A 288,358-nucleotide genomic window follows, 5' to 3' on the forward strand; every position below is an offset into this window, starting at 1 on the left:
TTTTCCTAATGTCCAACCTAAACCTCCCTTGCTGCAATTTAAGCCCATTGCTTCTTGTCTTATCCTCAGAGGTTAAGAAGAACAATTTCGCCCTCCTCCTTGTAATAACCTTTTATGTACTTGAAAACTGTTATCATGCCCCCCACTCAGTCTTCTCTTCTCAAGACTAAACAAATCCAATTTTTTCAATCTTCCCTCATAGGTCATGTTTTTGAGACCTTTAATCATTTTTGTTGCTTTTCTCTGGACTTTCTCCAATTTGTCCACATCTTTCCTGAAATGTGGTGCCCAGAAGTGGACATAAGACTCCAGTTGAGGCCTAATCAGCACAGAGTAGAGCGGAAGAATTACTTCTCATGTCTTGCTTACAACACTCCTGCTAATACATCCCAGAATGATGTTTGCTTTTTTTGCAACAGTGTTACACTGTTGACTCATATTTAGCTTGTGATCCACTATGACCCCCAAATCCCTTTCCACAGTACACCTTCCTAGGCAGTCACTTCCCACTTTGTATGTGTGCAACTGATTGTTCCTTCCTAAGTGGAGTACTTTGCATTTGTCCTTATTGAATTCCATCCTATTTACTTCAGACCATTTCTCCAGATCATTTTGAATTGTAATCCTATCCTCCAAAGCACTTGCAACCCCTCCCAGCTTGGTATCATCCGCAGATTTTATAAATGTACTCTCTATACCATTATCTAAATAATTGATGAAGATATTGAACAGAACCGGACCCAGAACCAATCCCTGTGGGACCCCACTCATTATGCCCTTCCAGCATGACTGTGAACCACTGATAACTACTCTCTGGGAACGATTTTCCAACCAGTTATGCACCCCCCTTATAGTAGCGCCCTCTAGGTTGTATTTTCCTAGTTTGTTTATGAGAATGTCATGCGAGACAGAATCAAAAGCCTTACTAATGTCAATATTACCACATCTACTGCTTCCCCCCATCCACAAGGCTTGTTACCCTATCAAAGAAAGCTATGAGTTTGGTTTGACATGATCTGTTCTTGACAAATCTTGGGAGGAGAGCGCTCTGTAAACAGCACAAAGCTACGTTATTATTCTCCTTCAGATCCTCCCTTAAAGCTTTCCTTTGCTTTAAAAAAAAAAAAACACGGTTAAGCTGCTGGTGTGCTGAAACCATTGTCGTGCTAACCAATATTGTCTGTTTCCTTGTGTTTCCCCATTTGTCTGTCTGTATCTATCTGTTGACTCTTGTCTTATACTTAGGTTGTAAGCTTCTTGGGGCACGGACTGTCTTTTTTTTTGGGGGGGGGCTGTTTACATGTACACACAGCACCTGACAGTGTGTGTGTGTGTGTACGTACAGCACCTGGCACAGTGGGCCTTGGTCCATGACTGGTGCTCCTATGTGGTATAACAATAATCTTGTTTTGTCACATCAGACATAGAATACACACAGAAAGGAGATATGTTGAAAAAGAAAGGGCCACTGACTTTTATATAGTCATAATTGTTAGACATGAGCAGTTAATACCTTATTTTCCAGGGCAAGAAAGGTAAAAAATTGAGGTGCTTCTTTTTACATTTTCTTTCCTCAGATAAGGGTCACAATTAAATTGCTGAACCAGGACTTTTTCAACAGAGGCCCCTTCCCTAGGGGGAACATCTCCAGGCCCTGGCAGAGCAGGGCAACTAGCAGCTGCAGAATTGGGCCTTTAAATAGGTGTGCTGGGAGGGCAGAATTAATGTATGTGGTGGGGAGATGGAGAGCAGTATTAAGTCACGTGCATAAGGAGGCAGAACTTTGTGTAAAATTATGTAAATATATGTAAATTTAAGCTGTGGGCAGGTATGCAAATATAGCTCAGCTGGGCCCCAGGGATCCATGCCTATCCTTTGCGTCCTTTTGTTTTAAATTTGTTCTGTTATTTATGCTCCTTCCTTTGAAATGAGATGCTAACTCTGGCCTTGTCTTCACTTACTGGAGGGTCCGGCGGCACGCAATCGATGTTCTGGGATCGATCCCGGAAGTGCTCGCAGTCGGCGCCGGTACTCCAATTCGCCGAGAGGAGTACGCGGCATCGACGGGGGGAGCCTTCCTGCCGTGTCTGGACCGCGGTAAGTTCGGACTAAGGTACTTCGAATTCAGCTACCTTATTAACGTAGCTGAATTTGCGTACCTTAGTCCGAAGTAGGGACTTAGTGGGGACCAGGCCTTAGTGTGGTGGTGTTTTTCCCCCAGTTGAGCTTCTCTATACTCAGTGATTGTGAATTGCCCCATTGATTCTTTTGATATGCATTTTTCACTGGTATGTCAGCATTTGTCTCCCCCGTTCATATTCCAGAAGGCTGCGATATCACAATGCTCTGGATAACACTCTTTTCTTCCTTTTACCGTCAACAATTTTTATGTAATTCTGAACTTTGAAGTGTTTTCCTTTTGAAGCAAATTCTAGTTTGTTCTATTATTGGTTTTTCTGTAGGGATAGTCACGCTGGTGAATAGCTTTGTATTTACAATCGTTAATACTGATACTATTCTACTGCATTACATAGTTGTCTTTCTATATTAATGCCTTTTTCATCTCTTTCAGAGCCCTTGGGCTTATAGTGCACAGTTCATTGGGGGAGGGGGGGAGAGAAGGAAGGGGAAGCACCTGCAAGGCCCTATTTGGTAAGCTATACAAAACATTCCCGTGAAAAGAACAGATTTAAAAATTTTATTATGATGTTAAAAAAAAAATAGTGAACAGAGTTTGAGCATAGAAGTTTCTAGTTATCAGGGAATAACATACAGATTATCGAGGGTGCAAAGTTTGGTTTAAGATAAGGTGGCATGAGGAATACATAATCTGCAATATCTCTGATTGGGAGTAAAAGGTTGATGGGTCAAAGTACAGACATTGAGATATGAGGGTATGAAGTTCATAAAGTGGCTATGTTTGGGTGTGGAGTATAATGAGTGGATATGATGATGAGGATGGATTGACCCTCATTTGGTGAGATTTAATGTTTAGGAAGTTTATGGTTTCAGTTCAGATAATCCAACGGAGAAGGTCACTTGGTCCCTTTCTCATAGTGGGAGAATGATGTCACTCTGGCTTACGCCTCCTGGTACTGTCTGTGGCCGGTGATGTGCTCGATGTAGATGTCCCTGGACCAACAGGGAGCCCTGCAGGCTCTGTCATTCATTGCACCAAAACAATGAAATCACCCATGTAAGCAATGCACGCTCTGCCTGCTGTGTTTTAGCATGTTTGTTTAAAAAGACAATGTTTATGGCACAGGACCCTAAGAGGCAATTAAAGCAAAAGTGAAACTGACACTGGATATCAGCAGTAGTACTTGGGTAGGGTAAGGAATTGTATTACCATTGTCTATCCCATAGCTATTTTGTATTATTGTAAGGCATCCCAATCATGGACCAGGACCCCATTGTGCTAGGCACTGTACAGACACAGAACAAGGGGAGAATACCACTTTATCATCATAAGTATCCCTCTTTCCATCAAGGTTTCTCTGGTGTAACTTACTTTTTCCCCTCTCGCCAATCCTAATCATATTTCTTTCGACCGCCAGCTCCCCTCTTTCTTGCCCTGCCATTCCCTCTGCTCCAGGAATCAATTGCCATTCTAACCATGCCAGCTCTAGACACACTAAATGTCATTGCCTCCAACCCTTTACCCCATCCAGTGCTCCTGACACAAACAATATGTACCTGCTCCCTCGTTTTTTCTGCTTGGCCTGTCAAGCTTGCTGTTTGGCTGGGGGAGTGTTGACTGAATTGCAATTCACCCCTTTGCTTGCCTTGAATGTACAAACACAGAGAAAACAATCCTAAAATATTTTTGATCATTTGGGGAAGTTAACTCCCAAAAAAATGTCTAAGTGTGCATCCGAAGAAGTGGGCTGTAGCCCACGAAAGCTTATGCTCTAATAAATTTGTTAGTCTCTAAGGTGCCACAAGTACTCCTGTTCTTTTTGCGGATACAGACTAACACGGCTGCTACTCTGAAACCTGTCATTAAGTGTGCTGGGTGCATTTCTCCCAGCCACACATATATCAATCAAATAAGATAACAATGGAAATTCACTGGGCCCATTTCTTGGAGAGATGTAAAGGGGGTGAAACTAGAAATGGCACCCCTTGGGAAATTTCTCCATTCTAAGGGACATCCTTGGCTAGCATAGAGCTTTTACAATGGCTTTAGGCGGACCCCCCTACCTGGCCCTGGAATAAGTGTGGTGGCTATGGAGCCATGAAAAGCCAGAATGTAAGCTAGAGCAAGCCTAAGGCTGCTCTGCGTTGTGTCAGGGGCCAGAATACTGGAAGGTGCTTAGTTGCTGTGCCAAGTATATCTTGGTTGGAGCACAGCATCAAGTCCACTGTGTGCAAATTAATCACTTCCCCATTTCTTTGCCTATGTAAGTGACCTTATTTTTCCACAGTTCAAGGGGTGAAAAGGATGTTTATATTTCTTTAACCACCCTGCTAGTGATGGAATTGACTGTAAATGGAGTTATGCTTACAATTGACATAATAATTTTAAGATGTTATTTTAAAGCTTAATAAGGAGATACTAATGAATACTGGTTGAAATTAAAATTGCATATTTTTGTTTTTATTTGGATTGTGGATCTATATATGTAGCATAGGGAATATGTTCAATAAGGAGCATATGTTGTTTGGAATTTATGCTTAGATGTTGGTGGCTAATGACTTAACTAATCATTTCCTTTTTTTTACATTTGTTTTAGTGAGAAAACTTATACAATAACCACTTTAAGGGTTTCAATATTAGGACTGAGTGAGAAACATTTTTCCTGTCTGTAACAGGGTGGCACTCACCTCTCTCTCTGGTTGCAGTAAGTCTTCAGTGATTAAGCCCTCCGGCAAACTCACCCACAGTCTGTAAGTGCAACACAAGCAAAACAAACCTCTTCTGGGATACGCAATCTGACAGGGGCCTATCTCAGTACCCCATGGTTGGAACATCTCTTGCTTCAGCCCTCCCTGGGCTCAGTCCCTTAAATAGGCCCACAGTCTTTAAACAGTCCTGGCCCTGGCATGGGGCCATACCCCCAGGGCTTTCTCCCTGGACCCAATGTCTTCATCCTCTCTGGGCCCTATTGGCCCTAGCTGGGCCACTAAACAGTTCAGGTCCCCTTCTGGGGGTGTATCAAAGTCCAATATCACTGACCCTCTTTGAGGTCTTCAATCCCCTCTCCTGGAGATAGTTTGACTCCCCTCTCTGGGGTTAGGCCAGTCCATCTGTGGCCAGTTGGGGGAAACCACTAATCTGGGTCCCAGTCCAGGAACCCTATAAGTAGCAGCCATGTGCTACTGCATCCACTTTAACTCGACTGCTCCTGCTACTGTTCCCTGGGCTATTTCCTCGCAGCCCTTCTTCACCTTCATGAACACTTCACCCTTACCTCAGGGCATTCAGCTGCCAAGTCTCAGCAGTCAGCCAGGAGCTCCTTCTTACTCCCCTGGTCCCTGCCAGCAACTGCTCTGTCCATGGTACTACAGTTCCTTCTGCCAGCCAGGAACACCATTCTTGATCCTCTACTTCCCCCCAGCAACTGACTCTGCTCAGGTACTGCAGCTCTTTTTATATGGCCCTGTTGGGCCCGGATTGGCTGCTTCCCTGCAGTCTCTTCCTGATTGGCTATTTGGAGAACTCACCTCCACTGCTTTTCTGGGACAGGGTGTGGTAGGGCCATGAGGCCTCCAGCAGGAGGCCTTTGGGTCTCATACACCCATCAGACCATCCCACACAAAAAAATAAAAATTAAATTTCCATTCCACATCAGAATTAAACAAAGACCTTTTCAAGTTTTTCATGAAAAACAAGAGAGACAGAAACCTACTCCAAAATACCCAATAGCCTGGGTAGTTAGGACATTCAGCTGGAATGCAGAAAATTCAGGTTCATGTCCCTGCTCTGAATCAGACCAGCTCTACTCAATAGGTGGGTTTTTTGTTAATGAATTATACTTTCATATACAGCATATTATCACAACTGACATAAAGCTGATCTATTTGTGGTACCTCAAGTCTTTTATTTTGAAATTAAATAAATAACCAATCTGAATGTTTCAAATATTCAATATGCACAATAACCACAGTGTGAACAAGAGGGGAAAACACCGTTGTTTGTTGGAAACATACCAGGAGGAAATAAGCCCATTCGTAGATAAATAACAATCAGCAGAAAACTGCCATGCCATCAGGTTTTACAAAGGACGGAGTGGAATGTGTTGGAAGATTAGAATGGAATGAAGGTTGTTCAGAGCACGAATACCTGACAGAAGAATGAGAAGAGAGCATGGTCTGGCAGTCTGCAGAAATGATTCAAATAAATCTCTGTGCTTTGGCAAAAGAAATTAAGAAACAGAAAGAAAATAACGCATATGATTCATGTATTTCTCTTTCTTATTTTTTCAGTTGATGTATGTAATGTCTAAGGTGATCTCTCATGTCATCTTCCCTCTAAAAGGGAACAGTTTGGTTTTAGTTATATTGGAAATATACAGTAGTGAAAGTAAGGCTTTTTTACTTGTTGGTCTGGTTTATATTAAAATGCACTTCATGAAGTAAAGTAATACATTTTATAATTGGAAAAAGGGTTATATAATACTAATGAGTAAAAGGTAGGGAAGATAGCTTTAAAAAGCAAAACAGTAGGGAACTCACTAAAAAACACAATAAGAATATGTCAATAAACTCTCATTTTCACAAGAATATAAAACTCCCAAGACACTAACTTGAAAACATCCTATCATTCCCCCACTACACCATATTTTCTGTAAAGTCTATAAGCAAGTTTCTATCTTTCAGTGCTAAGTCTCTATAAAGTTCTTCCAGCCAATCTTGCTGAAAGAAAATGAGTTGTAAAAACAAATCTAAACTGTCTTCAGGAAGTTTCTATTCAAGGGCAAACTGAACATTTGCAAGTTTAAGCACAGCACAGTATTTGGGGCTTTCTACATGGTACACACTGTATCAGTAACCTTGACTTAAAGCAAACAGTGTTTCTGTTTGGTAGAAATAACTAATTATGACCTAAAATGTGACATTTATTGTTATATAATAATGTGGGGCACTGGTTTTCAACCTTTTTTCATTTGCAGACCCCTAAAAAATTTCAAATGGAACTGCAGACCCCTTTGGAAATCTTAGACATAGTCTGCAGACCACAGGTTGAAATCCATTGTTTTAGAGCCTATTAGCTGAAATGACCAGATGTATTAATGTTAGGAAAGTGCTGTAGCAATTATTAACAATTAGGTTTCTTACCATAAATGTACGACCATAAATAAATAGCATTTTATCTGAACATTTCAATAATGCACTCAAACATTTAATTGACATAATGTGCTGTCACTCACTATGTTTTCTTCTCTCACTTCCTCTCTACATAGACCCGGGGCTAGTAACATTTATAATAAGCATAAATCAATTTCATTTCAACCTCTCAATATGTTGTTCAGCTCCATGTTACAGTAAGGGTAGAATAGAAGGGTGCCGAATCCTGCCAAGAGCTTTTTAGCCAAACATTCAGAATAAGGTGTTAGTATTCTTCCCAAAGAACCACCATTAAAGTGAATACAATTGTAGATAATTGGTATGGTAATGTAATGGGCATGACTATATTTCAAGTCCCCCTTCATTATAAATCCATTTGGCATCCATTCTAATTGCCAGGCTACCCTGGCAAAGAATGTATTTAATGTTTCTGTGGATGTCATATGTACTTTGTGCTTTTATGGCACTTCTATTGTAATCCAACATTAATTATATTTCCCATTAATGCACTGCAAAATGGTGCTATATGAAATGCTTGGATTTTGTAAATGAGAAAATTGAGCTCATTTCAGTCGGCTTTGATCGCATTTTACCTTTATTACACTTTGGTACTATAATTCTCTTCTTTTCCAGTCAGGGGTTATTGATATCCTGAACACACAGAGGGAACCATCTTTCTTATAGAAGATTTACACTATTATTTCCCTTTTCCAGGATTTCTGTCATTTCCACCAGCATTTTAAAATATTTTACTGCTTTATGATGGTTACTGAGCTCATAAAAGATAAGATGGAAGGAACAGGACTAATAGAGCACTATCTACTGCTCATTAGAGACGGAGACATAGTAAATAGTCACAACAGCAGACTACTGATGGATTGATACATGTAAGGCAGATAAACCTATATATAAAAACTCGGCCGCAAAACTGTGCTCAGAGGAGGAAAAGGCTTTTATTCTTCCTGAGTTGAAAAGTCTAACCTTTCCCACCAGATGATGTGTATCAAAAGTGCTTTTCAAAGTTGAGCTGCAGAGTGCCAAAATATAAAGGGGGAATTATAAGCAACTGTAGGTAGAAGACGAACTGTCCTGCCCCGTGCATGGCTAAGAGAATGTGAGATTGGTGTTTTCCTAGGATTTCAGTTTAAATTTTTTGCTAGTGTAACCCACCCACCTTCTGGGTGTGGTGTTCTGTCCATCTAGTGGCACTGAGACCACTTTGGGAGAGATAGAGAGATTAATGAGTTTGCTCTATAGCAGGGGTGGCCAACCTGTGGCTCCGGAGCCACATGCGGCTCTTCAGAAGTTAATATGCGGCTCCTTGTATAGGCACTGACTCTGGGGCTGGAGCTACAGGTGCCAACTTTCCAATGTGTCAGGGGGCGCTCACTGCTCAACCCTTGGCTCTGCCACAGGCCCTGCCACCACTCCAGCCCTTCCCACCCGAGCCTGCCCTGCCCTTGCTCCTGCCCCTCCCCCTCCTGCATGCCACAAAATAGCTGATCAGGAGGTGCTGGGAGGGAGGGGAGGTGCTGATCGTTAGGGCTGCTAGTGGGCGGGAGGCACTGGGAGTGGGTGGGGGGGGAGCTGATGAGGGGCTGCTGACATATTACTGTGGCTCTTTGGCAATGTACATTGGTAAATTCTGGCTCCTTCTCAGGCTCAGGTTGGCCTCTCCTGTTCTATAGTTGGCATTTAGCTCATGCAGTAGAGGCTCCAGAGGCCTCAGCTTTGACCCCACCTGCCAATGACCGGGATCTGTCGGTGTTACACTAGCTTTGCATATTTTAATTAATTTTGAGTCAGGTCTTTTATACAATGGTTGACATGCCTGTGGACTGACACGTGACCTCAAATGCCTGTGGAACAGCTGACTGAATGACTGGATATAATTTTGGATTTGTGGACTTTCTGAGCCCAACGTTAGTGAAATAGGAAGGTTCTTTGTTTACATAAAGGTAATCTAGTCAGACCCCATTAGGTGATGCCAATGGCCTCAGAAGGAGAGTGCCCCATTCTGGTTTGCCAGTGGAGTCCTGAGGAGGAATTCCAAGAGGGAGGAACCAGACACAGACCACCATCTTCAAAAACTAAGGGAAAGAAGTCTTTGCTTGCTTGCCTGAAATGGCTGCTGTCATGGCGGTTGCTGCCACTGTTGGCTGCTGGCCATGCAATACCAGCAGGTCTGATCAAGAGACTTGTGCTTCCTCCTCCCTCCTGGAGGGCCACTGAGCAGTAGGAGCCATCTCAGATTTGACATCTACAAGCAAATAACTTCTAGTCAGCCAGCAAGTCTATTGACATTAAAACATGTGAGTCAGGGAGACCACAGGCTAATGTTTTCAACTGTATACCTGGTTCCTGAAGCTGAATGAAACCACCAGAGTCACCACAATCACTCGTTTTGGTTTTCTTTTATTTTCTATTAGTAGAGGGCTGCCTCTATATCAGCATCTTGAACTTGGTTTGTTTGTTTTTTTTGTTTTATTTTTCTGTTTTGTTTTTTTTAATTCCAGCAGATGGCTGGTTAGTATGTGTGGGGTGTGAGCATATATAGAGTATAGCACCTATAGAGTAGTTTCTAGGTTAAACAACCTGCTGTCTAAAAGATCACATGAATATATTCTATGGATTAGGAGATGTACGTTTACTCCTGAGAAATCATGTTGTTTTCACCTACATTTGACATTTGAATATTAAAGGTAACAAGCTGGGTCATCTTGAATTGTGTTGGAATGTTTCACTTTAACCCCACTCCCACAACAAAATCGGCTATGTTCACAGCCCTCACCTGCCTCCCGGGTAGTGCAGCATTTATTTGGAATGTCTAATGTTTATTTTCTCCTACAAGCATTTAGAGCAGGCTCATGGGATAAGTGGAAGAGATGTTAAAAACCCAACTGCTTAGGATTTTTTATCTTTTAGTGAACTGTAGACAGCTTTCCCTACTGAAGTGAACATGGCTGCTACAGGGTAAGAAAATAAGATGGGGCACAGGCCAGAAAAAAAAGAATCCATGTTTTTGGGGCAACTTGATAAGGAAATAGCAGGACACCTTCTAACTACCTACTGAGGCTAAAGTGTCTTAACTATTCAGCTGTCACTAAAATATCTTAGAGAGGGGAGCCTCACTAACGCTGGACCTTTATGACCCTGTTGTGCTGATTGACAGTATTTGGCTGCCAGTGTGCATTCATGTTGTCTGAATACAGCATTTGTAGTAAAGTCTCAGTTCTTTTACATGGTGAGGGAGGTTGAAAGTGCAAGCACATTCCTTTTCTCAATTTAGTTGGAGCAAAAACTCCTTCTGCCAGACCATTTATCCCACTCACAACAATTATTTCTGGGACAGATGCTGGCAAACACCATCAAAAAGGAAAGTGAGAAAGGAAACAAAAGATAAAAACAAGAAAGCAAGAAAATGAGGTGAGCTCCAGCTGCCAGTCATTCTCCAGGTATCTATCTAGGGGCTGGGGGACAGACCAGCAAGTCTAGTTAACTCCTCGGGTCTGCAACATCCATTCTTTCTCCAGAAACAATGGCAGGCAGTTAGAAAGTATTCATTTATATAGAATGCTTTAAACAAATCTCTTGGAAAAATCAATTTAACATGTTGAATAGATTTCCAATGACTTCATCAGCTTTGAATAATGCTAGTACTTACTTTATTGCAGTCTACACAGAATTCTACCAAACAACATATTGCAGCTAAAATGAGTTTAAAAAGCAGGGACAGACCCTACAATCCTTACTCATCCAAGTACTCCCATTGAACTCAATGGCACTAATCACATGGAATTGATAGTTCACAAACCAACTGTGCATATATTACCTTTAATATACATTGAAGTTTATAGGCCTGTAGCGTACTATGGAATTACTCAACATTAATGCATATACAAAGGGTTAGATTGTGCCCTTGTCTTACGCACTTGAGCAAGTAAGACCCCCCAGCCTAGCTAGATCTTGGGTCTGGGTTTGTTGTGGAGCTCAGCCCCTGCCCTCAGATACTTAGAATCATAGAATATCAGGGTTGGAAGGGACCTCAGGAGGTCATCTAGTCCAACCCCCTGCTTAAAGCAGGACCAATTCCCAACTAAATCATCCCAGCCAGGGCTTTGTCAAGTTGGGCCTTAAAAATCTCCAAGGAAGGAGATTCCACCACCTCCCTAGGTAACGCATTCCAGTGCTTCACCACCCTCCTAGTGAACTAGTGTTTCCTAATATCCTACCTAGACTTCCCCCACTGCAACTTGAGACCATTGCTCCTTGTTCTGTCATCTGCCACCACTGAGAACAGCCGAGCTCCATCCTCTTTGGAACCCCCCTTCAGGTAGTTGAAAGCAGCTATCAAATCCCCCCTCATTCTTCTCTTCTGGAGACTAAACAATCACAGTTCCCTCAGCCTCTCCTCATAAGTCATGTGCTCCAGACCCCTAATCATTTTTGTTGCCCTCCGCTGGACTCTTTCCAATTTTTCCACATCCTTCTTGTAGTGTGGGGCCCAAAACTGGACACAGTACTCCAGAGGAGGCCTCACCAATGTCGAATAAAGGGGAACAATCATGTTCCCCGATCTGCTGGCAATGCCCCTACTTATACAGCCCAAAATGCCATTAGCCTTCTTGGCAACAAGAGCACACTGTTGACTTATATCCAGCTTCTCGTCCACTGTGACCCCTAGGTCCTTTTCTGCAGAATTGCTACCTAGCCATTCGGTCCCTAGTCTGTAGCAGTGCATAGGATTATTCAGTCCTAAGTGCAGGACTCTGCACTTGTCCTTGTTGAACCTCATTAGGTTTTATTTGGGCCAATCCTCTAATTTGTCTAGGTTCCTCTGTATCCGATCCCTACCCTCTAGTGTATCTACCACGCCTCCCAGTTTAGTGTCATTTGCAAACTTGCTGAGAGTGCAGTCCGCACCATCCTCCAGATCATTAATAAAGATATTAAACAAAACCTGCCCCAGGACCGACGCTTGGGGCACTCCGCTTGAAACCGGCTGCCAACTAGACATGGAGCCATTGATCACTACCCGTTGAGCCCGACGATCTAGCCAGCTTTCTATCCACCTTACAGTCCATTCATCCAGCCCGTACTTCTTTAACTTGGTGGCAAGAATACTGTGGGAGAACGTATCAAAAGCTTTGCTAAAGTCAAGGATACCCACTGCTTTCCCCACATCCACAGAGCCAGTTATCTCATCATAGAAGGCAATTAGGTTAGTCAGGCACGACTTCCCCTTGGTGAATACATGCTGACTGTTCCTGATCACTTTCCTCTCCTCTAAGTGTTTCATAATTGATTCCTTGAGGACCTGCTCCATGATTTTTCCAGGGACTGAGGTGAGGCTGACTGGCCTGTAGTTCCCCGGATCCTCCGCCTTCCCTTTTTTAAAGATGGGCACTACATTAGCCTTTTTCCAGTCATGCGGGACCTCCCCCGATCGCCATGAGTTTTCAAAGATGATGGCCAATGGCTCCGCAATCACATCCGCCAACTCCTTTAGCACCCTCGGATGCAGCGCATCCGGCCCCATGGATTTGTGCTCATCCAGTTTTTCTAAATAGTCCTGAACCACTTCTTTCTCCACGGAGGGCTGGTCACCTCCTCCCCATACTGTGCTGCCCAGTCCAGCAGTCTGGGAGCTGACCTTGTTTTTGTGAAGACAGAGGCAAAAAAAGCATTGAGTACATTAGCTTTTTCCACATCCTCCGTCACTAGGTTGCCTCCCTCATTCAGTAAGGGGCCCACACTTTCCTTGACTTTCTTCTTGTTGCTAACATACCTGAAGAAACCCTTTTTGTTACTCTTAACAAAGTTGCTAGCTGCAACTCCAAGTGCGATTTGGCCTTCCTGATTTCACTCTTGCATGCCTGAGCAATATCTTTATACTCCTCCCTGGTCATTTGTCCAATCTTCCACTTCTTGTAAGCTTCTTTTTTGTGTTTAAGGTCAGCAAGGATTTCACTGTTAAGCCAAGCTGGTCGCCTGCCATATTTACTATTCTTTCTACACATAGGGATGGTTTGTTCCTGCAACCACAATAAGGATTCTTTAAAATACAGCCAGCTCTCCTGGACCCCTTTGCCCTTCATGTTATTCTCCCAGGGGATCCTGCCCATCTGTTCCCTGAGAGAGTCAAAGTCTGCTTTTCTGAAGTCCAGGGTCCGTATTCTGCTGCTCTCCTTTCTTCCTTGTGTCAGGATCCTGAATTCGACCATCTCATGGTCACTGCCTCCCAGGTTCCCATCCAGTTTTGCTTCCCCTACTAATTCTTCCCTGTTTGTGAGCTTCCTGCTTCAAGAAAGTGGACAGCAAGGGGATGGAGTCTTAGCTCTACCCCTTACCATCCCTCACAGGCTGGAATAGCTGGCTTGGTGCAAGAGGGAGAAGTAAACTACACCCTTTCAAGGGCTGATGTAACTTATTCCTTACCTGGAGCAAAAGCGGAGCAGGGAGGAATTGTGCTTTGGCGGGATGACTCTTGAGCAGGGCCGGCTTTAGCAGGTGCGGGGCCCCACAACTCCGCCCCGCCCCCAGCCCCGCCCCCTCACTGCCCCATTGGATCCCTCCCCAAATCTCCGCCCTGGCCCCGCATCTTCCCCAAGCACGCTGCCTTCCTCCTCCTAACCCCTCCCTCCCAGGCTTGCGCTGATCAGCTGTATGGCGGCACAAGCACTGGAGGGAGGGGGGAGAAGCAGGACACCGCTTTTTTTTTTTTTTCCTTTCCTCCTGCTCTGCCGGCAGCCCCGGACGTTGCGGCGCCCTCTTAGGCGCGGGGGCCCATTCTGGGGAATAGGCCGAATCGGCTTAAAGCCGGCCCTGCTCTTGAGGGGAATGTGTCTAAATGCACAATCTAGCCCAAAGTACATTTTAATAATATTAGAAACATAGCTCATTTTCATCAGTGAGCATAGACTGATAACTCCTTGAGCTATAGAAATCAGAGATGGAAAAAGCCTAGCAGGTCTAGTCCCTCCCATTGCCTCTGTAGAATTGTTCTTTATAGCTCAAGTGCTTTCTCCAATCTAGTTTTAAAATCACGCACGCGATGAGAAGCTGTAGAAACCTGTTGGGACACTTCCACAGTTAGGGTTCTGGAAATGTTTTCTGATAATGCACTCTAAACATTTCTTTCCTCACTTTCATCCCATTATTCCTAACTATTTCAGCACTCTAATCAATTCCACTCTTTCTGTTCTAGTATAATAATGGAGATACAACGATCCATAGTGCATAGTTACACTATTTTATTCCTTATAAATCCCTGATCACTTATGTCGCTTTTCCATGAATTTTCCCCACTTTGGCTAAGTTTTTCTGGTATCTAGGTGTCCTAAATTACAGGAGTAATCCTGGTGCAATCTCCCCATGGTCACACACCGAAGGCATGTCACGTCCCTGGTCCATGATACAAAACCTTTGGATTTGCAGCCCCAAACTGAATTGGCTTTTTTGTTGCCGATGTCATATTACAAACTCATGTCTCACTAGCAGCCCACAATCACCCTTTGGTCTCTTTTCCATCACTGCTTTCCAAGTACCTTGCTCCCACTAAATGACTTTGTTAGAATTTACACCTATTATATTAATTTGCGCTCACCACTCTAGTTCCCTTTTCATTATTTCTTGGCCTTCAATAGTCTTTGCATAACACTTCCCAATTTAGGAGGAACAGTGAACTGAATTTTGGGGCAGCACCACTTATGTCTCTCTTAACTTGCTTACATCAAAATTTCAACCTACACATGGATAGATAACACTTCTTCATTCAAGCTTCAATTCTGCAAACCATGTAAGCATAATTTAATTTAAAGCAAGTAATCTTATCTCTGGTCCACAAAACACTTAAGCTCTTGCTTAATTTATGAATAATCCCACTGACTACACTAGGATTTAAGCAGGTGCTTAAAATTAAGCATGTGCTTAAGTGTTTTACCTAACTGAAGCCTGTATGCTGACGATATGACAGAACCAAACTTAGCAGAAATGTAATCTTACACTAACAAGCTACAAATTACAACTGAGATATTCATCCTGATTTAAAGTATTCCTTTTAGAGTATATAAAAAAAAATTAAAAGCACATATCAAAGTGAGACTTTTCTGTAACCATTCTCAGGCCTTGCAGTGCACATCATACTTCAGATGTGCTTCCAGCTTGGTTCCCCCTAAACACTCTTTAAATTTAGCATCCATTTCCTGGCTTTGAGCTTCAGTAAAAAGGTTCTTCCAATCTCCAACAGCACCTGGAATAAACAAAAGTAAGAAAAGAATACTCTTGACTACGATGAATGTAGGGACTGCTTTAAAAGAAGAATCAAGATTCCTTTATTATGATATTTGGGAACAATGCATGTTTATGTACCAGAAATAAACATCTGGTCAGAAGAGGAAAAGTGCATACAGGGCCTGAACCACCATTGCCTGCACCTTGTATAGTCATTTACACCACTACAAGAGGAGTATAAAGAGTGGATATAATGCTTTTCTTCCGTTTTGGTTGTTTTTGCACAGGTGTAAAACACTATACAAGGTGCAGTGCAAAGGCCCAAAGAGTTCATAAGTATGACTCACAACTGCAAGAACAGATTGTCCGCACCTGCAAAATTTGGATCCAGATTTTGAATACCCCTAAATCTGAGGATGTATGGATCTGGGACTTTAGTCTGGCCCATTCCAAAGATAGTTGTCAACCTATAGATTGCTTAGATCCAAGATTTTGATTCAGGACTATAATTAATCCCAGCAGTTGCCTAAGAAACTCAAGAAGAAAATTCCATAGAGATTTATGGCCTAAATCAAGTTTTAGAACCCGTTCCATCTCCCACAGAAGTCAGTGGGAATCTTCCCATTATTTTAATGGGAGCTGGGGAAGGCTGAACAGAGTACCAGCTGTGCTATGCTTTAAGGAAACAGGGTAATCAAAGTGGTCTATTTATTGATTTTGACCCATGTGGAAAAATCAAGTGACTCTCTAAAAGTACCATCTGCGTTTCTCAAACCATTTCTAACCTAGATAACTAGAAAGGAAGAAAGGTTGATTGCCTCCTGTTCCAGATTCCTGTCAAAATTAAATGAAATGTAACCACTGACAATCCTTGGATTTTTTTTAAAGACAAATTTACCTTTACGGAAGAGAATCGGACCAACTGAGCCATAGATCTCCTGGGATTTTTCTCTCATTGCTTGGAAGCTTCCCCTGTCTGCAATAAACTGAATCTGCTCTGCCGTTGGAGAGAATCCAAAGAATTCAGCTATTTGCTTCACTCCAGAAGCCAGGTTCTGAAAGCAAAGTAGTGAAAGTGGTAACATAATATGCTTGCTCTGAAAAATGGTGTTCCCTGTTTGACAGGTGTGTGATCTTGATGCATTAATAGTACTTTCACACACAGTGCATTTTACATCACCTTGATGCAAAGTGCTACAGATTTGTATCCATGCTCAACTTATTGCTATAAGATGTTTTGGGCTCCATTATCTCTCATTGAAGTCACTAGGAGCTTTGCCATTGACTTGAATAGGAGCAGGCTCAGATAAGCCTTGCCTGCAAGTAGCAACAGCTTTACCTCTTTCAGGTCTTCATATGTTATAATCATAATATTTTCATCCTCAATGTGTTTGTTCCAGGCAACTGCGTGGTCAAAATAGGAACCCCAGCTGACTGAAAAGGAGATAGAAAACAAGCTTCAGCCTGTATGTTCAATAATTATGCTTTTATTTCTCTCTAACTAAGAATCACTTTCTGCTGCCTTCAGATTATACCAATGCAGAAAACCATAACAGAACATCTGTTCAGTTGTGCAGTGTTGTACAATGGAGAAGGCGAGATTTCTCTCTGACTCCTGTAGGCAAGAGGTTTATGTCCTGAAGCATAAACTCCTCTATCTATACTATTGTTTTAGCTTCCATAAGTATATATGCTGTTATTAGGGATCATTCTGAGCAGCCAAGTCCAGATCTCTATATAGATCTAGGACATGCTTAGAACTGGGATTTTGATTTGGTCCCAGATGCAGAAACTGAACTGTCTTCACTAGCACTTTTAATTCTCATCACATCTTTCTTGAAGCTGGCCCTAGTTGGCAGAGATTTTGCACAACACATTAAACTACTATGCAAGTTCATGATTCAAGGGACAACATAATGCCCAGAAGCAGCACTATCTTAGAACTTTCCTCACATTCTGGAGTTCAATTGCATCTTATCATGAACAATAACTACCAATTAATTTTAGCATTACACAGCTGTTTTCATATTGGCCCCATTTAATTTATTTAAAACATTTTTTTCTGCTGCTTAATCTTTCAGATTCTACATTCAAAAATAGTAATTGTACCTTTTCCACTCATGAACTCTGAGAAGAACTCATCCCAGGAGTTATAACTGGGGACGTCTAAAGCCTTGTTATAGAAATGAAAAAACGATGCAGCTGTATCTTTAGGATTTCGAAACAACACTAGTATCTGGAGTGGGAGGAAGAGGTTAGCAATTTTTAGATCTTTTATTTCCCGGGATAACTACAGTGATAGTACAACCAAACATTCTGTAACCAGTAATGTACTGTAGCTATTAAATATTTTCATTTATATGTAAGACATGAAAAGCAAGCTCAAAATGATGGCCATAATAAAGACTCTGGCCACTTTTAAAGCTTGATCTTGTGATCAAAGAATCATAAAAATGAAACGAAAAAGCCTATATTACTATCATTAATATCCATTAATGGACTTAACCACCATGAATTTATCCAGTTCTCTTTTAAATGCCGTTATAGTCCTAGCCTTCACAACCTCCTCAGGTAAGGAGTTCCACAAGTTGACTGTGCGCTGCGTGAAGAAGAACTTCCTTGTATTTGTTTTAAACCTGCTGCCTATTAATTTCATTTGGTGACCCCTAGTTCTTGTATAATGGGAATAAATAAATAACTTTTCCTTATTCACTTTCTCCACATCACTCATGATTTTATATACCTCTATCATATTCCCCCTTAGTCTCCTCTTTTCCAAGCTGAAGAGTCCTAGCCTCTTTAATCTCTCCTCATATGGGACCCGTTCCAAACCCCTAATCATTTTAGTTGCCCTTTTCTAAACCTTTTCTAGTGCCAGTATATCTTTTTTTAGATGAGGAGACCACATCTGTACGCAGTATTCGAGATGTGGGCGTACCATCGATTTATATAAGGGCAATAATATATTCTCAGTCTTATTCTCTATCCCCTTTTTAATGATCCCTAACATCCTGTTTGCTTTTTTGACTGCCTCTGCACACTGCGCGGACATCTTCAGAGAACTATCCACGATGACTCCAAGATCTTTTTCCTGACTTCTTGTAGCTAAATTAGCCCCCATTGTATTGTATGTATAGTTGGGGTTATTTTTTTCAATGTGCATTACTTTACATTTATCCATATTAAATTTCATTTGCCATTTTGTTGCCCAATCACTTAGTTTTGTGAGATCCTTTTGAAGTTCATCACAGTCTGCTTTGGTCTTAACTATCTTGAGCAGTTTAGTATCATCTGCAAACTTTGCCACCTCACTGTTTACCCCTTTCTCCAGATCATTTATAATAAGTTGAATAAGACTGGTCCGAGGACTGACCCATGGGGAACACCGCTAGTTACCCCTCTCCATTCTGAGAATTTACCATTAATTCCTACCCTTTGTTCCGGTCTTTTAACCAGTTCTCAATCCATGAAAGGACCTTCCCTTTTATCCCATGACAACTTAATTTACGTAAGAGCCTTTGGTGAGGGACCTTGTCAAAAGCTTTCTGGAAATCTAAGTATGCTATGTCCACTGGATCCCCCTTGTCCACGTTTGTTGACCCCTTCAAAGAACGCTAATAGATTAGTAAGACACGATTTCCCTTTACAGAAACCATGTTGACTATTGCTCAACAGTTTATGTTTTTCTATGTGTCTGATAATTTTATTCTTAACTATTGTTTCGACTAATTTGCCCGGTACCGACGTTAGACTTACCCGGTCTGTAATTGCCAGGACCACCTCTAGAGCCCTTTTTAAATATTAGCGTTACATTAGCTAACTTTCAAGTCATTGGGTACAGAAGCCCATTTAAAGGACAGGTTACAAACCTTAGATAATAGTTCCGCAACTTCACATTTGAAGCATACCCATCTCTACACTATCCCCTCCCATCCTTCTAGCACAAAGGACAGAGGGTAGGTGTAAAGCACTGCACTACAGTGATTCGTGGCTACTGGAACAGCCTCTAGAGGGCTGTTCCTGCTGATGTCAATTAGAACAACCCTAATGCTGCTCTATGTTACACCAGGTATTAACCTGGCTCCAGGACAGGAGTGTAAAAGTGGTTTAGAGTCACCTTCACTTCACTACCACCACCTTGGATCCTGACCCTAGTGAGGGATCTGGGCTCTAAGATGCTATGCAAATATTATACAAGTGGATATTGACAGACAGACAGAAAGCTCACCTTGGCTTTATTCTTGAAGATAGACTTGGGGAGATTATCATAATGGAGGTGTGTTGCCAAAATCCTTGGAGATGGAAACTGTTTCATCCTCTTTAAATATAAATAAAACAATAAGGGAGAATAGTTTTGTTAAGTGGGTGCAACCACAATGTGAAATGTTGGCACATGTGGAATAGCACATTCTCATGCTAATCAAAGTTCAGTAGTTATCTAGGGTTTTTCTTCAGGAGAAAAAGTAATCTAGCATGCATGGGTTTATTTCAATAACTTGTATGTGTAGGCATGGGAGAGAAAAATACCAGACTTTAAATTGTTTCAGTATTTATTTCATACTAACCTGATATTTTTCTGGATCTCCACATTCAATAAACGGCAGCTCCGTGTTTATATGTTTAGTCTGGGAAGTTGTAAATATCAAATCATTTAAGAGCTGGATAAGCCAATTTGCACCTGGACAAACAAACAAAAATACAATGGATCAGAAGCTTATCAAAGATCTCAGAACCTTCTCATTACACTGCTTAACACAGTATGATATCAATTTGTCAATGTGAAAATAATTCTACTGAAATTCTCAAGGGACTAAATACAATAAAATCTTAAAAAATAAAAACAAAATCCTAAACTGCTACTTGACAGCCTGCACTTTGGGCTTTATTCTGCTCAGATCCCATACGGGTCAAACTTACTGAGACCTAGTGATGTGTGGAATAGGAATAGAATTTAGCCATTGATGTATTTGTATATTTTTAAAAAATATTTCTAAAATAGAGAAAAAACAAGGGGAACATAGCGCCTTCCCTGCAATAACTTGCAGGAAGGGATTGGGGTGTTGGAAGCTCACAGAGAGCCTCAGATCATTCTGTCAGAGAGAGGGTGTCTATCACCCCCGATTAACAAATAAACATGGGGTACTTCACTCATGGATTGTCCAAATCCTTCTCTACACTGGGCCTGGAGCCCTTTGTCTGTCCCATCACTTCTCTGGCTACCTGATAGGGTTGCTCCAATGGAACTGTATTGTTAGATAACTTCCCACCTGTTTCTGCTCCTTGGAGTAACCTCTTCAGAGGTTTCCATGAGTACTCTTCTCTAAAGGTAACCAGCATGATTCGCTGCTGGTTGCCATAGAGAGGTGGCAAGGATGGATGACAACAATGTGTGTCCTTGGTCCATAGCATCATCCCCCTGGTCCTTGTGGAGATCCCCTTGGAAGGTTTTCCTAAGGGTCCATGGAGACGGTGCTGCAGAGTTGGCTGAGCCATAACTTTCTGTGCACTGAGAAATCCCCCTGTGCATGCCAGAAACAACAAGAAATGCATGATGCAAATAGCTTTAACCTCATGCTTTCTGTGGAAAGCTGTGGCCTGAAAGGATGTTATCCTTCTTTCTCCATTCTTCTCCCCAACTTCCTCACTCTTCAGTCTCTTGTCCTCTTGTGTTTTCATATTAGCTTTACATTGTTAGCTCATGGGGTTGAGATCTTGTCTTTGTATTCACCTGTAAAGCACCACGCATGCCTGTGCAGCTTTATAAATAATAATCTCTGCCTCAGTGTGATTCTCTGTAAAAGAGGGTTAACTGTACTTCCCTACTTAACAGGTGTTGTGAGACTAAATTCCTGAATGGGTGAAATTCACCCTTGTACAAGGCCTATGCACCACTTAAATCCTACTTAAGCACTAGGAACCAAATGAGGACCAGGCACTAGGTCTCAAGTGATCCACTCAAGTGGTCTGGCACTGGCACTCTGTCCAGAGGTGAATTCACCCTATCTTTGTAAAGTGCCTTGAGATCCCCAGATAGCAGATGCTGTAGAAGTGCCAATTATTATTATTGTTTCTTCATAAAGCTATATTCATCTCCTTATTTAAATGCAGACTAGAGCCAGCAACAGCACTCTCTACAATTCTATGCCCTCACTTGCTCATTACATACCATCAATTCACAAATAAAAGTTACATTCTTAAGGATGTTACTTGATAGGCCTGAAATACCAAGTCTCTAGTTTCCCTACCACCTCTCAAACGTCTGGGTTAACAGCAGAGAGTATTACCTTCTGAATCTACATTTTCCTTCACCCTACACAGCATAAAGATTTTCCACATCAGTTAACATTTTCTCTTCTATTGTGGATACCCAAGATGTGGGAAGCATTTCACATAGTGAGATTTTCTGTAGTTTAACTTTCACGATCCTGAATAAATAACAAGAAATAGGACAACTGTAAGGCTTTGGAAGATGAAGGGAAGTTTGGATTCAAATCTGAGAATTTTCATCAGGCCTAATCCTCTGAGGTGCTGACTATACAAAATTCCCAGTAAAGTCAATGGGAGTTGTGAGTGCTCAGCACTGGGAATGGGACAGTCAGCTCCTTCCAAAATTGGGCTCAATATCAGACATATTTGAGAAACTGGCTAGGGAAAAATCAGACACCTGTTTTTATAGGGCTACCAAATAGCTAGATTCTATTTGTTCACATGGTAAAGACACCTGTAAATAGATGTTTAGCCCTACAGAGCTAACCTGTGGTTCTTTATGCTCAATCCTGCAAGAGGCTAAGCACCCGTTCTGGTTATTATACCAATGGGAATCAATGGAGCTCAGCACCTCAAAGACAGAGTTTTAAACTGCACCACCCAATTTCCTGTTTTCCTTTTAGTTCTTTACACACACCCCATCCTCTCCATTTTTTCCTTTATAAAACTTGGGAAATTAAATGCAAAAGTTCCATTTAATGCTAGTTAAGGTTGTGAGATTAAGCACTCAAATGTCAGGAAATTTAAAAATAAATAAGGTTTTGCTGGCAATGGGTTACTACACCACATTAGACATATGTAATATTTTCTGTTCCCTTCTCTTGTGTTCAGTGTAACCCTTAACAAATGCCTTTTCATTGATGTAAGCCTATTGCAGGGTTTCAAAATTCTCCAGCTGCCCCACTCTGTTAGAGGGAGCTGCAGATTCATTCCTCTGAACTTATTAGCAATGCCTTGTCCCTTGTTCAAATTTCCCATCATTGATTTATCACAAGATGCATTAGTATTAGCAATAGTGGGGAATTTTATAAAAAATCCCCCCAGCGCAGACAAAGGTATAGAGCCAGGTGTGACTAATTAAACTAACTGAATTTCTGAATATCTCCAAACTATACTGGTGTTTGAAATCTAAACCAAACCAAATTATGTAAATAGCCCTTATCCTCATATTGGGCCAGACAAAAAACCTACGATCCCCAAAATCCCTAAATTATGGGATATTCAAAATCAGATCCACATTTTCAGCTCATCTTTTATTTTGTATTTGTCCCATTTCCACTGCTTTGGCTTCCTATCTCTCCATGGTTGAGATATTTACCTTAACCACTGCAAGCCAATTTCCTTACTAAGGCAAAACTCCCATGGGTGATCAGCATATCTCACAATTAGGCCCGCAATAAGGTCTTTATGATTGGGCCCCAACTGGATTACATCATTTATTCATTCTATTGTAACAGGTTTCTCAACAAAAGATTAAATAAAATTGCACAGGTTCTCCTCTGCAGACCACTTTGTAAGGTAGAGATCCTCTCTTATATCCATATTATCTCCTAAAACCATAAATCCCCATCGCTTCAGTCTCAAAATGTCTCTCTCCACAGTCCACAAGAAAAAGGAACATGGACTATTGGTGTACTATATTCTGGTCTGGACTGTTTTCTAGTCACTAGGAAAATCATATCAGATCTGGCAAAAACAACTTGAAATTTAAAAATATTAAAGAAAAGCTTAAACTGCAAAAATAGCCAATACGTCCTGTCACTTTTCCATCATAATTAGTAACGATTATTTTTTTTGTTACATGTAACTTTATTGCACAGTAGGCTACACCCATCTTTTCAAATGAAGGGTATCAAATGAGCAGAATTTGCTTTCATGTACAGCATCTTCTCTAGTATGCAGCCACCTGCAGTACGGAATAATTAAAGAAAGATATCCTGGCAGAAAGGCAAACTATACTGAAAAGAAACAATCCAATACAATGCACAATTAAAATGACACAGGATAAAACATTATAGTCTCTGTTTGTATCAGCAATGCCAATTTAAAATCCCTACAAAACTTATGCAGAACTAAAACCTAAAATAGATGTTATTTTCCCTCTTATTACACCATGTGGTTATTTATGACATTTTATATTTTACATTGTAATAACATTGACTGTATTCACCGCATTTGGGGTAAGACACCAACACCATATCATCTCTTCTGGCTTCTAAGTTTTCCAGGGCCTGGAATGTCTCTGCACTGCATACAGAGACAGGGTATGGGGTTCCCTGATAGAAGAACAGCAGATCCTTAAGGGAAAACCCTTTAGACTTTTCCAGCACTTTCTCTATTTCATCAACTAATTTGTTCTGTTGTTTTGCCATGTTTGTTGCCTTTGATGAAACTGCAGTGTTGGAACAACAAGTGCCTTTAAATGGACAGATCTGAAGGGTGGAGTAAAAAACCTGGCACTCCTCCCATTTTTTTTTCTTGAGAACAAAATATCTCACGTTGTTCTCCATATGCAAACCCCACCCAATCGGGTATATTTCTTTCCTCCTTTTCCATCCTCCTGGGACTGGAGAAAGGGTCCAATTCAGCAAGACTTAGTCCTAAAAGTAAGGCTTACTCTTATAAATAGTACCACTGAAGACCAGTTGGAGTGACAGGATTGGGCCCACTGAGACAAACAGATATAGGAGACAAATCAGTAAGAATGAGAGGCAAAATATTAAATTTAACCTTATATAACATTAACAGGAAGCAAACCTCTCACACCAATATAAAGTTGTTTTTCTTTTGGCAGCAAGTTATTTCTGTAATTAAAGAAAGCTTTTCAGTCCTGTATCACTGATTTAGAAGAAACAGATGTAAAGTCTATGGGTAACAAGTAATAGGAGACAGTACAATAAAAAGCATAAGGCATGAAGAATAACAATCAAATTAATTCCAGGAAAGCAATACTAACATCACAGCTTTAAAATAGTGTTTAAAATATCATCATCAGCTTAAAATTCCAATGCCTACACTGGAAGGTATTGTATATTAATGTCCCCCTTTTATGCTAAAGAGACAATAAAATGCTGAAAGCTTACATTTAGCAGGGCTTCCCCCAATGTGCCCCTAATAAGATTTAGATCCTTTTGTAATGTACTGGATTTATGCATATAATCAAGTTTCACTTTAGCAGTTGACTCAGACAGAGAATATGGGACTTGCTAGTAGTAGCTAAGGGACTTTTCCATTAGTTCAAACAGTAGAGATCTGTATCTAAGCATTATAAGCATATTCTTAATTTTATGCCTCAATCACTCTAGTAGAACTACTCATATGCTTAAAGTTAGGCACTTGCTTGAGAACCTTGTTGAAGGACAAGGTTTCTAGCAGCAGTGTGTGATTTGTATAGTAACTGTCTATGTTCAGCACCTGGAGCTGCAATCACAGTTGGACTGAGCTATTGACACATTTTGTGGGAAACAGGGGTCCTGTGAGCAAAGATGAGAGGCAAGAAAGGTCAGGTGGGTATTACAAATAGCAGGCTCAGTAGAGACACAGCCAAGCCCATCAGAGAACAACACCCAATGGTAACTTTCTCCTTCCCCTTCTGATGGGAGAAGAGACCATGGCTATCGCCTTGTACCCTGCTGGCAGACTGGGAGCAATGAAGGGAGTCTAACAGTATGTGTAGGTGTGGAAGGAACACAGCAGGGAATGACAAACATTATTGAGCAAGAGGGAAATAATCATCACTTGTTATATGTTATAAAAATGTTAAAACAAAATACAGTTTCTTTTGGTTGCTTCTCTGCCCTGTATTTATGATACTAGTCTGGTCTATGAGCCCTCAGCTATGCCCAGATCATTATTACAATCACATCAGCAAAGTCCGAAAAGATTGAAATATACAGTCACTGAGTAATATTAGCATATGGAAGACACTAATCCATACTTAATTACAAACTCTCCTGGTGGCTCCTAAGAAAGAGCCCTCTGAGCCAATGAACAATTCCCCAATGCTACTCTCTGGGCCCTCTTACAAAGAAAGGAATGGAGCTACTCAAGAGCAACTCCATCTACTCCTGCCCAAGTTCTCGAGCACGTCAGCAGCTTATCATAATATTGAAGGCTATGTTGAGGAAGGGTTGGAAGTTGAACTCAAGCAGAAGTTTGTAGGCTATTGAGCTACATTTTACTGAGACGGGAGTATCTGTGATCTTTGTGACTGCATTATGAACTGGTGCACTCCTTTGGGTGTTACTATGGGACATATCATTTGTGAAATATTAAGATCTCCTGTACAGTAGGTTCCAAACTTCTGGGCCACCATTTCTGTTATTCTACTGATGGAAGTAGCTGCCTGTAAGAAAGGAAGATCACAGCTGCCATCACCAGGCCTGGCAGAGCATGAGCTTTGCCTCTTCCTGGCCCAAACAAACCCACAACTGCTCTCTCTGCTCCCTTATAGTTTCAAGGCCTAACTATAGACCTCTACAGGTTACTTGAGGCATCAGTCACCATTGTTTGGGCCAAAGCAACTGCAAGTCAAAGCAGCAGTAGCTGTGGGTTGTCAGTCCTGTGCTTCCTTTGTTGGGAATGCCCAAACACAGTTCCCATTTCCTGCTATATTTAAAAAACAGAAGGTGCAGTTCATGGACAACGACCTCCAAAAGAAAAGAATCCTTCACTGCTTGGAAAACAGAAAAAAAGCTCTAAAAACCTCAGTGGATCTAATCTTGAGAGGCACAGGCTTAGGGGCAGGATCCCAGTGCTGGGGCAGGGTGCTTGGTGCATGCTGGGCCGGCTTGGTGGGGGTGGCGTCCTGGAGCAAGGGCGGGGTCCCGAGACAGGAGCGTGGGGCGGGGCCGGGTTTGGTGGCTGGCTCCCGGGATGTATGATGCAGGTTGGGGTGGGGTCCCGGGAGCGTTGGGGGCTCAGAGCCTCGTCGCGGCCTCTCCTGAAGCTTGGGCAGCAGTAGACAGCGCTGTGCTGGGAGGGGGCTGTTTATAACCTCCCCACACACACACACACACACACACCCTGTGGGGATTGATCATTGGCGGAAGACGGTTGTACGCATGCGCTCACGGACAGCGCCTCCTAACCGTGCCTATGCGCTACTGTGTCTGCACGCACGTTACTGGGCGCAAAACCAGACTGCGCCTGCGCTGGGGAGCGAGTCCCTCCCCTCCCCTCTGAAGGACGTAAGGTGAGTGGCGATGCCCGCCAGCCGCCGGGGAAGGGCGCGTGCTGTTCGCTAACGCGGAGGCTGCTGTTTCGCGGCGTTGTGATCAGTGACGCTGGGTGCTGGGCCGCGCGCCCCGGGGAAGGGGCGGGGGTCTGCGGCCGCAGCGGGTGAACGGTGGGGTGACCGTAATGGGCCCTCAGGTTATGATGCGGAAGTAGAATCTGTTTTCTGCTTCCGGGTCGCTCTGCTTGCTGCTGCAGTTGGAACGAGCGAGCTAGTCGGGGCCGCGAGTACAAGGGGCGAGGCCTGGAAACCGCCGGAGGCGGAGGTTCAACATTGCAGGTTTCTCCCGCGCTTAGCTCTTCCCCGTCGCGCGCACAGGCCGGTCACGTGCCCTCGCCGGACTATGGTGGGGAGGAGGGTCACGTGTTTCTCACGCGGCGCTGGCGAGCTGCCGCGGGCGCGTTCCGGGCCCCGCCTTCCCAGCTGCGCTCGTGCCAGTTGACTTTCCCAGTTGCTCGCTAACGGCCCTGTTCTCCGCTGAGCGGTTTCCCGCCTGATTCCCCTTCCTCCCTCATCCCGCGCCAGCTGCTTTTTCCGGCCTTTTCCCACCTCAACTGCTGGGCTCCCCCATGCGCGGTTCTTGCCAGCGTGTGGCCCGCAGGGCGCCCGCCCGTCGCTGTTCGTACGCGCCGTGTCCAACCTTAGCGCCTTTGGTTGCAGATGAATCCGGGCCTCGCCCGGTGCCTGCAGCGCGCGGGGCATTGGGCCGGCCTCAGCCCGTGGCCGGACTTGGCCGTAGTGCAGCGTGTGTTGGCTGAAGGCTTGCCCTGGCCTGCTGTGGGGCCCGCTGCATTGATTTTAATGGGAGCTAAGACCCCATGCGCTAGCCAACTCTTAAAGCAAAAGTTATTTTCAGAGCTGTAAATTCCAGATGTTAAAAGGTGACTGGCAAGCCACCGCTTCAGGTGCCATCAACTGCAGCAGTATATGCTGGAGGTCCCAGTAGTCAAGCTGAAGGGGGTGCAGGTTGGAGCTAACTAAACCTTGGGGACCAGTGAGGACTAGCACCCATCTAACTACTGATGTCACATCATGCATGGACTCCTGCCTAGGAATATGGCTCAGATAAACGTTGAGCTTTATATTTAACCACCCAGAGCATTACTTTTGTAAAATTTTGTTTTAAATGTATAAAAGGGACCTAGAAAAAAAATAAAAACCTATCGGTTTCTAGGTAACATGCTAAATGCTCCTTGTCAGGCCTGATCCAGCACCCACTGAAGTCAATAGGAACTCCCAGGAACTTTGTTGCATCTGAAGAAGTGAAGTTTTTACCCACGAAAGCTTATGCCCAAATAAATCTATTAGTCTTTAAGGTGCCACCAGAGTCCTTGTTGTTTTTGTAGATATAGATTAACCCGGCTACCCCCTGATACTTGGTGGATATTAGATTCATCTCTAGTCAGTATATTTAAGGCATTCCACACTTGCAGTACTCTGATGGATTCCTGATGATAGCTCAGTGGTTTGAGCATTGGCCTGCTAAACACAGGGTTGTGAGTTCAATCCTTGAGGGGGCCACTTAGGGATCTGGGGCAAAATCAGTACTTGGTCCTGCTAGTATTCAATGACCTTTTGGGGCCCCTTCCAGTTCTATGAGATAGGTATATCTCCATATATAATTTAAGAATAAGCAGAAATTCTTAAGATATCTTTATTACTTTAGTTCAAGAATGAAAATGTTAGCATCTCTAGAGTAAAATGCTTATCCAACTCTATTTTTAAAAGTTAGGCATGGAACCTGTTGCAAGAAAGATCTTCAAAGGAGTTTTACTTTTGGAAATGGCTGCGGTTGCTGGAGCATATTCACTATTTTACAGAATGGACACAAATCAAGGTAATAAAGTGGTTTTAGAAATTACTCCTGATGGTGGGTACCAACATTTCTTATAAGAAAAGTGGAAAAATTAGTAGAGAGTGGATAAGGGAGCAAAATGTTGATTCCCAAAATTAAAAAGTTGAAACTTCTCTTCACACCAGTCCATACTGTTTTTCTACTCTGTTTTCTGTAAACAGAGTAGTTTGTGAAGAAACCAACTGTGAATGTAATATTGGGGTGGGGGAGACTGTACTTAAGAGGACAGATAATTTACTGGGCTATGTCCCAAGAACTTAGCCTAATAGTAAATGACTGAGACTTATTAGGAGGTTATATGTATACTAAGGTAGTGAGGTGTAGGGGGGAATAGAACCATCATGAAATAACTTCTGTTTCAGCAGTCTGTATGTTAACTGTGTAACAGGTGAGATCTGATTAGTAATCTGTTGTGGAATTATTACCTCCCCAGAACACCTTATCCTAAGGACAGGGACAAGGTTTCAAGTAGGAAAAAACTCATCTAAGCATTTGTTGCTGAAAGATTGTATTGGTGAAAAAGAAATTGTTCATCTATTAGATTACTCCTGAGGGAATTCTGTGCCATAAGAATAAAAATTATGCGCACAATATTTTAAAGTTCTGCAAATGTTCCCAATAAACGGGGAAGCTCCAGCATGGCAATGGGGCGTACAGGCCACTGGGTGCATGGAGGTGGGATATCACCCTGAAATGTATGCTCTCCCCGTCCGATATAGACTTGGTGGTGAGGATCTTGACACAGCACAAGGCCAGGCCTGCCCCTCTGTGACAGGCATACCAGGTGTGGGCAGGCAGGCTCAGCCCAGCAGGATCCAAATGTGGAGGGATCCAGGTGTGGATTGAGAGGGTTTGGTGTGAGCATCTCAATTGGGGTCTGTAACCATGTAACCACTCTTGCAGCTTCCCTGGCAGAAAGTTGTACTTCTGCAGGGGACATGAATTCTGGGTGCATGCAGTGGTGCAGAATTCCCCCAGCAGTAATCTATAGCACGTATTATATAAGAGAGAGACTAAATTAGGGCCTGGAGAAACCTCACTCTGCTCAGGACAAAGCCTAGCTCACATCAAGTGAACCCTCAGACCTAGAGAGTTTAGCAGATTCACTGTCAGTTAAGGCTCTCCCAGGAGAGTTTTATACTGCCACTCATTACTCTAGTACAGGGGTCGGCAACCTTTGAGAACTGGTGTGTCAAGTCTTCATTTATTTACTGTAATTTAAGGTTTCACGTGCCACTAATACATTTTACATTTACAGGGGCCAGCAGACAGAATCCCAAACCGGCAGTGGGGGTGGCAGATGGAACCCCAGACCAGCAGCGGGCTGAGCCGCTCAGCCCGCTGACGGTCTAGGGTTCTGGCCGCCAGCCCCTGCCAACTGGGGTCCCGGCCACTCAGCCCACTGCCGGCTCAGGGTTCTGTCCATCCACACTGGCAGTGGGGCTGGCGGCCGAGAAATCAGAATGAGAATTTTTCTGTTATCTTCAGATATTTGTGACTTATGGCACAGCTTCAGGGCAGGTCAAACTGCAAAGATACACTTGTTCTCTTCAAACAATGTTAGGGATCTATTGCCATCTGAGTGGCGGTTCTACTGTAGGTCAGATTTAGATCAGATGATCAGAAATGGAGTTATGTAGAACTAAAGAGCTTTGAAAAGGAGGGACTATCCAGAGAAGCACCTTATCCTAGTGTGTTTAAAAAAAAAAAAGGTTGTGGGGGAAGTCTGTGGCTGATGTAGTAGCAATTAGGTACAAAGCTTTAGGTGTGTTAAGGAATAACATGAGCTCAAATTTAGGTTTGCACAGAGGATGGAGATACTCTTTTCAGCTTCCAGGATGGCACTGATAAAGTTAATCTGCAGCCAAATAAGGGAAGTTGTCTGGAGGAGCCTGGTTATTAAGAGAGAAAGATCTAGCTGAATCCTCTAAGGTAGGGGTTCTCAACCTTTTAATTTGAGCCCCTCCTCCCCCACAAAATGCTATAAAAACTCCACAGCCCACCTGTGTCACAATAACTGGTTTTCTACATATAAAAGCCAGGGCTGATATTACCAGAGGGGCTCCCATGAAGCTAAGTTGTTCAGGCTTCCGCTTCAGCCCCAGGTGACGGGGCTCAGTGCCCTAGGGTTCAGCCTCATGCAGTGGGGCTTCAGCTTTCTAACCTGGGCCCCAGCGAGTGTAACACTGGCTCTGCTTGGCTGACCCCCTGAAACCTACTCACGGCCCCCTCTAAGGCATTGTTTCTTAACCAGTTTGTGGGCTAGTGCAAGTCCCCAAGATTTAGGAAGGCAGCAAGCCAGTATCAAAAAGGTTGAGAAACACTGCTCTGAGGGATGCTCAATGCTTGAACTTGTAATAAACTTGGGGCAAGCTCTTTGGCTCAACCCTTCCTTTAAAAAACTCTAGATTCTACAACCTCTGAGTTTTAGGAGGGAGAATTTTTTGTATCTCTTTTGCAAAAGGAAAGACTTTTCACTGGTAAAACCTTAAGAGCCAGATGTTCAGAGGGACCCATCAGGCTTTTCTTGCCCATTTCACTAGTTGGGGACAGGCTCAAAGTGTCTTACTTTTATTTACAAGTTAACTCAGATGTATTGTTCGAACACTGAAAAATCTTGAATGAAATTAAATTACATATTACTTAATAGTATCTAAAGACTAAGAAAGCTGCCTTTTGAATACAGAAACATCCATTCCATTGGTGCAATTGTTCATTTATTTTTTGGAGAATAGTTGTAATTTTTTCTTATTCCCTTATCAGATTTTAGGCATACAATGAACAGGAGATTTCCATCCATTCTGGAAGGTAAGTTACTTCTTGCCAACTAAAAGAAAACACTTGATAAAGCTCGTATGTCTTTTTGATGGTGAATTATCTTCTAGTTTTGCATTGTTTAAATGTTTTTCAGAAGTGCAGAGATTGTAAAATGTACATTTCGCTAGAGACAATTCTAGTGATTTTTTTTCTACTCATTTTATTACATTTGTAATTCATCTTAGACCTAAAAATTCAGATGCACGTAAGAAGAATAGATGACTCTGATGCCTTCTCTTATATATTTTCACAGTTTATTACAAAAGCAATGAACGGTCTGGAGTTTATGGAAAAAGGGAGGAGGACCGACTGAAATGGCTAAGCAGCAAAAGTTAGAAGTAAGTAAAAACAGAAGCAGTTTCAAACAAAATGTCTCATTCATTTTCTTGACTTTTTGCCTTTGTGTTTATTTTTCAGGCCTTTGTGTTTGAACTGTTTTTTCTTCTTGATAATATTTTTCACATCTCTGTTATGAAGCCAATTGTCACGCTCTGCTTCCCACCTGAGCTGTTTGACACCTACAAGGGAAGAAGAGGGGATAACTTATGTATCCTTTGAACATAGTTTGGTATTTGAATAAATGATAAATTCATAAAACACCAATCAAGTGTGAATTATTGGATTTTACACCTCAGAAGAAATTTTTCCATTATGCAAAAACTATTCTACCTGGAACCTTTTGGGCCTGTTGCAAAGGCACAAATTTTAGAATTGCTTTCATGTATCCTGTGTTATAGTTTGCATTAATACTATTGTTTAAGTAGAAATACTCAGTGTCTAGGATAAGAAATTTTTTTTAGGCTAGAGAAATGATGTAAAGAATTAATACAAAGCCTTAATTATACTCAACACAACAGGTTTTATCTATTTGATATCTACTTTTCAAAGTGGGATTATACAGATTTAGATTTGTGGGGAAAAAACTGTTTTTGCTCCATATACACCAAAGCTGGGGAGTGGTGTATTTGGCTAAACCTTGGTTACATCAGTTTTTATACTGGGGAGAAAGTTAAATGCTTCTAGAAATTTAAAACCAGTTAAGCTATGTAATTTAGAATTAGGTATTTAATGATGCAAGTCAAAAGCTGCACATTATTTTGCAAAATGCTTGCAAGTACTATGACTAAGAATACAATTAAATGTAGACTAGGATGAGAGTCCTTAACAACAAGTACTGTTGTATTATACATCATGTACCTACATAAAATAAATTAAGGTTATACTGGAGCAACAGCTCAATTATTTTTTTTGTGGAGTAAGTTAAACTTTGTGTATTCCATTTAAAATGGAAATTTTTAAATATCAACTAAGCAATGAAATTTTTTCTTATTGTCATAATGATCATGCATAGATACCTATTCAAATAGGGTAAGGGTATAGTTTGTTTTTAGAAGATGTAACTGCACTTACTTGCATTATCTTTGTTAGCCATTGCATTCATACCAATGTTGTCAAACTTGGACCTAACATTTTCATCCAGAAGAGTGCCAAACTTTAAAGAAAGAAATAATAGTATTTTGTTTATGGAAAGATATACCCAGGCAAAATGTGAGATCAAACGTTTTTTCTTAATTATATATACTAATCAGACTTACCTCTTCTGCAGCAGAAAGCATGCTGATGTCTTTGAGTTTTCTTTTCTTTTGCTGCTTTGATCCTTCAAATAGAAAAAAGTTATTGAATTGTAATCAACAGCTAAAATTCTACATTCTGCCAGGCGGCATCACCAGACAAAAAAAATCATCCTTTAATAACATTGTCCAAAGTATCTGATTTCTATTAGAAAGCTCCTACAAAAGCATCTATTTAATACAGCGAAGTAGCTAGAATGTAACTAGAAGATAGAGAAATCCTCCATCATTTCATTGCAGAGAGAGATGTGTGAACAGATTACTATTACAATATATGTATATTATTAAGCAATCTAAAGATGCAATCAGGATCAAGGCCCAATAGTGCTTACAGTTGAAGACAAGTGAAAGATGAAGGGTCAAGGGAGAGAGCTACAATCCAAAATATACAATTTTCACATACATGTTAGCATTTATAATAAAATGAGTGTTAATTATCTGATAACTCCATCTGTCCCTCAAGCAGTCATTAATTGGCTGACTTCTAATCAGTGCTGCAGCAGAAATGGGTCTTGAGAGTACTAACTTCTGGAGTCATTCACGGAGAAGATTTCAATAGCACTGACTAGCACACAGAAGGAACTGATCTCACAAAAGTGGTCTGCTAGTGTTTGTTACAAAAATACACTAGAAAGTTTAAAATCTACATAGTTTAGTATAAAAAAATTGGAGATTAGTTCCCTCAGACAGAAGGGATAGCTGATAAGAGCGGGGATTGTGTGCCAGTATTTTTTTCCTCCCAAAAAGGATTGCCTCAGTAAAAGCATACAGAATCAAAGCCTAATGGCTAGGGCCCTACCAAATTCACAGCCGTGAAAAACATGTCACAAATTGTTAAATCTGGTCTTTTGTGTGTTTTTACTCTATTCCCCCCCTGTAAAATCTGTATAAACCAATGTTTCTCAAATTGGGAGTTCAGACCCAAAAGGGAGTTGCAGGAGGTCACAAGGTTAGTCTAGGGGGTTGTGATATTGCCACCCTTACTTCAGGACAGCTGGAGAGTGGCTGCTGCTGGCCAGGAGCCCACCTCTGAAGGCAGTGCCCTGCAAGCAGCAGTCAAGGTGGCAATACCATACCATGCCACTCTTACTTCTGTGCTGCTACTATCAAAGCTGGGCAGCTGGAGAGTGGCGGCTGCTGACTGAGGGCCCAGCCATTTTGTTGGGAGTCACGAACAACCTCCATTCCTGAGGTGTTCAATTATTCTGAGCTTCTACTGTATGTTTTTAGCTCTCAAGCTTTAAGGGGTTTGGATACGTTGACTCTTTAACACACACATCCTTTAACCAAAATATTAGTCACCCTTCCCTTCAGATGCTCAACTTTCACTTAGTTCTTGTGATGTCCTTATTTCTCCAGCTTTCCAGTCATCAAAACCTGAATTTCTAATGTACATAACAAGCAAATTTAAAAAAACAAAACAACTTTAGGTAAACTTTATACGTCAAGAAAGTAGCAAAAAAGGGTTCAACCGTTTTTGCAGGTTGTTTAAGACCTAAAGCAGTGATACTGAGACTTCAATGGTTCAAGACCATAATTAGTGATCAATACTACCCAAAAGAGCCACAGTAGTGTGAGTTCATTGTTTCATTTACAACAGTACTGAATATTCATCTTTAAACTGTATGACAAAATATTTAGTTTTATATATTCTCACAGCAAAATGACTAGCCACATATTTTATCAACTACAATGGGTTAACATAATAAAAGCACCCTGATTAATAATAAATCAGTGTTTTAATATGTTCTGCACAGAGCCACAAGCGACACCTTAAAGAGCCACTTGTAGCTCCCAAGCCTCAGTCTGAATATCACTGATGTAAAGCAACAGCGCAAAGCTGTCTGATGCTGGAGGATTTTTTTTTTTTGAGTGGGAGTGGAAAAAAGATACCCCACCTGTTGAATTCATCCATTCACTCACTTTCCATGCCTAAAACTGAATTTATATCAAATTTGCATTAGTTTGCATTTTAGTTTTGTTTTCATTACCAACAGCAGGCCACAGCTCTAGAAGAATCTGAGGAAGCCATAGATTTCCCTTTTTAAATAAATCTAGACTACAATATAGGGAGGTCAGTAGCACAAACTTGTGCTGCATGTAGTGTATTCAGGTACAATGCAATCTGCTCTACATATCTGCTAATTCAACTCAACCTTAACAGCTTCTTAAGAGCTGTTACTAATACTCAACTGTACCAGACTGACTGGATTTGCAGTATGTACAGGAGTGAGAAATTCATTTTCACTAAAATGGAATTTGAACTCATGTTTCCAGAGGCAAAAGATTAGTGCACTAACCCCCTACAACACAAAGCCCTCTGCCATTCTACATACTTCCCACAGCGTACATTCAAATTAACCTTTCTCAAACTTTAAATGCAAATATATTCTTACCTTCAAATGATCCAGCAAAATCAGTATCTTTTTTTCTCTTGCCTTTTTTACTGACAGACTTAACCTGATCTTTACCATCTATTATCAAAGAAAACCAAATAGGTCACTATAATTTGAACAGTATACACTATATTTAAAACATTAACTACAAAGATTAACATGTTCATTAAGGCACATTTGCCCCATTATTCTGTTGAGCTTGCTCTTAGAAAACATTAAAACCACGATGGAAATACTCAAATTTTCAATTTAAACCCACAGATCCTGGGAAATGTTAAGTTATTCATGCCAACTTTAAATGCCTCTCTTGCCTACTATCACAGCGTGGAAGATATATTAAATAAAGCACTGATCACAGCACAAAAGTTACAAAGAAACATTGAATTATGTAAAATGTATACATTTGATGAACAGTGTGGTATGTTATTAGGCTTGGCAGGATTAGATTTTTATCCGTAAATGTCAATAAATGTTGATTTTACTGTACACACCCATCAATGAAAAAATATTTCTATTGATAACACCTATTATCATTAGTTACTGTTTTCCACTATGAAAATTTAAATTGATAAAAATGGGAAAAAATGCTTTAAATTGAATATCGATATTACCTGTTGAAATTATAAAAAAAATTCCAGCAAGCTAAGACAGGAACTCCTCGCTTAATGTTGTAGTTATGTTCCTGAAAAATGCTACCCTAAGCAAAACAATGTTAAGTGAATCTAATTTCCCCATAAGAATTAATGTAAATGGGCGGGTCAGGTTCCAGGGATTTTTTTTTTTTTGCGCCAGACAAAAGACTATATCTATATATATATATATATATAGATAATCTCCACACATATATACAGTATAAGTTTTAAACAAATTATTGCTGTGTACATTATTAAATTGTAATTGTGAAGCTTGGTTGAGGGTGGAAGAGGGTGGGCTATTTCCCAGGGAATAAATTGCTGCTAAATGATGAACTGAGCTGAGCCCTCAAGAGTTAACACAGCTTCACACTCTACAAGGCAGCACGGCAGAGACATACACTGTGTGTGCATTGCCCCTTTAAGTACACTGCCTTTTTAAGTAGATTAGCAAGTTTAGACAGCAGCTGCTGCCAACAAGCTCCCTGTCCTGAGCCATCATCCGTCCCCCTTCCTCCCCCCCCCCGTGGAAATGGGGTAAAGGAGGAGTGGGAGGACACCCTGACATTAGCACCGCTCTTCTCTCCCCCGCACAGCAAGCAGTAGGCTCCCGGCAGCAGCTACAAGGCAGAGGGTAGGAGGGGACAGCTGAATTGCCCAGCAGTTGATAGCCTGTTGGGCGGCTGCTGCACAGGGAACTTAGGGGAGCGGGGAGCTGATAGGGGCGCTGCCGGTCCACCCTGGTTCCAACCACACACCAGCTAGCTCCAAGGGCTGCTCTTTCTGCAAGCAGTGGACAAAGCAGGCAGCTGCCAAACGACATTAGGGAGCATTGCACAACTTTAAATGAGCGTGTTCTCTAGTAGATCAGCAATGAGACAACTTTAGGAGAGGAGTTAGTGTATATTATGTAGTAGTGCCCATATGAAAGACAGACATTAAAATCTATCTGAATAGGTTACTTTAGTCCCTGATTATACTCCCTGACCTCAACAAGCCAATATTATAAACCCTCCCTTAATCTCATGCATTTCTTGAAATTGTAAAGTGGTTTCCATGTAAACAATCTCTCTAATAACCTGATCCCGGGTTATTACGTTAAAGTCACAGCTTCAAATTCTTATTATAGAAAAATAAAATTATTAGGCACAGGAATTTTTTTTGTTGTGCTAAATACAATTACAGGAGTCACAAATAGTTACTTATTAACCACTAATTTAAAAACATTAATTGGTCTCAAATTAGCCAGTGGAAAAATTTAATAAATGTTGATTCAAATCATGCATACCTAAAACTAGAATTTGCCAAACATTGATTGATTTATTATTTTTTCCTTAGTGCTGCATAATGGTCACTGTGTAAGTTATTTGTGTAAAGACCTGTTCGTTCATTTGGTTTTTGGAGGTTTTTTGTTTTATTTTTGAGTGTGCAGAGAATAGTGTATCTAGGTTTGTGAAGTATTTAAGACCAAGTTTTCAAAGATGTGTGCTTAAAATTAGGCACCTAATTCTATATTTAGACTCCTAAATAAAAGTGGCCTCATTTTCAGAGGTAATGAGTACCTGCAACTCACTGCCTTCAATTGGAGCTTCTTGGACAAAGAGTGACTTCAGTGGAAGCTGCTGGTAGCTCAGCATCTCTGAAAGCCAGGACTCTGATTTAGGTCCCTATACATGGATTTAAACACCTAATCTATGCATCCAAATTTTAAAAAGTATTTTATGCTTCAATGCTGGTAATGAATGTTGCCTTACCTGGACTGTTGTCATCATCTGATACATCCATAAATGCACCTCCCTCTTCATCAATGTCATCTCCAAACTCTTCATCCATACTTCCCAGGGAGACTACTTCATCATCCATCTCATTGAATTCATCTTCATCATCAGAATCTTCCAAGTCATCACTGTATTCCTCACCTCCTTTGCTTTTCTTACCACCCTTGGGCTTGTTTTTTATATTACTAAAATACACAATAATACTCAGCACTTCCAGCCTCGTTAGATGTCTACAGATAACACCCATCTATTTCAAAGTGCTGTACTAGGAAGTTAAGAATCATTACAAATAATTTTAAAAGTAACCCACGGCGTAATCAATTGGCACTTACAGAATATTAAAAATACATCAAACTGAATTTAACACAAGGAATGCTGCTAAAAAGTCTGAAGAGAGTCCTGTGATTAAGGTACTCTTTTGACAACAGCTAGCTATATGTGTTGTTACATGTTCTAATGGTCCCAGTTCATTTTCAGAAATCCTTTTACACAGGAGATAGTTGAGCTGCTTTCAAAGACACCCCCAGAAGCCTTAGCAGCCTATTAAATGGAAAACTGAGAATATGACCTAGTATAGCACATTAATGGAATAAAGGAGGGGAACTGACCCATCCTGAAACACTACAGGGGGCGGGAGGTTGGTGAGGGGAATGGTGGGGTAGAGGTGGTAACGAAGAAGAAGAGTTTGAAAGGGAACAAGATCTGGATCAAAATGTTTTAAGGTTTACTATAAATTTAAGCTATAATTTCCCCCCCTCCTCCCAAAAGAAATTTCAATTTCTTTAGTGAATTTTAAAAGTACATTTCAAATAAAATTGCACATTCAATCATTAATGGAGCCAATGAGTTACTGGGAATTAAGTTATGTAACTCTGGACTTCTACCACAGGATCAGAATCCCAGTTTTTAAATTTCATGCATCATGTATCATTCCAATTTATGATTACACTCACTAGCATTATCTGACCGTGAAAACCAAGAAGATACAGACTTGCTTGCTGGATCATTCTATGATATAAATAAAGTGCCCAGCCTCATGCTTTCTGGGCCAAGTTGCAAGTGCCATAGCATCAGCATGCTCAACCCGGGGGGGAGGGGGTGGAAGAGAGACACGCAGCATTCAACAATGATGCCTTGTGCAAAATGATACTGAGCAGGGTTGACTTTCTTCAAAAAGTCCCGTCCAGCCCTGTCGAGTAAAACTCTGTAGGGGTAGCACTGAATTAGTACAGAAGGAGCAGAATCAAAAATCTTACCCAGCAAAATCAAGGTCATCCTTGCTAACAGTATCAAAGTAACTGTCACCTTCAAATGAGTCTGAAAGAAAAAAAATGGGGAATTTTCTTTGTTATTGCAACACAAAGCCAAGGGAAATATTTTGAAGTTATTTAATAAATAGACTGAATGCTCTTGGCACAATTTATTATCATTATTCTTAAGTCATCCATTTTCTCAAGCATACTTTGTTTACATTGACTGACTCATCAAGGAAGAATCCCAGTAGATTTTACTTCTACAGAAAACTGGTCAATTAGCTTACATACCATTTAACTGATCCCTCCCCCGCCCCCCCCAGTCACAAGGCATTTCATAATGTAAAAACAATAGCATAGTAAAAGTTTTGAAAGATAATTCCTTTGCACTGGAGAAACAGCTTTTGTTTAGAGAGTTATCTTAAAATTCATTTTGTCTATTTTCTGGCTAAAGTGCAGAGAAATATACATAAATCCTTCCCCCACCTCAGCATCACATGAGAAAATAGTCCCCTATGATTCCAAGTCTTATCTTGTGACACTCATAACCAAGGTATGCAGAATACAGGGAATACTGCAGGGGTTGCACATTCGACTCTGGATTAAGAGTATCCACCACAATCCATCACAGAAGCAAAACAACCTTGGACTTTAAAGGCCACAGTCACTGATGGAATTTAGGAATATAGATCTAAACAAGGGAAGACACCAACTAAGAACAATGATGTGTCAAAAAAAACTATGACACTTCTCTCTTAAGGAATCAAAGTCCTCTTCCTATAAATCCTTGACTGAAAATAGGCTGGCAAAGAAAAGTTAACACAAGGGTGCCTTGGAGCCATGCCTCAAAATTTGTGAAGCAAATGGCCTAACATTAGAAGCAGACTGTACATTAAAAAGACCAATGGTAAAACACAAAAGGGGTCAACGAAAAGTTACAGATATTTTGTTATAATTAGGACTAAATTCTCAAAATGTTGGTCTAAGTTGCACAAGCAAAATATGAAGCTGCAAATTAAACAATGAAAGTTGCAGCATGCACAGACAATCTTAAATTGTAGAGCAGAAACTTACACCAAGTTCACAAGGAAGAGCAGTCACGTAGCCATATGCAGCCATTGGCAGAGATGCATAATCACATTACACAGAGCACTCTATAATAGACAACTGAATAAGTAAAAAAACAGTAGTCTGCATAAGCTGTTCCTTGATGGACTGAGAGTGCTTTACTGCTATGAAAAATACAGCCTTACCCAGTATTCTTTCAAATTCATCATCATCTACATCTTCCACGCTTTCTTCCTCCACTGGACGTTTTCGTTTCTCTTTCTCTTTATCAAGCTTTTTATAAAATCTGAAATATTTAAAAAGTTCTCTGCAATCACACACTACATTACTGATTTGTTCTTATGACACAATGCTTTTAATAAAGCCACAACATGGATTACATGCATTGTATATAAAGTCTGCCAGCTATCACTTAAGTATCAGTTAATGGTTTCAAAAATGGATCGCAATTCAAAGATTTATAGTTCATTTATTTTTCAATTTTAAAAAAAGTGTAAAATGGTGAAATGATGTGAGATTTAAAGCAGTGAAAATGCCTGGATTGTGGTTTCAGAAGTTTCTTTGATCACTGTGAATTTAAAAAAATGACAGGAACAATACACATATGATGTGTGTGATTAAATGAACATTGTCAACTTGAAGTCCAGTTGATCGGGAAAAAAAAAAGTTTAAAAGTAGTTTCAGGTACTATGCTTTCCCCCTGGTTTCGTCTGCCTGTTTTTGTGGGTTTAGTCTCAGTTACCTATTTTTAAAAACATTTTCCTCTCCTTTATTGCAGCAAGATCCACACAAATAAGAGGGAAAAGTGACTAGATATGGGGAGAAAACATGAATTTTACTACACAAAGCATTGTCAAAAGTGCATAAAGCAAACTGAAGAAATAAACATTCTCTCATATTAAAGTTATAATAATCTTAGGTGTTACTTGTAACAATAATTAATAATTTTTCAGGCAGAAGTGTGATTTTTAAGTTGGTGTCTCTAATATCAGGGTCCCATCTATGAAAAGCTTCTGATGTCACTGAAACTTGCGCACACTTTTGCACTGACATGAAAATGGTTTGGAATAGTGATTTATCAAAAGAGAACGCAACGGACTTCCCATAGTTGTGTTAACAGGAGCATTCCATTTCCATCTGCTACTATTTAAAATTAAAATTAAACCACAAAAGCCAAAAATTCAGAGTGAATATCAATAGCGATACTGCCAAGTTCAGCCCAAATTTCAGGTTTAGGAAAAACAAATGTTTGCAAAACCTGAGACCACTAGAAAAGATTCTATGAATTAAGAAAAAAAATCCAATGAAAAGGGTTTTTTTTGTTTGTTTGTTTTTAAAAGACATTCTTCATGCAATGTTTGTAATTCAAACACTAGCATTGTGAGCATATGATAACCTGAAAACAAAAACAGACCATAAATAGAGGAAAAATGGTGAAAAACACAAAAACTATATGAATACCATAAACAGCTACCAGTTAGATATTCGTTTATTGTTCCATTTTAATCAAGTTATTATCAGTAACATATATTTTAAAATAGGCGCAATCAACTTCTTGTGCCTAGGTATTACAGCACACAGGTTATTCATCACGAATCAGTGCTTGCGACTCCATGCTATTGAGTCAACTAAGTGATGTTAGTAGCAGACTGTAATTTTGAATGGCTTTCCTTATAATTTTAAGATTATGTTATCACGCCCTTCTAAAATATTTTTCACAACTTTCAATATTCCACACTGAGCAAGGGAAGTTCCATCATTTCATTACATAAATCCCTCAAGCTAATCCAAATCCTCAGAAACTTCTCAGAGTAAAAATGTCAGGACAAATTTACAAATTCTAATTCTTTTTCTAAAGAGTTACATTTCAGAAACAAAGCTTGTTAAGAGTATTCATAAATATTTAATTACCTGTGGAAAAACACTTCATCCACTGGGATTTTACTTTCATCTTGGGCAAGGAATTCCTTACTGTTGACTGAAAAAACAACAGACCTGGCTTTATGCTTTGCTTCACTAAAGAGGCAAGATTTTATAGCAAGTTGAATATCATTATATAACATGTTTTGTTATGAAAACACTACAGTAAAATTGGTCCCAAACTAAATTTCTGAAATATGGCGTAACTCCTCAATTTCTTAAAATAAGAACTTCACTATATTTACTATTTTAAATGGTAAAATGTGGGCTAACATTCCACTCTACCACAATTCACAGGCATTAGCCCTAACTATCCCCTGGATCCTCATCATTTATATATGTTAGTTAGGGTTAGTAACAACCCAGAATGGGTGTATGTAAAAAAAAACTTTGGAGGTGGGATAGATTTTGGGAACCTGTAGCCTCCGCACTTCTCCCACCACACAAATGAGTCCTTCTCACCCACCTCCTATGACCAAGAGCTTTTCAGCAGCTGGCCCAAAAGAAGTGATCGGAGCAGGATCAAGCATCCCACCACTTCCAAAGTCCAGCACTAATGACGGTGGGGAAAGAAGGAGAAGTATCTGCAGGTACTCAACAGGCACTAAAGCCCCCTCCACCAGAGATGGCAAAAAGATCTTGTGACTGGATTTGGAAGGAGACCAATGGTGACAACAAGCACCTCACTTCCTCCTGCCACACAACCCCCACCACAAAAAAACATTCAAAAGGAGACAAGAAGATCCATGTCCCATTTCACTGCATGCAGAAAACAGCCTGCTCCCTCTGGTAGAGAGAAATGTCACAGCATCTTAAGCCATATCATGGCCTCAATAGTGAAGTCAGGGGAGATGACTGTTTCAGATAAAAGTGCATGATGGAAATGGATTTCCGATAATCAAGGTTACAGGGGAAAACAATGTACAGTGGAACACTAGTAAATTAACTGCTCACAAACACATAGTTTTCGATTTGCTAGGGTGGCCTGATTGCAATTTTTATTAGCTGTATTCCTGCATGGGAGCACTGGTTTCCAGAGGGCCAAATCACAACTGCTTTTCACTCTAAATCCTCTACACTGCAATTTAGGTTGGTAAAATAGCTATTGCAAATGTGACACCCTGATATATTTAGTAAAAATGTGCTATACAAAATAAGGATTTCTAAAGTGCATAAATTGACTAATTCCATTTTTTAAAAATGCTCAGTCTACTCCTTGATTAATGCAATAAATGAATCATCCATTTGAATGAATTCTAGGTAAAAATTTGTGTGTTCATACTGCCACAGAAACCTTGTGCCATTAAAGACACATGGACTACTCTATATACCAGTAGTTCTCAACTGATATACAGCCCACAATGTGTTACCTGGGCTGCAGGGGCCGGGTGGCAGGGCAGCAGCAGCCCCGACCCTTGCTGCATCGGGCAGCCAGATGGCTGCCCCGACCCCGAAAAATCCACTGCGTAGCTGCCCTGGACCCCGTAAGACGGGGCCGTTTTTCAATCCCCACCATGCGGTGTGTGCCGGCAGGCCCGGGCCTCAACCCCGCAGGGTCAGCTGGGAGCCCTGACCACGCAGGGCCCGCCGGGATCCCGGCCAGACCTCTCCGCACCGTGTCGCTGGGAACCTAGGCACACTGCTGGCCTTGTGTGCCAATTCGCGGGTTGAGAACCACTGCTATATACTAACACTACATAGTATTGGCTACAGCACCTCAAAGAGAACAGAACTAGAGGCATAAGAAAGCGCCAAAAAGAGTTACAAAAATCCTTCAGCAGAAGACATGGCAACTATCTTCAGCAGCAAAGGTGTAGACTATTTGTTTATTTGGGGCGGGGGGGGGGGGGAAGGGGAGAGTTTTAGCTGTAGCCCAAGGATTTCATTCTTTGTTGTTGCACATTAAATTAATACTATAATCCCTTTCCCTCCTCATTCCATTACTATCCATTCCTGCTGCCAAACCCTGCCGTTAAGCATTGGAAGGAGCAGGGCCAGACAAAAGCTGGCCTGTTTCTGAAAGAATCTTACCAACATAATGTTGACAAAGATGCCTACTAATCCTAACAATAGTTGCAGATTAGGAATTTTACATAGTAATCAATACTCTTACGGACAGATCTTAATGCGATTAAAATCATTATATAATGGTTCTAGGAGGTTTAAATCACCTTTCCTATTTAAGTCATTTAGACAGAATAAATGTGGTTATATGATAACTTGGGAACAGGAATATGAATTGAAACGAGAGATCCAGCACAAACTTATATAATATTTTACACACACAGTTAAGTGTTTAAAACCTCATTTCATTTTAAACAGTTAATTATTAGAATGTTGTAACTAAAACAAATATTTGTAAAGTAAGACATTTAGTTAAGCTTCTGCAAACAACCTTAACTCTGACTGTATCCCAACCCCATCTTCCTGTTGGGAATATGAGTATGCTGTTGCACCATTAGCAGTTGTGAATTATTTAAATAATTTCAGATCACTAACAAGTGAATTTGTAACAATATTCTAAACACATCTCAGTAATTGTGGCCCGACCCTACCCATCTTACATAAACTGGATCTAAAGCAGCACACATCAGAGCAGTTTCTGAAGGGCAGGGTATTAGAGCCAAGTGAGGAGCATGGATGAGGTAGATACAAATAGAATAGAATAGAATAGAATAGAATAGAATAGAATAGAAAGGGTGAATGAAGCAGGTAGGGTTCTCTAGAATGGTGGATGACAGCAAGTGCTTTTGTACCATACATAGATAAGCGGCAAGACACTTGTGTATCTTGCTCTGAATGGTCAAGTGAACTGGAGGACATATCTTGGAACAGTACATAGAGGAGAGTTATCAGCAGTGGAAAAATAGATAAGATTACTCGTGAGGAATTCTGTCCCAAAAAATAAATAAATAAAAAATTCTGCACACAATATTTTAAAATTCTGCAAATTTGTCAATAAATAAACGTGGCTCCAGCATGGCAGTGGGAAGCACAGGCCACTGGCTGCACAGAGGTGGGAGATCACCCTGCAACCTCCCCCGCCCAGGATACAGATTTGGCTGTGAGGCTGCACCTGACCCTGACACAGTGCAAGGGCTGGCCTGCCCCAGAAACACCCCAGAGCCTTGCCCCTCTGCGCCATGCACGCTAGGTGTGGGCTCAGCCCGGCAGGATCCAAGTGTGGAAGGGCTTAATGTGGGGAGATCCAGGTGTGGGGTGAGAGGGTTCTGTGTGGGGCAATTTGGGTGCAGGCGGCTCAGTGGGGGGATTTGGGTGCAGGGGGGGATCTGGGTGCAGAGGGCTTGTTGCAGGGGGGTTCTGAGTGCGGGTGCAATGGAACTCTGCAAGGGAGGTCCAGGTGAAGGTCATTAGGGCTCGGCAGGGTCTGGGTGTGTGGGCATGGGGCTAAACAAGGTGGGGTCAGGTAGTGGCCGATTCAGCAGGGGGAAGGGAGTCTAGATGCGTGGGGGTCAGGTGGATGGGTGAGCAGCTCCCCATACAGTGACTGATCCCCCCACAACTGAGGAGTGATGGTGGCAGGATGTGAGAGGGGGGTGCAGAGCCAGGGGAGGTTTCTGGGGGTGAGTCTGACCCAGCCCCAGACGCTCCATGCAGGGGAAGTATGCTCCTCCCCCAGCCCAACTGGGACTAGCAGCTGAGCCTGGCGCAAGTTAGGAGCCACTGGCCAGGGCGTCCCCAGCTCTGGATGGGGCTGGGGAGAGCCAGGTGCGTGGAGGTGGGGGGTCCGGCTACAGGGGACTCCATTGGGGGAGGGGGTGTGCGTGGGTGGGGAGGATCCAGATGCACAGAGGTCCAGGGGATGGGTCTGACCTGGCATCGTCCCCAGCCCCACTTCCACACAGTGATTTACCTCTCCGCCAGCTGCACCAGATGCCCGAAACAATGCACCCACACTGCTGGGGAGGGGCATGTGACCGCTCTTGCGGCTTCCCTTTGCTTCCCTGTCAGAAAGTCATTTTTCTGCAAGGAAGCAAAGAAATCTGCAGCAGACATTAATTCTGCGCACATCCAGTGGCGCATAATTCCCTCAGGGGTAAAAGGTGAGGAGTAAAGGAGTTTCTGGTAGGTAGGTACCGGTGTTGATATAAAGGTCACCCATATGGCTGTTAATTGTAGAACTGAGTTTCCTGACTTTCAAATTTTATTTCTTTATTTTAATATAAATACAATAGTCAAATAATGATTTAAATATACATATATTTTACAATGGCGCAATTTTACCTTAAGCTTTTTTTATCTAGGAAGTTCTTTTTTTAAAAATATCCAACACACCGATATGTGAACATAGCTTTATTTTCATGAGCCCCTTAAACCCTCATGAATTCAGCTGGAAATAAGAAGAGGAGAGGAAGGAAATACATTCTAGCAGTAGAAGAGGAGAGTGTGGAAAAAGATGCATGGGATCTGTCAATAACTGCGTTACACTTGCTGGAAAATGAATGGGAAAGAAAAGGAGGGTGAAGCAGGATCTCTGCTATTCCCTACTGCCCTGCAAGGCCATGACTAGCTACAGAGAGGCTCACCTCTTTTCCAATCTTTCTCCCCCCTTTTTAATTCCTCTACCCCCATTTTCCTTCCACATTCATGTGCCTTTCAAGGCCTCTGGTGCAACTGGCTTCTCTCTTAGGGAAACTGGAAATCACAGAAATCCAGAATATGCCTTTAATGTGCCACTGTTGGCAGTTACTGCACCCATCATTCAATAAGCATGGCTGGACATCCCAAGTTACCTTAGCGACACATGGCTGGCAGGGATGTTTGTCACAAGAGCCAATTATTCTGCTATTTTCCATCCTTTTCATGAGCTATGTGACTATTTTTCTCCCCAGATCCTCTTATTGAAGCAGCATCTCATAAAACAAATGAGAAAGCTTCGTCCTGCACATGAAAACTACAAAAATAATTCCATTTGCTATATTCCCATAGGGTCTCTCAGGGTTTCATGGACAGCAACGTCTGCTGTTTCAGTAGTTCTACCCCTTCCTTTTCTAATGTGCATTTCTCTTTACGATGGCTAACCAGAGAGCAACAGCTCACTGATTGCCTAAGGAAAAGAAACTACTTCACTATAAAGAAATTGGCAGTGAATGAACTACAAGCATAAAGAAAAATTAAAAAAAAAACAGTAAAAAAGTGCATCAGGAAATGTGTTGAACCAAGCCATGTGCAGAAGCAAAGGCTACAGGATTTTCTTATTCATTGATACAGAATATGATAGCTGAGACAGTTATGACCATTATGCCTCTATCAGATAGGCGTGCACCCCCTGCTGATAAGGTGGTTAACAGCCCTGAATTTTGAGCTGTGAACATTCCATACATATTCATGTGTAAGAAGCTTGGACTGAAGAGCAAGGATCACATATCACTTGCTTGCCTCTGGAGAACAATTTTCTTTTTGTTATTATTTTCTTGATGAAACAGAAATAATGTTCATGGCATGGGGTACAGATATGTATATTGAAGGCAACAACTACACACAAAAGACATTTACCACCTTATGTGCACCACCACGAACATTATTATTCCTTTGCCATTGCAATATTTCAATTGGAAATGTTTCCACTTACCAGCAAGACTACGCACATCATTCATTAACTGTTTCTTCTTTGGCTGCATTACCACACTGCTGGTGTTCTCTGTGGTAGAACACAAATCAATCAAATGTAATAAAAATGTGTTGTTTCACATTACCATTACATATATCAACAATAAAGATCATGTCCTATAATGTATAGAAAGGTTCCCACCTTTGCCTTTATGAAGTTTGGGATTTCGGTACACAAAGCGATCCAAAAATCTCATTAGTGTGAAATCCTGTAGAGGGTCACCTGCATATTGAATGTAATCACCCTGGAAGAAACAAAGCCAAAAACCGTCAAGGTATTAATTTCCAACTACACAAGAAATGAACTCAAATTACATAAAGATCTAGCATCAAACGAACACTAAACAAAAAGAATACAATATTAAACTAAATTAGAGGATATCTAATTATGTGAACCTGTAAGTTAATACATTTCTTTTCAGAGTCTCAATTTCTGTGCTTTATTTTTCTTCTTAGCTCTAGGACACCTTCACCAGCTCTTGACCAGTGCAACAGTTCAATGATACCTTCCAATAGCCTTGTTATGGGTTTATTACAGACTTTGAAGCTCTTGATCAATTACAAACTTTAAAGTCCTCTAGATAAGAAGGTGCATATATCATAGTAAAAAAAAAAAAAAAAATCTATGCCCAGCACTAGTTAGCTATCACACAATCAAAACAAAATCTCGGAGTTAAAAAGTGTATTTTTAAAAAACACTGTATGTGTTCACTTCAGCACAGTATCAAACACCATAATGCCATAAAAAGCATTTGTTCTGTCTACACTGTCATTTTGTGAAAAGCACTCAAAATAAAAAACATTAATATTATCCAATTATTGATTTATATGAACACTTCTCATCTCTTCTACCATTAGAATTTATGACATGCATTTACTTGGCAGCCACCACCATACTGTACATGTCTTAAATTAATACAAAACCAGTTCACAAGTATTGGGAGCTAATCCTTTATAACCACAACTTTAAAAGAAGAGAGACTCAGAGGACATTGTCAGGAGACTAAGTGATAGAGAAAACTGGAAAAGCCTGGAGAAGGGATCTTCGCTCTTATGCAGAATATGCAGGGGTGGCAAGTAGACAAATATGCCTAAAAAGGCCCGTAGACAAAAATGCATCTAAAAAAATAAGTCAAGATGTGAGAGCAGTTACAGTACTATGTATATAGCTCTGTACTTTCAATTAACACAACTTTCCTTCGAGTACACAAACCTTTCAGCCTGGTTTAGTTAACTGAAAGGATTCATAATAAGAATTACAGCATTTCAATTAGGGAGCTGAAGTTTAGAGAAGTGGGATTCTTATATTATGAGCACATGGAAACATCTTTTTAAAAGGAAGTGCACATTGACTTTCCAAGAAATTAAAGTAAGATTCCTCAATTTACCAATACAAACAGATCATTTTGCAATCAAAATGCTATGCAAGGACTGGTAGGAAGAGGCCCCTAATCCTTGAAGTCTATATACCAGAACCAAGCAGGTTAAACATTTTGCAAATTTACACAGCTCTCTTATTCTTTGAGGAAATAAATTCCATTAAGAGATTTATATACATTTAGGCAACAAAAGAAGAGCAATGAATCCCATATGGCAGAAAAAGGCACCATGACATTTTGAAAAAAGTAAATTCATCCTCCATCTGCACCCAAATCCAAAAAAACCCAATAGAAAAGTCAGTGAGATGAGACACCTACTAATCTGCAAAAAGTTCATCAAACCATAGCAACAAATGTCAGTGCAAAAAGTAAGGGATATGTTGCCAGGTCTGTGAAACCTCAGCTGGCCATGCCCACTGTGTGTGGAAATGTGACCTTATGAAGAAAAAGCCATCCATATTGGCGCCTCCTAAGCATTTTCTCATTCAGGTTAAATATTTAAATCCATAAAAACACTCTTTTTGAACTTTTATTTTAACCATGTAATTCATGATGTCGCAGAATTTCTAGCTATATTTGCAGAGTTCAAGTGCTGTTACTTCCCAGAAATCAGGTAGCCCTGCTACAAAGTTTAGATCTAGTAAACCACAGACAGTTGGGGCCCTAGTTATTCCATTAAGTTTTATACTTGTGATTCACCAGTCTTTGTAATGCCAATACAAAATGGAAATTTCACGCTATAGAATGGTAAATTACTTACCTCTAAGATAGTTTTTGCAAAAAGAGCCACAGATGGATGAAAGTGTTCAGAAAGCTAAAAAATAAAAACATTTGTATATTTCTGCTTAAAAGATGTGTGCAAATCAGAAAACAAAAGCCTCTCCCATTTGACTACTGCTACAGCAACGTTATACATGATGTCTTAGCAGAATCTTGGAATGTCCCCATTGTAAGAATCTAGAATTTTGTTCAGCTACTTGCTACACAAATCATAGCCACTTTGAATTAAAGAAAGTCTGATTTGTGTTGCCTGAGAATAGCTGAAGAATTTATTACAAAATAAAGATTAAAGCTTATAATAACTATTTGTACTACGACCTTATTCAGTACAAAAAACTATGCAAATGTAAGAGCATGGAAAAGATCTGTTGCTATCGTTCTGATCTCTATCTAAATGTTGCAATTCCACACACCCGGTATAATTATTGACATGACATGTAATCTATGCAAGTTAAATATGAATAAGTGATATCCTTTTCATCCAATATTACTCCCACCTGATTAACTGTTATTGAATTTTGTGAAATTTTAAGGGTGAGTTTGAGCAAAGAAAAGTCTCTAGTCATGACATTAAAGCCAAATTGTTTGCTCGCTTAACTGGGCCTTAGCATAAAAAACAATTAAACAAAGTCATAAGAACACTTTACCTTTTTTAATTCCCAAAGACTTGTGCTTTCAGCACCACAGAATAATGGATTTCGGTGCAATGGATCATAGCAACTTGAATTCTTTCCACCTGAAGCAAGCACAAAAGCTTTAAGTTTCTTCAAACATACATGTACATAAACATAAGTGAACATAACTTATATTCAAAACAAATTATAGAAACGATCTTCTATTTGAAGGTTGACTCCTTTGGATCAGACTAATTTAGAGATTAAAAGTAATGTTTTAATTTATTATTTCATATTTCCACTATGAGTTCTGATCAATGTACCAGAAGATAACAATATTGCTGAATATGACTTAGATTTTCTAGTTAATTTACCGCCCATGTTCTGATGATGCACCCAGGAGGCTGCTGAATTTGTATCATCTGCTTTGACAGAACTTTCCATCATGCTCTTTCTTTCTGCCTCCATTTCTTTGTCTGCATCTGTGAACTTTTCCTCATCCTCTTCAGCTTCTTCCAGGTCATCAAAGTGTTCTTCTTCTTCAGACTCCTAGGTAAAACATTCTTTCATGACTTGTTTCATTTCTATATAGTAGTAATAATAGGTTATGAATTCAGTTTGACAAGATTACATAATTCTGTTAAAGGTAACCTACAAAAATATAAACAACGTGATCTTGGTGTTGTAGATATTTAAGTTATTGGGCGTTATGGAGGAATTACAGGGTGAAATTCTATAACCTGTGTTATGCATCAGGTCAGTTTAGACAATCGTAATGGTCTTTTCTGGCCTTCAAAATCTATTAATATTTCAAACAATGGTAAGAGGGGCACCTGGCATGTCAGAGTATGTATAACTTACTTTATTCTTACCACATTACTTGAAACATAATATCACTGACTCTTAACACCATGGGCCTAGGAAAACATCCCACTGTTAAATGTCTTCTCCCTGACCTGCTCTTTACTGGTCTTGAAAACAGTTTGGCTGTTGGAGACAAAACTTTTTCCAACACCTTTATACTAAGCACTCTACATTCCACTAGTAACGAGGGCACTTTCTGTAATGGTATTGAAAATGGATTGGCCCCTTTCGACACTAGCAGCCAGAGGAGTGAATCAGGGAAATCTGTTGGTGGAAATTATGACCATCAGCAGGTCACTTTCCTAGTATAAGCAGACCCAAGGGAAATCTCTAAATATACACTACTAAGCTGGTCATGTCATAACCATCAGAGAATCCCACAGGAGCATGGGGCCAGCTTAATGCTGGGGGCACAAACAGGAGAAAAGGCAAAATAACATCACACACTAAAAACCAACAGGACTTAGTGGCACCATTCCTCCAATTTCTAGTGCAGAAGAGAACAGGTTCCATGATCCAATAGGCTTTCGTGGTGGTTGCAAATCACCAGTCTTGCAATGTTCAGGGATTATATTCAAAGTATATCCTTGTTTTACATCATTCTGTCAAAATATGTGCAGATCACTTTTGAAGTAATTCCATAGCAACCCATAATCCATTGAGAACTTTAAATTATTACTCAAGTAGTATGAAATATGCTTGCCTAACCTATTCTTAGATGTGGATAAAGAATTGTGAAAGCTAAATGGTTGACACGCTGATCAAACCATGTCAGTTATTCCTTGTCAAAACATTGATGCTGGAACATTACTAAATATAATTTACAGTGCTTTACAAAATAATGACAAAATACCTGCCTTCAACAGCTTACAAGTAAAAGGCATGATCTTTTACCTACTATAGTCAGTAGCAAAATTCCTACTGACTTCAAAGGAAGCAGAATTGGGTCCTAAATTAGACAAGACAAACACATGTCAAGGAAAAATTGTTCAGGAAATGTAAAGATGCAGAGAGATTATTGGGAAGGAAAACAAAGTAGGAAATATTCCTGGAAAAAGTAAATTTCAAGGAGGAGAGAAGGCACATGGAAGGCAATTCCAGGCACAATTGAAGGGGAAAAGCTGAGTCAAGCAGCAAAGGTGAAGCCAAGAGGACTGAGAGGAAGAAATATGTGAAACACAAATAAATGTTTATTTAGATAGCCCTCTTGGGGGCAGGATTATTACATAACACCTAGCATAGTGAGGCCCCCTGATCCTGACTAGAGCCTCTGGACCTGCCTAGAATACAAATCTGTTCTGTTTTTTGCCACATATAAAATTATTTGAGTATATTAAGGAAAAGACCAGATGAGAAATCAACTATTACTAGTTACTCCTAGTGAGAAGTTCATGAATACATTTAATAAAGCCAAAGGGACCAGAATCACTTGTCAAGAAAAACAGATCTGGAAAAAAACCCAAAGGTTTTAGTGTTATCAAAGCTAGTAAGTGGAGACCCAACACAATATTACAGACGCTGTTAAAAGTCACACTATACCACATGATCCTGTAGTTGAACTCGTAATCCTGGTTTTATTTTCAGAATCTCGGACACAAGATACAGGGCTCCACAAATGAATGGTGGCATTTGTCCACAGGTGACTTGAAGTAATCTTTTCACAAAGGCCTTCACCCGCCGCAACACAACATCTGCCTTCACAGACTTGTAAACAAGATTAAGAAACATTGCCTGCTTGGAACATGCTGCTAACCCTGGATCCAGCAGCTTCCTGTGGAAAACATAGGATTATCAGCAACATTTGCTTCTATTTATCTATTATAGCGTTATTACCATCAGTATTAACATTTACCTTTTAATATTACACAGTGGTATCTAAAAGAGTAGTTAGTTCTTATTCTACTGTATAGAAAAATAGTACAGTGAATACTGAATTGTTAATGATGACAACTGTTGGGACATCTATATACAAATATTTAACATGAAAAACACATTTCTGAACTGTCAGGTGACAGAGAAACAACCTGTGTGTAAGAAAAGGTTGGGCATGTCTCAATAGAAAGCAAAACTTCATGATCAGGTTTTAAAATGTCAAAAAGAATAGGTTAAATTGATCTATGTAATCTCCTCACACTTTCAAAGAACAGAAACAACTATGTTAAAAAGTGGAAAGAAAAGGTTCAGCCCACTGGAGCACTCCACAATCAGGCCAAACCCCTGGTGCCAAATCAGAATTCCACTGTCTTATTCTTCAGGTCAGCTAGGGCTGGAAGGAACAAAGGGGAATATGAGTGCCTTGGATTAATCAGTGGCTTTCCTTGGCCAGTTAAGAAGTGACATATAAAGGTTTTGAAGGGAATTCCTAACAGTCAGCTGCAAAAAGGATGGTTTTAAAATGCAGAGCCTCTAGTATAGTCTAACTTAGTGGCTCTCAACCTTTCCAGACTGCTGTAGCCCTTTCAGGAGTCTGATTTGTGTTGCGTACCCCAAGTTTCACCTCACTTAAAAACTACTTGCTTACAAAATCAGACATAAAAATACAAAAGTGTCACAACACACTATTACTGAAAAATTGCTGACTTTCTCATTTTTACCATGTAATTATAAAATAAATCAATTGTAAGATAGTATTTACTTACATTTCAGTGTATAGTATATAGACCAGTATAAACAAGTCATTGTCTGCATGAAATTTTAGTTTGTACTGACTTTGCCAGTGCTTTTTATGTAGCCTATTGTAAAACTAGGCAAACATCTAGATAAGTTAATGCACCCTGTGGAAGGCCTCTGTGTGCCCCTGGTTGAGAATCCATGGATTCTCAACATCTTGCCCCCCACAAAAGTATGGGCACAAGAGCTTAGGCAAACTGTTATTAAAAGAAAAATTAGACAGCTAAAATACAGGTTACAGAAGAAGGTGACTATCAGTAAGTTTCAAACTTTAAGTATGGAGTTAAAACATGCAACTGGAAAACAATGCATGACCAATGGGTTAAGTTTAAATGTTCTGTTTTGATGACCTGTGTGACTGTCATGTCAATTGCCATTTCTTTACTCTGTACAATGTGCATTATAGGAGGGATGGACACATAGGTAAGCATTTAATAACAAACATCAGAAATTTTAGCACATCAAGATTGGAAATTGACCAAAGAGGCCATTAATGACAAAATCAAGTGCTTCAACAACAGTATTTTTAGTTAACAGTTACCATTTCGTAAAATGAAATTTAGATCACCGAGTCAGAGAATTTATCAATCACTTACTTGTACAATGCTGCATAATATCTATCTGATACAGTCTGATGAGAGTCCATTACTTGGAAAAGCAACATCAGGGCCTGCACACTGGTGCTGAAGTTCACAAGATGTAGCACCTTAAACAAGGTGTTCATCTGCTCTTTCACTTTCTCATCACCAATCTGAGCATAAGGGTAAGCTCTGTTCACCCCAGTCAGTAGAGCACTAAGCATTTTGGATTCAACTTCTTTTTTCTTGATGCAACTCCGAAAAAAGCAAAAATATAGAGTTATCAGTTTGTTAGCCAGATCATTTTCCTCATGGCTGAGGACTATTTGATTTAAAAAACAAACTGCATAATATTGAGCTTTCGGGCTAATGTTTGATCGGTAGAGAAGCCTCTCCACTTCATTACACACCACTCCTTTCATGTTTGGATGTTTATGAAGTAAGGTCTCCAGAAGATAAGAGGCTTTGGTGGCTATTTTGTTTTGAGGATCTCCCAGTTTATTTACCAGCTGCACAAGAAGAGCCTTCTCCTCCTCTGGCTTGTTACAGAGAAGCTCATAAGCAACTGCAAGGGCTCGAGCCTTAGTTGCCACCAGAGAATCATGAGTCAGTGTTTCTAATACCTGCACAAATTCTGCCACCAAGTGCTTCAGCTGATGCTCAAAGTACCATAATATCAATCGCCTGTCCCTTGAATCTCTGTTGCCACTCGAAAGCTTCTCCAGTTTGTTGAAAGGGTGTTGAGAGAAAGTGTGGAGTTTACGATTGTCTGGTAAAAGATCTGAGAGGAGAAGCTCCTTGAAAGTATCCAAAGCCATTAGGCTCTGACGCCTGCTGCCCTTCTTTTTGATAAGGTTCACCAAGGTCTCAACAAACTGGAGAGTGTGGACGGAACCATCTTGGATAAGAAGGGTCATGGCTGCCATTCTGTCAGCTAGCGTACCTGATGACACAACATTGTTCATCCAAGCTGAGGAGGCCCCCTTCTGAAGATTTGTCTTACTCTTATACAGGTCTGCCTCCTGCTGATACAGTCTTTGGGCCAAGGTTTTATACTTTGATATGAACACCTGATTTTGTTGCTCAGAAGAGAATTCATTGGTGTACTCCAGATCATACCATTTGCCCCCTGGTTTGATCAGCAGTACTTGCCTAGCATGAAATTCAAACACCTCTTCTTGTTTCTCTTTCTTTACCACTGGCACTGTAGGAATGTGCTCTTCATTACACTGAGCTGGCTTCTTCTTCCCGTCTTTGCCATTATTTATCTGTGCTTTTCCTTTGTTTTCTTTGACTTGATTTTCTTTCTTTCCTTCTAGTGAAGAGGCACTGGTTTCCTTTTTGCTGATTTTCTCTTTCTTTGCTGGCTTGTCCTTTTTTTCATTCTCCTCTACCACCATGATATTTTTTGAATATTTGCAAACACCTAGTGACTTAATAAATTCTTCTAGTTCACCTTGTCCCAGGTCATCAATTGCTCCTTGTTTACCACCATCCACCAGGTCCTCTGTCTCATCCAGAGCAGCCAGCATGATATAATCTTGCTGTATGAAGCAAAAGCACACACACACAAAAAATCAAATATTTATAAAGGCAAACAGCTACGTTAACAAGTGCCGTACAAATGATATACAAGAGCAAGGGACAGCTCAGTGGTTTGAGCATTGGCCTGCTAAACCCAGGGTTGTGAGTTCAATTCTTGAGGGGGCCACTTAGGGATCTGGGGCAAACTCAGTACTTGGTCCTGCTAGTAAAGGCGGGGAGCTGGACTCAATGATCTTTCCCGGTCCATTCCAATTCTATGAGATAGGTATATCTCCATATATATATTTTTATTTTTTTCTATAGAGGGAAAAACACTCATCGTGAGTGCCAAGGAGGCTGTGGTTTTCCTTCATGGGCCAGTTTGGGGATTCAGAGAGTGGAACAGTGATCACACAGGACAGGCGCGTACAAGGGAACCACGGGCAGGACTGTTACACGTGCAAGAAGAGAGACTCTGGATGGGAACTGCTACAGGCCCCATAGCGGCTGCCCGCCAGACATTTATAAACAAAACGCTTCTCCCCGCGATCGGTGCGCGGGGGAGGGTCACCGGCCTGCCGGCTGCACCCCGCTCCCCTCCGCCTCCCTCTACCGCCTCCAGCCCCCGTCAGCCCTCGCGCCGGCCGGGCGGCCCCACTCCACGCGCGGGGAGGGGTGGGACACAGGACCGCGCGTCCCCCCTCACCTCCCAGCCACGGGGGAGGAGGGGGGACTGCGCCCTCTCAAGGCCCCACGTGCTCATGCGCCTGCCAGCAGCGCGCTGCCGTCCGTCCCCGACGCCTTCTCACCTTGGTGCCCCCGAGGCGCAGCACCTCCTGCAGCGTGAAACCGGATTCGGCTCCATCCTCCTCCTCGTCAGGCTCGTCCAGCTCCCTCAACCCGACCACCGCCGGCGCCGCCATCACTGCGCTGCAGGCTGCTGCCACACCGCGCATGCGCTCCACCTACTTCCGGACAGAGCCCTTGGGAAGTGGCAGGTCCGGCAAGATAGCTGGAGAGTGAAAGAGGTTCCAGTGTCTGAGAAGGGAGAAAGGGGCGCCCACGCCCCAGTCAGGGAAACCCTCACACCCGCAAGCATCGCCTGTGCCCTGGCCCGGCCTAGGACTCAGTCCCCTGCCTGTATTCGGGGTGGAGGGAGCGTACACAGCACCCAGGAACTGGCAGCGTCAGGACAAAGGTGGAAGGTCAAAGGGCACGGGTGCTGCAAACATGACCCGCCTGGCTGCACGGCGCTCTCTGCTCGCGGCTGTCCTCGGTGTCTCCTGGCAGCAGCGACTTCTCGGTCACCATGGTAACAGCCGGGCCCAGCGCCGCGGCCGTGTCACGACAGCGCTCTGACCCCCCCCCCCCGCGCCCGAGTCCCTCGGGAGCGTTGGGGGAAAGGAGCCCGCGTGCCGAGCTCAGCCGGGAGCGGACAGCGCGGGGGCGGGGTTGGGGTTATCCCCAGCCCCGGCGCGCGGGGGTCGTGTCTGCAGCACTTCCTCACTGGGAGTCTGGCATTAACGTGCCCGGCCGCCGGGCCAAGGCTTTAACCCCCCGCGCCGCCTTGCAGCCGGCCGGGGTCCCCCTTTCCCGCAAGCTGCAAGTGTCTCGGCTAGTCACGTACTGAAAATCCTTCCTGTAGTCAGGGTGTCTGTGTGTTTTCTTCCCCTAACGCTCCTCCAGTTGTCCCGGCTGCATGGAGACGCCAGTGTTTCAGTGCCGGAAGCAAAGCAGAAGACAGCGCTCAGGTTACTCCACTCCTAAAGCATCTCATGTTCAAAATAAAGTCAACTGGCCCTATTACAGTCGCTGAATATATGCGGGAAGTGCTAACTAATCCTGTGAAGGTACGTGCACAGCCTGGTGTTTCTGAATGCAGTTAGCGTGAAACAGATAACATCGCAACACATTGCTGGGATGGTCCTTAGGTCTGGTAAACTCCCCTCTTTCAAAGCATGTTTTTGTTTCTTTTACTAGACAAGCTAGACCAGCTCATAATGCAGTTTGTAACCGGGCTGGTAACTTGCTAATGGTTGGTTTTGCACACATATCACATTGTTCATTAGTAACCAACACAGCTAACAGTGGCACACAGTTGCCTTCCTAGAACTGGTTTGGGGAAGCTTTATTTAGGGTGGAGATGGGAAGCAGAGGGATAGTTTGCAATGTAGACCCCTAAATGTACCTACGTAATCGGGTTGTCAGGTCCTCCTCCCAACTCTTGGGGAGTAGGACAGTACAGACATCCCAGAAGGTGCAGCCAGTGTCACTTTGTGTGTATGCTTTCCTTCAGAGGACTAATAGGATAATATATGCTGGAATTCCATCACTGCCCTTGGGGAAACTGCACCACAAAACTTAAAGTTCTTCTTAGAGTGATTGCTCCTGTGTATTCCACTTTAGGTGTGCGTGCTCGTCATGTGCACTGGTGCCAGAAGTTTTTCCCTTAGCAGTACCCGTAGGAGGGGAGCACTGCTGCAACCCCTGGTGTGGAGCCTCTATATCATAGCTATAAGGGGAGCTGCGCACTCCCCCAACCCTCAGTTCCTTCTTGCCGCCAGTGAAGGTAGTCAGAACTTTGTGCTCCAGCCTTGCTGTAGCTCTTCTGGTAGCCTTAGTAGTACTCATCTTCTCCATAGTTGGATAACTTCTTTAGTTAGTTGTGGGGCATGCCCCGTGCCCCAGGCTTCAAGTCGTGTGACTCCTGTCACAGTTCTATGCCAGGAAGTGACCCTGCACACTCAGTGTCTTCACTGCTTGGGTGAGACTCACGTAACTGATCGAACGAAACGTGAGAGAGATATCCGGCTCCGGGCCCTGCTAATGGAATCTGCATTGGCCCCAGCACTGGCGTGCCAATCGGACTCAGCACTGGGTACCACATCCTCGATGCGGAGCGAGGCACCCTCCTCCAGTCGGCACCGTTCACCCTCTAAGAAGCAAGGGAAGACTCAGCGGCACCAACAAAAGGACAGGGGTGAGGCTGGACCCGAGTTGGGCAGCCCACGATCCCCCTCAGGACCCGACTCATGCAGAGCGGAGTAGCCAGTCCCGTCCGTGCGTGCCTCTCCCGCGGTGAGAATGCCATCGACGCTGGAGGCTGCACAGGCCGCGTGTGACATCCTCTCCCTCCTGGTGCCGGGTGCGCTGCCCGAGACGGGCCCCCAGTCCCAAGGGAAGCCGCTGTTGGGAGCACACCAGCCCTCCCCGACAAGACACAGCCCGCGCTCCGAGGACCGTGTGCCCCATTCGACGAGGTCCTCACATAGCTCACATCAGCCCTCCACTCCGATCAGACTGACTGACTCGTCTGCGCGGGAGTCTCGAAGATCCTCCACTCCCCATCGGAAGCACAGGCACCGAGACAACAGCGTTGACGCTCCTCTTCGGATAGGAGATACAGGAGCAGATCCCGACCCCATCGTTATGGACGCTCGGGCTCAAGTGCCCGCTCCGCCAGACACTATAGACGGAGCTCTGCTCGGGTGTTACCAGCACCGAAGTGTCGTAGCTACGATCACCGGCTATGAGAGCAGCACTTCGGTCAAGTACAGCTCCTCATCGTAATCGAGGTCCAGATCTCGAGGTTGGCACCGTCACGACCGTAGACGCTCCCGTCACTCCTATGGCACCATGCAGTCAACAGCGACCTCTGCCTTGGCACCCAGCCGCCTGTCCCGGAGCCACACCAAGTCCCAAAAGCAGCCTGCCCCACTCAGCACCCAAGCCGGTCAGTGGCAAGGGGCACCGTGGCAGGGCCAATGGTGTCAATGGGCACCGTGGCCACAATTGCCTGCCCAGGCGAGACCCCGCTCGGTAGCCAGGGCGTCCTAGACCCATTCGGTGTGTCCCCCTCGACAGAGTCAGAAGTCGACAGGCACCGAACCGGCGGCACCGGGCCCGGACTCAGTCTTGGGAGTCGAACCAGCGGCACCTCCCGACACCCTGGTAGCCAGACCGGCACCCTCGCCGGCACCAGAGGAGACCATAGTGGCACCTCTGTCCGTTATATAAGAGGACTTTAAAGCTCACCAGAAGCTCCTCGAAAGGGTAGCCTCGAATCTCCAACTCCAGGCTGAGGAGATGGAGGAGCCATCGGACACCCTTTTCAATGTACTGTCCTCCTCGGCACCGGGCCTTGTGGCCCTACCCCTTCACCAAGGTATCGACTGCCCTATGGCAGACCCCAGCTTCCTTGGTGCCCATTTCCAAGAAAGCAGAGAGAAAGTACTTTGTTCCAGCTAAGGAACATGAGTACCTGTACTCCCACCCAGCACCTAACTCCTGGTGGTGGAGTCAGTCAACCATCGGGAACGCTACGGCCAGCCTGCACCCACCCCCAAGGACAAAGACTCCAAGAGACTTGATTCTTTTGCCAGGAAAGTTTATTCTTCTGCGAGCTTTCAACTTCGATCGGCCAATCACCAAGGCCTGTTGAATCGCTATGATTTTAACTTGTAGGGGTCTCTACCGAAGTTCGAGCCTCTTCTCCTGGAGGGGGACAAGAAAGAGTTCAAGGCTCTGGTTGAGGAAGGGGCAGCAACGGCGAAAGCAGCACTCCAGGCCATCTCAGACGTGGCGGACACGGCAGCCCGTTCTATAGCGTCGGTCATGTCCATGCGAAGGGCGTCATGGCTTCTCCTGTCTGGTCTTTCTGCAGAGTCTCAATCTCTGATGCAGGACCTTCCCTTCAACGGGAAAGTGCTGTTTGTGGACCAAACCAATGTTTGCCTGCTTGGGATGAAAGACTCCCGTACCACCCTGCAAGCTGTGGGCCTATATGTCCCGCCAGTGAAGGACAAACCTAGGCCGCAGACCTCCACTCCCCCCGCTAGGGGCAGATATGAACCCCCTCCTAAGCGACCGAGGAAGCAGAGGCGCAGGTCTCAGCGTCAGTCCTGCTCAGCCCCGCGACCAGGCCCATCGAAGGGCAAGAGGCAGGGGAAGAGGCGGTTTTGACTCTTTTGGGGGGGCCACCGTGGCAAGAGGCCCGGACGCCCCCCAGTTAATAAAGTTTGTGTTCCGCAACTGTTTATCTGCGTTTCGAGTGAAGTGGTCCTGTATAACGTCAGACCAGTGGGTCCTCAGCACGATTTCCAGGGGCTACATGTTGCAGTTCACCTCACCGCCCCTCCACTACCCCCCGCCCTGGGAGGACCTCGGGGACTGGGAACATGCTGTCCTCCTAAACCAAGAGGTGGCACGGCTTCTCAACCTAGGTGCGGTGGAGAGGGTACCGGCGGAATTTCAGGGCAAGGGATTTTACTCCCGGTACTTCCTGATCCCAAAGGTAAAAGGCGGGCTCCGGCCCATCCTCGACCTGCGGAACCTCAACAGGGTTATGGTCTGCTACAAGTTCCGCATGGTATCCCTGACCTCCATCATCCCCTCCTTAGAGCCGGGGGATTGGTTTCCGTCCCTGGACCTCCAGGATGCGAATTTCCACATCCATATTTTCAAGGGTCACAGGCGCTTCCTCCATCTCCTGGTAGGGTGGGATCATTACCAGTTTGCGGTCCTCTCCTTTGGCCTTTCCACTGCCCCCAGGGGTTTTTACCAAATGCATGGCAGTGGTGGCAGCCCACCTCCAGAGGAACGGGCTGCAAATTTTCCCTTACCTGGACGACTGGCTCCTCAAGGGTAGCCCCCGGTCCCAGGTTCAGGCCCAGATGCAATTTCTCCTGTCCACATGCGCGGGTCTGGGCCTAGTGGTGAATGAGGTCAAGTCCACGTTGGTTCAGCGCATACACTTCATAGGGGCTCTGCTAGATTCCTGAGAGGCCACAGCCTCTCTTCCCCGAGACCGATTCGAGACACTCAAAGGTCTCGTAGCCTCGGTCACAGCCTTCCCCGTGACGATGGCAAGGGTATGCCTTCAAATCCTAGGTCACATGGCAGCCTGCACGTCCATGGTGCGACATGCCAGACTCAGAATGAGGCCCCTCCAACTTTGGTTGGCTTCCCAGTATTCCCAGTCCCGAGACAGCCTGGACGAGATGGTCCGATGCCTCCCAACATGGTGGCCGCTCTGCAATGTTGGTCCCTCCTGAGCAATATGCTGAACGGGGTCCCCTTCTGAGAACTCCCTCCCTCTCTAGACCTGGTGTTAGATGCCTCGGACCTGGGCTGGGGAGCCCATATAGGGGACATTCAAACCCAAGGCAGATGGTCGACCTTGGAATTCTCTCTGCACATAAACGTCAGGGGGCTCAGGGCAGTACGCCTGGCGTGCATAGCGTTCAGTTTGCACCTTCGCAGGAAGGCAGTTAGAGTCCTCACGGACAACACGACCATGATGTATTACATCAACAGGCAGGGAGGCACGCGTTTCTTGGCGCGGTGCTGGGAAGCCCTGGACCTATGGGAGTTTTGCATAGCCCACGGTATCTCCCTACGGGCCTTCCACCTACCTGGCGCGTGCAATGTGCAAGCCGATTGCCTCAGCAGGGTGTTTTCCCACCAATACGAGTGGTCACTCCACTGGGAAGTCGCCCAACAGCTCTTCCAAGAGTGGGGAGCTCCCCGGGTTGACCTTTTTGCTACCGCCCAGAACAGACGCTGCCCCCAGTTCTGTTCCAGGGCAGGAGCAGAAAGGGGGGTGATCTCAGACGCATTCCTCCTCCAGTGGTCAGACCAACTGTTCTATGCCTTTCCCACTGATAGGCAAGGATCTGCAAAAAGTAAAGGCAGACAGGTCGAGGGTTATCCTCATAGCCCCGCATTGGGCCCATCAACATTGGTACAGGACCCTTCTGCAACTTTTAGCGGCCCCCCCGCAGAGGCTGCTGCTTCGCCCAGACCTCATCTCCCAGGAGAAGGGATGCCTTCTCCACCCCAACCTGGCCGCACTCCACCTGACAGTGTGGTTGCTCCATGGTTAAACGAGGAGGAGGGAAGGTGCTTGGAGAATGTAAGACGAATTCTGTTAGAGAGCAGAAAGCCATCCACATGGCGCACGTACCTTGCCAAATGGTCTAGGTTCTCCAGGTGGGCGGGGGAGAGGAGCGCCTCCCCGTCATCTGCATCCCTCCAGCTTATTCTAGATTACCTCCTGTCCCTTGGGACCCAAGGACTAGCCCCTGCCTCCGTCAGGGTTCATTTAGCGGCCATTTCAGCCTTCCACCCTCCGGTGCAAGGTCAATCGGTGTTCTCCCATCAAATGACCTCCCGCTTTCTAAAGGGCCTTGATTGTGCATTTCTGTACGCCAGGGCCCCGGTCCCGCAATGGGATCTGAACCTAGTGTTATCCCACCTCACGGGTCCTCCCTTTGAACCCTTGGCCACGTGTTCCTTGTCCCACCTCTCATGGAAAGTGTCATTTTTGGTGGCTATCACCTCAGCCCATCGGGTCTCAGAACTTAGGGCCTTGACCTCGGAACCCCCGTATACGGTTTTCCACAGGGATAAGGTCCAGCTTCGTCCACATCCTGTGTTTCTCCCGAAGGTGGTCTCCGCCTTCCATATGGATCAGGACATTTTCCTGCCAGTACTCTGTCCTAAGCCCCATTCCTCCAACGAGGAACACCACCTACACACGCTAGACATACGTAGAGCGCTGGCCTTCTACCTGCACCGAACCAGGCCGTTCAGGAAGTCCTTGCAACTATTTGTTGCATCGGCCGAGCAGATGAGGGGGCAACCAGTTTCCACCCAGCGCATTTCCGGCTGGATCACCTTGTGCATACGCACGTGTTACGACTTGGCAGGGGTTCCCCCACCGCCTATAGCGAAGGCGCATTCTACGAGAGCACAAGCCTCGTCAGCCGCCTATGTGGCCCACGTCCCTATCCAGGACATATGTAGGGCTGCCACGTGGTCTTCTGTCCACACTTTTTCCTCACACTATGCCATCGTCTCTCAAGCACGGGATGATGCCGGGTTTGGTAGGGCGGTACTCCGTCCCGATAACCTTTAAACTCCTACCCACCAAATATAGCTTGGAGTCACCTACTGTGGAATACACAGGAGCAATCACTCGAAGAAGAAAGGACATTTACCTGTTCCATAACTGGCGTTCTTCGAGATGTGTTGCTCCTGTCTATTCCACATCCCGCCCTCCTTCCCCTCTGTCGGAGTTGTCTGGCAAGAAGGAACCAAGGGTGGGGGGAGTGCGCAGCTCCCCTTATAGCGCAATATAGAGGCGGCATTCCTGGGGTCACAGCAGTGCTCTCCTCCTACTGGTACTGCTAAGGGAAAAACTTCCAGCACCAGTGCACGTGGCGAGCACACACACCTACTGTGAAATAGACAGGAGCAACACATCTCAAAGAACGCCAGTTACAGAACAGGTAACTGTCCTTTTCACTCATTTGGGTCTCCTACAGAAATAGTCATGAGTGTCAGATGATAGGAAAACTGCACAAAAATTCCCTCCTTGGAAAATGCTGTGATCATTCAGTTGGGGGAGGCAGGTGAGAGAGGGGAGGAGGGTTCATTAGTGAGATTTTCCTCAGTCCTGGCAAAATTTGCCTTTATAATTTGAGATGCACACCCCCTCACTTGCATTGCACTGCCAGCAGCAGCAGCATTATCTCTGTAAGAAGCACCTGCAATCGGGTTTCTCCTACTAGCCGCTTAGCTATTTAATATCTTATTAGATGTGTCTCTGTTCTAGTTAGCTTGGCACCATCTCCCCTCCACCTTGTTAATTTCAGTTATTATGGCAATGCTCAATTCTGTTATGATGTGAAGAATGGCTTCTTTAGTTGGTTGTAAAGTCTGCAAAAGAATTAATTCTGAGTGCTGTACAAATCAGACTGTCCTCTCTCAAATGGAATTGACAACTTGGTAATTTTAACCCACGCTGATCAAATGATCATAGAAAGTTAAGCTGTCATACAGAACACTGTCAGGTTCAGATTTCTAGGGACTCATAAAAAGGGGAAGTAATAAGCTCCGTAATAAAAGTCAATGTTTGAATTGTTTTAACATTTATCCTTTTTCTTCTACAAATCCAAGTTCATTTCTTATTTTTTCCTTGATGTAAAATTTGTTGTTGCATCAATCAAACTCTCACCATTTTCCATAGGAGGAGTTTTGTGGGGTATTTTGGATTTGTTTCATTTTTTTCAGCATTAAAATGACTACATTTGTTCAGTAGACTGGAAAGTGATTTAATTTTTAAAGTTCAGGAGAATGTGAAGGCTTACATATTAGTGATCGGAAAATAAATGTGATATTATTTTTTTTTTTTTTTACTTTACTTTAGGGTTACTATATGCACCATGACATGCTGGGAGAAAGAGGAGATTTTGTTACTTCACCTGAAATAAGTCAAATCTTTGGGGAGGTAATATAAAATTATTTTTTTAAACATTCCTTTCTTCCTTAAAACATACTGTTACAAATACAGTTTATGAACATGTGGTCATATATGTTACCAGTGCTGATAACATTTGTTGAGAAGCAAAAATAAACAGACATCTGAAAAGTGACTTTGTTGAAAGAAAAAAGCATTTGGGGCCTTCACGTGTATTGTGTATGAATTATTTTCATACCAAATTTGTTTGGTCCGTAAGCAAAAAACCGTTGTAACTTCCAGGCTTGAACTCAGAACACATCTTGACTTTTAGATCCCATGCTTTCTGACTGATGCTATTACCAGTAATAAAGACCGTACAGGCCAAATTCTGCTTTCAGTTGCACTTATGAAGAGGTATTGTATCAGTGCTAGTTGCCTGTGAGGAACTAAATTGGTATCCACAAGTGACTTGCATTTGATAGTTAACAATTCTTTTGATGCACAAGCCAGAAAAGAATCCAGCTCAATCTCCCAGAACGGTTTTAGTTCTTCAGGGCTGATAGTAATCAGATCTGCTCCCTCTAGAGCAGGGTGGGCAAACACGGCCCGGGGGCCACATCTGGCCCTCCAGATGTTTTAATCTGGCCCTCGAGCTCCCGCCGTGGAGCAGGGTCCGGGGCTTGCCCCGCTCCGCGCGGCTCCCGGAAACAGTGGCATGTCCCCCATCCGGTTTCTACATGTAGGGGCAGCCAAGGGGCTCCTCATGCTGCCCCTACCCCAAGCGCTACCCCTGCAGCTCCACTGGCCGGGAACCGCAGTCAATGGGAGCTGCAGGGGCAGCGCCTGTGGACAGGGCAGTGGACAGAGCCGGAGGGGGAACATGCCACTGCTTCTGGGAGCTGTTTGAGTAAGCGCTGCCTGGAGCCTGCACCCCTGACCCCCTCCCACGCCCCAACCCCCTGCCCCAGCCCTGATCCCCCTCCCATCCTCCAAATCCCTCTGTCCCAGCCCCTCATCCCTAGCCCTACCCCTAGAGCCCGCATCCCCAGCCGGTGTCCTTTTCCCCTCCTCCTCCCTCCCCTCCAATCCCCTGCCTCAGCATGGAGCCCCCTCACACACCCCGAACTCCTCATTTCTGGCCCCACTCCATAGCCCGCATCGCCAGCCAGAGCCATCACCCTCTCCTGCACCCCACCCCCAATTTCGTTAGCATTTATGGCCCTCCACACAATTTGCATACCAAGATGTGGCCCTTGGGCCAAAAAGTTTGCCCACCCATGCTCTAGAGGTTCAGGAGTCATGTTGGCTGCTTAGTAAAAGAATGAGAATTTTACGTAGCCACTTTTCAGTGCAGATCCATGCTGTAAGACTGGTAAAATAATTTAAATGTTTTGGTTTCTGTAGGTGAAATGCAGGTGTATGTATCACTAATGCTATAAATTCTAGTAAGTTTTGTGTGTTTTCTTCACAACAGTTAATAGGAATATGGTACGTTAGTGAATGGATGGCCACTGGCAAACCTAAAACTCTCCAACTGGTGGAACTAGGCCCAGGTAGAGGCACTCTTACAGATGATATTTTGCGGGTACGTAAAAAGAATATAATATTCTCTGTATGTCTGAGTTTACTAGTTTGGGGTTCTCTTTGGCTCACACAGCTAACATATTGAAACCTGAAATACAAAATGAAATTCCATAATGTGTTGAAACTTCCTTATCAACTGAATGCATTTTGATTACTAGACTGTAGCATTGGATTTTACCTAAGCATATCTATCCATATTCTTGTTATTTTAGTGAGGAAACTGGGGGGTGGGTGGGAGGGGGCTCAGAAGCAGGGCCGGCTCCAGGCACCAGGCAACCAAGCACATGCTTGGGGCGGCACCTGGTAAGGGGCGGCCAATCTTGGGGTGACGGGGGGCAGCGTGGCGCAGCATTCTGGGGGGGGGGGGGCGCCCGGGGGGCGCGGCGGGGGGGCAGCGCGGGGCGCGGCGCTCAGGGAGGGGTTCCGGCGGCTCGGCGGAGGGTGGGGCAGGCTCCGGCAGCATGGCGTCAGGCGGGGGGCAGCGCGGGGGGTGGGCTCGGCGGGGCGGCGCTTTTTTTTTGCTGCTTGGGGCAGCAAAAAAGTTAGAGCTGGCCTTGCTCAGAAGTGAGATGAGAACACTGGATATTAGAAGCACAATTGTGCTGATCCATCACTAATCCACTGTAATATACAGTTACATTGAGGAAGAGGGTAAGAATATCCCATTAGAATACACTTATAGAAAAGTTACCCAGGGTCGTAAGCAGTTTATATGAACGTTGCTGATTGTAATTAGGAGGCCCTAATGTGAGCTACAGAAACAAGACAGTATTACAGGCTTGAATCTCAGAGGTGCTCAGCTTCCTGAACTCCTATTTACTCCAGTGGGAATGGCAGAGGCTTATCACTTCTTGGGATATCAGACCCTTGCTGATGTAATGCCCATTTCTCAATTACCAACCAAAAGGAACGTTGTTATTGGAATTCAGTGCTCCAGGGAAAATATTGGGAGCTCCCACTCCTTCATTCACAAACAAAAGTCAAATGTAATAATGACTGTGGAGTGCATAATATACATTGTTCTCATGTATCCTACTTTGGAAAAATCAGAGATTGCTGGTGAACCAGTGCACTCCAAAAACAAAATTTGCTCTAGGTGTCAGAGATGTTGCTTCTCTATGCCAGACTCCTGTTACTCTCAATAAGCTTTCATTCATTCCCGCTTCTTCTTGAGGATGTGGGTCTGCATTTTCCATCCTCAAGTTCAGCAATTCTCAAACTGTGGGTTGGGACCCCATTTTAATGGGATCGCCAGGGCTTGCTTAGACTTCCTGGGCCCAAAGCCAAAACCCAAGCCTGAGGCTTTCAACCCTGGGCAGCAGGGCTCAGGTTACAGACCCCCTTCCTGGGGCTGAAGCCCTTGGGGCTTTGCCCTCCCTGCATCGACCCAGGGTTTGACTTTGGCCCTGTCACCTAGGGCAGTGGGGCTCAGGCGGGCTCAGACTTTGGCCCCCCTCCTGGGGTTGTGTAGTAACTTTTGTCGTCAGAAAGGGGTCGCGGTGCAGTGAAGTTTGAGAACCCCTGCTCTAGTTGGGTTGTTTTGTAGAACCACAGGACTTGGTTCTGCTTCTGTTGAAGTCAATGGTAAAGTTCCCCTGACTTCGATGGGAGCAAAATTGGAAACCCCTTTTATTTTAAAAGAACCCTGCAGTTATGGGGCGGGAGGGAGAAAGGGGTTTTTTTAAATGATCTCTCGGCCTGAATTGTCTTTTTTGGGGGGCTGAGGGGGGAGGGAGAGAGTTATCTTTTCACTTTGGACTGTGCTTTTTGATTTTTCCCATGTGGCCACATTGATACCATTATTTAATATGAACTACGGGATAAAGATATGCAGTTTTCTGTTGTTGCTGCTGACTAGTGACCTGAACCAAGGGTAATACTCACATAAGTAAAGGTGACAGGATCAGGCCTTAGATGAGCTAGTTGAGTACCCTCCTCTCTAGAGACCAAGGATGAAATTCTGGTCCCACTGAAGTCAGTGAGTCCAAGATTTAACCCCAGATATGCTCCCTTCACATTTTTCAGTCTCCAACAGTACAAGCAGTTAAAATCAACTCCTAACCCAAGTTTACAGTACTGCAGCACACAACTGCCTCTATCAGAATTCCTCTTTCTCTATTTACAGGTCTTTAACCAGCTTGGCTCTTTACTCAATAAATGTGACATTTCTGTTCATCTGGTAGAGGTGAGCCCCAAACTAAGTGAGATCCAAGCGTTGACGCTCACAGGAGGGAAGATAGAATCAGAGCTTGATGTTACTTCCCCTGTCTACATGAAAGGCATTAGCAAGGCTGGAATTCCAATCTTCTGGTACCGAGAGCTGCAAGATGTACCACAAGGTAGTTATATATATATATATTTTTTTAGTTGTAATGATGGCTTTCTTCACTCATTTGTAACCTTTTTATAACTGATAACTTCTCTGCAGTGTGGTTATGGATAGAAAAGTAATTCTGTATGAAATAACCCCTCCTTCTTTTGTGAGCCTGAACAAAATTTGGGCCCAGATTTTCTTAAGTGGCCATGGATTCTGACATCCTCCATTTGTGGATGCCCATCTTGACACCCTTTGTGCCTGTTCTTCAGATGTGGTGAATGCCTGCAGGTCCCATTGACTTCATCTGCACTCCCTGCATACCAACAGGACTTCTGAAAATCAGGCTCAAGCTGGCAACCCCAAACAGAGGCATTCAAAGATAGTGGCCACTTTTAAAAATTTGGTCCTTAATGTATCTGTGCCTCAGTTAGATAAAATGGGAATAATAATAATTGCATCTCTCATAATGATGTTGACTAGCTGAATTCATTACTGTTTATAAAGTACATTTTGATTCCCAAGTGGAAGGTGTTAGAAGTACAAAGTACAGTTGTTAATGTATTTTTATGTTGAAACACTGATGTCCTTTTTACACTTTTTTTTTTTTAAACAGGTACCAGCTTTTATTTAGCACATGAATTTTTTGATGCCTTGCCAATACATAAATTTCAGGTACATCTAGAAGCCCGTTGCCTGTGACTTTCTGTTTAAGGGATGTGTGGTATATGGAAAAATAAAACTCATTACCAAGCCAGACTAGGGCTTATTTACTAACCCCACCAGTTACAGAAATATATATTCAATTGTAACTGAAGAAAAATTAGGATTGAAAAGATACTATGTTGTATGTATGTTTTATTGAAAAAATAGAGACTTCTAAGGTTTTAGGAGAAACTTAAATCTTTCTAGATTCTTATGGGAATAGTTTGCTTAGATAACTTGAATGAGATGGGAGTTTATATGAATTTGGCAATAAAGTGACAACTCTTAAACTTACTCCTCCATGGATGTACTTAAGCCTGCATTTATTGACCTTAAGAGCATTCTACCAGACCAATTTCCCAGGCTTTCCCTAAAAGGCAGTTGGCTGGTGGTTCTGATCCAATGTATATTTGATATTGTTATAAAAATGTACAAGCATCTCTGTGTTTTGATAAATCTTTAGTTCAAGCTAATAGATACATAGGCTAATGAGTTCTGATAGGCTACAGGTTGGAACATCAAATAAATATTTTTGGTTTATTAAATAGAGAACAGAACAAGGATGGCGTGAAGTGTTGATTGATATAGATCCAAAAGCTCCTGACCAACTGCGGTTTGTTCTGGCACCATCTGCCACGCCTGCTACAGAATACTTCATCCAGGTAAGATTATGTCTACCTGAATTACATCAGATTAGCACTGCCCTATTCTTTCAAGCATCCGGTTATTATGGCTCTTCAGTTATTTCTGTGATTCCCAGAACATCTTCATCTGAGAATCTACTATTTCATACTATATCAGCGGGTGAGTTTGTTAGCCTCATATAAATCACTGCACATACAAGTTTTATTGTTGCAGGAAAAATGTTGAGCTTTGTTCCTCATGAGTAGTAAGTTGGAGCATTTAATAAGTTACAAAACCTTACCGTCAACCTACCTTTCCTTTTCCAAATGTAATGCTGGCTGTGACGGTGCTGGCAAAAGACTGTTTGCTCATGTGAACGTTTAAGCTACTACGTCTTTGTGAAATTAGTGCATTATGGGTTTGGTTTGCATTACAGTAGCTCTTGGCCCTCTTCTGTATGTACACCTACTAAAAGACAGTTCCTGCCCTAGAGAGCTTACACTGTAAGGTCCTGATCCTGGAAAGTCTTGCAGGTGCTTAACTTTATGCACTCTGAGTGGGGTTCAATGGGACTTCACCTAGGGCATAAAGTTAAACACATGCACCAGCCTTTGTGGAGCTGGGGCCTAAATAGACAAAGTATCAGTTTAAAGATGGGGATCTGAGGCAGAGGAACACAAAATGCTAAACAGGAAATCTTTGGCAGAGCTGGCACTTGAAACCAGACTTCCTGAGGCCCAGGCTAGCATGTTACCTCCAAAACCATCCCTCCCTGTCACTTGCTCTGATTCAGCAAAGTCTTAAGCATATTATTGGTACCTGTCGGTACATATTAATCCTGTAAGTGCTTCTTTGAATATTAATTTCATTTACATGTTAACTCTCTCTCAAAATCTTTACGGTACTGAGTGTGTATTTGGATATTAAGTCTAGAGTGTTTGGTCCATAACCTGTGGGTGACCTATATTCTGCAATTTCTAATGATTGAGCATTAGACTATAATCCATCCTGGCACCTCCAAGTCTATGGGAAAATAGATGTCCAGGAAGGAGAGCCCCTCAAATTACCCAAAATGGCTACAGAATATAAGCAGGATTGCTTGATGGATCAGGAGCAACTGTTATCGCAGATGCTTTCTGCGATGATGAAATGGGGGTCAATTAAAAAATGTTTTTGGCAGTGGCTGGTTGTTCTAGCTGCTAGAAATAATGACGAGATAAGAATTCGTTTTTTGCTTATCAATCCTGTAACAAAGATACAATAAAGGAAATTCCATAAGTAATGACAAATGAAAACCTTAAAACATATGGCAAAATCAATCATGGGAAAGTATTTTTCCATATACAAAAGGGGTTTCTTTGTCTCACACCCTATGAAAAATAGAGGGCTTGAAAAATAGGTTGGAGAATGCAAAACTACTGGTATCTCACCAGTTTCAGAAGGGAGAGAGAGGCAGAGGCCAGCTTTTTACTTTACGTCAAGGGTGATAATGTATCTATTCTTTCTGTATTATGTACTACATAGTGCTGTAGTAATCTGATTAATTATCTTTGATTAAATTCTATTTGATCCTGTTATTTGACAGTCTTGAATCATTAAATTCAGATGTGCAACAGTATGCTTCAGTGTTCTGCTGAAATGGAGATAGATATGCCCATTACAATATTTAAGTGATTATAACTGCATTTTTCTAAACCACGGTCAGCTTTTAAAAACAAAGCTACATTTTCTGAGTGAAGCAAAATTTCCAACTTAAAACTACTTACAAAAATATTTTTGGCTTAAGACCATAAGGTGAGACATTTCATCTGAGGAGGTTCTTTTGTGAGAGAGGTAGCTGAAGTAGTATAGTATTTTCAGTCTCCAATTAGAATGGCATAGTAATGACAACCTGATGCTAGTATTCATTTTCATTAGAGAATTTTCCTCATAACACTCTGGAGCAGGTAGATGGGGAAGTTGAGTAGTACAGTGGGTTTTTTCCACTACTTCTCTATCACCACAATACACTTCCCATATAAATTATTAACTGAAGAAAGCATTGGCCAAAACCAGCTCAAGAAACTGCTAGGGTTACCTAGAGCAGCTGAATATGGGGGTATGACCCATGTACGACAAAACACTCTGACAACAGAGTCAGAGAAACTAAAAGAAAATTTTTTTGCTCTAAATCAGCTTGTTACTTTGTGTGCTGATTTCTGCATTTCATCCTTACATCCTGCATTAGGGTAAAGAAGTAAGAGATCACGTGGAAGTATGTCCTGATGCTGGCATCCTCATTCAGAGACTTGCCTGTCGTATTCAAGAGGATGGGGGAGCTGCACTGATTGCTGATTATGGTCACACTGGAAATAAGACTGACACTTTCAGGGTAAGTTTGATAGTTAAAATGCTCAGTTAGCTTTCACTCCTTACTGCATAAGTAGCTCAGTGACTATAGAAAGTATCCAAAGTTCTGAAAGAGATTTGCTCAAGAAAGACCTATGATTAAAAGCTATTAACCTCCTTACTATGCAGCAGTCAGCGAAACTACTTTTGGGTGATGGACGGCTTACACAAGTAGAAGTTGCAGAATTGGGCTCTAAATAAATATGGGGGGAAGGGATGAGTGAGGTGGGCCCTTGAGTCTATCGTCAGTGAGTTTTTGTTTATGCAATTGGAGAAAGTAAACTTTAAAAACACAATGTGCCTGTCATGTATTATTCCTTCTGGTATTTTTGGCCTAAAGAGAGACTGCCACCTACATGTGCACTGGCTTAAGTTATCTTGTAACTTCATTTTTCAGAGTTTCCGCAGTCATCAACTTCATGATGCATTAATAGCTCCAGGTACAGCAGACCTGACAGCAGATGTTGACTTCAGCTATCTCCGAACCATGACACAGGGAAGAGTAGCCACATTGGGACCTCTAAAGCAACAGGAATTCTTAAAGAATATGGGTATTGATGTCCGGCTGCAGGTAGGGTTTAGTGATTGCATGTAGACACTATTACTAATGCACAATCACCTCATAATGGCATAGCGAGTACACTTATAAAGTTTGTGGACGATACCAAGCTGGGAGGAGTTGCAAGTGCTTTGGAGGATAGGATTAAAATTCAAAATGCTCTGGACAAACGATCTGAAGTAAATAGGATGAAATTCAATAAGGACAAATGCAAAGTACTTCACTTAGGAAGGAACAGTTGCACACATACAAAATGGGAAATGACTGTCTAGGAAGGAGTACGGTGGAAAGGGATCTGGGGGTCATAGTGGGTCACAAGCTAAATATGAGTCAACAGTGTAATACTGTTGCAAAAACAGCAAACATCATTCTGATATGTATTAGCAGTATTGTAAGCAAGAGAAGTAATTCTTCTACTCTACTCTGTGCTGATTAGGCCTCAACTAGAGTCTTGTGTCCAGTTCTGGGCACCACATTTCAGGAAAGATGTCAACACATTGGAGAAAGTCCAGAGAAGAGCAACAAAAATGATTAAAGGTCTAGAAAACATGACTTATGAGGGAAGATTGAAAAGATTGGATTTGTTTAGTCTGGAGTAGAGAAGACTGAGGGGACATACTTTTAAGTACATAAAAGGTTGTTACAAGGAGGAAGGAGAAAAATTATTGTTCTTAACCTCTGAGGATAGGACAAGAAAAACTTAACGGTCAAAGTGGTTAAGCACTGGAATAAATTGTTTAGGGAGGTTGTAGGATCTCCATCATTGGGGATTTTTAAGAGCAGTTTGGACAAACACCTGTCAGGGATGGTCTAGATAATACTTAGTCCTGCCTTGAGTGCAGGGGACTGGACTAGATGACCTCTTGAGGTCTCGAGCATATGATTCTATGCTTCTGCTACAGTAAGCATTCATTAAAAGTAGGTTTTATGTAAAAACCTTGTTTCTATATATTGTCACTTGGTTGCAAGTTTTATTAAAAATTTTTAATTATGATCTGCAATCAATGGTGTTTTATATTTTAAAAGTAATTTGTGGTAACACTTAGTTATATTCCGTTCAGTATAAGGCCCCATTTGGATCTCACTAGTTATACACAGATTCTGGTCTCCTGATCTTCCTAGTGTAGAAGGGTTATTTGTGGGAGAGAAGGAACAGAAGTAAAGGCATAATGAACATTGTTTCTTTCAGGTGCTATTGCAAAATTCAAGTGACACAGCAATGCACAAACACTTGCTTCAAGGCTATGATATGTTAATGAATCCTAAGAAAATGGGAGACCGCTTTCATTTTTTTGCCCTGCTGCCTCATCAGAGACTTGCACGTTCTGATCAGAAAGTGAATCTACAACACTCAAAATCTCTTTCCGCACCTGTTGCTGGATTTGGTGAACTTATCTGGAAATAAAGCCAAAGATTAGACACTGTATAATTGATGGGAGCCTGCCAGTAACTATTAAAGTCACAACAAAGAAAATGAAGTCTATGCATTTTATAGTTTTACATATTCAAGAAAACAAACTTTTCTTGTAATGGATCACTTGTCTGTATGCAACCAGGATTTATTTAACCGGGTTATGCACTGCCTTTGTGCTGATGTACAAGCACAGGAAATGTACCATCATTCTGGCCTGCTGCTTCCCCAGACAGCTTCTTTGTGCCTCCATCTTAGGTACGTACCTGTGGTTTCCTTGGAACCTGAGGCAGCATTAAAGGCCCAAAGATTTCTCCCCAGATTCTCAGCGATTTCCCTGGTTACACCCCTCTTAACTGTAGCCCTCCATTACACCTCAAACAGGCTGCAGTGATAAATCTATATGATGCTTATCTGTTGTGGGTAACTGGGTTACTGTAATTAACTAGAATGACCTGTGTTGTGTATAAGCTAACATCAAACTGAACAAATTTGAGCAGTTCCTATACAAGAAAGGTATACACAGTAAATGAGAGCAAACTGTTTGTTCCAGTGGATTTTCACTTTTAACACTTTGATTGTGAATGACATACCTGTGAAATCAGGTTTTACTGAACTTATTAGTTGACTTACAGCCATTATCACTGACTGCAGGGGTGCCCAACAGCCCACCAGAGCATTTCTTAAGGCCTGGGGTCTGCTTCAACACAATACTAACAGCCAATGCAGTGTAAACTAAAATGATGTAAACATAACACTAATGATTTCTTGTTTTTAAATAGGTTGTTTCTATGTACAGTATTGTCTAAATACATATGTAACAAGCATAACTTAAATATAAATCAATAGAGGTGACTGTAAATCTTATTAAAATATGTAGAATCTTTTGACCTACCCAAGGTTGTGTGTAGGTTTACATGGCTCTCCTATGTAATAAAGTTGACCACCACTGACCTAATGGAGAAAAAAGTTAATTACTACAGTCCCAGGAGTCTCACTTCTCCTTTCCTGGGAGAAAGCTGACACACTTCTATGGTTGAAATTTTCTCAGTGCAACTGGTTCAAAGTGGAATGAAAATGTTGCCTTCTAAGGCACACATGTATATGTAGGTGGTGTCAACTGCCACAAAAGGTTAGGTGAATAAATCACTTTACCATAAAAGGTTTCCATTGTACAGCCAGTAAATAGTATTCATTTGGCCACATTTTCCTACTGCTTGCTACATTCTGGGTGTACTTTTAACAGTAAAGTTACATTCATGCTGCAATAGAATATACCTTGATATGTTTATTTTACTTTTCCCACTATTCTAGTGCTTACACTGTTACTGCCTATTCTGTAAGAATTTAAACACAAACGAAGGAATGACTAAGTGAAAGAGATAGCTGAACTATGACAGTTCTAGAAGGTGAAAGAAAAATTGCGTAACAACTTTGGCTATTCGGAGGTACTGTCAAAAAGATATCATACTTGACCTACGTTAACATTGTTTGATGTAATAAGACATTTGGGGAATGTCCTGTGGATTCTAACTAGGTATATTTGTTTAAAACTCAGCACTCCTTGTCAGTAATTCTCTTAATCCATTTTGAAAAAGTCAAATGTTTTGAAAGATCTGAAGGGGGGGAGGAGGGGAGTAGTACACCCTTGGCAGCAGCTGTGCTCACATCAGTGATCCTAGCACACAAACAAGTAAGTACACAGACAAGTTGTTTTCAAGGACATTAACACAGGTGAAGGAAGGGAATCCATGTAAATGGAGGACAACAAATCTGATAGGGAAATAAATTTTATTTTCAAGCTTAGAGGATATTTACAAACAATGGGATGTATAAAAATATAAAAAGTACTTGACAGTGTCCTTTTGAGGCTACAAATTTTACTTGAGCTTTTTCTAGCATCAACAAAACACTATTTTTTGCATGAATGCAACTTCTTAATTCAAAACAGATTAATCATTAATGTAGCACTGGGTACAAATTCATCTGGAGCAACTGATTATTATAACTCCAGGTTCTTAGTGACTTAAAGCTTAAAATTTAATAAAAAAGGTTTTAGGCTTTCATTAAAAAAGTTAGAGTGCAAGCTGTGCAATTCATTTCATGGCTTGTAAAATGTGTGTGATAACTATCAGAGTAATACAAATGTTCCAGTTATTTTTCATCTTAAGCATCAAGCCACAACAGGGTGTGTATTGCTACAGTACTGGCCCGTGCCATAGGTGTTCTGAGGCTTGAAGTATTTGACTCAACTTAATAATGTAGCAGTGATCCTGAAATGCACATGCTTAATTTATTGCTATTAGAATATTGCTACTTAATTTTAAAATTCATTAGTTTTAAAATCATGGGTGAGGATTTTAAACAACATATCCTACTGCTATGGAATTCACTATAGAAGGATTAGACAAAAGGGCAACAAATGTGGAGCACACTTTTACTACTAATTTGAATACGTTTATTTCCAGTGTATTGGGGGGGAGGGGAAATCCTCAACTTCCACTATCTGCTTCTAACCCCAGGAGTCCAAATGGCTTTAACAGTTTGTGCTCCAAAAGCAAATTTCAATTCTCATTTTGTTTTTAAACCTAAATTGGGAATACTGAATAGGTCTTATTTTGTGTTTTAAAATAAAAACAGACTTCACAGGGGTGGAGGGAGGGTAGTTAGGCCTCTTCATTTCATGGATACAACCCTCTCCTCCAACCCTAAGAACATAAGAAGGGCCACACTAGGTCAGACCAAGGGTCCATCTTGCCCAATATCCTGTCTTCCGCCAGTGGCCAACGCCAGGTGCCCCAGAGGGAATGAACAGAACAGGTAATCATCAAGTGATCCATCCCGTCGCCCATTCCCAGCTTCTGGCAAACAGAGGCTAGGGACACCATCCCTGCCCATGCTGGCTATAAGAACGGCCAAAAGCTATTGTGCTTTTCAAGCAACTGACCTGCTTTAAAGATGTTTATTTAAATGTAATTGGAAGCCCTGAAATGCCTCAACTCAGAAGTGTTTGAAAGGCCAACCATATCTGAAGCACTACAACCATAAGAGGCCCGGTGCCCAAATTTCAGAGGTGCTAGAGAAATGATGGCAGCTAGAAGAGAAAGTGTCTCTTCCTTCTCCAAGCCTGGATGTGACAAACTTTGCAGGAAATTAGGCCAACACTAAGCCAATGATTTCACAGGTGATCAGGCCACTTCAAAAATTAAAACTACAATTGACTCATAGACTCAGACTCATAGACTTTAAGGTCAGAAGGGACCATTATGATCATCTGGTCTGACCCCCTGCATGCTGCAGGCCGCAATACCCTTCCCTGGACTCTTCCTTTGAAGTCCCCAATCCTGTGTTTTAGTGACTTCAATCGGCTGAGACCCTCCTGCTAGTGATCCCTGCCCCATGCATACAAGCTGTTTCAATGCTCTCTGTGGAGGGACCAGTCCTGAAATCTCCCCTCAATGAGGCTGCAAGGTTAAGGGGGCAGATTCTGTCTCCTACTACAATTCCTTTACACTCTTCCAGCACCACAAAAGGGAAAGGACAATCCCCTGGAGAATTCCCCAAATGCAGGAGTGGTATGGGCAGCTCTACTCACCCACCCTGATTTTGATAATTACAATTAAAAATATTTTAGTCAGCCTACAAAAACGTTACCTCACCTAGAAGAGTAAGGAGACCCCGAAAGGCTTCAATTACTTTTGCAACCGAAACCTACAGAATTTACATTTTAAAAAAATATAAGGACACTACCCCAAAGCCAAGTTATTAGCTAGTTGGACTTATCTGGGAGATGCACAGCCTTGCATCAACTGCCAATAATACATGGCTGAAATTTCATCAGAAACTCACAACTTTAAGTAAATGGAGGCCTCCATTTAATATAGCGGGCATAAGGCTTTCTTCTTGAAACATGGCCGACTTTAACTGCCCAACTATCTTCCTGCACCATCATTTCAGAAGGAAACTTCTGCTTCCCTCTCCATTTGGCCACAGTTCTCAAGATATGGCTGGATATGTTTAAACGGAAGTTTCTGTTAAGAAGCTGAATTAGGAGTTGGTTTAGAACTCCTAATTCAGTTTCATAATCTGTAAAGTTTAGGAAGTGGGGAAGGGGTGGAATTGCAGGTTAAAGACTGGAAGGCTGAAATAGGAGGCAATGCCTCTTCCTCCTGTTAGTTCATGAATCCAGTTGCCCCGTTGGCAACAGTTTGTAGCGCAACAGCCCCTTTAACCCATGCTCAATTTTGATTTTTTCAGCAGGACTCCTAATTTAGTTTGTTCAACAGAAAATGAGAATTGAGAGTTGCCATCAGGCCACAACTACTGCAGACAGGCTGAGTCCGGGGAACCTAAAATGAACATAAAATACGTTTTTCAAAGTTATTCAAAACAGTAGAGGAAAAGTGTTTATACTTTTCTTTACTATTTTGCATATCCTGCTAGAAACTATTTTTCCACCGTGGAAGGATATGCTACATAAAAGTGTGTATGCTATTTGTGCACTACTTTGGTGATTTTAAAACAAAACGCCTTTGATACACACCAAAGACACATCCCAATCTTGCATATTAATGCACACCCTGTTGTGGTTTATTGCTCTATTGTAAGAGACAACGTTGAGGGCTACCACAGCTTTGTGATTGTCAGTTGGCATTCAACAGAAGTATGAAATCCGGTGTTACTATCTTATCTTCAGACATCTGGAGAAAGATCCTTCAATTCTACCGGGGCAAAGAAAGTCAAGCATTCAACTGCTTAAAACAGCGGCAAACGAGCATGTTCCTTTACCTTTATTGTTTTTGCATACCAGTCAAACATTCAGTCTTTTAAATTAGTCCTACTCCAGCATTTTCTGTTGTGATTTGGTCAAGGTATACGGTTTTGATTTCTTTTTACAGCCTCTTTCCACAATGTACAAACTAGGAAAGTGGAGATGTATCTAAATACCAGAAAACAGTACTCTATGGCTTAGTAAATAAGGGACTAGGAAACCATAAAAAAATTGTTTCATTATTGCATAGGCTACAAAAAACACAGAAAACTCACACCATGCATTCAGTCTGTATGCATTACACCTCAGTAACATCGTCCGTAACCATACAGCTAGTGAAATGTTACCCAAGTTGCTTATCCCATTGCCAGATCACATTTCATAGTTCAAGAAATTAGAGATGAAGAAAAACTTGTTAGGTCATTTTGCTCATCCACCTGCCAGTGCAGGATCCTTCATGGTTTTGTAGATTGAATCATCTGAACAACATTCAAAGAGCAATATCTGTCCAAAAAAGTATCAACATCAGTTTCTATCTGAAGCTCCCTTCTGTAATGAAGTTAGCATGGTGAATATTAAGGGTCTTCTTCCATATCATCTGGATTCGGGGCCATAATGAAATGTTTGGGGTACACAAGGTTGTGTTCATAAGCATGTTCTTCCCAGCGAGCATCATCACTCTCATGGGTAATGTAACGCTCTCCAATGCGAGTTTCAAACTCTCTAAGGTCAAGCCAAGTCTGATAATCCTTTAAAAAAATTAAGGTGAATGGTTTATGAAACCCATGGCAGCACAACAGTCATAAATATCCAGTTAGCAATTCAATACTTTTACTTTAATGTGACTAGGTGACTACAGACAAAAAGATATAGTGCAAACCCAAACAGGATTAGGTTCACCTGAAGGGGCTTGAGTTGAAATAAATTAAATCCCTCTGGTTTCAGTAAAAGTACTACACCTCTACCTCGATAGAACGCTGTCCTCGGGAGCCAAAAAATCTTACCACGTTATAGGTAAAACTGCGTTATATTGAACTTGCTTTGATCCACCGGAGTGCACAGCCCCGCCCCCCGAGCACTGCTTTACCGCATTATATCCGAATTCGTGTTATATCGGGTAGCGTTATATCGAGGTAGATGTGTATTACGTACAATTTACGAAAATGTAATGATTCCAAGACAAATATCTGAAAAATGTCTGTAAAAATGCTGTCCTTTCAGTTGAAATACTAATTCCATCAAATCATTGAGTGGGTTTTCCAGAGTTCTCTTGTCTGTCTGTGTGCAAAATTGTGAGATTATGTAGTTGTCAGAGATCAGAAAGTAGAAGGTACCCGAGTGAAAACTGAACCAACACTTTCCTTCTACAAACACACTTCACCTCATCTTGCCTCTTCTAAAATGAGTCATGGTATACATTCTGCTTTCATTCTCTACTTGAGAACAAATAGCATCCCACTCTGCCATGTATTTGAGGTGGAGTTGAGTGTTGATAATTGGCAATACTAAAGGAATGAACTCTCCACACCACTGCCAGATAGACAGTAAAGAGTAAAAACACAGAAAAATTAACAGTATCATAGAGAACAGGAAGGCAAGGTAAGATTCTGAAGGGCAGGGGGAAAGAACACATAAGGAGATGGGGAGATAGGAAGGACGCAGCAGGTAAGCATAGTCAATGAGGCTTGGTTCTCTCGCATATTAGATTAATTCTAGTTGCCATCTTCGTGGATGTGCATTGTAAGAGATTTTCATAATGTTGCGGTAAAAACAATTTACAGTTACAAAGTTTACAAAGCCTTTGAGCTACTTAATTTAAAATGTGATTCACTTAAAGGACATAGTTACATACCGCTTTTATAGAAAATAAGGTGGGCATTAGCTCTTACCTGTAGCCACGGGTGACTAAGAGATTTGTCAACACTGTAACGCTTTCTCATCTTCACTTGAAGCAAATTGTTTATTAAATCAATGGCTGGGGCGGGGGAAAAGCCACAGAACAAACAAATTATCAAAAATTCTACAGTATAAATACAAATCTGTCATCTCTAATGTAGTTTACATGTAACTCAAATTTAAGTGTTACCTAAAATATATACACAATGTATACTGTGTGAATCTTAGCCAAGCCAATGGCCTTTACAATAAGTTTTAACTCATGTTAGGAGAAAGCCAGAAAGGTAGTGTTTTGTTTGTTTAAAAAAAAAAAAAAAAACACACTAAAAACCGAGTTTACTGATTTACTCCAAATTGAGTTTATTGATTTCAAATTTACTGTTAAAAATAATGTACTTATGTGAGGGTGAAATCCTAGTCCGACTGAAGTCAATGGAAGCTTTGCCAAAACTGGTCCTAAATTAAAAGGGGTAAAGTTTTCAAAATGACTGGGGTACTTAAGAACCTAGGTCTCATCAGAAGTCAATGAGATTTAGGCTCCTCAGCCAGTTAGACTCTTTTGAAAATTTGATCTTACATCTTTTTAAAGTGCTCTCTCTTAACAGTAAGTTCCCACCATTACACACTACTATCACACATCCCTCCAGGTCTTAAGTATATACACCACTTATTTTATTATCATCGTGAATTTCTCAGCTAGAACTAGGCCCATGCTAAAACTCCAGGTCTGAACAACCTTGAAGTCTGCTAACATTTGGATCCAGATCTGAATATCTTCACTCACCCCTATTTCATTATTGCACTGGACCAGAATGTTCGGATCCAGAATTCTAGTTATACACCTCTATCTCAATAGAACACTGTCCTCGGGAGCCAAAAAAAAAAATCTTACTACGTTATAAGTGAAACCGCGTTATATCGAACTTGGTTTGATCTGCCGGAGCGCGCAGCCCCTTCCCCCCTCCCCCCCCGGAGCGCTGCTTTACCGCGTTCTCTCCAAATTCGTGTTATATCGGGTCACATTAGATCGGGGTAGAGGTGTATGCATGCCTATTTTTCAAGCTATCAGTCCCAACATACAGCCATGCCAGATTTAACTTGTCATTAGTTTTCATGAAGAGTACACATCTTTACTTCCAGCCCACCACTTTCTACACCCAGCACAAAAGTTACCTAAACCCACATTTGGTGTGTTCATACAATAAGCCATTATGTCAAGTTCTATCAACAGCTTTCTGAAATCTAGTTATATCTATTGGTTCTCCCTTTTCTCTAGACCAATTGTTAAATGTAATCCCATTTGACATTGTTTATCTTTCACAAATTCATGCTGGCTCACACCTATTATGTTAGCCTTTAACCAAAGAGTCATTCAGCTGTCAATTTTCACATTTCTGTCTGAATCAAACTCATAATGCAATTCAAAAATACCTGAATTCCAAAGAATTAATGTATATAAAATGCTATAAAAAAATCAGATCCCAAAAAGCAAAAGCTCTCTTGAATTTCTTTACCTTCACTAGAAATTTCCTTCCAGGGGTTTGGTGGATACATAAATGCTGCATTTTGGATTTGGTCATTTATATCTTCATCCTCATTAAATGGGAATGTACCACTAAGGCTCACATAGACAATTACTCCCACTGACCACATATCCAGAGAGCGATTGTAACCTTTACTCCGGAGCACCTCAGGAGCAAGATAAGCAGGGGTTCCAACCACAGAGCGCCTGAAAGACTTTTCGCCTATGATGCGCGCAAAACCAAAGTCACACAGCTTCACCTGTAAATAAATACAGTACTGTTAACTGAAAAATCTCTGGAAGATCTCACAGAGGAGCAACTGTCCAAACAAAAGTATGGTATCAGGCATTACATTTGCCATCATTTAATTATTGCTTGCACTGGACAAATTGAAGCAAAAAGCAATTAGTCCTATTCCTTCAGTGAGGTCTCCCTTTACATACTTGACTTTGGAAACTTACTAGCAAACTTGAGAAAAAACAAACAGTAACCTCTTCTGTAACTGTTGTTCTTTGAGATGTGTTACACGTGTCCATTCCGCTTCACTGCACATGTCTAACCCACTTCGGGTATGTGCACACCCACTGCACCAGAGACAGAGATTTGTCTCAGAGTGGTACCTGTCGGGGCAACACATGCACCCTATGCTGCCTTGTGATGGCATAAAGCGTGGAGCCGCCCCACAGCCCTTCGGTTCCTCCTTACTGGAGAGACTCTTGTTATAGAGGGGAAGGGGAAGGGTCATAGAATAGACACGTACAACACATCTCGACAAACAACAGTTACCGAAGAGTTTTGTAACCATTCTGTCTTGCACGTGCCCATTTCACTTCAGGTGATTCACAAGCAGCTCAATCTGGAGGTGCATTTCAGAGTCTACCTGAAAAACAACTGAAGGACTACTTGTCCAAACTAGGCGTTCTCTGGAATGCTGAGATACAGAATAATGAGTTGTAAAGGTGTGTGCCGATAACCAAGCTGCAGTCCTACAAATGTGTGTTACAGGCACTTGAACTAAAAAACCTGCAGAACTGCCTGAGATCTTGCCGAATGTGCTACTACCCTGCTTGTCAGGGTTATATTGGCAATGTCACAACACATATGCAAGAGAAAATCCATGATGAGATTCTCTGTGCTGAGACTAGAAGGGCCTTCATCCTGTCTGCAACTGCTAAGAATAGTTGGGATGACAACCTAAACAATTTGGTTCTGTCCAAATAAATACCTAACGCCCTTCTGACATCCAAAGTATGGAGCGTCTCTTCATCCTTATTGGGGCTTAGGAAAGAAAGTCAGTAAATTATATCACTTGATTGAGATGGAATTCTGATATTACTTAAGGCACAGTTTTCGGATGTGGACGTAACTTTGTCCTTATAAAAGGCTGTGTAAGGAGGGTCAGCTACCAAGGCTTGTAATTCCCCCACTCTTCTCTTTCATGGACAGATTAAGTAAAGAGCAGGTTGCCATCGGTTCAAAGCGTTGACCCATCTACTTTGTTAACACCAGATTTGAACCCTAGGGATATAACCACCTAGGGATATAACCTGTCCAGACCCTTTAAGAACACTGGCCAGTGATTGGAAAGTGGAAACTGGAGATAGCTCCCAGGTAAACCAGGATGGTACTAATGGATAGGCCTTGTTGTTTCAGGCAGAACAAGTAATCCAAGACATGGTGGGAAGAGGCCCAGACTGGAAAACATCTTTCTGCTATAACCGTAAGGAAAATCATTTTCACTTCAACAGAAAAGTACATTGACTAGAAGGTTTTCTGCTATTCAGGAAGATGTTTTGTACATTCTCTGAACACTCTGCCTCTTAAGGCATTAATTATGGAGCATCCAAGCCATAAGATGGACAGCAGACAGGTTGTGATGCAGGAGTCAACCGTGGTCCTGCAAGATCAGGTTGGGTTCTGATGGTAGTGTCAAAAGAGCCCTGACACAGAGGCTCTGCAGACTGGAGAAAAAATGGTTACCTACCTTCCGTGACCATTGCTCTTTGAGATGTGCTGCTCATGTCCATTCCATTCTAGGTGTGCGCTTGCCCATGTGCCTCGTCGTCAGAGATTTGTGCCTTAGCGGTATCCATAGGGTCGACAGTGGCACCCCCAGGAGTGCCATGCTCATGTGCTGGTATATCAGGCACTGCTGACCTTATACCCGCCCAGTTCCTTCTTGCTGGAAACTCCAGCAGGGGGGCAGGACAATGGGTAATGGAATGGACACGAGCAACACATCTTGAAGAACAGCCGTGAAAGATAGGTAACCGTTTTTTCTTCTTCGAGTGCTTGCTCATGTTGATTCCATTCTAGGTGACTCACAAGCAATGCCAATGGAGGTGGGCTCAGAATTCACGGTCTTGCAGCACTACCCTGTCAAAGCCAGCATCGTCCCAGACCTGCTGGGTAAGCACATAATGGGACGCAATCATGTGGACAGACAACCAGGTAGCAGCTCTACAGATCTCTTGGATCGTCACCTGAGCCAAGAAGACTGCTGATGACTAAGGTTGCAAGTTTGTCATGGAGGTCATGGATTCTGTGACCTCTGGAGCGGCTACCGCCCCACTCCCCAGCAGCAGCAGGAGTTTGGGTGTGGAAGGGGGCTCAGGGCTGTGGGTTGGGGCACAGGAGGGGATGAGGGCTCTGTGCAGTGCTTACCTCAGGGCAGGAGGGCACTCCCTGGAAGCAGTGACATCCCTCAGCTCCTAGGGAGAGGCACGGCCAGGAGGCTCTGCATATTGTCTCTGCCTGCAGGCACCGCCCCCATAGCTCCCATTGGCTGCAGTTCCCGGCCAATAGGAGCTGTGGAGCCAGCGCTCAGGGAGGCAGTGTGCAGAGCTGCATGGCCATGCCTCCACCTAGGAACCGAGGGATGTCGCCACTTCCGGAGAGGTGTGGAGTCAGATAGGGAGCCTGTCAGCTCCGCCAACCCCTCCTTCTCCCAGCACCAGTGTCCCCTCCACCCCCCGTGGCGAGCTGCGCCCCACCCCCCAAGATTTAGTCAGGGGTACATAGTACAAGTCATGGACAGGTCACGGGCCATGAATTTTTGTTTACTCACCATGACCTGTTCATGACTTTTACTAAAAATACCTGTGACTAAAACATAGCCTTACTGATGATGCTCGCACTCTAGTCAAGTGAGCCTTGACTATTGTGGGTGGAGGCATATTCGCCTGCTCATAGCAGTATCAGACACAGGCTGTGATCCAGGATGAAATCCTTTGAGCAGACACTGGGCAACGTTTCATCCTGTCTGCCATCGCAACGAACAGCTGTGTTGACTTGCGAAACAGCCTTGTCCTGTCAATATAGAAGGTCAGTGCCCTCCTGACGTCCAGGACGTGTAACTTGTGCTCCTCCTCGGATTTATGGGGCTTCAGAAAGAAGACCGGTAAGAAAATGTCATGGCCGGTATGAAACTGGGAAACCACCTTGGGCAGGAACATTGGATGCAGCTGCAACTGGATCTTATAGGGAGGTTCTGACGTGAACACCCTGATCTCAGACACCCTGCGAGTGGACTTAATCACCACCAGGAACGAAACTTTCCAGGAGAGAAGGAGAAAAGGGCAGGAATCCAGAGGTTCAAAGAGAGGTCCCATGAGCCTCGACAGCACGAGATTCAAATCCATGGGGACAGGGTCCCAGACGTGAGGGTAAAGACACTCCAGACCTTTCACGAACCAAGCCATCATGTCATGAGTGAAGACTGACCTGTCTTGGAATGGTGGGTGGAAAGCCAAAATAGCAGCCAGATGAACCCTAATCGATGACAGGGACAAGCCCTGAAGTTTGAGGTGCAGAAGATAATTCATGATAACCTGCAGTGAGGCCTGTTCAGCTAGGACATGTCATTCCAAAGCCCAGCACATGAACCCTTTCCACTTTGCCAGGTAAGTTGCCCTAGTGGAGGGCTTTCTGCTACCCAGCAAGACCTGTTGCATCCGGTTCGAGCACTCCCGCTCTTCTGCATTCAGTCATGTAGTAGCCATGCCGACAAGTACAACTCCTTCAGGTTTGGGTGCAAGAGACTGCCGTGGTCCTGGAACTGCAGGTCTGGCCAGAGAGGGAGCCGCAGCGGCACAGCTACTGAAAGGTCCAGCAGCATGCCGAACCAGTGCTAGTGAGGCTACTCGGGGGCTATCAGGATAACCTTTGTTCTGTCCTGTTTGATCTTCACGAGGACTCTGTGGATTAGCGGCACTAGCGAGGTGTAGTACATTAGGGCTACGGACCATAGGACCAGGAAAGCATCTGACAGGGAATCCCTGTCCATCCCCCGGAGTGAACAGAACACGTGGCATTTCCTGTTCTGACGGGACGCGAACAAGTCCACCTGGGAGGTCCCCAAATGGAAGATCATACTGGCTGCCTTCGGATGGAGCGACCACTCGTGGCGAGACAAGAAGGTCCTGCTGAGGTGATGTGCCAGCACTTTCCTGGTTAAGGGCAGGTGCGCGGCTACCAGATGCGGCACACAAAATTCCCAAAGGCTCAGAGCATCTTGGCAAAGGGCTGACGACCTGACTCCGCCCTGCCTGTTGATGTAATACATCACAGCGGTATTGTCCATGAAGACCTGTACTACCTTGTCCCTCAGGTGGGCAAGAATGCCTAGCAGGCCAGATAAACTGCCTTTAGCTCCCTCCCTGACATGGATGTGAAGGGCCAGATTGTCCCACAGCCAGTGACCTTGAGTGCTGAGCTCGCCCAGATGCACTCCCCAACCCAGGACCAAAGCATCTGAGACTAGGGTCAGCGACAGGGACAGGGCCGCAAAGGGAACATCCAACTCTACAACCACCACTCTAGGGACGACAGGATGTGATCCAGCATCTTGACTACCCAGTCTAGATCGTGTCTGCTGGGGGTGTAAACTGATGCCAGCCGCGCTTACAAAGGCTGGAGGTGGAGCTGGGCATGACTGACCATGTATGTACAGGCGACCACGTGGCCCAACAACTGCAGGCAGGTGTGAGCCGTGGTGAGCAGGTGGTTCTTCACGTGGAAGACCAGGTCCGACATGGCCTGAAAGTGAGCCTCCGGAAGAAAGGAGGTTCACATGGAGTCGAGAACTGCCCCGATGAACTCTATTCATTGAGCTGGCCTTAAGATGGATTTTTTTCTCATTTATCAACAGGCCCAGGTCGTGGCAGGTAAAACGCACCAGATCAAGGCTCCTTTGTAGTTGTTCCCGGGACCTGCCCTTGATGAGCCAGTCATCGAGATGTGGGAAGACCTGGACTCCTTGACATCTCAGGTAAGCAGCCACTGGCGCCATACATTTTGAGAAGACCCTTGGAGCCGATGAGAGGCCAAAGGGTAGCACTGTAAACTGGAAATGGTGTTTTCCCACTATGAAATGGAGGAACCGTCTGTGACCTTGGAATATGGAAATAGGCATCCTTCAAGTTGAGGGCAGCGTACCAGTCAAAGAGAGGTTACAATTTGTTGTTTTCTGTTTCTATTTTCTTTACCCGAAATAAGCAAACAGCAAAGCATAAAAATAAGCGCCAGTAAACAACTGCAAAATGAGAGCTGGCCAGATTGGAGGCAGAAGAAAAAGAGAAAGGATAGATGCTAATACCAGAAGTGGCAGTTAGAAAATGTTAAAAACCCTAAGCTGAAGCCACCCAGAGAAGAGCCGTGGAGCTAAGGCAGCAAGAAGTTGAGAGTCATGGAGCTGAAAGACGGAGGCGGAGGAGGAGAAGAAGGAGAAGAAATACAATCTGGAACTGTTAGAAAAACATAGAAAGATCTCAGAGTCCCCAACACCTCCCTCCACTCAATGAAGCCTCAGCTGGGACCAGTTATGTCCTGCATACAAAGAGACAGGTTGCATTCATGAGTACTTCACCACTTTTGAAAAGCTATGTGAAGTTCAACAGAACCAGGATAACCCAGCATCTGCTGGAAAAAACAGGGATAGGAGAAATCAGACCAAGACACAATGGGTATTCTGTTGTTGACAAGGCAGTCAAATAGACTCCTTGGAATTTCCAGGCTGTCTAGAAGAACCCAGCAAAGAAGAAAAGCAAGGAGGTGGAGGTTTCCTCCTACCATTTTTCTGGAATTACTCTGTGGGAATTCTATACCACTGAGTACGCACAGAATTCATGTCCCCTGCAGATTTCTTTGCTTCCCCGCAGAAAAATTACTTGTGACGGGGGAAACAAAGGGAAGCCACAAAGGCAGTTACACATCCATCCCCAGTGAGGGCCTGTCTTTGCAGGAACCCGGAGCAGCAGACAGAAAGGTAAATCACAGGGGCACCCCAGCCGGTGGCTCCTACCCTGCGCTGGGCTCAGCGGCTAGTCCCAACTGGGCTGGGGGAGGACAGGATTTCCTCTTCCCCTGCAAGAAGCGGCCAGGAGTCAGACCCATCCCCAGAAACCTCCCCAACTGCATGCACCCCTTACCCCCACATACAGTTCTCAGCCGTAGCAGGGAAGGGTCACTACGCAGGGAGCTGCTCCCCCGGCTGCCCAACCCCCAAGCATCTGGATCCCCATACCCGGACCTCACCACCCCCCGCACTCAACACCCCCCCGCAGAGCCTTACCCCCCTGCATTTGGAACCCTCCCACACAAACCCCCCTGTGTCCAGACATCCGCCAAGCCCCTCTCCCCTACATCCAGACCCCACCCCTGTACCAGACTACCCACTGCTGAGCCCCCTGTACCAGACTACCCACACTCAAACCCCCACCCTCCTGCATCTGTGCCACCTCAAGCCTTGCACACCCAGACCCCCCCGCTGAGCCCCACCCCCCGCTGAGCCCCAACCACCTTCACCTGGACCCCCCCATGCCACACAGTCCCATTCCCCCCACATTCCCTACTGAGCTGTCCACACCCAGACTGCCACACACAGAACCCTCTCACCCCACACCTGGACCCCCCCCCCAACCGTGGATCCTGATGGGTTGAGCCTGTTTGCTCCACACCTTGATTGGGGGCCAGTACTAGGCGTGAGAGATTCTGTCCCGCTCACTATCTTGGTGCATCTGATGTGGAGGGGCAGGCTGCGGGGTGTTTCTGAGGCAGGGTCAGATGTCCTGTGTCAGGGTCAGATGCAGTCTCACTGCCAAGTCCACGTCCCCAGGGGTGGGGGAGCTGCAGGGTGGTTTCCCACCTCCATGCAGACAGTGACCTGTGCTCCCCACTGCCAGGCTGGAGCCTCCACATTTATTTATTGACCAATTAAAATACCCAGAGTTTTAATATTGTGCACAGAATTATTTTTTTGGTGCAGAATTCCCTCAGGAGTACTGAAACGATTGGTTTGTCTAGCCATGAAAAGTGGGCATCATTGGCATGACTAAGGGCAAAACTGTTTCTTTTTAGGGAATGAAGTGTAAATTCCTAATGATTTCAACGTTGCCCTGGAATCTCTGAGACTGCGAAGCTTTTCATCAATCTACTGAGAGAAGAGGATTCTCACAAGTGAGATTCTTTATAATCTGTTGGATTTCCTACGACAGACCCAAGGACTGAAACCATGAAAACCTGCACATCGTTATTACAGTTGCCATGGCTCTGGCTCAGAATCCACTCCATCTAATCCAGCTTGGAGGGAGGTCCTGGCCAGGAGTTTGCTCTTTTCCAAGATGGACTGGAATTTCTGCCTGGCATCCTCTGGTAACTTGTCCGTGAACTTCAGAACATTGTCCCACAGGGAGAATCAGCAAGGCCTAACGGTTACAGATACAAAACTGCAGGCCAGCCGTGGAATAAATCTTTCTACCAAAAAGGTCTTCTGTTTTCACTTTTTTATTTTTTTGGGGTAGAAGATTAGCCATCCCTGATGCACTCTTTCATTTATGGCTGAGACAACCAAGGAACCCAGTGAGGGATGGATGTAGAAATATTCATAGCACTGGAAAGGGTCATGGTACCCTCACTCAAGTCACTTGGCTGTCGATGGCAGAGAAGCATTTACCACTACAATCTTGTGGGCTCTAGTATGGTTTCATGTACAGACAGAGCCACTCAGGAAGGTCCTGCTGTCCTCATTATGTCCAGTCTATGGGAGCCCTCCTGAACCACTTTGACCTGGATGTCCAGAAAGAAACCAACCCTCTTTAGCAACTGGTAGGCCCTTTAGTCATCCTAAAGAAGCGATGACACCCCAGACATCACCGCCTCATCAAGTGATGAGGAGGAATGCAAAGAAGTCTGAGCTGGAGCTTCCTGTACCTCCCCAGGTGGAGGTTCTGGTATATGAGGATGCTCTTGGTCAGTATGAGCCTTGGTACTATGGGTAACATCCTGAGTCTCCTTATGGGAGCTATCCCATCATCTGCTTGGGGATCTAGAGAGAGGAGAACCAGAGAGAATCTGATGGTGAGTTGAAAGCCCCATGAGTTTCATAAATCCATTGGTAGGGTATAGGAGCCCACCCTCTACCAGCCCAAAGATCCAGATCCCTGGACTACCATGGGACCTCTGCCAGGTTCCAGGAGCTGAATCCTCTAGAGAAAGGTGAGAAATGCCTTCTAGCCCTGGAGCGAAAGGCACGAGCCTACCTTAGACTCCAAGGAGGAACCCAAGTTGCCTGCCCAGAAAGACGCTGTGCCACACGGTGCCAATGTGCAGTGTTGTGTCTCCAGAGACATCAGTACTGGTGACAGCATGCTGGGCTTGCCTCTGGATGGCACCAGGCAAGCAAGCACTGGAAGTCTGAAGCCAGCCACAGCACCAATCTTACTTGCAGGTACATCTGGTGAAGCCTGAGGCTCAATTGGTACCAGACGACTTGTCTCCTGCACTGCTGAAGAATGCAGTACTAAGAGGCGTAGCAGGTCTCACACCGTGGCATCTGCCTCCAGCATCACTGGTACCAAGAGATTCTCCTGATGATTGTATTGCAGAGGTCAGCCTCAACGGTGCATGCACCGGAGTCAATGACCCTGGGTTAGACAAAGTCAGTATCCAGGAGCACCTCTTCCCCAAAGACACTCTACACTGCCCTCCAGCTTGCTTGCTGATCGAGATCACTGGTGCTGTCTATCTTTTGGAGGAGGCTGGCTCTTTCAAGACACATTGTCCATGCTTCTTCCTTGTTACCAGGGAAGGGGAATAGCACAGAGTCTCCGCAATGTCTGGAGGGGCACTTCTGACAGAGGCAGAGGTACTTGATGTCCACCCCTTTGGTCCAAGGCTTGAAGTTTCTACAGATATGGGAACAGTCTCAGATGTGACCCTCACCGAAGCACTTTAGACTGCTGCAATGAGGGTCACTTACCAGACTTCTCACAGCCAATGCAAGTCTTAAAGCCCAGGTACCAGGAGTTGGCAATCAGAACAAGCAAGAACTGACAATCTAAGCAAAACTAAGTTAACTAACAATAAAACTTTACTCTAAAGGCCTAACTATTGATAACTACACTAACTATATACAAGAAAAAAATCCCTGAAAAAGAGATTAGCAACCCTGACAATCATGGGTGGTTAGAAGGGACTGAAGAGGGTCAGGGGCAGCTCTGCCCTTTATATCATTGTGCAGCAGCATGAGAACACATGCACCACCCTGATAGGTACCAGTAAGGGAAAAATCTCTGACTCTGGCGCACTCGTCTGGCACACGCCTGAAGTAAAATGAACATGTGCAATCACTCAAAGAAGAACATCTATACTTATTCAATAAATCAGTACACAAAATACATAGATAATTCATAAGGTAACAATACAGGCACCTCACATAATTCTAGTTATATTTTGGGTGAAAACATCAGTAATACTGTCCTATGACAGATCATTTTTAAGCTCTAAATTCTATATTTCTTCTTTAGTGGAACAGTGATTTAGGATGAAACATTTGTTAAATTTTCACTCACCTGAGGGAATGGTTCTGCTGATGCTAGTAGTACATTTTCTGGTTTTAAATCACAGTGCACAATATTCTTGAAGTGTAAATTTCTCAAAGCAACAAGTATCTACAAAAGGAGGACAGGTATTTTCAAAATGATTAGGACCGTAAGTGTCTAAGCACCAAAGATCAGACACACAAAGTTGTACAATAATTTAGAACTGTACAGACTTCTCCAATTTGCTGTGCTTTCACATTGTGCAAGTGCTTTTTTTTCCTGATCAAAATCACAATTGTTAATTTTGTTTGGGGGAAGGCAGTTTTTGAATATTTTTATACCACACATGGACCGTTATGAAAACTTAATTTGAGGTGTCTCCTTTAAAACATAACCAATTACACCTTTGCTGCAAGATGGCTACCTTTAATCTGCTATTGTGTGTCCAGGGAGGTTGAAGTGTTCTCCTACAGGTTTCTATATATGGTAACCTCCCTGGACACACAATAGCAGATGTAAAGGTAGCCATCCTGCAGCAAAAAAACTTCAGGACCAGACTCCAAAGAGAAACTGCTGAGCTTCAGTTCATTTGCAAATTTGACACCATCAGCTCAGGATTAAAAGAAGACTGTGAATGGCTAGCCCAGGGGTCGGCAACGTTTGGCACACAGCTCGCCAGGGTAAGCACCCTGGCTGGCCGGGCCAATTTATTTACCTGCTGACGCAGCAGGTTCGGCCGATCGCAGCCCCCACTGGCCATGGTTCGCCGTCCCGGGCCAATGGGGGCGGCGGGAAGCCGCAGCCAGCACATCCCTCGCTCGCGCCGCTTCCCGCCACCCCCATTGGCCCAGTGGGGGCCACGATCAGCCGAACCTGCCACGTCAGCAGGTAAATAAACTGGCCCGGCCCACCACAGTGCTTACCCTGGTGAGCCGCGTGCCAAACATTGCCAACCCCTGGGCTAGCCAGTTACAAAAGCAGTTTCTCCTCCCTTGGTGTTCACACCTCAACTGCTAGAAGAGGGCCTCATCCTCCCTGATTGAACTAACCTCGTTATCTCTAGACTGATTCTTGCCTGTATATTTATACCTGCCTCTGGAAATTTCCACTACATTCATCTGACGAAGTGGGTATTCACCCACGAAAGCTTATGCTCCAATACATCTATAAGGTGCCACGGGATTCTTTGTCGCTTGTTAAAGCTTTGTCTTCTTTAAATAATGATTGAATCTAAGCAATACCTGGGGCTAAATTCTACTCACACCAGTTTAAGAAACCAAAATCTGGCCCCTCTTCTTCACAAAAACAAACAGAAATGGAATACCAACCTGGGTGACCATGAACTTAGTGATTCGTTCTGGCAGCCGACTTTTCTCACTAGAAAGAATCATCTCCAGCATATCTCCATGCAACTTTTCCATCACAACAAACACCCGTTCTGGGGTTTCAAACATACATTCCAGGTTTACAATCCCAGGGTGGTGCAAATTCTAGGGAGTTACAACATTCACATGAAGAACAAAAGAGATACAGCATTGATTGAACAGTAGGAAAATTACACTTATACTAAGCTATAAAATCAGAAAGCATATATAAATGGAGAGTTAGGGATTAGAAACAAAGGGTATGAGGCAGAAGGCATTTCAAGGTGGCAAGATTTAACAAATGAAATGTGCCAATTGCCAATATTAAGATTACTTTTGTCTGGAAAAGGAAACATCTGAAGTGGACAATTTTGTATACGATACAATCAGACAGGAATATAAAGGAAAAGAGCAAAATGTTTGTATGGATTGATGGGCAAGTCATGCAATCAACAGAACAGAAGTCACATGAATTTCAGCTGCTGCTTCAGGGAGGCCCCAGAAAGCCTAAGTATATCTTCTCCCTGGGTCTGTGCTGGCAGTAAGTAGACAGCTGTCAACAATAAGCTGACAACTCTGCTTCCAGCTGCTCACAGACTCCCTGTCTTTCAGCGCCCCCTCTAACAGCCGGGCTCAGATTTCAAGGATTGGGTCTTATGCCCAGCTTAGTAAAGCACTTAAGCACATGCCACAGAATCACAGAAAATCTTTTCCTTTGACAGGACGCAGAGCTCAAATGTGGATTTTATTTAAAATGTATTTTGTACCTGCAGAATGGCAACTTCATTGCGAAGCTGACTTTCCTGTTTTGTGGGGAATCTCATCTTATCAATGACTTTAATAGCCACATCCCTTCCAGTCTTCCTATGTTTTCCTAAAAGAAAAGCAGCACCACCCATCAAACAGCAGAAAATCATTCTTTAACAAAGTTACAGCCCTCTTTGTGGAAATGGGTACATTTTTCACAATCATAAATGTTAATACACATCTGAGTTGAAAATTGTAACTGTGATATGAACGTAATTATGACAGTAAGTAGTCTCAATCCTGAAATGCAGGATTTTTCTGCAGCATAAATTTAAAGTGACTGTTGCTTTGCTGTCCAATCTGTGCATTGATATTATATATATTAGGTGAAACTCACCCCATGCAGATGACCTGCAAAAGACCTATGCGCCATTAAGTCTCACATAAACCCATAAAATCCTGGCCTCTTCTATGCTGATGCTCAGGGTGGGATGGAAAAAGTAAGGATTCCTCTCTCCTGTTGTCCCAGCAGCAAAAGGATACTTCCACTGTCTGCCGGAATGTGCTAGAAGGCACATCCAGCTAATTCACTGGCTGGCACGCCATATGCCCAACAGGGTATAGTCTACATGAAGAGGGATATGGTAGCCCCAAGCAGATGTGCTGCCATCTGAAAGCTCTAAATGACCGGTTAAGGAAAACAGGCTGATCCTGGAGGGGGTGGGGGGAGGAGGTGTGTGTGTGTCTTGCTGTGCTATGTTTCACCTCAATGGAAAACATTATACCCTACACGGACAGGATGTCTCAAATGCTGATCGGGCAGCTGCCCACCCAGCACCCCAACCCATACTCAGTTGTTTTCTGTAATGTTAGAATTAAGCCCTCAATGAAGAGGGCAGGTTAATGAGGTCAGACACAGAAGGACCTTAGGAATCTAACACACACATCAATATTAAATCTAGAATGAGATTGTAACAAAAACAAAAGGTAATGTCTGCTCAGTGAAAGTGCTGAAAACTCTTTTAGAAAAATGTATAAAATACACAAAAGTCCACAGCTATAGTGTAAGGGGCACAGAGAATACTACGGTGCACTGCTAGATAAATACTACAAGGAGGTCAAACTACTGCTATATAAACAACCTAGCTAGACCTCACCTGGAGTTCTGTATTCAGTACTGATGGTCATGGCTTAGTAATTGCTCCTGAAGGTTGTTGGATGGAGCAGTCAACATAATGTACCTGCCTTAAAGATTTATATGATGAATAAAAGGTTAAAAAAAGGCTTATTTCCACTGGACAAAACGAGTTAGACTTAATGGAGGCCTGACTGAAGTTCCAAATGGCAACAAAGTAGCCAGACTTCAATAATTGAAAAGTAAAAATAATTAAATCAGATTAAAAAAAACTAGTACAATGAAAAGCTTGCAATATATCCTGGGCTGATAGAAGAAATGGCATGAAGGTTGAAATCCTTCCAAGGAGTTTAGGAGATCTGTTTTGAGGCATTCAGTATCAATACCAAATAAAACCCTTGGTTGACATATGGCTATTCTGAAAATGACATAAATTGTAGCCACCTGTACGGGTTAAAAATATATATATAAAATTAAAGGAAGAGGTTCTAGCTCCACTAAACATCAAATTATATCACAATGCCACAGAAATAAAGTCAACAGTGGACTAGACATATTCCTTCTGGATACTGGACTTCATTAAAGAACATCAAACCAGGAGACAATATTTGGTTAAGTAAGGAGAACAGACTAGAGCTGTGCTCACACACAGGTGAAGGATTAACATTAAATACTGTAAGTGGGTTCAAAATGGCTTTAAACATAGCCCTTTAATATGGTATTGCTGTCAAATCTTACACCAGTAAGAGATCAACCAAATTTTCTCCCTAGCCCCACAACATTTTTTACACCTTTCAAAAATGAAAGGTAATGTGAATAGAGGGGCAAATAGAAATAAAAGTTAGATATCAATACACCTCTATCCCGATATAACGTGACCCGATATAACACGAATTCAGATATAACGCAGGAAAGCAACACTCCGGGGCAGCGGGGCTTCGTGCTCCAGAGGATCAAAGCAAGTTCGATATAACGCAGTTTCACCTATAATGCAGTAAGATTTCTTGGCTCCCGAGGACAGTGTTAGATCGGGGTAGAGGTGTACTTCAAAATGTATTCAATTTTCAGTATCTACAAGTTCAAAATTTTGTCCTACATTCTGAAAAAAAAGCAAAAATTTCTCTCATACCTAGAAATAATTAAACCAATAGGATGTTCTACATGAAATTTTCTAAAATACGGGAACACAAAAATGAACCAAAAGTATTTTATTCACTATATGTTAATTAGAAGGATGTAGATTCAAATTTTAAAATGAATAAGAATATTCAAATTTATGGTATAATGATTACCAGAACCAATCTGTGAACTGTTGGAAATAAATAGTGTAGCAGTGTCGGTTCCAGGATATTAGTGAGAGAAGGTAGATGAGGTAATACCTTTTATTGGACCAACTTCTGTTTGTGAGAGAGACAAGCTTTCAAGCTTACATAGAACTCTTCTGGAGACAAAGAGCTCTGTGTAAGCTCAAAAGCTCGTCTCTCTTCATCAGAAGATGGTCCAATAAAAGATATTACCTCACCCAACTTTGTCTCAGCAATAAATAGATCAATGCAGTCAGAACGTAACATAAAAATAAGACTATGGTTATATTCTCTTTTCTTGCTCTCCCATTTTCTTTGCGATTGTAGTATCTTAAATGTGTTACATCATACATGCATTTTTAAACGGTGGAGTGAACTAAAAAAAATTTTGGACAACTGCTTCATACAAGCATTAAACATATTGGCTTAAATAAGTATTGAATCAAGGAGTAATTGTACTAAACATCAAGAGGAGTTTCTATACGAAGAACAGTGTAAATTATGGGAGTAGATCAAAAAATGATAAACGGGGAAATTGTCTAATTCTGTCACAATCTCTCTTTCCCACCCCACACTCCCACCTTAAAAGAGAATCCTTACACAAAATGTCATGTTACCACTTTCCATGGAGTCCAGAAGCAAAAGAAATTTCTGTCAAGACTGGTGTACAGCTACCAGCCCATCAACTTATATCTCCATCACAAAATTTTCAGAGTAAGAAGAGTATTAATAGCACAACTAATATACAGAAGAATTAAAGTTTCAATGCTTTGTAGACAATGAAGGCAAAATGGAAAGGATGTTTTCTTTCTTTACATTGACCTTTAATTACTGTTCTTTTGCCTCCTTCCTTGCTTTCTGATGGTGGAGTCTTAACAGGTAACAATGAGGGGGGATTTGATAGCTGTTTTCAACTACCTGAAAGGGGGTTCCAAAGAAGATGGATCTAGACTGTTCTCAGTGGTGGCAGATGACAGAACAAGGAGTAATGATTTCAAGTTGCAGTGGGGGAGGCTTAGGTTGGATATTAGGAAAAACTTTTTCACTAGGAGGGTGGTGAAACACTGGAATGGGTTACCTAGGGAGGTGGTGGAATCTCCTTCCTTAGAGGTTTTTAAGGCCAGGTTTGACAAAGCCCTGGCTGGGATGATTTAGTTGGGGATTGGTCCTGCTTTGAGCAGGGGTTGGACTAGATGACTTCCTGAGGTCCCTTCCAACCCTGATATTCTATGATTCTGCTCTGGGAAGAGGAGACATGAAACGGAAGGAAACTAGCAAGACTGTTCCGATGATTTTGTCTCGTTTCCAGATTTCATTTGCTCATGATTTCACATTACAAATAATATGTTGTAACTTAAGCATTTTAACACAAAAGATTACAACAGCAGAGCTGTATGTCATTGGGACAACTCAGATATGAGTAGATATATGAAATGTGACTGTAGCTAATATACGTACACTATATTACACCAATTACACCTCCAGCATGAGCACAAATGAAGCAAAAGTTCACAGTAACTTACCTCCATATACAATGCCAAACTGACCGGAACCTAGGACCTCATCAGCAAAGATCTGATACACAGAGCTGATATCCTATTGCATGAAAGAGATAAGCCACAAACATTAGGAGCAATCAGAGAACAAATGTCCATTTGGAGATTCAATGATACTGGCTAAATTGTTAATCATGCTTTTAACAAATAGTTTGAAATTAAAGTTGCTTTGGTAATTTTAAAACTATGGGGCAGATTCAAAGCTGCTGTAAGTTGTCGTATCTGCCTCGTTGTATTTAACACTATCGTGACAGTACAAAAGTATTCATTTTCTTTACTAACTGATATATATATACATATACATAACATACACTTATTTTTCTGAATGTTGGTGAATATCTGCTATCTCATTCTTAAAAATTCCAGAACACACTGTTAGTTCAATCTGTTCTGGGTTCTAAAAAAGACAGTCAAACAAAAGGTTAAAAACCTGTCTACTAACATTAATTATTTTTCACTCAGATCTCCTGCCCGTAAGTAAAGGAAAATATAAAAAATTAAGCCAAAGTATTTGGAGTATTATTGCATCACCTACAAATGTATTTTTCCCTTTGTGTGTGTCTCTCATTAGTTTGGAAAAGAAATAAAAGGGAAGAAACTTTCTCTCAGGAAATTCTAGTCATTGTATTACATATGATGACACACACTTACCAAAATATCAATGATGTCAATAAGGGAGACTGCTTTTATGTACCTAATGAGAATAGAGAGTTCCATGGCTGTAAAACCTTTAGGTGTTTTACCTTGACCGTTTTATGAGACATTCTTTCTTACTATCAATTGCTTTAAAAGAGTTTGGGTACATAATACCATTTTTGCACATGACTCACCACATTCTCCTGGATCTGGCAATTTGAAACAGAGATGCTGAGAGATAACTCCTCTGCAATAAGAAGGAAAATATAAGACTATAAGAGAATAAAAAGTCAAGTTTTGTTACTGGTTAAAAATCATTTAACAGACTTCTAGCAATGTAGCTAGGGTGAAAAGCTGTGCACTGGTGTTCTGCAGGAAAAATATATATTCAGACTCAAAAGTCACATGTTGATTTAGACAAACTGGTCTGGATTTTGTTTTGTGAAGCAATAGTTGGGATTAGTAAAATGCCAAAACTGATGGGAAAAGAGGTAAAAAGATTAGCACAATTTGTACAAGGCCAGAAGCTGGAAACTGAAGATGAAAGTAATTTGCCTACTACATCGTAAATTGCAGCAATTCTCTGGTAGCGGTACAGAAAAGTAATCAAGTGACAAAGTAAAACAGATCATTTATCTTAACCAAAAGGAATTGTTAGCTATCTGCAGAGTTAAGGAACTTATATGTAATTGAGTAGGTAAATATAAGCAACTAAGAAGGAAAATATAAAGTCAAGCAAGATACAGACGAGCATGATAATTTAGAAAATATTGTCTGTGCGAGTTCTATTCTAAATGTTAGTTTTGTAGATCTGCTGTGGGGGACATAATTCTGCTAAATTTGAGAGCAAATCTGGAAGGTTGATCAGAGACCTCTTCAAGTAAAAGAAGCAGACATGGAAGTTGAGAGCACACAACATTTCTACTGTAAGTCTTCAGCAGAGACCCAACTTTGACATGAAGTTTAGGAGTATAACCTCAATGTACAAGGGAAGAAAATAGACAAAACATAGCAACAATTGCCTTTTCCTTTGACTTCAGGTTGGAGTCAAGCTTCTCAACAAAAGGACAAAGACTAATTTGCCAAGTGAATTTTCAGACTATGCTGAACAAATCCCTGGACAATATGAATGTCAGGCATATGTCAAACCAGAAAGAGCCTTGAACTCTAGGAACACAATTCCAGAGCACAAAGAGAAAGCCTGTTGCTTCCTCTCTTGCCATCAATGCTCCATCCTCAAATCAAGGCTCTACAGAACTGGCATGGTAACAAATAATTCACTCGGATTAGGTTTCTCTGAATATTGCACCAGAACCTCTACAGGTTCACGCATGTCTAATGATTGTACTCTTCTACTTGAGACTGGTTAGGCCTCAGTTGGGACAAAATATTCAATTCTGGCCAAGAAACAGTTGAGTTCAAGAAAAACAAAAATTGTAAGAAATTTAGAAAATAACATCAAGATATACATAGCCTAAACTGCAGTAAGGATAAGGTAGTTAAATGGAAGAGGAACTTTGTAAAATCACCATTACTGGAGTTATTTAAGACTACATGTGACACCCATCTATAGAGATGCTTAGAGAGCCTGAAATCAGTCCAGTTACCATGCAGGTGTATGGTGGGCAACTACCGGCCCCTTCCAGATAAGCTGATGCATGTATAAAAATAACACGTAGATTGACAGTTCTCCACTGATCACATATCTGAGGAGACTTAAGAGCATAACTTATTCTACCCAATAACATCATTAATTTACATTCAAAATACTCCCTCAGAAGCTGCCTATATAAGTTAATTAGCGAGACAAGGTGGGTGAGGCAAGATATTTTATTGGACCAAGTTCTGTTGGTGAAAGAGAAGCTTTTGAGCCACAGAGCTCATCCAATAGAAGATATTACCTAACCCACACCCACCTTGACTTTCTAACATCTAGGGCCCAACACAGCTATAACTATACTGTGTACAACTATATGATATAAAAGTATACTGAATCTACCTTCAGTTCTCCTTCCCTCTCACTTTAAGTCAAGCTACACTCACTGGGGAACTCTGCCATTCTAATTTATTAAGACAAAGACCTAGAGAGCCATCCTTTTTGAGGGACAGTAGTATGTCAGTGATTCATCAATTAAGAGAAGCTGCCTGGGAGCTGCAAGCTCCTTACATACATAAACCAAAATACTAAATCGACAGTACAGATATGAAAAACAGTGCTTAGAAAACAAATTTCTAAGTTTTTTTCATGTGATCTGATACATGTATGTAGCTGCTAACCTATCTATATCCCTTACAATTTTAATATCTATAGTCAGACTGATGTTCACTGTAGCTAACAAATGCACTAAAATCACTGGTTTCCAGGATTTATCATGTTATCAGAAGGGTTACAAATAATTACTTTTGGCTTTTTAAATACCAAAAAAAGGCTTCAGCCTATATTAGTATCTTAGAGCTAAAGCTGAGAAGGAGTATATATATTTATTTAAAGAATGGTAAAAAAGCTATAGTAACAAATCACATTTCACAGAAATAATACCTCACCATAATTAAATACCAATATGGTGTTTACTAGATATGCATCACACGAATTTGAGAGCATATTTTGTTTTCAGAATCTACCTTCACTCACTGATTGAGGGCAGCATCTGAGTGTCACTCTGCTGCTGCTATCACTACCCACATAGAAAGGTAGAGATTTGATACTGTCAGAGGTAAATTAATTTATCCCAGGATTCCCTGCAAATTTAGTGACACAATAGGCGGATGAAGGAGCATGTGGGCACCAGCAGTGGACAGCATTGAGGGAGAACTCAAGTGTGGAGGCATAAGCCTGAGCAGGGTGACAGTATGAATGCTGTTGCCAAGAGGTTTTAAGGAGGCACTTAGAGATTGACCTGGAATATCTGGTGTTCAGTGCACCAGGGATAGTGAATCTGATGCTTTGTGTGAAGAAGGGTGAGGAAGAAAGGGTGGTGCCTTTCTTCTCCCTTTTAACAACTTCAGTGCAGTAGGAGTTCATCCCACCACTGGCAGTATTTACAGCTCATTATCGGCTCCCTTCCTTGTCCTTATAGCTAGTGTGTAACTACAAAGGGGCATTACAGATGTGAAAGGGATGTGGGGGAGAGTATTTGATTTCTCACAAACTTAAAGAAGTTGCACTTAAAGTAACAACCCATTTTTTTTGAAAGTTTATATTAAAAGGGGGAGGGATAGCTCAGTGGTTTGAGCATTGGCTTGCTAAACCCAGGGTTGTGAGTTCAATCCTCAAGGGGGCTGTTTAGGGAACTGGGTAAATATCTGTCTGGGGATTTGTCCTGCTTTGAGCAGGGGGTTGGACTAGATGATCTCCTGAGGTCCCTTCCAACCCTGATATTCTAGGATTATAAATTCTATGATTATAAAAGAAGTACTTTAGTCATGATCTGTATTAAATGCACCAAGCCGTGTGTGAATTTTACAGTCCTACAATAAAGATTTTAGAATATGCATTCATGATAGAAATGACAACAGATTCTTAACTACGGTTTGGTGCTACAAGAGGTGAAAAGGTTTCTTTTCATAGTTAAAATAAAATTCCATGTGTGTCTAAAAAGTAAGTAAGGCCCCAATTCAACAAAGCATTTACATGAATACTTCACTTTAAATACATGCTTAAATGCTTTACCGAACTGGAGCCTAAATCAGTAACAGCTTCAGTATATGAACAACAGTGCCTTGTCTGCCTGCTTACTGTGATCTTTTCCTTGTCCTGCTGCAGTGCACACGCTAGCTTGAGGAGTGACTGGCATCAAAGCCTGACGGATGGCTTTCTCCCAGCTTTGAGCTACGTCAGATCCAACTCCAGTGGCAGCAAGAACAGGATTGTGATGGCTGTTGCCATTATTTTCGCCAACAAAGTACACCATGGTGTCAGTGATGATCTCAAAACAGTGTGGGTTGCTGCCCTGCACCATGTTTGAGAAATCTCGAGGCTGATTCACCTGGAGAATTTCTGAAAGTGGAATCTCCTGAAGAAAAATATTAAGCGTTAAAAAAATTGAAAATGTACATGTAGCTATAACATATTGGAACTCTTTCTTGAAGTTAGGAGTCATTACAATTACTGAACTGGATGTTTTCATAATGTCAAACTTCATATTGCTATGAACTCCCCAATTTTCCCAAATTGCTCTATACAAGCCCAGAAAGATTTCCAACCTTGCTGCTTATCTCATATTTAGGGCCCAATCCAGTACTCTCAAGTCAAACAGAAACATCATTAACTTAAATGGGAGCACAGTGTAAGTAAACATCATGGGATCAGGCTCTTAGTAATAGGACTGTGTTTTATTTTTTTAAATAGAGGTATTATTTGTATTTGGCCCAGGACCTCATTGCATTAGGTGCCGAATATACACATACAATCCTTTTTATGAAGAGTTTACAGCTATGAGAAGATACAACAAGTGAGTGTGACCAAAAACAAGAAGGAATAGAAGACAAAGGACAAGAGCAACAGTGCTAAGAATATGTGGTTACCTAGGCAATTTACATGCACAATTACAAAAAACTAAAGAATTCCCTTCTATATAAATATTAAGCAATCCCACTGGTACTCTACCTTGCCATTAGCAGCTGGCAAATTACCAAAGGATGATGGCAGAAGGGGGACTTGGAGAGAGATTTGAAGAAAGAGGGTTGTAAGTTTATGGACCAGTTAGGGGAGAGCATTCCATGCGCGTGGGAAAGCATATGCAAAGATGCTTGTAAAAAAGTGGACAAGCAGGTGAACTAGGCTGGTATTGTAGTGAGAAGACAGGGTCACTCAATAAGGACAAGAGCAGATAAGTAGGAAGGACAAAATTGTGAAGGATTTTAAAGCCGAGGACAAAAAGCCTTCAAGTAGTAGAAAAGTAAGAGTAAGTGGAGGGATTTAAAGAAGTAGTAACGTGATGTGAGCAACGAGTGAAGAAAATCTTAACAGTTGTGTTTTGAATGGACTGGAGTGGAGCAATATGAGCATCAGGAGAGGAGAAGATTGCATTGGTCCAGATAGGAAGGAGGAGGACTTGGACAAGAATTTTAGCTGCGTGCACAGAGAAGAAGCTGGATCTTAGAGATGTTATGGAGGAAGAAACTGCAAGATTTGGACACAGCCTGAACATGCGCAGCAAGAGAGGAAAAATCTGCTTAAATTATAAGCACATTCTGAGCATTTCACTACAAAATGTATTACTATATTAATAACCTGCTGGAATTATTGGAAAGCCTTGACTATTTCCTGATTGGCTGCACAGCAGGATGAGAATACAGAAATGCATTTAACTGATCTTGGTTAAATTACTCCTCAGAGAACAATTTCAAGTTTTATCTTATGAACTTAAAAGTAAATACAGGAGCCCATGTGAACATTTACAGTCAACATGTATAGTAAGAGAAGACCCTGGCTTTTAACAAAGCCATCTGTCAGAAGTGATTCAGCAGACAAGTTACAGAAATAAGAGAGCAGATGACCGAAGTAATATGAAGTGAAAAATCCCTTAGTAAAGTTGAGCATCATCCATGTTAAACTCCTTGTCAAGGCTCTGAGACTTCCATAGTTATTTATTTACCAATACCTTTTGTAAAAGGAATTTTATTTTCCAATGCATTCTCTTCCTAAAATCTGACAAGTCTTATCAGCTTAATCTGCAGCATGGGAGATTTATATATCTTAGGAAGAACTTTTTAACTATAAAGATAGTTAAGCACTGGAATAATCTTCCCAGGGAGGTTGTGGAATATCTGGAGGTTTTAAAGAACAGGTTACATTAACACCTGTCAGGGATGGTCTAGGTATATTTGATCTTGCCTCAACACAGGGACCTGGACTAGATGACCTCTCAAGGTCCCTTCCAGCCCTACATTGCTGTGATTCTAAACTATAGCCCCAACTGCACAACACACGATCTACTTGTAGAATGGTGTATCCAGTTAGCGAAACTATCCAATAACTGCTAAGAAACTTCATATACTAAGCTAACACGTCTTTAAATAACAACAGTTTAAATATTTTTAAAGTGAGAGACATTTAGTCCAGGTGATTCCCAGAGGAATGGGAAGCATGAGCTTCTAAGGTTATAGTCCTAGCTCTTCCTATCTGGTGCCTTTGGCAAATCACAACCTTTCTGCCTCAGCTTTGATGTATAAAATAGGGATAACATTTATCATTTTACCTCAAAGGTTTGTTGAGGATAAACTGGATGTTTGTAAAGTAACAAGTAAAGTGCTATATAACTGCTGAGTATTATTACTTACCTTGTAATATTTTGTTCCAGATTCATTTTGAAATAGCGTAAGACATTTACTATCCAGTCTCCAGTAATGTCTCTTTCTCTACAAGACATATCACAGAGTATCATTAGGCACAAACAAACAAAACTGCTAAAACTTCAGTTTCTAGACATTTAAAGTACAGAGTTGTTTTATGGTACACAAGATATACTGCACACGTCAGGCTACCACTGCTAGAGTTTTCAGTTTACATTGGGAGCACGAAGCTGTATGTACTTTGGGATACATACGCCAATTTTTAAAACTCAAGAACAGACACATTCCACAAACTGGAAAGAATGGTTACTTACCCTACGGTAACTGTGGTTCTTGAGAAGTGTTGTCCACATGGATTCAACTCATGGTGCGTGTGCCCCATTCAGGCAAGATCAAATTACTTTGGCTAGCAATGTCTGCAGGGGCCACACCTGCATCTTAGATGTTCTTACACGCCTCAGACCCAAGGGTATTAAGGGCTGAGACGGCCCAACCATCCCTCAGTTCCTTTGCCAATACAGAATCCCAGAGGAGGACACTGCAGTAGTGGGGAAGGAGGATGGGTCATGGAATCCATATGGACAACACATCTTAAAGAACTACAGTTAGTGCATGCTGAGTAACTGTTCTCTCTGTTGAGTGACTGTCCACTTGCATTCCACTCTTGGTGACTAACAAAAAGCAGTCTATTTGCTTGGAGGTGGGTACCAGGAGTCCTACTTTAAAAAAAAAAAATGACTGCAGGATAACCAATCTGGAAGCCTCTGGCAAAGAGTAGCGTCTTGTAAAGGTGTGGGCTGGAGCTCCCTGTAGCTACCCTAAAATGTACTGAGACATTCCTCAAACAGGCAGCAAAGGCTGCCTGGTCTCTAGTGGAATGAGTGCTAATGTGGAATCTAACTTGGCTAGCTCATAACTGTTTTTATAAAATTAAAGACCCACTTAGACAACTTTGGTGAGAATACAAGTCGTCCCATAACTCTTATCAGCAAAGGCCATGGATAGTCTGGGTATGTTACTGAATGATTTTTTCTTGTTGATGCAAAAGGACAGTGTCTGTACTACAGCACCTGAGCTAAGGTTAGCTTCCCCAAGAGCTGAGTGAGGATTGAGGGGGAAAAAACTGGGAGGTAAATGGATTGGTTGGAACTCTGAGACAACTCTGGGGAGAAACTTGGAGACTGACCCAACCATCTTGAAACAAGGAGAACATGTCATGAGAGCCAGACTCTCCTCTACCCTTTGAGCTGATGTAAGGACTACTACAAAAGCAAACTTCATCAATAGGTGGCATAGGGAACAGGTTGCTAAGGACTCAAAAGGAAGGACCCATCAATTCTGCTAACAGTATACTGAGGTTCAAAAGGGGGAAACTGGGGGAGGGGGGAGAACATGAATGAAGCCCTTAAAGAATCTTTTTCAGAGTAGCAGCTGTGTTAGTCTGTATCCGCAAAAAGAAGAACAGGAGTACTTGTGGCACCTTAGAGACTAACAAATTTATTAGAGCATAAGCTTTCGTGGGCTACAGCCCACTTCTTCAGATGCATCCAAAGAAGTGGGCTGTAGTCCACGAAAGCTTATGCTCTAATAAATTTGTTAGTCTCTAAGGTGCCACAAGTACTCCTGTTCTTCTTTTTAAAGAATCTTGCCACTGTAGGATGAGAAAATACAATCTGGCCCCAGATAAGAGGAAGATACGTAGCTGTTGTTGCTAAATACACCCTTATGGAGTTATAGACACTCTAGATAATTTCAGGGCTAGCAAACAGGGAATTGAATCTTGCTAGATTTGCTTAGCCATATTGTTACTGTATACATCTAAATATATTCAAATGAAATTCTAAACAAGGACGTCAATACATTATTAAACCAGTTTTTTTTTAAAAAGGGAAATTAATTTATTGATTTAAACAAGTAACCCTTAAAATAAAATAGATATATGAAGAAACTTCAAGTTACTAACCAGGTTGTCTCTGCTGGTATAGTGAACCATCCATCCTTCCTTCACCATTGTACTGCTCTTCCTCTTCGTGTGCTTGATTGACTGTACAACCCTCATTAGTGGAATATTATTGCTTGTTGATGGACTAAGTTTTAAAAAAGGTTATAACTTAATCAGAAACCGTTAAGATTTAACGACAATTATACCAGTACTATACTGTGTGTTTTCAGGAACAGACATCTTTTCTTACCTATAAATGCTATTTCTTTGATTGACAAGGTCAGCTTCTAAATAAGTTGAATGTCATTAGCTTAATGAGCATCCAGTTGAATAGCAGAATTTTTCAGCAGCAACACGTTGTCACAAGGCTCCTACTAGCTTCCCCAGTACAAATGCCAAAGCACTTACAACAGAATGATATGTTTACAAAATTGAAAATAAGATATGCCTGGTTGGAATGAAAATGACTAGAGAAATTAGACTGTCTCACTAAAGATTAACTAAAGTGGTCATTTTTTTCCTCCAACAACCAGAAAATAGTATCACTAATGCCTACATACTGTTATTCTAGTCCACTGATTACGCTATTCCATAATACTGCTATTCCACTGGTCATCTGTGCCTGCACATGTGACATAAGCTGTCCATCTAGCTAGAGATGGACTTTCTTCATTTGAGCCATACCTGCACTATACAATTTTACCCACCCCAAAAAATAAAAAAAATCCCACTACTGTTAGCTCAAGTGCAGACAAGGCTCTGGCTGCTTCTAACATTTTTATACATGAATTAATTAAATCTGCAGGTTTATCCAACTTTGTGGGTAAAAACCACCAATGCCCTGTCCAGAAAGTGGAGGTAGCACTGGTGGGAACAGTTTGCAAACATGGCTTCAGAGAATCCAGCTGACACTTTTCAAAGTAATACAGAAATTTAAAAAAAATAGATAATAAAATAAAGTAAACTAACCCAAACTGGATAATGATTGTCCTATTCAAGCCCAAGAAGGTATTTAATTTCAATCAACTCAGATACCAAATCCTTCTTCTCCAACTGTCAATACCCCCCACTTTATGTAAGTAAAGACAATTGGTATACAAGCTGTACACAGAGAAATCAACACTCACATCAAAATCTAAACTACAAAAACTAACATATCACCCTCTTTAGCCCAGCTCACAAGAAATTAAAACACAAGAGCTAAAACCATTTAGACCTATTTACAGTAGGAATTAATTTGGTACGAGGTCAGTAGCATAAAATAGGCATGAAGATCTTGGTCAGCAAGGCATTTTCCATTGACTAATCTGTAGTTCTAGCCATTTTTCAATAAGCTGATTTATTTCCAGGTTGACAGTCACAGTTCAGCAGCCTTTGCAAGAAAAAAATCCCAGCATATATCTAGGCTTTTAATTTACTTGGTTTTCATCTTTATCTGGGACTGAATGTTTTGTAAAACTGAAAATGAAGACCTGACTAGCAACAACAAATTTGGAACTGTGCAAAACACTGTGTTTCAGTATAAAGTATTGGGGAATGGAATGCCTGTAGCACAACAATCTGTGTTGCTGCTTACCTGATAGTTTTGACAGCTTCTTCATCTTTGTCCACATCAAGATCAGAAGGGTCCATAAAGAACATTTTGTCCTCTGGAGGAGAAGGTTCTTCTACATCATCCAAACCCCGACTACCATCACTGTTTATTTCATTGCTGTCAACTTCCATTGGCATGTCCAAATCTTGGCCTGGACTAGAAGGTTCTAACAACAGATAGAATTATCTTAAGTTAATGACAAGTCACAGAACTCTCCTCTCTGATCTAGTCTTACACACACACAAAAAAATCAAGTCACAGACAAACAAAAAGACTGTCGCCCACACCTGTGAAACCATTTAAGAACCCTAATTTTTTTCCATTACTGATGCAGAAGAGTATAAAGAACAAACATATTGCAGGCCTCATTTCATATCACGCCTGGTCAAGGAGGTCCGGCCAAAACAGTCCTCATAAGAAAATTACAGGCAAAGTTCTATGGTCTGGATTCACTGGTTTGCTAAAGTGATTTTGTACCACATATGCTGTGAGTAATGCAAAATAGCCTTAAAGTGGCCAGAGATGGTCAATTCCTTGTTTAAGAGAACACTCCACCAATGGAAAGCTTCCCCCTGTGCCAGCTAACCTCCCACTCCAGCATACAGAGGAGGGGGGTGTTGGGAACAATCCAAAGGCAGGTGTTGCAGAACGGAGTTCGTACACACTCAATTCTTCACTGGCATAAGTTAAAACTGCTCCCCCAAAGCTTTCACTTATATTGCTAGGTGACCCAGGACCAGGGAGATGCAATCAGTCATCTGTGACTCTCTCTCCATCCTATCTTCACAAAGCTCAGACAGAATGGAGAATCAAGCCTATGTCCTCCCTTTTGAATGGGTCAGGACAGCCAAGGGAGAAATGATATTGGAAAGGGCAAAACCTCAAGAATTTAGGAAGAGATGACATTTCCCCCCCCCCCCCCCCCAAGCCTTTTGGGAACAGAGTACTATTAAACAAACCAAAGCTCCAACGAGTTAAGAAGTTAGTGGAAATTCTCTTTCTTCAGATACATACAGAAATGTTACTAGCACATTTCAAAGTATTGTTTGGCTGACTGGCCATTAAAATGTGTCATTAAGAGAGAATGTTTCCCCATACAATTTTCCATTTTACTCCATTAAAAATGGCTCTTTTTTCAACAAAGAAAGCGGTCCTTCATGAAAAACACTGAGTAGTTTGATCACAATTTAAACTCATTTTTGGACATGAAAAAATGTTCCTAATTCTTGATTCAAGAGAAATATCAAATGAAGTATACTGAGTTTGCCAAGATTTTTTTAAGTAAGTTTTAAACCACCAGAGACAAACAGGTCTTAAATTTTCAATTATCTCATAGGGACTAATTCTTCTCCAGGAAGAAAAAAGGAGGAGTGGAAAAGGGCACTTAATAAACTTTAGCCTTAAAATACTCAGAGTTGACAGGATCAGAAAGTAATAAAAGTAAGGTTTGTGTATTTTGTTATGTCTCCAGAGATATTCCACTATTTGAAAACATGTTTTTCCTACCTCCATTGAAAACCACCTCTCCAAGACAGTCTCTAGGTACTTTAGATGCACAACGTTTGTGACAGTTAAATCTGCAATCTAAAATAGAAAAAAATCCACATATGTCATTACATATAGTTTAGTTTTACTCATACTCAGAAAGAGCCTCTGAAATAACAATCACATTATTTTCAACAAGATATTCAACCAACTTCAGGCCAGAAAGCACATCAACAATCTTGTCACGAAGTCACTTGCTGAGATGCCTCCACTGCAATTCATTAAATCATACTGGCATCTATGACTATCCTTTCATCTCTTCTCTCTCCAAGAAATATACTGTTCTTTTCTGTCTGTCTCTCTCATTTGTTTTGTTTTTTTAATCCTGATTTTACTACTCTGCTCTGGTTCTCTTCTTTCATACTCTCCCTTCATCCCCAGTTCCCTTTTTTCCCCATTGTTTTGGGATCAAAGATTGGCTCCTCCCCCCCTTTTGTTCTGCCTGCTGTTATTGGACTAAAGTTTTGCTCCGACCTTCATTGCAACCACCATGGCCACTATGACACCAGGTCTTTCACCACCCCCGTCAAGGTTATAAGACTTCCCCTGCTGCCAGGGCCATGATATTTCTCCCTTCGGTACAGTACAGTCATCACAGCTTAAATATTTCCTTTGTTTCCAGGACTGCTTTTGAACCAACAATCTGGCCCTCTCTGCTGCTGCCCACATGAAGCAGGAGTCACCAGGGGTTTCTCACTTCCTCAGGATTAACAGAAACAGCTCAGCCTCCTACCTTTTAACCTAAGTAGCTAAATGCTGGGGCCAACCACTTCCTTATTTAGTCTTCTGAGCGTCTAGAGTGATGAAATGTCAACAAAGTAATTGTCCCTTTTCTCCAGGGTTGTTTCTAGTAAGATTTACAGAACAAGGTCAGTTTCTTGGTTTACTTTCGAGTAGCTGGAGAGATGACGATGCTCAGAATCCCAATAAGGAACTGAGAAGAAAGTGTCACACTGCATGAAATGCTAGTCATCTTTATTTTTCATCTCTCTTCTTTCATGCCCATTTCTCACTTCTCTATGCTTTTTTGCTATCTATATCTACTGAAATTCACTTCCCTGAAACTGGGTATAGAGGAATTCCATGTGTCTGGATGGATTCAAGACCAGTTCTCTTTGAAGTGGCTGCTGTCAACCATTTCCACTCTCTAAAAGTTAAAATAAAGTTTCAAGTGTCTTTTTAAGCTTCGTTGTTTGATTACAACAGTGCATGTCCTACAAGACAGCGATTCAAAATCCTAAATAATCCTGGATGCAACCTAGAATTTCCAAGCTGTAATACCAGCAGAGATGAAAGATGTGAGGTTATAACTCTTCCCATTGCAAAGGAACCTACTGATGTCTGGTGTTCAATTTTACAGTTACTTTTACATAATAGACTAAAAAAAACAAAACCGAAAGAAAGTTTTAAACAAAAGCTATTTACACACAGGATTACTGTAGATTTATTGGGCAACATGTCTCAAATATACTAAAACATGACCAAATAGTTTAGCCTCCAAATCTGACCTTCTGGTATACTCCAAGCAGAAATGTCCATCAGACTGTAAAATATTCTTTTTCTATGTTAATTTTTAAGATTCACCACTCTGGGATTTTTAGCTCTCTCTGTGACAAACTGTGATGGTGTACCAGGCCCTTTGAGGCCCTCTGGAAGGCTCTGCAGTCTTACCATACCCCACCCCAGAAAAAGGCAATACAGTGGGGTTTGGCCAAGTGGCCTAGAGAGACTGCAGGGGAGGCAGCCAATCAGAGCCTAGAAGGCACATATAAAAGGAGTTGCAGGGCCTGGACAGCTCAGTTGCTGGCTGGCGCCAGAGGAGGAAGGATGCTGTTCCTGGCTGGCTGAGAACGCTGCAGCAACTGGACAGAGCAGTCGCAGGCTGGGAAATTCCACAGATACAGAGACTGGGGAGAAACCCTGCCTAAGCAGGGTAGGACTGTGAAGCTCTCCAGGCACTGAGGCCTCGGAAAAATAGCCCTGACAAGAAGGGCCAGAGACTTGTTAGAAGCTCACCAGGTGAATGCACCTGAGAGAACAGGGGAGAGATTATTACGGACTCTCTGGGCAAAGAGGCCTGGGAGAGACCCTGCTTAAACAGGGAACAGGCTGGGGACCCAACAAGCTGATAGGACATAGTGGAAAGCAGCCCAAGGAATGCTGCAATAGATAGTAGTGAAGGAAGCAGCAGTGGCTGCTAGCCATAGTGTCCCTGGCTTAGGACTCAGAGTAGTGGGCGGGCCCAGATCCCCCCCACTGGCCAAAGGCAGAGTGACCAGAAGGGCTGAGGATGCACTCATGAGCAGTGAATGACAACCCCTTTACACAAACAAAGCAATGAAACACTGAGTAGGTAAAGTCTGTAGTGTTTGGTATTCTGCTAATGCAGAGTCAATAGAGAAAGAACGTGATAATATGCCATGTTCTGAGAGCTGTGAGAAAGATGTGAGAATATAAACAATGAGTTAGAGATATGCTAAGATGTTCTCCCTATAAACACAGGTGCACCTAATGGAAAGAAACTAAACTGGTACAGGAAAAATGTGATCTAGGTCTTTTTAAGTACTATACTTGACAGTGTCTCTAAGAGTTTTTCTATTTGTTTTTTAAAAGCTTCTAGTTGAAATGCAAGTGATTTTTAAAGGAGGGAATGTCTTCCACAATATTTTTGAGCTACTCAGAATGATCCTTGGAGGATTACCTTTGCTGATCTACATGTTAACTAATTTATTATTCAAGTACATTATTCACAAAATTATACATCCAATTAATACACCACCTTTTTGAATGGAGCAAAGCATAAAAACTGCAATTATCTTAAATATATAATTCTGTTTTAAATAAAGCTATTTTATATAATGAGATTCATTTTTAAAATGTTTAAATATTGTAACATTCATTGAAATTAATCTGATTGCTGTAGAGCACTGATCTCCTACCTTTACACTGCATTCCTTGGCGAAAAAGGCCCTTGAGCAAACGTTTGCAATACTGGCATATGGTGGGACGAGTATAGGAATGGACAGCAAAGGTATGAGGAACCTTCACCCTGCAAAGCACCATCTTTTCCATCCAGATTGGACGCCCACTCCAGGAGGGAATTCTCTTGCTGGGCTCTGGGTGGCAGCGCTGGAATAGAGGAGGCACATGAGATTCTAATAAGAACATGTCAGGCTTAGAAACTATTTTTTTCAAGGGGCGCTTGGCCCGGACACTGAGCAAACATCATTTTGCAGAGCATGTTGGCCAGGCAGTTTTAAGAAGTAATTTTGGAAGTCTGAAAGAAGCACAATACTATAAAGATTTGCAGAGAGCAGGAAAAAGTTTATGAATCTGTATTTCCACAAGGACTAAAATGATAAACAAAACCAAAAATACCCACTTTTGATTTCTTCAGGTAGTATGGTAAAAGCTCAGAAACAGCACAGGCCTATGATAAACATCAGTCTCACATGCAGACTCCTCCAAAATGGGAGGCGTTACAGCAATAAACTCAAAAATAGACACCTGCCACATCACACTGTTTCAGAAAGCTTTGCATGCCAGGACAATTTACTAAATTTGGTAAAAAAATCAAAATCCAAAATAATGTGCAATTTAACATTTTAAATGAAATATTCAAAGCCTTACTGCTGATCTAGGTGCATTGTTTATTAAAGGAGAATAATAGTACTTAGTTTCAGGGACAACCATATGGAAAACACTGAACATCAGAGAAGGTGGAGGAATGTGGCACTGCAAAACTCAAACTATAATAACATAGGACCAACTGACAAGACTGCAAATCCAGTATCCTATATTGTAAATTTAATCCCCTTAACACTGAAAACAAAAACAAAGATGAAATTTAAGATGCACTGGGCAAATATGCAGAATTTGTATGCAAAAAAAATTGGATATACCACATTAGGTGGAGAAATAGTGATTGTTCGATCGTCATTCAAATGAACTTCTGCAAATATTTTCAGTGATAACTTAGTTGTATTTATCTTCAGTTCTCTGAGATTGGACCCTCCAGTCTCTGACCAAAAGGTGTATTGTGTTCCTGAATGGTACTGTCTGTAAAATTTATACTGTAAGGTCTCTGAAGTTAGGAAATGCATCTCCCTCCATGTACTGTACAACACCAAACACGCCAACGGAACATAGTAAATGACAGTAATAGTGTCTGACATTAATGACCAGGACATTAAAGACCTTGGACTACATCCTCAGCTGATACAAAGTGAAGTTGCTTCACTGAAGTCTGGTATTCCCTTCCCACAATGGAGTTCAGTCACTCAAGGAATAAAAAGTTTTACCAGACAGCTCTGAAAGGGGCAGATGCTTCACTGTTTCTCTAGCCAAATTTAAAACTGTTTATGCCTAGGATTACTATATCTTCTGGCATCATATTGTTGGGAGCAGAGACATATTTAGGCCTGGCAGAAGCCTGCTATTCATTTTAAGAGTCTGTTTTGATAACGTTTAACAGCATAAGCAGATGTAGAAGTGTGTATGTGTAAAAAAACTGCAGAGTAATCATGTTTAATGTTGCACATGTGTAAGAACTGCAAATTAATCATATTTGTGAGAACAAGAAAAAATAAAGTAACTACAAACCTAGAAAAGACCAATTTGAACTAACACTAAACTTGTACTGACAAGGGAGGAGAGTTAATATGGAAATGAGAGACTAATATATATGTATAAGAAAAGATAACAAAATGATATAAATAAGTTTGTTACACAAAGGGACATTGAAGCTGTACTGTCTAGTGCTGGAAGCAACTGAGATAAGATTGTCCTAATGAGCTTCACACTTGTAAGTAATGGATCACTACTGGCTGAATATTTTGCTATAATAAATATTTGTTAGGCACATCTGTTGAGTAAATTAACCTCAATCCAACACATATGACAGCAAAGAAACTTGACAAAAATTAGGATGCAGAATCCTGGACAAAGACAACAATGCAGAAATTTTGTAACCGCAACATATCACCTGCCATAACTCTGGCCACACAATGCTATTTCTATCAATTGCAATTAACTCTTAAATTTTATTTTTTAAACAGACAGTTACAAGGTAAGAACAGGCTTAATATCAGTTATCTTACTCCCACCCACTGGTCACAGTTAGTAACAAATATAACTGATCTAATGACCCCATTGTCCCTTGGATGTTTTGTTGCCGTGTCTGGGATATAAAAGCTCGTGTTAATTCCTCATCTCTCTTAATAGTGGGGGACTACTGTGGATAATATCTATGTGAAGAATACTTCCTGTAAGATCTTTACTCCCTACATAAATGTCTTTGTTGAATTCTGTGGAACATTCTCTCTTCTCACACTATAAATGTACAATTTATACTGAGTTTTACCCAATTAACTATTATAGACTGATAAGTAATTGCACACTAAACCTATATTCCAAAAGGAATCAATGTATTTTATCTTCTCCTATCCCAAGATTTTTAAAGAATACACATTACTGTGAATGACAAGTTAATGGCAAAATTATACATAAATTATAATCCACCTCAAATTTCACTTTTCACAATCCCTGTAATAACACAGAATCATCAAATGTCATAGTGTAAAAGATTCTCCAGCAATCTAAAAATAAACAAGCATGGTCTGAAATGGTTAATCTAAACTAGTTTTTACTCAATTTAAATCAATTATGATATAGCTGGTTCTAGTTCCCAGAAACATGATGGATTTAACTCAGCATTATTGTGTATAAAGTATATTTTGTTTTTACATTTTTGTTACATACCTCTTCAGTGGCAGTGGCTGTGTATTCAGTTTGCACTGGTCTGGGAATTGAAAGCCCAGCACTTGGTAAAGACACATTAGACAAACGTCTCTTTCTCACTCCACTACAGTTATTTGGGATCTTGAAGGCACATCGCTTATGGTAGTTTAATCCACAGCCTAAAAACGTCAGTTTGAAAAAATTATGTAAACAGAACTCCTCCTGTGGCACAAATAATTAAAATATTTTAAAATGGCAAGTATAGTAGTAATATTTTTATAAAGCAGAGAGGAAAAATATAAATCCAGAAACATAGCAGACAAAAGTAGCAATTTGTTTAGATTCAGTTAATGTAATAGAATAGGAAACTCAGTATTTATTGTTAGTGTAATTTACAATAATGGCTTGCTTTGAACTAAAAATTTTGGAGTTTGACATTTACCTAAATAATTATTTCCAATTACCCTTGCCTGATACTTGATAAAACCTGGAATCAGGGTCTCTCAGATCGTGTGTGGCTATTGATCTTCCTCACTTCTTTTCCCACAGGCAGGCTCTCATGGCTAAGCTGAAGCCACAGGAGTGAAGAGGAAGCCAATGGGCAGGAAGTGGTGTGTTTCAAGTACCTGGACACCAGCCTGCTGACAACAGGCTGCAACACTTTCCACAATCCAGCTGGACAAAGGCCATATGGAAAAGAGTTCCCCTTTGGGACTCACTCCATTAAACTATTAAAAAAGCTATTGCAAGGAACTCAAACTCTACACTAATTGAGCCTCTCAAAACCCCTGGGAGTTAAGTATTATTCCCTTTTTTTACAGGTGGGAAACAGGAACAGGGAAATTAAGTGTCTTGCCCAAGGTCATACAAATTTTGTGTCAGAGCCAGGAACAGAACTCAGGTTTCCTGATATACAGTCAAAGCTCCAACTGAACTATGCTCCTTCCCAAAAGCTGAATTCATCGCTGACCAACAAATTAATTATACAACGTAATTAAGATACAGTTCCTGCCATTATACTTTCCCTGTAACTTTCTGTAAAGATAAAAGCTAAAACATCATGATTCATCTATCAGCTATTAACACTTGACTTACCTTCACATTTTAATCCTTGTCGTACCAAACCCCAAAGCATCTCCCCACAATAGTCACAAAATGTAGGGGCCTTGTAAGAATGCACATAAAGTGCATGAGGACGAATCTGGAAATCTTCAACTGTAGCCAAAGCTTTAAAAAAATTGCAGTAAATTATATATTTGTGACTGTAAGAATAATATTTATTGAAACAGTTCATTGTTTTAAAACACTAGTTGCAAAGAACACCATCAAGCTGTTTAATACAAAAAATACATCCCAAAATCCCATACATTTGGAGGATTTCTCATACACACTCAGGCACAGTTTTTAGCCAAACTTTTTAATCTATGAGATAACAGAATCATGAGTACCAAACAGTACTTGCTACTGAAGAATATTTAGTGCTCACAAACATGGTTGATTGCACGCATATGGAGCTACAAAATTAATGAATGAAGAAAACCCAGCAGATTAAGTATAATTTAATGTTATTAAAACATTTGATAGGGTGCCTCACAAAACATTACTTAAAAGATCATTCAAAATAACTTGGAACAATATAGGTGAATACAGAACTGGCAAGACTGTAATTAAAAGGGTAATGCTAAACCAGGCTACACAGGTGACAACTCAAATTTTACTGTCTTCTGAAGTACTCTGCCAACAAGAGACAAGGGAAGAAAATTGGGTTACCATATTGCACTTTCAGGCATTAGAGAATGCTTCACTGTGCTACGACACATGGTTCAAGAAAACTGCCTTCCCAGTTTTGCTTGAGACAAATCAAGGAGAACAGTGACCAATGCAATTCCCATTTCCCTGGCTGGATCTAACTCCTGTCTCAGAAACTAGGCAAGAAATTCCTCTCAGTATCCAAGGTGGCATTCTGGGCCTCAGTTATCATACCCCTGCTTTCTGTTCCCCCTGGGTTACTAATATATGCCAAAGTGCTAGCTCTAAAGCCCAGGGAGGGGAACAGGTTTCAGAGCCTGAGCCACAATGTCTACAATGCTGTTTTTAGTGCTATAGTGAGAGTCCTGCAGGCCATAATCTGTAGACCCGGGCTCCAAGACTCACTGCACAGATTTTAAAATGCAGGTTAGACATACTCTGTTAGGTTTCCATTTCCAACGTTACCAACAGTCCATGGATGTCCATTTATTTCAGTAGGCTTTGAATCAGATCCATAGAGCCCAACACCGCAAAGATTTTGAAAAATGCAATGGGTTCTTTAATAACCGCCAACTTTGTTTTCTGCATCATCTACAAGCTCAGGGGTTCTCAAACTGGGGGTCGCGAGGTTATTACATGGGGGGTCATAAGCTGTCAGCCTCCACCCCAACCGCACTTTGCCTCCTGCATTTATAATGGTGTTAAATATATTAAAAAGTGTTTTTAATTTATAAGGGGGGGGGGTCACACTCAGAGGCTTGCTCTGTGAAAAGGGTCACCAGTACAAAAGTTTGAGAACCACTGTACAAGATGGTTCACTCAAGCAACACAATGTCTCATAACACCACATCCTGACAGGTAATGATTCAGAAGACTCATCTACATTAGCACTCTTTTTTCTCAAAAAGAATAGGAGTACTTGTGGCACCTTAGAGACTAACAAATTTATTAGAGCATAAGTTTTCGTGGACTACAGCCCACTCCAAAAGTATGCTCTAATAAATTTGTTAATCTCTAAGGTGCCACAAGTACTCCTCTTCTTTTTGCGGATACAGACTAACACGGCTGCTACTCTTTCTTCTGTAATCCACCACTGATGGAAACTGTAAAATAGAAAGGGTGCAGACCTAGGTATAAACAACACGGTTGCTGGGGGAAAAGGGAAGGTGGAAGGAAACCACACCTGAGTTCTATCTATACTTTAGCTTCCACAGTTAATACCAGAGTTGGAGGATTAAGACCACAAAGTTTGTTAGTGCAGATGTAGCCACAGGGAAGACAAATTCACTGAATCACAAATACCATTTCAGGGAGCACTCTGGATTTCTTTGGAAATCTGCCTCAAAGCCTTCTCAGCCAAATAGCTTCAAGACCCACAGCCCACGGTTATATTGTTGCAGACAGTGTACTGTAATACTGTGACTGTTTTACTCAATAATAAGAATGGCTTCATTGAACTACAAAGGACCTACCAGAGAGCACAACCTCAACAAGATCTCCTTCATGTATCTCTTCTGCTGATGTAATCCTCTGCAAAATATTTTCCGAGTTCAGGTCATGGCGAAAGAGGAGAATTTTGTCATACATGCCAAAGAAACCACACTCTGGGAACTGTAACAAAAAAGACTCAAAATTAGCACATGCCATAGTTTGCTAAATCCCATCAACTGAATATTTTCTATATGACTACAGAACTTTTGTGTGCTGCAAGCATTCCACTAGAGCACCATGATGCGGTTAATACCTCAGCTTCTGAAAAACAAATTATCGGATTTGAAATACAGCACAGGCTAAAAAAAGGCAGAAATTAAATATGTATATTGAAATGGAAACTTCCTAAAACTACACTAAAAAGAAAGAGGCTTTTAGCCATGTTTTCTTGCTATCACTGATGCTGATGCACCGGTGGAGAATTACAGGTCTGAATTTTGCCAGATGCAGCCAACGATTCTAAAACAAATTTGATCCATTTAAAGGAAAATAAGACCTGCAAATTCAACATGCAATCTGAAAGCCAGGCTTTGCTCTAACTCAGCATCACCACCAGCAATCCTAATCCAGCAGAGGTGCTATTCAAGTATGTACCTCTGTAAACATTCAGCTCCAGATAAAAGATTATACAACTAGAACTTAGTTAACACTTCCGTTGATATGTGAGCCAGAGAAGAATCCAACTCAGTGTCCTACAACTCTTTAGATTCACAGGCATAAAAAGAGTAAAATTTTATTTTTGTCAAAGATGGCAGATAGGACTCCGAATACACACATGGAGCAAATATGCTTACAACACTATCATTTTTCTGACCATACCTTACTTGACTCCATGTTTGCCCTTTTTCCAAGAGTACTGTTATCAATTGTTGGCAGTAGAAAAGAAGAGTTGTGTTTTCTTTGGACCATGTAAATCAATATAGTAGTTCACACAGGAAAAGGAGGTTTCACCAAATAGGTTTTCACTGCTCTCCAGGACCCATCATCCCAGCCTCCCCCATCCTTGTGTCCAAACAGTTTGTACTCAGAGATTGGGTGAGAACGACTATACAAAAGCAGTTTGTAGAAGGGAGGAGGGAGAACATAGAGTCATATCACAGTATACAACAAGGGACAAAACTTTTAATTAAAAAGTGAAGTTTGGATTACAATTTCTTTACATACCCAGTAAACACAAAACATACACATTAAACATTCATGGTACCACATTACTTAAGTATCATACAGCATACAATTTTCTTTAGCCAAGGGAGCGGATGGTGAATTTCTGCCAGGGAATTTGTACAGATTCAATTATTGTGTCCATGGTTTCTGTATTTTCTTCTTGTGTATGTCATTTGAAAAGCAATGGGCTTGGATTGTAACTAAATTTTGAGATTTGAAAACCATTCTAATGCTTCTCGGGTAGCCACCGCGTTCCCCCTTGTGCCACCACTGCAAATACGAATGGGTCAGTTGTCTGATGCATCGCACTGTTTGTACCTAACCACAGTCACAATATGGTGATTCTTTGATTTTCCATTCGAGTTGGAGATATCCATACCCTCTGAACACTTTCCAAACGCGGTTGATTGCAGTCCACTGCCTATGGGGAAGGCAGAATCTTAGGACTTCTTTCGCTGGATCTTCAGTCAGGTCTTCAGAATATCACACAAGCGGCCCAAGATTCAAGCCAGAAAATTCTTGCATTCTTTCCATTGGCCTGTAGCATTGACACACAGATCCAGAAAGGCTTCCTGGATTTGAATGGGGAAAGTAGCAACAAAATGAGGTCTTAGTGTATCAGCAGATCCAGAGCGGCCAGGATCTTCTTGTACTCTTGGACCCCACCAATGTCTCACCTGATGTTGGCTGGCACAGTGCTCGCCAAAACTGGTAACCACAGTATTGGCATTGATTTGAGAGAGCTGCTAACAATTGTGAGGATAGCATTGATTTCAGTGTCAATGAGATTGGTGTGGAAGCTATTTTACCAAACTGGCATACAACACTCCACCATTGGCAAGACCAGGGCTTGTACTGACGTTCGAAGCGTGCTTGCATCACATCTCCAGTATATGCTTGTGAGCTTCTTGATGATATTAACCTTTGTCTTTATCTTCTTTTTGGTGTTGTCAACATGTTGGTGACAGCTTGGCATCTGATCAAGGGTAACTCCAAAGTACTCAGGATTGTGGTCATGGAGTAGAGGCAGACCACAGAAGTCCACTTTCCTTGGCACTTCAGCCTCATGGTTATTCAAGTGGAAGGCAGACACAGGTGTTTTCAAAGTGTTGGGTTTCAGTTGCCAAGCTCTGAAATAAGTCTCAAATGTCCAGAGGTGGTAGTTCATGACCTTTTCTGTGGCCTTCAAAGACTATGCTTGCATTGCTAGCACAGTGTCATCTTCATAGATGAATTTATGGTATGATGTGACCAGAATGTTGCTGGTACAGAGACAGAACAGTGCAGGCCCTAAAACGGATCCATGTGGGAGGCTATTGTTCAATCTCCACAATGTGTTGGCAGATTCACCAGGTGTACAGTGATTTTTCTGTTACTCAGCATCTCAGTGATAAGTCTGATGGTTGATTAGCACCGAAAAGCTAATTCATTCAGCAGGAGACTTCTGCGCCATACAGTATCTTATGCAGAATGTCAATGAATGCTGCTGCGGTTTTTAATTTTCACTGGATTTTATGTAGCTGGTTAAGGCCAGCATCTGGTCACAGCAGTTGCAACTAGTTCTTAATCTGGCCGGCTCTTTGGGGACCAGATGCTCCAGTATCCGCTACAACCTTTGAAGTAGGAGCCGCTCCAACAATTTATAGCACCTGCTAAGGAGGGAGATGGGCCAGTATCTTTTGGGGGTCAGTGGCCTCTTTTCCAGGCTTCAAAATGGCTATAATCTGTATTTCCTTCCTTATGCCAGCATTTCTTCAACAACACTGATGTGACCATCTTTATTTTACTGAGCATGCCATCCATGTTTACTTTGGATGACCATTGTGTACAATACTCAGGAGTCACCAGGCTTCCAGCAGTTAACAGTGCATAGCACTCAGAATGTACTTGAGCGGTCATGAAGATAGGCAGCTCTTGTTCAATATCAGTGGGTATCTCACACACATCAGGAAGAAAAGAAAAGAGCTTGGTGGATACTGTGGCACATTTAATCTACGAACACTGGTTGAGATTATCCATCCCATGTTCCCAGTCATTGTGAAGCTGATTCATTGTGCTTCTGAAGAAGCAGCAGGCTGTTTATTCTTCCTGCCTGATCCATTCTCATATGTTCCACACACATATGTTACTCTTTTCTTCGGTTGTATTCTGGAAAGAGGTTATGGCAGCATAACCATGTTCTCAAAAGCAGATCATTGTAAACCATCAAACATGAGCTGATAGAGAACAAAATTCCATCACTGTCATGCGATATTACCTACACCTCCCCACTTATTTGCTAAGTAAGCAATCTTCAGCACTTATTGCCAACTTCACTCTATCCAAGCAGAGCCATCCACAGATGAATCTTGGTAACTGGCATTTGTCCATGAATTATCAGAAAGTAGTATTTTTCCATCAAACTCCCAAAGGTCTGTGTCGGGGGAGGAGATAAAGAGGGTGGGAATGTCTGTGCCTGAATCATAAGAAGAGATTTTGTAATACACACACTGATGCTATGTAATAGTAATATTTCCCATGTTTGGCTAACCAAACTCCCACCTCTTCCTCACCATTTCAGACTAGATACTAGGGATCAGTAATAGCATGCTAGGCTGTTGTAAGTCACTTTTATTCAAAATATTAGAATTTTATAAATTGGCCTTCTAGACTTGGTTCTTAATGTCTTGGTTACTGTTCATTTTCGGGTGGTTTTTGTTGGCAAAGCCAGCTTCTCCAGGGTGACCTCATCTGCACTTTCTTGGCCTCAGAATGTAAGCGTATTTTGGCTTCCAATGTACTTTGGTACTGCTCCAGCTCACTACAGCTGCCTGTGAGGGAAAATAGGCTATGGAGTAATGAATTAAGGAGAAAACAGAGTATGAAGAATTAAGAGAACTGCATTAAGCAGAGCATACATAATGTGGCCTTAAATGCTGTAAATAAGAGCAATACACAGTACCTCTAATTTTAAGATCTGTACTCAAAACTTTGACTTCTCCAGTGTCTGTCTGTCTCTCTCAGGTCTGCCTCTGTGTCATCCTTCCAGGAAGTTTCCAGGAAGATGTGGTATCAACCACATCAGTGATAAATTCTTCCTTCTCGATGAAGCAATGCTACACCATGGCAGGTGGACATCTGAAGGTTCAATTACCAATAGTGATGTCTCATAGTTTAAGGGTGTTAAAACACCACTCCTTGTAAACCATAACCAGCAGAGAATCTGATGATTCAGAGGGATGCCTATTTGTGCTTACTGTGTTCAGCAGAACATTAGAGGATATCCTCTAAGACAGTGGTTCCCAAACTTTAACAACCCCTGAACCCCTTTCACAAAAATATCAAATCTCACATATCCCCTCCTAAGAATGAATATTTCCAGGGATTTTCTCCCTTCTCTGAGCATAAATTATAGAAGCAGTGATCTTGGAAATAATTTGGGTTTTTTATGACACGATTACACACTATTTATTATTACATTATTATCATTACATTATTAATTTGATTACATTATGAAAACTGCAACACTCTTCCAAGATTTCACTTTTGTAGCTCATATCACTTCGATTAAACCTCCTACATGTTTCATCAAGGAGTATCAGATGTGAAACAGCATGAAGGTATTTAAGAAGCCAACTCAAAGAATTCCTCCCACAAGCATTCGGGTCTTGAGCAGTCCAGGCAAACAACGCACCACGACAACAAAGCTTAAACTTGTTCTTCATAACTTTAAAAACAACACTAGCAGCTTATTTAATTTTAGAAACAGCAAAAAATATCCACCTCCCTTTCCATTTCTCATAAGGAGTCTTGAAGTTTAAATCTCCTGAGTGTGATGGATGCACTTGCTTTGATCTGCATAGTTCTTGGAAGTCCGGAACCATCGGAGAAAGATAAAGTCTCAGGTCTGGTTCAGCGTTGAGTCTGCTTCTATTTGGTTTTCAGATGTGCATATGAGGAAAATACTTTCTCGCATAAGTATGTTGTTGAAAACGGTAACAAAACTATCCTAGCTTTTTCTGCCATCTTAAACTCAGCCAAAAGTTGATCAATGACAAATTTCTGAAACTCCTTTCAATTCATAATCACAGGAGATCTCAATTTCTCTTTTTCCTCAGTGCTCAAATCTGCGTTGAGAAAGTGGTATCATCAAAGGGGTTGCAAATCCAGTTATCACCTGACATAGCTAAAAAGTATTGCCTGAAATTTGCGCAAAGTCCTTTTAGGTGTGCAGTTATATTGGTTTTAGTGTACTGATCCAACCGAAGTTTATGTTCTGCCAGGAAGTCATGGTCATGGGGCTCAGGCTGCCGGCTGCCAGCCCCCCCGCGCCCGGGGTCCCTAGGGATGGCTCTGTCTGCCATTACAGAATTTTTTTCTGAGAACCCCCCGATACATTTCGCGAACCCCCAAGGGTTCACAAACCCCAGTTTGGGAACCACTGCTCTAAGAGAAAACCACATATAGTATATATTGTATATATGTGCGCGGGGGGGGGGGGGGTTGTATATACATACACACACCCCCACACACCAATACCTATATATACACATACCTAAACACAAAAAAGGGTGATCTATTACATGTACTGCCTTCTTAACCTGTACTCATCCTCTGAGCATCAAGCAATATCCACTGAAAACCAAGGCCGGCTCTAGGTTTTTTGCCGCCCCAAGCCAAAAAAAAAAAAAAAAACCTCCAAGAGCGCAACTGCCGAAGCAAAAAATAAAATAAAAAAAGGGGGGAGGGTGGCCAGAATGCCACCCCTGAAATTGTGCCACCCCAAGCACATGCTTGGTTTGCTGGTGCCTAGAGCCAGCGGCTGAAAACAAAATGCAACTACATGCAAAAAGTGTTTCCATCTTTTTTCTCTTAAAAAAAAAAAAATTCTACTGGCTTGATGCCCAGGATGTACAATACTCAGTCATAGGCCAGTAACTAATTTGAAGCTTGAAATCTTACAGAATATCAGGTCAGAAATGGAAGCTTTTTATGCCATTAGAAAGAATGAAATGATCTGCCCATCCAAAGGTATTAGATTTCCGCATTTAGCCATAGCAGAATTCTAGATATCAGACCTTATTATCATGGCATTATGTACAGAAGAGTAATTGTATGTTATTTAAAGGTTTGTGAAATGTATTTATAATTAATTTCTCTCTCCGAAGCCTGGCCTATTGAAATCATTATACTAACAAAATCTACCTTTAGAGGCAGAGGGGTTACAAAATATAGCTTCCATAAAAACATCTGAAGACTCAAACATAATAAAATAGCTTTTATTTACAAGGTATGGCATGTAAAGGATCCATGCTGGTTTAATATGGTATGAAGGTTATAACATTTGGGATGTCTGGAAAATTCACAACCTCATCACTCAAGAGCAATGCAGCTATTAGAAACTCAGAATAAAACCTTCTTTACCATACCATGTTTTATATAATATTTTATTGCAATATATTTTAGCATTTTGTTCAAGTCCCCATCACCATAATTATTAGATTGCATAGCAAAGTCCCAGGTTGCTTTTATAGAGTGTTCAGCTCTTGGGTTATAAGAAGCTTTGCTAAGAGTAGGAATCTTTAATTTGGGCGGGGGGGGGGGAGAGATGTGCCTGTAAATGTTATTTTGATTATGGAGGAAAACTTTACCAAAGAGGAAAATATTGCAGCTTGACCTCAAGGTGGTCGAACTCTAGATTAATCATCTCTACTAAAAATTCATTCCACCACCAGACCCCAACTGAGAATGCCTCATCTCTGGCTCTCATGTATTTACTATAACTATCATCAATGTTTCAATTGAAGGAAACAGGTTCTCTTTCATCTTTGGTGGAACTCATCCTCTTCTCTGACTATTACTAAACCATCTCGAGCAGAAGACTTATCCCTGACACAAAAGTAAATACTTTTGTCTTTAGAAAGCAGCACATTGCACTATATGCCAAATATATTAAAAGTTACATATCTTTGTGAAGGGGGTCATCTCAGAACCTCTGATAAAGACTATTAACTCATTCAAAATTACTCAGTTTGTGACCTGCTTTAAAAAAATTGCCTATGTCACTTGTATAATCAGCCTGGCCCAGATATTTTAGTTAATATAAAGAAAGCTTCAAGTTTTCATGACTGAGAAAAGCCAGTCTAGAAATATCATTTATGGAGGGGGCAAGAGTTTTCCTATGATCAGAGGAGAGATTTTAAAGCACTTTAAAATTCAGATCTGATCCATGGGGGGAGGTGGAGAGGAAGGGATTTTCTTTAATGTTGGCTTTTTGTGTAAAAATCTACTTTGTACTACACCACATCAAGGTCAAACTCTGCCAGCAAAGCCAATATAGTCTACTCAAATTGAAGTAACCAGCTGCTAGTGGTTTCAGCATTTTATTCTGTTCCAATGCCCCAAGTGCAAGTGTGAGTTTAAAATGTAACAAATATAAAAGAGGAAAGACAGACTCTCTCTACACTAGTGTTCTGAACCTGTGGCCCAATCAGCACACAGCTGTGGCCCATGTGACATCCTCAGGGCCATAACTAGGGTACGACAGGAGGGGCACCTGCCCTGGGAGCAGAGCCAGTTGGGGGGGGGTGTGTGCAAACAATGGCACAACACAGGATCGGCCCCAGCATCAGCCCCCCTCCCCTGAGCAGGATCAGGCCGAGCGGTATCGCCTCACCAACCCTCCCACAGGATCGGGCCCTGCAGCAGCAGGAGGCCAGGTGCTCAGCACCCCCACACCATGCAGCATCACCAGTCCAATGACCCCAGCTGGAGCAGGCTACCTGACACTAGGATCACAGCAGCAGGTGGGCAGGGCTGTCATAACAAATACTAAACACTTTATTATTAATTATAATTTATTATTATTATATGTACCGAATTTTACTTTTCCCCAGGCGGGTTCCACCCCTGCTCTGCCCTGAGGCCCCCTGCCTACACTCTGCCTCTTCCCACCCCCACTGTGCTCCCTTCCCAAGGCCCCTGCCCACCACTCACTGCTGGTCTCTGCCCTCTCCCAAGCCGCCAAACAGCTGTTTGATTAGCAGATCAGCAGTGCTGCTTAACAGCTATGGCTGGTAGGAGCTGAGCATCCACTTTTTTTCCCACGGTGTCGGCACCTATGCAGGTAGTATATATATTATGTGGATGTGGCCCACATAATATACAGAGAGCTGCATATGGGGCCCACAATGGTAAATAGGTTGAAAACTACTACTACTCTACACAAACACAAAGAGGACATATTTACAACAGAGAAGGTGATGTATCTCATGATATTCATATTTTGCTTTCAAAATGATTTATATGCACAGGGAGAGTTTGTTAAGAGTTTAGAGAACAATCTGAAGTTGTAGCTCAATTCTATTAAAGTTCCATATTTAATTACAATTTTAAAATGACTCAGACAAAAAGAGTATTAGTTAACTAAACCTTGAAAAATTACAAATGATTCAAAGTTATCAAACTAAATTTTCAACTAGACAGTAATTCTCACCTCCATCTACCAGAAACAAAAAAATCAAGGGAGATACCACCTCCAAAATGAAAAGCTACACTGACAACTATGCTAAGTAAATGCTCACAGAAAATATCAACAGCTTAACAGAAAGGTAAGCCTTCCAATAATTTAATTTTACCACTTAGGCTCTTATTTTTCATTCAGGCAGAACATTTCATCCAATGCTGAACATGTTTGGAATAGTCTCTTAAATTAGAGGTTGTCTAACTGAGACGGTGTCTTGGCCAGTTTTCACTTTGCTAGATAACAGTAACAAGGAAATGATCCTTGTAAAATGTTCTGACATTTTTGAGTTAGAGGGTTTATTTAAGTTCAACGTATTAGTTTTCTAAAATGAAAGTTGTGGATAAACTGTTCCGAGTGCAACTGCCATATTTATATAATAAAAGACCAATCTTTAGTCTTTGTTAAAAAAATACTTGTATTTTGGTCCATATTAAATCCCTTTACTTCCTTGTTATAGAAAGAAGAGCTTCCTCCCAAACAAAGTTGCTTATCAATTGCAGCAATGAAGACAAGTGAGATTCGGGGGCTGTAGCACTCAAGAAGATACGAGACTGGAAGGCGAGGGCCAGGGAGAGAAAATAGAGATATGTGCACCCCAAGCCCTACAAAACATGTTTCTGCCTCACCCTGCCAAAGACATCAAACTAGGTCATAGGGGCACTGCTGGGGGAGATCAGATGGCCACTAAGTGCTGATTTCTCCACCTCCCCATAAGAGACGGGAACTGTTGGCCAGTCAGCTACTACACCTCTACCCCAATATAACACGAATTTGGATATAATGCAGTAAAGCAGTGCTCCTGGGGGTAGGAGGGCGGGGCTACGCACTCCAGCAGATCAAAGCAAGTTCAATATAACGCGGTTTCACTTATAACGCGGTAAGATTTTTTGGCTCCCAAGGACAGCATTATATCAGGGTAGAGGTGTACTACTACTCTCCCAGTGGCCCCCCCTGACATCCAGGGCATTCAAATGATCTTCTGTAAATCATCATATAACCTCTGTGCCTCAATTTGTAAAAATGAGAATTACATTTTCCTGCATCATAGGGATATCAAATTTCATTCACAAATGTTTATAAAGTGCTGTGAGAGCTTTAGACTCCAGGTACTTTAGTAGTATTAATAATAAAAGTTAGTATTTTAATGCCTAAATCAATTGTATGCATATGATGACGACTCCCTGTTAGAGCATATCAACTACACGTTGTGGAATAATTTACTTCAGCAACAGGGAGAATGCCAGCATGCAGGCACTTGCTATCAGGGTCACCTATTGTCTGCCTGCAATGAGAAGTGAGAATTTTTATTGATGCAATGACGGTTCTACTCATTAAGGGAGACAACCATTGACAGAGAGCAAGGATTGACAGTCCTCTCTCAGGACAGATCACACAGAATCAACTATGCACCACGGATTTCCAGGGATCCACCAACAAGCAGTTTCCATGACTAGGGGGCTAGACTGCAGGAGTCATTTTCTATTTCTTTTTGTGAAGATTGTTCATTAATTTTTTCCTTGTTCTGTGCTTTTAGGGCATATGCGCCAGAAATTTTCCCCCAGTTAACTAGAAATCACGTAGGAAGGTGAAAAATATGTTTGTTTATAAAGTTTAAGCTGTAACTAAATCTATTTAACCATTCTCATGTACAAGTCCTAGATTAAAACTCATTGTAGTAATTGTAAATCATTAAACAAATTATAAACACTCAAAGCAACTAACTCACAGGAAAACTATAGTTAAGAGATTGTGCATGCCATGTGGAAATCCCCTTTGTAGCTGCAAATCGTAAAACATACCAGACTCTCTTTCCACATTCAGGAAAGTACTTTTTCCTTACTAGAAAACAGCTTCAAAGTCTCTCACCATTAGGATCTAATTCCAAAGTGTCTGAAGCAAGGTGTAAGAATTACAGTATTGCTAAGAACTTTGAGACTTGACTCTCAAACAAATGACATGCTCTACATGATAGGATAAATTAGTTTCTGAAAAGGAAAGCATTGATGGAAGATGTCTGTGTCAGATTGATGTAAGCAAGTAAAATCAATTTAATGTAGGAGGCTACCTTGTGTGTTAGAAATGAAGACTACGTACTACAGGTAAGGCTGCGAGTCTTTCATGAAGGTCACAGTAGCCACAGATTCCATGACTTTCCGGGACCTTCGGGACTTCCTCAGCTGCAGCAGCTGACCCCAGGGCCTCCCCAGCAGCTGGCGCAGCCCCCGGGGCCAACCACACTGGCCACTGTTCGGGCAGCCCCAGGCTGCTGGTCCTGGGCGCTGACCCGAAGCAGTGGTTTGGGAAGAGCAGTCCGAGGCCCCCGGGGCCGCCCCCCTCCCAGAAGCAGCAACAGGACCCCCGAGCCGCCCCCTCCCAGGAGCAGCGACAGGACCCCAGGCCACCCCATATAGCATATACAGTTGCAAATATTGTTTCCCCTCTCTTTAAAAACCTCACTTTTGATTTTAAGAACAGGCAATCATTTATTTTAGGGGAATATATTTTTCAACCTTTTGGTAATCTGTCTCTTGAGATACAAACCTCAGATAAGATACGTAAGAATCCTAACACAAACTCCGTAATATATCTATGTACATGCATAGGTCATAGCATCCTCACCTGAAGGCAATTTATTACAGACCTAACCTTCATTTTCTATAACCGGTTTTGAACCAGTCATTCAAGAAACCAAGGCCTTGTCTGCATTCTAGTGCTCAATCATTTGTGTTTCTGTTGATGCAAAAAAAGATTGAGTGCATCTACATTTGCCAACTTCAACTAGTGTAAGGTTTGCTGTTGTGTCTACACTAGGGTTTCCTCACAGTGATTAAAATAACAAAGCTGTCACCTTTTACAGCTATCAAAAGGTAACTACCTCAGCTGGCTAAGCTCTTTAAATCACCAGCTGGGAGTCCCCTTTGTGCCCCTCATCATACCTTCAGCATATTTAATATCTCCCCAATACCAGAGATGGCCCCCCCCAGCCTCACCCCTCCATATTAACTGCTCCCTCTTTGCCCCATCACACAGTCCAGCTCGCAGGTCCACATCTGGCAATCCTGCAGTAGAAATTCAGCTGAGGCTGCATACTCAGCCCCATCCCCATGATCCATCACTGCATCCTCCTCCCACCTCCAGCTCTGGAATTCCTCAGCTAGAGAACTACTGGTTGTTTGCCAGCTACAAGCCCTGCTCTGATGAGCCACGGGTGTTTCGTCAGCATATCTGTAGCTGGCTGGGCTTCAGCAGGAGTGGAGCTGGCAGCTTTATTTCTCACAGCCCTTCAGCTACCCTCCCCCAGCTCATCCATTCCCTGTTATATTTGTAAGGGCGGTGAGGAGCTCAAATACCAACTCCTAACTTCTGCTGCCATCTGAGCTAACAAGCAGTATGTGGATCTCTGGCCAATAGTCTCACTGGCAAACAAGCAGGGGTTTTATATTCCAAAGAGTGTCTTTTAGAAAAGCAATTTAAAGCTAAACTTTGCATAAATTCTTATTTTCAAGCAATATTATAAAAACCACCAGGAATTCTCCCTTTCGTAGTGCAGTAAGAAGTAAAGCTTTTCTAGTTTATCTTCCTGACAATTACATGAATAAATATCTGAGGGGGAACCATCAGACCCTTTTTCAATTTTTTAAGAGATATTCACAAGATACATTTAAACTTAAAACAAAATACAAACCAGAGTGGGGTTTTTTTGTTTGTTTGAAGAACAGTTTATTTTTATTTTTAAGAACAGTGACCCAGCCACTCCCAGTCTTTATTCAGGCCTAATTTGATGGTGTCAAGTTTGCAAATTAATTCCAGTTCTGCAGTTTCTTGTTGAAGTCTGTTTTTGAAGTATTTGTTGTTGTTGTTGTTGTTGAAGAATGGCGACTTTTAAGTCTGTTATTCTTCAACAACAAATACTTCAAAAACAGACTTCAACAAGAAACTGCAGAACTGGAATTAATTTGCAAACTTGACACCATCAAATTAGGCCTGAATAAAGACTGGGAGTGGCTGGGTCACTACAAAAAATAATTTTCCCTCTGTTGATACTCTCACCTTCTTGTCAACTGTTGGGAATGGGCCACATTCACCATGACTGAACTGGCCTCGTTAGCACTAACCCCTCACTTGGTAAGGCAACTTCCATCTTTTCATGTGATGTATATTTATACCTGCTTACTGTATTTTTCACTCCATGCATCTGATGAAGTGAGTTATAGCCCACGAAAGCTTATGCCCAAATAAATTTTAGTCTCTAAGGTGCCACAAGGACCCCTCGTTGTTTTTACTGATACAGACTAACATGACTACCCCTCTGAAACCTGTCACCAAACAATCTGCAGTGATTCAATGTATAAAATTTAATCCTAGTATTATTAAACTTCCTAAAAGCAAAATGGAGCCTCTTCTTAAGTGTAACAGTTCCAGAAGAGCATCTAACAGAATATCACATGGGGGAAGTCTGCTTATACAACAGATTGTGCCTTGGTGGACTTACATTGACATCAGTGCAGTTACATCAGGAGTTAACTTTGCCCTTTGTTCTGGTGGTACTTAATAACATTTCAGGAAGCAATACTTCATTTTCCACTTTATATAACAACATTACTGGAATTAAATTGAGGACCTTAAAGCAGTGTACAGCAACCAGTATTGCTGGAGTGAAAAAAACAACTGGGGTTTTTCCTCTATCTTGGCAATAATTGAAAATTATTCCGGTTCAAGTTCCAGATCTTACATTACACAATTCTGGACCAATCGTCAAAAACTCTCACACAAGGGACAAGTAAAGGCGGATACTGTTTTACGGTCCAATATCTCATGACCCACCATAACTCAAAACAAATGCTTACACCATTTGAAAGTTAATCCCAGCTTCTTTCTAATGGCACAAAACATCTGTAATCTTGTCAATTTTTATAATTAACTGAAGTCACATCGTTCTGATTACCACCTTGTGTCCTCAGCCAGCTACCCATCCCAATACTTAAAATCATGTCAGAATTCATGCCATCATCTGGAGAACTAGACTTCAAAATCCAGTACTATAGATATTTTCTCCACCTTCTGCCTTGCCATATAGGCATTACTTCACTGGTGCTGCCACCTGGTACACCAGAAAGCCAAGCATGTGTCAATGCCTTGGCGCAAACACACACACACCCCCCCCCCCCCCCCACCTGCATACATCCCTGTTTTGCTAACCTCTCTTCCCTCATCTCCCCACCACTCTGGTCACTTCCTTGTACCCCAAATCTGACTCACTCCCCTAGCCTCCACACATCTAGACTCATGCCTCCTATTGCCACCAAAACCTTCTCTCACTCCCCACTAAAGCCTGCCTCCCTGGCATACCAGGGGCATGTGGAAAGAATAAACAGGTCAGTCAATGCTGCAAGCTGACAGCTGGGTAGATATAAATTGATGGGTTATTTTTTTTTAAAATGTATCAATTATAATTTAATTAACAAAATAAAATCTGATCAGGTTTTCTCTTTAAAAATACATCATCCCTGATGATGCCACAGCACAACTGGTTGCTGAGCTCTGTGACTTTATCCTCATGCACAATTATTTCAAATTTGGTGACAATATATACCTCCAGACCAGTGGCACCGCTATGGGCACCCGCATGGCCCCACAATATGCCAACATTTATATGGCTGACCAGAAACAACGCTTCCTGAGCTCTCGTGCACTCACGCCCCTTCTCTACCTACGCTACATTGATGACATCATCATCTGGACCCATGGGAAGGAGACTCTGGAAGAATTCCACCACGATTTCAACAGCTTCCACCCCACCATCAACCTCAGCCTGTACCAATCTACACGGGAGGTCCACTTCCTAGACACCACGGTACAAATAAGTGACAGTCACGTTAACACCACCCTATACTGAAAACCCACCGACCGCTATGCCTACCTACATGCCTCCAGCTTCCATCCCAGACACACCACTCGATCCATCGTCTACAGCCAAGCACTGAGGTACAACCGCAGAGACCAACACCTACAAGATCTTCACCAAGCATTCTCAACACTACGATACCCACACAAGGAAATAAGGAAACAAATCAACAAAGCCAGATGTGTACCAGAAGCCTCCTGCTGCAAGACAAGCCCAAGAAAGAAACCAACAGAACTCCACTGGCCATCATCTACAGTCCTCAGCTAAAACCTCTCCAACACATCATTAGTGATCTACAACCCATCCTGGACAACGATCCCTTGCTTTCGCAGGCCTTGGGAGGCAGGCCAGTCCTCGCCCACAAACAACCCACCAACCTTAAGCATATTCTCACCAGCAACCACACACCACACCATAGTAACTCTAACTCAGGAACCAATCCTTGCAACAAACTTCGATGCCAACTCTGCCCACATATCTACACCAGCAACACCATCACAGGACCTAACCACATTAGCCACACCATCAGGGGCTCATTCACTTGCACATCTACCAATGTGATATACGCCATCATGTGCCAGCAATGCCCCTCTGCTATGTACATTGGCCAAACTGGACAGTCACTACGTAAAAGGATAAATGGACACAAGTCAGATATCAGGAATGGCAATATACAAAAACCTGTAGAACACTTCAACCTCCCTGGACACACAATAGCAGGTTTAAAGGTAGCTATCCTGCAGCAAAAAAACTTCAGGACCAGACTCCTAAGAAAAACTGCTGAGCTTCAGTTCATTTGCAAATTTGACACCATCAGCTCAGGATTAAACAAAGACTGTGAATGGCTAGCCAACTACAAAAGCAGTTTCTCCTCCCTTGATGTTCACACCTCAACTGCTAGAAGAGGGCCTCATCCTCCCTGACTGAACTAACCTCGTTATCTCTAGACTGATTCTTGCCTGCATATTTATACCTGCCTCTGGAAATTTCCACTACATGCATCCGACGAAGTGGGTATTCACCCACGAAAGCTTATGCTCCAATATGCCTGTTAGTCTATAAGGTGCCACAGGACTCTTTGTCGCTTTTTACAGATCCGGACTAACACTGCTACCCCTTTGATGTTTAAAATGAAATCTGAATTGAATACAAAATATGTTAAGGCCTAAACTTATTATAATGTCTCAAAACATTTAAATAAAAAAATGAATATGCTAACTCCATGACTGAGTCACTATCAAAAACTTTGAGTTAAAGGCTGCTTTTCTATATAAAGAAAAAATCAGGCGGAAAACATTAAATTTTGAGGTCAGACTTTATAAATATGGCACAATAGGTCATGTACTCTATTCAGGGCTTGATCCTCTGGGAATACCAAGGGGCTGTACTACTAGGTGCAAGAGACTGGCAAAAGTCAACATAGGCACTGAGACCCAGTCTCCGACTCCAGGAGACAACATCATGTATTTCATCAGGAGTATCCACTGAGTTCACCTGGGTGGTCTCATACTCCTATTTTATAGCTTCTCCCTACCTGAGCTCTGACTAGCTCAGTCCTCAATTTATGAATATTTATGACTGTACCCATCATGGAAACTTAGCCCTGGTCTACACTACGAGTTTAGGTCGAATTTAGCAGCGTTAGATCGATTTAACCCTGCACTCGTCCACACAATGAAGCCATTTTTGTCGACTTAAAGGGCTCTTAAAATCGATTGGTGTACTCCTCCCCAACAAGGGGATTAGTGCTGAAATCGATCCTGCTGGGTCGAATTTGGGGTAGTGTGGAAGCAATTCGACTGTATTGGCCTCTGGGAGCTATCCCAGAGTGCTCCATTGTGAGCACTCTAGACAGCACTCTCAACTCAGATGCACTGGCCAGGTTGACAGGAAAAGCCCCACGAACTTTTGAATTTCATTTCCTGTTTGGCCAATGTGGCAAGCTGATCAGCACAGGTGACCATGCAGAGCTCATCAGCACAGGTGACCAGGGAGTCCCAGAATCACAAAAGAGCTCCAGCATGGACCAAACGGGAAGTACTGGATCTGATCGCAGTACGGGAAGACGACTCTGTGCTATCAGAACTCCATTCCAAAAGACGAAATGCTGGAATATTTGAAAAAAATCTCCAAGGGCATGAAGGACAGAGGCTATAACAGGGACCCACAGCAGTGCCGCGTGAAACTTAAAGAGCACAGGCAAGCCTACCAAAAAACCAGAGAGGCAAACGGCTGCTCCTAGTCAGAGCCCCAGACATGCCACTCCTATGATGAGCTGCATGCCATTCTAGGGGGTGCCCCTACAACTACCCCAACCCTGTGCGTGGATTCCGTCAATGGATTCTCACGCAACAGGGATGCGGATTTTGGGGACGAGGAAGATGAGGAGGAGGAGGAGGTTGAAGATAGAGCACATCAAGCAAGCGGAGAAACCATTTTCTCCTGACAGCCAGGACCCCTCCCTCCCCCCCCACCCCCCACCCCCAAGGTGGGCTTCCAGACCTTGAAGGTGGAGAAGGGACCTCTGGTGAGTGTACCTTTGTAAATATAATACATGGTTTAAAAGCAAGCGTGTTTAATGATTAATTTGCCCTGAAGACTTGGGATGCATTGGCGGCCAGTACAGCTACCGGAAAAGTCTGTTAACGTGTATGGGGATGGAGCAAAATCCTCCAGGGACATCTCAGTGAAGCTCTCCCGGATGTACTCCCAGAATCACCTGGTTGAAATAGGGGAATTTTATTAAGGGGACATTCAGAAGTGGCCGTTCCTGCTGGGCTCTTTGCCTGTGGCTTAACAGAAATCATCCCTGCTGTTAGCCACGCAGTGGGGGGAGGGGTGAAGCGAACATCCCAGAGAATTGGGGGGCGGGGTTAGTTGGGTTTGTGCTGCACGTTAACCCGAAAAGCCCAGTCCCTCCTGTTAAATGGCGAACCCAACAGGTGCTTGGTATGGTAAATGAGGGCACTGCTGTCTGAAACCATCCCCACATGTTATGAAGGTTAAAGAAGCCAAAAGACTGTGGCCTACCATGTCTGCCTGCAAGCCGAATTCTGTTGCCCGTCGGCCCTGTGTGTGTTCTCTCTCACACCAAACTGGCAGGCCCTCAATATAAGAGGCAAAATGCCACCTTGTAAAGAAAGCACACATGCTATGTAATGTTAACAGCTTGGCTCACCATGAAAGAGTCTACCCATTGTTCTCTAAAATGTCTTTTTAAATACTACTCTCCCTTTTTTCCTTCCCACAGCTGCAAATGTTTCAACGCTCCCCGTATCATCTCCGTCCCAGAGGCTAGTGAAGATTAGAAGGCGAAAAAAAAACACACTTGCGACTAAAAGTTCTGAGCTCATGCAGTCCTCCCACACTGAAAGAGCCCAGCGGAATGCCCGGAGGCAGACACTGTCAGAGTGCAGAAAAGCACAAAATGAGCGTGAGAACAGGTGGCGGGAGCAAGAGGAGAGGTGGCGGGATCAAGATGATCGATGGCGTCAGCGTGATGAGAGGAGGCAGGAAGCAATGCTTAGGCTCCTGGAGGATCAAACTGATATTCTCTGGCGTATTGTTGAGGTGCAGGAAAGGCAGCAGGAGCACAGACCGCCGCTGCAGCCTGTGTGTAACCAACCGCCCTCCTCCCCAAGCTCCATAGCCTCCTCTCCCAGACGCCCAAGAACACGGTGTGGGGGGCCTCCAGCCACCCAACCACTCCACCCCAGAGGACTGCCCAAGCAACAGAAAGCTGGCATTCAATAACTTTTGAAGTGCAGCGTGGCCTTATCCTTCCCTCCTCCGCCATCCCACCCGGTGCTTCCCTCTTCTCCCATCCTCCCAGACTACCTTGGCAGTTATCCCCACATTTGTGTGATGAGTTAATAAAGAATCCATGAATTTGAAACAATAACTTTATTGCCTCTGCAAATGGAGATCAAAGGGGGGAGGGGAGGGCGGTTGGCTTACAGGGAAGTAGAGTGAACTGGGGGGGTGGGGGTTCATCAAGGAGAAACAAACAGAATTTTCACACCGTAGCCTGGCCAGTCATGAAACTGGTTTTCAAAGCTTCTCTGCTGCGCTCTTCTAACCACCCTGGTGTCTGGCTGCGCATAATCAGCGGTCAGGCGATTTCCCTCAATCTCCCACCCCGTCATAAACGTCTCCCCCTTACTCTCACAGATATTGTGGAGCGCACAGCAAGCAGTAATAACAATGGGAATATTGGTTTCGCTGAGGTCTAACCGAGTCAGTAAACTGCGCCAGCAAGCTTTTAAACGTCCAAATGCACATTCTACCACCATTCTGCACTTGCTCAGCCTATAGTTGAACAGCTCCTGACTACTGTCCAGGCTGCCTGTGTATGGCTTCATGAGCCATGGCATTAAGGGGTAGGCTGTGTCCCCAAGGATAACTTTAGGTCATTGCATCCAACGAAGTGGGCATTCACCCACGAAAGCTTATGCTCCAATACATTTGTTAGTCTTAAAGGCGCCACAGGACTCTGTTGCTTTTTATAGGCATTTCAACATCCCCAACGGTTATTTTCTGGTCTGGAAAAAGTCCCTTGCTGCAGCCGTTCACACAGACCAGAGTTCCTAAAGATGCGAGCGTCATGCACCTATCCCAGCCATCCCAAGTTGATGTTGGTGAAACGCCCCTTGTGATCCACCAGTGCTTGCAGCACCATTAAAAAGTACCCCTTTCAGTTTATGTACTGGCTACCTTGGTGGTCCGGTCCCAAGATAGACGGAACGCATATCCCTATCACCCCACCAGAGTTAGGGAATCCCATTGCAGCAAAGCCATCCACTATGACCTGCACATTTCCCAGAGTCACTACCCTTGATAGCAGCAGCTCAGTGACCACGTTGGCTACTTGGATAACAGCAGCCCCCACAGTAGATTTGCCCACTCCAAATTGATTCCTGACTGACCGGTAGCTTTCTGACGTTACAAGCTTCCACAGGGCTATCGCCACTTGCTTGTGAACGTGAGGGCTGCTCTCATCTTGGTATTCTTGCGCTTCAGGGCGGGGGAAAGCAAGTCACAAAGTTCCATGAAAGTGCCCTTACGCATGCAAAAGTTTCGCAGACACTGGGAATCATCCCAGACCTGCAACACTATGCGGCCCCACCAGTTTGTGCTTGTTTCCCGGGCCCAGAAATCGGCGTTCCACAGCATGAACCTGCCCCATTAGCACCATGATGTCCAAATTGCCAGCACCCGTGCTTTGAGAGAACTCTGTGTCCACGTCCTCATCACCGCGCTGTTGTCGCCTCCTCGCCTGCTTTTGAAGTTTCTGGTGCTGCATCTACTGCAGGATAACGCACATGGTGTTTACAGTGCTCATAACTGCCACAGTGATCAGAGCGGGTTCCATGCTTGCCGTGGTATGCTGTCTGCGGAAAAAAGCGTGACATGATTGTCTGCTGTTGCTCACGGAGGGAGGGGCAACTCACGACATGGCTTACATGGTTGACTTACAGGGAATTAAAATCAACAAAGGGGCGGGTTTGCATCAAGGAGAAACACACACAACTGTCACACCAAAGCCTAGCCAGTCATGAAACTGGTTTTCAAAGCCTCTGTGATGCACAGCGCACCTTACTGTGCTCTTCTAATCTAATCGCAAACAGCCTAGTCAGCAAACAGTGCCAGCGAGCTTTTAAATGTCCAAAGGCACATTCTACCACCATTCTGCACTTGTTCAGCCTATAGTTGAACTGCTCCTTACTATTGTCCAGGCTTCATGAGCCATAGGAGCAAGGGGTAGGCTGGGGTAGGTGCGACCACGCAGTGCTACCGGCTGGGAGAGCAGCCTGAGGCAGAAGCCTCCAGCTGGGATGATATTCCAGGCAGGACTGAATCTCCATTAGACAAAACTTAAAGAAGAGAATGACCTGGAGTCATTCCCATTTTTGTCTAGATGCCCCCGACCGACCTCACCAAGGTAAGCCAGGAGCACCCATGTCTGCCCAGGCGCCCCCAACCAACCTCACCAAGGTCGGCCAGGAACACCCATGAGATGACAACAGTTAACAGTCGTATTGCACCGTCTGCCGCTGGCAAGGCAAGGAGATGCTGCTATGTAGCACTGCAGTACCGCGTCTGCCAGCAGCACCCAGGAGACGTACAGTGACAGTGAGCTGAGTGGGCTCCATGCTTGCCGCGGTATGTCGTCTGCACGGGTAACCCAGGAAAAAAGGCAAGAAACAATTGTTTGCCGTTGCTTTCACGGAGGGAGGGAGCGAGGGAAGGGGGCCTGACGACATGTACCCAGAACCACCCGCAACAATGTTTTTGCCCCATCAGGCATTGGGAGCTCAACCCAGAATTCCAATGGGTGGCGGAGACTGCGAGAACTGTGGTATAGCTACCCACAGTGCAACGCTCCTAAAGTTGACGCTAGCCTCAGTACTGTGGACGCATCCACCAACTTAACGTGCTTAGTGGGGACACACAATCGACTGTATAAAATAGATTTCTAAAAAATCAACTTCTATAAAATCGACCTAATTTCGTAGTGTAGACATACTCTTACTCTCCAAGTCATGCAAAAATACTGATTCGCCCAGTAACTACCAGCCCTTGCTTCTGGATGGTTTGGGGCACTTCAGGTAAATGGCCTTGAACCACCTCCTTGCATGTGTGCACAGACAGATACAAACAGAAATCTATTAATTTCTCAGCTGTCTCCCCCTCTCTGACTCTAAACAAATAAAACACTGCAGTGCAAAAGGCATGAGAGTTACATGAACATAAGGCTTTGATTGTTGTTACTTCTTTTGTTTTTCTGGGGATAGGGACTGGGAGTTACGTAACAAGGGAGAAGGATCAGCATGGGCAGCCGGTGATCCCCCTGCCCCTCCCCTTCGCCCCCCCCCCTTCTCCACTGCCCTTTTTGACCCCCCGCAGGAACCCAGAGCACCTCCACCACGGCCTCTGGCCTCAATGCTGGGAGGCAAGACCCTAGCCGTGTGGCTGCAGCGCCCCCAGGCCTGGAGCACCGAGCAGCCAGCCCCAAAGCACCAGGCAGCAGCGCTCCCAGCCCTGATGCGCCGGGCGGTTGGGTGGCATGGCTACAGTGCTCCCAGCCCTGGGCAGCCAGCACGGCTGCAGAGCCGCCAGCCCTAGTGCTCCGGGCAGTACAGCTGCGGCGCCCCCAGCCCCGGGAAGTGTGGCCCGGGCGGCAGCTTCCCTGAATCCCTGCGGGAGGCAGGCTAGCCAGCCTGGGCCAGGACAGAGCGCTGGGAACTGCAGGAGGGGCTTAGCCTGGGGGGGGCGGAGCGTGGGCGGGCCATGCTCAGCCGTTTGGGGAGGCACAGCCTGCTCCAGCCTACAATACCCGCCGCCCTGAGCAGCAGAATGTGCAACCAGAAAGGAAGAATGCTGGTGTCACAAGCAGGACACTGTAGGAAGAAGGGACAACAGTCATCAGAGTGAAACCTGTAAGTGTTCATTTCAACATCTGGGAACCAGAGACCATGGCTGCAGGTCTTAAAAAGACCCTTTTGGGAATATTTTCTATAAATTCCTGTACCTCTGGGTAAAAAAGGAACACGAGCCAAATGTAAACTGTGCAACAAAGAAATGCAAGGCTGGTTGTCAGGATGAAACAACATTATGAAAAAATGCTCCTCAAAAGGTAATGACTTTGAAGATGGATGTGGACATGTCTGAACAATCTGTATCAATTGGCTAGTACACTCATTCTTATGGACTGCCTACCAAGTCTTACTATGCTAGTAAATGATCATCTATACTACGGTCATAAATTTGTGTTTTGAGTGTATTCCTTATTTATGAATTTCAAAATGTCTGTTGAAAATATAATTGGTATATTAGTTTATTGAGAGAATATTTATCAATTACATGTTTATTGTTACTGCTGGACTTCTGAAATGATTTTGTTTATTGCTTGATGTAATCAAATATCGTAGGTGAAGATTTCCTGTTTAAAAGCAACATTTTATTAGGCATTTATGAATTTTAATATATATATATATATATATTTTAATTCCAACCTGTTTGGTATGTTGCTTGAGATAAAGGTTTAAATAGATTTAGATGATAATCCTTATGATGTATTAATTTTTTTCCTCTATAAAACAGGATTTAGAATTAAATCAAATCATTTACATAGTAGTACAAACAGCTGCTGTAGGAAATATATTTAATTAATCTCAGTTTTAAAGCAGTGTACTGAGTAATATTCAGAGTGATTTATTTTTTTACCATTTTGTTTCAGAGTCTATCTTCAACATAAGGGATTATGAATGTTCATCATCTTCAATAACTCTGAAGTTAAGTTTTAGGTGTCTGCTGGTACTACCAACAATGTTGCAACTAAATATTTATCAGACAGTAAATTACCTGTATCAAAAAAGACTTCCTTCATCATCCAGTAAAACCCCAAGGATGAGTTCATAATCAGGACCAGCAAATTCCAGCAAGACACCATAGCTGAAAAGATTGCTTGGTTTGTTTATGCAACAAATTCTCCCTTTCATCTTGTTCAGAACAAATATTTTGTTAACATTGTTCAATCATTAGGACCATGCTACACTCTCCAGAGCAGAGCAGACTTTCCTTGAAAGTTGCTAGATACAGTGCATGAGAAGGAAACTAAACAGTGTGCAAAAAACATTGACGAGAAATTCATTAATCTGAGTCTTGCTGGGTGGAGCAATGTACACAATGATCCAGAAATACATGCTTTTACAACAACAAAAGATGGGGTTGTTTATCTCACAGAAACAGCTGATACTTCAGGAAATGCTCATGCAGCAGAATACTTATAAGAATTAGCAATAACAGCTATGAAAAACTGAACAAAAATTCAAATGTCAAGTGCGTAGCTTTGTCACAAACAATGCTGCAAATGTAGCAAAGATATGAAAAATCTAGAAGATAATGAAGGAAACCTGAAACTTATAACATACAGGTGGAGTGCTCATTTGATGCTTCTTTTAGCCAAAGATTTAACTTTAGCTTTAGGAATGAAAGAAAACATTGCTGAAATTGCAAAAGACTTCCAGAAGCTGAAGCTGAAGCAAGGAGGAGGATCTACACTAATTATCCCCCAAAATGTATGATGGAATTCAGTGATTGACTGTTTTAAGCTATTTATTAAGAACTGGCCAATTCTGATGACAATTTGTGAAGAAAATCGTCACAAAATAGATGGAACTATTGCAGCCAAAGTAGTCAACATCAGACTAAAGAGAAATGTAGAAGATATGCTGAATATACTGAAACCTATTTCCATAGCTTTGGACAAACTGCAGAAAGTTAGCTAGTGTATTGCTGATGCTGCTGAAAGAACTTCAAGAAACACTGAAGAAAGAAATACTGAACAACAAAGTTAAATTGCAGGTAGTAAAGAAGCAGATGGATCAAGTACTTAACTCCATCTCATTTTCATGCCAATATTCTCAACCCAAAGTACCAGGGTAGACACCTGATGGTAGACATCTTGCTGAAGAAGATGCTGCTGCTATGAGGTGGGAATCTAATAATCACAAAGCAATCATGCCAACCATAATAAATGTCAGGGATAAAGGTGAATCTTTAAGCAGCACACGTTTGCTGATGATGTTTTAAAGAAAATCACACTACTGAGCTGGTGCAAGTCACTAGCTAAGCACCTTGAACCAGAGTTGGTTCAAGAACTAAACCAACTTTGGATAACAGTAACCTCCTCTGCAGGCACAAAGAATATTTTCTCGGACTAATTCATTCAAAGCTGAGAAATCGACTGAGTTGAGAAAGCAGGAAAACATGCCTTTCTCTTCCAATCTATGAATAAAAACAACGAGGAAGGGAATGAGATCTACCAGTTTTAAACATCTAAAGGACAGCCTAAGTAACTTAGGAGACTTGTATAATTTTCAAGAGACTTAGGCAAGGAGGAACTTAAATTCCAATCACTTTCACTTAGGCATATTTGAAAAATTTCCCAGTCTGACCTGAAATAATCAGTTTAATTCACCAACTACAGTTAATACCTCCGTTCCTTTAATAAATCATTTAGTAGTAAATGTGAAACATGTTTTGATATGGTTATGTATCCAAAATATTTAAAGTTGTTTTGATTAATTAATATATATTTTATATGCTGTTTTGTGCATTGAATTCAATTCCAGTTAACATCCTGATAAGGTCTGACACAAATCACAAGCAAAAAGTTAATTATAAGGAAATAAGCAATATATTTATTCACCATTTTCTAGCATACTAAAAATGTTCAGTTAATAAGAATCTGAAAATATTAAGCTATATAACTGCTTAAACAAATGTATACAGTTAAAACATACCCTGCTAGGTAGAAAAAAGATATACCACATCTACTATAAAGTAGGGCTGTCAAACGATTAAAAAAATTCATTGCAATTAATCGTGAGATTAAAAAAACAGTCGTGGTTTGTGGCAGTTTTAATCGCACTGTTAACCACAGAATACCATTTATTTAAATATTTTTGGATGTTTTCTACATTTTCAAATATATTGATTTCAATTACAACACACCCTTATTTCTGCGCTGCTGCTATGGCTCGTGGTGCCTGGCACTTGTCCTGCAGCTCATGGCAGGCTCTGTGCTCTTGCTCTCTGCATCTTGCTGGCCATCCCACAGCTCTCTGGCCACGCCTGGCTCACCAGGGTTGCTATTTCAGATTTTGGTTTGGTGTGAGAGTGTGTGTGTGTTGGGGGAAGACGGTTGTCTCTTTAAGAAGACCACTCAGGAGCCTGAATGCTTTTTCAGCCAGCAGCACCTGCTGTCGACAGCATTCGCTCGCAAGCCAGGAGCAGCAGAAGACAGGCTTACCCTGTTCCCGGACTCCAGCTCAGCAGCAAGCGGGTACATGAGCAGAGGGAGAACACCCTGACATCAGCCCCCGACCCTGACCCCCGCTCTGTGCAGCAGACAGGAGGCAGGCTCCTGGTCCAGAGCAGCTTAGCTGGGGCAGCTCCATTGGGGAGGGGGAGGAGGGAGCAACAGTGGAGCATGACAGAGGGAGAAGGGGCACCTCTGCCCTAGAGGCATGCACTGGAGTCCCCCTGGTGATAACCGGAAAATAACTGAAGTTCAAATGGAAAAGCTGATTAAAATTGATTATTTAAATTCAAGCCTTTCCATTTAATGATTTAAATTGCTGATTTCAATTGCCTTGATTTAAAATCAATCCACCCTGGCTAGCCGCAAGAGAAAGCAGATGTACAGTTGATGGTGCTGAGCAGATCAATTTGTTAATCCTTGTGTAATTCAAAAACGTTATCCTGAATTAGAATAACTATGTGTTCCACTTTTAAATTGTCAAAAATAGTGTACATCAGAGTTGTTAGGAAAAAAGCACGTGTACGTGAAATTTGCAGAGATTTGGAGAAATGGATTGGTGTTTCCTTGAAGGATATGGAAGAAACCCTGGTTGTTTAGCTAGAGGAATGCAAAGAACTAAGAGAGAAACAGGACAAATTTCTAGAAAGGAGCATTTAAAAGTGTTTCTTATGCCAACTGTAGGATTAGTCAGAAAATCCCCTGAAGAGTTGATATAAATCTGAGGCCTTTATAAATCTTGCTTCACTGTATCAGAACCACCAGCTGATTTTTCTAAGGCATTTTTAATCAACATATGCCCTAGATTTTAATATTTAAATTAGGGTCAAAATTTTACAATAAAGATGCTAATTAGCTACAGGAAGCCAAAACAGAGTAATTTATAAGCAAGTATATTTTGAAAATAGCTTGATCAACTGCTTTCTAACTTAAAAAAATAGCCTATCCTGAAGCAATCACAAGAATATATTCCCTGTGCAAAGTTACGAAAGAAACACACATAGGGATTATACGGGAAGTCTAAAAAAGAACTTAATATGGAGCTACAGCTAATTGGCTCCCTTACCCAGAGTAATTTTTAATGACAAGATCAATTTTTTCATAGCTTGTAAAAGATAGAGTTGAATGCCATTCTGAAAGGAAACCACTGATACAAATAACTGCTAGATAAACCAAAGAGAGTTGAGATAAAAACCCAAACTCTTTACCTCTCAAAATACAGGCCTTAACCAACTGAGCTAAGGAAAACCCTCTCATAGACTCAAACTTTAAGGCCAGAAGGGACTATCATCATCGTCTAGTCTGACCTCCTGTACGTTGCAGGCCACAGAACTTCGCCCACCCACTCCTGTAATAGACCCATAACCTCTGGCTAAGTTACTGAAGTACTCAAATCGTGATTTGAAGACTTCAAGTTACAGAAAATCCACCATTTGCACTAGTTTAAACCTGCAAATGACCCAAGCCCCATGCTGCAGATGAAAGCAAAAATAAAAAACAAGCTCTGCCAATCTGATCTGGGGGAAAATTCCTTCCCAACCCCAAATACAACAGTCAGTTGGACCCTGAGCATTTCACCAAGACCCAAAAGCCAGACACCTGGGAAAGAATTCTCTGTAGTAACTCAGAGCTTTCCACATCTAGTGTCCCATCACTGGCCATTAGGGATATTTGCCACTAGCAGTCGCAGATTGGCTATATACTATTGTAAGCAGTATGATCATACCATTCCCTCCATAAATTTATCGACCCCAATCTTGAAGCCAGTTAGGTTTTTTGCCGCCACTACTCCCCTTGGAAGGCTGTTCCAGAACTTCACCTAGTTTCGAGCCTAAACTTTTTGATGGCCAGTTTATATCCATTTGTTCTTGTGTCAACATTAGCACTTAACTTAAATAACTCCTCTTCCTCCTTAGTATTTATCCCTCTGATATATTTAGAGATAGCAATCTTATCTCCCCATAGCCTTTATTTGGTTAGTCTCTGCTCACAAGGTAGGTTTTCCATTCCTCTGATCATCCCAGTAGCTGTTCTCTGCACCTGTTCCAATTCATTTTTTAAAAAACATGGGATACCATAATTGCGCACAGTATTCCAGATGAGGTTTCACCAGAGCCTTGTATAATGGCAAAAACACTTTCTTATCTGTACTGCAAATACCTCGCCTGAAGCATTCTTGGTTTGCATTAACCTTTTTCATGGTCACATAACACTGGTCATTTATAGTCATCCTATGATCAACCAATACACCCAGGTCTTTCGCCTTCACAGTAGCTTCTAAGTAAGTCCCTAGCTTATAGCAAAACATTTTGTTATTAGTCCCTAAATGCATGACTTTACACTATTAAATTTCATCCCATTTCTACTACTCCAGTTTTCAACACCATCCAGATCTTTTTGTATGATATTCCGTTTCTCCTCCATATTGGCAATATCTCCAACTTTGTGTCCTCTGCAAATTTTATTAGCACACTCCCACTTTCTGTGCCAAAGTTATTAATAAAAACATTAAGTAAGATTGGTCCCAAGACCAATCCCTGAGGAACTCCACTAGTAACCTCCCTCCTGCCTGCAGTTCACCTTTCAGTATGACCCATTGTAGTCTCCCCTTTAACCAGATCCTTATCCACTCTTCAATTCTCATATTAATCCCCATTTTCTCCAATTTAGCTAATAGCCTCCCATGTGGAACTGTATCAAATGCCTTACTGAAATCCAGATAGATTATATCTTCTGCATTTCCTTTGTCTAAAAAATCAGTTATCTTCTCAAAGAAGATCAGGTTGGTCTGACACGATCTACCTTTTGTAAAACCAAGTTGTATTTTATCCCAATTATCATTCACCTTTATGTCTTTAACTACTTTTTCTTCCAAAACTTTTTCTAAGACCTTGCATACAATTGAGGTTAAACTAACAGGCCTGTAGTTTCCCAGATAACCTTTTTCCCTTTCTTAAAAATAGATACTATATTAGCAATCCTCCAGTCATAGGGTACAACCCCTAAGTTTACAGCCCATAAAAAACCCTTGCTATTGGGCTTGCAATTTCATGTATCTATTCCTTTAATATTATTTGATAGAGATTATCCAAGCCCTCCCCCAATTTAGTCGCATTAAGATGTTTGATTTTCACCGTAGATGTGGTCATTTCTACTTTCATTTCTTCATTTCCATTGCCACTCCCCAAAGCGCCTCATTACCCTTATTAAAAACGGAGGCAAAGTATTTATGTAGGTATTAGGCCACGCCTAGATTATCTTTAATCTCCACCCTATCCTCAGTGTTTAGCAGTCCCACTTCTTTCCTTGTTATTTATATGGCTATAGAACCTTTTACTGTTAGTTTTAATTTCCCTTGCAAGATCCAGCTCTGCTTGACTTTTGGCAGTTTTCACTTTTTCCCTATACTTCCTGACCTCCAAGAGGTAGCTTTTCTTGCTGAGCCATCCCATCTTCCCTTCCTTGTAGGCTTTCTGCTTTCTCTTAATCATCTGTTTGAGATGCTTGCTCCTCCAGCTTGGTCTACAACCCTTACTTACAAAATTTTCCCCCTTGCTTGGGATGCAGGCTTCAGATAGTTTCTGCAACGTTGACAAAGTAATTCCAAGTCTCCTCCACATTCAGAACCTTGAGTTCTGCAGTTCAGTCCACATCCCTAACTAATAGCCTTTAAAAAAAAAGTTTGCCCTTTTGAAATCAAGGGCCATAGTTGCAGATCTATTTTTGTTTCTCTTTCCATTTAGTTTAAACTGAATTAGCTCATGATCACTCAAACCAAGGCTGTCCCCTACAACCAGTTCTTCTATGAGGTCCTCATTACCTATCAATACCAAATCTAAAATGCCATCACATCTTATAGATTCAGCAACTATTTGGTGAAGAAATCTGTCAGCTATCATATCCAGGAAAATCTGGACCCTACTATTATTAGTAGCACTTGTCCTCCAATCTATACCTGGGAAGTTAAAGTCTCCCATAATCACACAATTCCCAGTAGTTTTTATTTCATTAAAAATATTAAAGAGGTCTCTATTCATATCCAAATTGGATCCCGGGGGGGGATATGCAGCATATCCCAAGCACTATCCCAGGGGAACCTCTGGTAGTTTTCTTCCCCAAAGTGAGTTTGACCCAACCAGACTGTTTTATCATTTCCATCACTTCTAATTTCTTTACAGTCTACCTCATCATTAACATACAATGCTACTCATAGAATCATAGAAAATCAGGGTTGGAAGGGACCTCAGGAGGTCATCTAGTCCAACCCCCTGCTCAAAGCAGGACCAATCCCCAGACAGATTTTTACTGCAATTCCCTAAATGGCCCCCTCAAGGATTGAACTTACAACCCTGGGTTTAGCAGGCCAAACCACTGAGCTATCCGTCCCTGTCCCCCCCCCCAATCTGTATTTCTGTCTTTCGTAAACAGCACATACTTTTCAATCTCTCCACTCATGACTACTAGTCCACCATGTTTCTGTTATCCCTTTAATATCTGGTTTCACTTCATGCACCAGTAGGTCTAGTTCCTCCGTTTTGTTACCCAGGCTCCTTGTATTGGAGTACAGACATCTTAGTTGTTTCTGCTTGGCTTCACCCAGATTTCTCACCAAATTAGATACAGCCATTCTACTGCCAGTATCGCCTACCTGCCTGTTAGCTTTGCTGGTATTGGCACTATCTTTCCTTATAAAGTCCATTCTCCTACCCACTGCTGTTCCTTTTTCCTTTACTGAATTCCCTCTTTCTTGATTTTCCTCCTGTTCAAAGTTAGAATCAGGAATAGAGATTACATGAGCATCTCCCAATCATCTCCTCTGGGTTCCTAGTTTAAGGCTCTTTTAATGAGTTATGCCAACCTCCATCTCAGAAGTCTATTTTCCTCCCTACTCAGATGGAGTCCATCCCATGAAAACAGTCCTCTGTCAACGAATGCCTCCCAGTGGTCAAACATCCCAAAGCACTGTCTGAGCCATCTGTTGATCATCATAATCTTGTCTCACCTTCCTCTTCCTCCTCCTCCTCCTTTAGGGAGGGGTAGAATCCCACTGAAGAGCACTTGAGCCTCCATTTCTTTAAGCGTATTCCCCAGCCTGGCATAGTCTCCCTTAATGTGTTCCAGCAATAAACTAGCAGTATCATTTGTACCAATGTGAAAGACAATCAGTGGATTCTTTCCTGATCCTATAAGGGTCCTCTTCAACATCAGGTCCACATCCTATATCTTAACTCTGGGCATCAGCTCGGGTGTCAGGCCTCTCTATTCTTAGTAGGGAGTCCCCCAGTCATGTAGACCTGCCTTCTTCTGGCAATGGTGTGATTCTCTGGCCTTCCTCCTGTTCCTTCTGGCTGCAAGTCCTCTTGTCTTTTGTTCCCTCTAGCAATCTTTTTGCAACTCTCCCTCTATCCTCCTGGGGCTCCACTGACTCTGTCTCCGTTGACTTGTCCCCTCTTCTTGTAGGACTAGCTACTCTTTTCTTCCTTGTCTTCCCACCTTGTACTGCCTGCTATGCCCCTTCTTCATTTTTCAACTCAGCAAACCTGTTCCTGAGCTATATTTCTCCTTCACTAGCCAGCCCTTTCCTCTGCATGATTCTTGTACTCTCATGCTTCCATGCTGGCTGCTTTCCTTACCCAGCAGTCTACTCTCACAGTTCTCCAGTCCAGCTTGCATTTGCAAGTTTTGACTTTTCCCTTCAGCCTCCTCTTGCCCTCCCTCCATCATCTGCTCGAACCACCTTCAAAACTCAACCATAGTCTCCACCTGCATCTCCAACCCTCTTCCATCAGGTCTATCAGGGACACTTAATACAAACAAAACTCTTAACCGTACCCACTCCAGAATAATATACATACTGCATCTTCTACAGCCAGTCATCTTCATTGTCTCTTCCATTCCTTAGGTCACTACCACTGTTGCCTCTGAATCTTAGCATAGCCTTCCTGTCTAAGCTCCTGTTAAGGAAAACAAAAAACAAAACAAAAAAACTCCAAAACAAAACCAGACCACCACACAGCCCCTCCCCCAAACTTCCCTGTTTTCCAGCTCTGTTTGCTAGCTCCTGTACGTGTCTAATCCTGCATAGTGGTGTATTGACTTTCTGCCATTGACATCAATGGGAGCAGAAGCAGTCCCTTACATAAGTGTAGTTTAGGACTCATGCTAAGTTACAATCAACTACTAGAGAGCACACTACCTATAAAAAAAACAATTACAACTAGATCCAACAATAGTTAATACATTGCTTAATTACAACCTCATTTCTCCAAATATATCCTATGCATGAGTTTTTAAGATTTAACCAGGGGAAGAACCTAAGGCAGACAATAGTGGTACTCTCCCATGAGCAGCTCATTCCTGACACCAAAATGAGTCACCACTCAGAGTAGATCATGAGCATACTGTCATAATGTGATCTATTTCTCATCTACTTTGATCAACAGTAAAATAGTTAATGCTCATATTTAAACTATCATAAGTAGGTTTCAATGTCAACTCGTGTATCCATATAAATAGGAGCAACAAATGCCTCTTATTAGGATAGTTTCAGGCTGTCTGCAGACTCAGGAAGACACCACTTACCATTTTGAAAGTTATCTTCAGATGTATGAACTAGTGGGGTTTTTTTTGTTTTTTTTTTTATAAATGAAAGCTTAGATTGTGGAACAATGACAGCCACCACAAAAAAGTACTAGCTAGTTAGCAACTGTGAGTCATCGCTATCCAACCCTGGATTTTGCTATATAGAAAATCTGAAGGGGCTATTAAGCCATTTGTGTACTAGAGACACGCTAAATATTATCCCATGAGAAATTTCAAATTGGGATTTTTTTTTTTAAATGACCACTAACTCAAAAAAAATTGATCAAGTCTCTTCAAACTTTGCAGAAAATGTCACTTTTGCCTTGAAAGTGAACTGGGCAATTTTCAAGCAAAAAATATTGGTAGAATTATACAAAGATCAAAGAAAGATTTACACTGGAACATAGCTGCACTATCAGGAGGGACACAGTGACCAATCAAAAAATAAAATCACACACGTCTGATTTTTATCTGCTATTGTTTCAAGCAGCAGCCAAGATTATCATAACAAAGGATATTTACATTTATTTACTGAAACTGACCATACCAAAGTGCTGTCACGTGCACAGTTTTCCCTCAATTAGTCTATTTCTTCCAATGCTTGTGTTGGTCTTTCACACAGGAACAAGAAACAAAACACTTTCATAAAATAGGAAAAATGTCAAAATCAGAAAAATTGGCAGGGAAACTTAGCAACAGGTATAGTTGGCACAGTTTCAAGGAAGCTGTACCTGTATGCCACCTCCGAGGTCCACCAAGGACATCCACTTTAGGCTTCCAGCAGTCACCTCTCTTGTTTGGAGACCTACATCTCACTAACTTTAGACCAGGGATTTTAAGACTAAACAGTACCTTGCCTTACACTGTGTTATCCCTGGCAAGCTAAACTGCCTCATCAGGCCACTGCCTGTGCTTTGCTTTCTCTTCAAAGACTATGAACGGTGTACCGCACACGATTGTAAGTTACCAGACAGCTCCTTCTAAGCAAGCACATTTATTCTTAAGGTAAAAATATTACAGAGAAAACATTAAAACAATAAATGAACCTACAACCATGCTAAAAAGCTTCCCAGGTCACCGCCAACTATAACCTAGGTTTCTGGTAAGTTTTAATCTTTCGAAACCCACAACCGGATTTTCTCTCTGATTACAAGTTTATCCATCTTACATCCAGAACCAGAATGAAGGCTGGGCACATCAACCATTTATTTATACAACTTTGGTCTCGGCCTTCTGTAACAGATGATCAGCAGACAGTGCCTCTCTCTTAAGGGCATAACTTCAAAAGGCTGCATAACCAGAACAGGGGAATTTGCATTAATCTCCTCTCCCTAAGAAATCCCAAGAAAATCCACATAACACTTATTGTCCCAGAAGTCCATATTTATCTACAACATTTTCAATATAGTGTTTTGAACTCCAAAGTCTCACATCTATCGCATCTTCCCCTTAAACAGGTTACATATAATCCTGGCCTGCAATAATACACAAACTTAATACAATGAGGTCTTCATCTTCCAAGGATATTGCAGGAAATTGCCATTTCTGTCACAGTCATATCTGAAACTACTTTTCCTTCTTGAAAATGACTAGCTTTCAAGTTGATTGTGCTCCTTCAACTACACTGCCCACCCACAAATCCTGCAAATACTTCAAGACCCTGATCCTGCAAACTCAATAAGATTATCATATGTGTAAGTTTTTAACAGATTGAGGCCCCAATTCTGATAAGACAAAACAGTAAGCAATAGTTCAGGGAAGGATGGAGAAGATTGTTATGAGAAGATATGAAGGACTGCTGGCAGAGGAGGTGGGCTATAAAGAGATGTGAAGTAAGCAAACAGAATCTTGCCAGACAATAACAGGAAGATTACTCAGAGTATGGAAGGAAAAATTATCAAAGGCAAAAGCCAAACCTGAAAAGAGGAGATCAAGGTAACAATCAGGTAAAAGGATGGAGAAGTACACAAAGATCCAGAGACACAGGTGGAGGAGACAAGATAATGTAGGATCTTGAATTTGATGCTGAAAGAGATGGGAAGCTAATGGTGAGATTCAAAAAGGGGACTAACACAGTTGGAGTGGAGAGAGAAGAGGACGACTTTAGTGTATCCAAAACATTATTGCTAGAGGGGTGAAGAAATGAGAACCAGAGATGCCAAACAGGGGAAGGTTACAGTAGTCAAGGTGTCCAGGTGCCACACATGGGTTTCAGCTGTGCAGATGACGTGGTAGGCTGGATTTTGAAGATGCTAGAGGTATAAGTGACAAAACATAACAAGAGATTGCATATGGGAGGAGAGAAGAGCAAAAAAAGATATTAGGATTGAGAGCCTGGCAGACAGAATGGAAAGGAATTGTTAATAGAGTTAAAGGAGGCAGATTAGGAAGAAAGAAGAAAATTGGGGAATGATATCAGAATCCAAGAGATAGATTGAACAAGAAATATGAGAATGAATGTAAAGAGCTAGATTTGGGAATAAGTGTGGAGGTGGTAGATGAAGCAGAGGAAATAGATGCGGTCAGAGAAAGAAAAGGAGGGGACTGAGAATAGAACCCTCAGGGAAGCCAACATATATGGCGATAGAAGGAGAAAAGGGAGAGCACAGAATGATGAAATCAAAGAGGAGAGAAATCTGAGGAGTGATGAATATAAATAAGGAGTGTCCCTTTGACTTTGCCAGGTGGTGATCATTAGTCAGGACAGTTTCAGGAAATGGAGGAGAGGAAGCCAACTTGGAAGGACCATAAAGAAATTGAGAGGGGAAGAAATCTAAGAAGTGTGAAAAAAACATCACACACTATGACTTTTAAGACAAAGGGAGAATAGTAGTTAGAAAGGAAAATGAGAACCACACACACACACACAAAAATATAATTCAAGGCAAAAAGAAAATCAGCCACAGAAGAGATTGCAGGTAAAGATAAGAGAAAGCCAAAATAACAGAGGGAATCAAGGATGACGAGAGTTGAGAAAGAATGGGAACAGGTTGCAAGGGTAGAGAGAGATAACAGAAGAGACTCTTTAGAATGGGAAAGAGGGGAGATCTTGCCAGAGATTGCTGTTCTAAAGAAAACAGGACAAAAAAAACTAAACTGGTAAAACATCTTTTTCTTATTTATAATAAATTTATGAGAAAACTGCCTCTACTTTATCTAGAATAAAGAAAATACTAGTTACAATTTAGAGCACACTGTCAGCTGAACACTTCACAAAATGCATTAAAACACTAGTTTTCTAGTGAGAGCTGCTAAACAGTTCTACTTTTCACTTCATTCCTGACATCAGAGGGTGTGCAGGGAAGAGAGCAGTTGCAGTTAGCAGCAGATTTAAATATTAAATCGGGTACTATGGAGGCAGCTCCCACATCTTACCAGATAGCAAGACTCGCTCTGCTCTAACACACTGGTTACATATGAATGTCTATTTTTAACAACATGCATTTTAAGTTTATATTTTTATTTGGTTACGTCTAAGGTTCTTCTCCAAACTCCACCCTGACAAAAATGTAGCTGGTACACAGGTAATCTAAATAAGGAAAGACAGAAGCAGTGCCAATTATGGTTCAGGCATGGTTGTAAAAATAAGGATAATTTGGGAACATCCCTGTCAGATTTAAAGAACAGTGACAACTTGACTTGTTTAAACTGCCTAATTTAAAAAAAAAATGTTCGGATACAGAATCCCCTATACACAGAATGCTCTGAATTTCAATTTGGAAAGGTTTATTTCTGCTCTCTTGATGATGTTTAAAAGGAGTTTTGAAGGCAAGTTCAAGAGCAAACCAGACATTTTTGGCCCTCCAATCTTCTCTCTCTTCCCCTTCCTCTCAGTGAAAAGGTATGCCCACTCCCACTTCAATTTCAATTCTGCTGCTGCTACTCTTGCAGGACCTGGATGAACTGAGATCCCCCAAGGGCAGTGCATGAAACAGGAAGTCCAACTGACCATTGTCAAAACAGCAAAACTGACTACACACAAAGTAAACTGGAAAAATGAAAACAGCTCTCTAATTTCAGTTATAGAACTTTTAGCTGTTACCTGTAGTAGCTACTATACTTTCTGATGGAAGTGTAGTTTTCAAGTATACTGAACTCCTCTAAGAGAAATTAAAACATGCTTGAAGATAACTGTTTTTAAGAGGGGCAAATATGAGGTATTTGGAAAGACTTGCAAAGAAATCCTGCCCCTGCTGCTCCAGGTTATGACGGGGAAAGGGCTACTAATCCGCACTCTGTGAGGACAGCTGGAGCCCCCAAACCAACATTCTTTAAAATTCTACTACAGCTTGTCCTGAGGTAGGGAGCTATTGAAGGTAGCCAGGCAATTCAACCTCAGATGCAGAGGTGTCTGAGGCTACAGAGACTGATCAAGAGTGGTTTCCCTCATCCCAGCTATACAAAGAAATAACATGCAATTGAAATATGACTTAGAAGCAATAATAAGAAACATAGGGAAGAAATACCGAGAGTAAAAGGAAACTATCAGTAGAGTTGAGAAATTTTTAAATAAGAACAAAAGTTAGAAACAGTTCAAAAAAAAATCACAATTCCTAAACTTCTACAAATTTACTATTAGCAGTTTTTTAAAAGTGTGCATCTCCTGAACCTGCATGAGAACAAGCTGTGTACTGTCCTGAGGCCGGGAGAAGTTAACTGGTCAAGAGAAGAGACACTGAGCCTGCTATGAAATGCCACAGGTAGGTGAGGCCTGAATATTACCAAATTACAAGGCATTCCTGATGGGACAATAAGTATCTGTGTGCAGAATAATTCTCAAAGTGTAAGCTTGAGAACTTTATGTTAATAGAACATATTTATGGATATAATTGTGGCTCTGCCACCTGACCTCAGGATCAGTTCCTGGCAGGATACAGTATTGCCACTTGTGCACTAGCTGCAAAAGTACTTATGAAAGGTAAGTCCAACACACACAAGCAGCCCTCCCCCAATTTCCTGGGCAGTTGTTTGCTGCCTGCACAGGACATGCTCTCCCTAAGCAGCTCTCTATTGGCATCATCAGTCACAACAGTTAGTATACAGATGCATTAAAGTCAGTTGGGGAGAGGAAGAGCAGGATCTTGAAACCCTAGCCAATTTTACAATATAACTGGCTCCACATATAATGTGCTTCTGAACTTGAGCTATGAAACAACTGTAGCTGAGGCCACGAAGAATAGACAGGAAGTGCCAAAATGAGAGAGAATGAACACAGTGAAAGGTGTCACAAGTGTGAAGACAGGAAGAAACAAGCATACATACAGATGCAAAAAGAGGGAGATGAAAGAAAAAGAAACAAGGACCATAAAAGGTTGGAAACAGTAGTGATGCTAACTTTTATGTCCTACCTATATTTTTTCCCCACCAAAAATTACATGGGTCATTGCCTGAACTATTTTTGGTAGCTCACAAAACTTCTGTGAAATCAATATGTTTACTATCTATCTTAAAAAAAAAAAAAAAAAAAAAAAGTGGAACACAGAACGAGAATACAAAAAAAAAAATCTTATGGAGAAGGGGAAATGCAATTGGATTATCTAGATACTGGTGCTCATATCGAGCTTACCTTCACCCTCTCAAAATCCTAAATAAGGGAAAAGAACACTGTATTCCAAGTCTAATAAGCCTATCTATTCATAACATAGTTCAGAGAAATAAAAACAATTACAGGCAAAGAAAAGCAACTTAGTCCACACTCCCATTGTGTTTATTTTCTCCCATGATTTTTCCTACTCCCCTTCTATAAAACTGTTTAATATAACAACTCATTTGAGGGAATAGATAAAATTAGGTTGGTTTTATTATTTGCTTGAAACTTAACGTGAACTTTAAATTTGGTTAATAGCATGTAATCTATACATAAATGCAACACATGAACATAAATAACGAAATGCACATTTCCTTTCTACCAACTCAGAACATTTTAGCACTACACTAGGGTTTCTCAATTTTTCCACACTGCAGACCCCCATCTTAATAGAAAAATTGTCTCATTGATACCCTCTCCTCCCACTGAAGAGCGTATTGCATCCTTGTGCCAACTATAGCAATTGCTCACATGGAAAAGAAATATTAGAAAAAGTATTAGCTGCCTTTTAATGAAATTTTGTAGTTGTAAACAAGAAGACCCAATACCATGTGACCCACCTGACCCCTGCAGACCACCAGCAATCATTCTGTGAGCCACCACTGGTCCAAGGACTACAGTTTGAGAATTGCTGTGTTATACCAAGAATACTGCTGAACAATGTTTTCTTCAACACAAATACATAGTGGAAACGACCACAGAAGAACACTACTAGAGAGCAGCAACACTGACTACAACCACAAGGGGAAAAAAATAACATGCTTTCTATATTATCAAAATTTATTACTGTATGAAGAGTCCAACTTTATTACTGCATTTCTATTGTTGTAGGATTTCAGAAGCCAGACATAAGGAGAGCCCACTTCCTTTTAACTGATACTCCCATCTTGGGAGATACATCTTTTAGCACTACATGGGATCAACCTTAACACAATTCCAACACTGGTCTTGTCTCTGCACATAACTACTTGATGTATCCAAATTACCAGAGTGATAGCGATGACAGTAAAATTAAAACAATTATTACAATCAACAGCATTTTATGTTGTTATACTGTACCTTCTGGTAAACTATAGAACAGACTAGGTCTTTGACAGATGAGAGGGACAAGTCCTGAGCTTCAATGGTGACAGTCTCCCGAGTGAGACCAATCTGCAGCAGGAATGAGACCCCATGCACAGAGCCCCTCGAGTTGGTGAGACTCTGTGTACTGAGGCTGCCATTGGACAGCCGGTTGGAGAGTCCCGACTGGGGACTTGAAGACAGAGAAGGGGTTGGTGGTGCAGCAGCATGAGATGCAGGAGGAGAAAATTTCTGTAAGGATGGAGGAGAGGAATTGTTTGCTGACATCTGACTTTCTTTAAATCTGTAGAGATCTGCCTTGTAGTCAACTTTTTTAAAAAAAATATTTGAACAGGGTGTTTGTTATAATTTTACAGTTTAAAAGACAGTCTAAAGTTTCCCTTTTTCAGTTCAGTAAAAGTCCCCTGACTGATACGTCATGTTCATTTTCCCTTTAATTCTGTTCAAGCTGATGAGCAAGAGAATTTCAGCCGGAAGTTACTTTAAATTAAAGGTCCTCTTTCCACAGTTTCTATCAGCTGATCAAAGACACAGACTTGCCTTTAGCACCACATCCAGATGTTGGGAGAGGCTTAAATCATCATGAAATTGTCTCCTTCAGAGGAATAAATCAATGCCACTTTTTCACACAGGTCCTTCATTTTATTTCTTTTGAGAAAATCTTGGTCTCGGATAGAGAATACTGTTGGTAGATCTTTGAAAATATTTCCTCTCTCACTTAACTCCAGACACTATATATCAAACAAAGGCTCATCTTCACTTAGATGTCTTTTTCTATTTAAACAAAAAAACATGTGGATAGCATCCTGAGCCAATAATACTGCGTATATCAGTGTTTATGACGAATCTATTCTTTCTTCAAAAGTTCTTCTCAGAGTTCATTAACATGTACGGACATGGTAAAAAAGTTACCTTCATTGATCTCCAATTTTTCATTTTTGTGAAGTGTTTTATCTCATGAAATGCAGGAACAGCATTTCTAAAAACACAAGTACATTAAATCTAATCTCTAGGTTCACCCAGATAATCTGCAGCATTTTGAAATGTCGTATTCTGCCTGGTAGATGGAAAAAATTGATGTTATTATTTCAAATTAGTTTATAATTTTGCATAATAGCAGTATAATCACATTAGTTTCAAAGTAGTATTAATTCCTTGCAAATACATCTAGTGTAATTAATCAATGTTTACATTCATTTTGTTGGTTAATAACAGATGCTTAACTGCTTCCTTGTTATATGCCATACTGTGTACAGGGTGCCTAAAGCTACCCAGCATACCTGCTACATTTGACATTTCATGATTGTTTTTCCCAGTAATGTCAGAGGAAAGAGTGGTTCATACTGTAATTATTGATGTAGAAGGGCTGAGCACAGCTCTGTTTTATGGGTATATTGGTTTGTAGGTTGTGGGTGGGATAAGAAATACATTAAATGCAATCATTTACAAAACCACAATATTATCATTAGAAAATTCTCTGGCACTTAACTTGGAATTTCTAATATTATTCATTCAATATCAAAATGTAAAATACAGCACCTAGAAAAGTTTAGCAGTAGAAAGATATTTACACGTTTTCAAAAGAGCTACTGTACACCATATTAATGTTCTTATACCTGACAAACAGTGAACCTGCCACTTTTTTATATGTATTTATTATTGTTTTGTGATTATTTTAATTCTTTTTTGCTCTGCATCTGGTAATTATGGACTCTGATTATTTGTTGTAAAATGACATTGCCTGAACCAGCATTTCAAGCATTCAGGAGCTATGCTGAATAACCATTCATTGAATACATTTTGTCTACACCAACAGCTCTGGCTGAATTTTTAATAGCGCTGAGCTTTATTATTTGGCTGTATTAAAGAACAAAGTGAGGCATATTTGCATTTCAACAGTGAGCAATATAACAGTTTAACACACAATGAAATGTCATGTCAGACATATACTAATCTGAAACAGGACTGAGGGCACAATTCTATGACTCCTATTGACAACCTCAGAAATTAAGGATGCTCAACATTTTGCAGAGAGTGCACAGCATTTCAGAGAAATGTCGCCGGTTCATCAATGTATCTTTCACAGTTTCAATAAATATCGTTGAAATAACAGAAAACAAACATTTCTGCATTTCCCCATGTAACTCTGCTCCCATCAAATGAAACTATCTAAACGCTCCACCAGGTGACCCAAGTATAAGGATACTATATATAAAATGTACTTTTTTCAAAAACAAATCAATATAAGACATAAAAGCTCACATGCTTTTCATCACATTTTCTGTAGATGAGGGATGCTCACAGAGAACATTACTATCTCTAACAATTAAATTAATCCTAAAAAAGTTAAATAACTCCATGCTTTCTTCAGGACAGGAAATAAAAACTACCCTGAGTAGGAATAAGGCTGATTAACATTACAAGACTAATTTAACAGAATAAAACTACTGGTGAATATTTATCCACAATTTAACCAAAGAGCCACATGAGTGTGTGTACGTAAAAAGTTATAAAAGTGATGTAAAGATGGGAGGAAAATTAGTCCCAGATCCAGCAATCAAAACTGCTGGTATGGAGCTCTGCTACTAGGACATAAAGGTGGCTTATTGCAAGGTTAATATCGTAGCTTGTCACAATTACCCCATCCAAAAAAGGAAAGTAAATTTTTATCTATTTAGTCTTTCAGTGTAACTAGTTACAACAAAATTATTACTTTTTGTGTGCTCAAAAGTGTGTTAGCCACCTAGGAAAAATAAAGACAGTCCCTGCCTCAAAGAGCACATTTGTCACAATACAAATTAGGGCCATAAACAAACAAAGCAGAGAAGAAGGCAAAAGTGATAGTAAGATCATGCATTTACTCAGTAAAGCAGTAACTCTCAACCTTTAAAGACTACTGTACCCCCTTCAAGAGTCTGATTTGTCTTGTGTACCCCCAAGTTTCACCTCATTTAAAAACTTACAAAATCAGACAAAAATACAAGTGTCACACCACACACTTACTGAAAAATTGCTTACTTTCTCATTTTTACCATATAAATATAAAATAAATCAATTGGAATATAAATATTGTACTTACATTTCAGTGTATAATATACAGAGCAGTATAACCAAATCACTGTCTATGAAATTTTAGTTTGTACTGACTTCACTAGAGCTTGTTATGTAGCCTGTTGTAAAACTAAGCAAGTATCTAGATGAGTTGATGTACGCCCGGAAGACCTCCGAGTACCTCCAGGGGTACACGTACCCCTGGTTGAGAACCACTGCAATAAAGCATGTGAACATCTTAACTGTTCCTTTAACTCTGAGAGCTGGTTGTTGTGTGTGTTTTTCCGTGTACTCCTTTCCTATCCCTCACTTCTCATAGATGAGATAGCAGCAATTAGATTTTAGGTGGCATATTAAAGGAAGCAAGATAAGTGGTTTAGTGAACAAATTTGGGGAAGTGGTTCCAAGAATATGGAATAGTATCGGAGGAAGTACAGAGATGTGGGCAAGAGAAGGAGATGAAAGAATTAACTGATGTGAGGTCATTGGTGGCTAGAAATTAAGAGAAACCAGGTCAAATGTAGATACTGGATGCATGCTGTAGGCCAGGGTGTCACTTATATTTCCCGATTCTTATACTAACAACATTTTAAAATGTTAAATATTTGTATTTAAGTTTTTTAATGCCAATTTTTTATTATCTGCACGTAAATGTTTAAAGTAGTTTATTGAAAATGGGGGCTGATTGTTGTACTACCAGAAAGGTTCATTTAACAAGACTATTCCATGTAAATATAACTTATGTCTATACAGTTTCCCCATGCAAGGATTACAAAGGGATTAAAAAAATTAGTTACTTTATATACATTTTAAAAATTAAATTTTGAAATCAATACTCATTCCTGGAATGCTTTAAAATTGTAAAAATAAAATAGTTCACAGAACCCCAGAAATCAAAGATTAAAATGACCTATTAGATGACCTAGAGTCCACTCCCCTGCCAGTACAACAGTGCTCGGTACACTACTTTTTTCAGTGTGTGTTCATGTCCAGTTTCAAAAGTCCCAAGTGATCTTCCACCATGGTCGTTTGATGATTGTTTCACAAAATATTAGATCTTTCAGAGAATTTTTCCTAATGTTCAACCTACATTTTTCGCTCTCATAAATTCATCCCCATTATTCTTACTTAGACCTTTCAGAACCGTGGGCACGGGCTCCTAGTCTGTGATTGAGACTCGGAGGTGCCACAATAATACAGATAAAACACGACTCCTCTCCCTCGTCGGCAAGTGGTTGGCTGGGCTGTTACTAGTTTTCTCACTCTCCTGGAAGTTATGTTTTTGGCAGGACTGACCGAGAAGGCCCACGTCATACACCATTTGGGTCCAGCCCTGCAAACCCCCTACTCATGCCATGGGGCCCCTGAGCTCGAAGGAGCTACTCACACGTGTGGCGAGGCTTTGCAGCGGGCTCTGCGTGATCCCGTTACCCCCCGTGGCCCTGGAGAAGGGCGCGGGCGATGGCCCCGCACGGTGTAGGGACAAGTCGGTCTGTCCCGGGCAGCGCGCGGGAATGGGAGTGGCCGGCTCGCTCGTTCACACCGTTTCTGATTCGGAGTCGGGGGGAACTGAAAGTTTCCAGACCTCCCTCCGGGAGCCACTTTTGAAGTCACCCGCGGTAAAGCGACCCCCCTCCGCAGGCGAGCGGTTGCACCTCTCTCCGGAGATGATGTGGCCTCAGCCCGTTCCCGCAAGTCAAGGTCCCCCCCACCCCAGCGGGAGCCCGGGGCCGCCCGGGTCGGCGCTGAGGAATCCGCGGCCCCGTAGCAGCAGCAGCGCAGCGCCCGGAGCCCGGGCTGCCCCGCGGACTCCCGGAGCCTGCGCTGGCTGCACCCCGGACCCAGCCTCCCAGGAAGGGCGGTGCTGCCACCGGGGTTGCCCCGCGCACGGCTCCTGCCTCGACCCCTCCGCCCGCGCGCAGCCCGCTACTCACCTGCGGGACAGAGCGACTCCGGCGCCCCGCGGGACAGAGCCGCTTCACACGCATCTCATTATCCCCGCTGCTCCCCGCATCCACAGAGACGCCCGGGACAGGGTGGGACGCAGGGGCTGCCGGGAGCTGTGGTTCGACCTCCCGCTCCCTGCCTCCGCCGAGCACCGCGAAGAAACGACAACCCCCGCCATGCCCTGCGGGAGCTGGGCGAGGGGGTGGGGCGGCGCATGCGCAGGGCTCCAGCCAAAGTTTCCGTTAGTTTGCTGCCTGTGGCGGTTGATGCTCTGAATGGCTCACGAGGCCGCGGGCGGGGGGCACTAGGATGAGGAGGCAGCGCAGCAGTTATTGGGGGCGCCGTGCAATTACCTTCCCGCCGCTGTGGGGAGCCCATGAGAGGCCTCACCCCTGCCTGGGGTGTGCCCAGCCCCGGGGAGCCCCTCCCAGCGCACACAGATCTCCCCGAAACGCTACAGGAAACCGCCAAACCCGCCATCGCAGGCGGAGCGGCACAGCTGAACCCTGGCCGCAAACCCACCCGCTCCTGCCCACTCGGGGTGGGGGAAGGCGGGCAGGTCTGAGGTGACAGCCGTCTGGTCATTGTGTTGTACGTTTGCACCACGGCTACCAATCGCTCCAAGTTGTGGCACATTTGCACTAGAGCTGCCATATATGTCTGCTCATTGTGTTGCACAATTGCACCAGGGCTTGCGTTGCACGTTTGCCATGCACCTTGTTGAGCTGCACCTTCATGCCACAGCTGCCCCATGCCTGCTCATTGTGTTGCATGTTTGCACCCTGCCTAGTGCCTAGCTGCTTAGTATGTTGCACATTTGCACTATGGCTCCTGTGCACTTGCTTCCATTGCACACTTGCTGCAATTTCCACACACCTCATTGTGTTGCATCCAGTGCTGCTGGTTCCCACCAGAAATATTAAGTTACATTTCCAAAAGGTTTTTACAACTTTACTCACTGTAATTTTGTTAATACAAGAAACCTGATTCTCAGTTCCCCTGCTTTATGTATTAATTTCCCATTGTGGGAAAACTGGCAGAACATCTGCAATAATCAACAGGCATTTTCCAAACCCAAGTCCTTCATCGAGTTCTCATTGTTCAAACCTGTAAGTCTAGGCAGCTTTCTGCTCTCTATCTCCTGTGCTTCTCCTTCATTAGATCATGCCAGTAGATTTCAACCCGTGATCCACCGACCCCTAGGAGTCCACAGACTATGTCTAATTTCCAAAGGAGTATGCACCTCTATGCAAAAAATTTTAGGTGTCTGCAAATGATTAAAGCTATAGACCAGGATAGTCAATAAGACTGCAGGCCAAATCAGGGCCGCCAGACACTTTTGAATGGACCTTGAAATCTTATTTACTTATTATTGTTATTATTTTTGTATTATTTTTCTCTGGAGTCTGGACCTTTGCAAAAAAGTAATTGATTACCCTTGCCATAGACCTCTGTATCCTTACTCACCCCTCCATGTCCATCTTTCCTTTATAAATTGTAGAACAGATACTCCTGATACAATTTGGTGATACTGTACCTGCCTGGACCTACCCTTTTAAGTGCTAGGACAAATGGACTAATTGTGTAACAAAATACCATAGTGCAGAGGTTCTAGGGTGACCAGATATCCCGATTTTATAGGGACAGTCCCGATTTTTGGGTCTTTTTCTTATACAGGCTCCTATTACCCCCCACCTCCCATCCTGATTTTTCATATTTGCTGTTTGGTCACCCTAAGAGGTTCCCAAAATTGTCCGCTGTGCACTTGCTCAACAACTTCTCTAAGGAGAGTTGACTGGTCACATGGTGCCAGTTTTCCTTGTCTTCAGCTGTTAAATCACATTAAAGACAGCTAAGTATATGTTAAATATCTCCCTAGCATACAGGCAATTGCTGTAGTTACTGGGTTGTTAAGTGATTAGGAATGGAAATAATCCACAGAATTGCAAAAAGGGAGGAGATCCATGCGACAAGCTTTCCCTTCAAATGTGGTTCATGCTATGAGAATGTTTTAGAGCTGGGCTATATTAGCATGCTTATTTGGAAGGTTGTGTTGGGAGTGGAGTTCACTGTAAGTGTTAGTAATGGACTCTTTGTGGCCAATAAATAGGCTTGATACAACACTTGACCAGAGCTCGGAGAGCTAACACAAATATCTGGCCAAGTGATGCATTTATGTATGACTAGACTAAGATGAATGCAGCTTTAGTGGGTTGTATTCAGGATAGGCCTTTGGTTTGTTGGAGTCCATATGCTTAACTTTTCACCATGTATAAAGTTAAGCATATCATAGAATCTCAGGGTTAGAAGGGACCTCAGGAGGTCATCTAGTCCAATCCCCTGCTCAAAGCAGGAGCAATCCCCAGACAGATTTTTGCCCTAGATCCCTAAATGGCCCCCTCAAGGATTGAATTCACAACCCTGGGTTTAGCAGGCCAATGCTCAAACCACTGAGCTAGACCTGAGTCTTTGTAGGATCAGGGCATTAGGCCCAAATTTTCAGAAGTGGTGACCAGTTTTGGATGCCTCTATTTTTTGGGGACCAAAATGGGTGTCTAAAGATCAGTGGCCACTTTTGAAAGATTTTACTTTAACATCTCTATGCAGTGGGTGTAATAATACCTACTCATGTACAGAGGTACTATTAAGTTTAATATTTTTAAATCATGTTGAGATCACTTGGAGGAAGAAAGCTATAAACAGAAGTACAATAATTATCATCTCTTTAGTGTTGCCAGATTGAGATCGCTGCCCATCAAGACATGGAAGGCTGGTCAATGTACTTTTTCATGTCCTTCATCTTATGCACTTAAGAACAGATCCAAAGGCCACTGAAGTCAATAGGAGTCTTTCCTCTGACTTCAGATTAGACCTTTAAACACTGCAGCTGACAGAGAATGCTACAGGCCCATGTTCTGACTGGAGCCAGGTTATGGGATCATATTTAGCCTGGAGCTTCATGCTGAAATAGGGAATTGTTTTAAACAAAAGTTAATGTGGCTGATGCTGCTTTTAACTGAATGCTAAAACACCCTGGAACTTTTTAGTGAAGCATGTTCCATGAATAGATGATGTTGTTGCCAAAGTACAGTACAAGATAACTCTGAGCAATCTCTGTGTCTTTTCTCCCCTAAAGTGAGACTCCCACACACAAACATTATAAACAGAAAAATCACCTCTGTAAACATTATTCCTGATCCTTAGCAGAGCTAGGATTCACTCTCTAAATTTTTAAGTGCAGCAAACATTTCACATGCTGAATGGCAACTCCCAAAAATAGTGGTTAATGCACAATAACAGATGGATATTAGAAACCACCACAATCATTTGGTCAGCAATTAAGCTTCTTTGTAAAGAAGCTCAACTCTGAATCATCCAGTAGGGTTGATGCTGTTTAATTTGTTGCCCTAAGCCACAATAGGGTTTTCTTCAGAAATTAAAATTGAAGATGGATTAGTTACAGTCATTTTTAGAGTCCATTAAATAGCATCACAAGAAACAACAAATCAGGGAACTGTAAGCACGATATGGCTACACTGTGACTTGCTGAAGCACCCAAAATGTTTTGTTCATACTTTAAGAGCTATTAAGTAAAACAAATCTAAATGCAGCTCTGCATTTCAATATCTATATATAGTAGCACATATGGCTGTATAAACACCGGGTCCAGTTCATGTGATTATACTGCACAGTATTACCGTAATATGAAGCATTAGGGCATTGATCATCTAGACTAATTGACAGCATAAGGAGCCCAATTTACCATTTCCATGACTATCACAATCTGTATTTAACTGACATTTCCTGTGGAGTTCATACATTTATATTTGGCTTCTTAATCATCTCTTTTTCAGGCACTCTCTATATATTTAGGCTTCCTCCTCTGGCTTCACAAGGCAGATCTTTCATTATTAGAATCAGCTGGATTTCCCAACTTGCCCCCCTCTTAGATATCTTTAGGGCCAGCTGGCTAGGCCATTGCTATTTCTAGCATAATACCTGAAACTAGGGTTAACTGGCAAGTTGCTAATTTTTTTTTTTTGTAAAATGCTGTTTTATATTCCATATGGCGTACCATTTTTGTAGCCACAGTGCAGTTTATAGTAATTGTTTAACAACTGTAAAAAACAGAGTTTTTCCAGTTCTAAGTTTGACATAAGGATACATTTTAGCAGTAGAAGGAAAGTGAATCTATTCCTTTTCATTCTACCTCTCTGTGGTTTACAGTGTTCTTCTAGCATCTAAATGGTGTGCAAAAGGGGAAAGTTCCTAGGGAATTTGACTTCTGCATTTGTTTGAGAATCTCTGAAACAATGCACTGTTTTGGTTGCTGCTTGTTGTGGACCCAGTCCTGCATAGTTTGCACAACCAAAGCTCCCTTAGAGTCAGTGGGAATTTGGGGTTTGCAAGGAATGCTGGTTCAGACCCTGAGATAGAAACTGCTATTTAGGTAAAATATGGGATTATTTTTTCTCCTTCTTTGCCGGTCACAACCCATGATATATATTTCTATACCAATTACTAGGGAACCTCAATAGATCTGGAGTACAGATTTGGTTTGGATAAAATCCTGAAATTTGGATGCCTGCCTGAATTTGCTGAACCACTTGGCTTGATAGGGGGGTCAACTTTCTTCCTCACAAAGTTAAACTTTGTCATTAAGAAACCATCTCCAACAGGAGAATGGGAAGTAAGCCTTGTGGTTTTAAAATCATTGGGGGCAAACTTATTCTAGATGTAAATCCATTGAAAACAATCAAATCTTTTGAATTTCCCCTACACGCACCACTAATAAAGATAGTAATGGCATGATCCTGCAATCCTTACTGACATGAGTTGTCCTTGCTCAGGTGAGTGGTCACATTTAAACCATTCAAATCCTATTGTTCCCATAATGAAGTCAATGTAAGACTAAGCTATACTCACCTAAGCAAGGGTTTCAGGATTGAACCCTGCCGTATTATTCAGTTCCCAGCAATTGTATCTGGAGACAATATCAGTCTAAGGAAATAAATGCCCTTAAATCTCAGTCACTGTGATGCTTCCCAGGGTACCCTGGGTTGTAATGAACCTTGCTATCACCTGTCCTTAGCACGAGGAAGCCTTGTCTGTGTCTGCCATGGGTCAGCTTCCCACCTCTACCAGCCAGGGGAACATAAGCATTCTCCTCTGGCCTTGCAGGCCCCACTGCTAGTCTAAAGATTAGCAATAGGCACACTCCAACCCCCGACCTTGCCGAGTGTGTCCCTGGTCCACTGGACACTCACTGTATTCCCAGATTCACTCCTTCCAAAAAAACAGTTCTAATTTAGATCTACCAGTATTACCTTAGATCACCACTCCACTTAACTCACAGCACTTTGATATGTTTATAGTGAAATCAAATATAAATTCAAGTAGAAGTACTGGAAACAAATGGTTACCTATAAAACAAAATCATACTACTCATTCTAGAGCCTAGACTTAGTTAACAAGATACTCTCATGGCTAATAAAGTATTGCTTGGCCAAATCCATGCAGCTCTTTAGAGTCAGGCTGACTGTGACCCTTCTTTCATGAAACATTCACACTGTCTTTTTACCTTCTAAGTGAGGGATTCAATGTGTCTCTTTGCACTCCAAGACATATCATGCCATGCCTTTGGCTTTATTCATAAACAGGATACCTACTGCTGTTTGTTTCTTCCTGTAAATTTCCTCTCTTGTAGATTTTGCAATCTCAGTTTGCAATTGGCTCAGTAATCAGTATGCAAACAGGCATACACTTTGAGGCATACAATACTCAATACACAAATGGTCATAAAGGGAGATAGATGTCAGATACCTCAGAGAAGTTCCTTTCAGGCAGGGGGTATGTCACCTCCTGGTGACCTGCCTTAGCCCCAAGGCATTAAGAGAATAATTATCAGTAAAGATACGTAACTTAAGTATTATCTGTACATACATTTCATAATTATTATGCTGACCAGGGAGCTATTGGCTCTCTGTAAAGACATCACGTGCCCCCCTTTGGTGAACTATTAAGCAGGTCTCCGTAAAACTCTAAGTAATCCCTGTGTCCTCTGCCAGTTGGGAACACGGGGTCCCTGGGTCACAGGCACTATATACAGTGATTATACATTATCATAAAGGGCCTGGTCCAATGCCAACTGATATCGATAGAAATCTCCCATCAACTTTAGTGGGCAATGGATCAGGCCAAATTGTGGTAATCTATCACAATGCAATCTGGACAAAAAATCTATTCCTATATGACTCCTATAGTACAATGGGTCTGCCACAAATTTACCTTGAGTAAGTTAGGGGATATTTAAAAAAAAATTAAATCCCCATCCTCCCCTTTCTTTGGGGCTTATATTCAGAAGATCTGAGCATTCAAAATGACAGCTGAAATCAATAGAGAGTCAAGTTGGGTGAGGTAATATGTTTTATTAGATCAACTTCTGTTGGTGAGAGATACAAGCTTTCAAGCTACACGGAGCTCTTCCTCAGATCTGGGAAAGGTTTTCAGTGTCACAGCTAAATACACGGTCAAACAGATAGTTTTAGCATAACTAGTTAGCACATATTCTAAGGGACCATTCAAATCAATGGGATCTGCAGGTGTTTGGGCCTTCTGAGAATCAAACGTTGCATTATGTCAGCAGCAGTGGATGTGTGTTCCTCAGTTAAGAACCAGTGTAATCAAGAAATTATTAGAGAAAGTTCTGCAGAGAGAGTCTGATTTTGGCTAAGATACGTGTATAATGTAGATAGTCTAATAAAGAATGCAAGTCATTCACAAAAAACCTTTACAAATATTTTCTCTGTATGATGTTCCCTCCAGTGTACACCAGATGGCACTGTGACATTACCTGGTTTAAGGAAAGAAACTATATAGAGCTGGCAGAATTATTTATTGCAAATAATTTATCTGACAGCCCCATGCAGAGAATGGAGATACTGAAACAGTGACATATATCATGTTTCTAAAAGTTGCTTTGAAGTTTTGTGTTTGATAAAAAGTGAAACCTGCACTAAGGCCAAGTCTTCACTTACCGGCTGGTCCGGAGGCACACCATCGATGTTCTGGGATCGATCCCGGAAGTGCTCACAATCGATGCCGGTACTCCAGCTCGCCGAGAGGAGTACGCGGCGTCGACGGGGGGAGACTTCCGGCCGCGTCTGGACCGCGGTAAGTCCGGAGTAAGGTACTTCGAATTCAGCTACGTTATTAACGTAGCTGAATTTGCGTACCTTAGTCCGAAGTCCGGACTAAGTGTAGACCAGCCCTCAGACTCAGATCCCATTCTTCCAATTAATTCCAGGCTGAATTCTGCCCTATTTTTTGGAGGGGTGGGGATGGGCAAGACAAAAGACCTTTAATTTTCCCTAAGCATGATGAAAAAGTATCAGCTTTCTTTCTAGCTTTCCATCCATAGCTTTTAGTGTCGCAAAAAAAATTCAGAGGGTTATCTTCCAAAGCTTTCCCAAGCAAGGCCCCATAACTCCTGAACATGGACTGCATGACTTCCCACTTCTATTCCCGCACCTAACCATGTTCCCAGCTTTCCCAGCTTCATGGACTAGTGTGCAGAGGACTTTTTTATTTTGAGAAATTCCCTTTGTGACTGGACTGCTTATCTGTGTTAGAGATAGGAGCTTTGAGTCTACTGCTGGCGAATGGAACAGATCTCCAATGGATAAATTGGGAACTGAAACTGCTGTTTAGTGTTTGACACACTTTCTCAGAGCATCCAGAACTGTAATTCACCTTGTTACTCCTCTGCCTTAGCAAAAGAGGGATTTGTTGGTGTTAAACTGTGTGACAGCTCCCCACCAGCCCAAACAAATTTCTTAGGACTCCCCCTGTCCTAACTTTGCCTTGCAGGTTAACCCTTAGTGTACTTCCATTCCCAAACGATCCAGAAGCATCTCCCTGCAGCATCCAGCCCCTTTCACTGGACACTCACAGAAATTACCAAGTCTGCTGTCTCCAAAAAGACAGAGTTCACAGGAGCCTGTTCGCTCAGCTGAGGGTGCACACCTCAATTTAATATAACAGCACTGAGCTGAATTTATCATACAAGAACAAGTTTATTAATAAAGATCAGAGATTTAAGTGATACTAAGCAAGATAATAGGAACAGAGCGGGGGAGGAATAGCTCAGTGGTTTGAGCACTGGCCTACTAAACCCAGGGTTGTGAATTCAATCCTTGAGGGGGCCATTTAGGGATCTAGGGCAAAAATCTGTCTGGGGATTGCTCCTGCTTTGAGCAGGGGGTTGGACTAGATGACCTCCCGAGGTCCCTTCCAACCCTGACATTCTAAAAAGAAAATGGTTACAAATAAAAATAAAAGTATAATAATGTTTCTAGTGACTAACACTGAACTAAACAAGCAACAATCCTGGACTAAGATAAGTTTCTTACCTTAGCCAACCTTTCAGCATCACCCACCCCACCTGCTTGGGGATCCATCATTCAGGGAATGCAAAAAAAGTGCTGGACCCTTTGTTCCCTCTGTGATGGATAACAAAGCAGTTCTTTCCCCTTCTTATAGTCCAGTAATCCCTTGTGATATGTTATTTTGAAGTGTATCCCCAGATACAGCTCTTCTCTCCTGCGTGCTGATGCCATGCTATTTTTCTTATCCTCCTGATAACGTGCTTTTTCTGTTGACTTAAAATGCAAATGAAGGGTGCTTTCCCAGTACTTGTTTCAAACAGATACCTTGTCACCAGGTAAATCAACATTCCTTTGTTTGGGGAAGACTTACCAACCCCTTTTGATTACATGGCTTTAGGGTGACTAGACAGCAAGTGTGAAAAATCAGGATGGGGGTGGGGGGGTAATAGGAGCCTATATAAGAAAGAGACCCAAAAATTGGGCCAGTCCCTATAAAATCGGGACATCTGGTCACCCTAAATGGCTTTAAAGATATCTTCAGTATACACATACAGCTTTTTAACTAACACCCAGACATACAGCATGCAATGCTTATGATGACCAGTATGACATAAGTTTTCATCTGATACTTTACACGACATTCTTTATAAACACCCAGACAACAACGTATTAGGCGTAGCGAGTTAGTCAGGCTTGATAGGAGTTGTTGTTACATGGCAGTGAACCCTTTGCTGGTGGGCATTGAGGGCCTCATAGGGTTACACTACTCCACTTTCTTCTTCGCTCTACTGCCATGTGTAAATATTCAAAACTGGTTTAACTCGTCTAGTTCCACTAATATTTTAGCCAAAAACAATTTCCTTTACAGGTATCATTTGCATTTATAATGGTAGAGTCAGCTATTTCTGGTGTGGCTACTAGCTTTGTGCTGGTATTACCTTAGTTCAGTGGTTCCAAAACTTTAACAAGCTGTGAACCCCTTTAACTAAAATGTCAAGTCTCGCAAACTCCCTCCTAAAAATTAATATTTCCAGGGATTTTCTCCTTTACCTGAGTATAAATTAAAAGTAGTGATCCTGGAAATATAAAATTTGTTTTTATGACGTGCCTATTACACACTATTTATTATTATTATTTATCATTACAGTATTTTTATTACATTATGAAAACGGCAACACTCTTCCAAGATCTCACTGTCGTAGCTTGTATCACTTTGAGTAAGCCATTATAAGACAAGGCTCCTATGTTTCATCAAGGAGTATCAGATGTAAAACAGCATGAAGGTATTTAAGAAGCCAACTCAACGAGTTCCTCCGACACAAGCATTCAGGTCTTGAGCAGTCCAGGCAAACAAACAAAGCTTAAACTTGTTCTTCATAATAATTTAAAAAAAAAAAAAAGACTAGCTGCTTATTAATTTTAAAAACAGCAAAAAATATTCACCTCCCTTTTCATTTCTTACAAGGAGTGCTGAAGTTTAAATCTCCTCAATGTGATAGATGTGCTTGTTTTGATCTGCTTAGCTCTTGAAAGTCCAGGGGCTCTGGGCTGCTGGCCCCATGCTGTCCAGGGTCCTGAGAGACAGCACGGTCTGCCATTAGGGAATTTTTTTCCAGAGAACCCCCTGTAACATTTCGTTAACCCCAGTTTGGGAACCACTGCCCTAGTTCCAGTCTTTCTCCCTAGGCATGCCCACGAATTGTGTACACATTTTATTAAATGTTCTGAGCTTATACTAGTTTCCTGCTTATAAGATTAAGCCATTTTCATGCTTTAACGTGACTATATAGTTGCGGCACCAGCATTGGGAAAGAGCTCTCCAAGAACTGTAAAAAACCCCACCCCCACAAGGGGAGTAGCTACCAGCGCTAGGAGCACGGCTCCCAGCACTGGTGCACTGTCTACACTGCCACTTTACAGCGCTGAAACTTGCAGCGCTCAGGAGTGTGTTTTTTCACATCCCTGAGTGAGAAAGTTGCAGTGCTGTGAAGTGATAGTGTAGACAAGGCCTATGAGTTTTCTACAATACCCATCACCATAGCACCTATGCAGGGCTGGTGCTACCATTTAGGTGGACTAGGCAGTTGCCTAGGGCACCAAGATTTGGGGGCACCAAAAAGCAGCGCCCCCAATTTTTTTTAAGTGTTCCAGCGGCCGCTGCGCTGGGAGGTAGAGGGAGTCTGAGCTGCCAGTAGGCAGCCCAGGGGTTTCCCTAGGTCAGCGCACCGCCGGCAGCCTAGGGGTTCCCTTGTGTCCACCCGTCGCCAGCAGACTCAGGGGAACCCCTGGGCAGAGGGCAGTTTGCTCCTCGCAGAAAGCCCTGATTAAATGCTGCAGCAAGATTCTGCAAGCCACATGCTGCCTTTGCAGGCTTGCAAGCTGTGGCGACACTAGGGCTAGCTGGACCCGGGATACTTCTGCACTTGCATCTCCTGTGCTTGAACCGCGCTGGACTCTCTCACACTTGGACAGCAGAATGTGAGCACTGGGGAATTAGGCTGCAATTGTAATTGGCAAAGCTGCAGACATGAGAAAAGGCAGATGGGACCCTCCCCAGCGTTTCTGAGGACTTGTGCATTCTCGCCTAGTCCTCCCTCCACCCCTGTTTTGGATACAGTTGAACCTTTACCAAGAGGAGGATTTTGATCTGTGGAAACACTTATTTAAAAAGCACTGGTCCCTGCTGCTGCACCAACACTGGTCCAAGCTGCAATGTTGCAACCATGGCTATAGAGCACTGAAGCGTGTGTTGGTTTGGTTTGGTTTTATGGACAGGAAAACAGCTGTGTTCTCCAAGGATGAAATTCTCTGCTCACATCCCGGCTCTGATCTGGTCTCAGAACATGCACCTATCATAGCTAGAGAGCAGGCTAGCAGAGGTGAGCTGCAGCGTGTAGATCCAAAAAGAGGATTTTGCTTTCGGTGCAAACACTTGTTCTGAAATAATATATTAATGATGTCCCTAAATGCTGCAATAATACTATTGCAAGCAAAAGTGGTTGGGACCATGACTGTGGAAGACTGGTTGCAGTATATAAAGGGAGAGAAAGGTGCAATCTCACTCTCAGCATTATAAACTCTTCTCGTGGGGTCCCATGCTGCAGCACAGCTGAGATACTCTGCTTCCGTAACATCAGCAAACTACAGTGGCAGACCTCTCTAACCCAAATGGGGCATTTCCTTCTGAGAAAGGATTTTCAAACGGTCCCAAAGTTGAGACCAGTGGGGCAAGCTCCATTGCAGGGATCTGGCAGGAAGATTTTGCATTCTGTAGACTGCTAAGGCAGCATACTCTAGTACTGCATCAGAGGGGAAGCCGCAGGGCCGGTGCTACCATTTAGGCCAACTAGGCGGTTGCCTAGGGTGCCATGATTTGGGGGCACCAAAAAGTGGTGCCCCCATTTTTTTTTTAAGCATTCCTACGCCCCCTCCCCGTGCGCACGGTCGCCGCTCCACTTCTCCCGTCTCCCAGGCTTGCAGCGCCAATCAGCTGTTTGGTGCCGCAAGCCTGGGAGGGGAGGAGAATTAGAGCAGGGACAGCGTGCTCGGGGAGGAGGCGGAGCAGAGGTGAGCTGGGGTGGGGAGCTGCCGCACGGCTCCCCGGGGTAGGGGAGTTGCTGCAGGGGGCGCAAAACTTCCTTGCACCGGCCCTGTGTGTTAGTCTGTATCCGCAAAAAGAACAGGAGTACTTGTGGCACCTTAGAGACTAACAAATTTATTTGAGCATAAGCTTTCGTGGGCTACAGCCCACTTCTTCAGATGCATAGAATGGAATATATACACATATATATATACATACACATACACACACACACACACACACACACCATGAAAAGGTGGAAGTAGCCATATCAACTCTAAGAGGCTAATTAATTAAGATGAGCAATTATCAGCGGGGGAAAAAAACGTTTGTAGTGATAATCAAGATAGCTCATTTCAGACAGTTGACAAGAGGTGTGAGAATACTTAACATCTCCACTCAAAAATAACTTCACGAACCCGTCCACAACTCTCCTCACTTTTCCCAGTGAGAAACACAAGCCCTCAGAGCCTCATTGTAACCCTGGAGGAAAACGTCTCAGAGGGAACACATGGGAGAGAAGGGACAGACCATCCTGCTGTAATCGCTGCCTGAGGGTTTGGGGATTAGTCACACGCAGCACTCCTGATGCTGCTGACGTGGTGCTAGAGACAGGGCTCATTTCACAAGAAAATGTAACTGGGTAAGGCTGGGTAAAGGGGTAGATGCTGCTGAATGAATCATACATAGAGTCAGGCGTCTGCTCCTGCAGCAGACCATTGGGAAGGCTCCCCGCAACCCCTCCTCCAGCACTGCCCCTCTTCCCCCCTCCTACCTCCAGATCCGTAGTCAGGCAGAGGGAGAAGGGGAGGGGTGGACTGCAAAAGAAACTGCTCCAGCTACTGACTCATGCACAGGAAGACGGGCAGTAGCAGCTGCAGAAGAGGGATGGCAGGGGGAAGCAGGCGTACCAAGGCAGCAGCATCCTTCTGCCTGGCCTGGGCACTTTACCTGCCAACAGTCACCTTCTCTCAGCTGGCAGATGGGAGGGAAGCCAGAGTAGACTGGACACAGGAGAAGGTGGGTCACAGTTGTATTTCACAAACTGGTTCTTGTCTTCTCACCCCCACTTAAATGCAGAGTGGGGCTTTGGCATATGTGGGTGTGGGGAGGGGAGATCAGCAGCTGAGCTGTTGAATCCAGGCCTGCCTCTCAGTCTGGAGGCTTCTAGAAGAGGAGTTCAGATTCAGACAGACACTCTCATTTGATCCCTACTCCTTCCTTATAAGAGACACAATGGCATGAATTGCATCTTTGTTGTGCAGCCTGTGGCTGGGATCAGGGCTCTATCTTCAGTGTAAGAGCTCCGGATGGGATAATAACACAGTGTGGGTGGATGGGCTAAGTTCTCTGAGCCACCCACAACGTAGAGATCAGAGTAAATCTTAGCTTGTTATTATTTAGAGAGCACTGTGAGCATACATAACGCAGACTCAGACAGGTAAAGAGAACATGGCCTTCATCATAATTTAATGGCTGCAGATAATTCTTTTCCTCAATGTATTATGGTGATATGAAATTCACACTAACCTAGCACTGGCAACTCAACAAGAGAAACATTTTGCAGAGAATTGTTGAACTTGAAAAAAAGAGACAAAATCTAAGACTGTTAAGACTGCAGAAAATAAAAGAGAGAGAGAGAGAGAGAGAGAGACACTATAATTAAAATGATTCAGAGAGCATTATATGTTGGTCTGAGGAAATGAAGGTCTCTGTTAAAATAGTAAATTCTGTCTAGCATGGAAAGTACAGGTAGGGACTATAATAGATAATGACAACAGAACTGCTGCATAATTATTTGGGGAAATAAGATAATATTAGCATGTTTTGTTTCATCCAGAGTTATTTGTGTTTCTTAAAAAAACATTGTGTAAACCAATTACAACAATAAGATCTCAGGATTAATACTTAGTGAGATAGAATAATACAGCAGTAAAAATACAGGCAGACACTCAAACCATAACAGTTATTTGGCCTGATTACACTAGTCTACAATTTTTGAGAAGTCATCTGCTTCAGAGATAAAATGTGCTATTTATTATGTATTTTGATGTGCTGAATTAAAATATGACAATTAAAACAACTGATTGGCTACTGCTTCTAAGATATTTAAGTTTTTACATTTTATGTCTATGTATATTGTGTAGATAGTAGCGTTTTAATCATAAATTGTAAACCTAGGTCTTTTCATGTGTTTATGGTTGCTTTACATGATGATATTTCACCTGTCCTGTTTATGTAACACTTTAAAAATCAACAAAAGGGTTATATAAATAAAATTTATTATGAAACAAAAGGCAAAAAACTATTATGTACATAGTTTAGTTCTATTCAGTGTCTACTTGGGGCTTCTTGGCTTGTCTCTTGTATTCATTAAATGGAGCATCTCTTGTCACTGTCCAGCAATAGTCTACAAGCATTGATGGGCTCCATTTGCCCTGATAGCGTTTCTCCATTGTTGCAATGTCCTGGTGAAATCGCTCGCCGTGCTCATCGCTCACTGCTCCGCAGTTCGGTGGAAAAAAATCTAGACGAGAGTGCAAAAAATGTATCTTTAGTGACATGTTGCAACCAAGGCTTTTGTATGCCTTGAGGAGGTTTTCCACCAACAATCCGTAGTTGTCTGCCTTGTTGTTTCCGAGAAAATTTATTGCCACTAACTGGAAGGCTTTCCATGCCGTCTTTTCCTTGCCACGCAGTGCATGGTCAAATGCATCATCTTGAAGTTCACGAATCTGAGGACCAACAAAGACACCTTCCTTTATCTTAGCTTCACTTAACCTTGGAAATTTTCCACGGAGGTACTTGAAAGCTGCTTGTGTTTTGTCAATGGCCTTGACAAAGTTCTTCATCAGACCCAGCTTGATGTGTAAGGGTGGTAACAAAATCTTCTTTGATTCAACAAGTGGTGGATGCTGAACACATTTCCTCCCAGGCTCCGATGACTGTCGGAGTGGCCAATCTTTCTTGATGTAGTGGGAATCTCTTGCACGATTATCCCATTCGCAGAGAAAACAGCAGTACTTTGTGTATCCAGTCTGCAGACCAAGCAAGAGAGCAACAACCTTCAAATCGCCACAAAGCTGCCACTGATGTTGGTCATAGTTTATGCACCTCAAAAGTTGTTTCATGTTGTCATAGGTTTCCTTCATATGGACTGCATGACCAACTGGAATTGATGGCAAAACATTGCCATTATGCAGTAAAACAGCTTTAAGACTCGTCTTCGATGAATCAATGAACAGTCTCCACTCATATGGATCATGAATAATGTTGAGGGCTGCCATCACACCATCGATGTTGTTGCAGGCTACAAGATCACCTTCCATGAAGAAGAATGGGACAAGATCCTTTTGACGGTCATGGAACATGGAAACCCTAACATCACCTGCCAGGAGATTCCACTGCTGTAGTCTGGAGCCCAACAGCTCTTGCTTTACTCTTGGGTAGTTCCAAATCCCTGACAAGGGCATTCAGTTCACCTTGTGTTATGAGCTGTGGTTCAGAGGAGGAGGATGGGAGAAAATGTGGGTCCTGTGGCATTGATGGTTCAGGACCAGAAGTTTCATCCTCTTCCTCGTCTGACTCAAGTGAGAATGATTCTGGTGCATCAGAAACCGGCAGTCCTTCTCCGTGGGGTACTGGGCGTGTCAAGGCTGGATTCCCACTTTGAACTTTAGGGTACAAATGTAGGGGCCTGCATGAAAACTTTTAAGCTTAACTACCAGCTTAGCTCTGGTCCGCTGCCACCATTTCCCAATTGGATTCCCTCCCTGGGAAGCCTTGAGAAACCTTTCACCAATTCCCTGGTGAAAACAGATCCAAACCCCTTGGATCTTAAAACAAGGAGAAATTAACCATTCCCCTCCTTCCTCCCACCAACTCCTGGTGAATACAGATCCAACCCCCTTGGATCTAAAACAAGGAAAAATCAATCAGGTTCTTAAAAAGAAGGCTTTTAATTAAAGAAAAAGGTAAAAATCATCTCTGTAAAATCAGTATGGAAATTAACCTTACAGGGTAATTAAACTTAAAGAGCTCAGAGGACTCCCCTCTAGTTTTAGGTTCAAAGTACAGCATACAAAGATAAACACTCTAGTAAAAGGTACATTTACAAGTTGAGAAAACAAAGGAAAACTAACACGCCTTGCCTGGCTATTTGCTTACAAGTTTGAAATAGGAGAGACTTGTTTAGAAAGATGTGGAGAACCTGGATTGATGTCTGGTCCCTCTCAGTCCGGAGAGCGAACACACTCCCAAACAAAGAACACAAACAAAAGCCTCTCCCCTCCCCCACCCAAGATTTGAAAGTATCTTGTCCCCTTATTGGTCCTTTAGGTCAGATGCCAGCCAGGTTACCTGAGCTTCTTAACCCTTTACAGGGAAAAGGATTTTGGAGTCTCTGGCCAGGAGGGATTTTATAGTACTGTACACAGGACAGCTGTTACTTTTCCATTTATAGTTATGACACGCCCCCCAAATCACAGATAGTGTTGGACGTTTGGTTCCACACTGGCTGTGATTTCTTCCTGGAGTTCTAGGAGAAAACAGAGTTAATAAGACACATGTACCTTTAGACATATAAAGGTTATATAATATTATTATAAAAATAATATTATATAATGATTATATAAAAACTAACAATATGTTTTATTCCAAGAACAATTGTTAACCAGTTAACTCTGGGAAACTTTCCCGGGAGAGTGCATCAGCCACTTTGTTAGAAGCTCCTGAAATGTGTTGTATTTCAAAATTAAAATTTTGGAGAGCTAAACTCCACCGAAGAAGTTTTTTGTTATTTCCCTTGTGTGACGTTATTGATATGATCTGAGACCATATAGATCATTGTTGCAACCGAGGTCCTGTAGTGGCACGCAAATCTTGTATAAAGGGGGTCAAATGGGGTGTCTAAGACAAGGTTATGGTTTACTGGTTATGATTATGCTGTCTATACGTGTGTATCAATTTTGTAGTTGAAGTTATAAATATTGGCTCTATACTGTCTGTATTTCAAACTTATGCTATGCTGCTGGGTGACATCCCAGACAAACTGGTGTTAGCTCTGCCTAGCCTGTTTGATGGCTCATTAAGGACCATCAGCTATACAATGGACCCATTGAGAGAAGGCAAATATGCCTTGAGACTCAGCAAAGTATGCAGGAACTTGCCCATGTGACTCCAGACTCCATTTTGCTGTAATTTTCCACAGTAAGAACAAAGAGGTGTTCTTACACCTGGAAAAGACTATATAAGGCTGATGCCTCATCTCCATCTTGTCTTCAATCCTGCTTCATACCTCTGGAGGAACTTTGCTACAAGCTGAAGCTTTGAACAAAGGACTGAGGACCCATCCCAGTGGGGGATGTATTCCAGAGACTTGATTTGAACCTGCAGTTTATTCCATTGCTGCTGCAAGCCTGAACCAAGAACTTTGCCATTACTGTATGTAATTGATTCCATTTAACCAAGTCCTCTTAGTCTGGCTGGTTTGGTTTGCCTTAGAGGTGGAAAAAACCCCAGCCTTGGGCTGTAACTGACCTATTTGAGCAATTTGTCCTGAGTTGGCACTCTCAGTTGGGTTCCACCAGAACTGCATTGTCACACCTTGGCGGTATGAAGCCACTGTAGCACAGCATGGTCTGTTTGTAGTTGGAAACGCCGTCCCCAAACATATGGGTGTAGCTTTTCCAGTGCGTACACAATGGCGTAGCATTCCTTTTTGCTGATTGACCAGTGGCTTTTCCTCTCAGACATCAGAGGGATAGCCGTGTTAGTCTGAATCTGTAAAAAGCAACAGAGGGTCCTGTGGCACCTTTGAGACTAACAGAAGTACTGGGAGCATAAGCTTTCATGGGTCAGAACCTCACTTCTTCAGATGCAAGAAGTGAGGTTCTGACCCACGAAAGCTTATGCTCCCAGTACTTCTGTTAGTCTCAAAGGTGCCACAGGACCCTCTGTTGCTCCTCTCAGACAGTTTCTTACTGAGAAACACGACAGGATGGAATTCTTGATCCGGTTCTTCCTGCATTAAAACTGCTCCCACGCCTCGCTCAGATGCATTTGTGGTTACTTGGAACAGTTTGTCAAAGTCTGGGGCCCTTAGCACAGGGTCAGACATGAGTGTTGCCTTAAGCTGGTTAAAGGTCTTTTGACACTCATCAGTCCACTGAACTGCATTTGGCTGGTTCTTTCCGGTTAGGTCTGTCAGCGGGGCGGCGATTTGGCTGTAGTGGGGTACAAATCGCCTATAATATCCAGCCAAGCCTAAGAAGGACTGGACCTGTTTTTTAGACTTTGGAACCGGCCACTTTTGGATAGCATCCACTTTGGCCTGTAGGGGATTTATAGTTCCTCGACCCACCTGGTGCCCCAGGTAAGTTACTTTGTTTTGGCCTATTTGACACTTTTTAGCCTTAACAGTTAGTCCTGCCTGCTGGATGCACTCGAAAACTTTCCAGGTGCTCTGCCCATGAATCAGAAAAAATGGCCACATCATCCAGGTAGGCAACTGCAGATTCTCCCAATCCCGCTAGGAGACCATCTACAAGTTTTTGGAAGGTGGCGGGTGCATTTCGCAACCCGAAAGGGAGTACATTGAATTCATACACCCCTGCCTGGGTGACGAAGGCTGACCTTTCCTTAGCGGGTTCATCTAGTGGTACTTGCCAGTACCCCTTGGTTAAGTCTAAAGTAGAGATGAATTGGGTGTGTCCCAATTTCTCCAATAGCTCATCTGTGCGTGGCATTGGATAGTTGTCAGGACGAGTTACAGCATTTAGCTTACGGTAGTCCACGCAAAAGCGTATTTCCCCATCTGGTTTGGGAACTAGAACCACTGGAGATGCCCATGCATTATTAGAGGGGCGGATTATACCCATCTGTAGCATGTCCTGGATCTCCCTTTGAATAGCAGTTTTGGCATGAGGTGATTTCCGGTAGGGTGGGGTTCTAATTGGGTGAGCATTACCTGTGTCAATGGAGTGGTATGCCCGTTCGGTCTGTCCTGGAGTGGCTGAGAAAATGGGTGCAAAGCTTGTGCACAGCTCCTTGATCTGCTGTCGCTGCAGACGTCCAAGGGTCGTGGAGAGGTTCACCTCTTCCACGCCACCATCCTTTTTTCCTTCGTAGTAGACACCTTGAGGCCACTCTGCATCATCTGTTTCCTGGGCTGTAAACTGGCAAACGTTTAATTCTCTAGAATAAAAGGGCTTAAGAGATTTAACATGGTATACCTTAGGCTTTATGTTGGAGGTGGGGGAGGCTATGAGATATTAACAGCTCCTAGGCGCTCCTGGACCGTGAATGGTTCTTCCCAGGACGCTTCCATTTTATGGGCCTGGAGCGCCTTTAAGACCATGACTTGGTCTCCTACTTTGAAGGACCGTTCTCTGGAATGTTTATCATACCAGGCCTTTTGCTCTTCCTGAGCATCCTTTAGGTTTTCTTTAGCAAGGGCTAAAGAGTGTCGGAGGGTGCTTTGTAGGTTGCTTACAAAGTCTAGAATGTTAGTTCCTGGAGAAGGCGTAAACCCCTCCCATTGCTGCTTCACCAACTGTAATGGCCCCTTAACCTCGTGGCCATACACAAGTTCAAATGGTGAAAACCCTAAACTGGGATGTGGTACAGCCCTGTAGGTGAAAAGCAACTGCTGCAACACTAGGTCCCAATTATTGGAGTGTTCATTTACGAATTTACGTATCATGGCCCCCAAAGTTCCATTAAACCTCTCCACCAGGCCATTGGTTTCATGGTGGTAAGGGGTGGCAACCAAGTGATTCACCCCATGAGCTTCCCACAGGTTTTCCATGGTCCCTGCCAGGAAATTAGTTCCCGAATCTGTAAGGATGTCGGAGGGCCAACCTACCCTGGCAAAAATGTCTGTTAATGCCTGGCACACACTTTTAGCCCTGGTGTTGCTTAAGGGTACTGCTTCCAGCCATCGGGTAGCAAATCCATGAAAGTCAGTACGTACTGCTTTCCTCTGGGTGTCTTCTTTGGGAAAGGACCCAGAATATCCACAGCTACTCGCTGAAATGGGACCTCAATTATGGATAGTGGCTGGAGAGGGGCTTTAACCTGGTGTTGGGGCTTTCCCACTCGTTGGCACACCTCACAAGACCGGACATAATTAGCAACGTCCTTGCCCATTCCCTCCCAGTGGAAGGACTTCCCCAACCGGTCCTTGGTTCTGTTCACCCCAGAATGGCCCCTGGGATGATCATGGGCTAAGCTCAAGAGCTTTACCCGATACTTAGTGGGAACTACCAACTGTCTTTGAGGATGCCATCTATTTACCTTCAGCTCTGCTTTTCAAGCAGCTAGATGGAAAAAAAAATCTCACTGGCTTTTGGGTTTAAAATGATCTCACCGCTCTGCCACCATGTCAAGGCTGTATTCCCACTTTGAACTTTAGGGTACAAATGTAGGGGCCTGCATGAAAACTTTTAAGCTTAACTACCAGCTTAGCTCTGGTCCGCTGCCACCATTTCCCAAATGGATTCCCTCCCTGGGAAGCCTTGAGAAACCTTTCACCAATTCCCTGGTGAAAACAGATCCAAACCCCTTGGATCTTAAAACAAGGAGAAATTAACCATCCCCCCTCCTTCCTCCCACCAACTCCTGGTGAATACAGATCCAACCCCCTTGGATCTAAAACAAGGAGAAATCAATCAGGTTCTTAAAAAGAAGGCTTTTAAATTAAAGAAAAAAGGTAAAAATCATCTCTGTAAAATCAATATGGAAATTAACCTTACAGGGTAATTAAACTTAAAGAGCTCAGAGGACTCCCCTCTAGTTTTAGGTTCAAAGTACAGCAAACAAAGAAACACTCTAGTAAAAGGTACATTTACAAGTTAAGAAAACAAAGGAAAACTAACACGCCTTGCCTGGCTATTTACTTACAAGTTTGAAATAGGAGAGACTTGTTTAGAAAAATGTGGAAAACCTGGATTAATGTCTGGTCCCTCTCAGTCCCGAGAGCGAACACACTCCCAAACAAAGAACACAAACAAAAGCCTCTCCCCTCCCCCCCCCAAGATTTGAAAGCATCTTGTCCCCTTTTTGGTCCTTTAGGTCAGATGCCAGCCAGGTTACCTGAGCTTCTTAACCCTTTACAGGGAAAAGGATTTTGGAATCTCTGGCCAGGAGGGATTTTATAGTACTGTACACAGGACAGCGGTTACCCTTCCCCTTATAGTTATGACCGGGCGTATAGCTGATGGAATGTTTGGATAATACACAGTCCACTTTTTCTTCTTTGACACACCTTTCCCAACTGGAGGCACCATGCAGAAGTAACAATTGCTGGTATGATCTGTTGGCTCTCTCCAAATCATTGGCACTGCAAAAGGCATAGATTTCCTTTCCCTGTTCAACCACTGGCGAAGATTTGTTGCATAAGTGTTGCAGCATATATGTGGGGCCCACCTCTTGTCCTGATCTCCAATTTTGCAGTCAAAATAAAGGTGATAGGCTTTCTTAACCATAGGGGTTATACTGCGCTTTTGTGATGCAAAAGTCACTTCACCACAAACATAGCAGAAGTTATCTGCACTGTTCACACAAGTACGAGGCATCTCTGCTCACTTTGGCTAAACAGAAATGTGTCCCTTTGCAAAATCAAACACTGACAAATAAGAGAGCACGACACTGTATGATTTCTAGAGCTGATATAGGGCAATTTGTTCAGCAGAGTGATGTAAGCTTCGTTATGATTGCATCATCCATGACTTCTAGGAATAACATGATGCAATTCATATCATGTATGACGCAATACCAGCTTCAGATTGCATCATTCATTGTTTTGCCTAAAAAGCAAGTACTGTCCAAACCCAGTCATAGATTTATTTATAGATCCAGTCAAAGATGAATTTTAGTCATTTCTGGTTTAAATTTAAATCCCTTCCCTTTATAACTCACTTATCCTCCGCCATTCCCAAGTCAAGGGTCGTATATACTGACCCAATAGCATATCTTGAAAACTAGAGGCAATCAACAATTTTAAGCATCATTTTCGTTCTCAGTGACCTAGAATTAGTAAAGTTCGACTCCATTTATTTCAGAAGCATTTTGGCTGTAGAGCAGTGTTATGAAACACTAGCATGGTTTCTTCATGCAGAAGTTATTTGAGCCACATGAAATATAATAGATCATGGAGTTTCAAGGTTAATTTAATCAAGTGTTCCAAGACTTTCAAATGGAAAAAATGTTCAAGACCCATTTTGAGTTGATCATAAAGAATCTGAGCCTGAAGTTCATCTAGAATTGACTGACTTCTAGTAATCTGATGTAACATCCAGTGATGTATAGGGCTGCAGTCAAAATTTACCAGGCCCAAGACAAGATGACAAGTGAGGCTCCCTTCTGTTCTATTTTTCATTAACTTTCTCTTTGTCATCTTCTCACATCCTCATTTTACCACTTGTTTAGTTAGATTTGTTTTAATTATTTTACTTTTTTAAAAGAGGTCTGTGCCCAGTAGAATTCTGATTGGCTCATCGTCATGTATTCATATTTATCTTTCCAGATATAACCCATGGGGCAACACTGTAGGCCACTGAGCAAGTATCTAACTGAGGCCAAGTCCACTGGTCATTACAGAAAATGCTGAGCAGCATCAGTGCCTCTCTCCAGCTCTTTTTCTCACCATACATTTTAAGTCAACAGAAAAACAAGTTATCAGGAAGTTAAGAAAACAGCCTGGCATCAACACATGGGAGCACAAGGAGCAGGAGCTTTTTCTGGGGATACTGTACACTTCAAAAGAACACATTGCAAAGGATTACTGGACTATAAGAAGTGGAAGGAACTGCTTTGTTATCCATCACAGAGGGAATAAAGGGTCCAGCACTCTTTGCATTCCCTGAATGATGGATCCCCAACCAGGTGGGGTGGGTGACGCTGAAAGGTTGGTTTAGGTGAGAAACTTATCTTAGGCCCTGTGTACACTAGCACTTATGTCGGCAAAACTTTTGTTGCTCAGGCATGTGAAAAAATGTGAAAACTGAGCACATTCAGTCTAGCAACCAGTGAGTTACAGAACTGCACAATGCCATTTTTAGAGTCACTTTTGAGAGAAGAACCACACTCGTAAGGGGTTGTTGTCCATATTACTGGAGGATGCCACAGTAAATAGGATTAGCACTCAATATGTTGTTAATATAGTACAGTATGTTATTTGCATTCTATAGCATTACATTTGTCATACTGAAGAAAACAACACAAACTAACAGATAATAGTTGCCTCTTTTTCCTTCTGCAGTACTCCCACCAACCAAGTATTTTAAATTTTTCTGGTATCCAGCAAGTTGCAGCACACACAGATGTTTCTCAAATGTGGCAAAATGATCTGCATCCTATACTGATCGAGAGATACCCAGGATCACCAGGAAATTATGCTGTGCGTCAGGTGAGACTACGTCCTCTGGACACACTAAGGATACCATCTGTTTGTATTCTGCTAGTGCCCTCAAATGTATAAGGCTCTGGCCACCCATGTGTGGAGACACATTTGCTGCATTCAGTAAGACCACTACCATCAGAAGACTGAGAAAGGTCATCCATAAAGACACAACGTCAAGGCTGACAGGTCCAAAACTTAATCTACTTTAAATTCTATTCCCTAATTTTACGCAGCTCCAACAAGTATTACGTATAAAAGAAAATCAGATGTTAAACATATATTTAAATGAAAGAGTACTCCATGTAACCTAAAATCAACCCAGCAGGATGTCTTTGCGCTCACACAAACATGCCATGTTTGCACAGTTGCCCTTGGAACTTCACATGGAGGGCAAGCCAAATGTCTTCCCTGAAGAGGTCTTGCTGGTTTTGAGGAGGGAGGGCTTACCGAGTTGCCCCAAAGATCTAGCTGTAGTGGTGGGTTGGACCATGATGCAATTTGACATCTTGCCTGCTCTGGATTACTATAGCTTCTCAAGAAGCCACAGTGTTTTTAAAAGGTACATGGGACCAGGACTCAGGGCTTCCTTTGCTGGTCCTTCCACCTATTCACTGTGCCACTTGGGGCAAGTCACTTTACCTTTCTGGTTTCAATGACTACATCTGTAAAGTGGGGATGTCAATTATTCTCTTTCTCAGAGGAGTAACATGATGCTTAATTCATTAATGCTTGTAAAGCACTTTGGGAGCCCCAGAATAAAAGTGCTGTAGAACTTTGAAATATACCAGGCCTGCATTTTGCCCACAGTTCTAACTCCAATAACTTCAGGGGAGTTGCATGTAGTAGAACCAGGCCTAGTCTTGGTCACTCTTCTAGAAAAGTCCTGGGGAACTTTAGGAAAGGGATGAAACTATAATAAAAAGTTATATAGAAATCACTCTAAAAACCTATGGAATGTAAAGGGACACTGCTATCAGCAATCTAATCAGTTTCCAAAAAATGAGTTACATGCTGTTGGTGAGAACTGCTTTCTGCATCAGTTGGGCCATGATCTGAAGATACTGTTGAAGATGGCAGGAAGGTTAAAGAGAAGGACTCAGCCTTCACACACACAGTGCCATGACTGGCCAGATATTGTAATACATTAACTAGAGAGATTCAATCTTAGCTAGGTGACATTTTCATTATAATGGCCTTACTGATGGCCTTATTGAGTGAAACTACTTTTATATAGTCCATCTTCTTAAAATCAGCAATAAGAAGTTAAACAGCACCAGGCCTAGCATGGATCCTTGACTCCCGCATCTCCTGTTAACATTTTGCCATGTTGAAAACTGACTACTTACTCCCACTCTATTTTTTGTTGCTATGTTTATGTAAACAGACTAATCTAAGGGCTAGTTTGTAGCTAGTTCTGCAAGGGGAAAGGGCACAAGGGCTCTTTCCCCAGCCCACCTTATGCCCCTTTCAAGGACCAGCAAAACCCTAGTCCTTGCGCTACACCACCGCAAGGATCAGGAGTTTCCTGCTACTAAAGACTCTACAGGGGGTAAAGAGTGTTTAAAGGTGGGGTGTGACCCTATTACCCTTCCACACCGACAAGCTGAGTTGAATCTACACAGCAGGGGTATACAAACAGTGCCTGTTAAATGGTCTCTGCTCTAGGGTGACTGAGTCAGCTGGAACACCTCTTGGGATTCTCACCAGTGTGGAACCACTCTGTGCCCCCAACCAGCCATGCAGGCTGTGGCTTAACAGCACCACCATAGCCCATTGTGTCTAATAAATGAACTTTCCAATCTGTAGCTGGTGGAGTAGAAAAATGAAGCTTGTTTCAATGTCTGTGAGAGTCCATAGTACCCAGTTCTGAGGTTCCTGGGTGATTTACTGGCGGTCAGCCAAACTAAAGGAAAAAATAACAGAGCAGAGTCTGAGGCATGGTAACCACATGGCATGCTCAAGTAGGGGATTTTTGCTGCTATGGGTAACAACAATGTATGAAAATAAAGATCCTTATGACAACATAGAAACACTCTATCGTCAGCACAGAGAAGAGAGTTCTGTTAAAACATAATAGAGCAGCTGGGGTATCAAACCCATTCTGTGGAAAGGTCCAAATTCCACTTTTATTTCAGTCCGTGGGCCGAGACGTACAGCTAGGACTACATACTCCCCTCAATCCACTGCAGAACACCCACTGATGACAATGGTAGGTTTACAAACAGGACAAAATACTCGTTGCTGCATGAACTTTCAGAACACTACCCAGAACAAAATGGAAACCATTCAAGGGGACACTCTTGCTCCCACTGAAGTCAATGGCAAAACTCCCATAGACCTTAATAGGAGCTGGCTCAGGCTCTTAATGATCTGATAGTTTTTCCCCTTTAGAGGCTTTTTTCCACTATTTATCTAAATATAGAGAAACATGTCCTTGAGAGAGTACTTAAGAGACCAATAATAAAGATGACGCAGAACCCTCTGTACTGGATACATTTGGGGATATTTTAGAGGCAATCTTTCAAGGCAGGAAGTTGCCTAATATGAGTAGTCTGTTGTACAGGTTCCATTGTTTTCAATTTTGTCCTCACATTGAATTATATTTTGTGAGATTCCATTTTTGAAGTTAGTTGTTCTCCAGTGTTCTGTTCTTTGTGCAGTTTATAGAGAAGAGACTATTTAGTTGTTTCCTGTTGAACTCTTAAGCCTCATTCAAGTCACTTGCTATTTGTAAGGCACATTTCTTGTAGAAAGCAAACAACAGTATTATTTATTGGTACTGCAGTAGCGCCGAGAGGCTGCCATCAGTGATTATTATGCTAGGCACTTTACAAACATATACTAAAACAGGGGTTGGCAACCTTTCAGAAGTGGTGTGCCGAGTCTTCATTTATTCGCTGTAATGTAAGGTTTCGTGTGCCAGTAATACATTTTAACGTTTTTAAGATCTCTTTCTATAAGTCTATAATATATAACTAAACTATTGTTGTATGTAAAGTAAACAAGGTTTTTTAAAATGGTGAAGAAGCTTCATTTAAAATTAAATTAAAATGCAGAGCCCCCCGGACCGGTGGCCAGGACCCGGGTAGTGTGAGTGCCACTGAAAATCAGCTCGTGTACCACCTTTGGCATGCGTGCCAGAGGTTGCCTACCCCTGTACTAAAAGATAATCCCTGCCCCAAAGAGTTTACAATCTTAGCATATAACAAGAGACAACAGGGGAGAGGCCAAGCAAATGGGGTGAAAGTGGAGGAAGAGAAGTTAGCAGTGAAACAATGATGGTGATTATCACAAGGAGAACTCAGTCCATTAGCTGCTTAGCCACAGAAAATGCTTATTATAAATACAGTAGCCCTCGCAGAAAAATTAAAGAGCTGATATTGTAAACTAGCTACTGATATAGTTTGTTTGCAAACATCTGTTTGATGCTGAACAATATTAATGTGATTTTTGTGTGCGCGCAATTCCAGCATATCAAGCGCCGTATTCAAAGATTGCAGGCTGGCTGGGTAGTCGAAGAAGATACATTTCAGGGATACACGCCCTATGGATACCGAACGTTCTCAAATATCATCAGCACCCTTAATCCCTCTGCCAAGCGCCATCTGGTACTTGCTTGCCATCATGACTCAAAATACTTCGGTCCACAGTGGGATGGCAGAGTGTTTGTGGGAGCCACTGACTCAGCTGTGCCCTGCGCTATGTTACTGGAGCTAGCACGTGCCCTGGACAGCCAGCTTCAGTCAATTACGGTACTTGTTTCTTTTTCTCTTTTGCATGCTTCCGTGATAGCTGAGCCTTATGTGGCTTCTGTATTGTCATTCTCAATGATCATCGGCCTGATCTGTCTCCTATTGATGTTAATGGCACAACTCCCGTTGATTTTAATGGGAACAGAACTGGGACCCAGGTCTATTACTGTATAAGAGTTTAACTTCACATCATACAAAAAAAAAATGAGGAAGCATTGATAGATGCACAATGGTATCAGAGAGGTTTGAGCAATTCGATACATGCTATGGAAATGATACATTTTTACTTAGTTGAAGACAGGAGACTTTTTAAAAGATTTCTAACCACAGGATATACAGAACCATGCTTTTTAAAAGTAACCTAATAATGTCAGCTTTCAGGATATAGGATACATTAATAATCTGTTTCTAAGCCTGATGCCATTAAATGAATGATTAAACATCACAAAGAAACACAGTAACACTTCATAATTACATGTAAAGGGTGGATAATTTAATGGATCATAGCCATCGTCATAAACGCATGGATTTTAAGGCCCAAAGAGACCATTATGAACATCTGGTCTGACCTCTTGCGTAATACAGGCCATAGAATGCCATGTAGTAATTCCTGCATCAAGCCCAGTCACTCAAGAAGACATTGAGAAAGGTGTGGTGTATTTCTCTCTGTAACTGCTACGTCTTTGCTTTGTGTGTACCGCACTTTTAAATCTCTAGGAAGTCTACTGTTTTCTGAGAGAGGCAGCCATTTGGAGAGAGAAAGAGTTGCAGCAGCTTGTTACAGAGGAGATACATACACCATGTTCTAATGGCAACTTCACTTCTGTTGTTTTTTTTTCTTGTTGTTTTTCTTAATATGTCAATTATTCAGAATTATGTATGTGGTGGTCTTAGATTCTGGGAAGACATAATACAGGAAATGCAATATATATTAAGTTGTCTTCTCCATGTTGTTAAGAGCTGATTGAAATTGTGCATTGCAGGTGGCCCTAGCACCAAGAAGTTTCAGTGGCCCTAAAAAATCCAGGAGCTATGCTACATATTTTGGAGTGCCTTATCTACTATTTCACACATGCAGATATAAAACACTCCTGTAATAGATGTGCCTGGGTTTCATATGTAAAGCTGATCTTCTCTGCAATCTTGAAGTACAGATGATAGATTTTGATTTTGTGGTGTTCTGATGTGAAGTATCTAAGTAATCTAAATATTGTTTTTAGGGCTGCAATTGTTTCCAAAAAGTTGATATAGCACCTTGTAGTGCTAGTAGTGTATTTAGTGATTTGAACATTATGAAGTGTTCCAATATTTTTATCATAAAACTAAGTATGTTATATTACATATATATCCACTGGCCCTTTAAAGTGCTGCTGCCAGAGTTCCAGCGGTGATTTAGAGGGCCCGGGGCTCCCCGCAGCGGCTGGAGCACCGGGCCCTTTAAATCACCGCCGGGGAAGCCGGTCCAGTCTGGCCCGGCGTACCGGCTTACTTTCACCTCTGGATATAACGCGGTTTCACCTATAACGTGGTAAGATTTTTTGGCTCCCAAGGACTGCATTATATCAGGGTAGAGGTGTATTTCCCCATGGCATATATTAATGAATTGTCATTTAAAAACCTTAATTTTGCATGAACTAGCACAGTTGTTTATATAAACAAATCCTGGCACCAATTTAGAGGTTTGAATCTTTAGCAAGTACTAAGTCAGTATTTAATTTCAACTTTTAATTTAATGAAGAGACAGTATTTTAAATGTGGGTGAAATAATTACTTTGTACAAATGATGGCCTGTGAAATCTGTTAAAGTATTTTGGGATTCATCTGATGAATACATTATCTATGACCTTTTGACTCTACTTGTAATAGCATAATAGTCTATTATGTTCTCGGCCAAATCTATTAATATACAGTGACTTTGAGTTGTGATTTCTATCTCAATGCTCTTCCAATTTATTTATATTTACGTAAAGCTTAAAATACTCTAGTTCATAGATATCTTTTTACATTATTCAGACATGGAATATTTTAAGCAGAAAAAAACAGGCATAGATACTTCTTTTGTTAAAGTTACTTTAATTCACATTCTCCTGGTATATGTATGGGGGTGATTGAGCTCTGTCTTGCAGTGGAAAGAACAAAGGGGAGTAACTGAAATCTCTACAAAATAGCCGGTGTTTCACAGCGGAGCGGATATCAATATTGCCCTATCTAAACAAGGGAAATTTTCTAAGTTTCCCACCATTGTTTACCCTGGTTCAGTTCCATCAGTGGTAGCAAGGTTGGGAGCCTTAGTGCATACAGGGCACTGGATGCCGCCACCACCACCTCCACTTTTTTAACTCTGTTTGGCATAGGATTAGTGGATACAATGGTAAAACCACCAATGGCAACTCTCTAGACTGGGGTCCCAAAGTTACTAATATGGGTGGAACAGACCTGGTATTAGCAATGGTGGAAAATTTTAGGAAGTGGCCGCAGTGTAGACAGTGCCTGTGCTGGGAACATGTGGTGGAAGAGGAGAAGACATTCCACATGGATAGCTCCTTTGCAGCCCTAAATACAAATATCATCTTCTCTGCAGATGGCAGTCCCTTGATTTTTTTTTTTTTTTTTTTTTTTGGTGGCTGAAGAGGAAGGGTCTTTGTGACACTTTTCAGGATACCTGAGGTGTCCGGGGTGAATCACTACCACCTGCTTAAAGCAGGAGGGAGCCCTGTCTGTGCCCATCAGGGCGACGCTTCACAGCCACTGGCTGCTGGCAACACCACACCGCTCCACTCTGGGGTCTGTGAGCCCCTATCTTCCCCTTTGCAAGCTAACAATTTACATACCTCACTTTGTTACACTCGTGTGCCCAGTCTCTTATCTCTAGATGCCCGCAAGGCACACCAGTGGAAGCAGTGCACCCCAGTTTATCACTCTCCTTCGCACAAGTTGCTTATGTCTATAGTAAAACCAAAGTGAAGTTTATTTAACAGAGCTTAAGACTCAAATAAAAGCAAGTATAAGGGTTTGGAAACATAAGGTAACAGGTAAAAGAAAAAAACACAAAATACAAGCTATAGCCTATACTTATTAATAATTTACTTTCCTGGCTACTAAGGTATTTCTCATCCAATGAATTCGCTCTTACAGCATTTGTCCAGTCCAGAAAACTAGGATCCACCTTTCATGAGATATCCATTACAGAGGAGAGACTCTGCCAGCAGGGATAACAACTTGTGATTTTTCTTCATTTCTTATACAATGACAGACTACTGTTTCTTACCCCTGGTGGTTTCCTATTCAGAGACTTTTGGGGGGGTTCTTGTGTCTCTTCATAAATCCTCAAGGCTGCACCTAGTCTAGACAGTAAATACTGGGCTGGCTCCACGGATGTCCATGGTTCTCAGTGTTGACTGAGTTAGCCTCACATGGCAAGTTTCACTTCAACAGTTTTGAAACTCAATTTTAGTTATGTAGGATATTATTTCCTGTGCAAACATCACAAAATAACCATGAAAATCAGCTAGTTCTTAAGTCTCAGCAGAGCCCACACACAGCCCCCTTCAGAGAAATATTGAGAATTTGGTTAGACACAGGTCAATATACCTGCTTGGGTATGTCTGGGTCACAGTGTTCCCTTTCCATAATGTGGCAACCAGGGTCCAGATACCCCAAAGGGAGAACAGGGGGTCAAAATCACAAAGAGTAAGTAACTGACTCAATTGGTTGTGTACAGTGTTATTGTGTGTAAAAATATGCCAAGATATTTTATGAAAGCTTGTAATATTTTGAACTTGATGGTCTTTATGTATACAGATCTTGGCTATGAGTAAATGTATTTGTGTACGTGTAGAGCTGTGCTCATGATTTGTGCTGCAACATTTAGCTCCATCTCACAGTAGAGTGATGAAGCAATCAGGCAGGAAAGGGTTGCGTTCCCACCCAACCCTAAAGCACCTAGCATTATACAATCCAGGAAAAGACAAACGCTGAGTCATTAGGATTAGTGGGACAACATTAAGACATCCTGTCTGAAATTTCCCCACCCTAAATAATTAAGTCACCATGCCAGGATAGCGACATAGTTTTAAGGCACCCAAAGTTACAAGACAGGCGGTGACAGAACCCTTTACTGGTCTGGGTGAGCCCCAAAATGACACACATCTGTGCTTTGGTTTTAGGGTCAGATTAAGGCTGCACGTCACCCTGCAGAAAGAGAAATGTCACTATTTTAATGACTAATAGTGCCTTGTTCCTCACTGTTTTCACGAGACTCAGTACACACAAACATGACAAAAACCACAGCTCATTTATGAGTCTGCTTGCTGAGGCAGAACTCATATCAAGGATTACCACAAATGCTAATCTCAGATGACACTAAATGTTTCATCCACCTGGTTCTGTAGACCTCTCTCAAGTTATTGAATTCATCCTCATACAAGTCAGAGATGTGAAACTTCTAACCACCGACAGAGTCCTCATAAAGGAATTGTATCAACACAGGCTGCTTTTATGGCACATGACAGTCTTTATCATGATACCACCGTATAGGTATGGGAGGCTGAAGAGTGGCAGTCCTTTCATGTGAGTCGTTAAAAACAGACTACTCATGAGAAAGTTGCAGGATCAGACCCTGTATCAATATGTATTTCCACAGAAATTGAATGTGACATTGGCTTTTGACATTCCTCAACAGACCAGCTCAGCCTCCAGGCCAGATCTTTCACTTAAATTGATTTTCTTTGATGGTGAAGAAGCCTTTGTGCGGTGGTCACCTACCGATTCCCTCTATGGATCTCGACACTTAGCTCAGAAAATGGAATCTACTCCCCATCCACCTGGTGCAACAAATACAAACCAACTACAGAGCATTGTAAGTGAAAACTCCTTTAATTTCCAAATGAATTCCTAGTTAAATATCATACAACTAATACAAAGAACTACTGTGAAATCAGCCAAATTCCACCAAGAGAGAACTCCACCAGATAATGGGAGTGAGCATATGGGTTTTTTTTTTTTTTTTGAGAGAGAGAGACCTTACTTGCTTTCTGCTTCTCCTTCCTGTGCCACTTCAGCGTGAAAAGCAGGGACAACTGGAGGCAACTTGCTTTTATTTTTTCTGCAGGAAAAAGTGAGAGTTGCAACTGCTCACACCAGGTCTGAATCTGGCCTATTGCATTTTGCAAATCACGCTGCTCCTTTTTTCCCTGGTTAAAGGTGCTGTTGTATATTAAACCTCGCTCCTGCCTCTCATTAGCTCTCTTCACACATAGTGAGTTGATTACTGGTTCTTTGCTCAGAATTATTGAATTAGTGAAGTCAGAAGTAGCGAAGTCCTACTCTGTCACTTGTACTCATATTTATATGGCATATTATTTCCTTCAAAGACTTTTTAATGAAGCTAAAAGTTTTCATTTTTGTTTTACTCCTATAGGATCTGTTTGTGTTACTGGATTTAATTGGTGCTTCAAACCCAACCTTTCCCAATTATTTTTCAAACACTGCCCGATGGTTTAACAGACTTCAAGCAATTGGTAAGGAGGGTTATCCATCAAATAAGGGCTCAATCCTGAAAGCCCTCTTCAGTAGAGTCATTCCTCCCCTGGAATTCAACAGGAGTTCTTCATGCAAAGAGTTGTAGGTTCAGACTCTAAACTTGTGGTAACCACTTCCAATCAAAGCAAGTTATTAAAATTTTTAAGGTGCTTGTTTTTGGTAAAGTTGTCCTTGCTAAACTCCGTTTGTTTTACTAACACTTATGGGGGTTTTCAAAGATTTCACAATTTATTACCTGGTTCACATAATTCCATAGTTTTATGAACTGGAAATTAATTTTTCTAAAGAAATAAAAATAAAAATCTAACATTTAGCAGGATCTTGAAAACTGCTATGAAAACTCTAGTATACGTGTGATCTCTAATGAAATGGCCCAATGGGTAGCCTAGAAACCTGGGAGCCAGGAAACATGAGTTCTAAGATTGTCACTGTGGGACCTTGGGCAGGTCACATTACCCCCTCTGTGCTTCAGTTATCCTCATTTTACAGGTGGGGAAATAACAGCCATCTTCCTCCACTGACTGATGCCAGGTGAACACAAATAATTGTTTCCAATTGTTTTTCCCTCTTTGATGTGAAAAATATCCTATACTACACGAGAAAAGTTGTTCAGTTGACTATATTATTTGAAGAATATTTTACTGTCAAGTATAATTTAAACTTTGTTTCAATTGTGAATTTTAGAACGAAAGCTACATGGCTTGGGTTTGCTGAAGAATCACCCTTCTGAAAGGCAGTATTTCCGGGGTAACACCGCTCCAGGGTTGATTGAGGATGACCACATTCCTTTTTTAAGAAGAGGTACTGGAATCCATTTTAAATATTTCCTAATTAGTGTACGAGTTTATTGTAATTTCAGGGGCAGATGCTTATTTTAAGCAAGTGAGCATTGTGTATAGGCCAGCATTTGCTAACCTAGCTCCTTAAATCTGAGGCTCCTAAATACATTTTCAGAGGGGCTAAGCACCACTGATCCCAAAGACATTTCATAGCAGTAGAACACAGATCTTCCTTTTCCAAAAGCACAGCTCCCCACCATCTGAGCTCAAAGGAAGCTCAGTACACACACTAGCCAGTTTGTTACAGCACAATTGAGACTAGTGAAATAATCTCTTCTTCTTCACCTTGGCATTTCACAAGCATAAAAGGGGAACTTGGCTTAGAGATTTGATTGAGCTGATGTCGAGAGCCTTAGACAATCCCAGAAACTTTTTCACTGGGTTCTCTAGTGTTTATTCCTCCCTACTTTAATTATGAGGCTTGTACTAATCCCCAGCCTGCTTCTGTTGCCACTCTTGTGTGTTCACTCTAGCCAGCTGCAGGGCTTTGGCAAATGCAAAACTGGGGTTCAGTCCAACCCAAGCTCCTCTGAAGGTCAGATCATGTACAACTGAGTAGGGTGAGGAGCACAGTATGGTACAGCTCATAGTTGAAGAAAGCAGGGCAGGTGCCACTGAGGCATAGCCAGTTAAACACCTTCCATGTGTGAGCTATGGCAAGGATACCAAGAAGTCCCAGTGAAAAGGTGGAGAAGAGCCACTATAGTCACCAGACACTGCAGGTGACAAGCTCCTCTAACATCATGGGTAGGAGGCAGAGAGAGGTGCATCTTACCTGTTTGCTTTTGGGGAGCTGGTAGCAGTGTGAACCAGGGGGTGGTAGGGAACAGGATGGGGGGAGGGGAAGAGTGGTAGGTGGAGAATAAATTTCATTGTCCCTCCCACAACCACTCCCACTCCTCCAATGGCTTGGTGCCTGAGGCTTTCACCTAACCAGCATTACAGAGCCATCATGCTGGGAATTCTGGTTGCTTAGTGTAACAAAGCGTGCTCCATTTTACCAGGCAGTAATGGGGTAGGTAAGGCATCCCAACCAATCCCAATCAGGGAACTGAATAATTGCTATGTAGAACAGAGCAAGGCTAACATTGCGCTACAATAGGCCCATTCAGGGTTGCCCTGGGGGAAAGCTACAGTGGCTACAATATGTCCTCCGCAGCTCTCAGGTAAGCACAGTAGGAGCATGACTGCAAGGCTGAGAGCTGCTGTGACAGTCCAACCATACCTATTCTCACAAGTATTTTTAAAAAGAGTGCTGGGAAGGAAAGGAGACTAATTTTAGGAATCCTTTAGGGGTAGCTGTGTTAGTCTGTATCCACAAAAACAACGAGGAGTCGGTAGCATCTTACAGACTAACAGAAGATTCCCTTCTCTTCGTGTGTCAGTATATTTATGCCTGCATCTGTAATTTTCACTCCGTGCATCTGAAGAAGTGGGTTTTTTTACTCATGAAAGCTTATGCCCAAATAAATCTGTTAGTCTTTAAGGTGCCAGACTCCTCGTTAATTTTAGGAATTATACAGTTTAAGTGGTGAGCTTCTGTAGTCACAAGCTGGGTAAGAGGAACAATAGAAGGAAGCTCTAGAGATACCAGCTTGTTATGGAGTCACTATATTGAGTAATAGTCTGACTATAGCCCTGGATTCCAAATGACTTGGGTGCTCCACTTGTACTGTAATGCTTGCTAATTTACTCACCCAAAAGGCCTTTGTGCTACCTTCAAATTCCTTCCTCTCTTTCAGGGGTTCAAATTCTTCACTTGATCCCATCCCCTTTCCCTAAGGTGTGGCACACTATGGAGGACAATGAACAAAACCTCAACAAACCCACCGTTGACAACCTCAACAAAATCCTACAAGTGTTTGTGCTGGAATATCTCAATCTGTGATAGCACAGTGGCTCTGAAGCACTGCTCTGTTTTAAATACTGCTACCAGCCCCAAGCATCAAGTTCTTAATCATCTCTCACCACGAGAGAACTGTTATGGAGAGCACTAAAGTAAAGCATGATGTGATGACAACTCTTGTTAGTCAGAGGTCAGCTGTCTTTGGCTTCATAGTCCAGTTAAATCAGATTAAAAATGCCTTTAAACAATAATTGTTTAAAAATGCCTTTAAAACGGCCTGGAAAGAACCTGGTCCTCTACATCTGACCTGAGGAGAGAGAAGGGAAACCTGAATTTTTCCATGTCACTATCAATGTTTTTAGTCTAGACATTAAAACTAAACAAAATCCAGATCCTGAATGCAAATACTTCCTAGTTTAGGGTTTAGCTGCATTTTTTATAGAGTGAATAACTTTTAAAAGTCCAAAGATGGAAATTCAGAGCTCATTACCAACCATAAGTGTTCAGATTATGTCTGTTTTGAGAATGGTGTGAAGCTACCCCACCCCAGAAGGAGCTTCCAGAATTCCTGGCATGCCGAGGGAAGCACACCTTAAAACAAAAGATCATGTGCTTAATCCCCATGAAGCAGAGAAAGGACCATAAATATTGTCTTCTTCCTGTCCTGTCCTTTGTGAGGTGGTAGGTTTGTGCTCAACGTGGGGGCAGGAACTACACCTATGCTCTGCCCTTGCACAGGCATGAAAGAGAAGAGTGGCTATTGGGAGGGTGGCAAGGGGGAAGAGCAGAGTTCCTGCACACACTGTGCATCCATGCAAGAGTCAACCACAGTTTGTCCCAAAATAAATAAGCCCTTGCAGAACCCACCAGGGAGTGGTGGTATTGCAGCACAAAGCAAAAGCAGAACTCATCACATTTTAATTGTGTGCATTTTTTAAAACTACAGGATTTTTAAATACAATGCAAGCTGTAGACTAGTGGCGCTAATGAAATAAGCATTAGAGTAGGTGTAAGGTTCCAAAGAATGAGAATCTAAAAACCACACAATGAGGAGCAAACAAAAACATCCCAAGAGTGATAACAATTGCCATGGCACTGGTCTGTATTTTAGATTTTATACAAATAAGCTTTTCTAAAGCTAAGATCAGTATTTCCATAACTTCAAATTCCAATAGAAACTTTAAAGGCACTGAACATTCCCTTGCAGTGTTTGTAACACAAAGTTGCAGCATTGTGCTATTATGAGAACCTGAAAATGAAATTTTGATCCTCTATTTTCATTGTCCAAGTTGAGAGAAATGCACAAGGTAAAAACAGCACAAGATGGATTTTAAAGAATTTTCAATTTTAATAATTTAAGTCACTGTTTGTAACAAAGGCAAGATTTTTTTAAATGAGATTTTTAAATTTTACGTCCTCCTATTTAAATGCAATAATCTGGATGCATTTTCTAAAACAGAGCACAATAAACTTAAACACTTGTTTATCTAATTTTAAAGTAAATGTACAATAAAAGTTGTCATATTAAATAAAAATTATTTGGAGTCATTGCTAGTATGTGCATGTTTTACAGGTTATGAGAATAATTTTAAGTTATAATCATTTGAGGTTTGAACATTAATAAGGTTACGCTAATATCCAAGCGGTATGTAAGACACCTATACAATGTCACTAGGCAGAGAAAAAGTATTAACAAAAGGGAAAGGTACAGAAATTGTCATGAGTTTAAAGGCTTCTAAGTTATTAATTTTTAAAAAGTGGTTTGTTTGCTGTGGTTTCATGCTCTGTAAGGCCTCTGAAAATAAAATGTATTGGCATTTGTAACATGTATGACATATGTGGTTAGATGCTGTTACTAAGAAACTGCCTGAAATTATAAATTCCTACAAGTCTATTCATTATTTTACACTAACTCACCCATAAAAATGTACTCCCGTCTGAAGTGTGACCTACAAAATCAGTATGGCGCACGTAAGGGTCCCCACTGCTCCTGAGAAAAGTGCTACACTTTTATTCCTGTGTCACTATCTGACACCACCAGCTTTCTGAAGTGTCTGAGGTTTCCTCTGGAAGGTAAATTTTTATTCACTTTGCTAAGGGTGACCATATGTCCTGTTTTGACCGGGACAGTCCCTTTATTAAGTCCTGGCCCGGCTGTCCTGACTTTTTTGGCAAAACTGGGCATTTTTCCTGTTCTCTCTTGCCAACTGATCATCAGTTGTCAAGAGCAAATGGGACAAATGCCCAATTTTAGCAAGAAAAGCGGGATGCCACCCCTAGCAGGGCACGGAGGAACATGGAGGAACGGAGGGGATGACTCGGGCAAGTGGCTTGGGCCAGTCCAGCCCCACATGAGCGGAGAGAGGGGTTGGGCAAGCAGCTTGGGCTGGCCCCGCATGGGCTGAGGGGTGAGTGGTGCAGACCAAGGGGGATTAGCGGCTCAGGCCAGCCCCATGAAGGTGTGTGTGGGGGAGCAGCTCAGGCCAGCACCGCACTGGGTGGGTGGGGAATGACTTGGGCCAGTGCCTGACATCAGTGCCGTGCAGGGGGAGGCACGCAAGGCTTGGGCCAGCCTAGGAGAAGGGAGGCCTCAGGCTAGCCCCAGGCAGTGTCCCTTTTTCCCTTTGCTACCAGCTCCCTATTCAGGGCCTGAACTGAAAGGCACTTAGCAGACATAGATCTCATTGACTTCAATGGGTTGCAATAGCTCAGCTCTGGGGAAGACTATTTTTGGCCATGACAAGACGGTCCAGTGGTTCAGGTGACACTCGTCCCCTGGGCTCATAAGAGAACTAGGGACCCTCCCTAAAGAGTTTCCAGGCCCTAGGGCTCATCAAAAGAGGCTTACCTGGAATGGCACAAGTCTCAGATCCAGAATGGAGGAAGGCCTCAGCAAAGATGGTCCACAGTGCAGCTGGAAGAGAGCAGGTGCTGGAAGGTATGAGTGACCCAGAACACTTAAGAGCCTAGACGGCAGCTAAAGGCAGACTTAGCCAGAGGAAACCCTAAACTGACTGACAAATCAAAAGCACAGTTTGGGGTGGGGGTCTCATTGGTCCAATCAAACAGACACCCAGAGAAAAAATACTTGGTAGAAGAAAGTCAGGGTCATCACTTACCATTCCCTCAGAAAACAAATGGCAGGAGGTTGGTGGTGGAGCCAATTCAGAGCACATTGGAAACTGAGTTCATCTTTGTATAAAAGATCTGGCATCTGGACAGCATCTCCCCTTCCCTATCTGCATGACGAATACTGTGTCCAGGTGGGACACAGCAAAGATGAAGAACTCCAGGCCATCTGCTGATCCACAACTTGTAAAACTGCTGTTGGACATCCTGCTTGGATAGAGCTGCTACCAGTCAGTCATCTAAATATGACAGCTCTTGAATCTTTGGTTCCTGTAGGGATGCAGTGGCCGCTACCAGAGCCTTTGAAAAAGTGTGTGTGGTGCTGGTTATAACAAAGAGGGAAAAGCACTAAGTGTCGTTACACAAAGGATCTCTCTGATGACAATGTATTACTTAACTTGTATTGCAATGAGTAATGCATAGGAGCCCCAGTTATGGAGCTCATTCTGGTAGGAACTCTATCCACAAACAAAAAAAGACTGTCCAAGAATTTACAATCTCTCAGATCCAGTCAGGCCATACAATTTGCTTACTTCCATTGCAGCACTCACTGCCCTGTGAGATTGCATTTGGAGTGGATTTACTGGTTAAACCAGAATCTGCTAGGTGGAATCCTCCCAGTCTCCTCTGCACAACAAAATACAGTCCACACAAACCCTGCATGTCATCCTGCTGGGGCAGCAGTCTCATGGCCATGAGAGTGAATACAATTAAAATCAGCATTTCCCATTTAACATACACAGATACTTGCTTTTTTGTGGGATTAGATACCAAACACATTGATTGTGACCAGCTAACAGTGAAATTTAAAATACAATTAGCAAAGGCAAAAGAATGACAAAAATCTTGTATCAGAAGTGTCATATATAAAGTTATTTACAAAAATTTTAAAAAATAGTTAAGTGTACATGAAAATTAGGCAGTCATGTTGCCAATATGGCCCTCAGTACCACAAACGCAGAGCATCACTGCCATATACTGCATTATCTTTTTCTGCACAATTGATGTATACTATCCCTGTGAACTAGCTTTATAACTGGTGAACTGTTTTCTGAAGCTCTACAGGAGAAATATAAGTCACAATGGAATGAAAGGGCACTTTCAACAATCTGAAGGATGCACTAGTGGCTTATCAAGAGTGAGCCATCCACTGTGCATGCCCAAAGTAATTTATCTGGTTCATACTGTTACGAGAGTGGCCATAGGTAAGAAAGAGTTGCTTCTAGAATGTGGAGTTTCTAATATTTTATTTCCCAGTATACTGTCATGTAATTTTGCAATTAAATTAAAAAAATACAAATATAAGTATGAAACAGTTACAAGAAAACAGTTGATGAACATTTTGTACCTCAATAAAATCAACAAGAAATAAAATTATATAATAAATGATTCCTTAATGTCAATAAGAAATTTAAAAGTCTTAGTTTGTCCTTATACTGGACAGTAAAATGTGTATTGAAAAAAAATACTTTTCCAACCAAGGAAAATCTAACTGTGACTTTGCCAAAGATCGATCAAACAGTGATCATAATTTTTAAGAAAAGAAATGAGAACTGGGTCAGAACAGATGAATCACTGCTGTTGCACAATCATTCAGTAAAACAATTCAGAAACAATTCGCAGTTAAAAAGAATGGAGGATGCTCTGCCTTCACAATTTTGCTCTCTCATGAAACTATGTTCATGGTATACTTCGGCACATTATTGGAGAAAAAAGAAAGGTGAATAGAAAATCTGCATGTGAATAAATTCAGTAGCTGTAAAAACTATTTGCAAGTTTCACAAGTCTGTCAAAAATTTGTTGCATCATATATACTAACATAAAAAAGTGGAAATGCAATTAACTGTTTAATGAATATAAACAATACAATTGATCCCAGTAATTTAGAATGGTCTAATGGTTTACAAAAACTGGGCAATAAAAAAAATTAAATCAATACCCTTATGTACAATAAATAACGCATAATAGAGTTTATTATGGCTGGGGTTGACCTCGAGTGCTAGTTCCATATCTGCTTGGGACATTTGTAAAACCAGTCCTGAATCCTTGAGTTGCTCCCATCCCCGGAATTCCAAGTCCTTGATTGAATACACTGCTGTAAGGTACAGATCCATGATTAAGGCCCAATCCATAGGGTCTTGTCTGAGTGTTTAAAAGGATAACTGGGTTCATATTTTTGCCCGGTGTGTTAAAAGAAAATTCTGGAGGTGGGCTGCTAGGTTTAGCTGGAGTGGATGTAACAGGGTTCAAATTATCAGTAGCCTTTAAATGTGGCATTGGAATAATATGATGATCTGAAAGATTCAACATATTGTTTGCAATAGGCCCAGATGTTAAGGTAGGTCTGATCCAATCATCTTTGAAAATCTGAACAGTCAAAGTAGAGACTAGAGTATACAGTCGATTAGTCACATGAGCAAGTACCATTTGTTCATTAGCATCTCTTCGAATTCGTACATGTACTGATCCAGCCTAGAAAGTGAACCAAAACAAAAACCAACCAGGCTGTTATAAGACTTTTAGGTAGAGATCCTGATTTGCATTAAACATTTTAACTACAAGGAGAGCTAAGCAGTATCTTATTCTGCACAAACGTGGAGACTACTGTGGAGCATCAGTGGAGACTACTGATCAGAGCCACACTTAAGTAATTCCATGATGAGGACAAATGTCCATGAGGTCAAAACACTGGGAATGGTGATAGGCTGAGATTCATATCTGGGAAATTTAGATTATTAAAACATTATGCACTTGGTGTTAAATATTGTTTATAGTTAACAGTGAAGTGAGGACAGAAGCTGTAACATGACAGGAGCAGGTGGAGAGAAGAAGAAAGAGCATTAAAACAAACTCCAAGTTGAGGAAAGTATGTCATTGTGCTGCTGTTGAATGCAAGAGACAACACCTGTACCAGGTGAGTTTGAAGGTAAGGTAAAAACAGAAGCACTGCCTCAGAGCTCTGTGTCTGAAGTGATTACACTACCGGATATAATCTGTGTGTGGTGTATGCCTGCCTGACCCTTACTAATATTTCCCTTTCCCGTAACTTGAACTAGTACTGCAGACAGCACGGGAAACAAAGTTTTGTCCCTCATTTGCCTTTTGCATCCATATCTAACAAAGAATTTGACCTACAGCAAATGCAGTTAATGGCTGGTTTTCTTTCTGGTAGCACTAACTAGCAAGAGTGTAGGCAGATCTTGGGCATCACTCCAATTTCACTGCAGATTGGAAGGTGCCAAATAAACAGACAAGCTGAGGTGCAAAGGTTTTGTAAAAATTTGTGGAGAATCCACTGAGTCCAATTTATTCCCACTGCATGACTTCAGTAGTTCAGTAACATCTGGTATTTCAGGTAACAGAATAGGGGACTACAGAGCTTCCCTTTCCTTATCAGCAAATTTGGGTAAGTTAACTTTGGCCAAGAAGCTCCTATGTTTTCAGGGTATGACATGCTAAGAGAAGAAAAAGGAGAGAAAAGTTTTAAAGGACTCTTAATTCCTGGCTGTCATTGAGTACCTGATCCCCCGCTTTAGTTTCAGTAATAATTTCCTTTGTGTGTCCATTTTATATCACAGAAGAAAAAACAGCTGTTCGAAAGTTTTAATAAACTCCATATTTTCCATTTAGGATCTTATTAGGTGCTCCTCTGTAGTACAGGAATTCTACTTCTGTTTTAGGATTGCTAGAGCACATATAGTTCAGTTGAAGAGACCATATTTTCCTTTTCACTTCTCATAGCTGAGCTTTTTCTTCCTCAGAGACAATTCATATTAACTTCCCATAAGATAAAGCCATAGGAGAATCCCATATCAATTGATTTGGCACTAATCATTAATGACATTTGGAAGAATTTTTAAGGATCCAAAATGGTAGCTTTACTCCAAAGTTGTTGTATAAGTCAATGATTACTACACCAAGAAGATTCAACTCTAACGTCCTCTGACAAATCTGAAAACTGGTCATCAAAGCATGGTTCAAAGCAAAGATTTCATGGAGGGAGCACTTTAAAAAGAATAAAAAAATTCTACAAGTACCAAGCTATAATTTAGCCTATAGTAAGAAACGCATGAATTTGCTGCTAGTGGTATTGTTCTCTTTCTAGATATAAAATAGTTCTACATTTATGATACCACTCTGAATTGTGATGTGCACTTCTTTAGCAAAAGATTGTTATGGTGGATCTGTGACATGATGCCTCTGTATATAACCAAAAATTGCATCTTGTTGCAAAGATAAAGATAATGAAGTAAAGATAATGTTCCCTTTTTAAAGAACAAGACAATAGGGCACAAAACATACCAAAGTACCAAAGCCCAATGTCCAGAAATGCTCATTTCGAACCTCCAAGACACCATCCAAAGTGGAAACCTAATTTAAAACACAAATATGTGGTAAATTATCATTAAAGAAAATGTTTCCAGTCTTTTAGAAATGTAGATTTGTTTAGATAGCTGAGCTGTAGATGATATTGTCAATATTTCATTTTGCATTGTGGACTCTCCCTTCAACTAAATTTTCTTCTTTCATTGAAGAAAATGCCACTAAACTCCTAGATGTATTTATATCCAATGTATTCCCACTATCTGAAAATGTGTAATTACTTCATATAGCAAGACCTGTTTTTTCCGACACCCAGGCTCTTTCACGAATGCTTACAACTCCTCTATTTGTTAAAATATAAAAGGAACTCCCTCTTTTATGCCTTCTTAAAACAAATTGTTGCAAACCCTTTCAGTGATAATTTATCAAAGATTGAATATATTTTAAATAAAATCTGTACCTATTTAAGAACTAGAACATTTCTATAAGACATATCAACCGTACTGTCTAATTTAGATTGTAAGCTTTGTATTTCTTTTACACACACACACACACACACACACACACACACACACACACACACACACACACACACACTGCAAGTGTAGAATTTTCATTTGCAGTCAGATTTATCTTCTGTGGGATGAACACTTGAAGGACCGGTAGGTTCTCACTATGCACGTTCAACCTTTGTATTGAACTTCTTTGCTGTGCACCTCATGTAACATGTTATACGCTAACTTACCTCTCTAATAAGTTTATCTAGCTGACCAATCACATGTGGTGGGGTTGTCTGAAAATAATCAAAAGAATGTTACAATAAAGACAAACAGATGCTAACTTGGTCCTATCTTAAAGTTATATTAACTTTATTATGATCTGTCTGCTGCCTTTATAATTTATAGTAGTATAGTCCTTTAAATGTAATTACTTGAGCGGGTAGTTTACTTAACTCACAATGCTGATAGTATATGTAACAAAAAAGCAACAACTCAATCAAAACTATAGGCTGCATCTGTGATTGCTATGATTCCGTGATACGTAGTTGTCTCACGTTAGAAATTTCTTCAGAGTTTAATCATGTATCATTTCTTTCTTGTGAACATTTTTCATTTACATGTTTAATGGTGGAAATCATTAAACATGTACGTTTTTAAAAAGGTAAAATTAAAACATTTTCTGACACTGTCTCACCTGAAGTAGTACTTTTCCACTGTAGACACTCATAGGATACATGGTACCAAAAGTCATCAAAGCAATAGCTATCGCAGAGGCTGTATCTACAGCAAAATAATTGCTGAAACAAAAAGGGTAATTTTAAATGACGTGCTTGTTTCCTAGGGTATCTGCAAGCCATATGCCTTTTCTTTTAAATGACCACCATTGTATAGATATAGAGAGAGAACATGCAAAAATTCACTAAGCATATGTATCTGAAACACACAACTTTTAAAAAACAAATGTGTCTCAATGATTATGGTTCATGTCACATGTGAAATTTCAGCTTATCACATGACCAATGCTTGCAAACCTAAAAGGAGATTTCCCATGAATTATACCCTAAAATACTTATTTATTTAAATAATTATTATACGTACTTAATTTCAATTAACATATATGTAATGCAAAGAGCAAAAGCACCAGCAAGATCAATCAAGACAAAAGGATTCATTCGTGGAAGGAAGATGCTGCTCAACCCTGGAATGATTCCACACAGACTGCAACAAAACAGAAAAAAGCAATTGTCAGCTAGTTGTTGTAAGTGCTGGAAAACTAGAATTAATAAGCTACACCTGCTACTCCAACATACAATAGACCCACTTCAAGGATCATGCAGACAGGATGTTGCTGCTGACTGGGTTAAAAGCCTTTTTATTCCTGCTGGAAGTTAAATGATCCTCTTTGTGAACTACAAAGATTAATTATTTTCAGGCCTAGAACCATTTATGTCTCCTCCCCTTACTCACAATTTAAAATCAAGTGCTTTGTGCATGGAACATTCCTATCTTTTGCATCTTAATTATATTTAAACTCTTTCCCAGTTTTAAATAAAGATTTCTAATCTTACAAGGAAAAACAGAAGACAAAATTACAGTAAAGTACACTAGAGTAATCAGTCTTTCAGAAAACATTTCCACAAATTTAAACTCCAATCAAGTGTTATGCCCTTTTTGTTAGCAGATCTGACTGTGTGTCCTAGACTCTTGTTCTGGAAGCCCCTTTCAATATCTGAAAATCACTTTTTTAAAGACAGCTTTCTATGCTGTTCCCCATAATACTGAGTTGCCATACAATAAATCAACCTCATTGTCTTCTCTATCTAAATCTTTTAGACATTAACCCCCCCAATTCTCTACACAGTAGTCCTAGGGTTGCTCTTCCAAAGCCCTTGTACAGCGGTACCATTATTTTTCTTTACATTTGTAACTTTTTATTTATGCAACTTAGAAACTATTGACTCTTTGCCACGTGCACACATTGAGATGGGACCTTCACAGTCCTGCTTCTTGCTACACAGAGTCCCTTTCATCTTGTCTCATCTAACTTGCACCATTAAGGGCTTGGTCCAATAAGGTACTATGCGCTCAGGTTCAGGATGTGCTTAAGCGTACTGCAGGATCTGTTTAGCTCATTGAAGGATCAAGCTCTTTAGGATTATAGTAACTTGTGCTTTTTTCGCTCCTTCTACTACACCTTATATCATATTGCCCACCCCACTCCTGAAATGCTTTAGGGAACAGGTAGGTTTTGCAGCATGTCCAAAATGTTATGCAATATGGCTTAACATACTCCATTACGGTAAAAAGTTCTATCTAAATGTAAGGTATTTGTACTGCTGACAGCATACAATTCACACAGGGATGTGTAAGGCTCAAAATATAAATATTTTAAATATCTGGCAAAGGCTATTTGCAAAGTATCTGTATTATTTGGCATTCAGTGTCCAAATACACCTCTACCCCAATATAACACGGCCCAATATAACATGAATTCGGATATAAGGCGGTAAAGCAGCGCTCCGGGGGGGCGGGGCTGCGCACTCCTGCAGATCAAAGCAAGTTCGCTATAACGCGGTTTCACCTATAACGCAGTAAGATTTTTTGGCTCCCAAGGACAGTGTTATATTGGGGTGGAGGTGTATACTAAAAGGGTTAACAGCCAAAAACATGACAAACAATGTTTCAGTTCCTGGAAGAGAGACCTTGTTGTGGCCCTGCAGCCAATGGGGGGGGGGGGGGGAATCTGTGATGCTTGGGACACAAAGAAAATAAAAGGAAAAAAACCTGAGAGAGAAACAGTGTGCACCTGTCTCTATGTCTGGTCTTTTTGAAGGCTTCCATCTTCCTGGTGGACTAAGTGAGACATCCCTATAAAATTCTTATGTTTAAATGAAGTATTTTGAGCTGTGAGGCAGCCCTAATGGCTGCTAGGAAATGCAGTTCAGACTGGCCTTGCTGGAGACAGAATTATCTTCACTCATTTGAGGAACGTTACTCAGATTTGCTGAGCAAGAGAGACAGCAGAAATGTTTTAATACCAAGCTTATGTCTCAATCCCTGGTCAGAGTGCCCTATACAATGTGATGCAGTTAAAAATAACTTGGTATGACATAAGATGACTAATATTGACTTAAGTATTAGCTATTATGAAAAAAATATCACGAAGCCTTACCTTCTGCTAAGATCTGCAACATGCTCCTGAAGCCAACTCGTACTAGCAGCTTCACAAAAACACAAAGGTACCAATTATAATCAGAACAACAATTCATCTTAAGGTGTGTTTTTAAAAAATAATGTAAGGAAGTAGCAAAAATGAGTGAATAATCCATCTTAACATTAGATCACAATGATCAGAGTGTCAAATATCACTTGAGAAAGGAGAACATTTTCTGGCCTGTGGTTGGTTAGAAACCTTTTCTCATGCAACATCTGAATTGGATTAATTTCAAGTGCAACTGCAGACTTCACTGTTTATTTTTAAAGAAAATATTGCCTTTGTTAACTTCTAAATGCATACAAACTTGGGCTCTCTATGGGAGCCCACTACTTGTAAACCCTCCCCTTCTACACACACACACACACACACTTGTGTGCAGAAAATCACGTGAGTAGTCCTATTGACATCAATGGGACTATTCATGCATATAGCTGCTCACCATATGAGGAAAGGGAGCACAGTCTGGCCCTGTAACTATGTTGAAAGGAATTTTTTGCAAAGACAGGCAGCTACAGCATTATCCACCCTAGAACACAGCATATGAATTAGATGTGGGGGAAAAACCACCACCTTTGAGCCATTTAATCCAGCTCTCCTAAACAAATTGCAAAATAACTAACTAAATAAATAAAATCAATACACCTTTCTGAGGCTCAGACAGTAACATTTGTTGTATGCCTACAGGCACACAGGAATTAGTATAGTAGATCAGACCAGTGCCTATATACTGCCTCCAACAGAAGCCAACACCCAATATATGCTGAAGGCCTCACGCAGGGCATCTAATCAATTCAGCAATGCTCAAATTTGGTAGCCAAAATTCCTCTCTGACCCCTACTCAGATGACAGGGTTATACCCTAAAACTGTAGCCCCCAAACTTTTTCCTCAATCCCCACCCCTTACCCTAGGGTTGCCAACCCTCCAGGATTGGCCTGGAGTCTCCAATAATTAAAGATCAATCTTTAATTAAAGATTATATCATGTTATTAAATCTCCATGACTACATCCAACCAAAATTGCCAACAATAGTGTGTGTGTGGGGGGGGGCAGTGCACAGTTACACAAGAGAAATTTAGATAGTTTTTCAGTACCTTGCCTTGATCCCAGTTAATCATCTTCCACCTTGATACCCAACACCATTTGACTAAGTCTCTCGAGTTTTTCCACAATCCTCCTTAAGTTTTCACTAGCCTAAATAATTGTTATCAGCACATTTCACCATCTCCTTGTCTACAGCATCCTCTACATCCCCACACAGACCCTAGGAATACTCCATCTGTCTTTGTTATAACTGAGAACCATTTACTATGACTGTTTCCTATCACATACATTTAATTTTTGTTTAAATTCATCACAGGTTTCTGGTTCTTCACCACATAGTTAATTATTTTCCTTTCTAGCTCCTTGTGAGGGATCTGGTCAAAAGCAAATCATGACGGTAATGTAGAACGTTGCTAATTCTGACTTTGAAGCTAGTCTACAAAACTCAATTTTCCTGAAAAATGTAGATCTCATCCCTTCTCCAAGAAGACAGCTGTAATGAGTCTTAGATTAAGTAGTTTACTTTCAAATATACTACAACACAAATTATAAATAGTAATAAGCACTAATACAACTCTACATTTATGAAGGGGAGCACTACAATTAATCAATCCTCACAAAGCCCTTATAAAGCAAATATTATTACTCCCATTTTACTGATGTGGAAAATGTGGTATAGAATGGTTGAGCTTCAATCTGGAAGTCAGGGATGGAATTTAGGAGTTCCTGGCTCCCTGCTCAATTCACTCTGCTTTTCCACATTAGTGTGTTACATATAAAATACTATAAGTAATTAAAAACTACACTAACCAAAACAAATATATTTTGTGATGCAACAGCCTTTTAAAAAAGCCTTTATGCATTCACTCAATTTGCAAATTTCCATAATGCTCAATTAGTGAGAATGATTGTGATTTTACAATACAAAGACTAAAAACTCCAAGGAGTAAGCTGTATAAAGAAGGTGGGCTTTATTAACAAAAATTTAAATATCTGTACAAGTCTGTCTGTATCATTGTAAGATTGCCCACATTAAAATTTTACTGGTTGAATAAAGGAGCTAAAACAGAAGAAGAAACTAATATGTATCTTAACATAAGAATGGCCACACTCTGACAGATCAATGTTCCATCTAGCCCAGTATCCTGTCTTCTGACAGTGGCCAATGCCAGATGCTTCAGAGGGAAAAAACAGAATAGGACAATTATCGTGAGATCCATACCCTGCTGTCCAGTCCCAGCTTCTGGCAGTCAGAGGTTTAGGGACACCTAGACCATAGGGTTGCATCCCTAACCATCACGGCTAATAGCCTTTGATGGACCTGTCCTTCATGAATTTATCTAATTATTTTTTGAACCCAGTTATACTTTTGGCCTTCACAACATCCCCTGGCAACAAGTTCCACAGGTTGACTGAGAGTTGTGTGAAGAAGTGCTTCTTACATTTGTTTTAAATACAGCAAAGTAGTAGCTACATCTGAAATTACACTCAATTTACCATATTGATGATGGTGTACTACTCTCTGTCCCCCCTATGGGCTTAGTACATGACAAATGAGGAGACTGCCTCCAATTCAAAACCTTTTAATTAGATTTATTGAACTATTAGAAATGACATACATGGCAATTGTATTTCTTATCTAACAAAAAATATATTTGGAAGAAAACTGTTAATATTCATTGCCTTTCCTTGAATCTTGTCACAGTTCACTCAACACATACCTTCAGACACATAAGCAAAAGGCTTATTCCGAATGGAAAGCATTGTAAACAAGTTGAAAAAGAGAGCCACGAAAGTACCAACCAACAATCGTCCCCTAAAGAGAGGAAAAATAGATTAATCTTCATTTTTCACAGTACCCACCTATGATGTTACAAAGTTAAACTGTCATTAATGAAACACTTCTGAACATTCTCCAGTATGATAAATTCCAGTTGAATATTTAATAACCAACAGCAATCATTTTAAAATATACAATATTGATAAATGTTATTTGTGGTAAGATCAGGCTTAATTCAATTCTCAATTAACTTTACAACCTCAAAAAGGAAATTTTAATAAATAAAAATATACAAATAATTAGGGCTGTCAAGCGATTTAAAAAACTAATCAGGTGATTAAAAAATTAATTGTGATTAATTGCACTGTTAAACAATAATAGAATACCATTTATTTAAACATTTTTGGATGTTTTCTACATTTTCAAATATATTGATTTCAATTACAACACAAAATATAAAGTGTACAGTGCTCACTTTATATTTATGTTTGATTACAAATATTTGCACTGAAAAAAAACAAAAGAAATAGTATTTTTCAATTCACCTAATAATGCAAGTACTGTATTGCAATCTCTTTATCATGACAGTTGAAATTACAAAAATAACTGCATTCAAAAATAATCCAATGTAAAACTTTAGCGCCTACAAGTCCACTTAGCCCTATTTCTTGTTCAGCCAGTTACTCAGACAAACAAGTTTGTTTACTTTTGCAAGAGATAATGCCTCTTGCTTCTTACTCACAATATCACCTGAAAGTGAGAACAGGTGTTCGCATGGCACTGTGGCAGCTGGTGTCACAAGATATTTACATGCCAGATGCGCTAAAGATTCATATGTCCTTTCATGCTTCATCCACCATTCCAGAGGACATGTATCCATGCTGATGACAGGTTCTGCTCGATAACAATCCAAAGCAGTGCGGACTGACACGTTCATTTTCATCATCTGAGTCAGATGCCACCAGCAGAAGGTTGATTTTCTTTTTGGTGGTTAGGGTTCTGTAGTTTCTGCATCGGAGTGTTGCTCTTTTAAGACTTCTGAAAGCATGTTCCACACATCATCCCTCTCAGATTTTGGAAGGTACTTCGGATTCTTAAACCTTGGGTCGAGTACTGTACCTATCTTTAGAAATCTCACATTGGTACCTTCTTTGCGTTTTGTCAAATCTGCAGCGAAAGTGTTCTTAAAACGAACAACATGTGCTGAGTCATCATGCGAGACTACTACAACATGAAATATATGGCAGAATGCGGGTAAAACATAGCTGGAAACATTCAATTCATGTCCAAGGACTTCAGTCATAAATTTCATTAATGCACATTTTTTTTAAATGAGTGTCATCAGCATGAAAGCATGTCCTCTGGAATGGTGGCCGAAGCATAAAGGGGCATATGAATGTTTAGCATATCTGGCATGTAAATACCTTGCAATGTCAGCTACAAAAGTGCCATGTGAACGCCTGTTCTCACTTTCTGGTGACACTGTAAATAAGAAGTGGACAACATTATCTCCCGTAAATGTTGTTAACAAACATGTTTGTCTTAGCGATTGGCTGAACAAAAAGTAGGACTGAGTGGACTTGTAGGCTCTAAAGTTTTGCATTGTTTTGTTTTTGAGTGCAGTTATGTAACAAAAAAAAAATCTACATTTGTAAGTTGCACTTTCATGATAAAAAGAGACTGCACTACAGTACTTGTATGAGGTGAACTGAAAAATGCTCATTTATGATTTTTTACAGTGCAATTATTTGTAATAAAAAATAATATAAAGTGAGCAGTTTACACTGTGTTGTGTTGTAATTTAAATCAATATATTTGAAAAATGTAGAAAAACATCCAAAAATATTTAATACATGTCAATTGGTATTCTATTGTTTAATAGTGCGATTAAAACTGTGATTAATTGTGATTAATTTTTGAGTTAATCGCGTGAGTTAACTGCGATTAATCAACAGCCCTAAAAATAATTAATAGAAGCACTAAGCTACAGGGAACAAATATGTAACTGCTCTTCAACTATCTGACTATTTATGGGCTCATGTAGACTAATCTGTAATTGCACGCCATAGATTGAAAGTTATTACCACATGGCTTGCATGCAGTTTGGAACCCAGAAATATCAATGTACTGAAAACAGTTTAATACTAGATAAGCCAAGTCACTCTTACTTTGTACTAGATAAAGAATTAGAAACAGAAGTAAACTGACAAAAAATTATAGTTTCATATATAAAAATCCAATCTTACGTGTGTATCTCAGGTTGTTCCAGAAACCGTTCTGTACTACAAGAAATAAATTGTCAATTTTAGTTGTGTTTATTAAATGATATTTTAAAAACTAACTATATAAAGGAAAGATTTTCAGTTGCGGGCACCTAAACCCACAAATAAATGTAACGAGTGGGATACAGGATGCCATATTAAATGCTTCAACAACGCAAAAACGGCAAACGCTGTTTTGAGATGTATGGATAAGAATGTCATTTTTATGACAACACATGAAGTAATTATTCCAATATGCTTGGCACCAAACTGAAACAGGGCATAATTTACCATTAGAGAAAGGTCAAACAAGGATAGATAGAGTAACCCTTTAAATAAAAAGGATGTTATAATGAGGACATAGATCAGTTATTCTCCTCAGTCAACAAACAGTAACAAAGAATTAATCTTCAACTGTAGCAGAGAAAATCTGGGCTAAGTATTAGAAAACAGTAATATACAAGCAAGAGAGCATACTGTCTCGGATGAGCTGCAATTGTCATCACAGGAGAAACTCAAGGCTATTAATAGTAGTCTAAAAATTTAATCCTGCCAAAAAGACCATTAAAGGGTCCCTCTTCCACTTCAAATGAATATGTGAAAAGGTGACAATATTTTAAAACATGCTTGAGTAGAAAGAAACTAAACCTGACTTGGAAATACCATACCCATATAAAGAGGGGGTGATTTTGTAAGGTGCTCAGCTGCCATCAGTTCCACTAAAGCCAATAGGAATGCAACAGTTCTGAAGACGCTCTCAACATGTAAACTTACAAAGGCAAGCAAATTCTGTGTTACATCTGGAGACCTTACATAGCTCTGACACTGCCTCTTTATCAAAGATCAATCCATGGCATGGTGCCAATGATTCACAAGATCAATGGCACTGTTAGGTCGTTAATACAGCGGTAGGCATTTAAAAGAAAAACACAGTTGGTTTGTATGCACTAGAGGCAATCTACAGATGTAAAAAAAATCATAATTTTTAATGGCTTCTAAAAAAAGTTTTAAAGCTAAGCACCTGAAACTAATAAACTATTATTTCTCTCTGATGTGCTTAATTTATTAATCAAAAATAAACTGCAAAGAATAGACTAAAATAAATTTTGTACCTAGAACTAACTGTTTGTAGGTCAAGTATCAATATGGAGCAAATTTGGATGGATTGATAAAATAGGAGCTTAAAATAAAAAAAAATAGACAAACCCATAAATTAACTACAATTTCTATTATTAAAGTGCTTTAGATCATAAATATGGTGCTATTTAACAGATAAACACTTGAAAATATTGAAGTTAAATAACTGCACAAAATTATGTATTTTCAGCATTGCTTCTTTAATCTCCGTGATCAAACTATATGGTAAAATGTACTGACTTACTTATTAAGTCCTTAATAGAGTATCTGGAATATGCAATTAGTAGGACCACTTAAGTTTTTCCTTTAATCACATTTACAATTTTCCTACAGTCCACATAAACAGTAAACAATACAAATCAGCAACATAAGCTAATACTCGGTTTCAGAGTAGCAGCCGTGTTAGTCTGTATTCGCAAAAAGAACAGGAGTACTTGTGGCACTTTAGAGACTAACAAATTTATAAACTAGTACTGTATAACATTACCTCTTGCTGTCAAATGATTCTGTCTTTAAGAAATCTGGAGCTTTTCCTAATGACTATCTTTCTTTTACAATACTTTAAAAATGTATGAGCTTTACTCAAGCTGGAGTGGAGTACCTTCTCATGTTAGAATGTCAGATGTAAATCATAACGGAAACAGTACACATTCCTACCTTTCTTTTAGTATGAAAAGAGCTCCAAGTTGTGCCAGAACTGTGGAAGCAAATACTGCTAGTACTTCAAATCTCTCAAACCTGAAATTTGAGAAATAAGTTAAGAACACTGGACAATATATTAATAGGGTTTTCACTTTAGTCTGTGGGGAGAAAGCAGGAGACCTTCTACTCTAACTCTTTCCAGGAGGGCAGATGGAAATGAATCTGAAGTTTTAGGGAGGAGTAATTATTTTCAAGTTCCTTTAGGCCAACAATCCATATAATATGGATAATTAACTGATTGGAGAGCCACAGGAAATTCTCACTATAATCCCCACCATAGAATTAAGCAATTTACCTCTCTCTCCATCCCTATCCTAGGACTTTTTTCTTTAGATTCTCAATACCTGTGTCTCCTTGATTTATGAGATACTATAGATGTTTATTTGACAATGTGCCTATGTACCACAACAATGGGCAAACTATACATTATTGAACAAATACAGTGCAATAAGTTAACGGGAATGGAGTCAAAAATTCTCACTGATTATAAAGACATTTTAGCATGCATACGCACATACAGATTTTATAAATAGGAACTTTCTAGAAACACATCTAATATACTTGCAAGTATTTTTCATGGCACATTAAATAATTAGTACTGTATTATTAGTAAGGCCCTACTTGAATTGCGGAATTATCAAAAAATTGTGGCTGAGTTGCCACAAAAATAAAGTTCATTATTACTTTTCCGCAATCTTCTGCTGTCAACAGCCACCCGGGGGTCAGAGCAGAGGCCTGGGGCTGAGAGCAGGGACTTGGGTTCCCGCTCTCAGCTCTGGGGCAGTCAGGGCTCCCACTGTCAGCCCCATGCACGACAGGGCTCCTGCTTTCAAAATTGCAGTGGAAGCCTAATATTGCAGAATCCGCAATTTCTGCAATATCGCAAGTTAAGTAGGGCCTTAATTATTAGTGCTTACCCAAATGAATAGGCTGGGCTGGGCTTCTTCATCATTACCCAGTAGCTTATTAGGCATGTTATCAAACTAAAATCAAAAAGGAGGAGGCCGATATTAGGATAATCAACTATTACAATCTAAATAGTTTATAGATTAAATGTATTTTAACTTTCAGAATACACCCTTAATCTGAACGTTTCCATAAGACTTCAATTACTCTTTGGACCCAGTCCGGCAATCTTTAGGCTAGCGAGGATTTAGTGGAAGTTAGAATTTAGTGGAAGTTCTGTCTGCATTTGGACTATGGACCAGACCTCTGGTGTATGTTTTATGAGGACAGCTAATGAGTTATAATGGAGCTATAGTCAATACAATCCCTTATATCAGCGATAACCTCGTGACATAAAAGATCAAAGGGTGTACTGTAATTACAAGGGGCACCATCAACCTTCCCCAATACCCAGCATCATTCAGACTACAATAAGGTTATCACAACTCCAAATGCAATATATATTTTCCACTGAAGTTCCTATAAAAAAAAAGAAGGTAAAGTTTAGTCTCTTTGTGCCCTAAAAATTCTTTTGAAGGTGAACTAGAGGGCAACAGAGAAACATGCAAATAGGAGTTAATAAGCAAAGGTTTTCCATTGGTCTTTTGCTGCACTGAGAAGGTTTCTCCTTTAATCCATTTGCTTTACTTGAATTCCTTTTTAATAAAGTTGCATGCTTTTAAATAGGGTGAAGTTAAAAAAATCTTAACACTTTGTTAAATTGAAATAATTTAAAGCCTCTAGGCTGTAAGGCCAAAGATGGTGGCATAATCTCAATGGCCTGTCTTCCTCATGACTCAAGCATCCTCTTGAGTCTAAACCAACTGTATGATGGACAGTAGTTACTGCTACTAATGGAAAAACTATCCATTTCAGTTTGATTTACTGGGGCCAGTGACTCTCATGGCACCCAATGGCTCATTGCTAAAAATAAAGGTGTTCAATATCCAAAAGTGCACGGTTTGAGAACTGGAAGTTAGATCAACAGTACACTAACTTAGAAAAGTTTAATTTTGAATGAAGAAAATTAGTACACTGTTGTCACTCTATAAATAGTGAGGAGGCACAGTCTAACCTGTTCCAGAGTCCTGAAGAAGCCAATCCTTTTAAGAACATAAGAACGACCATACTGGGTCAGAGCAAAGGTCCATCAAGCCCAGTATCCTGTCCTCTGACAGTGGCCAATGGCAGGTGCCACAAAGGGAATGAACAGACAGGTTATCAGTGATCCATGCCCTGTCACCCAACCCCAGCTTCTGGCAAACAGAGGCTAGGGACACCATTCCTGCCCATCCTAGCTAATGGGCATTGATGGACCTATCTTCCATGAATCTATCTAGCTCCCTTTTGAACTCCATTATAGTACTGGCCTTCACAACACCCTCTGGCAAGGAGTTCCATAGGTTGACAGTGCGTTGCGTGAAAAAATACTTTCTTGTGTTTGTTTTAAACCTGCTATTAATTTCATTTGGTGGCCCCTTGTTCTTGTATTATGAGGAGTAAATAACACTTCCTTATTTACTTTCTCTCTACCACTCATAATTTTATAGACCTCTATCATATCCCCCCTTTGTCGCCTCTTTTCCAATCTGAAAAGTCCCAGTCTTATTAGTCTCTCCTCATACGAAAGCCGTTCTATACCCCTAATCATTTTTGTTGCCCTTTTCTGAACCTTTTCCAATTCCAATATATCTTTTTTGAAATGGGGCGACCACATCTGTACTCATTATTCAAGGTGTGGGTATACCATGTATTTATCTAGAGGCAATATGATATTTTCTGTCTTATTATCTAACCCTTTCTTGATTATTCCCAACATTCTGTTCGCTTTTTTGACTGCCACTGCAGTTTGAGTGGATGATTTCAGAGAACTATCCACAATGACTCCAAGATCTCTTTCTTGAGTGGTAACAGCTAATTTAGACCCCATCATTGTATATGGATAGTTAGGATTATGTTTTCCAATGTGCATTACTTTGCATTTATCAACATTAAATTTCATCTGCCATTTTGTTGCCCAGTCACCCAGTTTTGTGAGATCCTTTTGTAGCTCTTTGCAGTCTGCCTCGGACTTAACTATCTTGAATAGTTTTGTATCATCTGCAAATTTTGCCACCTCACTGTTTACCCCTTTTTCCAGATCATTTATGAATATGTTAAATAGGACTGAGCCCAGTACAGATCCCTGGGGGACACCACTATTTACCTCTCTCCATTCTGAAAACTGACCATTTATTTCTACCCTTTGTTTCCTATCTTTTAACCAGTTACCAATCCATGAGAGAACCTTCCCGCTTATCCCATGACTGCTTATTTTGCTTAAGAGCCTTTGGTGAGGGACCTTGTCAAAGGCTTTCTGAAAATCTAATTTACTGAGACTAAGACAGCTAAGGTATTCTAGGATTCAGAAACTAATATTTCAGACACTTCAGAAATCAGTCTACATATGACAGCCACATTACATAAAAACATACTGCTTTGTTCTTCATATTTTTTAAAATGTTCACACACTTGTTATTTGGATTAAATTTATTAATGAATAAAAGCCTCCTCTTACTATTATAGATTTCCATTTGTTCACATATTATATCACACATTAGTGTGGATCCAAGTTATAAATTTCAGATCTGAATCCAAACTTCTCCAGTGTTCTGAGGTTTTTTATTTGGGTTTAGGTTATGGCCCAATCGTCTCTGCTACTATATAGGAATGATCAGCAGACACCATTAAAAAAGTAATCAAATATTGTTCCAAAGTATTGTTTTTACCACAGTATTTCCTTCTGCAGTGAGGTGCTTGTACTATATCACAGTAAAGATTTACTTTTTCACATAATGCATGACGTATTACCACCTCCACTCCCTTGCTAATTTTACAGTCTTACTGATCACTGTTTAAAGCACCATGTTAAAAGGAAACATGTAATAGTTTCCACCACTTTCCTTTGAAGACTATTTTAAAGGCAAATCTTACCACTAGGAAGGTCATGCCTCAGTACTGGGCCAAATTTTCCTTTACTATTTGTTTTAACACCTTGAACCAACCCAAATAATTTTTCTACCTCTAGTGTTTACACCTTTTAGGTATTTGTAGACAGTGATCATGTCCCCACTATAGTTATCTAAATAAACTGTTTAAGAAGAAATATTGAACTAGTAACCTCCAGTTACTAAGTTTTATTGCTCTTCTCTGAAGTCCTTCCAATTTGTTTATATCTTCCTGTTACTGAAGTACCTAGAACTGAATGCAACATGCGAGGCATGGGTCTCGGAGCAATGCAAGAGGAATTACTACCTCCCTGTTCCATACTGTGGCGCCTCTGTGTATACAGCTCCAAATCAAACTGGCTTTTTTGGCTGTAGCACTCACTCAAAGCTCATACCTATTAGGCTGTCCACTATCATTCTCAGGTCTCTCTTACTATTTTTCTACCTCTTACTAAGTATGTGTGATTCAGATTATTTTCTCCCTGATGTATTAAACTTGAATTTTTCCAAGATGAATCCTCTTTCCTGCCACATTTCTCCTCTGCAGATGCCTTTTGATTATTTTTGTTTGGAATGCTACTTGCAACACATCTCAAATTAGTGCCATCTGTGAATTTACACAGCACACCTGTACCCCTTTCTTCCAGATCATTACTGAAAAAGTTAAAGGACACAGAACTTATCCCATAACAAACAGACACAGCCGCACAATGTAATATATTGATGTTTAGCATTACCCTTTGCTCACAGAACTTCAGCCTGTTTTCATTCCTTGTAATACTGACCATATCCAGAGCACTTGAATTTACTTCTGAAGTAAAATTTTAATTTGTTATAAGCCATCGTGCAGGTCACAAATTGAAAGTGAGGAAATTATTTTTGCAGCAAAAATATTGAACATTGCTCACACCGAGCAAGAGATCAAACCTGTGTAAAGAATTTGCTGTGAGATAATTAGAAAATTCTTCAAGTCCACATCCTTCCCATCATCTCTGATATACCAATATTCAAGGCATTCCACTTTGGTATGTTCCCAAAATTAAGGAAATAATATTTTGTGCACACTTGGCACACTATTCACAAACAATAATATTTCCAAAGTTCGAGTTTTCTTACAGATTAGCAGTTTCATTCTGGATGTGTATAGTACACACAGAGTTTGAAGTCTCAAAATAAAGCTGTGTTTAGTAATAACTAAAAGAGGATTTTTCTTAAAATTAACATTCAGGTAACTCAAAAGTGGCCCAACAGCTTTTCCTTAAAAAGCCTTCCCTAGAGTGAAATACATTTATTCTGAGCTGATTCAAAAAAAAAAGAAATTTCAACTGAGTTAGTACAGTAATTTTATGAGAAGTAACTGACAGATTTAGATATTCAAGTGTTATCACAATAACTTGGTCAGAGACTAGAACTTATTTTAATATAAAGTCTTGACCAAGACATTTTGCCTCCCAACTGCCATTCTTGCATGCATGTTGTTGTGATTTATAAATGTTTTGCTAGCAATCAGGTAACATCCATAATATGCATACGATAAGTATGCAATGATTAAGTCACATCATTTCCCTTGCTAAAACCTAAAATGGCTAAACCACAAGTTTTTTCATAGATATTGTGTGTTCCATATATAAAACTTTAACTTGCCTATTACATAATACTCATTGGATCAGCTTGCACATTTTAGATGGCAGCACCCACAAATGTCATGCACATTTGTTCAAATGTTTTCTTCATATTAGCAAAAGGTTTGTGGTTTTGTGTCTGTTCGAAAGTGGAAAAAATATAACTATAGTAAAAATTTCAATACTATATGCTATCTGATACAAAACAGTATCTACATTAATGGAAGGGCATAAGCTTGTAATTATGCTACTTCACAAAAAGCTAAATAAAAAACAAAACCTTTTACTGCAGTCTCATAAGAAAACAGTACACAAAGCTTTCTTTTTTCTATTTACCTCAAATTACAAGAGAAGTACAACTAAATTATTCTACCAAAGTTCATAGCCTTGCTCACTTCACCAAAGATTCTGGATGATTTATGTACTAATTCCAAATTCCTTAAATGAAACTGTTGCAGTTCAGGGCAACTGCATCTGTATTTTCCCCTGCAGTGGTCCAGCAAGGGCACCTACCCTCAGGGTTCCAGCTCCCCTGGCCATCACCTCCCTTCGGTGTAGACCAGCATCTCTCTCCCTTCTGACCAGGGTATTTCCAGGCTGCACAATTATTGAATGGTGTCAAGTATCAGGGGGTAGCCGTGTTAGTCTGTATCTACAAAAACAACAAGGAGTCTGGTGGCACCTTAAAGACTAACATTCTGTTAGTCTTTAAGGTGCCACCAGACTCCTTGTTGTAATTATTGAATGGGTTATTCCCAGCACACAAACATTGCCTAAGGATACCTGCTTGCTTTCTCTTCAGAGATGTTTAGCAGTATAATTGCTAAAGTTATAAGTATCACACAGTTCTTTCTATGCAAGCCTATTTCATTCTTAAGGTAAAAAGCATTATAGAGAAAAACATTAAAAACAATTTAAAATACTACTAATAAGCTTACCAGAATTAACCCCTACTAACAAGAATTCTGGCAGAGTCAATCCTTCAAACCCCACCCTAGGGGAATCCTTGTGGTTACCAGTTCATCACTGCATCAGCTCAGAACCATCACCCAGTGTTCCCAACCGTACCCTAAAGACTGGGACCCTCTGTGGAACATGGGTCCTGTCTGTTTGCTGGATTAGGAAGAAGACCATGAGCCAGTTTATAACCAGACTATTTATTCACAAACCCTTTCTTTGTCTGTTGGTCTGTGCAGAATCCAGTTTGCACTAGTATATGTATCTCTCTCCAGGGGGTGGAGGGAAGGTGGCTTCAGGGGGTTGATAAAGAAGGAAGTACATTAGCATTCCACCATCCTACTAAAGAAGGTACTACAAACAATTTACTCACGAGGAAGTTCTGTGTCACTGCATAATGCAGTATTTGTGCAGAATTAATGTTATAAGCAGAATTTCATTTTTTCCTTGAAAAATCTGGTGCTGCATAGCTGCTGGTTGCCACTAGGAGCGCTGGACCCAACGGAGCCTGGTTCCCCAACTTGCAGTGTGCCTGCGCAAGAGATGTGGGCGGCTATGGTTCCCGGGTTTGCTGGCCCCGCTCAGTCACATGGTATGGCCAGGCCTCCCTGCACAGCAGCTCCCAGAGCTGGCAAGCTGTGCCCCATGGGAAAAGGCAGGAACAACAGCTAGGAGCTGCAGGGAGGGGCCAGTGCTTTCCAGGAGGGGAGACTGAGGGTCAAAGGGGGAGGGTCTGCTGGGGGGAGGGGGCAGCGGGTGGAGGGACGCATGTGACTCGAGCTGTTCCGGGGATGGACGAAACTTTAACTTATGCACCCACTCTGTATCAGTAGGTATGGATAATCTCTGCCTGGTGGGACAGTAACGAAGCTGCACAGAACGTAGCCTGCAGCTGGGCTCTGGGGGAGGAGATGCAGGCATCTGGGCTGGGGGGGGGGGGGAAGAGGCGCTCCATGTAGTTCCCTCCAGCATCCCCCAAATCCCCTCCTCTGACACTCCCCCAAATACTCCCTCGCACTACACACAGACTCCCCCAGCACCCCACAAATGCCCCCTCCAGCACCCCCAAACTGTACCCCCCCTCCCAGCAGTGTCCTCTATTTGGGAACTTGAAATATAGTAATCCTAAGGGGGCAGGGCAAATAAACAAGAATCGACTAAAAGACTGGTGGGAGAGAGTTTCCCCCCGCCTCCCCCAAGATATGTCTAGCTGGCACATGTGACACACCCAGATGGAAGCACCCAACAAAACCATAACAGAGAAACAGGAACTGGGTTCTTGTAAGGGTTTCTTTAACTCTCTACTCCTGGGAGAATCTTCCAGATATACTTGCTGACAGGTATTTTGAAATAAATTACCAAAATAATTGAAACTGACCAATAAAATATGCAGAATTTTAAAATATTGTGCACAGAATTTTTAAATTTTTGGCACAGAATTCCCCCAGGAGTAATACAATGCCACAATAACCCATACACAATTGCAGTTTTAATACAATGTACCCCAAAAGTATTAATCCTAATTCAATAAAGTTTATCTTATTTCCATAAGGTTTGTTCAGGACAATACAAGATATTGTTAGTCTCTCAGACATTTTCCAGCAGACTTCAACCTTTAGTAATCTTAGGTCATCACCGATATGCAAATATATTTTTTTAAGAGTGATCCAGTTTTTCTTTTAATGAACTGAATTGATATGAATTATACCTAGTGAGAAAACGAACTACAGATTTACCACCCATTCTTCAGGAATAGAGATCAGAAATCAGTAAATACGGTCAAGAGTCTATAATGCTTACACATGCTTAATTTTACAAAAACTAGCAGTCTTGTTGAAGTCAATGTGTTTGTAGCATCTGGCCCTTAAAACAGAAGTAAAACTAAAAATCACTTCCCCCACCCTAAAGCTAAAACAAATTTTACAAATGATACTTGTGGAACTGGTTGTGGTAAAAATTTTTGAGTCAACCAATTAAAGAGATAAAGAGTTCGGCACAGAGTGTGGATTTTGTTTTCAATTTACTTTGTTATAATGTCAAGCAGCTGTGTACAGAAATCTAAACATAGTTGACATTTTTAAATTGTTCTCATCAGAGCTGTGATATTAGTCACCGTTTTCTTCTAAGTTTATGTACTATTTGTCACACAATCTTATATACACTTAATCTAAAACATTGTTAAACCAACTAATCAGTTCTTCCATGTTTTTATGAAAAGTCATGAATAACTCTATAGTTGGAACATAATATTTATTCATGCTATTTTTACCCTATTTCAAATTTAGTAAAAAGAATATTCTTACAAGTATTGATAATTTGTAGGATCAGATTTAAAAAAACGTACCTGAAAAGATTAAAGATGGTCAGGTAAGTATAGGCAGTTAAAGCTGTGAAAACAACATTTTAAACACTTAACACACTTTACATTATAAGCAACAAAGAACGCTTTATGTGATTTTGCCTTCAAAAATTATGTGTCCCTCAATGTCTCTCTGACACAGCTATTATCTTTTTCTATCTGCACAAATTCTCTTTGCTGAAAACATAACTTATTCTCAGAGTATGAAAATGTAAGTCTTAAAAGTGTTTTTGTATTTTTCTGTCTGTAATACATAATACTAACTACGCCAATATTTCATTTAAAAACAAGTTGCTTAACACAAAACTAGTTCTGTGAAACCATGTAAAATATTGAAGTATTTAGTCATTGATGAGCATCTAATCATGAATAGTTAAGGTTGGGAATTTAAACATAGAAAAAATCAGGAAATTCTCAGTTAAGGTTTCCATCCCAACAGTAACAGTGCCTGTGTATGTATTACAATAAAGGGATGGATGAACTGGTTTAGCTAAGATAGGAACTAGAGCAATGTTTTCATAATCATTTTTTCAAACTGAAATAAGATTAGAACTGCACCACATAGTGAAAATATAGGCACTGTATCTGCATTGCAGATACATGGGAATGTATTGTATGCACAACCAGGACACACATTGTAGGGCTGGCTGGGGAATACAGGGCAGAATACACATGGATTTAGGAGACGCCACTGCCACTACATCACAATTGGATGGGAGGGTCTCCATTAAAGTCAATTGGACTACTGACTTGAGCAAAGGTTTGAAGGACTAGTGCTAAGATTCTAACCTCTGCGTGAAGGAAGCTCTGAGAGAAGGACTGGCAAGGAAAGCAGCAGCATCAGAAGCAGTTGTGGGAACAGTGAGTACCTTGAAGAATTCACTGGCCACGTGCAGTTCCTAAGCCTTGCAGAAAGGGCGTTCTCCTAAACCGATTATGCAGAGGCCAGCTGCACAGCTGTATAATTCCATTATACTCAGGGCCCTGCTTGTTTATTATGCTGGCATTGCAATAAATTAAAACTCAACAACAGATAATTATTTAGATACAAGAACAGAACATACCTATACTGTTAGTAGAGCTGCACCACATAAGCAGGAAACCGGTGCATATTAAATTAATTGCACCAAACAGCAAGATCTTCCAGGACTGTTAATAAAAGTAATTACATGAGTAACCATTTGGCTTAAAAGACAAAATATGATCAAATATGCCTGGCTTGATTAAAAAAATCTGCAATACTTCATTACACATGTAGTGTTTCCCCCCCCCAAAAAAGGTTTATTTTGAAATAAACTATTAAACACCCTCACCTCGCTTTGCTAACTTTATGGACAACCTGACAACTCACTTTCAACAGCATCATGGTACATGCATCACGGAACATCAGCCTTAAAATACAATTCTACTCTGAAAATTAACTATGTAAAAATGCCACCTTTTTACTTGCAGATCTGTGTAAAGTACACACCTGCTTACTTAGTGATAAAAATATATTATAGTGTTACTCCTATTAACTGTGGAGAAACAACAGAGCCAAAAGAGGGCTGGAAGCTATTCCTTCATGTACATTGTCTAAGACGTTCCTTTTCACCTGTGCATCGCCTTTGTAGCCAATGGGCTGCACTAGTGTCACTTGGGGCTGAAACTGAAGACAGTAGGGCTGCACAGGTGTAAATATGGACCTAATTTAGCCTGCAGAACATTTACTCCTAGTTATGATGAATAAGAAACAACCCAGCTTGACTCTCAGATCCCAGGCTGAGTTTGCAGGTCTGGCAGTCAGTAAGAGCATTTTTACTTGTAAACTGAGTACTGCTGATACGGATAACAGTGGGGTGGGGGAAAACCATTCTAATTGAACATTAATGGGACAGAGAGACAGGGGAGAACAGAGTCTACATTTTAAGTTTAATAAAAAAAAAAGTAGTAGGGGGTCGAATCCAGCACTCTTCACAGAGGCAAAACTCCTTTCCCCCCACTATACTGGAAATTTTGTCTGAGGAAGAAATCCAGGATTTAGCCCTATTTTAATTAAAAAATTCAAAGCAGCCTTGCAAAATTTCAAACTCACCAGGAGTGTTTAATTCGGTTTCATGACAAATCAAATATCACATGATTTTTCATTATAATCATTCATCAAGGTAAACAGCAGGTATACAGATTTTGTAACTACAGTGGTAAATTTTTATGACAGTTTTGCAAAGCTACTTTAAAATTCCCTCTCGATGGGTTTGAATCTTATCAAGATACCATGTACAGAACAATCCTTATGGCCTTTTTCATTGTTGTTTTTTCAGGACAGAGGTCCTAATTCATTTCTACCTTAAAGAAATTGGAGTTGGATAGAGCCTTTAACTGCCCTAGTATGTTTTATCTGTTCCATAAGGCTTTATGAGCATCACATATTTGATTTAAAATTAAACGTGAGGCACTCAGAATCAATGGCAATGGACACCACATAAATTAGAAAGTAATTAAATTTTACAATAAGCTCAGTGAAAACAACCCAGGTGCAGCTAATAGTGGAGTAAAGCAGATTACTACTATGTAGGCCATTTGTAAAACAGTATGTACTTCTCTAATTCTTAAATTGTTCTCCTACCATACTTCAGATATATTTTCGGCCATTTTTCAAGTTCTGTGATTACTTCAACACACACTTAAGTACAAGGCCATGAACCCAAATGAATGTTTAACTTAAAATATAAATTAAAATGTCTACTTAACTACTTTTGAAAGCATAGCTAGGAAAGGGTAAAAAGATATTTATCTGAAAAGTTAACAATATACTAATCATTTAGGCATAATCACAATTAAATTACATTTGTAATCCATTTTAAAAATTAACTTACCCTTCGATCAGCTGCTACCAACCTAAATTCCTGTGTTAACTTGCTAGCTATTGTTCTTTGTGATTTGCGGAATAGATGTATTGTCCCCTTTAAAAAAAAAAGGGGGGGGGGGGAATTAGTTTTCTTCTTGTTCAAACAATTTTTATGTTCCCTTCTTATTTTTATTCCTAGGAACTACTGTAGCTCCTTTGTAATCAACTGAATATACACTGCTTTCTGGTAAATGTTGACTATCTTCATATTCCTCATCAAAGAAGCAACACCATGGATAACAATGAGTAAGATTAGGGAGATGCCACAATCATCAAAGGAGCAAGCAGCAAAATCACTGAGCTCTTGTCAACCCTTCCCCAATTTTCTTCCTTATAATCTTTTCTACCCCGCTCAGCACAGTGGGCTGATTTACATCAAAGAATTTATATAAGTGGTTTAAAACATGATTTAAATCAGCACATAGGAAATCTTGGTTTAAATCACTGAGTTTATTCTGGTTTGCATTTGTGTTTTAGTTATTTTTCTAAACCATTAAAACGTTGATATGCAACCAAATATCTTTATGCTAGCATGGAGGATACACTATATATTTAAGGAATTATATAGCTTCACATACATTTATTCAGATTCTTAATTTTTACATTTTTATTACGTTAGAAAATGGTGACTAACTCATCTTATTTACTAGAAAATGTTTTATTCTGGATTTGTGTCAAACGGCATTTGAATGGAAATTAGAATTCAAATTCATTTTAAAATATACAAAAACAGCATTTATAATTGTTTTTCGTTAAAACTATAAGAAAAAAGTTTAAGTATGTTTTTCATTTAAAATTGATTTATTAAACAAATGAATTAAACTGTCATTAGTAAAGTGATGGATTGTTTCTGGTCATCATGGGCCACACTTCCAAAAGTCTTTAGGTGCCTAACGATGGAGATAGGAAAATCCCACTAGGCCTAGCTTGCCTTGAAAATCCGGTCCTATGCCCTTCAAGTTAGAATTAGCAGATCTCATCCCTTTCCAATTGGTTATTAATTCATAGACTGGAAGAGAGTGAGGGGAAAAAACGCTCTTACTTTTTCAATTCCTAATCAATTTCTCAACTTTGAATGAACTAATCCAAATGAAGAAAATAGTCTCTCAACTTGCTAGCTAAACCGTCCCTCATTGTCTTAGTCCTCCACTCCAAACTTCCTACAACTGTGAAAATTTCAACTGATAAAAATAGAAAAAAAGCGCCCCAAACCCATAATTTTGCACAACTGTGAAAATTTAAAATTGAAAAAACAAACATTGATATTATCCACTAAAATTATAAAAATATAAATATAGAATTCTGCCAAGCCTAAATGTAATCAATTTTAGGGGTCTTCAATGGGCCACAGATATGATAGGCTGCCCAAACTGAAAATCTTTTCCATTTAGAAGAATACTGTACATACTTGATCATAAGCCGGTTCATTTATAAGCCGACCCCCCCAAGATGGATAAGTAAAAATGGAAACATTTTATAACCCGTTGATAAGCCAACCCTATAATTCAGGGGTCAGCAAACTTTGGCTCCCAGGCCATCAGGATAAGCCGCTGGCGGGCCGAGATGGTTTGTTTACCTCGAGCATCCGCAGGCACGGAGGTAAACCTAAGTAAACAAAGTGTCCTGGCACGCCAGCAGCTTACCCTGATGGGCCAGGACAGCAACTGGGTGGGGAAATTTTTCTTTGGGGGGGGGGAGGAGGAAGAAGCTGGGAGTCAGGGGAGTAAGCCGTGACCCCCCCTCTCCCATGACCCCACCCTTAGCCTGGGACCCCCACACTCTCCCCATCCCATCCCTTCCACCTTATCTGGGAAGGGCATCTCTGACCTGGCTGGAGCTGCTCCGGCAGGCTGGGCAGCGCAGCCTGCTCCAGTGGACCAGACTGGGCTGCACAGCCCGCAGCATGCTCTGGTGGGCTGAACCAGGCGGCCACAGCCTGCTCTGGGGGGCAGGGCTGAGTGGCACGCCTGCAGCCTGCCAGCCCCGGAGCTGCAGCTACTTTGGAGGCTGGGGGGGGAGAGCAGCGTGGCCAGAAGCGGAGAGACTCTGGCCCCACCTCTTCCCTTCTGTCTCTGCTGGCTGTACTGCCTCTCCTTGCTCCCTCTATTGGGGGGAGGGGCTGTGTCCCACCTCTCCCCTCTCTATACCTGTTCATAAGCCGACCCCCTTCTCTGGTGCTTCCCTTTTTTACTAAAAAAAAATTCAGCTTATGAACGAGTTTATATGGTATGTTTTCCTCGTGGAGAACTTTCTGCCCTGTAGTCGAATATTTTGATGCAGTAGTGAACAGTCATACCATGCAACCAGTCAACATCCAGGCTGTCAGATGCAGAAATCTCAGGTCTGGATGAACTATTTGGTTCTGTGCTATTATGCCTGGACTGTATTTTTCTTGGTTCTATGCTATTATGTCTAGACCGTCTGGAAGAGCCTTCCGAAGCTGAGTAGATATTCTGAGATCATGTTAACCAGAATTTTCTCCACTAATAAGGAACAATCAGGATGATCAGTGTGGCTGCATCCCATCCGATATGCCATATCACCCTGGGTATCAGGGGAATCTGTGGAAATGCATACATGAGACCCTGATCCCATGGTATGAAAAAGATATCCTGTCCTGCAAGGATCCCAGGTGCATGACTCCCTGGGGCACAAGATTTAGTGTTGGTGGCAAACAAGTCTGTAATGGGATTTCCTCACTGGTGAAATATTGTGGTGATTGAAGAATTCTTCAGAGACCATTCATGGTTGCTGATGGATTGTGTGCTAAGATGGAGAGCTACTGGAGTAAACCTGTGTTGTTGCCAGGAGGCAATCAAGTTACATACGTAATGCCATCTCCTTGCTTGTTACATAATTAATTGCAGATGTGTTGTATGTGAAAATCTGCACAGTGGATGTGACATTACCTAGTTTGGACTGGTGGACAACTATGTCCCTTCAATTCTCCAAATTGGGGTGCCTTTTACACTGCTTCACTGTGAAAACAACCACTCCTGTCTTGCTTTCTCAGCCTCCAGCATGTAAATTACTCCCAACTACACTGTATGAGTGCTATAACCAGTCACTCATGAATTACACTGCAGGGAAACACCAGCAAATTCCCAGTCCCAGACTTTCCCCCAGAAACGTGCATCTTGTACACCTCTACCCCGATATAACGCTGTCCTCAGGAGCCAAAAAAATCTTACCGTGTTATAGGTGAAATCGCGTTATATCCGAATTAATGTTATATCGGTCGCTTTATATCGGGGTAGAGGTGTACTGTCCAGAACCCTCCTAGACAATACAAGCTCGTATAAAGTCTGCCATTTCATTAATAGAAAATGATTTGCACAAATCTTGTTATCCTAAACAGAGTTTCCCAAACACTTCAATCCAAACACATTGGTTTAGATAAAACAAATGTATTAACTAAAGAAAGATAGATTTTAAGTGACTACAAGTAATGAGGCATACAAGTCAGAATTGGTTACAAGGAAATAAATGGTAAAACGCAACTAACTTAACAAGCTAAGTGAATACTAAGCAAAGGTCTCTCTCATATCATGTTCCAACAGTCTTACTGACTGAATCTCTTTCAGTCAGGATGTCTCCCCTAGTCCAATAGTGCTTCCTTTGTTCTTCAGATGATGATGATGATGCCAGGGGAAGAGCGCAAGGGAGAGATGATTTGCAGCTTCTGCCCTCTCGTCTTATAGCCCTTTCTTGTGCACAAGAATCATCTCCAGCTGATGTTCAGGAGACAGCTGTGTGGCCAGGAACCTTAAGCTGCTTCTTTGACAAAACGTAGATTTTTTTTTTTTTTTTTTTTTTGCCCACACCCTCTCTCCTGCCAAAGAGTAGCCACTTAAGGTGGTGGTCCACTGATCTAGTTGACACCTGGCTGAGGCACTGGCTAACCTTTTATCTCTGGAGAACTTGTTTCTGACTGCCCTCCAGAACATGTTGGGACATTTCTTCATAATTTTATACAGTAGAATCTTATATCTTTACATACAATGTTGCCACACATTTTACCAGGACAATTATGATCAGCAAATCATGAGTTTTCAAATGATATCTTACACGGTATACTTTGTACAAAATTTAACAATTTTGTAAAAGGGATGAACATAGGTACAGAGGGTCACGGTGGAATGCTGTAGAACAAATTGGAATTCTATGCAAACTAATCTGATCACTCAAATTCTAGAACATTTATATGTAGAGTCATGTCCTTTTGGGACTATCGGGGGTAGTCCAGGTGTGCATCTGTCTCTCTGATGAATTGGCATTCAGCATCTTTATAGGAGGTGGTGTGAAGAGAGGTGCTCCCTTGTGCACACTGGTGGGGTCTGACCACCAGTGCAATGACAGCATATGAGCTGGAACCACATCTCGCATACCCTCATTTGATGCCTCTTGGAGGTGATACACTGATCTTAGTCAACTTTGTAATGGACGTAGATGAAGTCTGGCTATGGGCAAGCTGACATGTGACCTAGACATCTGAGGCAAGTTCTTACTGTAGGTGATGGATTCATTTTGATATTGGTGAGGGTCATCTGGAGAGCAAAATCTCTCCTCAGGATGATGTGTGTTCTCCAATTTGGATTCAGTTAAGCTTCCTACTAAGTCTTGTATGAGATATGGTGAATTATGAAAAATTATGAGACCCAATTGCTTGAACAGGTGAAGGGCATTTCAATGATGTGGCAACTTACTGATGAGATCTACCTTTGATCAGCCCATCATCTAGATATAGGTAGACACAAATGCCTTGTCTCAAGTGAGCTGCCACCGCAGTGAAAACTCTTGGTGATGTGAAGAGACCAAACGGTAGCACCATGTACTAGTAATGATTGGGTCCTACTGTGTACCACAGATACTTTCTGAGGGCCAGATGGATTGGAATATGCAAATGCATGTCTTGGAGGTCAACAGCCACAAACCAGCCTTGAGCAGTATGAAAAGGAAGGATGGAGGCAAATGTTACTATCCTGAATTTGACACAATGTATATATTTGTAGTTTTGACAGGTCTAGAACAGGACAAAGAACCCCATTCATTTTCAGAATAAAGAAATATCAGGAATAGAAGCCTCTTCCCTTGTACTCCAGATATAACTTGTCTACAACTTCTAGGTCAGTCGTTTTCAAACTTTTTGCATTGGTGATCCCTTTCACACAAGCAGCCCCTGAGTGTGATCCTCCCTTATAAATTAAAAGTGGGGAGGGGGTAATTTAATTTAATGGGGGGTTGGGGCTATCAGCCCCACAGAGCTGACAGCTTGCAACCCCTATGTAACCACACTGCGACCCCCTAAGGGGTCATGACCCCCAGTTTAAGAACCCTTGTTCGAGGTGAAGCAGGGAAGCCACTTTTAGCTAATTTTTTATGAGAAAGGTCCCTAAAGACAGACTGGGAAGGGACTGGGGAGGAAGCAAGGACTGAAACTGGATGGGATATCCATAGGAGACAACTTCCAGCACCCATCTGTCATATGTTGCTCTAGTCCAAACCTGATGGAAAAAAGAAAACTGGCATCTGAAGACAAGGTTTGGGGATAGTTCATCTGATGTGTGTGTTGGCTTAATTCTTGTGTCAACCAACTGCCAAGAAGCAGATGCAAAATGAACAACAAAGGATGATGGCTTCCTTTGAAATAATCTTGGTTTCTTGGTAGGTGAGTACTCAGAAGACCCTTGTTAAGTGTAGCTGGATGCCTTCTGTTTAGTTTGCCATTGGTATCTAAAGGGCTTGCAATCTGACCCAAAAGTGCAGATGTCCAGTGAGTGAAGTGTGGCCCTGGAGTCCTCTGGGGACTATAAAACCTCATTGGACTGTGTGGTGAATGAGTCAGTACCTGCAAAGGGCAAGTCCTCAATTGTATTCTGCATCTCCCTATGAATGCCAGAGACCTGTAATCACAATGTTCTATGTATGATTACCACAATGGCCATCGACCTACCTGCCATGTCTGAAGCATCCATGGTTTCATAGAGATCGCTTCACCACTACTAAATTTAAGCAATAATGGCTTTTCTACAAGTAAGCCTTTCTTCCAAAGAGATCTAATTTCTTTGGGTCCTTCTATTTAGGAGTGACCTTGGATTGCAGATTAGAGAAATCATTAATAAACCTAGTGTTGGGGGAGTGGGGTACTATAATTCAAACTCCTTTAGAAGTACCTGATACTTTTCTGTTCCTTTAGCAGTTGGAGGCAGTGTTGCTGGTGCACGCCATAGGGTTTTGGTTCTAAGATGTCTTGTAATGCATGTCTGGCAGGAGCAGAAGAATGTGCTCTATCACTAAGGTCTTTATCTCAAGGGTATTAACTATATGAAAGAACAACTCTGGAAGGCTTTATTATCATCTGAAGCTGATACAGGAGCCAAAGAGACCATCTCACTGGAAGATAATGATAGGTTTTCTAGCAGGAGATGAAGACCGTGGTTCAGGAGGCTCAAGACCTGCCTGTTCCACCTCTGCAAGCTGTTCTTGTTCCTCTCTGCCTCCAGACAGAGGCCTGGACATTGATGCAGGACAGCATGACCTTCTGCATTTTCTTGAATGATAAGAGGGAGACAGAATCCTGGGTGCTTTAAATGGAGGTCCTGAGTATGCCCAGTATGGTCAAGGTGGAGCACTGCAGGGATGAAGCTGGTTCTGGTGACTTGGCTATTGCCATGTCTGAGGCAGATGAGTCAGGGCGCTGAAGTGAGTGCACCCTGGTTCGTAGAGAGGCCTTTTCCTGATGTGTGTGAACAGAGAGGAAAAGGTTCCCCGCTGGAAAGTGAAAAGAAGCCATGTCCCAGTGATGGAGAAGACAACTAGGCTTCCTCCAAATGCAACACATCTTTGAGGCCATGTCAGCACTGTGAGGACAAAGGTACATACCAGTGCCAAATATAGTGTCATCAGTTCGAAGTGAGGTGCTAGGGACATTATGTCCTCTAACATTAGATCAGCTGGTACTGTTAATGTTTCTTTTGTTAGTTCTAATGCCGGTAGCTGGTGGTCACCAGCATTATCTGGCAGAGACACTGAGGTTGATTTAAACCCCTTTGGTACAAATAGTTTCAGGCAAATACCCCTGATTTTCTTGTCCTGATCATAAAGGAATGCTATACTGAGCAGCAGCCTGGCACATGGCTCTCACTGAGATGAAAAAAAGCAACAACTATGGCCTTGCATACATGGAATGAGTGTCACAGGATGGGCCTGGGTAAAGCCCAAGGGCTTTCAATCAGTCATTTTAAGTCAAGAAAGGGGTACAAAGTGCTGAGGCAAAATCTTATATTTATTTTTGCACCAATAAAACAAACAAGGGAAGGAATTAAATGGGAATTAACTGACTACGAGAAACAGATTCTAGTACTAGGTAGCAGGCAGACACTACTTGTTTTGTCTCCCTGCCATAGGCAGTAAACGGGTACTGAAGGTCATTTGCAGATACTTTGCCCTTTATGCTCTTAGGTGCAGGGGGCATGCACGGTGCAGATTAGCCCAACAGACACTGCAATTCAAACATTCTCATCCTCCACCCGTGATGTACAAGCGTAGCTAGAGTAGGATACACACAGGCACCTACTTGAAGGACTATTTCCCTTCTGTCACTGTTTTCTCTCAGGAAAATTCTAGCAGGCTGCCAAAATAACCAAACTTGAACATTTTAAAGACTTTGGCCCACCTCCCTGCCAAAGCAGCAGCAGTGTCACCACCATACACCAGAAAAAAGAACAGGAGTACTTGTGGCACCTTAGAGGCTAACAAATTTATTAGAGCATAAGCTTTCGGGGGCCACAGCCCACTTCTTCGGATGCATAGAATGGAACATATATTGAGGAGATATATATACACACATACAGAGAGCACATGCTCTAACAAATTTGTTAGTCTCTAAGGTGCCACAAGTACTCCTGTTCTTTTTGCGGATACAGACTAACACGGCTGCTACTCTGACACCATACACCAGGAATACCTGGGAGCTATTGGAGACGTAGCTAGATTGGAGAGTGGGGGAAGGAGAAGAGGAGCTAGGTTCCCTCTCCTTCTCCCTCCACCCCTTGCTACAACACATGGTTCCAGTGGCTCACCTCCCTAATAGGGGGGTACATGAGGTAGGAAATCCTCTACAAAAAAAAAAAATCCACACCATTTCTGGGCTTCCCTCAACTACTCATCCAGATCCAGCACATGATAACAACCACCATTCTCCCTCAGTTTTAATAGATTTCTTTTTCTGCAGCTGGCATACTTAGTTCTGCAGCTCAAGTGGCAGAAGTCTGTGCTTCAACACTGAAAGCTGAGGATTCAAGCCCAACTGATGACGCATGATGAGGGAGTTAGAACTGTACATTAGAGAATTTATCATCTTCTTCCTTTAAAAAAAGCCTATAAAGTCACATACACAAAACTACATTAAAACAATGCTACTCGAATTTCAAAGTCAAGCACTGAAAAGTTAAGCAATGCCAAATACTCTATTGCCCATACAACCCTAACTTACCTCTTTTATCCATATGATCATTTAATAAAAACCACTGTCACATTTTTCTTTCCTCATTCAGTGTAGGACATGGATACAAGAGAGGGCAGAATTCAGGGTGTATAGGAAACACTATCACAGTTGCCTAACTCTTGAGTGCTTGACATTGAATCTAAATAACACTCTTTAAAATAATGTTTGACATTATATACTTAATAAATGCTTGGAGTGTGAAGCATAACTCTGTAGCAAGAAACAGATTCAGTGGCAAGATGTCCAGTGCAGAATAAACAGTTTATAAGTAAGGCTACATTTTAGTCACAGGTATTTTCAGTAAAAGTCATGGACAGGTCACGGACAGTAAACAAAAAAATCACAGCCCATGACTTTTACTAAAAATACACCTGACTAAAACCGGGGGGGGGGGAGGGGCACATGGCCCAGGATCCTTGATGCAGGGGGTGGGGGGTTGACAGGGCCATCAGGCTCCCTACCTGGCTCCATACCTCTCCCCTCAGCAACAGCAGAGTTTGGGTGTGGGAGGGGATAGGGACATGCAAGGGGGTGAGGTGGGGCTCTGGGCAGTGCTTATCTGGGGGGCTCCCCAGAAGCAGCAACATTCCCCTTGCTCAGCTGCTAGGCAGAGGCATGGCTGCCTCCGCCTGCAGGCACCGCCCCCACAACTCCCATTGGCCACAGTTCCCAGCCAACGGGAGCTGCAAAGCCAGCGCTCTGGGCGGAGGCAGCATGCAGAGCTGCCTGGCCACGCCTCTGCCTAGTGAGGGGGTTGTCACAACTTCTGGGGAGCCCCCCAAGTAAGTGCCACCCAGAGTCCACCTAACTCCATCATGTGCCCCAACATCCTCCCATACCCAAATTCTGCTGCCGGGGAGAGGAGGAGTGGGGCTGGGGACGACGCGGTGGCCAGAGAATGCCCCAGCTGCAGAAGTCACAGAATCCATGACAAACCCACAGCATTATTTATAAGTCCCTGACAAACCATTAACACTGGACCACAGCAGGGGCCTAGGCAGCCCTCTGCTCCCTAACCATGCCCCCATACACACACACACACCCCTCTCTTCCCCACCAGCTACACTCCTTTCATATGCTCCTTCCTTTGCTACCCCCCTTCCAGTAATGCACCAGGGCTGACTTTGCCATGTCTCAGCAGGCCATCCACTGATGGCTTCCAGTGCATGCAGACAGTGCCGGTGCTAGCCCACTGGGGGCTCTAAGCAGGAATATTTGGGGGAGGCCCTCCACACAACACACACTAATAATTAACAGGGGGCTCCCTTGAGCTGCTTGGCGCCCTAAGCAATTGCTAAGTCTGCTTATATTTAGCAGTGGCTTCGCATACAGAGCCCCTGGTTCATTCAATGAGACAGGCCTGGTCTTCACCTAAAACTTAGGTCAACCTAGTTATACCGCTCAGGGCTGTGAACAGTGTCGCCCCTTCCCTGGCTGTAACAAGTACCTACACCACAGCTGTGCCATGCAGCGCAGACCCCCCTCAGGCGGTAGCAGTACAGCTGCTGGTATCTGCCCTTTTCACGGCCCCTACAACACAGCCAAGGGCAGGTACCAGCGTCGCAGCTGCCGGCGGCGGGTCGGGCACAGAGGGGCTCTGAGGTTCGCGGGCCGGCGGAGCGGGGCCAGGCAGCTCTCAGCGTGCGCGCTCCAGGGACCCAGCCCACAGCAGCCACGTCTCAGGCCGGGGGTCGCGGCCAGGAGCTCATGGGAGGCCGAGGAGGTTGAGTTCGCAGCCTGGCAGCGCCAGCCCCGCGCGGCCGGACCCCGAGCGCGCGGGCAGCGACCCCCTAGCCCGGGGCGGCAGCAGTTCGGTGGCCACAGCAACCCCCGGCTCCTACTTCCCCTCGCCGGGGGCAACTCACCATGTTACTCCCCCGCCCGGCACCGGAACAGGCGGCTCCCACCCTCCCTGGGGTCGGAAGAGGCGGATCCACCAATTGCCATGGTGAAAAAAAGCGGGAGGAGCAATTTCACTCCCCCCGCCGTCGGAACTGGAAGTGACCCAAATACGTCAGACGGGACGGAGTATAGGCCGCCAGCCGTTCTCATCAGAGGAGAGGATAAATGCGCATGCGTCTGTCTCGAGCACGTGATCTCCTAAGAGGGCTCGAGGGCGGCGACGTGGGGCGAGCAGCTGACGCCTACCACACTGCCCCTCCCCCAGTCGTGCCGGCCCAGCCCGGACCAATCAGCTTGCTCGCAGGGGGTGGTGTGCGGAGCGGGACAGTGGCTGCCGGTAGCGGGTGTTACGGGCCAGCGGCCCACTTAGCACACAGGGCGGCCGTGCCTGGGGGCCAGCGGGCCCGCGAGCTCTGGCCCGGTTCGGGGCTGCCGCCCCCGCTGCCCAGGTAACACATTGTGGGTGGCGCATGTGGCCCACAATGTGTAATCAGTTGAGAGTCACTGCCTGGGCGGACCATGGCCGGCCCCGGGGGTTCTCGCCGCTAGCCCGCGGGCCGGAGCCAGCCTCTACCCCCATCAGCTGAGAGCCAGACGCGCTAGGAGCTGCCTTGTTAAGGGAAACACTGGTTCTGGCCGTGAGTGCGCCTGTATCTGCTCCTGTGTACAGCCGCACGCTGCTACTGCAAAGGGAGGGCAGTGTGCACAGCACTGGGAAAGAGCCTCAGTGATGATGGGAAGAGCTGGACTGGGCCAGCGGACAAGAGCCAAGCAATGATGCCAAGGGTTTTGCTGATGTAAATAGAAATTAATGGAGATATCCTATCTCCTAGAACTAGAAGGGACTCTGGTCATCGAGTTGAGTCCAGCCCCCTGCCTTCACTAGCAGAACCAAATACTGATTTTGCCCCAGATCCCTAAGTGGCCCCTTCAAGGATTGAACTCACAACCCTAAGTTTAGCAGGTTAATGCTCAAACCACTGAGCTATCCCTCCCCCCATTATTATTGTGTACCAGCCCCTATGCATGAAACACAACTATGGCTAGGGCCCTACCAAATTCATGGCTGTGGAAAATGTGTCACGGACCCTGAAATCTGGTCTCTTGGGTCCTTTTACCCTATACTGTACCAATTTCAAAGGGAAGGACAGGGGGTCTCAAAATGGGGGTCCTCACCCAACAGGGTCAGTTAAAAGCCAGGAAGCAAAGGGTATGAATAAATGGATAGTTTTCACAATGGCGTGAGGTAAATAGCTGTGTCCCTCACCGATCTGCACAGGTCCTCTCCTGTTCATGTCCATCTGGGAAAATGGGATAAACAATGAGGTGGCAAAATTTGCAGACAACTACAAAATTATTCAAGATAATTAAGTACAAAGAAGAGTGTTAAGAGTTACCAAGGGATCACACAAGACTGGGTGACAAAATGGGCTTGGGGGGAAAGGAGGAGCAGGACCATGGAGGGGTGGAACCTTGGGGGACCTCCCACTTTTAGGAAGGATCCGTTGCCCCAATGTAAAATTATGACATTGGAAAACATAATCCCAACTATACATAAAAATGGGTGGAGTCTAAATTAGCTGTTACCATTCAACAAAAGAGACCTTGGAGTCATTGTGGTTAGTTCTCTGAAAACATTTGCTCAATGTGCAGCAGCAGTCAAAAAAAAAAGCTAACATTGTTAGGAACCATTAGGAAAGGGAGAGATAACACAAAAAATAAAATGCCACTATATAAATCCATGATACGGCCACACCTTGAGGACTGCATGCAGTTTTGGTTGCCCCAAAAAGGATCTCAAAAAGGATATATTAGAATTGGAAAAAGTACAGAGAAGGGCAACAAAAATGATTAGGGGTATGGAACAGCTTCCACCTGAGGAGAGATTAAAAAGACTGGAACTTTTCAGCTTGGAAAAGAGAAGAGATATATTAAAGGTCTATAAAATCATGACTGGTGTGGATAAAGTGAATAAGGAAGTGTGATTTACCCCTTCTCATAACACAAGAACCAGGGATCACCCAATTAAATTAATAGGCAGCAGGTTTAAAACAAACAAAAGGAAGGACTACTTCACACAAACTGTTAAACTCATTGCCAGGGATGTTGTGAAAGCCAAAACTATAACTGGGTTAAAAAAAATAATTAGATAAATTAATGGAGGGCAGGTTACCAGGCTATCAGCCAGGATGGTCAGGGATGCAACCCCATGGTCTGGGTGTCCTAAGCCTCTAACGGCCAAAAGCTGGAATAATTGCCCTGTTCTGTTCATTCCTTCTGAAGCATCTGGCATTGGCCACTGTTGGAAGACAGGATACTAGGCTAGATGGACCATTGGTCTGACCCTGTGTGGCCATTCTTACGTTATCTCACACAGGTGATTTTAATGGAAAAAAGATCTTTATTTTGTGCCAGACCCACATCCTTCTAGATCTTAAGTGTCTAATAATTAGATGGGCAGAGACATCATCACAGACATTTACTTAAGATCTAGGACAGTGGTTGTGATAAATGAGGGCGGTTAGATCCCTTTTATGGACACCCAGCCACTCAGTAGCTATAGAATCCTCCTTAGCAGCTGTACCCTAATTGCCTTACCTGTAAAGAGTTAAGAGAAGCTTAACCTGAGTTGGCATCTGACCAGGGGAACCAATAGGGAGGCTGTACCCTTTCAAATTGGAAAAAATGGCTGGGGGTGGGGGTTTTCTTTTCCCTCTCTCGAACTAGAGAGAGGGAAAGGCAGCAACAGGCTGTAAGCGCTGAGCCAAGTATGGAAAATCAGCATCATACCTAGAAACTCTTCATTTGGAATCCCAGATATGTAAGTAGCACAGGAAAAGTTAAGACGGATGCAATTAGGGAACTTTTTGGTTGTTTTGATTTGTGGATTCCTCTGTGCTAATCCCAGGTGCTTTTGTTTTGCTTGTACCCTTTAACCCCAAGAAAGTTATTTTTGGTGTTTAATCCCCAAAGCCTCAGTTTTCTTTTTTAATAAAATATACCCTTTAAAAAAAATCCTTTGATTCCAAAGCCCTTAGACAAGGAGTTGGTCTGTGCTCATGTTGCTAAGGCAACTGGTTGATATTTTATTCTCAAGCCTTCCTAGGAAAGGGGGTGGAAAGGCTTGTGGGGATAGGGATTCCAAGTGACCCTTCCCTGAATATTTGTGAAAATCACTTGGTGGTGGCAGCAATATGTGTCCAAGGCAGACTGTGCCTTGGAAGAGTTTTAACCTAAGCTGGTAGAAGATAAGCTTAGGGGGTCTTTCATGTGGGTCCCCGCATCTGCACCTCAGAGTTCAAATTTGGGGGGGTGGTATACCCTGATAGTGGTTCAAACTTTTTTTCATGGACCACTTGAACACAGCTGAGGGTCTCAGCAGACCACGGAATGATATTTCCAAATGTTGTTTGTACCGTTAGCTAACTATTGTAAAGCATTTTGAATAAAGGCGCTATATTAAAAAACCTTAATAATAAACAACTTTTTTTTCCCTACAGATAAAAGCACACAACTCATATTTTAATATCAGTAGTCTTACCTTTCTAATGTGATGGATGTGACCTCTCTCCCTCACTGAGGCAGCCCGAGCTGGGGCTGGGAAGGAGGAAGGGTGTCTCTCCCCCGCCGCGACAGTGCCCGAGCTGGGGCTGGGAAGGAGGGCCGTTTCTCTCCGGCAGCCACAGCCCTGGAGCTGGGAAAAGTCGCCTCTTTCTCTGGCTGCCGCAGCCCTGGACATCCCAAATTCCCCCCACCCCCTCTTCTCACCCACTGCCCATCTCCTATTTCCCCCATCTCACTGCCCCCTCCCACCTACCCCCTGTTCCCATCCAAGGCCACCACCTCACCTTATATGTGATTCTTCTCCAGGGACCAGGCACCTAATTGTGGCTCCACTAATTAGGTGGGTGGCCCTTCATTCTCTTGTATGTGGCTGCCCAAGCACGCACCATAGAGAGAACTATCTGCAGACCACCTGAATGGAGCTTGTGGACCATTGGTGGTCCGTGGACCACAATTTGAGGACCTCTGATCTAGGAGATGGGTATAGCACACCATAGAGGTATTTTTTCCATTGAAATCTCCTTTGTTATCTAAACAGGACAAGAACTGTGCAGCATTTTAGGGAAGGCTTTAGCTGCTATCTCCCTTCTCCAGTCAACAGAGCAAGTCAGAAAGGAAGGAAGAAGAAAGGCTAAACAGCACAGATGACACTTATCTAAGTCTCTGCTTATTGGGGTTTCTGCTCATTTAATTTATTCAGTTTTATTTCATATCCAGGGTATTAATCTCCTGTAAAACTCAGGCTGTTAATCTTGACGCTCCAAGTGGCAGAAGGTAAGTATTGGCTTCCTCCTGTACAAGGATTAATTTCCGCTAACTGATGATTATTAACAAACTCCCAAGGACAAGCAAGACATTTGTGAAAACTTGATGCCTCATACAGATGGCCATGATGAGATCTGGAAATATAAACAAATATTGGTGTCAGAAGGAAGGTTGTGTAGCTAAGACACATAACTAGCAGAGACCAGGGGTGAGATTTTCAAAAGCATCTGCCATGTTTATTACAGAGGTGCCCAAGAATCAAACAAGGGGGCCCTATTGTGCTAGGCACCGTACAGACACAGAGTAAATGGCCCCTGCCCTAATGAGCTTACAATCTAAATAGATGTGTGAGGGAGTGGATTTGGAGCAACCAACTAATCAGGAAAGGGCTGAGGAAGCCCTATCAAAACTGTAGAAAATCCTTTCAATGGCCAAAGGTCCCTTCTTTGGTTGTTTCTGCTCCCATGTGCCTGGCTCCTCGCTGCAGTTTTACCCCCAGGGCACATGGCCAGGGGAAGGGAGACAGCACCTGTCGGCTAGTGCCCCTAGACTGCAGAAGGAGGGGAAGATGAGGAAGGGAGGTTCCCCTGCACTGTTCTTGAAAGAGTAATAGAATAGTTCATAACACCACAAAGGCTGCAATATGTTCACAGGAAACATTTCTAGAATAAATTCTTTGGGGGCAGTGCCATTCCTAGGAGCACAAGCCCCATTGAAAGTCAATAGGACTTGTGCTCATAAATCACTTGGAAACGTCTGAAAACCCCAGCCCTTGATTCTAGTCCTAGATCCACCACAGCCTTGTATGACACATTGAACAACTCACTTCAGCTAAATTACAGCTCCTAGCCAGCCTAACTGAGCAGAAGCTGAGGGAAGGAATCTTTTCTGAGCCACAGAGCAGCTTCAAAGCTATTTTTCACAATCTACTTCAGGCTAACAACTATGGGCCCTTCCCACCACCCACAAAAAGGGAAAGGAAGAAAAAAGGACATCTATGCACATGATCATCTGATCTGGACCTGAACAACCCCATCACATGCAAAATAGGGGCCTTTTGCATAACTAAATTCCATGTCTGTGCATGCACAAATCGCCACACGCAAACACCTTTTCTGCAGCAGAAGGCACTGATTCTGCTGCCAGCATTCTCCACTCAGACTGGATTTTGGCGTTACTCATCAGTGAAACGGACTTATTTGCCTCTCTGCTAGAGGTGAAAATTGACAAGTTTTTAAAGCATACGGAGATATGCATAAAGATATTAGTAAACATATAAAATGTCATGCCTGTGTTTTCTTGAGACCTATTCTCATACTTTTAACAATTTCTCCATAATGTGTCTATACCAGTCTCCATGTGCAGGGCACCTGCTGGCTCAGACCATCCTTGTAGGAGCAAGAAAAGATTCCTGTCATAGTGAATACTTCAGCACTTTAAATAAATTACTATAAATTGCAAATACCCAGGATCAGCACCGTGTAATTTCTAACAGTTGCCTCACTGGGGTCTGTGAAGACTAGAGCTCTATATAATATTCTTATCTAATCACTCCCTCCTACCTCCCATAAGACATGCCCTACCATCCCTGGCCTGGAAACATAGAAATTGATACCCCAAATCAGATCAATTGGCCACCTCATCCACTATTTTGTCTCCCACCGTGGTCACCTGCAAATGTTTTAGAGGAAGGTATAAAGTCCCAATAATGGACAATTATGCAATAAAGCCAGCCAAAATGTCTTTCTAATCCAGGCTGTTGATTGACAAAGATTAATACTTCTTACCCTTCAATCCTCATTAAAAGCATTTTGCTGCTGTTTTTGGATCACTGCCTTAGTTTGACTTATTTGTTCTTAATTTCATCTATCAAACCTAGGGTTACCATACGTCTAGTTTTTCCCAGACATGTCTGGCTTTTCGGCAATCAAACCCCCCTCCGGGGGGAATTGCCAAAAAGCCGAACATGTCCGGGAAAAATACCGGCCGGGCACTTCCTCTCCTGCGGCTGCTCTACTCCTCCCCTCACTCAGACTTCATCTCTGTTTAAGAGCCAAGCTGCCCGAACCAGCGCTACCGGCTTCGGGCAGCCCCCGTGCCTCCGGACCCTGCGCCGCCGGAGCCGGGGAGAAGTGCCCGGCCGGCGGCTGGGGTCCGGAGTCAAGGGGGCTGCCCGAAGGCGGTAGCACTGGCTCGGGCAGCTTGGCTCTTAAAGAGAGCCGAAGTCTGAGTCCGGGGAGGAGCAGAGCAGCTGGAGCCGGGGAGGAGAAGTGCCCGGCTGGGGGCACAGGGTCCGGAGGCATGGGGGCTGCCCGAAGCCCTAGTGCTACCAGCTTCATGGTTTGCCGGGCAGCCTCCAGACCCTGCACCCCTGGCTAGGCGCTTCCCCTCCCGGGCTCCAGCTGTGCTGGGGAAGCACCGGCCAGGGGCGCAGGGGCTGGAGGCTGCCCGGCAAACTGTAAAGCCGGTAGCGGTCAGGCAGCCCTTTTCGTGTGGCTGGGAGGGAGGAGGGGGAGTTAGGGCAGGGACTTTGGGGAAGGGGCGGGGACAGGGTGGGAAAGGTGTGGGGCTAGGGCCCATGCAGTGTCCTCTTTTTTTATTTTTTAAATATGGTAACCCTATCAAACCGCCAAACTGATACTGGGATAAGACAAGGGAGAAGATGGCCTGTGGTGATGCTCTTGTTTCCTTCATGCTTGGCCACTGCTGCCAAGTCTTGGTGTTATTTTGAAGCTATTTCGGTCCAATTATCTCATTGTCTCCTCTCTAGTACAGAGCTGCAAGATTCCATGGCTGAGGTGTTAGCAGTCCAAACACATGCTATAGGACACTTTACCAAGAAGTACCAATGGACATGAGATTGAGAAAGGAGGGAGTGGAGTGTTAACCCAGAGCACAATAGCAGGCTAACCTCAGTCAAAAGTATATTCACCATTTTAAACTAGGGCAATTGGCCAAAATATCCCAGTTCCACACACTATGCTTTATTTTGGAGTATTACCATAAATTATCCTATCAAGTGAACTAGATCTTGCTGCATTTACTGTGTCATTAGGTGGGTTAACTGTACACACAATGTACACAACAGTTCAGGGCTCCCATGCTCTGCCAGTACATGGCTCAGGTGAGAGTGTTATTACAGAGATGGTAGATGTTTAGCAGCAGTTTAGAAACCACTGGTGGTATCAAGGTCCCTTCCCCTACCCCACCATTCCTTCTCCAAAAAGCAAAATCCATGCAAACTTGGTATTTGGCTCTTCAGCTACTACAAACCAGGCACTCTGCACTGAGTTCTCAGAACTGCTCATGGGAGAAGCAGCACAAACTAACCGGATTCCAAAAAAGAATCAAACCCACTTTTAAAATGATGTTCTGATGTAAACTATATCTGAGCCAAAGGCAGAAGGTCTAAGGACTTGTTTGGGAATGGTTTTGGATTAATTAAAAAATATATCGCTGATGCCTAACATACAACCCTCAGAGCCTGTCAGAGTTCCCTCCCCACTCTGAACTCTAGGGTACAGATGTGGGGACCCGCATGAAAGACCCCCTAAGCTTATTTCTAGCAGCTTAGGTTAAAAACTCCAAGGCACAAATTTTCCCTTGTACCTTGGATTAGGTAACACTGCCACAACCAAGTGAGTAGACAAAACTCAGGGAAAAGACCACTTGGAGTTCCTACTTTCCCCTAATATTTCCCCCAAGCCCTACACCCCCTTTCCTGGGGAGGCTTGAGAATAAACAAGATGAACACAAATCACTAAAAACAAAAACAAACAATCAGATAAAAAAAACAGAACTTTATTAGAAAGAAAAAAGTAAAAAGCAGCCCCTCTGTAAAATTAGAATGGAAGATAATCTCACAGAGCAGTCAGATTCAAAACACAGAGGATTTCCCTCTGGGCAAAACTTTAAAGTTACAAAAAGAAAACCAGGAATACACCTCCCTCTCAGCACAGAGAAAAAAATCACAAGCCAAAATAAAAGTAAACTAACGCATTCCCTTGCTCGTACTTACTAATCCTAATGGAGTTGGATTGATTGCTTGCTTTCTTGATCTGTCTCCGGCAAGCACACAGAACAAAGAAAAGACAAAACAAAGCTTTCCCCCCCACCACCCTGATTTGAAAGTATCTTGTCCCCTTATTGGTCCTTTTGGTCAGGTGCCAGCTAGGTTACCTGAGCTTCTTAACCCTTTACAGGGAAAAGGATTTTGTGCCTCTGGCCAGGATGGATTTTATAGTACTGTATACCGGAAGGTTGTTACCCTTCCCCTTTATATTTATGACAGAGTCCATATTTATTTTAAAATATTTCCTTAATAGGTGATGCTCAACAGCTTAGGACCCCAATTAGTGGACTATTTGGAATAAAATTATCAGTGGCCAAAAAGGTGCTATTGTCTCACTGTATTAAAAAACAAAACAAAATAAAAACACCCACTACACACACAAAAAACCCTGAAGACCTTAAAGCCTAAACACACACTTGATGTAAGGAAGAGCCAGCCTAAACACTGAGGGAGGATGGGGGGTGCAGGGAAAGACAGGGGATAACATAAGATTGTCTGCCAGTAGCTTTGAATAATCAATTAGCTGTTATGATAAACATAAAAAAAACAAGTGACATGGAGCTGTTGACCAGATTCCATAGATGAGGTGAGTTTAAAAAGCATTCTCTTTGTTACATATGGAGAAGACCTCTTGCCCCAAGAGTATGACGTCAGAATGACTTGCCCAAGATCAGACACCATGAAGTCACTGGAAGGAAGTGTCATGAATCTAAGTTCCCAGGCTTCTGCTCTAAGCCCTAGATCACATGTTCATCTAGCTTCCCAAAATAACCAATTTCCCCAACTTTCCTGCCAACTTTCGCTAGCTTCCCATTTTTGTAAGAGTCTGGTCACAAAAAAATATGAAGAGAGAATCTTATCTAAGCAGGAGTCAGCTGAGCAGCTTTAGCTGCACCGAGCCATCTTTTCCTTGCATTTTCAGAACTGTTGGCTCAGCCCCCTGGGATTAAACAGTCACCCGAATCAGAGGTTCCATTTTATTTGTAATCAGCATGATTTTGAGGTAATCACACATTCAATTTCAGCACATTATTTAGGAAATAGCATTTATATTTAAAAAGCTTATGTAAACCTTTTATAAAATGAGTCATGTCCCACAGAAACTAAATATGAGGTATATACATATTCCCCCTCAGCTCCGCCCCACCCTGTGATCTGGTATTTAATAAGCTTCTGATTTATCAAAGGCTTTTAGTTTTGGACATTTTATATAACAAAACTGACAGACTGGGAAACAGTAAAAACAAGACAAATCGCAACATTTTATTGTAGGGCAACCAACACTGTGAAACTAAAGCAATGTGAATGCTCACCATGCTTTTATACATATGTTTTTCCTTTATCAATAGGACATAGCTTAATACTCCATAGCAATGTTTATAACATTTCAGAAACCAAACATTCAAGAAAGGACACTCTTGAATAAGAGTCTCTCAGAGCAAAAATACAATTAACCTCACTCCAGTTTGAGTCATCAGGTACATTTGCTGCAATGATTTTTTTTTGTCTGCTCCTTTGGTTTTTGTAACTCTGGGTTGTGAAAAGTGGCCTCTTGACATGGCTCAACTTTTTACTCATGCGGAGGACCAAAATCCAAAACTCTCCACTGTATTTGAGGTCCTCTGTTAGGTGAAGGACTAGATTTAAAAAAAAAAAAAAAAAAAAAAGGATTCCTCCCACTACTAATCAGAAAATGACTGGCTTTCTGTAGTATCTTGACCTTGAGTGACAGCAGCCAATTTTTTAAACTCAAATTCTGTGCGCAGAACCTGGATGGAGCCACTGGGCAAGCAAGAAGGAATAGCTGACTTGAAGATAAGGCAGACCCATTCTCCTATTCAGGCCCATTCCCAGGACTCCAGTCTGATCACAAGCCATACCTGTAGTGAGAGAAGTCCACAATAATGTGCTACAGTACCGAGCTGCACTTTTGCCTGGTCTCTTCCAGTTCTGTGCTCTGAGAAAATGCAGTGCCTAATTGCTTGAGAAAAGGGTGTAAGAGGGGTCAGTGACCTGTACTGGCTGTACAGCAAAGATTAAGGAACTAATCCTCTTCCCCTCTGATGCATATGCATGTTTAAAGTTTCTCTATGATCCTAGCTAATAATGCTTCATCATCTAGGTGTTTTCCATTAACAGGTGGGAATGATCCTTACACATCAGGTGGAACATTACACTGCTAATGAGCACTTATTTACACTGGACACTACTAACATGAAGGAATGGACTAAAAGAAAAGTTTAGATTGGTTAGCAGAAAAAAGAAAAAAAGATACTTACTATAAAGATATGGCGCAATAATTACTACTTTAGGTAAATAGTTTTTATTTTAGATAAGGTGCTCGAGACAAGATTATACAAATTTCATGGAAAGAGAAATGAGGGGTCTTAAGAGGTCTGACTAGTTAACGAAAAGGTATTAACCAAGAAGTACTATCCAACCTTAGCGATGAAACCTACGACTGAATTACCCAGCAGTGCAAAACAGGTGCTTCAGAATTCTAAGGCAGAAGAGAACCCAAAGTGGAATTATTAAAAAAGTCTCTTTAGAAAGCTGAGGCATTGAAATCCTATAATGCCACTGGCAGTGGCTACCTTTCCAAGCTGTCCTGAGAGGTGGATCAGGGGAACAGAACTCACATACCTTAATTATGTATGACACACATTTGAGAAACTTTACACTCTTGAAGTTTTCTAATCAAACTGGTTATACTCTTTAAAAGGCATTTCAGTGCAACAGTGCCTCTATTTCTTATCACCTCCTATTGCCTTAACTGATTTTTGTAATATTAATCTCTCTCTGCAATTCAGACATGAATAGAACAATCATGTTTACGTCTCTGAACAGCTGACAGAGCTTCTGCTGTTATATCCTTCCTGATATTGTGCAATGTATAAAAGAGGGCTCTGTCGTAGAATTGTAAGCACCCTAGTTCTACATCAGCTAGTTCTTTTTATAACTAAAACTATAAGATCAACTGTCCTCAGTATTTTGACTTCTCCCTCCCTGAAGCAGTAAGACAAGTATTTTCATGACAACCTTAATAGAAAACTCAGTTTCCAATTTCTGAAGAAAAACTACAAACAAACTATATAAACAGATTTCTTAAACAATCACGGACGGTAAAAATCCATGCACTATTTTTGTAGTAAAATCTTCACAAGTGTGGGGAGGTTTTGTTTGTTTTTTTAATTACTGAAGAAAAATCTTTTTCAAAGCTGTTACAGGATGCCTTTCTACAAACATTTTTTCATGTTTTAATCATAGTTTAGCTCCACAGTAGAGTTTGTAAACAAAATGTTGACCATGAAGTTTGTAAACAAAATGTTGCCCATATGCACTACAGGCCAAATATGCATTTCCCTTTATTACGGTATTTAAAGACCATGATTTAAGTGTTTCTGTTTACTACAGTATGTCGTTTATTTAATAAAAATTCAGTTTTTTTTTTAAAGAATGTAGTTATTTTACTTTTTAAAAAAGCAGATCAGTGGAGTTTATTTTAGATCTTAGTATACAAACCAAAGCACATGAAAGGTATAAAAATGTTAGTGTGTGCTATGTATTAAATATCTAGCCACTTATTTTAATGCTCTCCTCTGTAAATTAAAAAAAGCAAGGACCAGAATGGAAACAAACTTAGTTATTGTACACAGACAAACTAATACAGAGTAGAAACACTAGTTCTAAAACTTCACAATTTGACAGCATCATTTATTCTCTCCAAAATCAGTTGGGCTTCAAGTAGAAGTTAACACACCATAAGAATAAACCAACATTCTACAGTGGAAGCTTTACAAATGAATTAAAGAAAAATACCACCGGCAAAAATGGCTTAGTATAGCAATTTTATAATGTAATAATTTTTTATTAATTTCAACTGGTTCGATAGGATTTTTGCTGTTCTGCTACCAAAGGTCTTTTTTTTTTTTTTTTTAAACTGTTCTGTGAACTGTATGGCCACACTATAACCAGACAAAAGACAAGGTAGTAGCAGACCAGCTGCTTTCTATTTGGATACTATTTTTTTTTTTTTTAAATAATGCTAATTCCCAATGCTGTTCTTCCAGTTGCAGAGGGAAATGGCTTATTTGGCACAGTATGGATAAAAATATTAAAAATTGAAACAAAAATTAACAAAGTTCCAGTTATAAGTTAGTAGTTACCAGGTAGAGAGCAGGAAAAGTACATGTCGTGAAAAATTTAAAAAAAAAAAAACTAAGGAGTATAAATCTTTCAACAGTCAATACAATTGGACCTTATATCGCCAACAAAATACACAAATTAATGATTAGATTGCTAGAAGTCTTACCCCACGTCTTATTGTGCTTTAACTTACATGCCCTGTGAGTAAATCCTGACTAAAAAGGCACGGAGGCCTTAATCAACACTTTTCACATTGTATAATTTTTCTTTTTCAATCAAATCTCAAGTTGCCAGTGCAGATATTTAAAGATCTGTGAAGTCCTGTAAACTCTGGCTGCATTCCCACAGTCTGTATCAATTGCCATTGCAGACAGCACTTTCTCCTCACTTTTATACAGCAGTTCTTCAAACTGTAGTATCACCAAAGTCCTTGTTCCAGCGAATATATGCATCCAGGGTTTGAGGGCTCAAACTGCGCTTTATCTTCTTCAAAGATTCGGTGAAATCGGACAATCTGATATTCCTCATCTAGACAAAAAACAAAAGACATTTTAAGATCATGAATGTCTGTGTGTCATGTGCTTACTCAATAAGTGAAGACTTTGGGCTTGACTTTCAGAGCAATACAATATAAATGGTGCTAACATTTGGGTTTGTGTAGCCAAGAGAGTTAGATTACAAGGAGAAACACAGGTAATATACTATACAAAAATATGACAATTCTAGACCACAAGAGACTTAAAATAAAGTGAAATGTTATTACTTTCTATTCCACTAGGTGGTGCTAGCCAATGCATGTGAGGGGCCTGCGTCCAATCAGACTAGTATGACCTAGTTCATGGTGTTGTCTTTTCACAGGTAACAGGATTAAAATGTCATATCATTCAGTGGGGTTTTGTGGTGTAATGCCCCTAAGTCCACAGATGACATCCCCTTACGTCCTAATATAATTTTGGAGAGTAACTTCAGAACATTGCTGTAAGGCAGAGGTGGGCAAACTGTGGCCCGTGGGACTGTCCTGTCTGGCCCCTGAGCTCCTAGCCTGGGAGGCTAGCCCCCGGCCCCTCCCCCACAGCCTCAACTCACTCACACTGCTGCCAGCACAATACTCTGGGCAGTGAGCTCCTGGGGCAGCGCAGCTGCAGAGCCCGGCCTGACCCGGTGCTCTGTGCTGCGTGGTGGCGGTGGCGTGGCCCGGCTCCAGCCGGGTGGCACGGTTGTAGTGCTGCCAGCCACCGGTGCTCCAGGCAGCGTGGTAAGGGGGCACGGAGCAGGGGGGGTTGGATAGAGGGCAGGGGAATTCAGGGTGGTGCTCAGGGGGCGGGGGCAGTCAGGAAGGAGGGGGGTTGGATAGGGCGGCAGGGGGCACATCAAGAATGAGAATGAGGGATTGGATGGGACAGGGGTCCCAGAGGGGCCATCAGGGAACTGGGGGGGGGGTTGGATGGGGCAGGAGTCCCGGAGGGCTGGGGTGGAGAGGGAGGCAGATAGGAGGTGGGGGCCACAACCCCCTCCATACAATTTACGAAACCCGATGTGGCCCTCAGGCCAAAAAGTCTGCCCGCCCCTACTCTAAGGAATCAAAAGAACAGTCAGGCTATACAAAAATTATGTGCTAAGAACTGGGAGGCAGAGGTTTATTAAAGGAAGGGTAAAATAATGAAGGCAAAATTTCCAGATTGCCAAGCAAACAAAACAGTTTCTACATCTTTCACAGCTTGGGAGACAGACAGCTGTCCAAGTCTGTGAGACTAGTGACTAAGTCTTTGTTCTAAACTGCCCTGCAGTTTGGATTACACAAATTAAAAGGCTCCTAGTTAGCATTAGCATACTCCTCTTCAAAAAGGACTATGTTAAGGAGAGCTCAGAATTTAGTTCACATCTACAGCACCCACCCAGGGAAGTTACACCGCAACACTTTGGTCATACCACTATTCACACCCACAGTAGGCCTTCAGGTCAGCACAGACAAACCCTACATGAATGCACACATTGCAATCTCAAAAGCGCCACATTTCTTTGGGCCTAGTGTTTGCTTGTGCAGCCAGATGTGTCACAGTGACAACAGACAAAGAGAAACACCATGGGGCATAGGCACCAACTTTCTCTGGCGCCGGTGTGTCCCTGCCCCTGGCCCCACCCCGACTCCACCCCATCCCTATCCCCATTCCAACCCCATCCCCAAAGTCCCTGCCCTAACTCCACCTCCTCCCTGCTCCTATTGGATCCTTTCCCCAAATCCCCAGCCCCGCCTCTTCCTCAGCACACCACGTTCCCCCTCCTCCCCACCCCACGAATCAGCTTGTGGAGGAGGTGGAGATGAGCTGGAGCAGGGGGGCGGGACGGGGCCACGGGGAGCTTCCAGTGGGTGTGGAGGACCCTCCAATTTTTTTCTGTGGGTACTCCAGCCCCGGAGCACCCACGCAGTCGGCACCTATGCCATGGGGCGGGGGGCTGCAGCAGATTTTTTTATATACAGTCAAATCCTAGGACAAAAAGGCATTCAGCTACGTGTAAAACAAATCCACAATCCAAGAATGGCTGGCTGAATACTATTAATAGGTCGAGTACATACAAATGCATCACATATACATGGGTCCCCTATGACTGCTTCTTCTGCTTACCCTGTCAGAAGTAAGTCTTTAGAGACAGATCAGCTTACAAATACGGCAGGATTGTGGGAGTCCTCTATCTCTCAGGGTGACCCACGTCTCTTACATGGACTTCATCTCTTTACAAAAGCTTGGACAACAAGGCTGTGTGACATTGCACTCCATACGTTTTATGGAAATATGATTCTGAGTTCGAATATGATGTAACTGGAATATGCTTTATGCAAAAGGTCCCTTGTAAGGTATTATAACAAAGGTTATAACCCACTGAATATATTCCTCCTATTTGTATGCATGTATCATTCTTGTATGTGAAGGTAGAAATATAAAGTATAACTCTGAGGCCCTATTGTAATTATGCAAACTGTGGGCCATTAATGGTGGTTTAGAATCTTAATGGCTCCCATTGACTAGGACAACTGATTGTAAAATGGTTTATTTACCTGCAAGCCTTCCTGTGTATGTGTGGGCCAACCCAGGAAGAATGGAGACTAGGGATCTTACAGTGACATGTGACCATATCATAGGATACTGGAATCCATCTTAATCCTTGTACTTTTCCATTGATGAGGCAGGGGAGGGGAAGAGTACAGACAAGAGATTCCTGCCTTGTGCCAAAGCTATAAAAGGGGGTGGAGCAGGACAAAAGGGGCTGCCAATCGTGAGAAAACCCGTGCTTACCACCCGAGATGTCTGCCAGAACTAACAAGGACTGAACCAGGGAAAGGATTGGGCTCAGACTAGGAAAGCGTCTAGTCTGTGAAAGAAGTTTAAACTTGTGTGCTTGTTTTATTTTGCTTGGTGACTTACTTTGTTCTGTCTGTTACTTGAAACCACTGAAATCCTACTTTTTATACCTAATAAAATCACTTTTGTTTATTGATAAACCCAGAGTAAGTGATTAATGCCTGGGGGAGCAGACAGTTGTGGATCTCTCTATCAGTGTTCTAGAGGGTGGACAATTTATGAATTTATCCTGCATAAGCTTTATGCAGCGTAAAATGGATTTATTTGGAGTTCAGCCTTTCTGGGAGCCTGAACACTGGAGTCTGGGAAAGTCCCTGTTAACTGAGAATCCCTCAGCTGAGTGAATCTCAGTTTCAGTGAACTGCAGAGACGCATGGCCCAACCTCCGGGTCTGTGCTGGAGCTGATTGGAGTGTCTAACTCAGCAAGACAGGAGTGGACGGTTGTTCTCAGTGGTATCCCAGCTCATTGAGTGACAGTCTCAAGGGGAGTCTCTGTGACTGGTCACAGGCTGCACCTCTGAAGAAATAAGCAGCCAGAAAATGAAGAACAGGAGTACTTGTGGCACCTTAGAGACTAACAAATTTATTAGAGCATAAGCTTTCGTGGACTACAGCCCACCGAAAGCTTATGCTCTAATAAATTTGTTAGTCTCTAAGGTGCCACAAGTACTCCTGTTCTTTTTGCGGATACAGACTAACACGGCTGCTACTCTGAAACCTGTCAGAAAATGAAGCTTCTCCCTGCTCCTCTCCTGCAATATGTATGGGGCATGCACATACTGGGGCAGAAAGGCTGAGGAATATGCAAGCTCATCTAATCCCTCTGCCACTTGGGGGTTTGTATTCAAAGTCGTCCCCTTTGTCACTCTGCCTTTACTCCACTTTTTCAGGATGAAGTTGTAGACTGTGGGCTTTGATTTGTTCAGCTTTTTTTGCATGCACTTTTTGAGATTCAGTATGAATGTTTTTCTAAACAGCAACATAGTTACTAGGCTATGTCATATCACTTAAGCTGCTGGTTTGGTAGTACCTCCCTGTGATGGACATGGAAATGCTATGTAACTTAAGAATACTGAGATGCACTAATTTTGTGAATATCATATTAAATGGTCCATATATGCACACTTACTCATGTTAAACACACTAATCAGGTGCACCAGTAATTCTGTGTCTATGTGCTATGAACCCCCACTAAATCAACAGGTTTTATTATTTGTATTACTGTAGTTGTGGACCAGGACCTCATTGTGCTAGGCACCGTACAAACAGAACAAAGAGAGTCCCTGCCCTAAAGAGCTTACAGTTCAGACAACAGTTTATATCTTTTGTTGGGAAAACTAACCTGTTTATAAAATAAAATGACAGGACTCTCTTCAGCTACTTTGAATAATTCAAGATTTAAACCCAAAGTAAGTTTCAATACACCACCATCTGCTGTTGGGCACTGTAGAGGCTCTGAAGTTTGACCCAAGTCAAATCTAACCTGCATTCTCCAGAGGCACAAGCTACATGGAGTGGTCTTAGTCTTCCCACCCTTACCGCTAATATGGGCCAAATCATGCCCACACGTGTGTACATCCCATCCAGTCCTACTGAAGTTCTGGGGCGTAAGTTAGCACAGAATTTGACACTACCTCAACTACTGTTCTTAGTTACACTTATTCTCAACATAGATCTTATGAATTTTTTTAAACACATGCCAAAAACACATTCATATTGATATTTCAAAATAGCTTCTAAAAAATAAATCATTACTATTCAGCATTTTGTATTGGCAAATACAATTTTGTTAGGAATAACTGATAAAGTTAGTTTCCCAGATCTGAAGAAATAGCTATGTGTAAGCTTAAATGCTGGTCTCGCTCACTAACAGAAGTTGGTCCAGTTAAATCTTGTCTCTCTAGTATGCTGGGACCAACACTGCATACATAAAGTCACCAGAGTCATTGTAGCCTTTCAGTGTGTGTTTGGGGGAAGCCTCACATTCCATGTTACCAATATTTTTAAAGAGATCTTTTCACTTAACTCAAGCAAGGAAAAATGTTAAAAAAAGTTAAACAATATTTTTACAATAATTCAGAAACATCTATCAGAGGGGTAGCTGTATTAGTCTGTATCCACAAAAACAACAAGGAGTCCGGTGGCCCGTTAAAGACTAGAAATCTTATGCCCAAATAAATCGGTTAGTCTTTAAGGTGCCACCGGACTCCTTGTTGTTTCTTAAAAAAAAAAAACCAGCAAAAAACCACCATCTGTACATGCTCCACCCAGAAAGGAAAAAAGTCATGTTATAGCAGCTTACCTCACTGGCAGACATATTCTTTACCTGTTCTGGTTTTAGTTCTGTTTAAAAAAAAAAATAAAAAAAAAGAGTAATGAGTTTCACAAGAAAAGCCATCAAAACATTTTATGTTCAATTCTAATCTGAAAAGTGATTAAAAATGGTACCTTGCAACTCAACATGCCTGCTCCTTGTATATTCCAAGTGAGAGCTGCTTGCTTTAAGTGACTACAACATGTATTGATTTTCACTCCTCTTAGCCTTGCACAGCAAACACAGCTGAGAGTGTGAAACGATTCCATTTCTCTTTGTGCATCAATTATTTTTTAAGTTCAGGTCAGTTAAATGAGTTTGCATAAGTTTAAAAGCAATGATTCTACAGGGGTCTTCAAATAATGACCCCATTGACAACAGATTGCACAGTAGAGTATAACTGAGAGCATTCATTTGCCCTGCAGAAGTTTTACTTCCAGTAGGGTATGAGAAGAGTTGTAGTTTGTAGGGCTGGCATTTAAAAGGAACATCTTTTTTTCCCCACTTCACATTTTAGATGGAAGCCAGAAAGGAGGAGGAGAGGGGAAAAGACATCAAACCCCATACTGCAGTTTTTATGGGCTCTTCTCAGAGAAGTACATTCTAAATATGAAGAGTTTACATTGCAGACAAAAGGTACAGACATTTTGGTGCACCAGTTGCAAGTGTAAGCACATAATGTTTCCAACTTACTGGAGGAATATAACTTATGATGGTTCTTATGAGACAGCCACTTTTAATACAATACTGTTCCCCCATTTTCATGCAGTGTAGTTGCTACCTGCGATTTCAAAGTCCAATCACACTGACTCATGACAGCCCATTAAAAGTAGCTACTGAAGGCAAAGTGGAGAGAAAGGAAAGTTACTTGCCAGCAACTGGAGTTCAGAATATTTACAGATTCACACTCTAGAATTTGTGCACTGTGCCTCAAATCCATTAACCACTTCAAAACAGCTTACTATTGGGGGACCTGTGGCACCTCAGCTCATGTCAAGTCAGGTTACAGAATGACTATATCCTTCAGTTGCCCTCAGATCTTCTTTGCCTGCCTGAAAGACTCCAAAGTGGAGAGGAGGGTGGGAGAGTGTGGCAGAGGCAATATATTTGGAAACTCCAGTTACTGTTAAGTAGTAATCTCTTCTTCATAAAATTGTCTCTGCTGATCCCCCATGTAGAAGATTAGCTAACAGTAGCAATACCTAGAAGGACTGAGCAGTTGAACAGTGACTGAAGGACTGCCTTTCTGACACAAGCATCCAATTTGGCTCCCACATTGAAAGTGAGTGAGCAGTGCTAAATAAAAAAGTGTTGTTTTAACTAAAAATTTCAAAAGAGGAATGTCAAAGGCAGGACATTGAGGCAGCCACAACCCTACTTGATTGGGCTCATGTAATTCCATCATTCAACCTCAAATGGTCCTAACAGCTGAATGCCAGTTTTTCATACATTCAGATAATCCCTGAAATCAAGACTAATTCCCCCATGGCATTTCTTCCTGAAGACAACAACCAACCAATATGATCTGAACAGCTTTTTTCCCCACAACCAATTTATGAAGCAGGTGAAGAATGTTCTCTAATACAGACAGCTGCAAGGGATATGGTCTAGTTAAGACAGAACTGACACTAACTTGGGAAGCATATCATTCCATGAGTTGAGGCATAACAAATTGAAATGTTTCTGTCACCTGTTAATATCAAATGGTTCCTTTTCATGACATTTTGAAATGCACCAAAAAGCAATGCTAGACAGTCTCCACCTTGCCATGCACAGCAACACAAGACTCAGGATGTCATGGATCTATTCTGATTAATTTTGGAGATTTGAGAGAGAGATGGACAAATGATTTGTAAGACAGAACAACAGTATCTTTAATTTCCTGAAGAGGTTAAAAAAAGGGGGGGAGGTACTACAGAAAAAGTCACATCACTTACCTCGAATAGGGCCCAGTGCTGCATCCTTTGCTAATGCAGTTAAGTCACTTCCTGAGTATCCATCTGTCATTCTTTGTAAAGGGGGAGAGGGGAGGGATAGAAAAAACTGTCAATGATCTGCATCTTTATACATGCATATTAGCAAAGCGGGAAATAGTACTTCTCTAAGATTAAATGACAAACTGCACAGCATAATTAGTAAATTATATAAATATGTTACTTCAAACATTTCTCAACTGAAAAAACACTATCCATTAAAGTTCAATATCAGTATTAAATGTAAGTAGCATTTTGGCAATCAAAGTCTAGCAACTGGGATCTATTGCTGAATGCCATTTTAACACACACGTTTTTCTTTAAACAATCCGCTAGATTGTCAGCACTTTCTACTCTCAAATACTTGCTAAGAACTGTCCAGATACAGCTGTTGTGACTTCTTCATATCACAATGACTAAATACTAATGATAAATACTTTATGCAGTGCTTCCAGCCCATGACCAGTTTCTTTGGTGATTCAGTCTACAGTAGAACCTCAGGAGTTACAAACACCAGAGTTACAAACTCACTGGTCAACCACACACCTCTTTTGGAACTGGAAGTACACAATCAGGCAGCAGCAGACACACACAAAAAACAAAACAAGACATCCAAATACAGTAGTGTGTTAAATGTAAATTACTAAAAAAATTAAGGGGAAGTTTAAAAAGATTTGACAAGGCAACTAAATAGTTTCTGTGCTTGTTTCATTTAAATTAAGATTGTTAAAAGCAGCATTTTTCTTCTGCATAGTAAAGTTTCAAAGCTCTATTGAGTCAATGTTCAGTTGTAAAACTTTTGAAACAACCACCATAACAACATTTTGTTCAGAGTTACAAACATTTGAGAGTTATGAACAAACTCCATTCCTGAGGTGTTCATAAATGAGGTTCTACTGTACTTTGGGGACTGCTGCAAGAATCTCACCAAGACTAAACTTGAAAAACCATGATGAGGACTGAAAGGAATCTTTGCATTTTTTAGAAAAAATGCAGAATTCCTATTTTGTGGCATGTTGTTGGTACACTTCACACATTGCAAGAAGTTTTCCCTTAAAAAACTTACAAACTTTTGTTTATACTGCAGCCAGATAATGAGTGAAAGCATGTATATTATGGAAAAATAATTTTCCAACAAAGTTGCCAAATACTATCTGCCTATCTTGTTGTTTTATACTGCTGCCCATTATGGTAGTGTCTGAATGCCTTCTAGTAGATTTCATGGCATGTCTGACATTCTTCCTTTTGGGGAGGGTTTTTGCTTTTGTTATTTATTTATTAATTAATTTCCTTTTTTAGTTGGTAGGGGTGTCATGTAGAAAGAGGTGTCAGCATTAAATGCTTCATTCTTAGGGTGATGAAGCTTTTTCTGAGAGGAAGGTTTTGCAGCATTTTCTAAAAACAATCATACTCTGGGGTCGCCTGATCTCCTCTGGAAGTTTGTTCCACAGCTGGATCCTTTACACCAATAATGCTTTATCCCAAGCACTTACAGGCTTTGTAATCTGAATTGTGCCAGAGAAGTGCAGCTGTCACTGTCGTTTATGGATTGAAATTTGGTCTATAATATAGCTCGACACTGATCCATTAACTGCTTTGAAAATGAGGACCAAAGCTTTAAACTGGTATCACAAGCTAACTACGAAACCGTGGAGGGACTTCAGCTGAGGCTTCACATGCTCTCAGCAGCCCAAGCCACAAAGAAGGTGGGTAGTCCTATTCTGGACCAGCTGGAGCCTGTGGATTGTCTTCACAGTCAGCTTCATAATGAGTTACCATAATCCAGCCTGGAGGTGATAAATGCATGGATTACTGTGGGCTGGTCCTTTTCTGGGAGGAAGAAACATTTTCCTAATAAGCTGGAGATGAAAAAAAAAAAAAAAAAAAGATAGCAATGCCACCTAGGCATCCAAGCTTACAAACTTGAGGCTTTGCACCACTGTGATGAATGGGGGGTCATAGGCCTTCAAAGCACGATGGAGACAATGTTTAGAATAACTCTTCAAAAGCTTTTTCCCTTTTTGACCAGCATCATTTTGGTCTTGCCTGAGTTCAGCTTGAGCCAATTGCTCTTCATTCAAAAGCAGATTTCTTGTCAGTGTTCTGACATTTTAGTAATGGCAGAGGGTGCATTCATTGAAAAGGAGATATACAGAGGAGTGTAATTGGAATACTGTTGGCAGCTGCGGCCATGGCAACTCAATCTCTCCCAGTGGTCTTACATAGATGCTGGAGAGAAGGAGGGAGAATATGGATACCTCTGTGACCCTGCACATGAGGGCCTTTGGAGAGGATAAGCAATTACCCAATCACCACTCCAAGTTCTGCTGGAGAGGAACAACTGAGCCACTGTAGTGCTGAGCCATCTATTTCTATTAGATATCACATGTCTAAATACTTTAGAAGTGAACTGCAAAGCAAGAGAAATCATGTCCTTTACTGCTCATTTAAGAAATATAAAGATGGCACAACAAAGTTTTTTTCCCCTCCTAAGAAGGTTGAAGTCAACATCCCCATCAATCTCCAGTCAGGGCTGGAAGAGCTGTACTTCAGGCTTTAGCCTCATTCTCCAATTTAACCATTCAGGTGCTTCAAAAGATTTGCTTAAGTCATCAATCAAAGAGAGGGAAACCAGAACTGGTATTTCCAATGTGAAAAACAAGCAGAAAACAACCACCACCAATATTATAGACTGAAAAGGAGCAATAAAAAATAGCAAAAAAATTGTTTTGCTGTACCCCTCCCCCCCCTTCAAAAGCAGCCATTAGAAATTGTCAAGAGGCACACAAATGGCCCATTAAAGGAGCTAGTTCATCCAATTTTCTGGAGGCCCTGCACCCAATTACATTTCTGTCTGTGGGAGAAAGAGGGTTTAGTAGAATTATTAAGGAATAAAGAGTAGGACAAATCCCAGTCTCTTGCCAACCAAGGAAATGTGGCATGTCAGTCAAGTGAACAAAGTCTATAGTAGGGAAGGGGTAGCACAAATAATTTTTCAAAAGTTGTGCTTAGTGATGTTTGTATGTTTGCGCATAGAATCTACAGTCACCGCACTTAACTTGCAACCCCATTTTTTACTTCAATTAGATATTTGTGCATCTGACATGGCTGAAGAGTTTTCTGCAAGTGTGAATTAAGATGACAATAAATGCAACTTCATTGTGCCGCAAATTTATGTGATGTTGCAGATACAAAACGGCTGATGCATACTAGCCCCGCATGCACCCCTCATACACACACACAAAAATAAAAGACTCAAATGAAGTTACACTATTTAAATTCTTGATGCCCTGCACCTCACTCAGTTTTCCTCCTCCATGATCTACCAAGTAGATTCTTTAGTATCTCAGAAGTGTGACAGGAGAGAGGGTCTTTTCCCTTACATTAAGGAACATGTTTTATTTCCCTCTCCCTTCTCTACCTCCTAAATAGCATTCATAATGGGGTACCTAACATCCAGAGGATGAGCACGTAGTAGTATTGTGTGATCCATAAGAATTTTCACAATGGAAAGCTCAAGTAACTTTTAGGTATTTTTCAATGCAAATTTAAAATCTTCAAACCGCAAAAATATTGGAAAGGCCCTACACTTACGGAATCCTTGCTATTCCATGCTTAAAATTTCAGTATTGCCAACCCCAAAAATGCACAAGTCAGGAAAAAGCAAAACAAAAACCAATGAGATTTGTTTTCAACCTGAAATGCACACAAAATGTAGAGCAGGTGCTCTCTTTAGTCATCTGGGAAAGATGGGGCTCGCCTAGAGGTTGGGTGGGAAGGAGCTTGCCTTCGTTTCCTGTCTCCCTGCCCCAGGCACAGTGCTGATCAGCATGTTTCAACAGCAAATCTAGGTAGTGAGAAAACAGTGTGAAGAGTACTCTCGTACACAGACTGACGGGGGGGGGGGGGAGAAGGGAGAAATGGTCTTTTTCATCACTTCCAAAGTGTGCGCAATTCATTCTCAATACGTTACACCTAGAAAGGGACATAAGAGGTTCTATAAATATATTGTGAACAAAAGAAAGATGAAGGAAAGTGTAGGTCCTCTATTTGGCAGGGAAGAAGAGCTAATAATGGACAAGGTTCAAGAAAGCTGAGGTGTTAAACACCAATTTTGCATCAATCTTCACTAAAAAGGTAAATTGTGACCAGTTGTTTAATATCCGTTAATGTTACCAAAGGGGAAGAAACACAGGCCAAAATAAGGCAGTAACAGGTTACAGAATATTTAGATAAGTTAGATGTACTGAAGTCAGCAAGACCTGATGAAATTCACCTTACTTAAGGAACTAGTTTAACCAGTCTTGGAACTAACTGCTATTATCTCTGAGAACTCCTGGAGGATGGGTGGAGAAGGGCAAATGCAGTACTTATTTTCAAAAAGGGGAACGAAGATGATACAGGGAACTATCGAATAATCAGCCCAACTTGAATACCCAGAAAGATACTGGAACAAATTATATTTTTAAGTACCTAGAGGATACTAGGGTTTATAAGCAGGCTTGGAAGGATTAGATTTTTATTGGTAAATGTTGGTGGGGTCCCACTGGGGGTCTGTTCTGGGTCCTTACTATTTAATATTTTCATCAATGACTTGGATAATGAGTGAAAAATATGCTTATAAAATTTGCAGATGACAGCAAGAGGGAAGGGGTTGCATACAATTTGGAGGACAGGATTAGAATTCAAAATGACTGATAAATTGGAGAGTTGGTCTGAAATCTACTGAATTTCATCTTGTTGAGACAAGTGAAAAGTACTTCATTTAGGAAGGAAAATTACATGCACAACTACAAAATGGGAAAAGACTGGCTAAGTGATAGTACTGCTGAAAAGGATCTGAGGGTTATAATGGAACAAATTGAATACAAAGACAACAATGTGATGAAGTTGTGGAAAAGACTCATAATTCTGAGGTATATTAACAGGAGCATCGAATACATAATACATGGGAGGTAATTGTCCTGCTCTACTCAGCACTGGTGAGGCCTTATCTGGAATACTGTGTCCAGTGATGCCACATTTTAAGAAAGAAAAGTGGATAAATTGGAGGGAGTGTCCAGAGGAATGCAACAAAAATGATCAAAGGTTTAGAAAACCCAACCTATGAGGCAAGGTTAAAAAACTGGCATGTACAGTCTTGAGAAAAAACTGAGGGGAGGAACAGAACAATCAACAAAAATGTTAGAGCTATTATAAAGAGGATGGTGATCAACTGTTCTCCACATTCAAAAGCAGAACAAGAAATAATCTGCTTAATATGTGGCAAGGGAGATTTATGTTAGATATTAGGAAAAATCTTTCTAAATATAAGGAAGCTAAGCATGGGAATAGGCTTCCAAGGGAAGTTGTGAAATCCTCATCATTGGAGGTTTTTAATAACAGGTTAGACAAACATGTCAGGGATGGTCTAGGTCTAGCTATACTTGGTCTTGCCTCAGCGCAGAGGACTGGACTAGATGATCATCTCTTGATGTCCCTTCCAGCCCTACATGTCTATGATTTTAAGTACAGGCATGGTTACAATTTCAATATTCCTGATAACTAGCATTAGTTCTAAATGTAACTGACAGAGCAGTTGATATGACTGTTGTGGACCAGCAATATTGTTAGCAGAACTATCAAAGTACTTACCTGGCTAGTTGTGCCAGCTCTTTTTGGGTCAATGGACTTCCTTGCTTGCTTAAAAGATTTTTTAGTAAAATCAATCTTGTCTGAAAAGAAGCATTTATCAGTTGTAAGTTCACGTACAAAAAACTTATTTATTAGAAGATATAAAACAAAAATATATGGAATGTTTTTGTGAATTCAGAAGCCTATATGTATGACATTTGCAGTACTTTTGACTATGGTGGACATGTCAATACTTTCTTTTAAGGGGTCATATAGATTTAGTAATCATGAAATTGAGGGCCCCATTGGTTCCAGCCAGGCACTGTACAATCATGTCAACTAAACTACAGTCTTGATCAGAGATACTTCTGCTGCTGCTGCTAAGATAGCGAACAGTGCTAATAGTTTTTTTGTTTTAGTGTTGAAGAACTTTTAAAATTAGGCCACACAATTTTTTAATCCTTTGCATGAAATAATTTCATGTCAAACCAAACACACCTGCCGTTGCAGTATTCTAGGCATATCAAAACATGTCCTTGTCTGCTTAATCAGCACACTGCCTATACAACAGCAAGCTGCCCAGAAGGAGGGAGTGGCTACTAGCAGATTTGATTCTAGTAACGACATCAGAATATAACAACTTAAATATTCACCTGAGTGGTATAAACTTATCATATTGGCTAAAGTGATTTAGTGGACAGCGGTAAGTCACAAAATTCAGTAATTTGCAATAAGTCTACCAATCATTAGGGCACATTAACAAGGTTCTACAATATATTTTCTTGTTTTTCCGATATAACAGGTTTTTAAGAACTCTCAGAAAGAAATGCACACATAAGCCACACACTTACCTCTTCATTTGGTAAAGATACATACACCCGTTTGGTGAATCGTCTGGGGGAGGAGGGAAAAAAAAAATAGTAACATTTTAATATTTCAGAAGAACTAGTTAGTAAAAGCTGACATTTGATAAAAGTACACATTTTATGCCCATGCCATCAACACTAATTTTTTTTTGCTACCTATGGTAATTAACTAAAGAAAACAGATGGGGAATAGCAAATTTGAAATCCTTGCCCTTGACTGAGGCAGTCCAGGATGTAGCTAGATAAGAAGCAAAAAGAAGGTCTGGCATCAGAGAAGGTATATAATTTAACTTGATATAGTTATAATATTATTTTAGTGCCATGATCGTTTCTTTTATCTCCTCACATGGGTAGATGCATTAAAGCAAGGCCTACTTGGGTCTTGTGGCAGCTGTTCCCATGAGGATGGCACTTGGAGAATAAGGGGAGTTTTTGAGACACCTTCCACGATGTTTAGTATGCAGATAGTTGTACTTGAGATTTGTAGGTTTTGCATTAGGTTCATTTTCTAAATAATGGAAACTTTACATAGCCTGAACCCCAACACATTATTTAATACCCTATTTATCTAGAAGCTTATTCTGATACAGGAAGGTGCGGTTTGCACTATCCAGATTGAATTTTGCCCCCTGTATTTTACCACCAGCGAGAAATCTCTCCTTCAGTATGGTATATGCATATTCTCACTTGTGGGAGACTAACAAGAAGTACAACTGTTTAGGAAGGCGGGCTGAGGGCCAGATTGAGTGTGGGTGATACACAAGGTCTGAATGAAACTCCAGGTAGTAGCCCTGCAGAGTTTAAAGGTACAAACATTATGAGCATGCCACTGATGCTACCTTAGCCCTAATTAAACTCTTATGGGAGGAAAGAATGACTTGCTTGTAGCTCTTAACATGTTCATGGATAACAACTCCCTACAAGGATTCCAATGACTCTGCATAGTCAGATACTTCAGATCAAACCCTCCAACCCAAGCTGGTAACGTCTATCCCTCCAACCATCAGTGTCAGAATAAATAGAACATTTTTTAACATTCTCATTGTCCACTATTGCAGAATCTTTAGAGTCTTCAAAAATGTTGAGGAGTGTAATTCATGTTCAGAGTAATTTGTAGGGAGCCAGTGAAGTCAAATCTGCATTCCTCAGTCTAGCATAAGAGGTGTAAGTGGGAGATGCCATGTTACAAAGCAGAGGTTCTCAAACTGTGGTTCACAGACCACAAGTGATCTGCGAGCTCCATCCAGGTGGTCCGTGGATAGTTCCCTCTAAAGTGCACGCCTGGGCAGCTGCACACAAGAGAATGAAGGGCCACTCACCTAATTAGTGGAGCCGTGCAGGCGTAGCTCCACTAATTAGGTGCCTGGACCCTGAAGAAGAGAGACGTGTAAGGTGAGGTGGTGGGTTTGGGGAGAGGGGGAGAATAGGGGGTAGGTGGAAGGGGGCAGTGGGGTGAGAAGAAGGGGTGGGAGGAATTTGGGATGTGCAGGGCTGCAGCGGCCAGAGAAGGAGGTGACTTTCCCCAGCTCCAGGTGCGACACAGCCCTCCTTCCCAGCCTCAGTTTTGTGGCCCAGGAGAGACACCCAGTTCCTTCCCAGCCCCACCTTGGGGGAAGAGAGGGCACATCCATCGCATTAGAAAAGAACGGTTACTTACCTTCTGTAACTGTTGTTCTTCGAGATGTGTTGTTCACGTCCATTACACATTAGGTGTACGCACGCCGCGTGCACGGACGTCGGAAACTTTTTCCCTTAGCGGCTCCCGTCGGGCCGGCAGGGCCCCCTCCTTCCCGCCAGAGCGGCGCCCCGCTCCAGGGTATATATATGCCTGCCGACCCGACCCCTCCGGTTCCTTCTTGCCGGAGACTCCGACAGAGGGGAAGGAGGGTGAGAAGTGTAATGGACGTGAACAACACATCTCGAAGAACAACAGTTACAGAAGGTAAATAACCGTTCTTTCTTCTTCGAGTGATTGTTCATGTCCATTACACATTAGGTGATTCCCAAGCTTACCACTGGAGGTGGGTAGGAGTCAAGGTACAACTGACTGTAGCACAGCCCGGCCGACCATCACGTCCTCTCTGGTCTGATGATGGATCGCGTAGTGGGCTGTGAACGTATGCACGGACGACCATGTGGCCGCCGTACAGATCTCCTGGATAGGGACCTGCGCCAAGAAGGCCGTTGAGGACGCTTGGGCCCTAGTCGAGTGGGCCCGGATCTCTGGGGCCGGAACATTGGCGAGCTCATAACAGGTGCGTATACAATTCACAATCAATGCCGACAAGCGCTGTGTCGAGATAGGCAAGCCTTTCATACGTTCCACAATAGCAATGAACAGCTGAGGTGTTCTGCGGAACGACCTGGTCCGCTCCAGGTAGAATGCCAACGCCCTTCGAACATCCAGGGTATGTAGGCTGCGGTGGCGAGGGTCTGCATGGGGTTTTGGAAAGAATACCGGTAGGCAAATGTCCTGCCCCATGTGAAACTGCGATACCACCTTTGGAAAGAATTTGGGGTGCGGCCTCAGATGCACCTTATCTTTATGGAACACTGTATAGGGTGGTTCCGAAGTGAGGGCCCTCAATTCCGATACCCTTCTGGCCGACGTGATGGCCACGAGAAACGCTACCTTCCACGAGAGGTGCGTAAGGGAGCAAGAGGCTAGGGGCTCAAAGGGGGGACCCATGAGTCTTGTTAGGACTAGGTTCAGATTCCACGCCGGGACAGACGGGCGCGAGTAGGGAAACACCCTGTCCAGCCCCTTGAGGAATCGGGTCACTGTGGGGTTGGAGAACACCGACACTCCCAACTCTCCTGGATGGAAAGCCGAAATAGCGGCTAAATGCACTCTAATCGAGGCGGGCGCAAGGCCTTGATTCTTGAGGTGCAGTAGGTAGTCCAAGATTAATGGAACTGAGGCTTGTAAAGGTCGTATGCGTAGAGGTTCGCACCAGTGGGAGAACCTCTTCCATTTTGCCAGGTAGGTCGCTCTTGTAGAGGGCTTTCTACTATTAAGGAGGATTTGCTGAACCCAGTGAGAGCACCTGTGTTCTGCATCGTTCAGCCAGAGAGATACCACGCCGTGAGATGTAGCGAAGACAGGTTCGGGTGGAGTAGGCGACCTTTGTCTTGTGTGACTAGGTCGCGATGGAGGGGGAGGGTGATTGGATCGGCTATGGACAGTTCCAGCAGGGACGTGAACCAATGCTGGCGTGGCCAGGCCGGGGCAATAAGTATGATCGCCGCCCTGTCCCTGCGGGTCTTGAGGAGAACCTTGTGTATGAGTGGGAACGGAGGGAAGGCGTATCTCAGGCTCCCTCCCCATGGGATTGTGAAGGCATCTGCTAATGATCCCGGGCTGAGGTTCTGGAATGAACAGAACTGAGGGCATTGGCTGTTGTCCCTGGTGGCGAATAGATCCACCCGGGGAAAGCCCCACCTCCGGAAGATCGAATGCAGGACGTCTCGCCTCAACGTCCATTCGTGCATTCGGTAGGATCGGCTGAGGCGGTCCGCTAAGCCGTTTTGAATCCCCGGAAGATACGTCGCGATGAGGTGTATCGCATGGGCTATACAGAAGTCCCATAATTGGAGTGCCTCGCGACAGAGGGGAGAAGACCGGGACCCGCCCTGCTTGTTTATATAGAACATGGCGGTAGTGTTGTCCGTCAGGACTGCCACGCTGTGACCTTTTATGGTGGCGCGGAAGGTCTGACAGGCGAGGCGAACCGCTCTTAGCTCCTTCAGATTGATGTGAAGCAGCCTGTCTTCTCTGGACCACAGCCCGTGTCCGCAGTTCCCCCAGGTGCGCTCCCCAACCCAGGTCCGATGCATCTGTTACCAACGTCAGAGTGGGCTGTGGGGCAGCGAAGGGGATCCCTTCGCATACCTGTCGGTGATCGAGCCACCAGCAGAGCGAGCTCAGCACCTGGTTTGGGATCGTTACTACTTGATCCAATGGGATGACTATTGCTAAGGGACACTCTCAGACGAGAGACAGAGTTGTTCCAACGCCGCCACGGACGGTAAGAAGGAACTGGAGGGGTCTGGTCGGCAGGCATATATATACCCTGGAGCGGGGCGCCGCTCTGGCGGGAAGGAGGGGGCCCTGCCGGCCCGACGGGAGCCGCTAAGGGAAAAAGTTTCCGACGTCCGTGCACGCGGCGCGCGTACACCTAATGTGTAATGGACGTGAACAATCACTCGAAGAAGAAGTTAAAACTACTAATATTTTAATATGAGTTCTGTGCTTTTATTTGTATTTGTGTTTTATCCAAAACCCTCTACAGTAGTTAGCTAATGGTACAAACAACATTTGGGAAGATCATTAACTGGTCTACCGAGACCCTCAGCAATTTTCAAGTGGTCCGTGAAAAGAAAAGTTTGAGAACCACTGTAAAGGATTCTTAAGAATCTGAAACAAGGCCTCCAAGGTCCTACTGCTATTGAGAATACCATGCCTCCAATGTTCAAAAGAGAAATTCAGTGCTGCTTTTATGTAGAAGTGTCTATAAGAGAGACTTTCCCCTCAGTTTACCCTTAGACCCAAAGAATGGAACAGATGAGTGACATGAAAGGATCTGAGAGAGTACCTGTTTAAGACCATTCCAAGCTGATGGCACTAAAGGCACAAAACTCAAAAGGGAATGCTAAGGCTCTTCTTTAAAATAAACATTGAGTATTTTGTTAATATTTACCACCCAACAACTCTAGCAAATTTCAATCCAATACAATTTGAAGAGTGCAAGATACTTAACTGTGAAACTTGTATTTTATAATAGGAACTAATTTAAGCAGGGCCATCCCTAGCCATTTTGGTGCCCTATGCAGCCCCCCTGCGGGGAAGGAGGGGCTGTCCCCAGGCCCCAGCCCGCTCTGCTCCTCTGACTCCCAGCCTTGGGGGACGGGGGGGGGGGAAGACTGCCCCCCAGCACTCACCAGCGGCGAGGCTGGGAGCCAGGGGAGTGGAGCAGGCTGGGGCCGGGTCACTCCACTTACTGTGCGGTGAGTGCAGCAGTCCTCGGGGGGGGGGGGAAGGGGGGGGGGGGGGGCTTTGGGGAAGGGCTGGAGCAGAGGCAGGGCCATGGGGAAGAGGCGGAGCAGTGGCTGGAGTAGCACGCAGCTGCGCAGGGCACCAGGAAATGTGGTGCCCCAAATTTCCTGGTGCCTTACGCAGCTGCGTACTTTGCATATATGGGTAGGGACATCCCTGAATTTAAGTACAACTGGCCTTGAATACATCTTAAAAGGGGCATCATTTAGGTACCTGAGAACAGCATCATCCAGCTCCTGTGGCCTGTTAGTTGCCCCCATTACAAGTATTCTGTCCTCTCCAGAAGACTGTACCTATAATGTTGTAAAGCAAGAGTAGTGCAAATTGAAAACTAAGAAACAATGCAATAAACTGTAAAAAGACCAAAGTGCACTGACTGGATGTTGATACTAAATGCTCGTTTTTGTGGGTGTTGACTTTATGTTATCCACATTATTTTCTGCCTAGTTTGTGGTTTAAAAAAAAGTATATTTAAACTCCATCTCAATTTTCTATAGCAGCATCTGGTGTCCAAAATAAGTGCCATGACTAGCAATTAGAACTTATGGTCTTGGAGAATTCTGATATTGTGAGTGCTCAAAATTAAAAAGTAAACTGACTTACTTTATTATCTTTACTGTTTCAAACAAAGTCAAATTTTAATGCCACTAGGGCAGTGAAACTACACTGAAACCTATAGAGAGGAAAATTGCAATGTAGGTCTAAAACAACTCAGGGACTTCTATTATAGATCAATCTAATCTAGTCTCCTGACTGACAGTGGCCAGTGCCAAATATTTCAAAGGAAGATGCAAGAAAATTTAAGTAGATAATTATGCAATAGCCTTCCTCCTGCCCAAGAAATGAATTCCTTCCCTCATAGCATCTCTGCTGTTACTCCCACCACTTACCCATCTTTTCTTCCCCAACCATGAAATACTACAGTCCACCCACAGGTCCTCCCCAGGTCTCTATCACCATCCTCCCTGCTCAGAGACTGAACTCTCCAATTCTTTACTGGGCAAAAGGTAGAAGATATTTGCTAAGAAATATTTTTATTGCTGTTCAAGGAAATAAAGGAAAGGATTTTTAATTGGTGGAGCTTAACCCCTTTAGGGTATCATTAGCAGCTTTCATTGGCACCCATCATTGTATTAACTAATTTAAGTAACAACCAACAATACTGTAATACTGATACTTACGCCATCAAATTCTATTAAAAATTCTGTTTTTAGACGCCTACTAGCATCATGTTCACCTTCTCTTCTTTCGCATAAAAGGCTATCAACTTCATCTAAAAAGAAAAGAGTCTTAGTTTTAAAGTTTCAGCCAGTGAGATTGCTAAATATTAAGATTTTAATTCAACTATTATTTTGCTAGTGTGGGGTTCCAATAAAAGAGGTCTTATCTTTACTCTTCAGGAGGCAGACAAACTTTGCCAAAGTTTAAAAAATGTCTGTATAAGTGTTAAAAGTGCAAGGCCCAGTGGCATTAGTAAAGGATCACTGATTTGACATCTGACAGGACAGGAATTTTGTATGCATTCTGTCATCTGTGGGTAATAAACCCCAAGTTTCCAAAGAGGATGAGAAAATAAATGCAAAACAATTTTCATAACTCTGTACTGCAGGTCACATATAAAAATGCACTAAAATAGAATCTTTGCACGCAAGGTTATCATAGGACAATTTTTTTTTTGTTAGTTAAGCTTTTCCTAGATTACTGGATACTAGGGCAGAATGTGGAACATGCTCAAGTGAAACATGCTCCCCAAATGAAATACCAATTAAGGAGCAAATAATCACTGATACAGAGAGATCCCCTTATCTTGTTATGTCTTGCATTATTACTGAGACAAGTGAGCCTCAAATAGAGAGCACTTTAGTTTAAAAAGATTTTAGTTTGCAAAATTATTAGAGAGAGAGAGATCTTACTAGCCAAACATTAAGTTCTTACCTATAAAAATTATAGACGGCTGAAGTTCTCTGGCTACTGCAAAAAGAGCACGCACCAGTTTCTCTCCCTCACCTACCTAAACAGGTCAAGCATTTTTCAAAACAAAGGTCAATAAGTGACTGTTCACAAACACAAGCTTTGCACGACCCATTCCCATACCACAGATAAGCAAACCACTAATTCAGCAGTAAGTGGTGAAGCACCCTGCCTTTCCCCCTCCTCCAGAAAAATATGAAAACTTCACTAATGGCTCTGGCTGGAAATATTAAAGGAGTGTAAGGAGTTAGGTGCCTAAATCACAATGAAATTCAAAGCAAGTTAGGCTCTTAAAGAAATCACAGCCTTTATACTTAAATAAAAATATTTCCAAGGGAGTGCAGGAGTTCGCTCAATAATGAAGTGTCAGTTTTTGAAACTGTTATTTTGTATTTGTTAGTATCAAATACACTTTTCAGTACAATGCATTATCCAGTGTGCAGACACGTGGAGGGTTTTGGCTTAACAAGGTTAGTGGACTAAGGCAGCACCCACCCATGGCACAGGATGTCCCCCTCATCATAAATATCAATGTATTATCCCTACAAATCTGTCAGATAGTCAAGATCCTAATGTATTAGCATTAAGAAACCAAAACCATTAGCAACTATTACTTACGTATTTTGAAGTTAGGCTTGCAGCACTTATGTTAAAGAAGGTTGCATTTGATTCTGCAGCAACTGCTTTGGCCTGAAAAACAGTAAATCCCTTCTTAATGGTAGGCAAGTTGAAGAGCTCCAATGCATTTTAAGATTTAGAATAAAACTTCACAAGACAATAAGTATATTGTATGAAGAAAAATAGAATATGATGTAACAAAAAAACGGTTACTCACCTTTGTAACTGTTGTTCTTCGAGATGTGTTGCTCATATCCATTCCAATTAGATGTGCGCGCGCCATGTGCACGATCGTCGGAGAATTTTTACCCTAGTAACACCCAGTGGGTCGGCTGTGGAGCTCCCTGGAGTGGCGCCTTCATGGCGTTGGATACATACCCCAGCCGACCCAGTGCTCCCTCAGTTCCTTCTTGCTGGTTACTCTGACAGTGGGGAAGGAGGGTGGGTTTGGAAGGGATACGAGCAACACATCTCAAAGAACAACAGTTACAAAGGTGAGTAACCATTTTTTCTTTGAGTGCTTGCTCATATTGATTCCAATTAGGTGACTCCCAAGCCTTACCTAGGCGGTGGGGTCGGAGTGAGACATCGCTGAGTGCAGAACCGCTGAGCCAAACACTGCATCGTCTCTAAACTGCTGAACTAACGTGTAGTGAGTGGCAAAAGGTATGAACGGATGACCAAACTGCCGCTCTACAGATCTCATGGATTGAAACCTGTACCAGGAAAGCGGTCAAGGAGACTTGAACCCTCGTGGAGTGGGCGGTGAGGCGTGGCGTCGGGACACTGGCCAAGTCATAGCAAGCACGAATACAGGACGTGATCCAAGAGGATATGTTGTGAGGAGACCAGTAGGCCTTTCATCTGGTCAGCCACTGCGACAAAAAGTTGAGTCGTCTTCCTAAACAGCTTCGTATGCTCAATATAGAATGCGAGGGCCCTGCGAACATCCAGAGTGCGCATATGTTGATCTTGCCACATGGCGTGCAGCTTAGGATGGAAGACCGGGAGGAAGATATCCTGGTTCACATGAAAAGCTGATACCACCTTGGGGAGAAAGGCAGGGTGGGGGCGAAGCTGCACCTTGTCTTTATGGAAGACTATATTCGGAGGCTCCGATGTGAGGGCTCTGATTTCAGAAACATGCCTCACTGAAGTGATGGCTACAAGGAAAGTTGTCTTCCAAGATAGGCAAAGGAATGAGCAGGTAGCCATTGGCTCGAACGGGAGCTCCGTGAGCCTGGAAAGGACCTGGTTCAAGTCCCATGCTGGAACCGGTTGACACAGTTGGGGGTATAGGCGATCTAAGCCCTTTAGGAATCTAATGGCCATCGGGTTAGAGAAGACTGAAGAAGCATGTTCTCCTGGATGGAACGCCGAGATATCTGTCAGGGTGCACCCTGACAGATGATCTCGCCAGGCCCTGCTGCTTTAGGCATAGGAGATAGTCTAGTATAAGTGGTATCGACGCCTGCAAGGGGGGCATGACGAGCTGCTCACACCAACAGGAGAAGCGCTTCCATTTGGCTAAGTAGGTGGCCCGTGTGGAGGGTTTCCTGCTGCCTAACAGAACCTGCTGCACGGATTGTGAGCAGAGTAACTCCACTCAAGTTAGCCATGCAGCATCCACGCAGTAAGGTGGAGCGATTGCAAGTCGGGGTGACAGAGTCATCTGTGGTCCTGGGAGATCAGGTCCGGCCACACTGGGAGCTTGATCGGAGGCTCTACCGACAACTCTAGGAGCGTGGTGTACCAGTGCTGCCTTGGCCATGCTGGAGCGACCAGAATCATGCGTGCCTTGTCCCTGCGCAGCTTGAGCAGGGTCCTGTGGACCAACGGGAATGGAGGGAAGGCGTAGAACAGCTGGTCTTTCCATGGCAGTAGGAAAGTGTCTGATAGGGAACCCTGAGAGCGCCCTTGGAGAGAACAGAACACTTGGCACTTCCGATTGATGCGCGAGGCGAATAGGTCGATCTGGGGAAACCCTCACCTCCGGAAGATGGAGTGGATGATATCTGGACTAATCGACCACTCGTGAGTTTGGAATGACCTGCTGAGTTGGTTTGCCAGAGTGTTCTGGATTCCTGGGAGAAACGATGCCATCAGATGTATTGAGTGGACTATGCAAAACTCCCACAGGGGAATGGCCTCCTGGCATGGGGGGGGGGGGGGGGACACGACTGGGCTCTCCCTTGCTTGTTAATGTAGAACATGGCCGTGGTGTTGTCTGTGAGGGCTGCCACACAACGGCCATGTAGGAGACCGCCTGACACGCTAGGCGTACTGCCATCAGTTTTCGAACATTGATGTGCAGAGTTAGTTCGGATGCGGTCCAAAGGCCCTGCGTCTGGTGTTCCCTGAGGTGAGCGCCCCAACCCAGAGATGATGCGTCTGTGACAAGGTATAAGGAAGGTTGTGGGGAGTGAAATGGTACCCCTTCACACACCGACGTGTGGTTCAGCCACCAGCTGAGGGAGGTCAAGACCGATTCCGGAACAGTGACCACCATGTTCAGGTTGTCCTGACCTGGACGATACGCTGTTGATACCCAGGCCTGAAGCGGGCAGAGCCAAAGTCTGGCATGCATGGTTATGTAAGTGCACGACACCAGGTGCCCCAGAAGGCCGAGGCACGTCCTCATCGTGGAAGTTGGGAAGCTTTGGAGGCTGCGGATGATGTTTGCCATAGCCTGAAAACGAGTGTCCGGCAGGAGAGCGCAGGCGAGTCTGGAGTCTAAGACTGCCCTGATAAACTTTATTCTCTGGGTTGGTTCCAGAGTTGACTTTTCGCTGTTGAGTAGGATGCCCAGCTTGTGGAACGTGCCTAGGGTGAGCCGGACGTGGGATTCCACTTCTTCCCTGGTGTGGCCCCGAATGAGCCAGTTGTCTAGATATGGAAACACCTGGATCCATTGTCGGCGAAGGTAGGCTGCCACGACGGCCATACATTTGGTGAACACTCTTGGAGCCATGGACAGCCCGAAGGGAAGGACAGCAAATTGGTAATGTTCATGGTTCACCACAAAGTGAAGGAAGCACCTGTGCGGAGGGTAAATCGTTATGTGAAAATACGCATCCTTCATGTCGAGGGCGGCGTACCAGTCTCCAGGATCCAGGGAAGGGATAATGGTCCCCAACGAGACCATGCGGAACTTCAACTTTACCATTAATTTGTTGAGTCCGCACAGATCTAATATGGGTCGAAGTCCCCCTTTTGCCTTGGGGATTAGGAAATAGTGGGAGTAAAACCCCCTGCCCCTTAGCTCCGAAGGAACCTCCTTGATCGCTCCCATGGACAGGAGCGTAAAGACCTCCTGTATAAGGAGTTGCTCGTGAGAGGGGTCCCTGAAGAGGGACGGGGAGGGAGGGCGGAGAGAAAATTGGAGAGAATATCCCCTTTCCACCGTGCGAAGAACCCATTGGTCTGAAGTTATAAGAAACTACGCATGGTGGAAATGGGAGAGACGATCTCGAAACAGAGGGAAAGGATCCTGGGTGGTGACTAGTACGTCGTCCTCGGGCGCACCTTCAAAAATTTTGCCTAGACCCGGACGATGGGTTTAGGAGGGTCTTGATTCTGACTGGGTTGGTGGCCGGTGGATCTCTTTCTACCACCTTGTCCATGTCTTCTGTAAAAGTCCTGCCTTGGACGAGGGGGAGGGTAGAACCTTTGAGGCTGTGGTCTAAAGGGCTTGCGCTGGGTAACCAGGACATGCATCCCCAGGGAGCACATGATGGTCCTGGAGTCTTTTAGGCTCTGTAACCTAGAGTCCGTTTTATCTGAGAACAGGCCCTGGCCATCAAATGGTAGATCCTGTAGAGTCTGTTGCAGTTCTGGCGGTAAGCCAGACACCTGAAGCCAGGAGATGCGTCGCATAGCTATGCCTGATGCCTGGGTCCTAGCCGCAGGGTCCGCTACATCAAGAGAGGCCTGTAAGGAGGTTCTAGCCACTTTTTTGCCTTCTTCCACTAAAGCCCCAAACTCCTCCCTGGGCTCTCGTGGAATCAACTCCTTAAATTTACCCATGGAGTTCCACAAGTTATAATCATAACGGCTCAAGAGTACCTGTTGGTTTGCGGCTCTGAGCTGAAGGCCCCCTGCTGAGTAAATTTTTCATCCAAACAAATCAAAGTGCTTGGCGTCTTTAGATTTGGGCACTGCTGCCTGTTGACCATGCCGTTCCCTTGTGTTCACTGAGGACACCACCAGTGAACACAGCTAAGGGTGAGTATACAGGTAGTCATACTCCTTAGAGGGAACAAAGTATTTCCTCTCCACCCCTTTGGCCATAGGTGGGATAGAGGCAGGGGTTTGCCATATTGTCTTGGCGTTGGCCTGAATGGTGCGGATGATGGGCAACGCTACCCGGGATGGGGCGTCAGCTGAAAGGATGCTCACCACCGGGTCCTCCAACTCCACTATCTCCTCTGCTTGGAGGTCCATATTACATGCCACCCTACGTAAACGGTCTTGGTGAGCACATAGGTCTATCGGGGGGAGGGAGAAACCCGAGGTTGTTGTCCCTGCCACTGCCTCATCTGGAGAAGATGAGGAAGATGCTACAAGGGCTAACGGATCCTGTGGTGGATCCAATTGTGAGGGGTTCTGATGTCCAGAATCAGTTGTACCCGGGTCTGGGGCCTGCGTTGGGGTGGGTGCAGATGCCTCCATACCCCTCCGTGGGGGGCGGGGACAGCACAACTGATGGTAGCCCATTCAGAGCCCCGAGTACCGGAGGCCAAGCGGGAGGAACCCCTTGGGCTTGGTGGCATGCCCATAGGGTCCAGGAAGACCACTGTGCAGGCTCCTGGTCAGGGTCTTCGGCTTGTCCTGCTAGTGACCCAGGTTGTCCGCTGCTTGGCCCGGTGTGGGATAGGCTGAGCGGGAGGTGCCGTACGACTGGGAAGTGCGTGAGGTGGAGCGCAAGGGCCAGGGCGGTGCGGAGCATGCCTGCGTTGACTCTGCTGGGAACGGTGCCGACCCACAGGAGAGCGGTACCGGGATCGAGAACAGTGCCGACGGTCATGCCAGTACCAAGATCCCGACCTGGATTGCGATGAAGACCACCTGCAGGAGCTTATAATATATATTACACACACACACACACACTTATATAACAGTGCTAAATTATAGTCTTAAAAAATCTGAAACATCAGAAAATTCAGAAGTAAAGGTTCCACATTTGTTAGCTCATCCACATTGCATATGCAGGAAATGTAATAGTATACAGTTTATGTCAGACAAGAATACCCACCAAATACATTTCCCAGTCTCATTCACTGCATTTCATTCAGCCCCTGCACTGAATGAGGTAGGTCATTCAGTACACAAATGCTCACTTTCTTCAGTGAAAGGAATTTCTTAGAAAGAAATTAGTAACTTGTAAACAGAAGCCATCTACTAAATAAAAATACAGAACTGTTACTAAATAGCACTGGATCACAACAGTACAATTTAGGAGATCCCTGTGGAGGATTTCTCAATTTCACAGACAAGAAAAACAATTCCTGAAAATAGCTTATATCTAGAGTTCCACCAAGAAAGGCATAGTAATTTTCTCACCAACATAGTCTTCCCATTTCCTGGTGGGCCAAACAGCAATAATCCACGTGGAGGAGCTCTAAGTCCTGTAAATAACTGAGAGAGATACTGCATTAGAGTAAATGCCTTTGCAGGGTTACAAATATTGCAACTAAGCATGAGATTCTATTAAAAAAATAATCAGTAGTTTTCTAGAATATAGCATTTTAGTTCCTTAAATACCAGAGTTCCCTATGGGTGGGTGACTTGGGCAACCACCCAGGGCGCTGTGGTCGGGGGGGGGGGGTAGGAGGGGGGCGACACCATGGTCACCCCTCCAACACACACACACACACACACACACACAGCGCCAAGGCCCCTTTAAACTCCTGAGAGCTAGACCTGGAACCAGGGAGGGGTAGGCAAGGGCTGGGGGCATCCTGGATGGGGGCTCCTGCCATGCACTGGACTCCAGCTGCTAGTCCTGGCCAGGATGGGGAGGAATGGGACTCTCTCTTCCCCTGCACAGGCTGCTTGTGAGGCCAGGCCACACCCACCTCAGGGAATCTCCCCTGACTGCAGGAAGCTCCGCGGCTGCTGGCTGGGAACCCAGCTCTGAAGGCAGTGCTGCTACCAGCAAGCAGTTCAGAAGTAAGGGTGGCAGTACCGTGACCCCCTAAAATAGCCTTGCAACCCTTTCTCCCACCCCCCCCCCCACACACACACACCCCACATTTCCCTTCTAAAGTCAACAAAACATAGCACTAGACATCAGGAATCATAATGTTCAAAATCCAGTAGGAGAACACTTCAACCTCTCTGGCCACTCAGTAACAGATTTAAAGGTAGCAATTTTGCAACAGAAAAGCTTCAGAAACAGACTCCAACGAGAAACTGTTGAACTTGAATTAATATGCAAACTAGATACTATCAATTTAGGCTTAAATAGAGACTGGGAATGGCTGAGCCATTACACACACTGAATCTATTTCCCCATGTTAAGTATCCTCACACCTTTTGTCAAACTGTCTTAAATGGGCTATCTTGATTATCACTACAAAAGTTTTTTTTCCTCCTGCTGACAGTAGCTCATCTTAATTAGCCTCTTAGAGTTGGTAGGGGAACTCTCACCTTTTCATGTTCTCTGTATGTGTGTATCTATCTAAAAAAATAATACAAGTACTCCTAACAAATTTGAGCATAAGCTTTCGTGGGCTACAGCCCACTTCATCGGATGCATAGAATGGAACATATAGTGAGTAGATCTATCTACTCACTATATGTTCCATTCTCTAGCCCACGAAAGCTTATGCTCAAATAAATTTGTTAGGAGTACTTGTGGCACCTTAGAGACTGTTCTTTTTGCTGATACAAACTAACACGGCTGCTACTCTGAAATGTTCGTAACTCCGAACAAAATGTTATGGTTGTTCTTTCAAAAGTTTATAACTGAACATTGACTTAATACAGCTTTGAAACTTTACTATGCAGAAGAAAAATACTGCTTTTAACCATCTTAATTTAAATGAAACAAACGCAAAAAGAGTTTCCTTACCTTGTCAAATCTTTTTTTTTTTTAAACTTTCTTTTTATTTTTTAAGTAGTTTATGTTTAAACACAGTACTGTACTGTACTGCTCTTTGTCGTCGTCTCTGCTGCTGCCTGATTGCATACTTCTGGTTCCAAACAAGGTGTGTGGTTCACCGTTCAGTTTGTAATTCTTGTATTCCTAACTGAGGTTTTAATGTACTTCATTCAAGTGCTGAGACTGGCCAGCCAACTAAGTATCCACCAGTAACGAACAGCAGCAGATGGAGGTGGCCCTCTTTTGAGACACTCTTCACTGCTACAAACCTGGCGCTACACCACTGCTGCTTTGAATTTCTGGCATTGGTGTAGGCCTCTGCCTCCACCTCTCTCTGGGAGAGCCTAACAAACTCCTTACTGGGGCTATGACCTCAGCTCAAGCCTCACAGAAGACAGGACTGGCAGGCACAGAAAATATTAGGATGCTTCAATATGAACACAAAATGGAGGGAGATACAGTCTGTTAACAGCTAAGGTGACTGTGGCCTTAACCCCATTTTTCACTGATACCAGAACAAAATGTTTGATGGAGACATCTGAAAGTTTAGGGAAGCTGCAGCTACATGGCCAAAAGAGAGAGTTCTTGTCTCAGTTCTTGCTGGCTCCCATCATTAACAATTCACGTTTTAGAAGGACTGCAGATAATCTGTTCAATTTCTTATTAACATGCCAAAGAAAATCCTAAAATCTATTCCAAGGCCTGCTAGCATGAAGAACCACCAATTAACCAACCTGGCCTTACTCTTACCCAATTCTTCACAAGATCTAATTTACCCTCCAAAGACACCTCTAGAAACTCATTTGTTTGAAATTGCTGCCTTTGTAACAAAATGGCCTCAGATTGGAGCCTATCTTTTGAAAGACAAAATATGGGTGGGAGTAATGGAGAGTGCCAAACTGTAAATGCCTGGCTGACTCCTCAGCGAATACGGAACCTTACACTATCCCAATTCTGCTTTTTAGCCCAATGGCTGCTGCTAGAGAGGGAATGGCTTGAGCCCTCCTCTCCCTACAGCTCTTATAGTAAAGGTATGTCTTCAGTGCAGCGTTAACTCAGGAAATTGGCACTCAGGTTAGCCTGGCCCAGGTTTGAGCAGCTAAACTGCAATGCCATATCCGGAGTTGTTGTGTCTTCACTGGTGCTAGACTTACTCAAGTGTGATGCCAAGACTTTTGGGAGCATACCCCATCATTGTTTGTGCTACAGTAAGCTAAACTGCTCTTTCACCGTGACATACTTGTAGGAAAACTTGTCTGTCCTTCTGGGCACAAAGGGGTAAACAACAGGAGAACAACCAGCGCTCAAATGATTTATTCTGCATCCTCACAGCAAAACTGGTGAGTTACTATTCTGAGTAAAAGCAACACGCAAGCTCTAGTCTCTACCCTCAGTCAGGCCCACTAACCTGGATTTAAAGAACCAAACTTAAGTGAGAGGCTATTGTGTGTGAATAGGAGGGGATTGGGGCTATGCCTAAATTAACTCTAGTGAAGACAGAGGATGTTGTAGCTGCAGCTTCATACCCAGGTTGGGAAAGGTAAGCAGAAGACCTAAGTTTTGAACCCCCATGTCCAAGTCATTTGAAGCTCTATGAAATTCTCCCCTCCATGCCCTCAAAATAGCCACAAGAATTAAAACACTGAACACACTCCACCTTTTCACCTCTGCCAGGGTATACAACCCCATTCACCCTTGAATACTATAGGGCACTGCTGGACTCCCCCAGGCCAGCTATCCACAAATCTGTACCATTTGGACTGATCCCCCTCCAGCTTAGATTTCTGTTTGTAGCTTTTGGGTTTTTTTGCTGTCACAATGTTGAAGAAATTATTTAAAATGGATAACTTAATTATCTGTTACAACCTATTAATATGCTTTCCAAAAGCTATTAAATTCTTAGTCTTAGGCCTGGTCTACACTAGGCGTTTATGTCGAAGTTAGCGCCGTTACATCGAATTAACCCTGCACCCGTCCACACCGCGAAGGTATTTAGTTCGACATAGAGGTCTCTTTAATTCGACTTCTGTACTCCTCCCCGACGAGGGGAGTAGCGCTAAATTCGACATGGCCATGTCGAATTAGGCTAGGTGTGGATGGAAATCGACGCTAATAGCTCCAGGAGCTATCCCACAGTGCACCACTCTGTTGACGCTCTGGACAGCAGTAAGAGCTCGGATGTTCTGAACTGCCACACAGGAAAAGCCCCGGGAAAATTTGAATTTGAATTCCTTTTCCTGTCTGGCCAGTTTGAATCTCATTTCCTGTCTGGACATCGTGGCGAGCTCAGCAGCACTGGCAACGATGCAGAGCTCTCCAGCACTGATGGCAGTGCAATCTCAGAATAGAAAGAGGGCCCCAGCATGGACTGATCGGGAAGTCTTGGATCTCATCGCTGTGTGGGGCGATGAGTCCGTGCTTTCCGAGCTGCGATCCAAAAGACGGAATGCAAAGATCTATGAGAAGATCTCTAAAGACATGGCAGAGAGAGGATACAGCCGGGATGTAACGCAGTGCCGCGTGAAAATCAAGGAGCTGAGGCAAGGCTACCAGAAGACCAAAGAGGCAAACGGACGCTCCGGATCCCATCCCCAGACATCCCGTTTCTACGAGGCACTGCATTCCATCCTCGGTGCGGCCGCCACCACTACCCCACCACTGACTGTGGACTCTGAGGATGGGATAGTGTCCACGGCCGGATCCTCGGACATGTTAGCGGACGGGGAAGATGAGGAAGGAGATGAGGAGGACGAGGCAGTCGACAGCGCTCACAACGCTGATTTCCCCGACAGCCAGGATCTCTTCATCACCCTTACAGAGATCCCCTACCAACCCTCCCCAGCCGTTACCCCAGACACAGAATCTGGTGAAGGATCATCCAGTAAGTGTTGTAAACATCTAAACATTTATTTGTAACAGAACATGATTATTAACAATTTAAAAAATGGGTTTCTCATGATTAGTTTGATTAACTTAACGGTTCAGTCATGGGCAGTGCAACTATTTGAAAAAAATCTAGCAATGTCCGGTTTTGCATGATTGTCCTGCCCAAGCCGCTCTACTGTTTAGTCCCTGCTACTGCAGCTACAGTAAGATGCGGTCTATATGTCCGGGGATGGAGCAGAAATCCTCCTGGGACATCTCAAGGAAGCTCTCCTGCAGGTAATTTGAAATCCGCTGCATTAGGTTCTTGGGGAGAGCGGCCTTATTGGGTCCTCCGTAGTAGGACACGTTGCCGCGCCACGAGACTAGCAAGTACTCTGGAATCATTGCTTGGCACAGCATGGCGGCATACGGCCCTGGTCTTTGAAGGCTTTCCCGGAGCATTCTCTGTCTGTCGCTCTCAGAGATCCTCATGAGGGTGATGTCGCTCATGATGACCTGCTTTGAATGAGGTAGGGGAATGTTAGTGTTGGGACTGCTTTACCGTTCCTTTACAGAACTGTAACCGCTGGTTTGCAGCCACGCGGTGGAGGCGGGAGAGGGTCAGCCGAAAGGGATCGTTCCCGGGGACAGCCGCGAGGGTGTGGGACAGGAGCAGACTTCCTGCTTGCCGGATTGCTGGCAGCAGGGACCGACATTGATTTCAATGTGAAATGAGGCCATTGCTAATATTAAAGTTTTAAGCTGCCACGAATCTACGGCTTACCATGTCTGCGTGCAAGAGCAATTCCGTTGTCCTGACAGGGTTCTCAAAAGTGCTCTGCAAAACCCCAGACACTGAATGCGAAGGCCGAGAATTCGACCTTGTGCTGAGTGCGCATGTGATAGGTGCTGTGCATGGTCCTGTTCACAGAGAAAGACTATGTTCTTTGTTCACAACTACATTTATCTTTCTGAGGAATTCACTCCCTTTTTCCCATTCCCACAGCCCCATCTGCGACTGTCTCACAACCTAGCCTGGCATCACACTCCCAGAGGCTAGGGAGGATTAGGCATAAGAAGAAGAGGACACGGGAGGACATGTTCTCAGAGCTTATAGCCTGCTCCCGAGCCCAGGCAGCACAGCAGACCCAGTGGCGGGAGAACTTGTCCCAAATGCACCAAGCCAACATGGATCGGGAGGAGAGGTGGCGTCAGGAAGACCAGCAGGCGACTCAAACCCTGCTTGGACTACTGAGGGAGCAAACGGACACGCTCCGGCGCCTTGTGGATGTTCTGCAGGAACGGAGGCAGGAGGACAGAGCCCCGCTGCAGTCCATCTCTAACCGCCCTCCCCCGCCACCAAGTCCCATACTCCCTTCACCCAAAGTGCACAGAAGGAGAGGCGGCAGAGTCCCTGCTAACTCTCACTCCACCCCTGCAGAGAGCTCGAGCAGCAGAAGGCTCTCATTCCCCAAAGTTTGACAAGTTCTTTCCTTCCCGCCTGACACAAGCCCCCGTCCAAGTTTCACTTCCCAGTCCCATGTGTAGTTGATAATAAAAAATATGTTTCTGTTAACTACTGTTTCCATCATGTTCTTTTGGAGGAGGGGGGGGAAAGGGGGTTGGTAATTGGACAGGACAGTCACCTTTGGCAGGGTACATAGTAGGGGGCAGGCACAGCAGCAGGGCACATACATAGTGCAGTGATGCAGTGACTACTTACCCTGGTTAGTCTGGGAGGTTCTTTTCATGTTATGTGGTGGGGGGTGGGTTGCTCTGTGACTTTGTGTCAGGGGAGGGCAGTTAGAGATCTTAAGCGGCGGTCCTTAGGCAGGATCACAGAGCCACACAGCAGGGGATCTGTAACCGTCCCACCCCTGCCACAAACTCACATAGACCCCCCATACACACAGTCCGTATCAGGAGGGGTGACAGGCTCCGTTGAAAGAACCATCCCACCGCAGCGGAGCCTGTCAGTCCTTGAGTTTAGAAGCTGCATTCGCGCGACTACACTACACCCGCTCCGCACCACAGTCTGCGTCCCAGTTTTAAAAAATTCCCGCGAAAACAGTATTAAAGAAAACGGTGTGCTTTAACAAAGTAGAACTATTTTTATTTTGAAACGTGTGTTGGAAGTGGGGTGAAGGCTTCTCTGTACACAAAATTAGAAAGTCACAGGTTACCCTGCTCACTCAGGAACTTTGCTTTCAAAGCCTCCCGGATGCACAGCGCTTCCCGCTGGTCTCTTCTAATCGCCCGGCTGTCTGGCTGTGAGTAATCAGCAGCCAGGCTAATTTCCTCAACCTCCCACCCCGCCATAAAGGTCTCCCCCTTGCTCTCACAGAGATTGTGGAGCACACAGCAAGCTGCTATAACAATGGGGATATTGGTTTCGCTGAGATCACAGCGAGTCAGCAAGCTTCTCCATCTCCCCTTGAGACGTCCAAAAGCACACTCCACCACCATTCTGCACTTGCTCAGCCGGTAGTTGAAGAGTTCTTTTTCAGTGTCCAGGGCACCTGTATAGGGCTTCATGAGCCAGGGCATTAGCGGGTAGGCTGGGTCCCCGAGGATGACTATAGGCATCTCCACATCCCCAACAGTTATTTTGTGGTCCGGGAAGTAAATACCTTGCTGCAGCCGTCTAAACAGACCAGAGTTCCTGAAAACACGAGCGTCATGAACCTTGCCCGGCCATCCCACGTAGATGTTGGTAAAACGTCCCCTGTGGTCCACCAGTGCTTGCAGCACCATGGAAAAGTAGCCCTTTCTGTTAATGTACTGGCTGGCCTGGTGGTCCGGTGCCAGGATAGGGATGTGAGTTCCATCTATGGCCCCACCGCAGTTTGGGAATCCCATCGCTGCGAAGCCATCTATGATCGCCTCCACGTTTCCCAGGGTCACTACCTTTGGCAGCAGTACATCAACGATTGCCTTGGCTACTTGCATCACAACAACCCCCACGGTAGATTTGCCCACCCCAAACTGGCTCGCGACTGACCGGTAGCTGTCAGGCGTTGCAAGCTTCCAGAGGGCTATGGCCACTCGCTTCTGGACAGTCAGGGCTGGTCGCATCCGGGTGTCATTGCGCTTCAGGGCAGGGGACAGCAACTCACAAAGTTCAAGGAAAGTTCCCTTCCGCATGCGGAAGTTTCGCAGCCACTGTGATTCATCCCAGACCTGCAGCACTATGCGGTCCCACCACTCAGTGCTTGTTTCCCGTGCCCAGAATCGCCGTTTCACAGCATCAACATGACCCATTGCCACCGTGATGTCCTCGGCGCTGGGTCCCCTGCTTTCTGAGAGGTCTGTGCTACTCTCACACTTCAGGCCATCACCGCGTTGACGTAGCCTCCTCGCCTGACTTTTCTGCATCTGCCTCAGGGCAACCTGTATGATAAGCTGCGAGGCGTTGAGAGCGGCCACAACTGCAGCGATGGTTGCAGTGGGCTCCATGCTCACAGTGCTGTGGCGTCCGCGCTGTCAATGACTTGAAAAGTGCGCGAAATGATTTCCCGCCGGCGCTTTCAGGGAGGGAGGGAGGGCGGGAGTGATGGACGGATGACGACAGTTACCCAAAAGCACCCTGGCCCCTTTTTTTTTTTACCCAGAAGGCATTTGCGGCTCCACCCAGAATTCCAATGGGCGGCGGGGACTCCGGGAACTGTGGGATAGCTGCCCTCAGTGCACCGCTTCCAATGTCGACGCTTTCCCCGTTAGTGTGGACTCACAAAGTCGAATTACTGTCCTTAGTGTGGACACACACGTTCGACTTTGCAATATCGATTCCAAATATTCGATTTAAGTAAAATCGAACTACTCTCGTAGTGTAGACAAGGCCTTAGTTTGCTACATAATCTAGCACTTTGATACAAATAGGAATACAATCAAAATTGGAGAGGGGGAGGAGCTTTCTAACTCTACTTAATCTGCCAATTTAATGCCATCCTACAGCCTTAGAAAGTCTATTCCATCTCTGAAATGGTCCTCTGAACATACAATTCTTTCTCTACCATCCCTTTCCAAAGGAGTCTGTTTTACAAGACATTTCAAACCATTTTTAATCCACATTATTTTTCTCTGCCTGGTCCCAGTCTTCAGTTAATCAGTAAAGAATATTCAGTTCTTTTGTCCTTCAAGTGTGATTAATCCATCATTTGCATTCTTAATTTGAGCTATTCATTGCTTTGATTTCCAACTGTGATTTTGGTTGAATTATGTATATTTCATCTGCAAAAATATGTGGCACCAATCTACCAAATGTATGGGCCAATTTTTTTTTTTAAATGCTAGTCCTAATTTATACTCTAATGCATCAAGTCTGGTTTTAACAAGTGTGAATTCCTCCTTCAAAGATCAGAAACAATTCACTTAGTCTGTTCTCCTTTTCCATTACCTTTATATATTGACCTCCACTACCCACTGCAGCCTCTATTTCCTCTCAACTTTGATGACCACTCTGAATCATGTAC

General features: G+C 42.3%; 8 protein-coding genes and 1 long non-coding RNA gene across 19 annotated transcripts in view; 4 read left to right on the forward strand and 5 right to left on the reverse strand.

Moving 5' to 3' along the window:
• Positions 1-14,060: 14,060 nt before the first annotated feature.
• LOC117874635 (sulfotransferase 6B1-like) lies at positions 14,061-25,254 on the reverse strand. The gene is made up of 7 exons (XM_034764960.1): positions 23,960-25,254; positions 20,088-20,200; positions 19,751-19,840; positions 17,632-17,758; positions 16,862-16,956; positions 16,421-16,577; positions 14,061-15,541 (listed from the first exon to the last, which is right to left on the reverse strand). Exons 1-7 carry the CDS (start codon positions 24,297-24,299, stop codon positions 15,411-15,413), a joined length of 1,053 nt encoding a protein of 350 aa, XP_034620851.1. The 5' UTR covers positions 24,300-25,254; the 3' UTR covers positions 14,061-15,410.
• A 1,451-nt stretch (positions 25,255-26,705) lies between these two features.
• CEBPZOS (CEBPZ opposite strand) lies at positions 26,706-32,300 on the forward strand. Of its 5 annotated transcripts, none has more exons than XM_034764957.1 (4): positions 26,706-26,983; positions 28,754-28,862; positions 31,644-31,688; positions 31,951-32,033. In XM_034764957.1, the coding sequence occupies exons 2-4, from the start codon at positions 28,760-28,762 to the stop codon at positions 32,031-32,033; spliced, it is 231 nt and encodes a 76-aa protein (XP_034620848.1). In that variant the 5' UTR covers positions 26,706-26,983; positions 28,754-28,759. The 5 variants fall into 5 exon arrangements, with proteins under 5 accessions (XP_034620848.1, XP_034620847.1, XP_034620850.1 ...); XM_034764956.1 differs by having other exon boundaries at positions 26,708-26,983; positions 28,758-28,862; XM_034764959.1 differs by lacking the exon at positions 26,706-26,983 and adding an exon at positions 27,033-27,304 and having other exon boundaries at positions 28,758-28,862.
• CEBPZ (CCAAT enhancer binding protein zeta) lies at positions 31,933-57,386 on the reverse strand. Its single transcript, XM_034764952.1, has 16 exons — positions 57,225-57,386; positions 54,910-56,435; positions 53,183-53,414; positions 51,154-51,328; positions 50,813-50,901; positions 50,146-50,199; positions 48,149-48,251; positions 47,969-48,037; positions 42,367-42,433; positions 40,641-40,741; positions 39,391-39,451; positions 38,111-38,319; positions 35,725-35,802; positions 33,293-33,354; positions 33,108-33,189; positions 31,933-32,215 (listed from the first exon to the last, which is right to left on the reverse strand). The coding sequence occupies exons 1-16, from the start codon at positions 57,369-57,371 to the stop codon at positions 32,076-32,078; spliced, it is 3,195 nt and encodes a 1,064-aa protein (XP_034620843.1). The 5' UTR covers positions 57,372-57,386; the 3' UTR covers positions 31,933-32,075.
• A 65-nt stretch (positions 57,387-57,451) lies between these two features.
• On the forward strand, positions 57,452-75,311 carry NDUFAF7 (NADH:ubiquinone oxidoreductase complex assembly factor 7). Its single transcript, XM_034764954.1, has 10 exons — positions 57,452-57,727; positions 58,102-58,265; positions 65,627-65,707; positions 67,134-67,244; positions 69,369-69,582; positions 70,174-70,232; positions 70,811-70,924; positions 73,114-73,257; positions 73,672-73,845; positions 75,023-75,311. Exons 1-10 carry the CDS (start codon positions 57,646-57,648, stop codon positions 75,236-75,238), a joined length of 1,359 nt encoding a protein of 452 aa, XP_034620845.1. The 5' UTR covers positions 57,452-57,645; the 3' UTR covers positions 75,239-75,311.
• A 3,340-nt stretch (positions 75,312-78,651) lies between these two features.
• Positions 78,652-164,114, reverse strand: PRKD3 (protein kinase D3). Its single transcript, XM_034764953.1, has 19 exons — positions 163,984-164,114; positions 158,975-160,055; positions 120,330-120,468; positions 118,204-118,335; positions 117,130-117,287; positions 114,309-114,498; positions 111,331-111,408; positions 109,807-109,990; positions 108,252-108,375; positions 106,277-106,354; positions 103,731-104,007; positions 100,189-100,241; positions 99,326-99,398; positions 95,384-95,490; positions 94,581-94,742; positions 93,283-93,381; positions 83,426-83,693; positions 81,905-81,990; positions 78,652-80,764 (listed from the first exon to the last, which is right to left on the reverse strand). The coding sequence occupies exons 2-19, from the start codon at positions 159,263-159,265 to the stop codon at positions 80,591-80,593; spliced, it is 2,673 nt and encodes an 890-aa protein (XP_034620844.1). The 5' UTR covers positions 159,266-160,055; positions 163,984-164,114; the 3' UTR covers positions 78,652-80,590.
• LOC117874636 lies at positions 84,760-91,181 on the forward strand. The gene is made up of 3 exons (XR_004645040.1): positions 84,760-85,154; positions 88,584-88,703; positions 90,791-91,181. It is a non-coding gene; the product is annotated as an uncharacterized LOC117874636 (long non-coding RNA).
• A 12,568-nt stretch (positions 164,115-176,682) lies between the features above and the next one.
• On the forward strand, positions 176,683-201,222 carry QPCT (glutaminyl-peptide cyclotransferase). The gene is made up of 7 exons (XM_034764965.1): positions 176,683-176,983; positions 187,224-187,370; positions 190,835-191,116; positions 195,798-195,974; positions 196,536-196,635; positions 197,342-197,458; positions 199,239-201,222. The coding sequence occupies exons 1-7, from the start codon at positions 176,813-176,815 to the stop codon at positions 199,382-199,384; spliced, it is 1,140 nt and encodes a 379-aa protein (XP_034620856.1). The 5' UTR covers positions 176,683-176,812; the 3' UTR covers positions 199,385-201,222.
• Positions 201,223-203,704: 2,482 nt separating this feature from the next.
• Positions 203,705-239,683, reverse strand: SLC30A6 (solute carrier family 30 member 6). 4 transcript variants are annotated; one of them, XM_034764961.1, is made up of 14 exons: positions 239,562-239,683; positions 229,159-229,245; positions 227,368-227,452; positions 226,289-226,331; positions 218,351-218,416; positions 217,389-217,469; positions 215,580-215,615; positions 213,275-213,369; positions 210,467-210,515; positions 208,393-208,512; positions 207,989-208,091; positions 207,540-207,587; positions 206,774-206,842; positions 203,705-204,943 (listed from the first exon to the last, which is right to left on the reverse strand). In XM_034764961.1, exons 1-14 carry the CDS (start codon positions 239,562-239,564, stop codon positions 204,446-204,448), a joined length of 1,383 nt encoding a protein of 460 aa, XP_034620852.1. In that variant the 5' UTR covers positions 239,565-239,683; the 3' UTR covers positions 203,705-204,445. The 4 variants fall into 4 exon arrangements, with proteins under 4 accessions (XP_034620852.1, XP_034620853.1, XP_034620854.1 ...); XM_034764962.1 differs by lacking the exon at positions 218,351-218,416 and having other exon boundaries at positions 204,446-204,943; XM_034764963.1 differs by lacking the exons at positions 226,289-226,331; positions 227,368-227,452; positions 229,159-229,245; positions 239,562-239,683 and adding an exon at positions 219,454-219,589 and having other exon boundaries at positions 204,446-204,943.
• An 11,737-nt stretch (positions 239,684-251,420) lies between these two features.
• SPAST (spastin) overlaps positions 251,421-288,358 on the reverse strand; it is a 67,851-nt gene continuing 30,913 nt past the window's right edge. For all 4 annotated transcript variants that reach the window (XM_034764969.1, XM_034764967.1, XM_034764968.1 and 1 more), the window contains 10 exons: positions 279,479-279,553; positions 273,917-273,988; positions 273,263-273,338; positions 272,509-272,600; positions 271,541-271,620; positions 266,257-266,299; positions 265,427-265,506; positions 259,757-259,827; positions 257,808-257,848; positions 251,421-252,673 (listed from right to left, as the gene is read on the reverse strand). In XM_034764969.1, the coding sequence (XP_034620860.1) occupies positions 252,551-252,673; positions 257,808-257,848; positions 259,757-259,827; positions 265,427-265,506; positions 266,257-266,299; positions 271,541-271,620; positions 272,509-272,600; positions 273,263-273,338; positions 273,917-273,988; positions 279,479-279,553 (753 nt within the window). In that variant the 3' untranslated portion in view covers positions 251,421-252,550. The remainder of the gene's footprint in view (positions 252,674-257,807; positions 257,849-259,756; positions 259,828-265,426; positions 265,507-266,256; positions 266,300-271,540; positions 271,621-272,508; positions 272,601-273,262; positions 273,339-273,916; positions 273,989-279,478; positions 279,554-288,358) is intronic.

This window comes from Trachemys scripta, chromosome 3 (assembly GCF_013100865.1).
Source record: "Trachemys scripta elegans isolate TJP31775 chromosome 3, CAS_Tse_1.0, whole genome shotgun sequence".
In the NCBI taxonomy this organism is placed as follows: Eukaryota; Metazoa; Chordata; order Testudines; family Emydidae; genus Trachemys; species Trachemys scripta.

Coding starts and splice junctions, on each gene's coding strand:
- QPCT (XM_034764965.1), top strand. CDS start 176,813: ATGCACAGGAAGACGGGCAGTAGCAGCTGCAGAAGAGGGATGGCAGGG. Junction 187,371..190,834: donor GAAATTATGCTGTGCGTCAG/GTGAGACTACGT, acceptor GCGCAATTCCAG/CATATCAAGCGCCGTATTCA. Junction 196,636..197,341: donor TAACAGACTTCAAGCAATTG/GTAAGGAGGGTT, acceptor TGTGAATTTTAG/AACGAAAGCTACATGGCTTG.
- SLC30A6 (XM_034764961.1), bottom strand. Junction 218,417..226,288: donor ACCATCTTTAATCTTTTCAG/GTACGTTTTTTT, acceptor TTTTGATTTTAG/TTTGATAACATGCCTAATAA. Junction 204,944..206,773: donor CATTGGGCTTTGGTACTTTG/GTATGTTTTGTG, acceptor TTCACTTTCTAG/GCTGGATCAGTACATGTACG.
- PRKD3 (XM_034764953.1), bottom strand. CDS start 159,265: ATGTCAGCAAACAATTCCTCTCCTCCATCCTTACAGAAATTTTCTCCT. Junction 118,336..120,329: donor TGTTGAGGTTGTGCTCTCTG/GTAGGTCCTTTG, acceptor ATTTTTTTAAAG/CTTTGGCTACAGTTGAAGAT. Junction 104,008..106,276: donor CTGGAACAAAATATTACAAG/GTAAGTAATAAT, acceptor ATTTTTCTTCAG/GAGATTCCACTTTCAGAAAT.
- CEBPZ (XM_034764952.1), bottom strand. CDS start 57,371: ATGCGCGGTGTGGCAGCAGCCTGCAGCGCAGTGATGGCGGCGCCGGCG. Junction 48,252..50,145: donor TTGCAAAAACTATCTTAGAG/GTAAGTAATTTA, acceptor TGTTTCTTCCAG/GGTGATTACATTCAATATGC. Junction 32,216..33,107: donor GGCTAACAAAGATAATGCAA/GTAAGTGCAGTT, acceptor CTTCCCTTGTAG/GTGTCAAACAGCTCAGGTGG.
- CEBPZOS (XM_034764957.1), top strand. CDS start 28,760: ATGGAACCTGTTGCAAGAAAGATCTTCAAAGGAGTTTTACTTTTGGAA. Junction 28,863..31,643: donor CAGAATGGACACAAATCAAG/GTAATAAAGTGG, acceptor TTCCCTTATCAG/ATTTTAGGCATACAATGAAC. Junction 31,689..31,950: donor ATTTCCATCCATTCTGGAAG/GTAAGTTACTTC, acceptor ATATTTTCACAG/TTTATTACAAAAGCAATGAA.
- NDUFAF7 (XM_034764954.1), top strand. CDS start 57,646: ATGACCCGCCTGGCTGCACGGCGCTCTCTGCTCGCGGCTGTCCTCGGT. Junction 57,728..58,101: donor GCGACTTCTCGGTCACCATG/GTAACAGCCGGG, acceptor ACGCTCCTCCAG/TTGTCCCGGCTGCATGGAGA. Junction 69,583..70,173: donor GCTGCAAGATGTACCACAAG/GTAGTTATATAT, acceptor TTTTTTAAACAG/GTACCAGCTTTTATTTAGCA.
- LOC117874635 (XM_034764960.1), bottom strand. CDS start 24,299: ATGGAGAACAACGTGAGATATTTTGTTCTCAAGAAAAAAAAATGGGAG. Junction 19,841..20,087: donor GAGATCCAGAAAAATATCAG/GTTAGTATGAAA, acceptor TTATATTTAAAG/AGGATGAAACAGTTTCCATC. Junction 16,578..16,861: donor CATATGAAGACCTGAAAGAG/GTAAAGCTGTTG, acceptor CTTTGCTTTCAG/AACCTGGCTTCTGGAGTGAA.